The sequence below is a fragment of the Lipophrys pholis genome, assembly GCF_963383615.2.
Source record: "Lipophrys pholis genome assembly, chromosome: 7".
NCBI lineage: Eukaryota > Metazoa > Chordata > Actinopteri > Blenniiformes > Blenniidae > Lipophrys > Lipophrys pholis.
In genome coordinates this window covers 9280342-9568699 of record NC_137638.1, presented here as the reverse complement: position 1 = coordinate 9568699, position 288358 = coordinate 9280342, and the positions used below count along the sequence as shown (strand labels likewise).

At 41.0% G+C, this 288358-nt stretch overlaps 7 protein-coding genes across 15 annotated transcripts; 4 read left to right on the top strand and 3 right to left on the bottom strand.

Annotated features, from left to right (window-relative positions):
• Positions 1-38139: 38139 nt before the first annotated feature.
• suds3 (SDS3 homolog, SIN3A corepressor complex component) lies at positions 38140-46700 on the bottom strand. Of its 4 annotated transcripts, none has more exons than XM_080467414.1 (13): positions 46487-46700; positions 44938-45007; positions 44799-44854; positions 44276-44347; positions 42736-42755; positions 42491-42647; positions 42169-42264; positions 42018-42079; positions 41425-41446; positions 41238-41306; positions 40445-40550; positions 39084-39168; positions 38140-38918 (listed from the first exon to the last, which is right to left on the bottom strand). In XM_080467414.1, the coding sequence occupies exons 1-13, from the start codon at positions 46596-46598 to the stop codon at positions 38820-38822; spliced, it is 1026 nt and encodes a 341-aa protein (XP_080323540.1). In that variant the 5' UTR covers positions 46599-46700; the 3' UTR covers positions 38140-38819. The 4 variants fall into 4 exon arrangements, with proteins under 4 accessions (XP_080323540.1, XP_080323542.1, XP_080323541.1 ...); XM_080467416.1 differs by having other exon boundaries at positions 45791-46514; XM_080467415.1 differs by lacking the exon at positions 41238-41306.
• Positions 46701-55578: 8878 nt separating this feature from the next.
• taok3a (TAO kinase 3a) lies at positions 55579-130836 on the top strand. 4 transcript variants are annotated; one of them, XM_080467062.1, is made up of 22 exons: positions 55921-56017; positions 56083-56133; positions 82191-82302; positions 93462-93695; positions 96484-96555; positions 97565-97666; positions 97792-97837; positions 99413-99509; positions 100569-100682; positions 101398-101489; positions 101634-101727; positions 104474-104555; positions 110249-110416; positions 111650-111847; positions 114118-114243; positions 121326-121562; positions 122425-122553; positions 123734-123937; positions 124352-124591; positions 125091-125303; positions 125741-125923; positions 130101-130836. In XM_080467062.1, exons 4-22 carry the CDS (start codon positions 93564-93566, stop codon positions 130260-130262), a joined length of 2691 nt encoding a protein of 896 aa, XP_080323188.1. In that variant the 5' UTR covers positions 55921-56017; positions 56083-56133; positions 82191-82302; positions 93462-93563; the 3' UTR covers positions 130263-130836. The 4 variants fall into 4 exon arrangements, with proteins under 4 accessions (XP_080323187.1, XP_080323188.1, XP_080323189.1 ...); XM_080467061.1 differs by lacking the exons at positions 55921-56017; positions 56083-56133 and adding an exon at positions 55579-55709; XM_080467063.1 differs by lacking the exon at positions 56083-56133 and having other exon boundaries at positions 56003-56017.
• A 1694-nt stretch (positions 130837-132530) lies between these two features.
• pebp1 (phosphatidylethanolamine binding protein 1) lies at positions 132531-135261 on the bottom strand. Its single transcript, XM_080467065.1, has 4 exons — positions 134728-135261; positions 133717-133826; positions 133512-133612; positions 132531-132887 (listed from the first exon to the last, which is right to left on the bottom strand). Exons 1-4 carry the CDS (start codon positions 134860-134862, stop codon positions 132670-132672), a joined length of 564 nt encoding a protein of 187 aa, XP_080323191.1. The 5' UTR covers positions 134863-135261; the 3' UTR covers positions 132531-132669.
• A 1510-nt stretch (positions 135262-136771) lies between these two features.
• vsig10 (V-set and immunoglobulin domain containing 10) lies at positions 136772-146289 on the top strand. Of its 3 annotated transcripts, XM_080468039.1 has the most exons (9): positions 136800-137147; positions 137236-137508; positions 138198-138506; positions 141546-141800; positions 143772-144056; positions 144258-144374; positions 144501-144513; positions 145737-145876; positions 145963-146289. In XM_080468039.1, exons 1-9 carry the CDS (start codon positions 137096-137098, stop codon positions 146055-146057), a joined length of 1539 nt encoding a protein of 512 aa, XP_080324165.1. In that variant the 5' UTR covers positions 136800-137095; the 3' UTR covers positions 146058-146289. The 3 variants fall into 3 exon arrangements, 2 of the variants coding, with proteins under 2 accessions (XP_080324165.1, XP_080324164.1); XR_013935489.1 differs by lacking the exon at positions 144501-144513 and having other exon boundaries at positions 136772-137147; positions 144258-144391; XM_080468038.1 differs by lacking the exon at positions 144501-144513 and having other exon boundaries at positions 144258-144387.
• A 1767-nt stretch (positions 146290-148056) lies between these two features.
• On the top strand, positions 148057-155682 carry wsb2 (WD repeat and SOCS box containing 2). The gene is made up of 9 exons (XM_080467096.1): positions 148057-148405; positions 148555-148723; positions 149487-149704; positions 149792-149923; positions 151680-151780; positions 153455-153651; positions 153939-154028; positions 154482-154598; positions 154742-155682. The coding sequence occupies exons 1-9, from the start codon at positions 148366-148368 to the stop codon at positions 154953-154955; spliced, it is 1278 nt and encodes a 425-aa protein (XP_080323222.1). The 5' UTR covers positions 148057-148365; the 3' UTR covers positions 154956-155682.
• A 401-nt stretch (positions 155683-156083) lies between these two features.
• rfc5 (replication factor C (activator 1) 5) lies at positions 156084-160314 on the bottom strand. The gene is made up of 11 exons (XM_080467098.1): positions 160153-160314; positions 159353-159417; positions 158989-159125; positions 158831-158910; positions 158662-158735; positions 158184-158343; positions 157964-158045; positions 157539-157668; positions 157349-157426; positions 157152-157206; positions 156084-156572 (listed from the first exon to the last, which is right to left on the bottom strand). The coding sequence occupies exons 1-11, from the start codon at positions 160197-160199 to the stop codon at positions 156473-156475; spliced, it is 1008 nt and encodes a 335-aa protein (XP_080323224.1). The 5' UTR covers positions 160200-160314; the 3' UTR covers positions 156084-156472.
• A 2550-nt stretch (positions 160315-162864) lies between these two features.
• Positions 162865-287454, top strand: ksr2 (kinase suppressor of ras 2; the record flags this gene model as incomplete). Its single annotated transcript, XM_080466532.1, has 20 exons — positions 162865-163038; positions 179893-180033; positions 182378-182528; positions 196991-197492; positions 230652-230824; positions 255011-255080; positions 256842-256925; positions 257237-257322; positions 259724-259744; positions 260020-260129; positions 262770-262938; positions 263806-263847; positions 265930-265999; positions 273447-273495; positions 274619-274980; positions 280776-280872; positions 280964-281097; positions 282388-282522; positions 285576-285705; positions 287297-287454. The coding sequence occupies 20 exons, from the start codon at positions 162865-162867 to the stop codon at positions 287441-287443; spliced, it is 2847 nt and encodes a 948-aa protein (XP_080322658.1). The 3' UTR covers positions 287444-287454.
• Between the last annotated feature and the right edge of the window lie 904 nt (positions 287455-288358).

Genomic DNA, 288358 nt, shown 5'->3' with positions numbered 1-288358 from the left:
GTCAGAGTATAAAAGGAGACTTTTTTTCCCCCCCTCCGTTTCTTAGGGGTGAACTTCGGGGCGAGGGCTCAGTGGGCTCAATCAACATAACCGCCTTCATAAAGGTACCACGGGGTATTTAAACACTGCGGGCTGGGAAATCAACTGCTTAGCTGTATTTAATGGTTTTGTCCTTAAGATATAAATGGGGCAAAAATATGGGAAAAATCTTAAAAGGAAGTATGATTGCTTATGGCTTTCATAAGAACTCACCTTGGGGAAAAAAGACTCAAAGAAAAGAAGTGTTGTGTCTGGTTGCTGTTTGGAGAGAGACTGATAAAAAATAAGGCTTAGCAGTCACTGTAGTTTTTAATGAGCTCTGGGTTTTTTTCTCATGAATCCCTATTAAATGTGCTTCTACTGCTACAAGTCTCAACAAAACACTTCTGAGTGATGGGGAGGAGATCCCGGTAAAACCTGTACATCCATACGTATAAATATATTTCCTGTTCGCATTGAAGTTAAACATATAATCACAGAAAAAAAGGGAGGCGGAACCAGCTTTTCTCCTCTGACAGATTTATTGTTTTGTAACAACAAACAGGCCAATTTTAGACAGCACGACTTTTCTTTTGAGGTAATATTGCCATTTGAATACTGACAGTTTGATTGAGTGCTGAGCCCCTGCGGAACAACTCTTTAATGACAAACACAATGCGAGGAGCATTCCGCGATCAGATCAGAAGATGACAGGATGACTTTAATATACTATGTGATGTACATTTGAATTGCGCTGGAATAAAAAAATAAATAAAATTTCATCTGATGGTGGGAAAAGTTTCATTTTAGTTTTTGTGGTATTTACAGCATTGTTGAAGTTTTAATGTTTTGGATCAATTATTTGATCTTTTTCTTTCATTAAGACATTGTCGGAACTGAATGTCACGTGGGCAGTTGGTTGTCTCTCAACTGGAAGGTTGCAGGTTAATTCTCCCATCTGCTTGTGTAGTAAACTGTCCTTAAGCAAGACACTAAAAAACCCAAACTTCTGCCTTTAATTGTAAATGCGTGAATGGGTGAATGTGACATTGTAAAGCGTTTTGGAGGCTGTTCAAGCAGTTGAAAAGTGCACTAGTGAACTCCCTTCAACATAACATCAACGTTGTCTGACTGTCTGAACTACTGGCTTATATGAGCGAGCCATTAGCCTGACGAATAATACTTCGTGCTTGCAGCATTTCTGCGCACACTCACCATGTAGCCACCTCTACTCTCACCTTCTCAGACTTCTTCTCTCAGGTGTCGTCTTCCATGACTCCGGCACCGCAGGCCTAGTCATGTCTGGTATATCCAACCAAAGCGACATCATTGCTTTGCGACACCTTTTTGTTTTTGCCATAGATGTCCAACATGGACTGCCATACACGCTTTATCTGACATGTTTGACTATGCATGTTGCCCATTCTGAGTCAGATACATACACTTATACATTTGTGGGTCCCGAGGAGAGGTCGCTGCAACCACTGACCTCACCGCCATGATTGCGAACACCCATATGAAACAGTTTCTGCTTTGCTTTTGTCTGCTCTAGTATCACTTGAGTACAGGCAGTAATTTTCACCAAAGATCTGTCTGGTCTTGGAGCATTGATATCTGAGAGCTCCAAAAATTTTGTTTAAACTGCAAAACATTTGGATTCCTCATTTCATCTAATGTCTCCATTCTATGGCCAATGAAATATTGTCACAAACCAGGATGGGACCCAAGAGCAGTGTCCCACACAGGAAATTAGGTTAAAAAAAAAGAAGTATTTATTTAAAGTCTCACAGGAGCAGGTGCGGGAGCCCAGGGGGTGTTACAAGCAGAAGTCAAAAAACATAAAAAAAATTATTTCTTTCAAAAACACGAGGGAAATGCTGAGGAGGCAAGACATCTAGGCCACGTTTACACGTACCTGGGTTTTCACAAAAATGGAAATTTCCCCCTCTACACTTACAACAAAAATCTTCATTGACACCTGGTTCAGAGCTACTATGAGCATGCCAAACCTGTAGGGGGCAGTGTAACGAGAAGCATGAAGTCATGATAGCCAATCAGGGTCCTAGAGAAAAAAAACATGACGTCACGAATTGTGACGTAAATATCCACCTACACCCCTTTAGATGCAACTAGAGACAAAGATCTCCACTGTGGCCAGAGTTTTCAGAAATCATCGTTGTGGTGAGTCGTCGCTGCATTTATGTGTAATGCGTGGCCCAAACACTGAGAAATAGCACTGTATTTTTCAAATATCCGGGTACGTGTGACTGAGGCCCTAGACACATGATACAATGGACATCTGGCATAGATACATGGGGAGAGGGAGTATATATACAATTGGAGTCAACGAGACCCATGTGAGAAGCATCAAGAGTAATTGACACAAGAAGGAGAGATAATTGGAAACGTGAGGTGAGACACGCGTCACAAACTCAGACAGAGATGAGGCCAGAAGACAAGGCCGACTACATGGGGGGTGGCAGGAGGAACAGAGGGAGACCTGGCAAGTATATGGGTTCTATTTCCGTGCACATCATTATGATCTGTTTTACTAACATTTTGCGCAGTCTTTTATCTTTACTGATTTTGGGGTTGTAATAACTGTTATTTCTGAGCAACACAATACACAACACATTACAATCTGTTGATGGGCTAGAACTAGCCAGGAACAAAAATCTGATCCTGCGATGGGCCTGCAGACTCACCAGAACTGTAATGCAGTCTGATGAGTACAGATGGTGATTCTGAATGTAGATCAACAGTGTGGAGCCACAAGCCTTGTGTCAACCATCCATTCTGCTGACAGCAATGATAGTGGTGTAATGGTGTGGAGGATTTCTTTTTTCTTTTTCTTTTTATAACCTATGCTCTTTGGAAATGCAAACGCATGCTTATGTCTTTTTTCTTCCATGTAAAAACAGGGCACGGTCAAACCATGCAGGGGACATAGGAAACCTGCAGTGTTGGTTGTGGTATTCACAATTTACCGATTGTCGCATCGATTTTTCTCATTTAAGTTTTCTTTGGGGGATTTTGTTTTGTGGCTTCCAGTGCTCCTGATGTGTTTTTGTTTCTTCATCTATAATTCTGTGTAATTAGGCTGCTTTCATTTTTCTATTTGTGCCTACTACTTTTGCTTTTTAACATGATAATACTGTTTGATTGCATCTTTCAGTGGCAATTACAGCTCCCCTTCAAAATGTGTTTTTGGTATTTTACGGGTAAACAATTGACATAATATATCAGGGCTTCTCCGTATATAAAACCTCTGGAGAATTAATACGCGTTTCTTCTTTGTCTACAAATCCCATGAAAACACAAAGCACAGTGTTAAACTGTTATTGCTTCAGTATTCATATAAAGTATTTATATAAAGTCACTTAAGGCAGACGTTTTTGCAGTCAAACTGTAAGACCACAATTTATCAATAACTCTTTTCCAGTCATACATTTTTAAGTCAAATCTAAATTAGATTCTGGTTTTGAAAATCTATTAATGGTCAATCACATTGCAGTACCCTGCAGTGTGACCACTCCAAGTGTTTTTTTTGTTGTTGTTTTCTCGGCAAGATGCTCTTGATTACTGATTGTATAAGTGGAACAGCAGGGAGCATCATGGGGAGTAATCAGTAACAGGTTTGGAAAATAAAGAGGTCTGCTTTTATTTATTGCTTCTTGTAATCACGGGTATATTATTATCGCCTGTACTGAAAGTCTGATTATAAAGAATCATAATTGCATGCAAGCAATGTCAGCGTGGTAAAGGTAATTACAATCTAGATAAGTGGAAGTCCAGTCAGTCCATTCAACTCCTTTACCCTACTAAAAGTAAGAAAGAATCAGTTTGAAAAAGTAGTTCGCAAAAGTCAAATTGAACTTTTAACCTTCACATGGTGAGTCTTACTGACACGTTAGCTGTGATTTTAATGTGGATTTCTGAGTGCGGACAGCTTATTTTTGTTTGAGAAACAATGTTTATATCTGATGATAAAACCTTTTTGAAAAAAGCAAGGCACTGAAAGCTTTGACTTTGTGTGGCTCTGCCTTTCATGTGACATTGAAGTCAGCTTCTTTTTCTATTACTCCTCCAACCTTGTTGATGTTGCTTGCCGGCACATGTTGCCGGCACAAAGAATGCCTGTGTTACCAGCATGGTCATGTACCATTTCCCACCCTTGTCACTTTCCCCATCATACTGTGGGTTTGGAATGATGCGCCAAAGACCACAGAGCTTTGTGTTTCAAACGATATTCAAGAGGTCCAGCATATTGTGAGCTCTGGATCATGGGCTTGATAAGATAAAGCTTCTCCTGTTTGAGAACCCCTGAACTCTTCCTCCAGGTTTCTGTTGAGAAGCCAAAGCTTGTGACTTCTTTCATAGATAGACACAGCTTGGTCTTTACATGGCCACTTCAACCACAAATAGGAGCCAGAGGATATGGTGCAGGAAGCCATGTTGGAACCACTATGTCATGAACCTGACAAGTAGTTCAGATTTGTGCACCAGAGATAGCCAAAGTCCAAGCTACTTGATGGCTATGAGGACTAATGTTTTGTCTTAGAGGCCACCACTGAAACATCTTGTGAAGCAAGACAGCAGGCACCTCACTGCATTCAGCCCCACTTGGGTGATTATTGCCACTCGGAGGCAGTTATAGGAAATGCACTAGGGCATCGTGCCTCTATCTCTTGTTCTTGACTCAGACCGATTACTCCAGGTTTCCATCACCATCTCTATTGGGCCATCACCTTTAAAGGTATGTGGTGAAGCCCGACTGGTTGGTCTCAGTAAATTAAAACTTCCATATCAGTATTCAACAAAGCAATCTTGGTTGTAGTTGCATTGAGTGAATCCCCTGCTTTACGTGTTTGATGTGTGGGCTGATTTGCTGATTGCTCCGAGTCTCTTTTCCGAGCATCAAAGTTCAAGAGCTTATGATTGCCTTGTGGCATTTTCCTAACTTTGAGCTGGAGCATTAGATGTTCTAATTTAGTCTCTTGTTAACATAAGCTCCTGGATGTTTAGCCTCAAGAGACACTGCTGTTTTGTTTCTATTTGCTCTGCTTTACCTGTATATGTTTCTGCTGTCTTTCTATTGGTTGTTGCTCTGTTTATATTTGTTCCTTTTAGTGTTGTTTGCCGGCTGTGCCCCGCTTTGTCTCATTTTGCTCTACGCAGCTTTGTATAGCATAGCTCTGCGACACAGCGTTGCCCTGCATGGCTCCAATTTGCATGCCGTTGTTTTGCTTAGTACGACTCCACTGTGTAAGAGTGTGGGTTTATTTGGCTTCATCATTCTCCAACTTCACCAAATCAACCACGAAAACTACAAATATAAATGTAAAAGACATATTACAAAGTTAGGAAAACATGCACTCTAATAAGCAATAATGAACTGGAGTAAAACATACACAAAACAAATACCTCGCAGGCTGCTTAAAAAGAGAATTGTCCTTGGGTCTTCAGATATTACTCAAAAAATGTTACTCTTAATTGCGAGGCGCACATGACAATTTATTTGCATCAGCTGCGCTTCTCATGAGGACCCGGAACCCCATCTATTACTCTCTACTTCAAATAAAAGCATCAATGCGTATACAAGTAATAATAAAAAAACCTTTTCACAATGAAGTCCATCATGAGATTAGACCCTCAAACAAAATGATCAACCTGCATAATAATAGCAGTTAGATATTTATGTTTTCTCATTTGGCAACACTTGGACCGTTTCACAAGTGTGCGTTCCATTAAAGAATTGCCTTTTCCTTGTTATCTTTGACATGCTAATCTAAATTCATAACATAGTGGTCAAAGCAGACGATGCCTGTATTATCTGTGCATCTACATCCCAGTTTAAAAACCACAACAAACATTAATGCAAGCACTGGCAATAATAATGATTTCATTCAGGCACTGAGAATCAAAAAGCATAACACAACATGATGGCTTTTGCATCTAAAGTAAAGACTCTGCTTTACTCTGAGCTGTTGCTGAGTCTCACACTGAAACTTTTCACACACAACCAAAACAAAGAGCCTAACAAATGTTTGCAATATTCATTAAATGGCCGTGGGCGTCCAATAACTGTGAGCTTTCTCATTTTAAAACAGGCATTTATTGCTGCAATTTCAGTCCAAAACCATTGGCTACCTTTATAAAATCCACAGCGCTGACCGTATTGCCACACCTAATGGGGCAGTTACACACTTTGAGTTAACATAGATAATGAACATTTTCCACCCTTTGCTTTCGTGATCCCTGTGGTTTTATGCACCAAAAACTACTTTCATGCTAATCTCTTCAAAAGCTCTCATTTTCTGCTCCAGTCTGATCATGCTCCTCATTTGACATTATGCTGAAACCCATCTATAGATGCTCCCCTCAAAAAATAATTATGAAAAGCTACTTAAAAAAAAAGAGCTTATTGCAGATTTTTTTCTTTTATTCTGAATCAATTCAGAGAGCTGGTTTTATGTTCATTGATTGCTGCCAACTCTGAACCAAACACAAAGTCAGACTGAATAATGACAAGAAACAAAATGAAAATTGCGCCATTAAAAAGGCTATCATGAAAATGCAAATGAAGCAGTAAAAAAACAAAAAATCAAAAACTATTTTTAGCCTGTTGCAGCACTTGGGATCTTGGACAGAAACATTTTGTGCCATAATCCTATCTTTGGAAGTCAATGATAAAACTTTTTATTATGGAGCCATGAAAAGTGATGGCATCAGAGTGTCATAAATTTGCTCAAGCCAAGTATTGGTGCCCAAAACAGAATAAAAGCAAGGTCTGGAACAAAAACTGGGGGGGGGGGGGTTGGCATCATTGATATATATTGATCAGCACTGTAAGCTCACGGCGAAAAAAGGTTGGGGTTCAGATTCCTCTCGGGACACACAAAAAGAAAAAGAATAAAGACTCATCACGCAATTGATGGTAATTGTTTATGGTGTGTTCTGCCACCCTCACCACCTGCTGAAGGTGCTTCCTGTTTTCCAATGTACATCAGAACATAAATATGTCAATAATTGTCCAACTATTGTAAAGGGATTGTAACAACTTACTGAAAATCAATTAACTTGTAAACCCTACACTTGCTGTCTGTGACCTTACACTGAATGAATAGCTGTAAAAAGAAAAACAGATGAATGCTTCTTTCAAAAACATTCCATATCATCGCTACTGTAATATAATGCAATGTATTAGTCGACATAGCCAAGCCTGAAATGAGGAAGACATTTATTGCTCATTGTACCAGTCCTATGTAACCCTGTTGGACAATTCGAGTCTAGAAAATACAAGGACACACTTTTAAAGATAGAAATCCGTGTGTTACATGCACTTTATCAAAAGATTTCCCATCAGTAGTTGTCTAAGTGCACCAAAATAGTCAATAGTGTACCTCATTCGTCATTTGAGGGGAAAAATGTAAAGATTTAATTCCAAAATACAGTTCTGGTGAAGCAGAATAGAGCTTTCTCTGGCAGCAGTATTTTGACATGCCAAGACAGGGCAGGTCGATGGTAATTTTGGGGAGAAAAACATGTGAAAGTCCCCGCAATCAGTCCAGTTTTTCTTTTGAGCGTTGAGCCTAATGTGGGCTATTGTAGTATATTTATTAATGGTGATTTAGTGAACCACCAATTTTAATTTGAACCTTTTATTGAGGGAACATTTGAAGGCGGGAAAAAAAAAAAAAAAAAACAGCACGCTGTGAAAAAATTGTGAGAGCCTCTTTTCCAAGATTAATCAAACTATCTTCAAGGGTATATTCTCTTCTATCTGAGAAAATATTTTGATGGACTTAAATGACGTAGAATGTTCAGAGTTAAATGTCACACGTGGGAGAAAATGGCACCTCAAAAAGAAAGGTGAAGCTCAGAAAGCCCTATCGATCGATTGGTGTGAAAATGTTCTCCACCAGGATCACCAGCAAACCAGGTGTCGCTGAAACAGGAGAAAAAGTCAAATGTCTGCTATACATTGTGCAATAATCAGAATATTTCTGATGTATGTTTCTTTATGAAAAGATCCAGAGGCTTAAAAATATCACAACTAAAGTGACTAAATGGAAAAAAATTGAGATTGAGAAACAAGTCTCCTGTTCCTAATTGCTGGCGATAGCTTTTCACACAAAGTAAGTGGTCTGTTTTGGCTCCAACACCACCGCTCACTCACTTAACCACATTAGAGGTCCATTTACACCTGCTGCTGCGCCTTGTATTCCCCCGGCCTCCACGAGCTACTCTGACGCCACGCAACCATTGGAGGAGGGAAGCGAGCCGGGTGAGCAAAAAGATCCCCCACAAACATTTCACAAACAGTTTCATTTCGGTGTATTTTACGTGCCAGTGTGCTTAATGTTCACTACATCAGAGAGAAAGATAATGCACTTACCACAAGTGCTTGAGTTGCATGAAAGCCACTCTGCACCCTGCTTTAAATACACAACACAGCCGTCTTATTGGCTGCAGCAGACTCTTTTCTGCTCACACATTTACACATTAGAGAATTGGATATTCCGCTGATGGAATATTTTAGTTGATAGTGCTTTTCCTTATGCCTAAATTCAAAACACAAAAATGACCTCTGCAATTGACACACAAGATGAGTCCAACTCTCAAAAGCTTTCTCTCCCAACACTTTGAAAACAATCACTCAAAGCTTTGAAAATCGCTTCTTTTTACAAGGGGAGGAGTGGATTCCTCACTGTCTGTGCTCATGTCAAGTGTCGAGTTACTAATCTTCTTCGCCTGCAGATTGGTCCATTGGCAGAAAGTCCTTACAGCATTGCTCTACACAAAACAGAACATAAAAATATCAAATAAGTAAAAAATTATTTATAAAAGGCTTGACAGTGAGTAAAAATATACACATTGGCTTGATCGTAAAAAAAAATCATTATTTACAAGAGGAATTATAGAGTCTAATTGCCACAGGAATAAAGGATAGAAGAAGAAGAATAAATCTCCTGTGACTCTGTACTGCACTCTGGGGGAATGAGTCTCTTGCTGAAGGAGCTTCAGCTCCTGAGGGGGTGAGAATCAATGTTCAGGATGAACTTCAGTTTGGATCCTCCCCCTCTGAGACCACCTGCACAGAATTAATCTCCACACCCACCATGTCAAGGGCCTTTCTGGTGAGTTTGTTGAGCCTGTTGGTGTCAGCCTGCTGCTCCAGTATGAAACAGCGTAGAGGATGGCGCTCATCACCACAGACTCAGAACAACTTCAGCATAGTGTCGCAGCTCTGGCTGTTCCAGTAAATTGCTGCAGAATTCCTCATCCAGTCCCCTGAGGTGTTGCTGATCACTCTTCCTGACACACGGTCCTGCAGGCTCACATACTGCAGTCTGTCATTCAGGTTGGCAACAATCTAGGACACGAGAGGGGTATCTATCTACCTGCATCAACGTCTCACCTTCTCACCCAGCAGAGTCAGCCTGATGGTGTAGAAGACGTCAAAGAACACGACTCGTACAGTGCTCAACGGTCTGCCCAGATGAGTGTAGAAGCAGTAAGATGATGACGTTCTCTGTCCCGGGTCAGGACCTTCAGGGCTGTCTAAACAAGCCAAAATATCATCTTCTAACATAAAGATTTGTTTGAACTACATAAACACCACTGACCAGTTTACATGTTTTTTCATATACATAAAGACATTTTTATCCTGAGCAATAGTAGTAAAGAATACAACAAACACCTTCTAGGAAAAGTGTTGCAGAACAAGTCCTCCAAAATAGACAAACAACCTTTATCAGTTTGAAAATAATACATGTGTCAAATACATGAAGATGTGAACTGCATCTCTTCGGTTTTCAACTTCACTATTTTCAAGTAATTGACACTTCTACTGAATATTGTTAAATGCGCTTAAAAATAAAAGACTTAATTATGAAAAGTTTGTGCTTCATGCTTTTTCAGTCAGAGTAGTACAAGTGAAATCCTCTCATCTCCAGTGTCCTTTAATCCCTACATGTGTGGTTTTTCTTTTCTGGAATCATTCATTCATTCTGACATTGTGCCACCACACGATCAGAGCGCTACAATACAGAGTTATTTCTAATTGTTGTTGGAGCTTTTTGGTGTTGCCCTTTTGAAGTTACAAGGGGGAAATAAATCAAGTCAATAACAGAAAAAAAAAGGCCTACACCTCCTTTATCTACCATGAGAAAGCAAATCAAAGCATCTGACACTTCAAACACTACTTTTATCACAGACTGATTAAAAGGCATGGCAGGAAATGTGAGTGTGTGCATTTGTCTGCCAGTTTGGATCAAGCCTGCGACTGTAGCAGGGAAGAACGTCAAGATGACGGTCACAATCGAAGGTAAAATAAAGTGTCATTATGTCCGAATGTAACTTCCTGAAGTTAGCAGGCGATGACGCGAAGAGTGAGGAGGGAAAAGAAGAGGCTTATCCCATCTGAATCGTTCCACCTGTTTGAGAGCGACAACCTGAAAACTTAACTTAAGACCAGGCTGCTCAGCAGGTGTAACAGGATTTGTGCTCCGTGGCTTCATCATGTCAGTTTTTTTTAAGAATTTATCAGAAGACAGTTTAAGGTTTCTGCAAGGCCAGCAGTCATTTCATACAGGTGCCAGGTAAAGGCTGCTCTCAGTGGTTGAGAATGCAATGAAAACAACTTTGAGTGCTTTCAGGTTTTTTTTTCCCAAACACACGCTTGGTGTGCACTGATGCAGAGGACAAGGTCTAGAATCATCTTATGTTCTGACAGCCCACTTATGTGGTTTTCCATTTTGGCGGAGGTCCTCATATTAATGCTGATTTCTTCCCAAAAATATCCATATAAAGCCTAGAGTAATCTTACTCAGCAGCAAGAAGGGGGACGTTTCTAAAGAACTGTTGTTTTTAGCATGTGACCGTGAAGTTTTGCCTCATTAATATGAAAACAACAAAAGTGATGAGTCTAATGGTTCTAAATTCTGTAGATTATTAAAAAAAAAAAATGTTATTGGATCTCTAATTATTTGAACAGGAGCTGTGGTGTTTTGCAAAGAAACAAAAGACAAACATGTGGACAAGGAATAGCAGGTCTGTTTTACTGAACGTAAGCATGTCACAATATGGAAAATCCAGGAATTGCAAAAGTCATCAATTAAAATGACATCTCTGAATCAATCAATAACATCAACATCTTTTGAAGTGACAATTTCAATTCAAAAATACAACCAATCCCATTTTTGAACAGTTGTGATAGGAATGAGAGGAAAGAGTGTCAGATTGGTGGCAGACAGCGTTGTTCCTTGTCTTGCATGTGCCTTGCAGATCAGTTATGAAGACTCGGAGCAGAGTGTTGAGGAGGCAGCCCGGGGATTCAGTGCAGTGCCAGCAGTATGTCACAGGATAAATGATGAGCACTGCTGATCCCATTCAGTGATCAGCCACTTCAGGTCAGTGTCAGCCTGCCGCACGAACAAATCAATGATCCTTTCAGACACTCGGCTAAAGTAATGAAGCTTCTCGAGGATTCTTCACTCACTAAATCCAGTCCAAGTTCTCCAATTAAGAAACGGTTCTGTGTCAAATGTCGACAATCAAAAGCAGCAGCTGCAGTTTCAGTGAGCTGTGATTCTGGAAATCGTCGCATTGTGTTGTGGGGTTACCATAACCCAACTTCTTTTTGACAGTTCAAACTAACTTGGAGCCACAAAATAGGACCACAATGGCATTATATGCCAAATTAGAGTATTTTTACAAAGATATTTTCACAGCAATCATTGTCTGTTGAGAAACAATAGCTTTCTGGTATTCTTCCAAAGCTAACTAACATTATGAAACTCCTTTTGTGGGCCAACTCAACAACTTTTCCGTCACCATACGAAGAGTCGAGCCTTGCTGCAGCAGTCCAGAAGACCTTCTCACCCACACTATTAAAGAGGTCCAACAGTTGAAATTGCTTTCACCGATAGAAATAAAGGTTTGGTGGGACATCTCCCACTTACCATTGTTCATTTTTATAACGTCTTTTCTGTGTGTGTGTGTGTGTGTGTGTGTGTGTGTGTGTGTGTGTGTGTGTGTGTGTGTGTGTGTGTGTGTGTGTGTGTGTGTGTGTGTGTGTGTGTGTGTGTGTGTGTGTGTGTGTGTGTGTGTGTGTGTGTGTGTGTGTGTGTGTGTGTGTGTGTGTGTGTGTGTGTGTGTGGGGTTTCATTACAAAACCAAACCAACAGCACCAACTCGTGGCCTGGCATTCTAACTACGTACACCGTTTTCCGCGTTTCTATGTTAACGTTTCACTTGAAACGTGTTTCACTTGTCGTGTGAACGAGGCCTGAATCGTTTTCACTTCCAGAGTCCATCAGTATTATCAACACTATCAATTTTCATCATGGTGAGAAAAATTCCAGGATTTGTGTGGTTGTGTGCAGAGTTGAACTGTGAAGTGGAGGTTTAGGAGCGTGTGAAGACTGGACCGGCTCATTTCCACATCCAGTTGGTCCTACACAGACTCTTCTTTCTCTTTCTTGTTTATCCTTCCAAAGACATCTTGTATACTGTCAGGAACCTGAATTACCACGCTTTTCTTCGGCGTTTACCGTCCCTGTTCACTTATCTTCTCTCTGCTCCTTATGACATCTCTCCTTTCTTCACACGTGCTTCAGTCGGGCTCCTCTCGTACCACATTTCCTCGTGCTGGAAGAATTGTGCAAAAAGTCTAAAGCTTCCATCAATTTACAGCTAATTGATTACTATCATCAGCATTCACACCCAGCATACTAAAAAGGATTTATTCTAAGAATTCTAATCTTGAACACAAAGCTTTCACACCACCAACTGTTCTGATTAAGAGGAAGTTAAATGATTAAAACTACATTCCTATGACAACCAGAAATAGTTGGTAATTGTTTTTAACACAATTAGCTAATCAGTGTCCTCAATAGTATCCAAGCACTACTTCTTCTCTTGTTGGGCAGAAAACAGAGGAGATGTTCAAGTTTGTATCCAACTTATGACAAAGTGGTAATACAAAGCAGCATCATGAAGCAGCTGTATCCGTCTGGCTTCATCAGAAATCTCAACCTACTGAACATGTGTTATGTCCCAGCCTAGGCGCTACTGGAACGCAACATATTTGTCATCCTTCAATGGTCCGAACAGCCACACCAGAACGGTTTCTCAGTGAAAAGTTATAGTTTATTTACAAAGTACTCTAGTGATACAGACAAACAAATCAGGGGTACATGAATAAATCAAATAAGGACTTAGCTTTCTCTGAAAACCCCTTCTTCTCTCAGCGGACAAACTTACCTAACCAACCAAAAGAGTAAATATAAACACAAAGTCTTGCCTCCCTGTGTAACATAAACAAGAGAATAGATTTAACTTAAAGTAACTGCTCACTCCTCAACCAAGTGGACACACTGCTTGCTCTATGCCAGTTGACACACACACTGAAGGATGGCCACACCTATCTGACCCACTCTGCCACTGAAGAGGTCACCCTTCCCTCCTTAAGTGAAGGTGTTCTTGTTAGATTTGGCCAATCAGTCCTAGTTACATAGTCATTGACACATTAAGGAGAAGCACGCAAACGATACAGAAACACGCACACAAATATGGCCTCGGTTATAACAACCGATCTTTGAGAGGTTTTAATTACTTTTGTTTTTATCTTAAAATCTGCAGACTTTGTGCATACCATGAAGAAATATTCTACATCTGGAACATTTAACAGCTAAAGTAGAAAATCAATGTATTGTTAAAAACTGCAGGTTTTCTCCCTCAGGTGGTGAAAAGCAGGATTTATACAGAGGCCACGATGTGTGACCTTTTCTACAAGTATAGGGCTGAAAGACATTTTTACATTTTGTCTTCCAGCATTCATATGGTTTGACGAAGACTTTGACGAAGGCTCTTTAACTGTTTATTGGAAGTTTATCTACTTGAGTATTGTTGAGCTCGTTTGTTATTCTTTTTACATAAATGTCCTTTGTTTAAAACAGGATTATTCAAGATGAATAAATCACCAACAAACTGAAATTTTGTGAAAACATGGCTTTCTGGTGATTTGTGGCTCTTTTAATATTTCTTTGTATGCATGTTATTTTTCTCATGTGGTTGCATTGCATTTTGATGTGGGAAAAGCTTAAGGGGCTTTTGTACCTTGTACAGCAAGCCTGTGCATTTCAATGGCTTCACATTCATTAATCTTATAGTAGCTATTAATTACTTTGCCTCATGTAAGCCATGAATACAGATCATCTGATGGATAACCCAGGAATAAGGATAATAATGATGATGAGTAAATTATGACCAGAAGAGATATATTGAGTTTGCAGCAGGAGGACTGTGTTATTGTTTCCAAATGATATTCAACAGCTTGTAATACAAGCCAGTTCAAAGAGATGAAAAGTTCATCCCTGGAAAAATGTGTTATTGTCAACTTGTGTTTATTACTAAGCCAACTGTTGCCACACTAAGAGCGGGAACATTGTACAATACATCAGTGATGTCACAAGGAGACATACTATCTTCATGTCCTAATGCAAAGCTGTGACAGAACGGGGGGAAAATGTGGATAAGTGAAGAGATAATGTAGAGTCACAAAAGAGAGGAATCTTTTTATCTGGGTGGGGGAAAAAAGACTTGCTGTTGCTATTGATGAGGACTGATTTGCACCTCAAACACATTGCACACGCTTTGGCACAACATCTGGTGCTGTGAAGTTTGATTCTCTGTTCTGTAAAGGAGTTGGAGAAATAGAGGCAGCCCAGCACTTCTGAAAGCAGGGTGACTACTCAAAGCACGAATACATTACGCAGGATACTCCTTAGAGCGAGCCCTTGTCGCTGTCCAAGGTGGAGCAATTACTTTGAGAGCTTCAGCTTGAGAGGGGGCAAACGCTTTCCTCTTCCCCTTTTTGAAATGTGCAGTGCACAGATGTCTTGTTCATAACATGGAAAACCAGACAGGTGCTTTAGTTAACTATATATATACATGCTCAAGATCAACAAGACAAGATTTAAAGATGTGTTTCTCAATAACAACAGTCTTGAAATAATGTTGCATGTAATCTTAAATCTTACATTCTATAAGAAATTTTAACCTGGAAATTTAAAGGCTGCCTGATACTGTAGAGAAAGACAGTGAGCTGACACGACTACAAAGCACTAATCTAACCTGAGATTGTGGAACAATACATGGAAAGTGTGCTGGCAACGCACAAAGTAAAACCTCAATCGTCAAAGGGAAAACATTAGCATGAATTAAACAAATGTTTTTGCTGAATGTGCATCCCAACAAGAAAATCTTTGAATGAGAAATACCTCAGGAAGTCCACAACCTCACCAGCCACTCCCCAAACACAGAAAGACCCACCAAAACCCCCTGAAAGCGTCATAATACCCATAAAAACCAAAAAAATCCATGTTATTTGACAAGAAGACACCCCGAGTACTCACGGCCTGTAGTCAGGGTGAGTCCGTCAGGCTTTGCCGCCGCAAAAATGTTTAAATTTGCCTGTTTGATTGAGGTAGCAAAAACAAGAACAAAGTCAGATCTGGCTCAAACTCAAGATCTCCTGGGAAGTCTTCAGAAGGCCCTCCAAAATGCAGCAGACATCAGGCATGCTAAGCATTGTGAGAATCTGCCAGACACGACAGCTCAGCAGAAGGCACAATGACAATGGCAGGAATGAAGGAGGAGGAGAACAAGATGTTTGCCACGGGGCAGGAGGAAAATGTCTTGTTACTGTTTCTGATTGCAAGGAGAGTGCAGGAAAGAAATGTACATACATGGCAAGACTCAGTATGACCACAGTTTAATGAAGATGAGCATGAGTATCCTTGTTTAATAGATGTGGGAAATGGACGAGGGAAAATTTTTTTATGACTTTAAGATGCTGGACAGTTATTTTGACAAGTCTGTCCATTGGATCACATACATTAGCACACACAGATTGCCAGTCTCTTCTCATGAGATATTTATTTGCTTTTCTTAGCTAATAGAACAATGTGCATGATAGATATAAAATAAGATTATTCACGTCAACCTCATGCACCCATGTTTGAGTATGCTGCAGTGTTTCTAAAAGTGAGGGAATGATGGGCTTCTCACAGTCTCAATCAAAATATAATGTCATTGAACCACTTGGGTTTATTCAAGAGAAAATGGAGACATTTTTATGTTAAAAAGAAATTATCAGTTAAATGCTTGACCATCACTTAATTTTTCTGTTTCTTATGACAGTCGGTTAATAGTTGCTCTCTGTCCCATCATCTCTCTTTCTATCACCTAACCACAATCGGATCAGCGGAGTCTGGCTCTGCAGGTTTATTCTTGTTAGAAACAAGCTTTTCCTTTCCTCCATTGCCTCTGCTTCCCCAAGTGGAATGTTTTTTTTCTGTAAAAGTGCCTTGAGATGACTTTGCTGTTTTGGTCCTATATAAACAAAATAGCACAGAGTTGAATTTCAGCACCACAGCGAAGGACAGCTCCTCAGTCCTGTTCACTGCCTCTCACAGGTCAGGAACAATCAAATATGAGTGTCCATGGATGAATCTCATTAAAATAATTATCAATGTGTATCTAACTCTTTTTTCCTAATTTTATATAATGTTGAATTACCATGCTGATGAAAGTTAATGATCTATAAATGCACAACCTGTTGCTTTGTAGCTAGGGTGAGCTTGTAGAAATACCATTTTCACAATTTTCTTTCTATAATTAAATTGAGGTGTGGAGTTCAGTACACACAAAGTGGGGAGGTCCTTGACATGAAAATGTTACAAACCTATCTAGCGAAAGCACTTCTTGTTTGACTCGTGCTGGAACATGTTGTGATCTGTCTAATATGTACAGTCTGAAATCCTGCAGTGATGGAGCTCATCCACAATTACTGCCACTCTCATTCCCAGTGAGTAATTGATGCATTTGACATCTTAGCAGCAAAATGCAAGATCCTTGGCAGGCCAGTAATTTTTCTTTGCCAGGTAAGGTTGGAGAAATGATCGAGGTTTGTGTTGCCCTCCAAAACTACTTTTCCTGCAAATAGCCCAGCTGAAATATACAACCCTGCAAACTTTCTAGAAGTACCACTGCTTCATGGAGAACTACAGCACTGAGAGTGAGGACGACAAATATAAGAAAAAAAAACCTTTCTGAATTTTTACAAGTACTAAGGGGTTTTGCCATCACAAGAAGACATTATCCAGGAGGAATGTCTATATTAGCCACAGGAGGAGGACAGCATTAATCCCAAGTGCTGTATAACAATATAATTTAAAAGATAAATTGTTGTTTTTTGTTTTCTTGGAGTCAACTTGCCAATAAATTGTCTGGAAGGTTAGGAGTGAATGTGTTAAATTAGCCCATTTAGAATAATACAAAATATAAAATTTGGAAAACCTTGATAAGAAAAGACATAAATACAATAAGAGAAAAACGTGTCCAACAAGTTACAATAGAAGGCAATTCTGCAGCGCACAATCAAGTTTTGCAACTTCAAATAATCAATTAGCACTTGTAGTGACATCCCTTATCAACTCTGCTACATGTGGGATATCTTCAAAAGGTTTTCTTTACTGTATCCTTCTTCATGGCCAATGCTTTCTTAGCGTCAAAGTTTCTGTCGTCAAGTCTATGCTCTTTCTATTCAAGACCTTCCAGAGGTGATGAATGGCAAAAAAAAACAAACACACAAAACACAGACATGAAGTTATAAAATCATGGATTGTGCTCCAGCAAACAAACGAAAACAGAAATCAACAAAACACTAAGCTCGCTGATCCGTCCATTTTAAGGGTAAGTGCTTGGAAAGAAAGCATACTTTATTAATCCCCTTAGAGAAATTAATTCTCTGCATTTACCAATCCCATTCCTAATAACGTCACGGGGTTAAGAAAAGGTGTTCGGTGGCTTCCTAAAGGAGTTAAGGAAAGGTGATAACGTTGTTGTGACAGTCGGACCGCACTTTTACTAGGTGATGTAATAATAATCCGACAGTGGTGAAGGTTAGTGACATCTGCTGTCATGAAAAAAAAAAAATATTGAAATTGGACTACAAAAAGCTAATTTCTAACACTTTCCCCTGTGGCTCTAACCGCTGATATAATCTCAAATATCACAAGGTTTGAATTATTTTCCCCAGTCTTGATGAGCATGCCAAATTTGGTGAGCATTTAAGAATGTTTAATCTCCCTCAGAGGTAATAGCGTTTGCGTGAGGGCCTTTTTTGGGTGAAAATCTTACTTTGAAAGACAAATTTCAGACTTCCTGTTGAATTTGGTTCAGGGATATCGGCACGAGATTTTTAGGCCTTTATGAGACGAACAGTTGAGTTTTGGTTTGATCTCCCTACGACATTCCTACGGGCCCTTTTGGTTGTTTAGTGTTTCTCGGTGGTGCTAGAGAGCACATTTTGGAACTCTTGGGGTTCATTTTTACATTTCCTTAATTTATTTGCCAGTCTTGATGAGCGCGCCAAATTTGATCAACATTTGAGCGTGTTTAGTGGGTAAATTCTGTGCTCAAATCCGCCTCTTCAGTAGAGCAAAAAAAATTAAGAAAAAGAAAAAAACAATAAGAAACATACAAAATACAATAGGGTCCTCGCCTCCTGTCCCTAATTAACCGATCCCCAGCTCTCTATTTTCAGGACTTTAAGAATCTCAGAGCCTGATACCAAAAAACTTCTTCAGAATTCTTGTAATGGTTCACCCTTCAGTGTGTTACTACAGAGACTTGGATACTATTTAGTTCCAGTGTTGTGGCTGATCCTGGTTTATGAGATATAAAGGGAATGGTCACATATCCTGTTCATTACTACATTTAACAGCTCAATAAAAAAAATTTTCCCTGATAAGAAGCATGAGAAAAGATACGGTGATATGTCTTTCCAGAAAATGTCAAGCAGCAGATTTCAAAGATGAGTCTCGGCACTCCCACAGACGAGACAGGCCTAATCTCAACGATCACATAATGTATTCCTGAAGTATTCGTTCCCTCTGGCCTGCATAGTAGGTGGGCTGCAGAGTGCTAATTGTCCTTATAAAACTCAAAAAGTTATTTACTCTAATCATGTAACTCATAATGGCATACATTTACTAGAATTAGCATAAGCAATAAGTGCCACGATTGGGTTGATTGTTATGATTGTATGTTCCATAAAAGGCTGTTTTTTTTAATGTGGGTAGTGGTTGAAGAGGCTTCCAAAGATAATTACAAATTCAGACAATTCAAAAGCATTTTGGTCTGCACCCATCACAAGTAACCCTTCATTGACTTTGGAGTTTACTTAGAATAGATGTTTAAATTTGCATCACAATTATTACCTCACTCACAGACGGGTTGGAAAGACGTCTGTGTGAAATATATATCAGAAAAGGGGCTTGCAGATCATCCATCCATCCATCCATCCATCCATCCATCCATCCATCCAGCCATCCATCCATCCATCCATCCATCCATCCATCCCCAGGTGGAAGGACACCAGAGCAAAGCGAGAACATCAGTCGGCTGGAAACAGCTGCAAGTCAGGGAGTGACTTTTGTCAGCATTCATTTCTCAACTCCTGTTAAAAAAATCATTTGAGGCTAATACTATGAAAAAAGCGATTAAAACACACATTTTTGTAACTGAAAGTATAGCAGGTGTAATCCAGACTCATGAAAAATGATGAAATGTGTGTAAAAAACCATTATAGTAACAACAGTAGCAAACTATACATGAAGATTTATCAATAGAATAAATTATATCATCTACTTTCCATGAGTAGAGTCATGCGGTTTAAAATTCTCCTACACTTTGGCAATCCCTGCTTTATATATACACTAAATACATAAGTTTAAATTACAGGGATTCATTGATACCGCTTATTTCAAAAGCACAAAAATGTTGTAAGATCTGTTCCTTCGGGAATAAAAGCCACCACAATTAGTGAGAAAATCATTGCTTCAGTCTTGGAGCCATAGACTCTGTGGGCCTTGGCAAATGGAACAAAAAAGGGTGCTGACGAAGGATTTTCTTTACACAGATAGGTGAGAAATGTTCCAATAATGCAGCAGCTGTGATTAGCGAGACCTTTGTAGAGTCTCAGTGATGCTATCAGTCCTGCTAAAGCCGAGACAAAGATCCGATATTGTGCTCACATGGGACTTCCTGTGGCGGAAAACACAACAAACACTGCCGGGTTTTATAGGAAAGGAGTCGGTGCCTATATATGTGCTATTGTGCTTATGCATGCATGAAAGTGTACAACAGGGGCTGGGTGTTGGTTGTAAAACTTGTTTATGTATAGAGGAATTGTACCGTGTTGTCCAATAACATGCAACCCTTTGATATTCGGCTTTTATGGCGTCTGACGGCTCCTCACCACGACCTTCTTGGCTTTTTCTTCTCTTGTTTTTACACTCTTTCATTTTTTCAAAGGTGCCAGGAGAATTTTGACCTCTGGTATGTGAAAGCACACAAAGCTTTCAAAGTCTTCTTTAAATTGAGTTTACGCTTGTAGGTGACAAATTGAAAATATCTGTGAATTTGCTGCGATTGCTTCCGTGGAGGTCACACAACGATTGAGCAACATTGGAAACCTTTGAGCGTCTTCTCTGCAGTGGTACAGCCCCAATTAAAAAGATAAGGCACGCTGTTAACGGGTCTAAATAACGGCATGTGTTCTTCATAGCAGGAAAACGTATTCGCTGATGCATCTATTTTAATGTTACTGCCTGTGATGACTTCACAGTTGAACGCGTTAACCTCATTATGAGGCTCAATTTCACCGCCTTGTCCGGAAATTGGCTTCATTCTAGAAATATCTTCACAGGTCACCATTTATTTATTCATCTATTGTCGTATTCATGAAGGTAAAGGTTTCATTTGTTGGTGCCGTAATGGGCTTGATTTGTGTCCTTTCTTCCATTACTGGCGAACTGCTTTTTATCAGGAAGCCGTTCAGCCTTCCAATTAATGTTCTCTATACGTGCCGCTTCTCAGCAGGTCCAGATGATCTGACTCAGAGGTGCAGTGATGGTGCTGCTCAGCATCTCTATAATGATCATACTCCAACATTTCAGGAAGTCCACTTTCTCTAAAGAATATCAAACATTTTCTCTGTTTTTTTAGAGTTATTTCGAGGAGGTGAAGTCAGTGTGTGAGCTAGATTCAAATAAAGTTTTCTGTTCCAACTCCCCACGGCCCTCAAGAGTCATATGCTGCAAGTTCTACACACAGACAAAAGAGATGTGTGCACTTCAACTGATGTTTTTCTTCTTCCATCTGTCCATTGCATTTGATTGAGCATTTAGCCTTCAGTCCAAAACAAAGAACCCCTCTAAATGATCATAATAATCATTTACCAAGAAGGAAAGCGGAGGGTTTCTTTCCCCAGAGAGACAAAGAAGGAAGTTGATCATAACTACGATGTCAATTGCAGGAGGTAGTACAAATGTTGATGTGGAGAAACGGCAGAATCGGAGCCAGCGGTGGTCTATCAGACCTTTCAATGCCTCGAGCGGCTCTTCAGAGAACTTCTGCCATTTGTTACTGGCTTCAGCTCTTAACCCTCTCCCTCCCAGCTACTGCTGCTACTACTCTGTAAAAGAAAATATGGAAGAAGAGTCCATAGGTACAATAGGGTCATCGGGTCATAGTACAAGGCTTCATGCATATCCAGTGCAGAGCATACATGAGCCTAAAAATAGATACAGCATTATCGAAAATATACAGCTGGATCAATGTGTTATCGCCATTCATTACAGCTCCTGAGTGACTTTTATACAGTTGCCATATCATACATCCAAACATCACTGCAAACTAATTTCTCTCACCAACAGAAAAGCTTCCCTTCTTAATTAACAGCTTTTTATTTCTGTCGTTGTTGGTTTGGATGAGAAAGTGTGCGGCCCGTTTTGAAGAAAAGTAGGCCTTGAACCGTTCTTTCCACATAATTAACGACGTTTCATACGTAACCTTTTAGTTCTTCGCTTGAAGAAAGATTTCAAAGCAGGGCCTTTCTTTTTAAAGAGAAAAGGGCATTAGAAGTTTTCAGTGTTGGTGTGACTGCCTTCCTTCGTAGCTTTGATGACTTCTGACGCCGAGAGCGCTCAGTTCAATTGTTTCACCAAATAGTAGCTTGTGTTACTATTGAAAACTGGATCTGGGGGACAGGTTGAAGTGCTGTGTTGGCATACACGCTTTTCCCACAGCCAGGTAGATTAATTACTTAAGAGTTCGTGAGCAGTGTTAAAAATCCACACTTGTGAATTTGAGGCACTAATTTATTCGTATTGGCTTTGTTAGGTTTCTCCTGAGTGCAACCATATCTCATACTGTCTTGGTCATCTGTTTCTGACAGCATGTTGAGCAACTCACTGAGGATTTGACATTTCTTCCATTTAATACTTGCGTCTACAAAACAAAGATATACATTTATTTTAGACGCTATTGAACAGTAAACCATCGTTGAAATAGCTGATTAATGTAACAAGTATACCTTTTAAAAAAGGATATTCTTTTGTTCCATCTGAGATATTTCAGCCACAAAGTGTAACACTGGCCTCATATTTCTCACAGTTTACATATTCATTTTGGCTTTGTTTTATTTTCAATTAAATATGGGGTGTGAATTATTTGCATATCATTAAATTCCAACCACCCTACCTTTACTGGAAGGGAGCGCGTATTTATGCCATAATTGCCGTGGCCACTGAAGGACACGGTCACATTGAAATGTAATAAGCCGCTTGCACAATTGACCTGTGCTCTCCACATGACACAAATACATTCAAGGTGCATCGGACAGACAGCTGTTATACGCACCATTCATTACCGTGAACAGTCACCTTTCGTTCCCTGTAGCAGCCCCAGCAATTATTTAATCCCATAAACAGGTTGTATTGTGGATTGTAACTTTTAAGATTCCCCTCACTCGTATCTCTGTGTTTCTGTGCAGAAGCACAGGAGGCTGGAGCTGAGAAAAGCATCCCTGATATCTCATGCCATAAACACAGGGTAGGTGCTTCAGCTGCATATAAATAGCATCATTTCATGGCAACCGTCATTATGCACCAGCATCATTAAACGTAGACCCAGTCAATCAGACCTCCACAGAGAGCCTCTGGCCAAGGTTTGTAATGCCACAGTGGTTATGTGCTCTCTCCAGTCTGCAGCTGCCTGGGGTCTAGTGCAGGATATGTGTGTCCTTGCAGAGACATTGGAATTTTATACATTTTCAGAAGATGACACTGTGGATTTTCTCCTGCGAATATATAAAAAACAAAAAAACAAGCATCATCACATTCACAGGTTACAGGTCTGTTTTATTAGTGTATAAAATAATCGTGATTGATTACTTGGGAAAGTTCAAGTACAACTGTAAGACACTTTTGATTTGAAACATGGAGATGTTGATCAGTATTTGTTTTCACTAAAGAGGAGGAGAATTGTATGTCGAGTCCTACCGATAGAAAATAAACAAGGAAAAGATTTCATGTGGTTAAATGTGAAATGATAACCTCTTTCAATGTATAATTCGTATTGTTTGCACATCATTTCACTATGTGAGTTTGAAAGTAGTCTGGCTGGAGTTTAGCATATTTTGAAGCTGTGGCTTGTTTCTGAGTGTTTCTGGTGTTGCTAATGGGATAGTGGTTGGCTCAGGTGTTGGTTAGTGGTTCGACCACCAACTTCACTTTCCTTTATGCTGAAGTGTCTTTGGGCAGGACACTGAACTCTAGCATGCTCTCAATAGAGTACATGTAGCAATTAATTTGCCATTAAGAGAATGAGAACTGATCATGCAATAGTGGTGCAGTGGTAATATGTGCTCTAAAGGTGCAGCCCATTTATTATAATGGTTGAGACTACTTCATCTATTCTTGTTGGGAATTGCCAAGTGTGTAGAAAACTACTGGCGCAGGCCTTGATGACCACACTGATAAAAAGGAGGTTGGTCAATAAGTGAAGAAGACTGACCCTGGCAGACCAAGCACATCTGCCCAACCTGAAGCTTGGTTGCGGACACGTATGGAATAAAAAACAAATCTTTCTCATTCCTGATCTGACCTTCAATAGTTTGCAGAAGGATTTCAGACTTAAACAAGGTACAAGTGAATAAATAGATAAATAAAAACTAAATAGGGAATTTATGAGTTCCATAATTGCATTTAGTTTTTTTGGCATTCTTTACATATTACATGCATAAGTCCAACAAACTGCTTGGACTCAAAATATAAGTTGCAGATAGTTCCAGATATTCTCAATTGAATAAAAGGTTTAAGATATTTACAAATTAATTGCTGTACAATTTCTAGAATGACAGTTTACTTTTCATTTGACTTGAGAAACAGGACCTTTTTTTCATTTTCATGTTAATCAACTAAATGCAATATTACAAAATGCAATTAGAGAATATCTTTATTTTTGTTGCTGCAAATGCTTCTGAAGAAGACACAATGATAAACTATGTGCTGAGGTGCCTCCTGGCTTGTCGGGACTTTCTTCCATGTTGGAGCCATTTTTCAAAAGTGACTAAATAACATTTTACGAGATTGCCCAATTTACTTTTCTGCGAATTCATCTTTGCTGTAATGTCTGGATACCGTTCGTCATATTTCTTAGCATTTTAACTACATATCTAATGCAAGTCTTGACTGGCTTTAGTCCAATGCTCCTGTTGGGCGGAACATATCATATAACCAATCAGCAGTATTGGTTTGAAGGGTCAAGCTCTCTCTACAATCACATCGACATAAAACCCAATCTGAAGCTTCATAAACACAGTTATGGCTGAAGGTTTTTTTTTTTTTTACAGCTTTTACAGTCAGCAGTGAACACAATTTCTAGCAAAGACCACTTTCTACCATCATCACGTTTATTTTCTTAGCCGTGGTTCCCTTATAGGCAGTGCTGTGCGAAGCTAATCTCAAACAGAGATCTCAAACTCATTCTCTACTGCAATCTGCAGACAAATCTTACATTAAGCGCTGCGGCTTCATGCGCGTCCACTGCGAGAGATTATGTGATTGCATTTCACTCTCCAATGATTAGGACATTTTCCACTGCCATTACTCAAACCGTGGCAGATGGGAAGTGAAGTCATCAGGATGCGACGCCTGTAACGCTCAAAGCTTTGGTTGATGTATTCCGAGGCAGGATGTTGCTATAATCGGACCTAATGGAAACAGATGTCTTCCACGGGACAAGACATCTCTGGCGCAGCGTGCCGGCTGCCAGGCGCTGAGTCCACCAGAGACATCTTGCTGTTTCTTTTCATCGCCACACTTCCTTTCACATCAGAAACGATCTTTCAGGAGCAGAGTTGTAACAGCCACTCTCGCTAACTGAGGCAAAGTGCAAACAAGAAAGGATCCTCAAACACATCACAGATCCATGCTGCGAGTCTTGTTCCCACTTGTTTCATGTGTCTCTGGTTTGTAAATCATAGAAAGAAGGAAACAAATTGCTTTTCTCGATAGCCCAGAAGTAGCTGCACACAAAATTATCTCTGAAAGGCCACAGGAGAAGCACAACAATTGCAAACACGTGAGCCGCAAATCCACTTAGAGAGAGACAGAGAGTAATATGCGTGTTGACTGAGAAACTACAATTTGTAGTCACTTAATGCTCCGTTCTAATGAAGCTAACCTTTTGGGTGTCCGTTTAGACTACCACGGCGCTTGGAGCCACTGAACACAAGGTGGAACTTTTTGAAAATGCTCCGGCTCCCTCTCGGTGGAAATGCTGGTTTTTTGAAACGCCGCTCTGGGTGATTCTTTTGTTGCAAGATTCAGTTATGAAAGCTCTTTTGAATGATCCACAAAACTATCTAGATTCTAGAAAGTACCAGTTCATGGGACACCTCTCACCTTGCACATCGCTGATGCATAACACTTTGGCCAGGTTTTGGTATTTTCCGAGCCATTTGGAATGGATTAGGCCTCCATCACCCCCATAAGCTTGTGCACAGCAAAGCAAAACTCCCCACTTGGACACTCAACACTCACTTGTCTATCTCATTTAATTCACTGGGTTTTAGTTATGCACCCTTTTTATTTGACTTTTCTATGTCTCTTTTTTTTTGTCTTTTTTTTCATTTGTTTCTCGTTGGATGAATCGCAATAATTCGTCACAATTACATTATTTCTTCATTTTTCACACAAATTGACACCAATGCTGATTTTTACCTCAATGTTTAATCATCTGGCGGACGTGTGGAAATGAATCCAAGGGAACAAAAAGAAAAAAAGAATTTTTAACTGCGACCTACACAAACTAGACACGGGCAAATATGACAGGACATATAATATCATCTTTAGGGAAATGTGTCTCTTTATTAGCCTAAATGTTTGGAAGTAACGCGTCCTTGTTAATTACGCACCGTTTCATGTGCGCATCTCTGAAAAGGCTTTAAAAGTTGCAGTAATGAGCCGGGATGAAGGACTGACAAGTGACCGACAGCAGCCTAATCAAAATGATGGCTTCCTAACTGCCACGAGCCATAAAGAAGGCAGGCACAGCGACATGGAATCCATTATCTCCTCCTCTACACTCCAATTGAGGCATTGGCACACCCTAAGAGCTCTCCTTAATGCCGTGTGAAGACATCTCACAATCAATGGGCTTTAATCACATCCATTTCTCCTTCTTTTTCCCTTCATCGAAGGGCAGAAAGTGTCTTGAGCTCAATCAACACTGCTGACACCAAAAGAGGGGAAGATGCTCTCTCCAGGCCACATTTGGAAAAATGAAGGGTCACAAGTTCATTTTCCTACCATTATCTACGGCGCTCTCATTAGAATAATGCAAGCCGCTATGTGATATCCATACATGCTTGTCCGTTTTTAGTCTTCACTGTGGGATCTTAATCTTTATCTTGAATGTGCACCTTCGTGAGCTTGTTCTTTACGTTTCTCTTGAATTTACCTTGAAAAGTATTTTAGACTATGGAAGGAAACCTGATTACATGGTGAAAGCGCCACACATTAAAGCACTGACCCCGGAATCAAACCTGTGACTTTTCACCATGAAGGTCGGTGAGAGATAAAAACTACATCATAATACAGCCTCCTATTTGACTTAACCCCTTCACTCATACCTTCTTAATTCTGTTTCACTCGCTCATTTTTAACACCTCTTTCAATATACACAACACCATTTGCTTCTAATTTGACACCAGCTTCAGTTTTTTTCCCAGTAGTGACAGGGCTTGAAGCAGATACATACCGAGTAATTATATTGTCATCAAAAGGATGATTTATTTCAGTAATCAGTTTAAAGAGTAAAACTTGCTTACTGTTCATATTCATTACAGTCCGACTGATTCATTGCAAATGTGTATTTCTTTTGGTATTGTTGATTGTAGATGACAACTAATTGAAGGCCCGAACACAGTATCTTGTTCAGAACACATCATGCGTCCCTCTGCTGACCACCCACATAGAGTTGGAGATTCCATTTCCCGGCAGGGCTCAGCACCTGTACCACACTGCCAGAGTTACCAATACCTGGCTGAACATCCATGGTACCCCTGTACTTGATAGGCTCACCTGATCTAACATATAGAGGATATATTGGGTATTATAAAGAAGATGATATGAGTGTCCATTAATAATCTATATGGCAGATGAATTTCACTGTCTGGATCAAATGACGATTTTCTTGAGATATTATTTCTTCCTTGCAATGTGAATATAAATACAGAAAATGACATTAGGTCCTCTTTAAAGTCAAAAAAGAAAAGTCCCTTTTGAAATTTGTACAATGTGTGAGGGGTCTGCTTTACACCCGTTTCTATAGCAAAGAGTGTCGGTCTGTTGAAATGATACCACTTACACCCTGACAGCTACATCAAGAGACACAAAGGGGAAATACACTGAATAGAGTCTCAGGAAAAAAAGAGATTGGGGTTAAAAAAAAAAAAAAAAAAGTCAAAGCCTCAAAAGATATCAGTCATTTCGAAACTGTTGTAGAGCCGAGGCAGCGCTCCATCATGCGATTCATTAAATCGTCCTGTTCAGTTTTAATAAGTGCTCCTCAGTAGCTGGGCTTGTTGTTGATTAGTATTCACTTTTGAATTCAAACTGAAGATGTGTTTGCACCAGTATCCATGACTGCAAGCACTGAACACTTTCAGTAAGATCTGGTTGACGAGCGGCCCACACACCGACGCTTTACGAAACACACAAAAGCCCACCAAAACAATAGATACATATGGATAAAAGAAGCTCCAAACATTATCATGCACGGTACTTTATAAAAATGCTGCAAAGTGACAAAACACACCCAAATGCGGAAAAAAAACTAGAAGTACCACACAATACAATAGAAATGTTTCCAAGTGACACTGTTGCCATGGTGACTGAGAAAATTGGTGAAGTATCCCACTGTGTTGTTGAAAACCGAGCTGAAATTTAGATGTATAAATTCTTCTATTGCTGTGTCTGATGATGTTTTCTTGAGTCACAGCTTTCCTCCTCTAAGTGCTGCAGATGTCGGCGATTGAGTGAAGACATTTTCTTGTGTGTGTGTGTGTGTGTGTGTGTGTGTGTGTGTGTGTGTGTGTGTGTGTGTGTGTGTGTGTGTGTGTGTGTGTGTGTGTGTGTGTGTGTTTTTCTTCAGCTGCGATGCATTAACCTCTTAGGGCTGCCGTATCTGTCACTCCCTCTGGCTCTTCAGCATTTACACCATTAATTTGGTGAGAACAACAACAACAACAGCGCAGAAGCAGCTTCTCAATAAGCGGAGATTTCCGTGCTCCGTGTTGGGGAAAGAAATTCATAACAAGGCGGTGAGGGTTTAGATGTTTTCTGACAGAATTACAGTGTAATTAAAGTAGAACTAAAGACAATAGTGCAGACAGTGCCATTTCAAAAGAGTTCATGTATTGCATAAGTGTTCTCATAATTGAACAATTTTGAAGAAGTAAAGATGTTTTTCTCAAAATTGTAATCATAAAAATTGTAATAATTGCCACCAACAGGTGTAGTGGAAAATGGCTAAACAGTGGAATTATGTGACATGGTTAAAAACAGGCCAGGGAGCTGGAGAGGTCAAAAACCTTGAAAGCTGATACGGTTCCCTTCATTGAAGGTGAGATGTGAAGTTCCACCTCACTGTGGGGCGTCAGGAGGAGTTCCAACAGGCTACAGTAGCATGTTTTTCAGTCTGAATCTGGACTCTAACTCAGGCTTATTGTCTGTGTGCAAATTATTTGTATTGCGTCGATCTCTGTTCACCATTTCCGCTCCACTTTCACTTTTTTGAGAGGTATTGGGGAAAATTGTGATCCAGAACGGTCAATGGTTCGCCACAGCTGCAGGAAGAACAATAAAAAAAGGATTGTTACTGACTCACTGAATCTGTCAGGGAGTGGCTGAGGGTTCCTTGTGTCTTTACTCACCATATCTGCTTTAAAATATAATGTTTTCGAGACATTTCAATTTCTCTCACCAGGGTTTTTTTTTTTGTTCGTTTTTTTTCCTCGAGTCATTTTCTACTACCGAGATCCTGGTTGCTCTAAATGAGAATGTTTTAGATACGTGTTGCTTCTCGGGCTTGTCTCCTCTCCAGTGCTGTCTTTATGAACCTATCCTCAATGTAATATAACAAGATCATGTGCCCATCCACTTTCCTTCTGAAGATTTTCAAACAGTCCCCATAGAAACTTTTTAAGTGTGCACAGTGAAGTTAAAAACAAACAAGAATCATCTGTCATGCCAACTTTTTGTATAATTGCCGCAGAAAGTCTTGATTCATTAATTTACACAGCGAGAGAAAAGTTTAAATTCCAAATGAGCCGACAACAGAGGAAGTACGATATTGAGGACTTCAGTTAAATTGATTTTCATGGACTGGATCTGATACTCCACCGCCACGGTGTTATTTGCAAAAGAAAGAGAAGGAGCGGCTAATAATTAAGTTTTGGGGAGAAAGTGCAAGGGGTTGTGCAGACTTCAAAAAGCAGAAAACAAGGGCACAAAAACATTATATAATGCAGCCATATCAGTGAGACTTGATTCGTTCTCGCCGATCAAAATAGCACAAGGCCACATCTCAGACACGAGGACTGGGTGGCATTCATGGCTGTACAGCAAAGTGTTTGGTGTTTACTGAGCGGTAAGTTCATCTTCTAGAACCCTCGTGCTGAATTACGCTTTAATTCATTTGCTTCAAATTACTAACGTTTAACAAATTATTATCAGAAAGATATAGTGCCATATTGTTTTGTGAAGAATAGGATGAATTAAAACGACCAAATATTATGATAAAACGAATGAAGTAACGACACTGCAAAGCGTCTTTGTGCGTCTCGGGGTCAAAATATTTTGACCTATTCTGAACCTCATGCATCAATACGCTCATATCGACAAAGCTACTGTTAATTTAGAGACAAAAATAACTTCATTATTTACAATACAAACATGAAAGATGCACTCGTATTCCCGTCTGACATCGCTGATGAATAGTCCTGTCTTCATTTTCTTATTCCTCAGTTGCAGCAGTATATTAAATTTAGTCCAAAAAAAAACAAAAAAAGATATATGATGTGAAGGTGGCATCCTCCAGATGCCTGCCTGCCTCCCCACGAGGTAAGACGTGATCTGTCTTTTCAAGGTAAGGACCTCTCTTGAGTCGGCAGAGCGTTTCCCGGAGCCTCGTGAATGCAGAAATTAGATGACAAACTTTTTTCTTTTTTTTTTCTTTTTTTTCTACAGATGCCTGCATGGTCCATCTCTCAATCTAAAAAAGCTCCCTTTATCTCTGAGCTCTTCTGAATAAAATATGCAGAAAGTTGAGACGCCTACAGAGAGGTTGGCCAGGAAGCAAAGGCTCTGACTCCCTTTGGGGATCTCGTGGTGGAGAAGCCGAGATGGTATCAGTAGATACTCTACTCTTATCGATGCAGATCTTCATCTCACATTTTGGACCCGGACAGGAAAGTCAGCGTGAAGGTTGTTGCTTCGAAGTGAGAAGAAGACTTGTCGCTGTGTACTAAGTTGAAATCACTTAGGATGTGATGTCGAGTTGGAATAAAAGATTCAAATACATCATCTGAATTCCGGACTGAGCGGTGTTGACTAATGCATTTACAACAACAGCTTTCACGAGATGGAAATCTCGAGGCGTGCGTCGGCTTCACGCCGACCAAAAAAAAAAAAGCCAAGGTCACCTCAGAAAGCCCAAGACGTGAGCGCACGTCGTCGTCTCAGGTCGCATGTTTCATTCAGAATATCAATTTAAAAAGACGCGGCAGAAAATGCCGCCGCAGCATTGTGGTCCCATTCACACAAACAATACACATTCTCATTGTCCCCATGTCACGCGTTCCAGTCATTAGGCACGTGAATTCTCTGGATGATGCTTCTGAACTCTTTGTTAAATTATTCATGCTCAGATGAAATTGTAACTCGTTGTGCTGTCGGTAATTAAAGCTGACTGGTCGGAAAAGTCGCCGGACCGGAAGCAGGTCTGCTCGCTACTGAACTCGAGGCTTTTCTGGAGCTCAAAGAGCTTTTTATGGCATATGGCTTAGACACCGGAGTACATAGATCACAAAAAATGTCCACGAGGGACTTCTTAAAAGTGATTATAGCCACATGGGCACTTGTGTATTCCTTGTAGCGATAGTTCCACCACCGGTGCCAATGATGGCAGTGGATAGTTCCCTCTGGGGGGGGTTTCACTTTGAAGCAGGCTGCCAATCTTTTGCCTTTCATCATACATATCACCTGCTTTGTCTTAGCTACAGGCCTGTACTGTACTCAGTCCACATCACTATGTACGACATGGTGCCGAAGTCCTGATAGAAGATTAATATATGTTGGTGGGTTTTTAGTGAAGTGGAACTAAAGTTTTGACTCCCTTTTTAAAGAGACGAGTAAAAAGGAACATGTAAAATGGATATTATAGACAACTGAATTGCATTTAAAACATTATATATATATATATAAGTTCTGCAACAATTGGGATAAATCTGATGTTTAATGTTCACCTTGATACTGAATTTATAATAATGCTGCTTCGTACAATTATTACTGTATGTATTGTTATATTGGTGGCCTGAAAGGACATACTACTTATATAGATTGATCTATCGCAGAAAATTATCCACAAAATCTCTGACATTATCCCGATGGAATATCTCACCGACAGGTGCAAATGTGGTATTTAATGTAAAACTCAGAGACTTTATTAAATTCAGTTGTACTTGATTGTAACTGTCTCAAGTCATACATCTGTAGGTTTCTTTTCCATCCGATGGATTTTTATGTAGAATTTGTCTTTATCTTACGTGGAAATTCATGTAGTTTTGTCACTAGTTCATTGCTGCTTTCCACAGTTTTATCAAGATGCACAGAGTTACGCACAAGGACAAAACTAACTATCTGCGCTCGGCTGAATACAAATCTTAATTTCCAAAAAGTTGAGTTTGAGCATGTGGGTGGGGCAAATAACTGTGACCTCCCACAGGCAGCACAAGCTGCAGAAATAATATTAATCAATAATGCTTTTGGAGACAGTGGTGGCAATCTTCATGTTTAAAGTTAACCATGAATGTGAAAATAAACAAACTACTTAAGTAACTTGACATTATGCTCCATCAATAACTCTTGTTCCTGCTAACCATAGAATATGCCACATGCAACATTTTTGACTAAATCACTACGTACCACAAGGGTTGCAAGCAGCCCGATACAGCCACAGTCCATTACAAACTCCAGCAGTCTAAGATTGACCTTGGACTTTTGCCCCGGGGCTTCAGGACGCAGGTGACACTGTTTAATGTGCCAATATTACAGTTTGCAATATGCTGAAGAATGACCCTGCATGTAATCTGTAGAAATGTTACCCAAAGTTCAACCAAAGTTATGAGGACTAGAAGTGTAAGAGCAAAACATTATATTTTTCTATATTGTACTCTTCAGTACAAAACATTGGTTTTGTCAGGAAAGTGCTGTTTCAGCTTTTATAAATGTGTGCATGTGCATACATTACATTCTATTTATTCATTACAAAGCTGTGCGTATACAGTGTTGGCGGGTTAGCGCAAATACATCACATGGAGTAGGGGCGGGAATAAAATAAGATTACATTTCTAGGTTTTCTCTATGCTTTCTTTGCAGCTTCTTTGCATGTTCAAATTAATTCAATCCAATAGAAGTGCCTGTAAATGTGCATGTGTGTTTCCTGTGCTGACCCTTGCTGAAACCCAAAGCCTGGATGAATCAGTGCAGACGATGGATTGGGAGCCTGCATAATGAGTGCTTTCCATATGTCAAACCACTTTATTCATTTCCACATTGTGAGCAGCAGCCCCTTAAGAACGTGATCAGTTCTGCATAGCAGCTCGGTGAGACCATGACGCGTTTTTTTACGACCTATGGTCACATACCAGCAGTGAAATGAAGAGTTTATACAGTAAGTGAATTCCTCTGGCGGTGCGAGGCTGCTGGAGAGCGATAAACTGCAGCGACACACACATGCATGCATATATATATATATATATATATATATATACACACATCAGGCCTGGCAGTGCTGTCAAGGACCAGATATCCTCTCCATAGACCACCGGAGGCAAATCGAAGTCTGCCTGGATCCCACTCGGCTCCCACCAGATAGCGCGGAGCGAGATGCAGGCCCGCGCCCTGTAGCCATGTATCGCAGCGCTGACATGCGGTGGAGCGAATGCTCAAATTAGAGGAGAGAGGATGAAAGAGAGGGAATTCAGTCCTGGGACTGGGGCTGCTGAGAGATTGTGGAGGATTCTTATTTAATTTTTTTTTTCTCACTATTATTGATGCCTTAGGTGACTTTTTTTTTATGCACACAAGCAATAACCAAAGAGTATAACAGTTCCAGTGAGACTTGCCAACAAACTGTGGTCGTGGAAGGATGGAGAGCTTCTCTTTTGTTTCACACACTGGTGAGTGTCAGCAGGTGTTTTATACGCTTTGGTGCAGAGACGGGAGAGGATGGGGAAATGGACTCATCAACAGAGATCTGTCTACATGCTTAAGTGCCCCTGCTTGTTCCCTTGCTTGCTCAGCAATATTGGTTGAGGGCAGAATAAACGGCCACCTGCAGTGAAAGCTTGAGATGGATCCACTCCCACAAAAGCAAGACATGGGTCATTTGAAAGGCACGAGTGTGGACGAGCGAGGTAAGGGGCTGCTGTTCGGTTCAAATTGCAGATTATCAGTAAAACAGACGATCAACACAACATTTAACTGAGAATAATCTCTATGTGGAAGTCAAGTGGTTACAAGAATCAACATCTATTTGAAATGGTAATACAATTAAGCCTCTTGTTTTGAACTGATTTGGAGTTTATATCCTGATTTTATCACTTATGATAATGATAAGTGCACTTTAAACTTAACAAGTTTGTCCAGTGTAAAAGCTCATTTCTCTTTACAAGTGATAGAAAAAAATTGGGAACATAATAATACATATTCTGCATTAGATGATGCTACACAATCCTCACACCAATAATCAATAATAGTAATGGCCAAAATCATTTAAACCCTATATTTATCTAAAAATAACACAAACACCGCAAATAATTGTGCATAGTAACATGTTGCAATGTTTGAAGATTGTATTATACGTATTATCCCATTTTGAATGCGATACCAGCAACACCTGAATAAAGATTTAAACTTTATGTGTCCGCTTCAAAAAAGACCTCTCACTGGATGAGCGCACAACTAATTATGTTTAAAAAAAAGAAAAATCCTCCAGAGCTGCTGAATCTGTTAGGCCCCGTTTACACAACAACAAATACGAGTGTATCCGCAAAACTTTCTTCACTTTTGGGGGGGGTCCGTTTACACGGCACCAGTGTGCGGATGCACTGTATCCGGGAAGTTTTTTATCGCGGCTCCCAACGTGGAAAGATTCTTTCACGGCTGCAAATCTATCTTGCAGAGACGGCCGGAGGCGACTGAGCCTGTTGCTGTGCATGCGCATCTCTCCCCCTCCCTCCTGCTCATCCAGTTGTAAACAAACATGGCGGCCGTGTAGTGGTACGACCCGCGGTCTATATTCTAGTTTTATCGTCCATATCAGTCGTTTAATAGTTGAGACTCAGCCTGATAGCAGCCTATGCGTCATCAGTCAATGTGGATGTCGGGTGCTCTCCCATTTTCTTCACGTCTGCACACACGTCTGTGGAGTTTCATTACAAAATCAAGCAACAGCGCCCTCCTGTGGCCCGGCATACAAACTACACCGTTGTCTCTGTGTCCGCTGCTTCAGCGTAAACGCACTCTTTTTTTTATTTTAACGGATTAGGTGTTGTCATGTGAAACGTTGTCGTGTAAATGGGGCCTTAGAGAAGACGATTCGCTCAAACAAGCCATTCTGCAAATCAGGAATAATGTTTTCCAATATAGATTTGAAATAGTTCTAATGATTTTATAAGTGTTAGCAAATAAAAGCATTGAAAAACTCTGATAATCTGAAGAAAGGTGTGCATCCCTTTAACCAGCACAGCATTGAAGATAAACAATACATCAGAGTTATTCACTGGACTGAGGAACTTTGATAAAAAATCATAGTGTGTGAACACAAATCACTACATCGAACTGAAATATTCTACCATGCAAAGGTGAATCCAGATATGAAAACTGCATTACATGTACAATATATTGAACTAGGAAGAAGATTAAAAGTCAGATTATTAGGTCACATTTGAAGCTCTTTTGGCAGTTCTACATTGGCACAGGTGTTATACGGATATTAGTACAGACAGCATGAGTGATTCGCACATCTGTCAAGTTTTTATTAAAGATCACCAACATATACAGGAGAGAGAAATAAAGCCATAAGTCAGTTTCACATAAACTAACAAAGTCTGCACACACTCGAGCTGTGTGATGTTTGGTTGTTTTGCATTATGAAGAAAAACATCAGCATGGAGACGACAACCTAAGACCCAAACAAACAAGAATAAAAAAAGAGAACTTTTTCTCCTGAGAGGTCTCCGACTTTATGGAGTTGCTTATAAGGAACATGACAGATTTGCGTGTTGCTGTTTGTGACGTCACTACAAAAACAAACAACAGCGCCAACTAGTGGCTTTACATCGTGCTAACTACATTCAGCATTTATGATCTTTTCATGTGAACGGACATTGTTTTCAAAATGTAAACGCAAAACTTTTCTGAAACAAAAACACAAAAACAATGCGTTTTGTCACTTGAAAAGTTGTGTAAACGGACTCTGTGTGCACGGCTTAAATAGGTTTTGACCTGCATGTCTGTGTAGTGGTGAGCACTACAATTTCAATAGTTCAATTTCTGAGGTTGGGACGATTCTGTGAGGAGTTTGCATGTCACACAACTTTTTCATCTTACCCGCAGCGCACGGCCGTACAGTTTTTTGATTGGGTGTATTCTTCCACTAGAAGAGAATCTTTCACATGATTTTGATGGAGCCTTTTTTTTACCAGTGTCGGTTTTACTTGGCATCGGACCAGAAATAAAATCTACTGTATCGTATCAGTACTGTCCATGTGAATGGTTTTGTGGGATTATCGCTCTGTGTTAACCCTGTGATGGACCCTGGCTTCCCGGTGAGCTGGGATCAGCCGCAGCCAACTTAAAGCGGCTAAAGCAGCATAGAAGATCGCCGGATGGATGGATGGGTGGATTTAAAATTTCACCAGTAGATGTGTGGATGTCGCTAATGGGCGCTCTGAAGTTATGTGACTTCAGCCGATGAGAGTCCGTAGGAATATCTAGAGGCTAACAAGCATTGAAAAAAATACAGTTGAAGTGTGTCTGATGAGGCCCCAAAAGGGAGTCTGTGGAGAATTCACAAAAGTTTCTTGGGGGGGGCGGAGTGTCAAGTACAGCAATAGTTTATCGCACCGTCTTTGTGTCTGAGGTCAGATCAACCCCACTGCAAAGCCAGAAAACCCTCCAGGCCCTGTAGGTCTCACCTTCGCTGCCTTATTGCGTGTTATTGTGGCTGAATCCAAAAAAAAAAAGCCCGACCTGCCATGAATAGAGCAGACAGGCATCACATTCACTATCAGCTCATTTCACGCGCTCACCAGAGACCGAGCAATCACACCAGAAGGCTGCTGGACGGCCACCCTTTTCACACCAGCCTGTCGTTTTGTGCAGAGCGGCAAAAACCGCAATTGCCCTCCTTGTCAGTCGGTGTCATTAAGTCAGGCAAAGTGAAGAAAGAAAAGAAAAGAAAAAAAACCCACATGCCATTCGGGTTCAGGTGATAGGACACACAAGAGTGAGGTGGCGGGCCGCGTAGACAGCAAAGAGCTGTGCTGAATGCCAAATAATTCATCTGTTCACAAAGTGGCGGGAATCTGTGTGAGCTGACTGGGTCGGGCTGATGATATGGCAAAACAGGCAAATCGAACGGACGCGAGGAAATGAATCTTCTCTTCTCACATTGGAAATACCAAGTCGTGAGGGTTTTAAGATACACCACAATGCATCATTGGTTGCGCATTATTGTTTGATTATTTGTAAAATGTTTGAAATAAAGAAATAACAAACCGATAGCGCAAGCCTGCATTTGCATGATGAGCAGATTAGAGTTCATGAGTAACTAGAACATCCCAGATGAAACATGTTTTCAGAGTTTTTACCTCATTCATCATTTTATCACTCACTGGTTAACCAAACTGTCCCCACTTCCACAAAAACACTTAACTTTACAAAATTTTTTTTGGTTTGGTTCCTGCATAAATCTCTCAAACGACCAGTCCTGTAAAAAAACAACTCAATCACTCTGAATATAAGAAATGCCACTTTGATTACTTTACAAGTGTTTAACAAATATTTTCAATATATAAACAATTTTGCCAGAATTTGATGCATTGTGATCGTCTGTGAAGCATCCACTGTAACATTTGCTCCAACTGAAAGTCCTTTTACACTGACAATTAAGTCCAAATAAATCCAGAATTTAAAAAAATCTTTAACTGAATTTGTAATTTTGTCACCAAGATCAGCAATTGTACTGTATAAGCTATACACAATCACTTCAGAAACACGTTTCTTTGAAATACCAGCCGTGACGCTCCGGCATCGTAATTTGACACCGAGCATAGCTGTGTTAAGTTGTGGTCACTTGTTACTAGAGGCCTGTGGATGATTTTCATCATGGCGACAATAATGAAGCGTTTCAGGTCGTAAGAAAAGGCAGGGGTCATTTTTATTCACATGGGACACCATACAAATAAGCAGAAGTGAAAGCTCCACATGCAGATACTGTTGAACTGTGGAGAAGATCACTGGACAAAATAGAATTTACACTTCCAAAACACATTTTCCTCAACTAACAAATAAGAAGGCTCATTACACATGTAACAGAAACACTGTAAAAACCATCAGTATAGCAGGGAACCCCCAGTTCTTGACAGTGCAAAAGGCATTTAATAAAAAAAAAAAAATTAAAATAAAATAAAAAAAAAAGTACAATTTCTTGTATAAGGAAAACTTTGAACGGGGAGATGTATACTGCTCAAACTGAAGCTTGTTTTTAAATAATTTTTACAGTGTTTGCTTTGCTGACTGTCCGATGAATCCATATAAAGTAAAGGCTTGAGACAAAAGTCAACACAGGCTGCTAAATAACCGCCAACTGTTTTCCGAGTTTAGCCACATAGTGACAAGTAATGATGGAAAAAAAAAAATGGCGGCAGCAGCACCGTCCCAGGATGTGGGGAAACAAACCGACTCCGGCCACCGAAGCAAAGTGAAGAAAAACCGTGTGTGTCTGAAATGCACCGAAGAACCCGGTCGGATGAATGGATGGATGAACAAACAGATGGGCTTGGCCGAGGAGGAGCGAGGTGACGCCACGTTTCACGCAGCCGACCGTCGACGGATGACGAAGGCACCCCTCTGCAGCTGGCCCAGGTAGATCCTCATCTTCGTACTGTCGCTCGTCTTCCTCACCCAAATCTGCACCACAAAGAGGAGGAATTAAGTCTTTGAGAGGCACAAATTCCACATTTGGCACGTCGTCTCATAATTTAAGCAGCGGGAATGGTATGAAATGAAAATTCTAAAGGTAAATAAATTTGTGAGATTCACATCAGCAAAATATAGAATATCCTGAACCCTCACCTCATTGGTCCCCACGGTGCTGATGACACAGCTAATCTTTGTGTTGTCCTTTGACTCCAGGTATATGGCCTGGCTCTTGTGGTACCTGTCGGCATGAGAACAAACTGCATCAGGGAGGAACTCGTCATATATGATGACAACTCTCGCGCCCTCAGACGAACAAACCGCATTTCTCCTGAGACGGCGCAGAGTAGAGAATTGAACTGAAAAGCCAAAACAAAAAGTTATGTTTGTTTAATGGCTCCGAACCAAACCCAGAGGAAGACATCGACACTCCAAGGTATTTAATCATTCGGGGAGCAGTCAAGAATAATGACGTCTGTCTGCGGCGGCGGTGGTTTCCTGCAGGCTGGAATAAATGAGGCTTTGCTTCAAAAGGAAATGTCTCACTTCTTTCCACCTCCTCATTCTCCTTCAGGAGGGTTTCCAGTGACCTCCTGACATGTCTGCAGACCTCCGCTCTCAAACTGAAAGCCAATCTACATCCCAGCAGCTGCTCTGGCTCTGATGCAGACAGATCCTCCAAGTACGTGTGTTTTTTTTTTTTTTTTTTTTTTTTTTTTTTTTTTAAATGGTGGCTCCAAGCGCCAGCACATATTCAACGCTTCCTGCATAAGAGCTCTTTCTGTAGCCCAGACAAAAATAAAATTTAAAATGAAATTTTAAAAAAAAAAAAAAAACAAAAAAAAAACTGCCATCCAAGTGGTTTTGTATATGTCTGATCAATGGAGCTTCACAGCCGGCAAACAGAACAACGTGGCCATCTAGTGGAGACACAAGCTTGAGTCAGAGACCAACATGATTCATGAACATGAAATCAGCTTTTGCCTCTGAAATAGAGCTGTGATACAGAAGCAGTGTGGATCCAGCGCCACTTACACTGGAATAGATTCAGATTGCTTCAGGATTCAAAAAGGTATTTTAGCAGATTTGGATAAACGTTGCATGAAGTGAGGTTATGAAAATCAAAAAGAGTTTGGAAGGGTTGGATTACCTCCCGTTTCAAATCTTAAGATTTTTATCCGCGTTACTAAAACATTTTGAAATGCTGAACCAGTAAGCACATAAACATGATTCTATATAGTATTAATGTCTTTTATTCCCTTTCCTGTTATGCCCTCTTTATGACGGGGTTTTCCCTCCCTCCCTCTTTAAAAGTTAAATTTTCCTCTTTAAGGTTTGAAAGCCATTGATCATTGATTAATCGCCTCATTTTGATAAACCACGTTTTCTCTCGTTAAGATATTCACTATTCCTCTCATCGTAATTCGCATTTTTATTTTCCCGTGCTAAAAAAAAACAAAACAAAGAAAACAAGTTGCAACAGACCATTTGAAATGACAGAAAAAGAATGTCATTACCATCTTTTGTCGTAGTAAAGTTTGCCCTCCTCGATGCGGGCCTCGTAGCGCTGGGTGGGGCTCTCCAGGGGAGCAGAGGGGATGTGTTCGGGGGTCGACGGGGAAACTACATGGGGAGAAACACACTGAAAAGCTGCAGCACACACAAAACCGGTAAAAAGAAGGTGGAGGGGTAGTGATAAAACTTTGTATTCAGCCGAATGTTTGGGTTTCAAATTCAAATGTACAACTGCAAAGTTAAGAGCTCGGAACTTTCACTGTGTAAGCTGCTTTATTCTATATGTATTCGGGATCTTCATTTGTACAATGTAATGTGCAGAGTATATGTGAGTGCATGTGATGAAAATGTCGATACTTTGGCAGTTACTACTGAAAATAACGACAATCTCAACAATTGTATGATCCTTTATGGTTGCAAAATACAGTGAAATGTCAAAAGAAAATAATCTATGTTGCATTATGCATCTTTTTACAAATCCAATATGACAACATGGCTTTGAGCAACGAGGCAGCATTCTTTCATGCCGATATCTCAGCTCAGGTCTTAAGTGTTGTGTTTTGTCCGATACTCTTAACAACTTTGTTTTTTTTTTTTGTTTGTTTGTTTTTTCAATGTTTCCTTTGACATTTTTACAGTTCGCTTGGCGGTTTGACGCATTAGAACCCCTTGCGAGCGGGTTTTGGCCCGCAAGGGCCTTATGTTTGAAGCCCCTGTTTTAGAGTGTTGTAGGCATGCAGGACCAATAGTTGACAAGCAATGTCCCAACTTCTCTGCTGGCGACGACAGAAGTACCTGAAGTTACAGCCTGCGGCGCAGCTTCAGATTTAGTGTCGAGAGCTGAGAGCAGCATCAATCTTCTCCCTTAACTCAGCCAGAGAGTGAATAAGTGCATTTCCCTAAATGACAAAGCCTTCCCTTTGAACTACAGGACTCAAGTGTTCACATCTAAACGCACTTAAGGAGACGAGTGCTGCCATACCTGGTCGCTTTGGTGACTTCAGCTGTGAAGAGAAGCCGTTACAATGATTAAACACAAAGTGAGACATTCGGCAGAGACTCTTAAGAAGTGATATGAAGACGTATCATCTGGAGCAAGATGACCAATCAATATCTTCCCATTGTTAAAACAATGTTTTAAAAGTGCTAAAGGAGCCCAACAGTTCAGCATTAAGGACATTTGGGTCCATTGATCTATAGAAGCGATCAATAAATGGTCGGATTGTGAATGATTTGGGGAGAATTATTGTCTGTTAGCTGTGAATATGTGTGAAAAATAAAATAAAAACAATCTGTGGAAAGGATTTAACTGAAGAGAAAAATTAGTAGGACTATATACATTTCTGTTCTGGGTTTCAATAGGCTACGAGAGTAATTAGTATATTACTTAATAGAAAAACTAATTACATTTCACTTTAATAAACTTACTTGAAGACATACCTTTTGTTAAATAATTGATGTTAATTCTAATATGTCCTCGTAGTTAAAGACCTCGGTCACAATTTCAGTTTTCATGAATGAAGATTACATGTCTGTCAAAGAGATTATTCTATAAACTAATCCAGAACCACGTACCTTATTCAGTGTTCTCAGATCTTCCATAATCTGGTCGTCTGTTAACAAGTAATTTAACTGGGGTGTGGAGAGTTAAGGAAAACGAGAAATCGATCTTAAGAAAACACCAGTCCTTCCCTTAAAAAAAAAAAAAAAGGAGAATGAAGGATATCTGGTGCAGGTTTCCTCCGTTTGTCTGGGATTGGGACTGGATCGTTGGGGCGTCTCCTCAGCTTCCGCGTCATGATGGGTTTTACCTCCATTGAGTCTGTAAAAATACAGATTAACTTAAAATAATAAAACTTTATAAATTAAGGTGATTACAACAGCTCCACTGCATCTAGAAGTCTGATCAGACATCTTGAAGAGTTGCAGAATACCAAAAGCAGAAAAGGTCCACTTCCACTCTCAGTACTTTTACCCCAATTTCTCCATTCTTTATTTATTTTTTGCTGAGTAAGCCTCTAATTAATATTCCTGTTCGTTTCTCTCACCGCCTGTCAGCTCCATTGTTAGTTTCTCATTCTCGATCATCTTCTTTTTCTCCTCCAGCTCCGCGATCAGGTTTTCCTTCAGTTCAACCTTTTTATCATCAAACTCTTTCACAGCGGCCTTCTTCTCTTTGATGTAGTTCCTCTCTACCTGCTCTGTCTGGAAAAGTCAAGAGAGATTATGCGTTCACATCTCACACGTAGAACGTAACGACCGATTGTACATTAGGGAGATTGAGTGAGCTTACTTCAAGCTGGAGAAAGAGATCTGTGAGGGGGAAGAGAAACAGCATGTGTCATGATAAACAAACTTCGATTCAAATTCTATTACAGTATTCTTGTTCTTTTTTGCCACATTTATATTCAGCTGCCATCGGATTTATAAATGCAACTACTGGGTTCCAGTCGAACTCCCGTCAGTCTATTACGAGGCCATTTTCAAAAAAAGATAAAGTATTCAGCACAAAGAAAAAAGCCTTTTCATCAGCGAAAAGCTGAGTAAATGAAATCCTGGCGCGCTGAAAGAGAAGAAAACAAAGCTGAACATAAACAAGACGAGCGACTGAGTCAACAAAAAGAAAGTTTGAGACGAGATTAAAATGGTGAAAGATGAGGAATTAGGTCTGATTCCTATTTTCGGAAGTGTGACCGAGAGTAATGTGCTCACAGCATGTTTTAACTACCATCTCTGCATGTAAGACATTTTGACCACCCTCCTAAAACTGTGCAGTTTTTGTTCCGATTGGTATTTATCAGGACCTTCATTAACTTCTGCAGCAGTTTGAGCTGCAGGAGCTCGTCTGTTGAATCGGGCCGAAGACTGACCAAGTCATCAAGCGGTCACCATTTTTCACTCAAATCCTCACATTTGTTCATTTTCCTTCTTCGAACACATCAACAATAAAGACAAGATGCTGCTGCTGAATTTCTCCAGCAGCTGACTAGTCGATACAGGCACATGTTACAGCCACTGGGATGGAAGATTTCAGGTCAGCTAATAAAATGAATGTGACCTCGGACAGTGCAAAAAGAGACGTATGAATTTTACGTACTAAGTGTAGCACTGCATCAAGCTCTGAGCACTGTAACACAAAGACAGGGCTCTAATATCAAAGTCCCTCATTTACTGGTCCTGTAAGGTGGCATCTCAAGATAACTTATCGTGCAGTCAAGATGTTCGCTCGTCTAATAGAAACACAGGAGCAGCTTGCATCTTTAGCAATTACAGCTTCCACTTTGGACATAAGCATGAACTGACGGGAACATTTAACGTTCAGACAGCATGACTGGCTATTGAAAATGCCCATAAATCCTGCACCCGCGTTTACAACAGAAATACATAAATGAGCGGATACCAAGTGTTAACACTTGGGAGGTGAGCAAACTATATAGCAGAACTAAAATGCCTCCAAGAGCTTGCACAGATTATTGAATCATTACTGCTTTAAAGGACTTAAAGAATTATTTGCAGATGAAGCACATCCTGTAAGTTACTGTGGCTGGAAACACATGAAGACATCTGATTGTAAGGAATTCCTCCATGCTGAAGATGAATTTTGTTCTAACCTAATGCTCCATATCACAATCAAAACTTTTGTTTATTAACTTCTATTCACATTTTTTTTTTGCATCTCAGCCAGTGCTTTATTTTGCAGCTCAATGTCCAGCCAGTGTTCTCGTTGGGAATCCACAAACAAAACAAAGCAATCCAAATTGAGAAATAATCAACAGTAAATGTGCTTCGATCTTAAAGATGACGCGAGTCCAGTGAGAACGCTGTGTACTCGCCTGCATTTCTGAGTCTCTCTTTGTACTGCTGGTCCAGCTTCTTCATTCTCTTCTGATACTCCTGCAGCGTGCCTGCAAGAGGAAAAAAATAAAAAGATCTTTATGTTGGACGAGAAAGGACTTATCTCTTCAATACAAGCCGTCATCAAAACATATAAACAACTCTACTCATTATGTCTGCATCTTCTTCCACTCTTAACACACAAAAAGGCTAAACTGGACCACCCTGACGCGCCACCTACTTGTGGATTTATATAAACACAATATGCAACACTGCAATTTCCACAACGAACATCAGTCTGGGCAATACTTGTGGGACAGCTGTTCGGACAGCACAGTCAGCAGTTTGTATCTTTAAACAACAAGGCTGCTTAGAATGAGCCGTTCATGGCCGAGGGACATTTGTCATCATCTGATTCTCTCTTTGAAGCCAGGGGTTATCATGTAACTACTACTGTGAATAATTATTTGAATGCACTACATAAGAGGCCTATTTGTCAGGTGATGTGAAATAAAAATCTACCTTCTTGGAGTTGCTGCAGCTGTCTTTTCAGAGAGGCCAGTTTGTCTTGGTACATTCTGCAAAGAAATAAGAGTTTAGATGTGCCGAGACAGCATTTGTAGTTCAAGTTAAAAAAAAAAGAAGAAAAAAATAAACTTACTGCTCTTTGATTTCCACATAGTCATCCTCATCATGCTTGGCAAGATCCGTCTCACTGGCATCCTCAGTGTCTGGAAGAAGGACAGGACAGAGAAACTATTCACAACTATTCCCCGAAAGATGACAGATTGAAATCAGAGTTGAATGCACCGGAGCATGTTGTGCCACGACATGATTACAGGGCCGGTTTGCCATAAAACAACCCCCCTCCTGCGTAGACGTGCGTGGCACCGGTAAGGTAATGGTGAACACCCTGCTCGGGAATGCCCTCCGGTTAGACCGGGACACACCGGGGGGGAAATCCACGTCTGATCCTCGGACTGACATCCGGAAAAGTTCGTCCGACTAGGAAGAATCTAGTACGCAAAAAAAAAAAAAAAAAAAAAAAAAAAAAAATGTCTTTGGGGTGAGTAGACCTAATGTACTAAATGTTGAATGGAGCGACTGTCTCGCCGTGAGTGTCAAAGCTTTTGCCGCATTAATCAGAGCGATGCCGGCTAAACTTGGAGCCGCTGTCAAGCCGGGGACAACTCGAGGCGAAGCAGCTGGGACAATGTGGCCAAACTCCGGGGAATCCAGCCCTGCGAGCACCGGTACGATCCGACTAGACCGACTTTAACTCAAGAAGAAGAAGAAGAAGAAGAAAGAAAAAAAACCGAAACGAACGAAGATCGAGGCCCGTCGGTCGCGTTAAGCTGACACAGCAGCTTTCATTTTCAGTTAGCATTAATGTGCTAGCCGAAGTTAGCCCCGTTTTAAAGAGTCACCCGAGCCTATGTTTGTCCGGGTTCTTCTCGGAGAAGACACGCAAAACCCTAATGTCGTTCGCCTTCGTCGTGAAACCGTGCCCGTACCTTGTAGCGTTGTCATCGCCCGTGTGTCTCCTCGTCTTTCGTCTTTCCCATCCGGTGCGATCCGTCCTGCCTGCACAGTGTGAAGAGGGCAGTGCGGCGGACTGGACACAGCTCGGCTAACGTCACGGAGCGAGGCGGCTAATTAACGCCGCGCAGCACATCGCAGCGAAGCGTTTATAACCGCCGCGAGTGTGCATCATCGGAATACGCTTTACGTTACACGGACGTCACTTTTCGGTGCATTTAATAGCGTAAAGATCGATGTTTATTTGAAGCTCGGGACGCAATTGCGTCACCAATCGAAAGTTTTTATGCAAAATAATAGATTATGTGTGCTATATTTAAGAGCTTGCAGCCCGTATCGAGTTGTAAAAAGTGTTTTTTTCCACTACGCAGCAGAATCGTTTGCACTCTGAAGCGGCTAACGATGTAGCTCGCATGCTAACTCTGTTGTTCCCTAATGTCAGCAGTGACTTAATATTAAACAATAGTTCACCACACAATGGAAGAAAACTGCAAACGGACTACAAAAGCTAACTCAAACCCAAACCGCAAGTGGATTTAAAAACTGCCTTAAAAAAAAAAAAAAAACAACCAACCAAGCAGATTTGTTTGAGTACCGCGCGTTTCCGTTTGTTTTCCAACAAGTAGACGGAGCCCGACGAGCCTTGAGGAGGATCCGCTTTAAAACCTCACCTTCCTCCGAGTCTCTTCCCCTGAAACTCCGGTCGTCGTCCTCGTCCACGCTGTCCAGCTCCTCCTCGTCGTTGTAGTAGTCCACCATGGGAGACAGCAGAGTCGAGGCCATTTGTTCGCTTTTTAAAAAACGTAAACAAACTCAAAATAAACAGCTCGTCTGGACCAGCGCCTACAACTGCCAGGACCCCCGGGCGCCAAGCTGCCTGACAACATGCCTAAATACAATATCCATACTATTAACGAGTGGTGTTGCTGTTACGTGTCTAATGTAATATTTTCAAACTCCTAAAAAAAAAACGTTGAATACTCTATTTCATGTTGCACGGGTTTTAATTTACAACTAAAATTAAAAACAGGCATATTTCTGGATGTCTCTTTTGGCTTCATCAGTGCTGCTAATGTGAGCCAGCTCATCTCTCAATTAAACTTAGATTCAGTCAGACCTCTTACTCAGCCAAGACTCTTTTTAATCACGGATAATATAAATGTGACACCATTTCTAAGAGCTACATAAAGATATATTTATTACTACCATAAATATGTCTAGGAATGATGTTAAAATACAGTGAAACTAATGTTTAAGTTGGCCTGCAGTTCATATTACAGGTGTCATTGTAAATGATACAGATTTTATGCATTCCAAAAAGTGTTCTTTGCTTTTTCACTTTTCGAATTTGTGTCACATTTCCCACATGACTTAATTTGCATATATTCCATTAATCCATCTTCTGTATAGCTTTATCAGTTTCAGGAGCCAATCCCAGATAACTATGTTCAAGGGAAGGATACACCCTGAACAGGTCACCAATCCATCCCAGGGAAAACAGGGAGACAGACAACCACACATTCACACCTTGGGGTAATTTACTCACACACACAGGGAAAACATGCAAAAGCCACACAGAATTTCCCATATGGTATTTGAACCCGGGACCTTCTCGCTGGTTAACCACAGCACCACCGTGCGGCCCCTTACCTATAATCAACTGCTTTCAATGGATTAATAGAAAGATCACCCAGCTGAATTTAATAGGACTAGAAATTGTCTGAAAGCTGACCTTTGAATTTGAATAGCTTTATTGTCATTATAGTCCACATCTAATAAAATTACAAGTGCTGCTCCCTTCGTGTAAAAAAAAGTTGGCAAATTGTACAGGTAAGACAACTTATGAGGTTACACTAATTGTTTCTTCCATTTTCTTTTAACTCAGTAGAAAAAGAGTAGACTTTTTTTTTTAATCACTTAATCCATTTTCTATAATGCTTTATCCAGTTCAAGGTCTTGAAGGCTGGAGGGAACATCCTGCACTCACATCCTGTACAGATCTCCAGTCCATCACAGGAGCCAACAAAGGGACAGACCACATACACTCACATTCACACCAGTGGGAAATTTAAATTGACCAATTCACCTCACCCGCATGCTTATGGGAAGAGAGGACTATGGGAGGACACTCACACATGTCCAGGAAGAACATGCAAATGTAACAAAGTTTATGTGGTATACATTCCACTTGTTATTATTTGGGTTCATGCAATTATTGAATGGCTCTATAGCGCCTCCCTCAGGAGCTCTCAGTATATGCTGCTGCCAAGTGGCCAGCATTGTCAGTTCACCAGAGGCATGCACAAGGTGGCTTGTCGAAAACAGCAGTGTCTAAAACTGTATAATATTATTTGTATTTGTTCATTATGTAATCATGTGTGTATTGTAAACTACCGAAGTGTTGGTTTTTATGTGTTTGATGTGTGTCTCACAAGTTTAAATGTGTATATGTGTTTAACACACCACGTGAGCTCGCCAGTTAACCTCCGGTAAATAATGTGTATTTCTGTTATAGTGTGCTGTGTGTAGATGCCCATAGCGAGCCGTAAACCTGACCAGCAAATGTTTATTTCATACCCAGGGTAATAAACGGCGACACAAAGCCTGTTCCAGCCTCCCGTCGCCATTCAACAAAATACACAACGCAGAGTCGAGGAGGTTGTTTGGGCCAGCCAGCCACCGGCAGTGAAGTGTTGTTGAGCATGGTTACACAAACTTCACCCGGAAATTCTTTCTCGCTATGAGGCAAAACGCTTGACACTACATGTGGCCCGGTGCCATTTCATGCAACTCAAAAGAAACCAAACACACCCAATGAATATAATCACTGAGGCTATATGTCAGTGTTATATTATACCCTCAGAAATTTCTTTCACAATAGAAATCAGTCAGACAGGAAATAAAGACAAACCATGCTATTATAATTATTCACATTTAAGTTATGCTTAAAATGAAGGCTATGATTGGATCAAAAACTGCTCAATAGTGAAACATAAACACAGTCGATGCATTATTGCTAAATGAAATAAATATTACAATATTTCAAATGTATCCACACTCAAACAGTTTTACCCATAGGTAATGCCTCTATAAAGATAAGCTAATTTGCCTCAAGATACTTGGGACCAGTTTATTAAAGTCAGTCGTCGCTATAATTCTTCTGGATCCTACAGCTATGTGGGACTGGTTTGAAGCCACTCCTGGTTTAGATACTCGAGCACGTCCATAATGTTTGATGTGTTGTCCATGTCTGCAGAAAATGTCACAGGATGCAATGCAAATGACAAAAAGGTCAGAAAAGACTTGAGATGTCTTTGGCATCAGAATCTGTTTCGTTATAGTGAAAGAAAGAAAAACTAGACATTGGATATAAAGCTGGAGATTAATGTTAGTATTCAATAAAAGTCAGAAGCATGTCATGGCTTTTTGTCTCTGCTTGAAACAACAATTGAAAAATAAACGATTAAGGGGGATGTGATGCATGGATATTTGTGTAATTACAACACATTTATTCTGAAAATAAAAATAAGATCTAAATAAAAGTGTGATCATTAATTGTGATAGATGCTTAGCTTCTATTATCCATCTGTTCTGGAACAGTGGTAGATTTCCTCTCATTGATCCTGAACCAACATTAGAAACAGTCTCCTCATCAATTAAGATGCAGGGTTGTGGAGGAACGCAGAGACAATAATAATGTCACATATCAGATTATTTCAAGTCTTCTAGGTGGTTTGTTGAAGCAGGGAGCGATTGTTGAGCCTGAGATTTCCCGGAAAGAAACATTAAAACTAGGGATGCACCGATACCAGTATCGGCTATCGGTTTGATACCAGGCATGAGTACTCATACTCATAAAACTGCCACCGATACCACGACACCCGATACTGCTTTATGGCAACGCGCAGGGCTACCGTAGTTGAGACGGACACACGGCATTGTGGTGTGTTGTTTTATTCACGGACTGAGTATTTCAGACGCACAGTTGCCAACTTGGCAACTTTCTCGCTAAATCTGTCGACTTTTCAGGTCCTGTTGGCGACTTTTTTTGTGAAAAGCGACTGGCAACAAATCTAGCGACTTTTTCTGGTGTTATTGCCGACTTTCTAGTGTGTTTGGCGACTCTGACGTGAAAGCACGGATCAGTCACTGTCGTCAACGAGCAGCAGGTCCTGCTGTGAGCCCCTCCTCCATCCCGAAGCATTGACAGGCCTGCGATCAGTCTGACAGTACCTCCCTCCCTCCTGCAGCAGTCCCAGCTGCAGTCAGACGAGAGGAGACCCTCACCACACTGTGAAGGAACTGCGCAAGGCCGCCGCTGCTTTTCTGAGCGGCAAGTAAATATAAATGTTTTTTTTCAATCACACTAAAACAGAGCCGATAAATCACTGCATTTGACTGGCAGTCTCAGTCACTTAATCACCTTGCCAGAGTGTGTGCCTCTCTGTGACATAAGCCAGTTAATCATGTCTCAGTCAAAACTGTACTCTCAGAAATACAGAAAGGAGTGGGAATCAAACACAGGATGGTTCAAGCCGTTTATTGGAGACGATACACGGGCATTCTGCCTTTATTGTAAGGCTCATTTCTGCGCCAAACCTTCAGATATAAAAACAAAACAAAAAAACACATGACAACTCAGAAACATACCCAAAATGCAAAGCCTTATAATGGTTCCACCCAAAGCAAGCTGCCATTCTTCAATTAAAAAAAAAAAAAAAAAAAAAACTGACTCTGGTGCAATAGTGGCTTCAGCCTGTTTTGCAGCTATTGCTGAACACTGCTCCATGCTGGCATGTGATCACATTGGCGAAGCATGTAAAGCTGCGTTCTCAGACTCCACTGCTGCCACTCACTTCAAAATGCACAGGACAAAGTGTCCTGAAATGATTAATGGTGTTCTCGCACCGTACCTTCTAAGGAAGTTGGTTGCAGATGTGGGTAGCCAGAGATTCAGCCTCCTCCTGTTTCTAAATACCTGGGGGTTGTGATAAGGTATTTTAGCAACACCAAACACACAATCGTCTCAAGATTTCTGGGGCTTGTTGAGTTGGACAGAGGAGATGCCAGGTCTTTCGCCCGTGCTGTTGTGGCTTTTTTGGACAAGTGCAGTCTTAAAAAAGAGCAACTCCTGGGGATAGGGACTGACAATGCCGCGGCATCACCAGTATCTTCACTCATATTGAGGGATGTTTTTTTTAAGTTATTCTTCAAGACTACTTTAAATATTTAACAATAAGCATTTTGAGGTCTGATGTTCATGGTGTAAATAATATGGATGTAAACATGTCAAACCCATTAATCTTTAGAGTTGGTGTCGTCTTCGACAAACAGTCATTTTATGTTGAATTTTCCAAATTGGCAATAATCCATTTGTGGGACAAAAACACACAGATGCAGTGTCTTTCTGCATCAAATAGTCAGCATTCCTCTTTCGTCTCTGCAACATGGAGACTTTAAACTGGTCTTTTGTTGTAATCACATTAGTTTAGTGCTTCTTTTTTTAACCATTGACGTTGGATTTTTAAATTGTTCAAACATTGTTAGACATGATTTACATGTTTCACTTCAGAAATCAGTTGGTCCAAAGCTGTGTGTTTAAAACGTTTAGTGTCCCTATACTGGGGATATCCCAAACAGATCGGTAGATATCGGATCGGGGCGATATTGGTGATTTGTGAATGATCGGAATCGGCAAATCCAGCCGATCACCCCGCCGATCTATTAAAAAAAAAAAAAAAAAAAAAAAAGAAGAAGAAAAGATTCACGTCAGCTACTGTAAAGCGAGCCCCGTTTGCGACCTGCCGGAAACTGACGTTAGTAGCATAAAGCCATTAGTGGATAAAATGTCAGCAGTCTGGAGGTATTTAAAGGTTGACAACGAAACTAGTGCGGCGGAGTACACTCAGAGGCCGTCCACACCAGGAAACCGGTTAACCTAAACAAGCTGTTTTTGGCCTGTCATCCACATGAGGCGGTGTTTTAGGAGCCCGAAGACGGTTTTTTTTTAACACAGGTCCCAGAGAGGGTAAATTCCCAAACCTCTGCAAAGACGATCATCCGTGGAAAAAAAAAGATGACGCAATCGCCCCCCTCTTTCCCCCCACCGCGGTCCGCAACGTCACCTACTAACCACAACAATCACGGACTACAAGCTCCGGTCGAGCTGCAGAAGCTGGACGCAGGCGGAGCGGGGCCACAGACCTATAACACTAGAGGTATAAATAGTGGGTTATGTGTTTATGCAGGAGTCTACTTCTAAATTTCTATGTGATCTGTCTTCTTCTGCGTTTTTGTTGTGTTTGGTGAGTCACAGCGCCCCTAAAAGGCGTGGCATGTGTACTACTTGCCCTGAAGCCTCGTGTTGAGCCGAGTTCATAGTGAGGTGTGGACGGAAGGTTTTTGGGGGGAAGGCCAGGGAGAAAAAAGATCGTATTCTGAGTTTTTGAGAGAACAATGTTCAGACTACTTTTGTCAATCAGGTTTTACCATTTTGAAGTGGAATTAAGTGTTTATAATTCACATTGAAATGTAAATGTTTTGTGACAATTCAGGTCAAACCTCTCACACTGCTTTACCGTAAGTTAAACTGAAATTGAATACACAAAGAAGTTACATTGGAGCCTAAGTGCAATTATGTTTAAGATTTATTTATTATTTTTTTTTTTTTATAGTTTATATGTTAGTCAAACTGATTCACTGGGTTTCATTTAAAAAAATGTTGATTTGCCACAAAATCCAGGTGAAGTTGTTTAAGTTAACATAAATAAGAGATACAAGACTGCAGAGTGTAATTGTGTTTTTGTTGTTATGACTGAATGAAGTTTAAATAAGTTCTTAAGTCATTCTGAGAAGAATTTTGATTCAATAAGTGAGTTTTACAATAATTTCTAGCTAAACAAAGCTTTGGCCAATAGTGCTTTTAGCTTCAGACATCTTAGTTGCTCCAAAAATAGACTATTGAGTATCTTTGCAATAGCAATGTAAGTATCGGATCGGGAAAGTATCGGTATCTGCCGATACTCAATTCTAAAAAAATCGGATTGGTATCGGGGGCCAAAAAGTGTGATTGGGACATCCCTCGTTCCGATTGACCCTTTCTATGATCTCATGGTGAATGTACTATAGATCTAAACACCACGAGAACTCAGTCTCTGACTTGCGTTTTTAAAACGTCGATAAATCTGGGTGCGTTTCCTTGCGCTACCGGACGCGTAATTAAACTACCCACATCTACAATATTTCTACGAAATATGCCCCAGCTTCCCCAAACTGAGGGTTTGAAATCTTCGAAATCAAACTCTTTACAAGCAATTATCAAAACTCACAGGAACACATATTCAACCACCATGAGAACACAAAGCAGGGGTGTGTTTTTAACAACAACTTGCTTGGATAAGGCTCCCATGCATTAACTAACAACGAACAAAACTACTCCAGTACTTTGACTATACAAACCTGTACAAACTGCCATGTGGTTACAAAAATAACTTCTATAAAATTCAATATTAATTTAGCTTAGGAGAAAGATGAACTTTCCACAACAGGTCAGAAAAGGTTTTCAGCTTACCAGTTGTGGTGGGCCCAAAGCATGCTGGTTTTCTCTTCCACCTCCATTGTTCCAACAGCCAGCTAACATCCCATTCGAGGTGGGGTCTGTTTGGCGTGGCTGTACCGGCCGTACTGTTTTCGCTTTTTATCTTTCCCTCTGGGTCTCGTCTGGGTTTGTGCTGTCTTTCTTAGCCCGGTGTCGGTAGTGGTTCGACGGCCCTGTACAGGGTTAGGCCATTGCCCCACCTGTTTGTTTCGTTTGGCCCGGGCAGTCACGCCCCTCTTTCAGTTAAATTTTTCCCTGTTCCCTGCTTTTTTGTCTTTTCGTTGGACAGGTGGACGAGGCTCTCGTAAAAAAGAAAGCAAAGAAAATAAACTAAATGTTTAAAAACTCATGCCCTTGTCTCCCGTGTCCAAAAATGTGTTTCCTCCTTCTGTGGAGTCGTAACAGAGGTCACCAAGTGTTAAGTTTTATTTTTTCTATTTAACTTCTCTAGATTCTGCATGTTCCTAAACTGTGGCTGGCTCAAGAACAACAGACCTGAGAGAGTTAAGAATTAACAGAATTATTTATTAAACAAAGAAATTCTCACCACATGGTCAGCTGCACAGGTCACGGCCTTGCTTCCCCCCCAGCTTAAGGATGGGAAAGAAAGAGAAATTCTTCCCAAACATTGACTTTTGAATCAGAGAGGCGGTTCTCCTTCCGTCTCTGTGAACCTCCTCCTGTGACCACTTCCTGTTTTACTCTCTCCGCCAATCACAATGGACTCTGTTCTTGTGGCGGGCTCAAGTTTGCAGTCGCTTCCTTGTTTACACATCAACAGGCTGTTGTCTGAGTATCAGTGAAACTAACATGGTACAAAATGGAGGGAAAAAGACATGGTCGAATGCAAAGCTTTTGTCTCTGTAACAGTGAAGCTAAAATGGCAAAGAATTTAAGTTGAAATAATCTGACAGTATTAATTATTTTGTATAAGAGGGGATTGGTGATAGTTAAATAGATAAAATAGTAATTAGGGACATGACTAGAGTTAAAAGTCTCTCTCTCTATATATATATACTTGAGTAACATTTGACAATAGAACATTTGATAATAGGGGTAAATTAATTAAAAATGTGGTCATCTCAGGGAGAATCAAATAACTTTAAAGCTAAAAAGTAAAAAATGGGATGATTTAGGTATTGGTAATTGGTGAAAATGTGTTGGACTGTCTAATGATCTGAGATGTTTAAGATGGACCAGGACGGATGTTGAAGACGCCACCGACCAACATCAACTGAAGTACAACGGCTCAGGAGGAAATGTTTTAGGACTTTGCTGTGGATCCTGAAGTGAAAGACCAATGACTCTCAGCAAGATCTTTGTGAAGCTCTGGAAGAAGGCAAACGTGACGTCCTCAAGCCTCTAGTGAACAGCGCCCCCTAGGATTTATAGCATGCATTTGATAATAAAGATTGATGTATTTGATTAAAATTGCTATAAGCTGTTGTTTCATAAGCCAGCCACAGTTTTAGGAACATGCAGAATCTAGAGAAGTTAGATGGAAAAGTAATCTAACAATGCACCGCCAGTATTTAACCACACTCAAATGCATTAATACACAATCACACTGTTCATGTTTACATTACATTGACTGACGCTGAACTCTCACTATAGTGAGTATACATATGTAATAACTACTTGTAGCAGAATTTGAAGTAGAATCCAATGAAACGTGCATGTTGTTCGGTGGTGACATAAATGCTTAATGAGTTCCGCAGTGAGCCAGCAGGTGGCAGCATTGTACTGCGCATACATGACGGAGACGGTTTGGTTCGCTGTCATTGAAGTTGCAACAGAATCGGGATGACTCAGTGTCCATGCATCTTTAATGATTTGCAAAGGAAACAGGATTGTGGGCTGTTCACTTTTAAGCTTCATTTTTTTGTAAATCAACGCCGCACCGCCGACACTGACATTAAACCATCTTTGCGCTCGGAATCGGAGTAAATGCGCGAAGAATAGGACAAGCTGCAAAAACAGTTCTGTGAATTTGTGTAGCTTCAAGGCAAAGTGTGTGAAGGCAAACGGAGATAAGTTTGGTTTCCGGCGGGCTGTCAGAGCCGGTGTACGGAGGAGGAGGAGGAGGAGGAGGAGGAGGAGGCGGGGGGGGGGGGGGGGGGGGGGGGGGGGGGGGGGGGGGGGGGGGGGGGGGGGGGGGCTGAGCCACCCGCTGCGCCGTCATTCAGGAAGTCTCGACCCGCTGACAGCACTTCCACAAGTCGCTCGGAGAGCCCCGGAGTCGGATTAAATACTCCAGAAGTGCGTGTTCTGCTCTGCGGGGACCACTTCGAGTCCAGGTGAGGGTCTGCTTTTCTCTGTTACTGCCCCCCTCCCCCCCCCTCTGCTTCTTCTCTCTCTTTACCGTCGCCACCTCCATAACTGTTAAGACGGCGTTGCGCGCCCCGGCCGAGCCGACACTTCCTCCCGGGCGCGCGGCTCGGAGCTGCTGCCGCTCCTTCCCATTCAGCAGCGGACAAAGTGCAGGGGCAGAGGAGAGGACTTAACTGCCCCTGAAGTTGCCCTCCTCCTCCTCTTCCTCCTCCTCCTCCTCCTCCTCCACCGCCTGGCTCGGACACCGCTCGGCTCTCTTGTTTTTTGATCGGTGGTGAGTAAACGGAGGAGCGGCGTCGGTTTGTAAGTGCGTAGCTGAGCCCCTTTTATATTTTGAAGAAGTGGCCAGGAAACCAGCTTTGGTTCCTTCCTCAGAAGGGGGGGAGGGAGGTGAGTACGCAGATGAAGCCGCTGACAGGTTGTAGTAAAATTTGTGCTTATGTTTATTTTTTTTTAATTTCTTGCTTATTTTCATCCGAAAAAGACGTCAATGTCGCTGGGTGCTGCGTAAACTTGTGTTATCTGAGCAATCGCACGCGCAGCGGCGGCTGTCAGCGAGTGTGTCACATCCGTAGAGGACCGTGGTACCTTCCATTGCGTCTGACATTGTTGTGAGTGAGATTTTTACTATCAACGCGCAGCCACAACACAATGGCTCTGGCTTGGACACGCACTTACGCATGAGGCCCCCCCCCCCCCCCCCCCCCGACACACACACACACAAAACGCGTTCATTTACTACGTCTGTTCTTCTCCACCAGCAGCTTTTCTAGTATTGGTTTGCACTATTTTACTCGCGTTCATTCAGTGGAAATGAAAACGACAGCACGTCATTGATTTATTCTACTTATTTGCATTTTGTTTGCTTGAATTGCCTGGTACGCGCATGCAAAATGACGACGATCGGTTGGAAATAAACGAAAGTGGATGTAGGGTAAAGCGTGACGCGCTCGAAATGGCAGATGTAGATATGCAGCTGAGCGCTAAAACCCGAGCTGACCCAACATGATGTCATCTGATTCTGAGGTGTGTAGAGCGCATGAGTAAGAAGCAGCAGACCCGTGCCATCGCTGCAAAAAAACTGTGCCAGTCCTGAAGATGTATTTGTAAGACGCGTGCGATCTCGCACAATTCCACCCCGTATTGGGACACGTGCACCTGCAGAATCTGATTGAGATGCAAGGGGAAAAAAAACAAAACAAAGCATGCAGTGTAGATAACAACACCACATTATCTCACAGGATAATTTGTTCATTTGCAAGAAATGCCAACATGATCACAACGGGAGAGAACTGACCATCTCTGTCTCCAAGGTGTTACCTCTCCCAGTAATAGTTGCATTGCTCTACTTGGGTTTCATTCAAAGGTCACAGTGCCACTATTGTGCAAGTCCTCTCCCATATCTAGTGGGCTCCTCAGCCACCTTTTGACCATACAACCAAGAGACAGAAATGAAAGCGTCACACTTCCTCATCGCTGATGGTATCCAGGGCACATCTCTGTTTATGGTTTTGCTTTGATTGTGTCATTTTTCTTGTAAACTTTCCGCTTCATTCAGGCGTCTGATCCGACACAAAACAGATGTTTGGAGCCTTTCACTGAGGGCTGACACTGAACAGGTCCTCGCCGTGGTGAGCCACACGTGACGAGGTGAAAAGCTTTTATTGTGTGAACGTTGTGACACTTGCAAGGGCAAAAGGGGGCCAGCAAACAGCATCAGCAGACTGATGCTCTGCTTCTATTTGGTCTATGTTGAGCACTGGGTGAGACGGGTCTATATGTAACTTGACAACTCGCTTCCTCTTCTAGACAGTCAGAGGCGGTCATAGGCGTACTGCCAAGAGTCATGACTTTTTATAGAGCCGCGTGAGAGATTATTGAGACGTTAGTCAGGGGTCTTCTCATTAATTTGCACAAATCCCTCTGTGTGTGTGTGTGTGTGTGTGTGTGTGTGTGTGTGTGTGTGTGTGTGTGTGTGTGTGTGTGTGTGTGTGTGTGTGTGTGTGTGTGTGTGTGTGTGTGTGTGTGTGTGTGTGTGTGTGTGTGTGTGTGTGTGTGTGTGTGTGTGTGTGTGTGTGTGTGTGTGTGTGTGTGTGTGTGTGTGTGTGTGTGGTGGGGGCGTGACATCAGCTGCGCTTGACAATTGGCTGATGTCGCTGTCAGAGACTAGATTGGGGTGGGGGTGGTGTGTGAGCCAGACCTTACACAGAGGCCATCCATTTTCACATGGGGCGGTATACGTTTGGTTACAAATGGGGCAGATTTTCTTTGAGGGTGGGAGCCAGCTTGGCACAACTGGTAACATCAAAACTTTTCATAACTAGCACTTGACAAGAGGATGTTAGCATTTTTTGCCCCGCAAACTAAATGGGACCTTTCCGGAGAACATTTGACTCTATAGCGTATGAATCAGTATTGTAGATTTTATTTATTTTTTCCTTTTCTAAGTTTGTTAATGTTCATGTGTTGCTAAGTACAAGTGTCAGGATGTATCTTGATGGTATATAACCACTGTTAGACAACAGGATTAGAGTATCTCCAAAAGCTTGCTGCTGGTATGTAATAAATGAGATTTTACGTTTTCATAAATGCAATATAAACTACAGTTTTGGTAATATCGCAAAGTAGCGCCATCTTAACAAAGGTCACACAGGTTTCTGCCCTCCGCCCTCGACCCACTGAAAAATGCAGAGGATTAGATCAACCCTCTGCGTCATCCACCAGGCCCTACGCTACTGCTAACGTGACCCCAGTCTGCTCCTGGGCCACGTTGACACCTGTTAACCACTGACTGGTGACATTTTATCACAACAGTCAAGCAACAAATCCACCATTTCAAAACTGCATATTTCATTTAGTCTTATTGACAAAAATGACTCTGCCGTCACGCAGGGAAGAAATACACCAGTTTGAGCAGTCATGTTAAAAGAGGCAAAACTTTGAGCAATATAGCAGACAAAAAAATGTGTCAAAGAAGTCAAGCGGGCATGATGGTCAGGGCTGACAATGTTACTGCTTGAACAATGTGTTGTCACACTGTCAGGTGACGGCAGCCAGCATAAAAACCTTCACTCAGTTGTTTTAGGCAAAGGGGGGGTGCTGGGCCGTATATAACAGGCCTTATATCACATCATCGCACCAAACTCGGCATTTACACTATGGAAATTTATAAGAAAAAGGACAATGTGTGTGTATGTATGTATATATATATATATATATATATATATACACACCTATCGTACATTTGGGATTCAATACTTGAGTTTACCGACTTGTTGTCACTTATGTTAAATCTTATATTGGGGTGCGCTCCACTGCTCCATTGCCAATTTTTGCAGTTTGTCTTGTCTTTGTTGTAACTGAGTGACGAACAGGGTCCTTGGTAGATAAGTGCTTATCTACAGTCTGCACATGTGGCGTTTCGAGGACCTCGGTAAACTGTAGCTTAAGACAATAACAAAATCCGGACGGCTGCATAGACTCTCAAAACCTTTCCTCACACATATTTCGACTTAGAAAGTGACTGATGAATCAACAAAGAGCGTCTCATATTTAAAGCTACATGATCGCAAGTAAGACATTTAATACGCTGCGGAGTGTTTGAGAAAGTCGCGTCTCAGGCCTCATTTACTCGATAAGGTTTCAAGTGAAATTGCATCAGTTTTGTATCTCCGTTTCAGAAAAGTTTGGCATGTACACTGCAACATTTTAAAAATGATGTCTGTTACCATGGAAACGGCAGAAATGCTTATAAACTATGTAGTTAGCGTGTAGGGCCATGAGTTGGAGTTGTTTGTTTTTGTAATGAAAACTGCACACACATGCTTGCACTCTATAAACATTAACAATGACAAGGATGCGAACATTTGTATGGACAAACGACTAAGTTTTATTGTTATTACAGGTGACTCTCAACTATAAAATGACCAAGTCCCAGGAGACTACAGACTGGGAGTCATGACACTCTGGACAAAAACATTGTTATAGTCCATCTACTCGTGCGTGTGCAGAAGACGTATTTACTACGGCTGTGGTGCACATGTGTCGTAGCAGCGTTTCACAAAATTTGCCTTTTATTCAGTTTATATAGAGACGGAGTCAGAGTTTTCAAAAAGTTTCATCTTGGAAGACGAACACTAAAGACGCATTAAAAGTTTTGCGTTTTCACTTGAAAATGCTTTTTCTCTAAAGGGTTGACTCTTGTCTTTTCACGTTGTTTTTTTTATGCATCTAGGGCAACCTGTTGAAGTAAAAACCCTCCTTCCACTTTCCTGCAGTGGAAGGGTGACTTGTGAAAAATATATGAGAGAATTGTCAGTTTAGTCAGTGCGCCAGCAGTTTGGTGGTTTATGCTACAGTAGCAGAGCGCATCAATATTAAAGCACCCCTGTCAGGCTTAATGTTCTGCAGTGATCTGGTTTAGCATGTCTAATATAGGAATGCTGTCTCAGATGACAAGGAGAATTACCCGCCACCCCCCCTCCTCCCCTCACTCCCTCTCCAACTCTCCCATACTAGCGGATGTGTTCATGCGTATTGCTTTTAATGATGATTTCAAAAGACAGCAAAACTCTGCACTGCTGCTAGATCTTGGGTTTGTGAAGCCGGCAAGAAGTAGTACAAGTAAAGATATTTGGGAACAGGACTCATCTACAGTAGCAGCAGCGCTGTACTTAACTAACCAGCTATGAGAGCCACATACTCACTGCACATGTTCACAGTGGGGACATCAATAAGTATATCTTCTAGTGGACTTGCATACAGTCATTGTTATTGTTTCACTGAAGGCACATACAGTGCAGCATTGTCTTGTGACACTGTAAGTGCCCACTGAGTTATTCATTCTTTCTATTTCATTAAATCTTTGTGCAATTGTTAAAACTTTTCAAGGTAAAGGATGTTCTTTTTGTAACTTGTTAAAAGGTGTATGGAAATGTTATTATTGTTATTGTTATTATTATTATTGTTATTATTATTATGCTTAAAATGTCCCTATTGCAAAAGTGTTTATATGCAAAAGTTGAAAAAAAAAAAGTTGTGATGCACATATTGAAATCACTTCACCAAAATTTACAATAAACAAAATCTCAAAAGTATCAGCATTTATTATACGGAGGTTATTTTTTTAAAATGTATTTATTTTAAAATGATCTAATCTATTGCATAGCATCATGTTAAAAACATATGTAGATTTGTTTTATATTGACCATTCTTCTATTTAACTTCATTGTATTTTTGACAAAAATGTCTTTCAGGATTGAATTGTTGATTTTTATTATTCTTCATTGAATGAGTAAATGCAGAGATACATTAAGCCTCCTCACCTGCGGCCCCAAGTTCTTTAGTTTTTAAACTCTTACTGACTGTTAATACATCTTTACATTTGTTCAAACTTCAAATTAACGAGAAATACAGAGTTCCCTTTTGACGCTTACGGCTACGGAGCAAAGAAAGTTGAGGAACTTAAGTGGTTGGTTGTTGCAGCTGAGACTCGTGAGATGTGTCGTCTGCTAGCGCATCATCTGTGGCACTTTGATGTAGAAATGTTTCCAGACCAAAACAGAGCAAATTATATCTCAGCTCTGCAGCCTTCTGCTTGTTATCCGTGACTTAAAACAAACCTATGTTACATACAAAGTACTCATGTGGTTTTAATGATGATTACAATTTCAAACATATCATTAACATTAGGAAATCTGTCAACGTTAACTTCTAAAAAATTCTATTCATTGTCACAAATACCCAAGTGGCAATCTCCTAGTCGGAAGCTCTTTCAGCTGGACTTTCTTCCGGCTCTGGTCCGAAAACAGTATCGCTGACCAGATTAGGAGTCACAGGGAGGAATCTGGATTGGATCTAGCAGTGGTCCAGCAGCTGGTGCAGACCTGAGTCACGGCCTCAGCCCACTGAAAGCCGTCTCACAGGGAAAGAAAGTCATGGCCCAACAGATGTCTCACCAGCAAATGCCTCCCCGGTGAGTGTGCCACCTCTGCCATTCGCTCGCCACCTTGCTTTGATAAGAACTTCAGATCTGTGCTGAACTGCTCATTGTAGTTGTCATCGTGGAGATTCTTTGTGCATTCAAAGGGATTTATTGCCGCATTTTCCATGATGGCTTGTCGGGAGGCCTCCATTCACCTTGTGATTCAGCCTCTCCACCATAATGTCATCTGGTTTGACTCGTTTATTGCAGGCGATAGCATTTATGTATTATACCCTAACGCAGAACAGATTGGCTGATAACTACGTCACTCTTTTCTTGTGCATTACATTGCTTGTTGTTTTTCTCAAATATACTCCAGCCCGTGTCATAAGAGAGGCATTTTGGCAAGTCGGCCTCAGTGGGAGTGGGGAGGTTAGCGCGAGTGACTTGATTATAGCCCTTTATGAGAAGCGCGCCTCCAATCCTCTGGCGAGGTTGCAGCTGTGACCATGAGTCGGCCCCTCCACCCACCCTCTTTTCAACCCCCATTACGTCTGGCTACATCTGTCTCAGGCTCTCCTGTGAAATCGGCGAGCCTCGAGCTGCTCTTCCATGACTAGGCCAAGTGGAAGTGCCGGGGAATTATGAGCAGCCATCACCATCACCCAAAGAGACACCACCACTGCTGATGGCTGACTCGTCTTATCTCTGCCCACCACCACCACCCCTCTTGGGTCGGGGGCTTAATTTAGCTTGGCAGAACAAGAGGAAAAGACTCAGACTGGGGTATTTTTAGAACTCCATGGTTCACTGTAATAAGGGCCTTAAAAAAAAAAAAAAAGTCGAAAGTGTCGTGACATAGATTTGCAGTTCGCATGCGTTCTGCTGACTTCCCCCTACGTGCAGGCGGCTGGGAAAACTCCGGTATGCAGTGCTAGCGGAGCAGAGTGGGGTATGTCGGCGAGGCTTAGGGATGCATGAATGTGATGGACACGTTTGCTGATGTGAGTGGGGGTGAAGTAATACACTGCACCATGCCGGGCTATTTTGGGAGCTTCCCATTGCCTGCCCAAAGCGCTTTTGTGTCTCGTACCTCTACATCATCGTTTTTACTCAGCACCTTTTCAGACATGTCCCGACTTGTCTTTCATTTTCTTTTTCAAGTGTCATCACGGAGCGCGTTCTGTTGATGTGGTGGTTTGAGCTCTTTCACTTCAGCAAAATCACGGGGCCACTGTTGAAAGCGGTGCAATTTCTCCTGATGTGCTTTAATTGAGCAGCATTACCAAATGACGCTGTGCCTGGCTGCATCACGCCGAACCTTTCTGGCCCCACTGCCTCTGAACTTGACGCAAATGCTTGATAACTCCTCATCTGTTGGGCTTGCAGCATGTGTGCCAAAAAAAACCCAAACACCACCCCCTACCCAGTCCCAGGAGAATCTAGGCCTCTGCCCAAGCTCTGTGCAGCCCTAATGCTGCGACTGGACAGCCTCCATTGGGTCAAGTGGAGATTTACTTCTGTTGAATGTGGGCGAGATTGGCTCGCGTTCTCGCCTGCCAGCAGTGAAGCAGGATAAATGGGACATTCAGTTTTTGGTTTTTTAGTTAACTCTGAATATCGGCTGGCTGAGCTTTTCCCTTTTGGAATGGGAATCCCCAACTAATCACTTAAAATGTATTTCAACATCAGCTCGACAGAATTGTGTCGGTTATTTCTGGTGAGCATGGATGGAAACCATCACTGATTTGATGGTTTATCAAACAATACTACCATTTCGAATTTCTAAGTGAATTAATGCAAAATTTAGAACGCTTTTCAGGATTATACGGAGTGAGCAAAAGAGTTGCTCATGTAGCCATGATCAATGGTATATGCTATTATCCCTTCTTTTTTGTTAACCCCATCAGACTGGATATGAGCTGTGTGTCATATCACGAAGTAACATAAGAGTCTGTCATGAGGAAAAATAATGTAATGCAAGTCTAAGTGAGTGCTTCTGCCACCCTTTTCTTGCTTAATAGTCCATACTGGGGACGCCTGTGCATGCCTGTGTGAACCCAGAGAGCCTCAGGTCAAACTGAACAATTGTCCAATTAGAGTGCGACTCGGCATTAACTCTGCCAGCCAGCACCCAGCCACTTCCCTCGCTCCGGCTTGTCTCCTCTCTCCACCGCACGCGCAGCTCTCATCATACACAAACACAAATAAACCAGATGTGAATCACTGTGAAGCCATAGGGCAGGGTACTTGCCGGGACGATATTGTCCCGGAGGACTAATGAGGAAGTAGTTAAATGATCAGGCAGCGAGAGTATCAAAGACACCGATGTCTGCGTGCAACCTTCCTGGGCTTTCCCAAGCAGTGGCCTGCCTCACTCATGTCCGGCTATTGTTTCTCGCTGTGAGGAGAATATTCCATGGGGAAGCATAATAAAAAAAATTCTTCAAGTTCAAAGTGGAACAGAGGGAATCAGGCAATTATTACTACCGCTTTGGTTTTTAAATTGTTTATTCCAGTTGTAGTCGGTGTAATACACAGGCTATTTATGCAAATAATACACGGGCAAGATTTTAGATAGTTGATTCTGTTCTTGAAAAGAAAAATGAAAGGCTTTAACTGTAATAGACCTAATATAACAAGACTGTGCTTCTCAATTGACCACAGGTAGAGATGCACCTAGACGCTTCAAGAGCTTTTGTCAATCCGTTTCTTCTTCCTTCTTAAACATTAATACACATCCTCTCTTTCACTAGGATTTATTCGGCTGTGCGTTATAAATAAACTGTTCCCATTACTCATTTATGACCTATCCTTTATTTGTTCCCTGACAAATACTTGCAATATAAAAGTTTACCTGATAAATTATTGATCAAAGGACTTTCTGTTGAGTGCAGGGGTCATGTTGTCCATTCCACGTGCACTGGTGATATCAGGCTGCACATATAAGGGAAGGATGTAGCGTTCAGGAACATTCCTTTGAAGGATGGAGAGGCTTTCCAGTCCCGAAGAGAGGTTTACAAGAGGGCTGCACGAGTTAATAGATCCCACCAGGAATGGCAAGCATGCACCAACGGAGGTGGTTCAAGATGAAGGGATCACAGTAGAATTTAAAAAGAAAGAGGGTGGACTGTTTTGAAAGAAAAGCTTTTATGATTTTCTGTCATGTTCTACAACTTTCCATAATAAATGTAGCCAATTTGCCAAATATAAAATTCGACGAGATAAAAAGCCAATAAGATAACGATTCCTTGTCGAACGCTATAACCAAATGATGATCAGAAGGTTTAGTGCCTCCACTACAAGTGAAAAATAAGAAAATGGTCCTGGGACTTGTCATGGCAATCCAATGTGTTGCTGTGTTTCTGCCGTTTTGGTGTGTAAATGGAAAAAATGCAAAACGTTGCAGTGTAAATTTCAAATCGTTTATGGAACGAAAACAGACAATCGATGTGGGCCTGTGTTTCCTTCCACTCTGTAAAGGTCCATTGACCGTATTAATGAATGGACCCCAGCTTAAAACACAGGTTTGTCCGAGGAGAGGCTCATCTACCCACACTTGGAAAAGCGCTGAGATATGTCATTTGGCATGTTTTTTTGTTGTTGTCTTTTTTAAATTCTGTCATATTTCCATGAATTTCTTTTACATTTTAACTATAGATTTGACGAAACAAATGATTTAAGGACTGTATATCTGACTGTCAGAGGCTTTAACCTGCAAAAACACCAAGTAGTTAATAGAACAATCGATTGCCGATGACGATTTGAATTTGTTATTGACCACTGCACGTCTCAGTTAACACACGTTAGCTCAGGTCATTCATCCAGTGTCATGGGGAAACCTTTCTTTGCTCTCGTCCACTCTGTCCCAGTCGTCGTGCTTCCCGTGGTTAGGACTGATTTTACTGACTAATTTCACAATCGTTTAACAAAGCTCATCAATACTCAAGTGAGCGGGGTTTTAAAGACCCGATGCTTTACAGCCGGCATATTGATTTTCTTTTTATGGAAAGGGCGATCTACAACTGTATTGCACGCACACACGCTGTATTGCACGCACATACTCACACCCAGCCAATCCAATAACGGCAATAATAAAAAAAAAGACGGAATTTTGTGATTTGGATTAAATCTCATAACAAAAATATTTGTGATACCTTTAAGCTATTTGTTCGGATAAAATCAGTTCTCTGCAGCGCAGATATTAATTATTTTTATTAAACACCTCATCTCGTGTGCGTGTGCGTGTGCGTGTGCATGAGAGGCCTGGATGAATCTGTGCAGATCTAAAAGAGGAAGGGGGTGGCCGAGTTCTGAGCCCGAATTAATTCCCAAACTAATTGCGGGCAGACTTTACTGGGGATAAAAGCTGAAATCCTAAAGCTTTAAAACCCATGGGCCCCCCTCCCACTCGTTGTAAACCCCAGCGATGATGTACATAATTTATACCGTCAGTGTATATTTTAAAAAGAAGAAGAGGCAAACGAAGAGGCAAAACACAAGGGGAATGACTCAGTGGCCTAGATGCACGTTTCCTTTTTTGGGGTTTCCTCTGCTTAATTTCCTCCCCCTGTCTTTCTTTTTCATTTTTTTCCCCCTCATTTAAAGGAAGACGGTGCTTTGAGGTTCGAGGTTAACATGCTGAGACCGATTCATGACACGTTGAATCTTTCGCTGGCAGTGTTTGTTTCTGTCTTGACTGAACACCATCAGCTCCTGTACCGCTGATGAAATGAAAGCGACTGTGGCGCCATGTCATGCCAGTGAGTTTGTGGCTTCTCTCTTGCTCTCACAATTTTTTTTACTTTATGGTCACCTTCTTCAGAAACCGTGTCATCCGCTAGTGGTTGCAGGACATTTTTATTCAGGTTATCATGAGGCTGACAGCTCTGGGAGTCCAAGCCATAAATGTATAACTGTGAATCACAGAAAACCGCCATCGCCTCACCAGATCACCCACTCACTCACCTTCCATCCCACCAGGGTTCGGCGAGCGACTGTTCATGACATCACTGGGTTGTTGGGTTTTTTTTTTTTTCCTTCAAGAGATTTAGAGAGGACGTCTCACAGGCTATGTCTTAAAGCCTTCACACACTGGAGGCGGATTTTCTCTTCCTCGTTTCCACAAGTCAACCGCATTCTCATGTCTGCCTGCTTTCCACAAACCGTGTGAACAACGTGCAGCAAAATCACAAGAATATGGCCAAAGAGTCCCACTCCAAATTAATTCCACTATCAGTCGAGTGTGGAGTAACAGCAGCAGGCGAAGACCTGTTGATGGCCGGTTTGATCAAATGGTATACTGCTCTCTATCATGGTGGTTATGTTTTGGCAGTTGCTGTGAATTTTTGTAATTTTTCATCACAAACAAAGACATTTGAATTCGATTTTTATTTTTTTTTTGTGACGGTCATATGAAGCAGCAGAGTGAAAGGAGTACACTGACATTGAGTGTGAAGTACTGAGCAAACAAGGGTTTGCACCTGATAAACTCAAATTCATTAGAGAAAGAAAGAATGTCAGATTTCTTTTCTGACACAGGTCTGACCAGAACTATCGCCTGAACCCAACTGTGGTTTTTATCGTTCCTGAAATAACTCAGCCAAGGTAGGTGGGATAATAGAAAATGCCCAATTTGTCATTAGTTTTTTGTGAAAGATTCCGTGAGTCGGACTGGAAACTCTTTACAATCGAAGCAGTAAACAAGAAAGGCAGGTTCTGATACACAGTATTGGCCCACATTCTTCATACATTTTGCCTTCTTAGAATAATCCTAAAAATATGTATGACTTTCAAGAGAGTATTTTGAAAACGATTAGGTGATCCATTACAAACCATACATGTTTATACTTTGAGTAGACTTTTCTTTCGTAACCTTTTAAAAATGTAATGTACCCAGCATTACTGCTTCATTTGCCAGTGATCGGTGGGATTATCACCGCTGGATGTTGACTCAGTAGTTTTTTTTATGGGAATGCGCTGAAGAAAATGTATTTTGGGAAGCTGTTCAGTCAGTTGGGAGATTTAAAGTAGGCTCATGGTCATTGCTTTGGTTTTGTCCAGAGAGTCGTTGGTATTTCTCTGAATTCAGCAAATTTTGGTTGGCAGATTAGGAGAGGAAGCCTTTTGAAAACTATAATACTTCCTCTGGGAGGGAATCCGCGTGTCCGTTCACAGTCTTACGCCAGACCATAAGACGCTACAGAAGCATGATTCTCTCATTGGATCAAGGAAAGGTGGACGCAGACGAGACCAGCAGTTGCAGGACTCTGCGGTTCACGGAGCAGCAGTCGCTCCCGGCGAACGGCAGCTCAGCCTGTCTGTTAAATTTCAGTCTCATTAATATTTCATTATGAATAAAACTCAGCAAGTAGCGTCTGCGTGTCCTACTCACTGTGATAATGTCTGTCTCTTGCACTGCGTCGACGATGGAGCATGCAATGGGCTCTCTATTAATCTTTCTGCTGCTCTTGATTGGAAAATCCTGTTGGGCTTTAGAGTAGCACTTCACTCTGTTCTCAGCCCTACACACACACACACACACACACACACACACACACACACACACACACACACACACACACACACACACACACACTTTGGGCTGAAACTAGATCAGCTGGTGTGTACTTTCACAAGTTGAAGTGCCTTTGTGTGTGTGTGTGTTGGTGCACACCGCTGATTAAATGACTGTAGCCCTTCATGTAATCATCACATTCCGCGTGCGTGTGGCAGTGCTCATGTAGATGCACCAAACCTACATGTATTTGCACATCTTGGCTCATACATTCCAAATCTCATGCATTTTGCACGGCCTTTTGGGAGAGCAGAATAGGGCAGCAGCGGCAGGATGACTCACAAGCCGGTGGAGGCTTTTGACCACTGGCACTTGTTACCGGGGTGTCAGGAACCGGCCCGACGGCTTGTCATGTGGCCTTGATGTCAAACAGCTTGCGACTGATCACTGTCATTGCCATTCTGTCATGTATGTATGCTGCCGAATACGTGTTTGCAGTCACACAAAACCGAGGTCTCCAGTACATGCGTGGACACACGCCTGAGCATGCTCATATGGGTTCCTTCCTTTATTTGTTTTTCTTTGTGATTCCACAGCATCTGTGGGTTTAAATTTTTTACAGGTGCAATGAAAATCAATACCGCTGGGAATTGATGGTGTTATAAACATGCCCCGGATTATTGTCTTGTCGATGTGACCCATCTAGTGCTTTGAGTCCCAGGTGAGGCTAGGTTTGATGTGACCAATGGGAATTACACAGATTGGTGAAAACGCCAGCAGTTTTAGCACCAGACACAGCTTGGTGTGTCACCCAGAGTTGTTAATCTGGCACACGACACCTTGACCAGCAAAGTACTGCCAATTTATTTAAATGTTATTACCTTGTTTGACTTACTTCTTGACTGACCACCTTCCTTTTGCAAACTAGCCGGGGGAAACTAGAATGCCTGGAAAAGGTGGAACTTTTTTAAACATTCCGACTCCGTTTCCTTGGAAACGCTGGAATATGTTACTTTTTCTGAAACGCTGGAATTGCGCATGTGCGCCACGGCTGTAATAAATAGTTCTTCACATTCACAGGTAGATGGACAATAACAACAATGGCAGCCTTCAGAGTGGAACTTGGTGGTTTTATAGTTGAGTCACTTGGAATAGCAATTCAACTTGGTCCTCTGTCCTTACAAATGTCTGTGTACACGCTGTGGGTAATAGCAAGGCATTGTTCTCTGTGCGCATTTGTGGTTTCCTTACAAAAACAAACAGCACCTACTAGTGGCCTGGCATGCTAACTACATCATTTTAAAATTTTCTGTAACGAAAAGGCAAAATTATTATTATTATTATTATTATTATTGTGTGGTTTTGGTTTCTTTTCCCCCCACAGCCTGAAAACATGCATTTGAGGTTGATAAGTAACTTTCAATTGATTTTCAAAAAGCAGTAGCCGTAATCTCACTACAACGTCATTGTAACTTGTATCATCGTTGTACCTTGAACTGAAAATAGTAAATATTTTTGATTGATTCCATTTTTTGATAAACAATTATTCTTTTATATATGGTTCACAGACTACCATAGTACAATAAATTGTTGGGCTTGTCAGGTATTTTAGTGAACGTAACAGTGCCTACTCAAAATCCTTGTAAACACCTCTTTGTTTACAATGATCCTCCTCAGATTGTACTCCAGCTGAGAAAATAATTAGCTCCGTTCATGTGACTGTGCTATTTTCTGATTGTGCCGTAATAGCGTAAGCATGCACGAGCAGGGGTTAATGTCCCAGCGGGACACAACTGTGGAAGTTGAATAATTATGTGTTGTTTTATTTTTAGATTGTGTTTGTTTTTGCTTTTCTCTATAGTCCAAACAGTGCCTAAACTTGAAATGTTTCATCTACTTTGTAAATGCTTCAAAAAGAATCAGGGACATGCTTAGATGCATGGAATTTGGGAAATTGTGTGTGTGTGTGTGTGTGTGTGTGTGTGTGTGTGTGTGTATTACTGCTGGTTAACCCTTTGACCGACTGGCCTCCAGTCACCCGACCCTGTCATTATCCCCCAGCTGAGCAGACCACAGCAGTGAGGTGCAGCCCAACGCTTCAGTTTTAGCATCAATCCTGTTCATTTGATATATATATATTTTAAATAGGAACAAGGCAGCGTCGTATAAAGTCTGTTTGACTCATCGGCTGGACTTTAGATATTTTCAGCCATTTGGCATAAAATTGTCCTTTTTTTTCCCCTTTATGTTTTTGTGATGTTTTGTTTTAATGATCCAAACAAACCAAAATTCACACACGCTCTCGAGCAAAAGATTGTCCTAGAAACTCTGTCTTGATTGTACACTCTGTGCCTTTGTACCTTTCACATACTGTACAGACTCTTTCTGACACACAGCCAGAAGGCAAGCTGATGTGGGATGGCTCCTGTCCAAGTTAAAAAGAGAAGATCTAGGTTAGTGGGAGCCCTGGGGTGAGCAAGTGTTGTTTTAAATTTGTATTTAAAAAATGTTAATCATCAAATCAAATTCACCTGAGGATAGTGACGGAGGCCCTGCTTGCAGAGACTGTTTCTGTGAATTGGTTCAGATTAATTAGATGGAGGTTTTTTTTGGACGTAATTTGCATGTGCATGTTGGTGTTTGTTGGGTGAGTCAGCTTAGAGGAGGTGACGCTGGTGGAGTCATGCTTTTAAAATAATAAGCAGGGCAGTGGTGGGCCTACAAGGGTTTAAAACAAATAAATGAATAGTTTCACCATAATGAATTGCCTGGGAGAAACGGGATTTTCGTAAACATGAAACTCCCACATTTAGACATATCACACCGCAGGCATGTCACAGAACCGTCATGATGCCTTCAGTGGTGAAGACATGAACACATTGTCTCCTCAAAGCAAGAATACCCCGTTTTGAGTCCAGCCTCAGGGGTCTTTCTCTGGAGTTTGCATGTTCCTACTTCCTGTGCATCTAAAAACATCCGTATAAACATTAGCTCTGTTCCAGAGGTCCGGCAAATTTATTGATTACTTAACAGAGAGATAATTTATCTGCATCTAATATCTGGTGCATGTAGCTATATACTGTATGTTAAAATACCAATCATTTTTAGTATTGGACGAGTGGATGGTATCTCCCTCCGCTGAATACATCCCTTCTTCTAAATTATTTTTACTTCATTCATAGTGTATGAAGATAATTTACTAGTAAATCAGGCAAGAGAAAAAAAAACCATCAAATAAGTTAACTACATCAACCGATTAACTCTAAACTCTATTAGGCACCTTTTTGCTTCATGTTAAATTGGTAATTGGTAATTGGACTTAATGCTGGACTTTCCATTACATTCATTTTAAAATCAGTTTTTTAAAAAACGCGTTAACTTATTCCTCTTTTATTTTGATTTCTTATCAATATTAGGAAAACTCAGGAAAGGCCATACTCTAAATAACAAGAGAATAGAAAATCCATGAGTGCTGGCATGCCCCAACCCTAGTTGTTTTACTGTAGGTTGGGCATTCATGCTGTCACTCAAGGTCTAGCAGACAGACTCATTTTAAACAATATTCATAGTGAGAGAGCCTCTGACGGGGTCTCCATGATTATTTAGGCACGTACAAACTGTGATACTCACAGCTGAAGTTGCCAACCCCTCGTCTTAAACAAGTGGCAAAAATCTCTCAAAAGCTACTGATAATAGCGGAGCACTTTCAAATTATTCTCTTCTATTTACAGTATATTGTCCTGTTCAAGGACACTGACTTGTTGAGAAGAGCAGCCAAACTGTCAACCTGTTGTGCTGTCAGAGCTGAAGCAGATCAAGACCATTAACAACACAATGGCTGGTCAGTGACGATCACCGTTGGGTTAGGGTCAGCCCCCCCCCCCTCACTTCAAAAGCAGAAAAGCATCTGATTGTCATGTTTGATCAAAGTGCCGCTTCCAGAGCGAAACCTGCTCTCCTCCTACTCTCCGCTCCTGTGTGTGTGTGTGTGTGTGTGTGTGTGTGTGTGTGTGTGTGTGTGTGTGTGTGTGTGTGTGTGTGTGTGTGTGTGTGTGTGTGTGTGTGTGTGTGTGTGTGTGTGTGTGTGTGTGTGTGTGTGTGTGTGTGTGTGTGTGTGTGTGTGTGTGTGTGTGTGTGTGTGTGTGTGTGTGTGTGTGTGTGTGTGTGTGTGTGTGTGTGCGCGCGCAACCTGCCGATCCTTATAACACTCCTCTGTTACTAGAGCTACCTACAAATTACGGCCCTTCTCTTCATCCCATACTTACTCTGATGTGCAAAATTGTCTGCGAGGGACTGTTGAATAATGTAACGGAGTATGGTGACACTGAATGAAACTCTCCGCGTGTCTCATTCAAGTGTCTGCACACGCGCGAGCGTGTATGTATTTATAGGGGGAAGAGGTTTGGCAAGGAAAGTTCTGATTGATTTAGTGGGTGTGTGAGAAAGTCTGTGAGTTTGCAAAGAGGAGAGACATTAGACCACACAAACTATTGACCGGGTTAGGTTATGTTGGGGAAAAAAAAAAAGCTCAGCTAAAAAGGCACGAGCACCGATGGCTGCCAGAGAGGATGAATGGCTTTAATAGAGAAAACTCCGGGCTTCACTCCAGAGACACACACACACACACACACACACACACACACACACACACACACACACACACACACACACACACACACACACACACACACACACACACACACACACACACACACACACACACACACACACACACACACACAGCACTTTGGATTCATGGGATTTCTCTGAAAAGCTTTCACACTGTGTGTGTGTGTGTGTGTTTCTTTTATTACCCTTTTCAGACAAGTACAGATGTACCCTATACAGAGAGCACAGTACTAATGCTTCACCTGATGACTCTTTCAGATAGCGCACAGGTTCTCCATATAGATGAAGGAATCACACTCTTGACTCTATATATGGGGAGGTGTAGGCTGCTGGGAAATTAGTTTTACAAGCCCCCAAGTCGAGAGAGAGTGAGAGGACTTTTGTAGCGTCTCGGATGGAAAATATTCCGAGGCACCCGAAAATAACCACAGAATCTATTCCAGCGGTCATAGATCGCTTATCTGCTATGAACTTTCAGGTCTGGGAATGAACTTTCTCAAAGCCATCCATGTACGCATTCGGACTTATGCTAGATTATCTAGTAGCTTTTGATTTGGCTGGAATCATCTCTTTGTGTTTTCTCACCATCGGTGATCCTCAGGGCACTGACATGGGCAGATGTAGCCTTTCCAACACAAACAATCCTCTTTCAATCAAAAGACTTTCTGTTTTCATCCAAACAACGTTATTGTGTCCTAATACGCACCAAGCAACTACGCACTGGACAGTCATTTATTGCAGCAACGTCCAATAATGACTGTTTCCACGAGCTAACATCAGTCCAGCTCAGTTTTCTTATATAGTGCTTAAAGAGGAGAGAGACTGGTGTCAAATTACAGGCATGTGACACTTTGTTTGAAATGCCTTTTTTTGGACTACTGAGGGACTTAATGATAGGCCAGTTAAGTTCTAGAATCCATATGTTTTATCTATTCTGTTACTTTTTGTCTACATATTAGAAATATACTGTGAGAAGTTAATTAGAGGGAATGGAAAAGCTTTTAAAGGAAATACAGACCCTCTTTTTTAGGAACTACTGACTTTTTCTGAAATCAAAAGTTATTTAGAAAGAAAGCTTTCTTTTACACAGAAAGTTATCATGTCAAAGCTTGTTGGCTGTAGTGTTGTTGGCTTTTGTCGAAGAGACGTTAAAAATGCTGCAGACACTTTCCTTTATATGCCAAAATATCACAATAAAGGCAAATACGAGCAGGCCCACCCACTCTCCTGCCTTCCTGCTATCTCTGGCGCCTCCCCAAGGGGATCCAGCACCCCGGATTGGGACAATTGGTGTATGGGACAAAAAAGATTTGGGAAGTAAAGGTTACAGTTATTGTGAAACTAAGCAAAATGTCTCGATATGAAATGCAAGAGTAATTCCTACCATGTAAATATTTAAGTATTGAAAATACTTAGGGTATTCCTCTGAAGCATGCACATGTGTTTTTCCTGTGTGGGTGGTGAATGAATAAAATAACTATTGTGACGTCAAAGCTCCATATAGGACGATTGCCGTAGTCCACCATATTTCATAATGGAGGGGGATTATCTTTCCTCCACAGCCCCTGGCTACTCCCGGACACCTTCCAAAGGCCCGAGGCTAACTGAATATTGCATAGCTGCCACTTTGCACACTGATCCTATATAGGGACACATGTGCATGGGGTGGGTGGGGGTGGCGGAGTGAAAATCTTTCCCACGTGTGGAGGCCTTCATGTGTCACGGTTGTCCTTGTGCTGTTCTCACTGTATAACACCCAGTAAGGCCGTCTCGCTGCGAGTGGATTTTCCACATCAATATGGAGATTAAGATTGATATTGACCTAAAGCTCCGGGGCAAGAAATGGAGCTCCTGCCTTTCGTCACAAGTGGGGTGCTGTAGAGAGCTAATCTACTTTAATTGACGTGTGGGGAGGGTTGTTGCATCTCACACACACACACACACACACACACGCACACGCACACACTTTTTTCCCCCCATCCTATTGCATATAACTGCAAAAAAGTACATATAATATCTTTGTATTTGTTGCTCATCAGTTCTTTTAATTCCAAGTTGACGGCTAATCTCAACGATGGGTATGTAGAGGTGAGAGAAAAGCACTTGAAGATAAACTACAGATGAGGCACTAGCCTCGGGCTTTAGGTCGGCGGATAGTCCACTTATTTGTCTTGCATTTGTCCTTCAGTCCGCCAATGCCCACATTTATGTTGGCATTAGCTTTAAAACTAATCTGGCGGAGTTACAGTGGTGGTAGCTGATGGTGTGAGTGTGTTTGTATGCATGCATGTCTCAGAAGTGTCACTAAGCTCTTGAGATGAGAGCCGCCCCGAAGTCTCCAAATCCCGCTTTACAGCGCGGAGTATGCATGTGTGTATGTGGGTATTCTTTCACTCTGTGAAAAAAAAATGAGTCACAGCTATAAAAATCCACACACCATGCCGCCCTGGCAGCATAATCAGAACATTATGTTTAGTTTCTTTCTATCTCACTGGATTAGTTTATTTTCATCCGGGGGGAGCATTTTGTGTGTGTGTGTGTGTTGTAGAAATCGCCGCATATGTTTGTTGCTTCGGCTTTATTTAAAGCAGTTTCAGTCACTCCGGGATGCGTCTTTGAAACACACTTACCTCCAAGCATGAATCATCAAAAGGTCACCTCACTCTGCATCAGCCACGAAAGGAATCATGGAAAGTTAACTGAGGGAGAGTTGTGTTTTGGTATCAATTAAATAAAAAGTACAGACATTTGACTAGCTGTCTTCACAATGCTTGTTGACACTTGATCTTACGCCATGGAAAGCCTGTGTTTTTCTGATATGAATAATGTCACAACTGTATGACGACGCATTTGTTGTGGGATGAGCAGCAGACCGGAGTATGTTGATTGTGCCCATAAGAAACTTATAGCTGCATAAGCTATTGACTGATTTTTTTTGTGTGTGTTTTATAGCAAATTTGTCTCATTTCCTTAACATTCCCTCCTAAATCTTGCAGTCCAATAAGCCTCTGAAGACTTGACTTTGTGGGTTAATGGGTGACACGAGAATGCTTGAACCGAAGAAAGGTTGTACTTGGCCAAAGCTCACATTTGATACCAAATATCGTGTCCAGCTTGATGAATTGTTTGGCTAATCCTTCCGAAAGCTGTTCTGTTGGATCGTTTTGCTCAAGAATTGGAGTACTCAACGGGTCTCTCCAAACCGGTTGACTCGGCCAAATCGTGCCTCGGAAGCTGACGGCTTATGACTCAGAATCGATGATTCACATCACGGTGTGTCACACAACAGAAGAAGAATGAGGTGGATTTGGGTTCCTTGGTTGTTAAACAACACAATTGAATTTCTTTAGAAAGCCTGTTGTCCGGTGTTTCAGGTAAGACGGGATGTGCAGCTTGTCTCTTTAAGAAAATTTCACTTTAAACCTGCTTCTAAATGACAGAACAGCAGTTATTTATATTTTGACAATCTAAAAATGAAACAAACTATTGAGGGCTTAAGATAATCAAGAGTTATTATAGGACTATACTCCGACAGACCAACTGGTGGTCCATAGACAACATGCGGCCCCCGTCCCCAAACCATGAAACGGGTGTCAATTAACATGACTCTAATGCCAATTTACACAACATTTCAAGTGGTAGCGGATCATTTTTGTGTTTTCGTTTCAGAAAACTTTCACGTTTACACGGCAACACTTAAAAACAATGATTGTTTACATGGAAACGGCAGAAACAAGGAAAACGATGTAGTTAACATGCCAGGCCACTAATGAGTGCAGAGGAAAACACACGATAAACTTTAACAATGGTGAGGACATTCTATTCCGGGTGACTCTCAACTCTAAATCTACCAAATCCCAGGAGAATATGGACTGGGAGTCCTGACACTCCGGAGGCCGCCATTGTCATTGTCCATCTACTCATACCTGTGCAGAAGAACTGTTTACTGTGTCTGTGGGCCGCATGGGCAGTAGCAGCATTTCAGAAAAGAAAAAAATGTACACCGAGTCGTAGCATTTAGAAACATCAGTGTTTCCCTCATTTACATGGAGCATTTGGAAAAAGTTCCATCTTGTAAGCGGTTTTCAAAAAGTTGCATTTTCAGTGACTCCGCACACTGTTGTCAGTCAAACGGACACCCAAAACGCCACGGTCTTCTGTTTTCACGTGAAAATATTGTCATGTAAATGGGGCCTAAATGACTATACTAATGAATTCATTCTGAGGAAGGAAATAACAAACATATTCATGTTGATCAAAGTTAGAGGCCGAACATGAGTCGTTTTATTAATTTGACTCTCATAATTGTCAAATTAGGCCATTTAAGGATCTGCTACAGTGACCACCGTTGCAGATTCCTGCTCCATATGTGCAATTTAAGTGAAACAGAAAAATGATTTAGGATGTTCAGACAAACAACAGATGCACACTCATCATGAGTTTTAAGACTAGCGCTGTATATTTTTCTCCTGCCGGTTGCTCCTAAATGTCAAGCAGGGTGGACTGAGGGAGGGGGAGGGAGAGGAGGAGGAGGAGGAGGAGCGCAGCAACAACTTTCCCAGAGGCTCATGCAAGCGTCAGTTTGTGTTATAAATCATTCAGGGACACTCAGAAGGGGCACAATACATTTTTATCCCTCCTCTGTCATCCCTCCATTCTCTCTCCCTGTTTTATTATTGAATGCGGGTTCCTCTGAGCAGCCAAATTGCTGTTCGCCACCATCAAATGCGAATGGAGAAGGAGGAGTTTAGTTAACAGATACGAAAAGAGAGAAGGGTGGTTAAAAAATTTCACACTGTGATTCGGTGTCTCAAAATAAAAGGTCACACGGACATTCTTGTTCTGTACTTAAAGATTGTTTCATCACTTACGGACAATAGTTGGATGCTCTTGAAAATGGCGACGTGTATCGTTCAGGGCCGTGTTGTGTCCATCGGTGGTGCGCTGGATGCTGTACCACCTGCTTGTCGGAAGGAAACGCAGAGCAGTAGCTGACAGCGCTCTGCTGTCAGAACAACTCTCTCAGATTTGATGTGCCTATTGTGGATACACGGTGTGTGTGTGTGTGTGTGTGCATGTGCGTCACCCAAAAAATTGCGTGCTTGCGTTTGCTCGTGGGTCTGCGTGCAAAGGCTTGCTTGTGAAAATACAGCATGTGCTTTGTCCTTGAACTGATCCATTCTAAAGGGGAAGTATTCTGCTGTAATTAAAAGGAACTTTCCCTTGACAAATTGCTGTGATGCTGCTTTCAGGGTCCGTTTGGATCGTTTTCATCTTAAACGTGAACAAAGAGGTTTACAAAATGACTCAACGAGACCAGGTTTCACAACTCACACTCACACTAAATGTTACTTACAAAGAACATACCTTAAATCCACTTGTTCGTGAAAAGAAATTATGAAATGACAGTATTAGCAGACTGCCATTAAGCACCACTATGTTATAAACTGTACATAATGTTTCAAATGTGTGAATTAGGGCTTGGACTTTAATGCGTTTTTTGATTGAGTTCACGAAATAAATAAGAAAATAGTCAAATTAACCATTTAATTATGCTTTACTTTTCCACTCAAACACAGGATGTTTCTCAGTGCACCTGAGAAAGTTCATTTCCGTCCCAGCCTACAGATCATTCAGTAGATTGTCTGTAATGTTGAAGGTTTTTCGTTTCCTGTTATTGAATGAAATAGATGGCAAAATGTTGTTTAAATTGTTTGTGCTTGACCAAAACATTGATTTGGAGAAAGGGCTAGAGAGCGGGCCTAGACAGAGTGTTTGAGGGAGCTGGAGTGTGGAGTGTGGAGCGAGGTAGCGAGAGTTAGAGAACCTGCTGGAAGTTGGCGACTTGGCAGAGTTATTCTTTTACTTTGAAGTGGCAATGTGCCAGGAAATGCCTTGTAATCTTGTAACCCTTTTTTTGCGCACACTCTGATGGATGCCATAACGATAATGCACCACAAGAATCAGATCGGTTCATTTACACGACAAAGGAGCTCGGAGTGACTGAAAGTGCAACGTTTCCATAACGCTCCGGCTCTGTGTAAATGGGGGGGGAGGCAACTTTTAGAAAATGCTGCTCCTGTGCATGTGCACCACGGCTGTCGTAAATAGTTCTTCTACACTAACTGCATAACATTAGCAGGCTCCTGCATATAAAGCGTGAAACAGATGAGTGTGTTGTTTGGTTCGGTGGACGTAAAGTTTCACTGAAGTTCATAAGGCTCCTTAATCATTTTTCTTTGTTTTTAATAAAGGCACCTGTAGAGCTGCAGAGCTGCTGTCTCTCGGCACTGCAGTCAGTGTCAGCTCTTACATTTGGCATTTCCTCAACCTTTTGTCCAAACCGTAACCATTCCATTAAACTCCTGTCAACTAGACTTCAATGGAGTCAATCATCTTGACCTAGTGAATGAAATCAACATTGGCCTGTATTCAGTATAGTTTATCTTTAGATATGTCTGCATGTTTGTTTATCTCTACGCTTCCCAAATCTTCCTTCAGGTGACTGACTCGACAAGTTCAGCTGAATCAATCAGTCATCAAACAGAAGCACACAGTGCTGAGAGCTCAGCCAATGTAATACAGCACTGTGCACATCATCAGGACATCCAAATTAACAGAGACAGTAGTACCACAAATACAGATTTTGAGTTATTTGCTCAACACGAGTCAAAACACTGAGCATGGGTTTATGTTCTTTAAAGTTGCTCAGCTTCAACATTTGATGTGTTGTTGTTGTACGAGTCTCACATATACGGGTTGACTAGTTTGCACATGGTGGCATTCTGTTATCATTTTTACACAATTTGTATTTCCGCTCGGTTTCTTTTCTGTGCTATTTATGTTGTTGTCTTTTCGAAAGTCGGTGAAATGAGGTATTACTGCTGTGGATCCTGGATTTACTGAGAGGATGATAAATTGCAATCATTAAAGAGATTTTCATTGGTTGTAGACTCACACAACCATCTGCTATGGTAAAACAACAACAAAAACCTGAAAGTTTCCCCTCTGTTTGCTCTGGGTGAGCATCACCTTCCTTCTTGTTCTTTCTTGTTTTATGGGCAAAGCAACGGCCCTTTGTTCTGTGAGGAACGTGATATAATTGTTTTTGTTTTTTTAATGCAGCCAGATGCCTGTGGAGGACTGTAAAGTCTTATATTTGATAATATCACCGTAAAAAGGAATGGAAAATGTCTATTTGTTTTGAGGTTTTTTGCATTTTTTGCATTTAGGTATTTGCAGAATTTGTAATCGGTTGCAGTCTGCATCAGATCATCATTGGTGTCAAAGAAAAAAAATAATATACCCATGAGAAACAGTCATAAGAAACTACTGCTGTCACCTTCAGGTTGTATCCTCCTCCAACAAGAGAAGCTCCTGCTGACATAACCGTCATGTCAATAACACACTGTCATACAATGTATTACATACATGTATTGTGAGACAGAATGTTCTGATTTGAGCAAAACATAATGCTTCCTCTTTGACATTATTGCACCTGACAAATAAAAATAGACAAATGTGTGTAATTGTACCATAGCCTCTGAATACTTGAGTTATGAAGTCTTGTTTTTATGAGGTCACAGTGACCAGGAGCCCAGTCCAATCAGCCCGTCCTTGGGAGAACATCAACATTCGGGCTACGTTGAAAATATTTCCCTCCAACGTGTTCTTCAGTTATTAGCTTTGTTAAGAACGCAGCTAATGGGAAGTCAGAGTGACTTCATCTTCATATGAGTGGAGTACTCAAATCTCACCGGTTTATTTTTGTCTGAAAAGAAATGCATTTAAAGAAAAAACTTGTCTTGGTTGAGAAGTCACTATCCACTGGTGGAACAGATTATTGATGGGAAATTTGCAATCACAGTGTGTTGCAGTAATAATTTGAAAGTTTGATCCATCTGTTATGTAGATGTTCAAACACAAGACAGGACATAATTGGGAATGTGTTTTAGTATTACAGGAGGACGTCTGCCAGGCAACTTAAACCCCAACATGATTTAGGGAATTGCTTTCAACTAAGTTATGAACTGTTTTGATGCTTTACAAATAATGTTTAAGGGTCTTTACACATTGTCTGCATTTGTATCTTAATTTCAGTGGAAGACATTTTGAACCCTTCTGGCACCTCAGATGTGGCGCTGGTACACACCAAACAAGCAGACTGAGTGCAAATAGAAAGCAGGTCTAGATGTTTGCAAATATAGTATGAAAAGCTCGTTGCTGTTATTTAGACATAAAGTGAAAACGCATCATTTTTGCATTTTTGTTTCATAAAAATGTCCCGTTTCCATTTTGAAAATGATTTCTAGTCACACAGAGATGGGAGTAATGCTGAAAACAATGTTTGTTTATGTAATGAAAACCACACAAACATACCAGAGAACAATACACGATAAACGATACCAGTATCTGGTATTGGGCCAGATACTGCTCAGAGTACTCGTACTCGTACTCGGACTGCAGACTGTAAACTATGATCTGCCAAAATATCAAGAGAAAGAGAAGGAGAGTTCCTACAACACAAACAACTTCAGCAGTGAGATTTGGAGCAGCAGATTCATCCTGATGTCGCTCATTAGTTTAACTGGTCAGTGGATCCCGGACGACTTTACGCCGAACCATGCTACATGCTAAAGCCTTTCAGGGCTCACACTCCAGCGATGATACGTGCTACACATGAATAAAGTCGGACTGAAACACTCAGTACGCTCAGTCCCTCAGTCTACAGTACGCACAGAGCGATGCTTGGCGTTTATCTACTGTGGACTGTAAGGCTGTTGGAGGTGCTCGTAGCTTCAACGCAGAGGCTGCGCGTAGGTGGTTTGTGGTGACGCATAGCCTTGGCACAGCGTTTGCGTATAGAGAATGAATTAGACCTTATGGCATTTGATAAGTTCTCGTATCGGTAGTCAGCATCGGCAAGTAAGCTAAAGGTCAGTACTCGTACTGGGTTTTGTTGCAGACACTGCATCTCTACAGCTGTTCAGCATGTGTTTTGTTGACATTATTCTAACCCGTTTAAAATGTCAATGTGCACATAAAGGAAGCTGCAGCACAAATATGAGAACTATCTATGGGAAGAAGTACCTCACCTACGTTGTTTTAAAGCATAAGCTCTTGTATGATGGAGAGGAACTTCTCCTTCCTTATAATCATAATGTTATGACTTCAACTTGTAAAGGAAAAGGACTGTAAAACGTGAGATCACGGTGGCATGTCGTCATCCTGGTCAGCTCACTTTCTGGTGAGAATCGACATGGTTACCAACTTTTGGGGGGGGGGGGGGGGGAGAAATTACTTTATTACTATTATAGAGCGCTTACATTCAGGGGGAGCAGTAACGGGGTGTGTCTGACCAACTTCTTCTCACCTTAGGTACGACATCCAGCCATGACGACCCCCGGCAAAAAGACCTTCCTGGACCTACACTGAGGAGAGAGGAGGCACAGAGACGAGTCTGACATCAACCTTCACACATTTCATACAGGTAGGTTACACTCACTCCAAACCCTCTTCACGTCACCAATTCGACTGGTTGTATTTTTCCCTCGGCACGTCTTTTAACAGTGAAGGCATGCATGCATGTGTCGGTGTTCAGCTGCGTTTGTGTGGAGTTCTCCATCATGATACAGCTGAACTGACAGACGAGGCATCATCCAACTGTAAAGTGGGTCTTGTTCGCCTCTTACTGAAAGCTTGCTGCCCTCTTGGCTCTCTGATGTACAGAACAGCAAACCAACCCTCTGTCACACTGAATTACAGTGAATCTGGACGGAGGCAAAGTCTCCCTGGCAGATACTAAGGCGTCCGCGTGTTGTCTTACAAATTACGAAAAAAAAAAAAAAAAAGTCACATCATTATTGCTGCCCTGTAAATAAAACAAAAAAACAAAAAAGGCGGTACTAAACCCTCTGGTATTTAATTTTGGTTTCTCTAGAGTGCCCGTTATTTCTTAAGTGTATATACATTATACATTTCATTTTTCATTAAAAAAAATAAACTTGGCTTGCCTTACCTCGGCATCTCAGAGCTTGAATTGATTCACAAACACCTGAGGGTTGTTTGTGGTTTGGCAATAATGTAAATTCTGTCAACATGTCATCTTCTCTGAAGGAGCCAACAGCAATAATCGGATCCACTGGAAAGTTGTGCGTGCGTGTACATTCTATGCTATAGGCAAAACTTGCTGTTGAGTCACTCCCTGATTTGGAGAAAACTGGCAGCGGCAGGGAGGAACAATTTGGGTTACAGAGACACTCTTCAACCAAATAGACCATTGTTGAGGTGAAATGCCAGAACGTTTTGACACCTGACGACTCCTGAACTCGAGGGCAGAAGGCCTGTGAGGTTCAGACTGTCCACAGTGCTCCAGTTCAACAGTCGAATCGATAGAAACCTCATTTTGTTACATGACAGAAGCAAGAAGTGACAGACGTCGGCAGAACTATTAGCGATTAAATCAATGCTGTACACTTGAAGACATTTCAAATTAACTTGGAAATGTTATGAGATTTGATTGATTGGTTGGTTGATTGATCGGTCGAGCTCTCGCATCTAATGACACTTTGCCTTGTTTCAGCCGGAGCAGGACGATTATTTCTGAAACTCCAGCGACATTTCTTTTGAGGGGAAGGTGGTTATAGAACAACACACAAGAATAACCTTTACATGACACCTGTGCTCGGAGCCGTTGAAAAGGCAACTTTCTATAAAGACTCTGCGGAGATGTGAGAAAACACCACTTTTCCTGAATCGCTGCAACTGTGCATGCAGCCGCAGTAAAGAGTTCATCTGCACATCAGTGAGTACATGGACAGTAACAACAATGTCAGTCTCCGGAGTGGCGTGCCTCCCAGTGGATATTCTCCTGGGATTTGGTAGTTTTATAGTTGAGAGTCACCTGGAAAAACTATCTAACTTCGTCTTCTGTCCATAAGAATCCCTGTGTACTCACCATTGTTAATGTTTATTGCCTATTATTCCTCTAACACTCACCCCTGGGTTCTCTGTTTCATTTAGTGAATACAGAATAAGGTGAAATCCCTTACCCTTAAAGCTAACAACACTTTCAGCCTTGTCAGACCCCCCCCCCCCACACACACACAAAAAAAAAGAAAAAAGAAAACCTCCTGTGTACTGTGTGACCTAATTCTGCAGGAGGAAGCAGAAAAGTTTAATATTATAGGATTATCAGTAACTGATAGCTGCTGCAGCTGTCGGAGCGGCAGCAGGGAAGCTCCCTTTATCTTACTCGGCCATCAGAGAGTAAAGTGTGTGACAGTGCAACAGGGTGGCCGTTCCTTTGGTTATGTGACTTTTAGAAAGTCGGTCACATTGTGGCACGCACTCTGCGCTCAACTGTATATCTCTAGAAAAGTCGGGAAAACTTAAATGATCTTTTAGCTCTTGATATTTACTCTGTTTTATTTAGGGAACAGAGTACTTAGTAACATTTTATTTCTAAGTCCAGCTTGGGGGGGGGGGCAGCTTAAATAATAAAATAACATTTTCCTCTTTTTATGTGTTTATGTGACTTTTTATGTGTTTACCCTTTCTTCAATTATAATGAATATTTGGTAATTTTCCAGAACTGATCCTGCCGGGATCTTACTTTCCTTTTAAGAATATACCACTGTAACGCTGAGCTGATGAAGGATAGACGTATATCATATCTGTTACTGTAAGGAAGTGTGTCTTCTTATATCCTTGTGAATATGAAAAAAAAAAAAAAAATCAAAGAGGACATGCCTGTAAGCACTTCGGGTGCATCAGTTCACTGCCTATGAATGAATTTCAATAGTTTCCCAAGTGCAGTGTAAAAACCTGACTTTTTAATTTAAGCTGTTGTGTTATTGAGGTTGTGTTGGTGCGTGCGTGCTGTCATATCTGAACGCTCGCCACAAATGGCTGTGTGTATCAACTCAAAGCTTTTCACCGGAATAAATGCTGCTCTTAAGATCCCCATTGACAAGAAACAAGCCTATCTCATTTGGTCGCCTTTAAATCTGCTCATCATCATCATCATCATCATCATCATCACCATCCTACTACCCAGCTCTCAAATAGGCTTCTATAATATTCATTCACTAACAAGGATGACCCATTTAATGGCATGCAGGAGGGGCACGCTCACACGCATGCACATGTCACACATACGGTACATGCCTGCAGAGCCTCTCTGGGGACCCTGCTGCACTCTGCTGAGATGAGAGTTTCTGCCTGCTCATTTTATTGCATTTTTTTTTTTTTTAAATATGAGACCAGATTACTGAAGAGCACTGATTATCATTTTTACACAAGTGTGCAATCCAAGGCTTTCTTCCTCACTCACTCATACATACGTACGTACACACACACACACACACACACACACACACACACACACACACACACACACACACACACACACACACACACACACACACACCTCCAAAGCTTTAAGCCTGCTCCGCACAATGTTATGACAGAAGTGGTAGGGAACTGGATTATTATGTAATTTGTAATTCTTTTTTCTTCCACGCACGTAGGTACGCACGCGCGCGCACACACAATGTCTAAACGCACAATTTAGTGGATTTACTACATTTTTTGCAGTTTGTGATTAGAGCTGCTGATTTGAATCCCAGTAAGAATTCCCACAGTCTAATTCCCTTTCCTGTCTAAAGCTGGCGGGCCAGGCTGTAATCTGTTAAACCTTGGTGGCTGCACACACACACACACACACACACACACACACACATATACACACACAATCACTATTATATGGACATATGGACACTTGCATGCTCTTACTGACGTATCAGTGTGAAGATGTTGCTGGTGCACGCCGCTTACTTGTATGTATTTGAAGGCACATATGCTACCGTTTGTATTAAATATGGACACACACTAATGCATAGCCTCAGCAGCTACATTTCGCATGCACCCTCATAAGAGTTGAGATACGGCGCACATAAAGCCCCGGAGACTGAACGTGGAATGGAAGATAAGGAAATTATGTTTTCCTCCTTGTCAAAGCTTTTTCTCGTGAAGTGATGATTGATACAAGCAAAAGGAAGCTACAAAGAGGATTAAAAGCGTCCTGTCACACAGAACTGAGCGAGTTAAGAGACAAAACTGAAGTCATTCATGTAAGATCAAATCGGAGGGAGGACGAGATGCATCCACTTTGAATTTCTACTCGGAAAACACTTTTTTTTTTCCACAAATTGACTTCTATCAAACTCAACATGACACATCTGAAGAGAGGCATATTTTTTCGTAAATTTTTAGGATGGAAATAAAAGACTTCAATAGGTTAGCAGAACATTAGATGGTGTATATTTGCCTAAGTTTGTTTGCATGATCTGCTGGTTCACTCGGCTCCTTTAGCCATCATATATTTGTTGAAATGTTAAAGCCAATGCTAACTCAATACTAAGTCTTTCCTCTGAATGAATTGCACTTAATACATTTGGTTTTGCTGGCTAAGGCATCCCCCAGACCCCTAGAATTGTTCTCACGGCTTTAAAGCCAAATTCACATCAAAATATTTCTCCTGTCGTGATAAATGTGAGGATTTATCAGTGGTCTGCAACCTGTGGCTCTTCAGCTGCTCCCTGAACCTTTCAGAATATGTAACGTAAATAGATATTGTAATTATTTTTTAAATCTTAATTGCATTCCACATTGATTTTCAAAAGTAGTCTAATCTCCAGGCTGAAAATGGTTAAATAAGGTAAAACTGCTTAAAGAGCCAGTATAGGTGTAATTTCTTTAAAAAAAATTGTACGGGGAAAATTGGCAAAATAAATGATCAAAATTACTCGCTCAACTTTTGTTTTGGGAAAAAGACAAAGGAAAAATAGAGAAAAAAAATAAATGAAAAAGTAAAACAAAGAAAAAAGAAAACGAGGAAAGGAAAAAAAAATTGGGAAAGGAAAAAGGGAGAAAAGTAAAATAAAAGGGGAATGAAGAAAGGAAAAGGGTGATAAGAAAGAAAAGGAAAGGCAAATAGGTAGAAAAAAGGAGGAAACGGCTCGAACCATTGGGAAACACAGTTATAAACAGTTAAAATGCTAAAGATGCTAAAATAGCCACGATGCATAAATTGCTAAAGCAGGAAAATCTAAATGTGTAATAAAATACATCTATATTGTACCTGTGATGCGTCATGAATGAAACTTTAGTTTTCAAGCATTTTTTTTTTCAATGTTCTTTTCTTCAGATAATTTTAATGTTTTGCAGCTTCAAACTATTTTTATTTGGTGGAAAATGGAAAAAGCTATTTTTTTGGTCGTAAAGGTTGCAGACCCCTGGCATATGAGTTAACATAGCATAGTATGCTATGATTTATATATTAGTCAACTGTGTATTTTAACGGCCCAGAATAGGATATTCAAAAACTGTAGTTATGCAGGTAAAATGAGAAAGATTAACTTTGTGTAAAAAAAAAACAAACTAAAAAACAAACTTGAGTGAACAAGGTTTGATATTTCTGTTTTTGTTCAGTCAAAAAAAAAATCAAAATTTGATTTTATAGCCATTATAACTATGTTTCCATTTAGTAGACTGTTGAAGACAATCGACCAACATATAGAAAATTATAAATCAAGCTGTAACTGGTTAAGACCTGATAATAAGATGTCTTCTATAAATCCATCTTCAATAGCAGCATCTTTGAGTCCTTTTCAGCTCGGTGGATCCGATCCTTTACCAACATGTTGGCACATCAATTAGTCATAGCGCCATCAACAGGGAGCCTGAGGACGCGGGGAGGTCCGCTGTTTGTTTGTGATTTTCTGCTTGTGTGTTTCCTGTGCAGGCATGTTGAACTTTACCCCACATTCAACCTGCATATGCCCACACGTGTACAAATAAAGCACTTTAGTGCTTACTGTACCCCGCGGATGTTTTTCCTCATAAAATGCTCAAATGAAAGGAGGGATCAGTGTCATTCTGCATTTCTAACAAGAATTTAAATCGGGGGGTGGAATGAGTTCAAAATGGGTATGAGTTCTCACAAAATATTGTCAATCAGCTAAAAAATATGTAGGTAAAAATTAGTTGGTACATAATTATTCCTTCTTCTCAGGTCGGAATTGAGAGGCATCTTTAGCTGTAATCATACATTTGAATATGGATAAAGAGACTCAACTTGGCATCTTTTCTGTTGCTTTTGCCGCTTGCTTTTAGTTCATGGTCTTTATACAGGTCTTTAATTTTTAATTTAATTTTTTACATTTATTTCTTTTATTACCTTCACCAGCCTTTCAAGGCTTGAAACTAAAAGGCGACTCGACTGTATGCTGCTGCCAACATAGAGGTTCGAATCAATAGTATGTATTACATCCATAATGTAAGTGTTGGGGGGAAAAAAGCTTTTTTTTTTCTTCTAATTATTATAAATTTGTTCCAGACATGTCAAAAGGCATTAATACAAAATCCAAAAGGAAAAAAAAAATTATAATATACTAGTTTTAATCTATCTATCCATTTATCCATGTATCCATCCATCTCGTATATACACACCTGTATATACATGCATGCACATACACACATAGATACATAAATATACACATACACACGCGCGCACACACACACACACACACACACACACACACACACACACACACACACACACACACACACACACACACACATACACATACGCTGTTAACTCAACTGTTTCTATTTCTCTAAACTACTGTTTACAGGATGTGGATGGTTCAGCTCTGCGTGTGTTCATAAAAGTTAAGGCCAGATTAACAAACTGTGTAATCCCTTCAACACATCATTTTATTTATTTATTTTTATCATGTACAGTTTGTTGTATGGAGCAAATCCTTTAGTAGCATTACCCACCCCCACACACAAACACAATTTTGCTCTTAAACAGTCGCGTGAGCTCGTGGGGAAGCGTGCGACTCCAGCTCATCGACCCGACTGGCCACCTGCATGTGTACACTGGCGTTCAGTGGTGTGTGGCAGACCACATGTACTAAAGAATTCACACACAGCAAGCATTTAATCTGTCTAAGCCATTTGCCTAATCAGCTCTTTCGGAACAATACCATCCATAGATACACACACACACACACACACACTGAGCTAAACCGTCCATGCTGAGCTTTGCCGGACGAGTAACAGCTTTACCGAGCCCCCTGTGTTACAACCTGTTGACGCCACGTTGCATCACTTCACACATCTTAAGAGAGGAAAGGAAGAAGACGAGGAGGAGGAAGAGTGGAAAAGAGCGTGTGAGGGAGGTGTGCCGTCTCCAGAGCGATCACATGACTTAACTCTGTGTTCATTTGCTCCATCTTTTTTAATCTCGTCTTCTACTCGTCCCACCAACTCTCTCCATCAGAGCTGCTTGGAGCCGCTTCCAAAGCTCCCTCACTGGGGGTGAAGCTCGCTCGCCCTCAGCAGGTTCATGTTTCGCCGTCTGGGTGTCGAGCCCTCCTCTCTCGCTCAGTTTTAGTTTTTCTTCCCATTACTTTGTGAGCTTTTTCTTCTGATTCACTCCCATCTGATATTCTGCAAATGAAAGCAGGCGCGGTGATGCCGTGTGTTTGCGTGCTGCGGGTGTGTTTTCCACGAACGGATTCAAACAGCAGCTGTCTGGAGAGCTCGAGTGGGGTAGATGAGAAGGAAGACAGAGCTGATGCAACCAGAAGACACACACACACACACACACACACACACACACACACACACACACACACACACACACACACACACACACACACACACACACACACACACACACACACACACACACACACAGGTCAGCAGCCAGACAACCACAGATGCACTCTGAATAACATCCAGGTCAGAAGCTCGCTCACACACAGGACACACACATACAAATAAAGCAATAAAACGTTTCCTTGTGTTAGTTTTCATCTTTTCTAGGCAGTTTTGATTCATCAATAGTAGTTTTGACTGTTTTCTGTGCATTGTAAACAAGCCAGAGATCTAGAGGTCCACGGGCATGTAAAGCGGGGATTCTCAAAGTGTGAGGATAAATCAGGATGATATGCTTTTATAGACGAGGAACTTAAAGAGTCTATATTGAGACAGAGAATGAATTTAGGTGTTGTATCATAATCAAATTTTGTCATTTTTGAACTGCCAGCTGTTGGAAACACTCTAATAGGCAACTTGGAATAGAAAAACCAATCATGGTGTTATTTTCTTAAAAAATCTGCAGGTTCTTCATTTGCCTCTTACTGGTGCTGGTGAGCTACTGCCCAAGATGTGTAAGATATCTGCTGAACCTGCCTATTATTCAGATGAATTGGTCGTCATCATCAAGCTCTAATGAAGATTAGATTGATTTCAGATCATTTTTCATTCTCGAACGTAAATACAAACTTAAAACCAAAGAAGCAATGCCACTTCATGTTAAACTAGCATTAAAGACTATATTGCTCATATAGTCCAGTATTGTCATTTTGCGACTTGTGCATATAGTCCCTCTCCTTCACTTTTTTTTTTCCATTTCTTCTTGGAGTCTGAGTATGTGTGTTACCTTTGTCATAAAGAAGATCTCTCCCATGACATTTAGCCACTGGTCTTTTGTTGGTGATTTCTCTCCTAACCCCCCCCCAAAAATCTCCAAACAACAATTATTTTCCCAGATATTTGTCATTATGGTGGATAATTCCTTTGGGGATTTTACACATAGGACCAAATACTTCTTGAGGAGTACTGTACTGTACTTCACAATACTTTCCCCAAAAACTGTTGCTTTCTGATGTTTTAAAAAAAATTTAAATTGATCCATACGGAAATCTCCATAGGTTTACCAGTATATTTATTGAACGTGTAATTTCTGGCTTTTAATTTTTGAAATGATAAAGAAGGAAACCAGATTCTTTCAGGAGAATAATTAATTTTAGATTTCAGTATATTTAAATCACGAGTTGGAGCAGGGGCACAGCTTGGATGTATGCATCTTGTTTTTGATACCGTTTGGATTCTCAACACTCAACCTTCGTCTTCAAATTAAAAAAAAAAAAAAAGTATATCAAGTATTTGCAATATATTTTACATCTGTGAAATTCTCACCAACAAACATCCCATCATTTCCTCCGGAATGCGTCACGCCATTATCACAGGCATTAGAAACTTACCTCGAGGTTTCATGCCTCTCAGAAAAGCCGTTACAACTACCAGATGCCTCAAGGCAGTAAGCTGGTAAGCCTGCATATGTGATCTTTCTCATTATATAAGCTGGTAAACTGACACTGGGTCTGTTGTTGAAGTGGGAACCTGTGGTGGTTTCCAAGTATGTTCCGGAGCATTCTTTTAGAGAAATCAAAGCTAAATGCCATGAAATTGATTTTAGTCCGGCTCCAGCACAGTTAATGATTATATAGGAGCAGCAGTGGTAGCGGGCAAGGTTTTTTTTTTTTTTTTATCTGCATAGGGTTAACCAAAGTGGCATGTGTCTTTTTGTGGCCACTACTCTCACTCGAAAAGTCCTGTGGTGGAAATAGAAGCCCTGATCATCCAGTGATAACAGAACCACCATATTGGTTGCGGCATGTGTATTACATGTGTATACTTCATTTACAGTCAATGACATTGATAGTTACGATGCTTCTTACAAATTTGGATTAAAATTGCATTATATTTATTAATTTGTTGAAAGCTCACGTCAAAGAGAAATGTTCAAAGGACTGATTTCATTTTCAGCTGTACAGAAGGGTTGTTTCACATTTGGAGAGTTTGGAAACCAAAAGCTGCTTCGCTGTATTTGGTTTTAATCCAGAAAGTACAAATGAACCTGTTTTAGACTTTAGAGGCACCGGAATTATTATTTTTTATTTAGTCTATTTATGTTTTCTCATTTGTTTCTTTATTTAAAATTTTTTCCTGTTCTTTTGTTCCCTGGAATTATTTATATAACGTGTGTTTTAGAGGCGACTCACAGGCCAGTTGCATAGTAAGTGGGGATGACCAGTAGAAATAACTCAAGTTAATAAACGTTTAAAGGATTTAACATAAAGAATGAACCTCTGAAACCCGCTCAGCCATCTTCTTGAAACTCAATGAAAGTTTACCAGCCTCTTCTCCTGGGTTTTGCCTCCAGTTCCTGGTACAGCTCCTGGTCACATTTCATTGAATTGGCCTCCTCCATGCGCTCTTCCAGAGGCTCTATGAGCTCCAACATGATGACGCGTTTCGAAGCCTTGAATGTAACACTCTAAGACCAGCTGGAGCAGCGTTGTTGCAGTATGATGTGGACACTCCAGCCACTTTCCCATAACAACCCAATCAGAAGCTGTATGGAGGAGCCCTGCTGTTTTCTGCCCAAACTTCCTCTACAGATATTTTCCGAAACTTATCAGTTTACTCCATAAAGTTGTGTACAAAGACTTCTATATGTGGTTCATTGTATAGTGAGGAATATAGCATCGTGTCACGCTTGTGACGGAAATGTGAATCAAAATAATTTAACTGTTGAAGTGGTTCCCACACTGCTCCTAAAGTGATGTCATCAAAAACGTTAAAGTTGCCGCCTCTCTGCATCCGGTGCCATTGGACTTTGTCTTTAAAACGGATATTTTTGGAGTGGGTGTGATTGCTTACATCCCTTTGGGATCTGGGGGATTAGGATGATGATGATGATGATGATGCTTAGTGTCTTGGCCTGGGTGCATGTGTGTCTTGCTGCCTCTGCTTGTATGTCAGCTTCCCTCTGTGTGGGGCCAGCCTTTGGAGCCGGATTTGCTTGCTGCATCTGGCTGATGTGCACAGAGATCTTGTGGTAGACAAAGAGAGAGAGACTGGAATGGTGTGTGTGTGTGTGTGTGTGTGTGTGTGTGTGTGTGTGTGTGTGTGTGTGTGTGTGTGTGTGTGTGTGTGTGTGTGTGTGTGTGTGTGTGTGTGTGTGTGTGTGTGTGTGTGTGTGTGTGTGTGTGTGTGTGTGTGTGTGTGTGTGTGTGTGTGTGTGTGTGTGTGTGTGTGTGTGTGTGTGTGTGTGTGTGTGTGTGTGTGTGTGTGTGTGTGTGTGTGTGTGTGTGTGTGTGTGTGTGTGTGTGTGTGTGTGTGTGTGTGTGTGTGTGTGTGTGTGTGTGTGTGTGTGTGCGCAGTGAAGCTAACTAGAGCAGGGTGTCCGGGATTCGTACACGCTTGACGGCTTGGCTGCAGCCTTGTGATACAAAACATTCACCATGACTGTGTGTGTGCAACTGCATGCATGTGTTGAACTGATGCATCCATGACTCAACTTCAGCTGTCAAGCGTGTGTGTGTGTGATAGTGGGCACACGCACGTTAAGTGTGACTGTGACTTGACAAGCAGCAGGACTAGACAGCTAGTCATCATATGAGTGTCTTTTTATTTTGGTCTTTTCGCCTATCAGCTGTCAATGAGAGGCACCAGCGCACAATAAAACACACTCAGTGATGTGCAGAAGTAGCCGCACACTGAAGAAGGTTATCTCTGTAAAGAATGTGAGAAGGTAATGACTTTATATGAGACTGTGAAGTAACATGATTTCAAACAGCGTGTGAAAATTGCCCCAGGTTTCAGTAATCATAAGTGGAGTGTGTCTTAGTGTAATTTAATGCTGAAGCACGCATGCATAGACCCAAACGTCAAAATGATAAATATCTGATTATTATCTTCTCATCTGTTGTCTTGCCTCTCCAGGTCTAGCTGGCCAATGCCGGGCCCATCGTGGACCACAGGTGGTGGCAGCAGTAGTGTCTACGTGAGTGCGGTCTCCGAAGCCTAGCCCATGTCCAGCCAATAATGCCGTCGTCCACACGGAAAGGAGTGCCGAAGGACCCTGAGCTGGCCGACCTCTTCTTCAAAGATGACCCGGAGGATGTCTTCTGTGACCTGCACGAGATCGGACATGGCAGCTTTGGGGCCGTCTATTTTGTGAGTGCTAGTTCATGCTCCTTTGTCTTTTTATTTCGAAAGGATTTTCAAAAATGTCCTTTCTCAAGTGTCAGTGTCAGAGATTTTGCGTCCCCTATGGATGTCAGATGTTCAGATGGGGTACAGCAAAGCATTCATTTTAAAAACTCCCGCTGGCCAGAGATTCACAAGAGTTACAAGTCTTGATAATTTAAAAACTACCGATATAAGTATTGATATTGTATTGATATCAATGAGAGCTGTAGTGTATATTTGTACTGACAAACCTTAATGACACCACTAATCACTAATTAGGATGTGGTAGTAGTCAAATGAATGGTCTGTTCACAGAGTTCCATTCTTCAGAAATCGAGGCAGCTCAAGTTGCTGCTGGATCAGTAAGGGAGTGTCTCTAATATTTTTTATCCTCATACCACATGTTGATGCAGCTTGAATTGATTCACTGCTTACTATACATATTTCTTTTATTGATTCAGTGATTCGTACATGCTGTAAATGAAGCCCGCTACATGATGGCTCTTTGAATGCAATTACGTGGAGACAGATTCCCCCTCAGCATTTTCTCAGTGGCTTTTCTTTATTAATCTCATCATCGCTAATTACTCATCAAGCCTTTGATACCAAAGCTGCGTGGAGGGGGGGTGGGGAGGTTGGGGTAAAAGCATGCTGCATCTCTTCAGTCCTCTTTGTATTGCTTCAGCTCTCCTCTTCTCCCCACTGCTCCAGATGCAGGACTGGGGGCTAGAAGCCTCCTATGTTCAGCTCCTAAGACAGCTGTTCTCTTGATATAGGAAAAACGGAAAGCTGTCAATAGAGGGGCAGGGTTTTCTTTGCTGTCAGGGCTTTACGATCGCCTTCTATCCCATGTCATTTACAGACACACACACACACACACACACACACACACACACACACACACACACACACACACACACACACACACACACACACACACACACACACACACACACACACACACTAGCAGCCCCGGTGCCTGTGTCCGTCTGGCGGACGGGCTCCACTGTGTTTCTAAATCCTGCCCTGATGCCAGTGCCGTGCTCACTGACACACTTCTGCTGTCTGCAAGCACAGCTGGTACACACTGCGAGGGCAGTTTCACTAAATGGAGTTCAGACCTTATTTGCAGACAGATATACATTTTACGGGCCCTCGTTTCACTCATCTGCTCACAAAAACACGATGCATATCTGTATACAGCAAATTATACATGAAGAAATCTCATGAGTGTTGTACATTTTACAAGTGTTTGAGTTATATTAAGTTTTTATCAGTATAATTATTCTTGGTGTCTTTTTATCCCTGCAACACCCAACATATTAGAGTAACTTCCCCCAAAAGGAAGGGGCAGCCTGGATTTGGCCACTGAGATGAAAAAAACCCAAGAACTGCTAAAACCCACTCTACCGCTCCTCATCTCTGCAATGGGTACATGAGTATTCATTGAAATCGCAGCTTCCCTCACTTTGAATTTAGCAGCTGGACTGTCAAGAGGACTTAAAGTTTTGTAAGAAACTAAAAGACTCTTGGACCTTCCTCCCATTTGTAATGAGCCTTATGGCTGACATGGAAAACACGCTGTAGGACCAAAGAAATCTGTCGAAATGCGAGAAGCGTGTGCATTGTTTTGGCTCAGTTTTCCAGAGATAAAAATGCCTGCAATCTTAACACAGGTACAGCTTAGATACATGCTGGAAGGTGGGGTAGTACAGCAGCTACCAGTGTAACTACATGCATATGACTGAATATAAATGCAAATAGATTCATGCAACTACATATGTGCATTACTGGTTATGCATGTAAGGACTGTGGGGAACTCCATTATAGAGGAAAGCTATGGGGAAATCCCCTGCTGAGAATGCAGTCTCATCACCAAAGGCTTTTCATGCATCCATATAATACGTTGAATGAATTAGACGATGGTAATTAGTGATACAACCCCTCCTCTCCATTTTCAGTAACGACAATTAGCCTGAGTGTATTTCAATACATTATTATTGCATGATAGTGTTTTCCCCTCCTCTTTATAGGCATCTAACCACAGAGAGAATGACTATTATGCAAAAAATAAAATATCGACAGGCAATCGTGAGGATGAAATTAATCTGAACTAAAAAGTGAAATGGGAATACGCGGTTGCCTGCTGTTGCTGTAATTCCATTTGAATCCCAACATGAAAATTCCCATTCATTTGTAAGTGGGATGAGGCCGAGATAAGAGCTTAGGCTGAGCTGCAGTGTAGCTTTCCTCCGGGCCAAAAGCCTGCAGGGTTAACACCACCAGGTTTACCACGACCATGTGGATGTAGACGGACAAGTCTCATTTTAGCCACGGATAAGCCGAGCAGCACCTCCAAGTGCAGGTGGCCCCTCACTTATATTGAGTGCTGCCATCAGGTGGACATTTGTTTGGATCTATGAGGGAATCGGTTAAAAGCTGCATCACTTTGTACGTGCAGATTGATTCTTCACATATATTTGGTTGACATGGGAACTCATTTTAACCAATGTAGAAATCACTGGCGTCAAAACTGTTTTCACACATGTACACTCTATTCGCAACGCTGTGTAAAATGGCAAAATGCAAATGACATACTTATTGCAGTGCACTCTTACTTCACAGTGAGGATATACTATACTTAAATTCTGTGCGATTCTGTTTGCAGATTTTTCCTGTGCTTTCGCAGTGTGAATGTGTCTCGTTTGTCCTAAAAAACCACATTGATGTTCTACGATGTTTCAACTCCAATCTCTTCTGATTTGTGTTTCAGGCACGTAACTCCTACTCCAACGAGGTGGTGGCCATCAAAAAGATGTCCTATAATGGCAAGCAGACTACCGAAGTAAGGAAGACAAACACACACGTGTAGCAGCACATAGCCATAACATATGCCATGTGAACATGCCAGTAATAGTTTGTGTCTTTGACCCATATCTCCGAAGAAAAAAACCTCAGGGTCGACCTGTGTATTCAACTCAGTCCACAGTCAGATAACACTTTATTTCCCAAACATCTCTTTCTGAGAGTCGCAGCTGAAACTGCAAATATGCTGTTGCATCTTTCTCCCTGCAAAGCCTGATGCAAGCTTGTGAATTTGGGAGACGTCTCATGTGGCTGTTGGTTACTCTGAGGGGAGAAAAATAACGTGTAAAGTGATGAAAACTCATTGGCAGAGCTTGGTTTATCGTTGGAAAATAGTTAGGAACTTTCAGAGAGAGTGTGCGTGTGTGTGTGTCAAGGCTCTTGCATGACATTGTCAGACTGCAGCCTTCAGTTTGTTTATTATTTATGTTGGTGCAGCCCTGAAAGAAAAAAAATCTGTCCTGTGTCGTCAGGATACAAGATCAGGAGATGCAGAAAAAGTATAATACTGATGAGAGTTGCTGTTGAAAATGACTTGTTAGTGATATGATGTGTCAAATTAAGTCTTATTTACCTGCATGAACTATTTATACGTGTAGTATGCCTCTTGTATGCAGAGTGAGATTTGTGCATGCCCACAAGGACCTGTAAATGTTTCCCTCGCCTCACACAGACCTCAGTTCTATTGGGTAACTTTGGGTTGCTGTGAGTGTTTGCCCTTGATCGAGACTGACAGGCTCACACTGGGTTTTCCTGTGCAGCTTACTCGCTCTGCAGTCATGCTCAGTGATTTCAAACATAGCGTTAGGAGAGGTAAAACCACTTGTAAAACTCCAGACATTTACAGGTCCTAAGGTATGTAAGCGAGCATAAATTTCAATAGGAATATGAATTGATCCCCACATTCAAAAGTGTTTATTACATACGTCAGATATTGTGTTTGCGCCTGTCGTGTGTAACCAGCTACGGGTCTGGATTTGTTTTTTCAGAAGTGGCAGGACATCATTAAGGAAGTCAAGTTTTTGGGACAACTGCGACACCCAAACACGATCGAGTACAAAGGCTGCTACTTAAAAGACAACACTGCCTGGGTGAGTGGATCCTCCCTCATCTTCTTTCATTTGTCAGAGAATATTGTTTTCTAACTTTCTCTTTTAGTAGCAGCACTAGTTCGTCATTAAGATTTTGTTCACTTATGACTTATTTTCTTTTTCAGCTGGTGATGGAGTACTGCTTGGGCTCTGCATCAGATTTACTCGAGGGTATGTATGTTCATCCGTGTTTATTTTCTCCATTTTCAAGGTTTGCTTGCCAGTTAAAATAATTCCATGCTGTACTGGCCCTTCACTCGAACATTTTATTCAGTCTCCTAAACAGGCTGTTTCAGTGTCTCTTTAAAGCCCCACCTTCAGATCGACTCTGTGGATCGACAGCAATATGTGCTCGTAGTGTAAAACCAGCTCGAAAGTCATGTTGGCTTTTTGGGGTCCTGTAATTACAAATAACAGCAGACATCATAGTTAAATATACATTTTGTTCCTCCACATCCAGCTGTTAGTCAAAGTGCTGAGCAAGAAAACCTAATGGATATCCGGTCCAAAATATGAGAATATTTTTGGGGAAAATCGAAGAAATTCGAGGATAACCTGGGGTTAGGGTTATACTGACGATAGAGAGGCCCTCTATAATGACATGGTCTTGACATTCTGCCATGATGGGAATTTATTTATTTAGTTAGTTAGTTAGTTAGTTAGTTAGTTAGTTCATTTTGTTTTGATGGCTTATTACAACTAATCTTGAAAGAAAAAGTTTTGGCTTAGTTATTGCACATAAATTAAGGTTTTATTTTTATTTTCCAAATTTCCAGTATAGAATCTGTGATCTTTTGGCACAATATTATTTCATTTTGCCAGCTTAATGGTTTGTCTTCAACTTGATCAATAACAACTCAATAAAGTGCAGTTCCAATAGTTTGTGTCTGAATAGAAGTGGACAGACCTCTATCGTGTCTTCTGTTCATCTTATAGTATTTAAGAGACTATTTAAGGTAGACTTTCATTTAGATAGTGTTGAACAGATGTCCAGGTAGGAATTGAAAATGATTTATTTTGGTTCAAATGGAGTAACGTTTTGTGTTCAACGCAGTCAGGCCACTACATGCATGTTTCTCTTTATGTTCTCCAGTTGTTTCATTGACGATAGGCAGTTGGAATTTTTAGCAGCTGACTGAGCATTATTTCAGATGATCGCATGACCTTCATGAAAATTTGACGACTACACACGAGGAACTGCCCACATTTATCGTTTAAATACCCCAAACCTCGTGTTTCCACGATAGTTCCTGTGGTAGTTTTTGTTTGTACAGGCGTGCTGTATTTTGAGACTCTGTTTTTACATTGGGGTCCATGGAACACAAAAAAAGCACTAGTTTGACTCACTAATAAATGTTTATTATATTTCAATCTGATTATTCCATTTTGAACAACTGCAAACATGGGAAACACAGTCAGAAATCCTTTTCGTATTAGTATTCTCTCCTGAACAATTCATTCTTCTAACCATTCCTGACCTAAATCTAATGTGTTATTTTAGTGCCACCAGTACACAAACATGGTGTTTTGGGCCTTTATTCATGTACCTTTCGCCACGACACGTCGTCTCAATATGGCTGCACCAGGAGAAGAAGTTTACTATCGCTTCATTGAGCAGATTAGTGCAAAGTTTTCATTACAAAAGCTGTCAGGTCCTCGGTCCTCCATGTCAGTGATTCATACAGAATGACAGTTGTCAAGTGACCATATCTATTTTAATAATTTTTATCTTTTCATCCCCTGCAGTTCACAAGAAACCACTCCAAGAGGTGGAAATTGCTGCCATTACCCATGGTGCCTTGTTAGGACTGGCTTACTTACATTCCCATAATATGATTCACAGGTGAGTACCGGTACTGTAAAGATTCCATGATAAGATTACTGGAGACGCTTAGGTTCTTCCTTGTTACGTGTTTAAGTTAAGTTGTAAAACCTTGGACCCTATTTTAATGACTGAAAACGCCTGTTCTGAAGCTCTTGGCTCCACTTTACTCGGGCGTGTCCTAGCCTTCGTTAGTTGTTTTAACAGCAGATACTCTGAGCTCAAAGTACGGAACATTGTTCAAAACCCTTTCAATCCATCTCTCTTTTTCTTTTTTCCTTTTTACCTTGTTCTGTTTTGCAGCTAGAGCAAACAATATTGTCGATTGAGAGCCTTTCAGTGTCAGAACAGGTTTTGCACTTCCAACAAAAAAACGTTGTGGAACCAAACAAACCTGAGCAGTACGTTTTAGACATAAGCATAAACTGATTATCTAACAAAACAAATACAAAAATAAGTAAAAGAACGACATGAATAATATTGACATTTGAAGAACAAATCAAATCATCTCTCGTTTCGTTTACAATATCAATTAGGTAACTTTGCTACATTGACCTAGTTATGGATATATATAGATCCTGTTTGATCCGGCAGATATTTATTTCTCTTTATAGTACAATAACCATCATGTTGTATGTCATTTTCCACCGCATCGCAATATTAAGGCACCACAATTGTGTGGGTGGCTCTAAGGTCTGGAACTAGTAAATATGTTTGCACTGTGCTCGGCTCCTCTTGGACCATCATGCCATCTTTTATGACAGAGAGGTGTGAGTGATACTGTGCTGTTATCACAGATTTGCATAGGTCTTAAAATAAGATTAGATGAAATAAAATGAGCATAAACTCACATGACCGGCGTTCAGCTGGTCAAAATGTGTCTGATTGAGACTCAATGATGTCCTATTTGCCTATTCACCTATTCAATAACATATCCAATGATATATATATATATATATATATATATATATATATATATATATATATATATATATATATATATATATATATAGTTGTGCATAATGTGTAACAGATGTCTGTAAAGAGTTTTTTATTCATATGCTCTGTCTCCAATTCCAGAGATGTGAAAGCTGGTAACATCCTGCTGACTGAACTCGGTCAAGTCAAACTGGCCGACTTTGGCTCTGCCTCCATTGCCTCACCTGCCAACTCTTTTGTGGGGACACCTTACTGGTCGGTATACACAAGACGACACACAACCGTAGGGAAATATACACGCCTTTTCAAATAATCGATGTGATGTTATCAGAGAATGAACCTGCAGAGAAACCAAAATGCACTTTACAGCCGGCTATGGTCCAGTTAAATCTGTTTGATAAGAATAATGTTTTAGTTGATACTCCTAAAAAAAAACTTTCCTGGGTAAAGTTCATTTTGAGTGTGCCACATGACGGTGATGTATGTAATCAAGAAATCTTAAGAACTCGTAACTTCATTTCGAGTATTAGCTTTCAAGCCACTGCCTCTTCTCAAGCAATGACGGCGAATGTCTTAAACTCTGAACGACAAACTGATAGCGCTTGATGAGTTCTCTTTGTTCCATATTCATGGTGTCTGAAGGATTTTGCCTCGAAGCAGTCGGACTATTACTGATTGAAGCCGCTGGGTAGTCTTCCGCCATCCTTCACAAAGAAATCGACAATATTCACTCTTGGCAACATTGCCGGTGACTGAAATCATCACGTAACGAGCGAAACTTGCAGTCACTCACACAAAATACATATCACATTCATAGAAACACGAGAATATATTCCAAATAATCTGAGCTGCTATCACAAGCACACTGGAGTCTTTAAATGCTCTGAGAAGCTTAGCAGATTATAACATTTCAATGGGTTTTATTTCCCACATGCCTAATAATGTCTGAACTGTATGTGTGCGTCCTCAGGATGGCCCCAGAAGTGATCCTCGCCATGGACGAGGGTCAGTACGAGGGGAAAGTGGACATCTGGTCTCTGGGGATCACCTGTATTGAACTCGGTGAGGGCAGACCTTCCCCCGCTGGCCAAACGCTTGTATAGATACACAAAATCGCAAATACAGCCACCTTATGCTAATTTAAAGTGGAAAAGCTTTTGAAAATGATTATTAATTTGTCATCTTCCTCTCTTTTTCTTCTTTTAGCCGAGCGTAAACCACCCTTGTTTAACATGAATGCCATGAGTGCCTTATATCACATAGCCCAGAACGACTCTCCCACACTGCAGTCCAACGAGTGGTGAGTGCAAGACCCCAGTTTTATTCCCTATTTGGTTTGATTCACATCGTCTAATTGATTTGTAGGTACATCAGTCGGGATAAAGCCAGTGTAGCCCCTCATACAATACCTCCAGTCAACTGTGTGTAGTGAAATCCAATCCGGTGTGGACTCAGCCAGCGAAAGACATCCCGGTGTTAATCTGCTTGACCTGTGATCCCTGCGACAGGCCTTGTGCAAGGTCACATTTTAAGTCTCTTACGTAATCACATGGCAAATTTCTACCCTTCTAACATGGCAGCACCAATGTGGAACAACTCACACCTTTTCTGCTGAGGTGTCAGGGCCTCTTTAGATAAATACATATCAACATCAAGACAAAGCACGGCGTGTTTATTCTAATAATATCACATATAAAAAAAACAAAAAAACACCCATTTTGTAACGGCCATAATGATAGTGCTACGTTCCTCCATACGCAGATGAGGTGTTCTAAATGTAAGTGCAGAGAAAACAGCATTTATTATTTGTTAATTTAAGAAGCTTTCAAGCTGCGTAGCTCATGACTGTGAGGATAATAAATTCTCCAGAGACTGTTCTTCCACACATCAAAAAAAAAACGAGGCATCATAATTCAGGTCTGTAAGACTTTAACAGCTTTTTCACATCTTTTTATAACAGCATCCTGTCCCACTCTTTCAGGAGAAAAGGAACTCGTACTTTGTGTGAAAATGCAGTTGACTCTGGGAGTAATGCACAAAAATATTAAAATAGCTGTACTGTCTTTTACAGGTGATGGGAAAAAAAGGTTTAGACTTTTTATGATTGAAGAAAAAAAGACTGACATAATAATTAACTTTTCACAGATATACATGTAAATGTATTCTTTGTTTCCTCTATGCATTATCTAGCAGCTATTTCTATATTTGTTGAATTTATCAAAAAGTTATGAGCAAAATAAAGTTCACTTTGCCAAGTCTTAGTCAGTTTCTTCTATCAGCCAATATTCATATTTGATGAATGGGGGTGGGGGGGAATTCAGATTTATTTTCTGTAACGCTTCGATGTATTGGGTTACTACCAGCTCTACCGTAAAACATCAGGAGATGCTTCTCATGTAAACGGGACCTAAAACACACTAAACCCCCACGTAAAACACTCCCGTGTGCACAACATGTCACTCATGGTGTTATTCTAACTTGATCACCCACAAAATGCACGCAAACTGGAAGTGCAATCTATTTGAGCGTGCGAATGTAGTAGCATGCTTTCTGTAGGATGTTCGTTGTTATGTCCGTCTATTGCGATTGGGAATTTTGCTTGAAACTGCTTGTTCTCATGAAGTGTTATACATAAATCAAGTTGAAAACATTTTCAAACCAAAAATGCCAAAAGATTATATACAATGTGGAACTGTAGCGAGCTTACAGATATTTCAGTGTGTCTCTTTTACTTCAGCGTGTGAGGCCGCATCCTCATGGCGGAAACTCATCAAATATTAACTTTACGTTTAATGTTCTCCCAGCAATTTACCTTTACGTACCACTGCCATGCAATTGCTGCTGCGGTATGAAAGCGACGAACGTGACATTGTGGGCATGCAGCCTCATGCAGAATTTAATCCATTAAGCTCCGTTGCAAGGATCTGTTTCTGCAGCTCAGATTTATTGTGTGCTTATTTAAAGCACATATAGCATAGTTCTGACATTAAAGTATTTAAAGGATTCTTTCTGTTGAAAGAATAAACTTGAGAAGTTTTGATTCAAATTGTGGGACTATTGAGTACTGATCCAGAAGTAAAAATTCTGTTAATATTTGTCTTTTTTAATTCTATTTCTTGTACTGTGGATAGACGACATGCTAAAGTGATTTCTTACACCACTTTGTGATTTAAAGTCGTATTACTGTACCAGACGTAAAGCGCCAAATGATAATTTCCTTAACGTCAATAGATATCCTTCAAGCCACAGTTTAAAGACGTTTGTGAGACGATGTCATTACCGTGGTTTTCTCGAATTTCCTGAATCATTTCAGCCGATTTGTGAGCACTTCAAATTATTGAAGCACACACGGGGTCTCTTGCTGTAAAATTTGTTCTTGTGTTGAGGTGAGCGATTGTGTGGGACAGCACAGTGTTGTGGTATTTTTGGAGGAGCTCCAGCTGCCCGAGGCGTTTGCAACAGCCCGCCAGATGAGACGAGTACAGACGTCGGCTCGGTAGTTCAGCTCACAGACACAAGGCCGCAGCGCGTACACAAGCTGGTAGAGCGTACAAGTGCACTCGAGGACCCGAGGAGAGAGGAGGAGGAGGAGGAGGAGGAGGTGGTAGAGAGGCTCATGTGAAGGTTTGAGGTAGATCAGTGCTGTTGCACTTAGTGACCCCACATTAACCCTGAATGTGTGTGTTCACTTCATTAAAATGCTCCAGCTAATAGCATCCCGGGCTACTTTAACGTAACAACCCGAGCACGTGGCGCTCGAGTTATCACAAGTGTATTTTTAGATCAGAGTTCCACAGCTCCAGTGGCCCATTTTCTTATTGCTCCACATATTTACATAATCCATTTATGGTTCATATTTGGGCCGCAACTAAGAGGTCACACAGGATTGTTCTGGGTCAAGTCACTGAAAACTCATTGCATGTTAAACATTAATTCAGTTAAGTGCAGTCAGTGTGGCTGAAGGATCTTTATATGGGCAGTGCCACTTCCACCATTAAAAGTCAGTCCACACCTTGTTTGACTGAGAAGATGTTGTCTTTTCTCAGGTCTGACCCCTTCCGGAGCTTTGTTGACTACTGCCTACTGAAAATTCCTCAGGACAGACCCTCATCGGGGGAGCTGCTACGAGTGAGTGGGTTTCCTCTGTAATCTTCCTCGCTGTGACCTCACATCCGGGCTCAGTCAGTCCCTGAGCCACGAGGATGAGTCACTCCCACCCACCCACTGCTCCCCAACACGCAAGCATACACACAGTGTCGTCTTCAAGCGCGGGAATCAAGCGCCCCGCTGAGAATTGCTTATTCTCCCTCTGCTTCTTTTCTTCATTGGAGCGCCGTCTCCTGTGCCGTGCCGTCGCCTTTCGGCACTCCACAGAGCTCGTGTGTGTGCTCGCTTTCGATCTTGATAACAATCCTCCTGATGTAGGTTTTATAGTGCAACTTATTTCCATTTGATATGCCAGTTTATGTTTACGTTACTTTTCTTAACTGGACTCATTCCAGAGCTCCAACAAAATGTCTGTGAAAGGGGAACATCGGCCCTAGAGCCCGTTCTATCAAAAAAAAAAAAAACCTGTGTTCACTCATCAACTGTGATTATGTCCAAAATCCATTGTATTATTATACAGCTATAGTTAAATATCAATAATTATTTCCAAGGTTATGAAAGGTCAAGTCAAGGAAAGAATACTGCCAACGTGTCTAATGGGCAAATTGAACCAATCGTCCGTCCGTCTTCTATCCTGCTTTATTAGTTAATTAATTAGTTAATGGGGATAACTGGGAAAGGTCACAAAAAATACCTTGGGAATTCCACACACACACACACTCACACACACACACACACTGACCATAGGATGCCAGGTCATCCATGAAATGTAAACCCCCTCCCAGCCCGGACTCAGACCCAGAACTCCACCATGAAGCAAGCGAGCTGCCCACTACACCAACGTGCGGCCTCGCGGTGAACCCACATGGTGTTAATCCATACGTGTCCATTGAGTTTCCCTGTAATTGAGGACTTGATCTTTTTGTTTGTGTGACCAACAGGTAATCCTATTGACCCCCTAAGAGTTTTATGTTCTTGGTGGTCACGCTCGGCAGCGCTGGCGCTGGGGCTAGAGTTTTCACACCTGCCACTCTCCAGGGTGAGAGGGAAGGTGTGAGGTCAGGCGGGGGTTAAAGAAGGAGCACTGTACCATCATCTGGACGGGACGGAGCTTTTTTGACGGCTTTTGACTAGAATTCACTCTTCCCAACACCCCTGACCTAAATCCTAGCTTAAAAAAACATTTAAGAGGGTTAAGTACCAAACAGATCTGTGTCGAAGGGCCTGTTTCACAGTAACTATGTAGTGGGCAGATGGGGGTGGGGGTGTTGCTTTATGATTAATACCCCACTTTCTCCACTAAGACACACACATACACAAATTCACTCCTCCTTTGAATGCACACACAGAGACACACAGCCCTCCAAGCTCTTTAAAGGGAAAACCAGGTCACTAATCTGTGAGCCGCGAGCGATCAGTGTGCAGGCTTCAGGTTAAATGCACTATCTGCCAGTGTTCCTCATTCACAGCCATATTAGTGATATGAATAATAAAGTAATAACCGCTCAGTGACCCCCCTCCCCTAAGTATTCATTGTTTAAGGCTCATGAACAGATAAAAGTATCTGTGGTTTGTTTGGATTTGGCGCCATATTTTAATCCGATGAATTAGCAAGCTAATTACGTGACAAGAGGATGTATTCAATCACACCTTTGTCTTACCATCCTCTCAAAACGGAAGTGTGATTAGAATCCCCACAGTAGAAACTGATTGATTAGTAAATCTCTTGTTTTAGAACGTGAAGTCAGTTAATGTTCTACAATAAGGGATTATATGACCGCAGTGATTCATTTAGTAATCTTAGGTCCATTTTCTACTGGGATTAAAATGATCATATCTAACCATGCTGCAAATTTAATAACTCTCCCACAGCTGACTTTTAGCTTACAGGTACAATATATTTTATTTTAGTTTCTTCTAAATTTAAGTCGAACAAAGTCATGCCTTCATCTGAAAGGCAATTTTATGCGCTGCTTTTATAATTAAGAAAATCACCTACTTGTCCGGTTCGCCCCAGTCTGTTTAGTCTGCAGGAGAAGCTTCTAACAGAAGCTGGAGTCGTCACTCAAAGGGTCCGTTCAGACCTGGTGTTAACATGCGTTTTGGGTGATCCGGTCACAAGTGGCGAGTCCTAAAGATGAGTGTGAACAGGCACCAAAGTGCTTTCACTCAAACCACTTCCTTGGGTGGGGATTGACACATCTGACCACATCGGCTTTGTAGTGTGAACAGTATGCGTTGTGAATGTGCTCCGGGATGGTGGTGTTGCAGGACAATGCGTCAGACGAAAAGCCGTCTGTTCAAGAGCACTCTAAATTAGTTTGGTGTAGTTTACGGTTTTACTTCTAGAATGTCAAATTTTCTTTCTTCTCTTAAATACAGTACAAACTGATAATCTGCGGGTTCGTTTTGAGTTTAAATAATGTGCTACACTGTACTAGTTCAGGAGTGCTACGTTTTGCTTGGTCTGAAGTGAAATTAAGTTTCCACGTGTCTAGGAATACCATAACAGCAGACTTCTTTTTTTTTTCTTCTAAACAACAAAATAGCAGATTTTCTACTTTGTCATTTCGATCAGACCTGGGAAACTGCACAATCAAGGGATGTGTGTGTGTGTGTGTGTGTGTGTGTGTGTGTGTGTGTGTGTGTGTGTGTGTGTGTGTGTGTGTGTGTGTGTGTGTGTGTGTGTGTGTGTGTGTGTGTGTGTGTGTGTGTGTGTGTGTGTGTGTGTGTGTGTGTGTGTGTGTGTGTGTGTGTGTGTGTGTGTGTGTGTGTGTGTGTGTGTGTGTGTGTGTGTGTGTGTGTGTGTGTGTGTGTGTGTGTGTGTGTGTGTGTGTGTGTGTGTGTGTGTCCATCGATTGGCTTGACTGGAATGAGAGATTTGCACGGGGTCAACGGACTTTTTTAGAGGCAATATGGCAGGTATTAAGGAGAAAAAAGGTTTGGGGAAAAACTGCTTTAAAGGTCCCATATTATACAGATTTTCAACAATTCCACATTTGTGTCAGAGATCCAACAACATTGTATTCAATCTATATTTCCCCAAAAACAGCCTTGGTCCTGAATTTTTGCCGGTCTAAAAGTCCCTCTCGTGACCTCCACTGAGAACAGGCTGTTTCTGTAATGAGCTGTGTCTGTCCTGCTCCCATGTTAATTTGGGGCCTTTAACATGCCAAGTAGCTCATTTCAGCAACCTGTTGGTAATCACCAATTTTAAGGTGCATAAAACCTTCAAAAATCCTGATTTGGGAAGTAACTGTCCATTTGTTGAGGATGAATATATGAAAATCTAAAAACTTGCGTGTCTTGCTCAAGGACACTCTGACAGAGAGAGATGGTGGATTGAACTACCAGCTTCTGGATCGCAGGACAACCTGCTTCACCAGCTGAGCCACAAACGCTGTCACTTTTTCCTCAACGCTAACCTTATAATGAGAACAAATCCTGGATATAATTTCCTCGCCGGTCCGTGGGACGAGGGCGGCTACACATTCTGGTGTGGATCTGTCAGAAAACGGGACAAATCACTCTCGTCTCTATTTTCAGAGTGTGATGTCACTCCCCTGTGTCCTCACTAACCCATTACACCAGCATCTGTCACATGGAAAGGAAGGTGTGTAGAGTGAGAGAAAAAGAGGGAGCAAGCTAAAAATAGAACAAAAAAAAATCTTCTTTAATGAAACGCCCTCTAAATACATAAATATGTGCATGTCTATTTAAGTCCAGTACCCGTGGGTTGCATACATTTCAGCCATTTAACCACTCAATATTTTATGAATGAGTGTGACTAAGAGGAGGTGCGAATGTGTGTGTGGTGTAGTGGGTGGAAGTGCTGTGAATTCAGTTGTTTTGCGGCTTGTGCTCATTTCTTAATGCCGGTACAGTAACGTGCCGCAAAATATTCACAGATCAAAAATAACTATTAACACACGTTCACCCCCCCCCCCCCCCCCCCCCCCACTTCACTATTCTCTACCCACCTTCTTTGACCTGCTGCTTATGTAATGCATAATAGATAATTACATGTAAGCATAATGCTCTAAACTCCGCTAAATTATGCTTACATTAGATCGAAGAGCCACAACTCTTCATGTACAGGATGGTGGGTTTGAGTAAATGAGCCTCGCGGATTAGTTAAGTGACAGAAAGTGTTTTGTCATCATGTATTCATGAAGTGTAAAGTTAAGAAACTGGGCCTCCACTGATGCTGTTCCTGACTTATTAGGCATTTATGTTGATGTTTCCTTTTCCATTCAATTCTATGTTCATTGGCCTTCAGATTAAAAAACAAACAAACAAAGAAAAACATCAATCAGCAATCAACATCAAGCTCTGTATGTTTATGTCTCTTCCTGTGATTTAATTACAGTTGTCATTAACTTAGAGGCGTGACACCATTCCTAAAATGGAAAGGATTAGGAGCATTTATGAAAATTAATTATTGGGACAGCCTCAGATCCCATGTGATGAGTTTGAGATGAACAGTGCCGGGACAAACCGGGCCTGCTGAGTGACCCACAGGCGCCCTCTAGTGACAAACATGGTGTAAGTGCTCAGGTTAAGACAAGAGAAACTGGAAAGATGATTGAACAGGCCACCTCAAGGCTTTAAACGTCTTTGACTTTTAGTAAAGGTGAAATGGACTGAAATCATAACATCAAGAGTACAGGCTTGTTACGACTGTGATACATGTTTCAAAAAAAGTTGGGACACCTCTTTATTATATCATCTATTATTTCTCCCACATAACTGACAACAGGTGGGATGACAAGTAACCAAGTAGCTGTACTTTATTACTCTAACTGTGTAGAGATTTCAGGTATCTGTATTTTGTTTATTTTTCGGTTGACCCATCACCTTTACTCCCTACATTCTTCAAATTGGCTCTTTACAGTGAAAAAGTTCAAAGTACTGGCAGTAACGTGCTGAAGCTGCACAAGATAATGAATTCTAATAGAGATCAGGTAATGGTTAAAACCCAAGATATTCATCCGTAACAAAAGTTTAGAATGGAAATGATAGTTTGTGTTTTTTTTTCTTTTTTTCTAAAAAATATTTTGGTTTCTGACTCAAAACTATGTTATGTCAAGTTACATCATCATCTTGTCATTGATGGTGATGACACAGAGGAAAGTTGGTTTACTTATTGAAATAGTTTTTACCCAAGTGTTTGTACTCATTTAAATCAGTTTTTATTGACTCAAATTCATTTCCCGTAGTTTTTTCTTGTTTTAAAAAGAAAAAATCCATCTGACCTCTATACTGCTCATATCACTAGTCCATCTCAGGGCAAATACAGAGTGAGAGAGATATATTTACACACACTCATATTCACACCTATGGGCATTTTTAGATTCACCAATCAGCATCAAACTTACAGTATATCCACTGAAGCATGAGGAAACCCATCCACACAGACCATGAACAGGCGAACTCCACACAGAAAGATACCCAAGCCCAGAATCAAACTGGGGGTGTTCGGGTTGTGAGGCGAGAGTGCGAACCACTGTACATAAATACTTCTTTCCGCAATTAGTTTTGTGGTAAATGCGTTAATGTCACCAATGTTGATGTTTAGCTGAAGTTTAAAAGGATAAATCAAAGATGGAACCGTGACAGATTTGATTAGATAAAATTTTAGGGTCAGTTACGTCTTGTTTCTTTCCAAAACGGCCTCTGATTAACTCACTGTCTGACTCTTTGTCCCTTCCCAGCATGATTTTGTGCGTCGGGAACGCTCGCCGCGTATCCTCATCGACCTCATCCAGAGGACCAAGGATGCGGTGCGTGAGCTGGATAATCTGCAGTACCGCAAGATGAAGAAGATCCTTTACCAGGAGAAACACAACGGGCCCATGGGGGAGAGCCAGGAGGAGGAAGAGGTGAGAGGACGAGGGGGAAAGGTGAAAGGTATTATGAATGTCCCAACTGTGGCAAACGTTGTACAGGGTTCGTAAGTATAGTGTAAGAAGGAACAAGAATAACAAGCATTTAAAAATACTAAACCAGTGGAATCCTATTTAATTTTTAACTTTTGCCTGAGAAATACCACTTCCAACTGAATGAAATAAAGATCATGACTAAATCCTTTACAGGTAGAGTCAGCAGTTGAAGTTAATAAGAATAATTCCTGGAGCAGTGTTCATATCACAAAAATATTGTCTTGACAAGTCAAGTCCAAACATCCACATGAAACGGCTCATTTCTCCCCCGGTGATTAAATTACACATGAGCTAGATTATTATTATTATTATTAATATTTCTCTGTAATACAATTCCAGTGTGTCAATTGTTTACTTACAGACCTTTTACTCGTGGACATATTTTAAAAAATAGTAAATGTCACAATCAAAATGTGAGATGTATCTAATCGGGTTGCTGTCTTTTCCCAATCAAGTAAATATTCTATCCTATTGTTAGATCTTTTCAATATAATTCCAGTCATCAGTTGTCTTTGCAGTTCCAGCCTAAAACAACACTCAAATATCAAACTTTTTTACAAAGTCACTTTCTACTGTAGTTTGAATAATGACAAAAAAAAGTAGCGTATGAGTGCTCACAGGAGTCGACAGCAGTCTTCCTCCTGCTGCCACAGTAGCCTGACACCAAGATGGAGTGTCCGTTAGCTGACCTGGCCTAAAGTAATGTAAAGAGGCGTAGACAGCCCGCAACCACAGCAGTGTCACCCTACACCACGTGACGCAATCCCCAGCAGCCAGTCGGCCGACCACCCTGCAACGAGACACTACCTAGGGCTTCACTGAGATAACCGGCTGCACCAGGCCCTCGCCTCCATGTGTCAGAGGGGAGGATTTATTTAAAAGTACAGGCCTGCCGCATGGAGCTCTGTGACGCTTCATTCATTTATAAATCATATGAACACACACTTCAAATGTGATAACTTATCAGTCTGAACATCAACAGAAGCAAATTCATCCATTGTGTATACACACTTCATCTAGTGCACAGGTGCCAAACATAAGACCCAGAAGGTTTCTTTAAACCAAAGAAAAACTCTAAAGTTCAAATGTGAAGGTTATTTAGGCTCTGTTCTACCAGTCCTAATCATACAAACGTACATATTGAGTAACTTGCTCGTGTGCTCGTCTTTGCAGGACAGCGAAGCGGCCAGCTGTAAGATGAACAGCCTGGGCAGCAACCACTCCATCCCCAGCACCTCTGTGAGCACAGGGAGCCAGAGCAGCAGTGTGAACAGCATGCAGGAGGTGCTGGATGACACCTGCTCTGACATGACCATGATGCACCCGCAGGACTACAGCAGCACATTGGACTCCTCCCCGCACACCAAAAAGGTAAAGATCAAGGGATGGCGTTCAAGGACAGAAAGACAGATCAATAGTCATGTTCTGATGGACCAGAGTAGGAAGCGGTGTGTGCAGTTGGTGAAGATCCTCAAAAATAATTCATCCTCCGAGGACAGAAGAAGCACTTCTTTGGTCTGCACCAGTTGTCAAGAATCATTCCAGATCGGAAAAAGTAGGACACTGAAACAAAACATTCTAATTTTAACTCTTAATAACAATCAACACATATTAAAGGCATGATATCATAATGTGATTCTGATCTGATGATAGAAAAGCTGGTGCAGAGGTAATAAAAGTTACGTAATCGTGAAAAACAAGCACCTGGTGGAACATCTGATAGATAATCAAGTTAACTGACAACAGCTCTGTGGCATGATTAGGGTTGAAAAGAGCATCTCAGACAAGCTGAAGCCTTCAGCAGAAGTAAAGATGAGGGAGAGTTTATCACTCTGGGAAAGACTGCGCAAATACATAATGAAAGAAGTCCACTAAGAAACAAATAATTTGTTGACCAGGAACAAAAGTGACAACTAGTAGAGGTGATTTTAAAAGACAGGACTATATTAAAATAAGAAATGTATATCCGAAGGAGCCTTTCTGACAGTTTAGGCTTTTACATGCAAAAGAGAAAAGTGATAAACAACATCAACACAGTTTTATTTTATTATTTTATTTGGGATCAAGGTGTTTCTGAAACACACTATGCTGCTTATAATCGTGTCTGCATGGTAAAATGATTCACGTGCTATCCTACCTGCAGCCAGCCTCGTGCCATTGTTCCAAGTTTTGGGGAAGAAATTAACCTCATGACAAGTTATTGTGAAGTAGAATTTACTCTTTTACTTCTATTCTCTCATCACTGAAAGGATTTAGGATGTGAAAAATCGAACATTAACACAAATGTTGAAGACATTAGGTGCAGAAGCTGTCAGTCATTTCATATTTTCTGATAATTCTACTGCAATTCATTCAAAATGCATCCCAATGAGGTGATCCAGCAGGACTCTCACGGTAGTAAAAACAGTGCACCTCACTGACGAAAGGGAAACAAGGCTCCGCGCAAACATCCTTCAGTTCCTCTCATGCTTTTGATGCCGAATCCCCTCCCCCCCCCCCTCTGAAACCATGGAAACCATCCACACAGTCCTCACTGTTTGCAGTTTGCTTCAAGTTCATCGCCGACACCGTTCACACTTGGAGAACAAAAGGCTGTGTACACATGTCAACAAGCAGCGCGCACATGCAGAACCCACAGGTCAACACGTTGCCTGACGAGCTCGACCGACGTCTCCCGCCACTCAGAAAACGTGCGATGAGCGGGCTGCCACCCCTCTGTCATCCTCGTTCTTCATCGGCTCTTTTGTCTTTTCGACAGCACATGAATCCAGTTGTCACTTTCACCAACCGACGAGCCGGCGTCTTGTTTCAATTGCGACGGCTCAACGGGGAACAATTGACTGTGACACATATTGTTTTTCTGATGCCGATGAAGTTCACTCCTCACACACACATGAATCAGCCCGCCGGTCCCTGACGCTCCCGAACACATTCAGACAGTTTTCACTGTGGCTCCGGGACGGGCTCCGGGACGGGCTCCGGGACGGGCTCCGGGACGGGCTCCGGGACGGGCTCCGGGACGGGCTCCGGGACGGGCTCCGGGACGGGCGTGGCGACTGGCGACTTTACAGTTGACACAGTTTCAGCAAATTCTTTTGATCTCTTGATGTTTAGAAGTTGAACAGTTGAATTGGAGAGTTTTACTATTCTAAAAGTCACTGGATACATGCGACAAAACCTTAACGCAGAGGAAGTTTGAGAATTGACAAAACAGAAAGCTTTACATCTTTTTTCTTATATTAGCAGATGCCATTTAGTGTCTTTGCTGTTTTTATCGGTACTGAAAATCCAGTTTTTAACCAACTACTTTATGTGATCTGCTGGTGAGGTAGCTGTAATCACTCTGCAGAAGAGAGAAATATTAATAAAAGGCAAAAGAGGCCACGTTTAGACCATCTCCTCCAGAAAATTAACACTAATTGACGTCAAACACGTCTTTGGACAGCAAAAGTAAACTGAAGTACCAAAAAAAAAACCACGAGAAGTTTGTGGAACAAAGCCGAAATCCAGCAGGGTATCTTCTCACTCTGAGGCAGGAGTGCTAACCTCCACAGCACCGTGCAGCCCTTGTTCTATTCTCCTGAGTGAATAAGAAAGAAAAAGAGTTATTTATCAGTTTCTCCTCTCTGTGTGTCACTCAGGACCATCAATACAACTGGGACGACGGGATCCACAGGGACCTCCGACCGGCCTCCTCGGACAAGAGCAGCCAGGCCCACAACTACAAAAACCAAGGCCGCTTTGCCACAATAAAGTCCGCCTCACTGGTAAGCGTGAACCGGGAATATTTCCCCGTTGGGATCATAAAAGTTTTCCTTAGAATAAATAAATCGTCAGAGGCCACTCGATTGCCGGAGCCAGAGTCTCTGTGGGAGAGTGTTGTGTTGTGAAGGCGCAGAGGGGGCATGTCTTTTGTTCCTCTCCGCTGAAACCTGCCTGTGAATGTGGCGGCTGAGCGGCTCGGGCTGAAGAAACGTGGAGCTTCACTCAGATCTCGTCTCCACCTTATTTGCTCTTCGTTCAGTTGTTTTCCTTTGTTCGATTATCTACCTCTTTCAGGATGCGCGTCTGTGATCTACACTTAAGGCCCACTCTCTGCCACAGACGTCTCCCATGCTGTCCCCCTTTTATTCACCTTATTTCTTTTGTCTTGTGCTCTGTTTCACCGCTCCCCTCCCTCCTTTATTTCCTCCTCTCCTGCGTTTGGTAATACATCATTCTTAGATCTGTCTCAGTGTACTGAGTTGAAGGGGGTGTAATGCTCTCTCTTTTTTTCCTTCCCTTCGTTCTGTGTGTGTGTGCGTGCGCGCGTGCGTACGTATGCGTCTCACTCAATGTCTCTCCCTCCCTGTCTGTTGTCATGGAAACCGGCTCTAGTAACTAGAAAGTAGCTTTGGTTCTGAGTGTGTGCATGTGGTTAAGTGTGTGCGTGCTTACCCCGCCGGTGACCCAGCGGTTGAATTGTGTCAGGTCTTAAACCGAGACGTCGGAGCACCCGATCGGCGAGGATGTGCGCGCGTGCTTATGTAAGCGAGCGTACGTCCTCACGCTGTCCTTGACCAGAACATGAACCGCCGGTAGTCCAGGATTGTGTGTGCGTCTTTTCGTTGTCAATGCTGTGCTTCGTTTGCATTCACACCCCTGTTGGCGGTTTCATATTTTCTTGTTTACACATATTTTTGTTGTCGTATCGATCTGACGCTTGTAGCGTCTTGTGACTTTCCTGTGACACAAATGATGTACGGTCGTGTGTGAACCCAGGTGGAAGCATCATATTTCCATTTTGCAGAGATTTGATAAAAGAAAAAGAACCTGACGTGAACTCATCTGCCAAAAAGACTCTAAATCGACCAAAACTTAAGAGTAAAACCATGAAATTTCACTGAAGTTCAGTGTGAAGGTCCCATGTAACCTTTCTGTAATCGGCAGTTTTGAACACAGAAGGTTTTCTTTTCTTCCCATTTAATTATTGTAGAAGCCTAAAAAAGGTATGACAAATATTTGTTATCTCTCCATGTAAATTCAATCCAATGCTCTTGGTTCTAAGTCGGGGATGTTAAACATAAGGCCTGTGGGCCAAAACGAGGCCGCAAGAGGCTCCACCCCAGCCGGCTGGTCCTTTGACATCACTTAGATCACGGGTGTCAAACACATTTTAGTTCAAACAGTAAGTTTCAAAATACTATTGGATTACAAACAGAAGATGAACCTCAACATTCAAACTTATGCTCTTGATTTTATTCTTGGATATTTTTTCGCTGCAGAAACCCGAACTAAGTGTTACACTGGAGTATTTTAAAGGGTTAGGTAGCATTGTTTTTTCTAAGCCGCTTAAGGTTCTGTCGGATAGCCTGTTATTCCACTGAGTAAGCAAATGTTTTACAAAACAATGTCACAAATAGTAAATGTCTAACCTAATTTTAATGCTGACGGTGGAAATTTAGGAAAAATAACTAGTTGAAGACATAAATACTGAGCAGTTAAAAGGTACAGTATTTACGCTCTGTGTGTGTCCCTATTCTTTATCTTAATATCTAAATTTTGATATCCTCTACTTTCTGAAAGTAAGGAAGTGCAGTTTATTTTTGACTCGCAAAATGTTTTGTCACGAGTCAGCGCTTACAGGAAACACAAAATCAACAATTCACAGTAGATGAAAATAGCACGAATCAAGCGAAAAGAAGAAACGCTTCCATGGTTAATAAGCCGTGCAATAAGCGGCTGGTGTGTGGATCAACACATCCCAATCCAGAGTTCATAGTTCTTTCAGGAAAAAAAAGGTTATCTTCAGGGTATGGGTGGATAATCTAACCAAAGTGGAGGAGTTCAGTTGTATAGAGGTGTTATTCAGGAGTAATTGCAGATTGCGAGATTGGCAGCAGTAATAATGTCTGGACATGGGAGCTAAGCCAAGACGCAAAGCTCCTTGCTCACTGATCGGTTCACATTCCTACTTTTCCGGAGGGTTAGGACCTTTGGTTATTAAGAAAGGCCTAATGGCCTAATTAGATGTACACAATACACATCCAACTGAGATGGCCGATCACTCTCAGAAAGATTGTTTAGTTCTCTCAAGGTTTAAGGTCCTGAAGTTGTGATTGGTGTTGTTTAAATCTTAGCAATATCTCGGTTTAGACAATCCATTCATCCTATGTAACCTTCTGCGGGTTATGTTGGCTAACACTAAGTACATCTAAGTCGTAAATCTTTACTGCTTTCTGATATTTTTTTCCCACAGTGAAAACCAGTGTAGAGATCTTTCTTAAGAATCCATGTCCAGTCATAGGCAACCATAGGATTTCTAAAGGAGGCCTTACAGAGCTCCTAGATAGAACAACACAATCAGCTGGTAGTAAACACAAACCCAGAGCCTCAATGTCAGAGGTTTCGATATATTAGGCTCCACTTGTTATTATCTAAATATGTTCAAATCATTTGCTTCTTATCTGGAACCTCTCAATAAAATTTGACGGCCTTTAAAGCGTCACAGAAGTGGGAGTGTACTCATTGTTTTATGCTCAGGGATTCAGTTTCATTCGAGAAGCTCGTCAAGAGATTATAAGATAACATTTGATTTATCCCATGTGAGGAAATTCAGATATCAGCAGTTCCAGCAGTGATACACTCATAAGAATTTATGATGAAAACACACATTAATACTTACAACATACATAAATAAACACTGGAAAGATGAATGATGAAGAGGGAGAACAGGAAGGGAGAGAGTACTGTACCCTGAGGAGTTCCTGAACTGCACTCCATCACCTCAATAGTCCATGAGGTCCAGCCAGCTGACACTCATTTGGGGGCATAGAGAAGATCCAAAAGGCCAACTGACCTGTTTCATTAATGTTGAAATGACTGAGTAGGAAATAAAAGGTTTTATTATCTGCTCATTGTTAGTCTTTGTGAAAAGATGCTAATGACTTCTTAATTTTCTACTGTTGGTCTCGGTCTTAGGTTGGACATGTCTCCTTAGTTACATTGCTCTTCAACATCTGGTTTTTCAGTTCACTTAGTAAGCTATTCAACAGAATCTTGCGCAGCTTGAGGGTGTAAAACAATATCAGAACTGTCCTTTATCATATAATGCTACGTGAATTTCGGTTTTTGTAACAGTGAAGTTGTACAGAAATATCCTGAAAATGAAATTGAGGACATAATAAGTCTCGTCCTGCACTTGTACGATAATAACTGGTGGCAATTTTACACAGCGATGGACAGTTGGAGGGGTACATGGAAAGGCCATGAGATTATAGGAGGCAGGAAATCTTTAACGGTGTCATATTAAGACTGAAAATGCATATAACCTCAATTTACTGAGAATGCAATTGCTCAATGTCACAAGAGCCATTGTGCACTCCTGTAAATTTGCCTTTGTTGTTTTGATTCCTTATTCGTTGTTTTTTCTTTTCTCTGATTTTTTTTTTTTTATTTCTTTATTTTTTCCAGAACAATTCTGGTGTGTTATTTATCAATTTTAAAGTGAAGCACTCCTTGTTAATGGAGTTTGGAAAAGAGGCAACATTGTGTGTGCGCCTGCGTGCGTGCGTGCGTGCATGCGTGTGTGTGCTCGTGCGCGTGTCCTGCCCGCCGGCACTGAAACGGATGACATCATCCTTCTCTGCCGTCCTCAGATCGGCCTCGGCTCGCTGAGGCTGGAATCAGCAGGTAGACAAAGGGAGGAGAGAGGGAGAGGAGAACAGGGGGTCCAGATGGTGAGGGGTGGGGGGGGTGACAGATCGCATGGAGAAGAAAGAGGATGGAGAAGGAGAACAGCAAAAAGTGAGGGAACGCTAACGAGAAGGGGTGACAAAGAAAGGAAAAAGAGGAGGTAAAAAAACGCACTGCTTGTAATTGGTCGCGTAAACATTCTAGATCCTGAGTGACGATTCGATGATGGTGACGGAGAAGGGGAGTAAGAAAAAGACATGGTTTAGGACAAAGATGACAGATATCGTGGTGATAAGAAGGACAGACAGAGACAAGGACAGATAAACAAACACAATGGAGACAAAAGAGCAGCGCTTATCAAAACCCAGACCGACAAAGAAGGACGAAGCCCGTCTTGGCTTACAGTCTGATCTGAAGGACAAGATGAGCCACAGAAGAGGTAAAACTGAAGAGATGGGACAGATGAAAGAAGCTGCATGCCGGAAAAAAAAGAAAAAAAAAGATTGCAGAGTGTGGAAATATCCCAGGAAAAAGGATGCGGAAGGAAGGGAAGCTGGGAAAGTAGTCAGTGCGAGGAAGACCAGGGGTTATTGTAGGTCATACAAAGTCACAGATTAAAGCCTGAGAAGGGAAATGAGAGACGAGATAAAATGCTTCTCTTCTTCTGCTGCTCCAGTCGCCTCCTGCTACTGGTTACAGGCTGCAGCTTGACAGCCGGTGAGCCAGCGGCAGATTACAGTCAAATGCATCAGAACGTGCCTCGTCCCCAATCAGCTTTTCCTGCAGACATTTTAAGCACATAACTCACCGCAGATACGCTTTACTGCGATACTCTCCATCCAGCAGTCCCACAGCCGAACACAAATAAGACTTTAGTCTGAAGTTGAATGCCAGAGGCGGCACGTAAACTCACTGCACTGATTCTGTGTTTGTGGCCCGGAGAGAAACATGGGAGCGAAGAGGCTCCTGCACACGAGCATCAACAGGAAAACGGGACACTAAACAAAGATCTGCAGAGGCCTTTTTACCTCCCACTTCCAGTCTGATGACTTCACCATATGTTACTATACATCTGCAGCGACTTTCTAAATACAGCTGTGGCTTCCCCTACAACCCCAATCCCCCCCACCACCAAAAAAAAGTCGGGACATTGTGTAAACAATATTCAAACCTTTTCTTCCACTAATCGTAATGCAGCATATCAAACCCTGAAATGTAGAAATCTTATCAAAGTTGTAACTTTTGAACTGTGCAAAGTTTTTCGGCCTTTCTGGGGAAAAATGCTTGTATTAAATCACAGATTACCATTAAAAATACATTTGATTGGCTCTCGATTGACAAGACAGCAGAGGACAATAACTCAAATCATTCAGCCAATGTCATGAGGAACTGTAAAAAAGAATTAATAATCCTGGAAGTGAAGTAGTGGTGAAAGAATTAGAGCCAGCCTTCACCAATAGTAGATCTGTACTTAGTTTCGAGGAAACTTCTAATGGAATTGTCTCCAAGTAAGAATTTTCTTTTTTTTTTTAATCTACTAAGCATTGTCTTGAGCAGCTAAAATTTAACTGTTATGCTTCTATTTTTGAAGGTCCCATTGAGGGACCTAAACCTTTTACATAGTATTGTTAATTCAGAAGGTCAGGACAAGGGGACGCTCACAGAACTTGATACGAAATGAAGAAACCAACACTTGTAGATCGAGAAGTTAGAATAATTTAGTTCAATATAGTGCTTGTCTTGGTTGATTAGAGGTGGTTTTCATTTGATCTCACTAAAACATTCAGCCTTATCCTGCACGCTCCTTCACCATGAATATGATCTCCTTTCCAGTCCCAGAGCCTTGTGTGAAAGAGGCCGTCACATGACGTGACTTGGCCCTTTGTAGCAGTGTGCCGGGTGGCAGTGAGGCGAGTGACTAGGATTGGGAGGCTCTATTACAGTAGGGGTATTGATTCAGGGCAGATTAAGAAGAAGGGGGAGCTCAGCCTCCCACCCTCGATTTCCCCATAGCCCCCACCACCACCCACTCACTCACCCACCTCGCCTTTCCCTCTGGACGCTTCTGTTTTACTTTTTTTTTTCTTCTTCTTCTTTAAATTTAACTCTCTCCCAGTCACCCTCCATCTGCTGTTTCTGCACCCTTATCACCCTCCCTCCCCTAATCTCTCGGCCCGCTCCTCTCGGACCCCCCCCCCCCCCCCGTCCAACTTCTCTCACTCTTACTAAATGAGGTATTCATGTGACCCACCTGCTGTCCGCCGCTTAGCGTTAGCCCCACTAAAGAGCCGCTCTGTGCTCTTGTTGGCCCGAGGAGTCGGCCTGCCTCATTCACAGTTCACACGTCTGCCGCCTCGGCTGCTGCGTGCCCAGGGCGCGAACCAAGGAGGAGGGAGGTGGTCGGGTTCAACGTCCAGAAAGGGGGAGGGGGGGGTGGGGAGACTGGGGGTGTATCTGGGTGGCATCGGAGCTCAGACCGCGTTCTGTCGGGCATAGGATGCTCCACAAGGTTCCTGGATGCTGGTGCTCTTGGCTAAAGTCGCCATCATGTTTGGCCTGAGGAGTTCAGGTGGAAGCTACGAGAAGATGCGGAGCGAGTACTACCTAGACGTGGAGAACCCTTTCTGCCCTCAGGTGTGTCAGGTTGAGGTTCATGTTTTTTGTTTGTTTGTTTTTAAAAAAAAGATTGTGACGTTGAGAAATGTCTTCAAGCATGCTATGTGAGTTTGTTTATTTCACATGAAATATTTTCTGTCGCAGCTGTTTATTGTTGTTCATGTGACTTTTTTTTTGCTCAAACACATTTGAGGTCTTTTTTCGGTGGCTTCTATGAGGTGCCTGTGTGTGTGTGTGTGTGTGTGTGTGCGATGGGCCGATGAAAGAGCTTTTGTGTGGCTCCCTTCGTGGATTTCACAACATTTTTTCCAGTGTCTTTGTTTCCCATCCATCGCTCTTTATTTTAGGACTGTTTTATTGCATTTGTTGAACTGTAATATTTAGCAAACCCAATCAATTTTGATATAAGTCCTCAGTTAAGATTACCTGTTGAGTTTTATTATGGGTGCACATGATGCTTTCATACGGGTTCTTCTGCCGTTTACTTTTTTTTTGTTGTTGTTGTTGTTGTTTAATCAAATCAAGGCCTCTCCATAACTTTTCCCCCCTTTCTCCACAGGTGACCAAACAAATCCACGAGCATGAGCAGGAAAGCGAGCTGCGGGAGCAGATGTCGGGGTACAAGCGCATGCGGCGGCAGCACCAGAAGCAGCTGATTGCCTTGGAGAACAAGCTGAAGGCCGAAATGGACGAGCACCGGCTCAAGCTGCAGAAGGAGGTGGAGACGCAGGCGAACAACGCCTACATCGACCTGGAGAAGCTGGCCAAACGCCACGCCGTGCAAACTGAGAAAGAGGTGGGACTTTGTGTTGGAGGGGGGTCGGGGGGGTTACAGAACGTGAGTGGAGGCATAATGCTGCGACTCCTCAGGTTTTTTGTTTTTCCGCAGATGATCACGCAGGAGTTGAATTTACAATGAGGAGGTTTTTCTTTGAGAAAACTACATTGCCATATTTGTAGCTTCTGTTTTAAAGCTTGTAAAATTTAAACCCTGTTTAAAAAATATATATATCATCAACCTTCTACCTCAGTCTTACATTTCAGCGATGAGGGAAGTTTTGTTAGCCCTCTACACGCTGCCGCCGTCCATTGATACGATGAAACGCACGAGCGAGAAGTGGGTCACCGAATGTCACGCTCTGAAAAACAAGCCGCATATCTCTGTGATGAGCGGTTTGTACAGACGAGCATGTGCAACTCCTCAGACACATAAACACACATCATCTCTCACACACACACACACACACACACACACTCTCTTCTGAAGGTAAACCAGCAGGTTACTTGGTATTTTATTAGATTATGACTCAATCGCCCAGGCTCTTGTCAGAAAATAGGTTGACTTAGTATTTCTGGGATTCTTCTGCAAGATCTTCCACTCGTCGTTACTGAACATCACATCATGTTGTTATTCACTTTTTAAAATTATTTTATTTTTTTTAACCAAAACCACTTTACAGTTACACAAATGTAAGAAAGAATTTCAGGAGGGGTCAGAAAATATTCAATATTCTACGATAAAATTGACCAAACAGGTGGAATACAAGTCACTGAATGACGGTGTTTGTTCACACGAGACCGAGCGTGCGCCTGATGACCGCCTGGACGCTAATCTTCAGACCCCTCGCCTCTCTCTTCTCTCCTCGTGTGTCCTGCAGATGAAGACGGCCCTGACAGATGAGAAGAAGTTCCAGCAGCAGATTGTGGCCCAGCAAAAGAAGGAGCTCACGACTTTTCTGGATAATCAAAAGAAGCAGTATAAACTCTGCAAAGAGAAGATTAAGGAGGTGCGCCGCGTTTTAATTGTTCTCCTCCTCACTCCCCTTTTATTACGCCTCTCTCGTGTGTGACACGCAGCCTCGTGTGCTGTTTACCGTTGAATCAGACTCTCCCACACACCACCGTGCACATTCAGAAGCTCCAAAGTAACTTGTGTTGAGTCACTCTCAGCCTACTTACTATGTACTTACACATGTATACACACACACACACATGATCATTGGGGGCGAGCCATAAATCCATATTCGCTGTGGAGCATTTGTGTGCCTCCACAACCTTGAAACCAGAGTTCAGAGAGTCCCCCTGTGGCTCAGGAGTGTGATACGCTGTGTTTTCAGTTACAAGACGAGTGACCAAAAATTAGGTCAGCGCAGTAAAAAGAAAGCATCGCTGGCTGGGCGAGATATTTCCCACCAACTGAGGGCCTCGAATGGAATTAGACACCACAGAGAGCAGGAATCAGGCTCATGTGTTAAGTGCATTAACGCCAGTCGTAGATTACTTTAAAGCCCATAAAAGAGGAGGAGTACTCATACTGAGACGCGTTTGGACTCTTTCCAGTTCCAGTACTCCTCTGGCTGTGCTTGTTGTTTGTAGTTCCAAATGAAAGGTCGGCGAGAGTTTGTTTTTTGTGCTTCCTCCTCCTGAAAACACTGGGAATGTGAAGTCATTCGAAGGATGATTCTCCTTCATATTCCAAACATGTAATTGGGAAATTGTTAGCTTTGCGTTAGCTGGAGTCTCATTACAGTTTGCCAGTGAGCAAACTGAGTCTTCAAAGTGTTCCCAGTTTCCTTCATGTGCACGTCAAATTAATCCCATTTCTTTTTGATTGTGAGGGGGTAAAGCACCAACAGCTAACCTGCTTCCTGTTTGAGTGATCAAATTCTGTTCAAGAATTTCTTTTATATAGTTACTGATTCATATTGGTATATATTATGAAAACTAATAAAGCATGTTAGCTTATGTTAATATGCCCTCTGATGTTCCAAGCATATTAAAAAAAGACCATTCCCCTAGCGGTTTGTAGATTTGCACATAAATGCATCTGAATTTCATTTTAAATGTTCTCGGATATCTTGAACTCATCGGTTCTTTAACTCACTGCCCAAAGGAATCGAGCTTTGTAGTTCTCCTTCATTTGCTGGTAATATAACTAAAATTGATTAATAACTGGTTTCCTTTCAGGAGATGAACGAAGACCACAGCACCCCCAAGAAGGAGAAGCAGGAGCGCCTTTCCAAGCACAAGGAGAACATGCAGCACTCCCAGGCCGAGGAGGAGGCCCACCTCCTGGCCCAGCAGCGAGTTTTCTATGACCGCAACTGCCGCGCCTTCAAGCGCAAAACCATGATTAAGAGACACGATGTGGAGCAGGAACAGATTCGAGAGGTGCGTGATTGGACAAAGATTAAAGTTGCATTGGATCCTTCAGTGAAGTGACAAACCTGGCATGTCCAGTTTCTGTGGTGAGAGACCCAACGTGATGTTTTCTCAGACAACAGCAGTGTGTTCCCAACAATTATCCCCATTGTTGTTTAGAGCCGAGGTGTTTTGTTGTAAACTAAGGAGATTTTTACAGAGTAAAGCAATCCAACAATGTTGTAATCTGAAAAGCCGTTAGGAAGGCTTAGAAAGCCCTGAAGCTTTTTGTGGGAAAATAAAAAACAAAACAAATACAGAAACACACAAAGATGCAAAGTGCAATGTTTTTGTTAAATTGTTGTAAGTTGTTGATAGCGATCGATGCTTTAGGCATGAAAAAAAGAATCCCTAAAACCAATTCATAGAACCTCCACCGTATAGGAGCTGAACAAGAAGAAGACCCAGAAGGAGATGGAGCACGCCATGCTGATCCGCCACGACGAGTCCACGCAGGAGCTGGAGCAGCGGCAGCTGAAGACCCTGCAGAAGCTGCGCATGGACCTGATCCGCCTGCAGCACCAAACAGAGCTGGAGAACCAGATCGAGTACAACAACAGACGGGAGCGCGAGCTCCACCGCAAGCACGTGCTGGAGCTCCGGCAGCAGCCCAAGAACCTTAAAGTGAGTGGACGCGGATGCAGGGAAGCTTTTGGTAGTCAGGAAGTGTGTCGTCGTGCTTAAAATGAACCATGGGTTTAGTTCCGGAGGTTGGTTGGGGTTTTTTTTTTTTTGTTGTTTTTTCAATTATTATATGAGCTTTCATTTGTCTTTGAAAAGACAACAGAGATCCACCTGGAAGATGGCGCAAGCAATGAGCAACATCTCTTTGGTTTCCAGTACTTTGGATAACATAGTGATGCAACATGAATGTAATGAAGTAATTTGGGAAATCGAGAGAGAGCATACAACACATGTCATCTCTGAATTTTTGTTTCCTCCTCAAGGTAATAAATCTTTGTAACGTGGCTTTTAGCTTGTGGCATTATGGGGCCTTTCACCTTTAGCAGTAGGAAACTCTCACAGTTGTAAGATACAGATTGGAGTGACCTGGTTAGAAAGGTGCTCTTTAACCGCCTCCGTCCCCCGCTAACCCTCGCCGTTTCCCTGTCCCGTGCTCCAGGCGTTGGAGCTGCAGATCAAGAAGCAGTTCCAGGACACATGTAAGGTGCAGACCAAACAGTACAAGGCCCTGCGCCACCACCAGATGGAAGTTACGCCTAAGGCCGAGCACAAGACGGTGCTCAAGGCCCTGAAGGATGAGCAGACGCGCAAGTTGGCCATCCTGGCTGAGCAGTATGAGCAGAGCATCAACGAAATGATGGCCTCACAGGCGGTGAGTGGAGAAACCTCAGACACTTTTTAATTGTCTGAAAATGAATTATTTATAGGGTTAAGAGAAGTAGGGCAAAAAAATCTTACTTTTTGAATCTTTGTTTTCTTTCTCCCCGGTCCTTATGCTTCCACTGTTCATCTGGTCTTTGTCCCGTTCCCTTCTCCTCCTCCCTAACCCGCCTTTCCACATCGTGTCCATCCCTGTTGCCCTTCTGTTTCCTCCCATCGCTCCGTCACTGCCTCCCCTCTATCTTTCTGTATTCCCTCCTTCTCCTCCCCCTCTCTCTGCTGTGCTTCTTGTCCATGTCCACTCTCTCCACCCCTCACGTCCACGCCTTCCCACCCTCCTGAACATCTTCGTCTCTTTGTGCCGCCGCCGCCCTCACCCTCCCCTCCCACCCTCCCATCCTCGTTGCGGTCCACGGTCGGCCATGTCAGCTGCGTCTGGACGAGGCCCAGGAAGCTGAGTGCCAGGCCCTGAGGCAGCAGCTGCAGCAGGAGATGGAGCTGCTCAATGCCTACCAGAGCAAGATCAAGATGCAGACCGAGGCGCAGCACGAGCGCGAGCAGCAGAAGCTGGAGCAGAAGGTGTCGCTGCGCCGGGCTCACCTGGAACAAAAGGTACAGTGAAGGCAAAATCTTTTTCACGATTTCAAAGAGCTTTACATTTGTTTTCACTGGTCGGTCAGCCTGGCAAACAGAATTTCTCAAAGCACAAAATGCAATTTTGAATGATTGGAATCATCAAAATTTCCCAAAAATGTTTAACGGAATGTGAATAAACAACAGTTTAGGGCTATCTCGGAGATGCTGGTGTATTGTCTTACAGAGAATTGACTCTAAACTCCTGCACGTTTACTCTTGTAATACCACTTTGTACCACAAGATGGTGAATTTTGTTATTTACAAAGTAAAGCTACTCTACAATGAGGCACAACCACTACTCACCATAAGGAGGATGCAAATTCTAGATCTTACAAATTGTAAGGTTCATCTTTAAATTTCTATGTTTTGGTGTAACTCAAAATCTAATAGACTACTGTCAGTCACCATCACCACTCAAAGCACAAAAGTGGCTTTACTTAAGTCTTACGTTCAATATAAGCAATGGAAAAGTAGTCTCTTATTATGACTCTTGATCATCGCCTTTGAAGAAGAGTCATCAGGAATAAAAACATGTCATCTGGTCATAGACTTTAAACACTTACTGATGAACAATTTGTCCATTTGCAGTATTTATACAGTGTCAAACACGGTAGGGCTTCTCGTGCAGACATTATGGTACGACGATACAAAACCTGACCAAATCAAAGTAGAGTCAAAGTTACAACCTATAAGGCAACAGGAGGAGACTCCAGGTCTCTCCCTGTTGCAAGACCAAAATCTGTTCTGACTCCGAAGGCTCTCAATCACATCATATTGTTGGCCCAAGCTGCCGAACAGGACAAGGGCGGAAAGAAAAAAAAAAAAAAAAAAAAAAGTTACAACCTATAGCTGTATATAAAGAATCAAGAAAATCTACAAAAATTCTATAAAACAACCATGTAAGTAATGAGTGGATGAAGATGGATAACACAATGAAAGCAAAGGGGAGACCGAAACATTGAGAAAAGAAGAAGTGATTTAAAACAACACATCTTTGACTTTCTGCCTCCTCAGAAGGTCTTCAAAAGTAGAGAAAATATGATGATATCTTGGCTCAATCTCGGCTTTGCAGTGAGCAGATCCAGCTGGAGGATCTGAGATCATTAGTGTTTTGGCAGTTTGCTGTTGTTATGTTATTTCTCAAGTGCGTGTGTGCTACATTATGATCTTTTGCCGTTCTTTCTATTTTCTCGTCAGAGGACTGACTAGACAATAGAGCTGTTGATTTTCTTGCATTGTGGTATAAAAGTGGCAATAGTGTTTCGGATGGTTGTCGTCACCCTGATGGTCAGTCTTTCTCTACAATGACTTTGTCGCTCTTACCCTGGTTCCCCAGAACGTTAGTGTTTTATTTTCCTTTTTTGTTAGACTGCAGACAGATTATACTCTGGATTAACTTCCCGACTCCATCTTGTGAAACTAACTGGTATTACCACACTGTAATATTTCGGTAATACAGTTTTGGTTTATTAGATGGTCGTAGCTGGTGAAGGGTCCTGTCTGTCAGTTCATCTCTTTGCTGATAATTTGTCTTGAGTTTCTATTTAATAGTGTTTGTACGCGCCACTGTTTCGATCGGACTCTACAGCATCTTGTGCTGCCGATATCGAATACATTCCCGATACTCGTGCAAATGCTCCAAAGGAAATCCACCCAATGAATGAAGCTGGACTTCAACGTCTCAGCCAAGCAGCTGATGAGCTGAGCCACTTAGGAGAAACAATATCAGCTGTGGGGAGCATTATTATGATAAACAGTGAAAAAAGTTACGTTGACTGTTAATTATGCATGTATTAGCATTATAGAGATGAACAACAATGACCGTTCAATAAGAGAAAATGTCTCTTATGTTATGATATCGATATTTGAGTGAAAACATAGTATGACTGCATCCAAGCAGTTAGTTTCAAATTCTGCCTATAAACTTACATTATTACACGAAGACATTTTAAAATTGATGGTTGGTGATTAGAAATCAACAAGTTTAGTCGCCTAATATTTGATATTTGGGTCTTTTACAATTATTGATTGTTGCACCATGCATCCATCTCCTGTGTGTGTGTGTGTGTGTGTGTGTGTGTGTGTGTGTGTGTGTGTGTGTGTGTGTGTGTGTGTGTGTGTGTGTGTGTGTGTGTGTGTGTGTGTGTGTGTGTGTGTGTGTGTGTGTGTGTGTGTGTGTGTGTGTGTGTGTGTGTGTGTGTGTGTGTGTGTGTGTGTGTGTGTGTGTGTGTGTGTGTGTGTGTGTGTGTGTGTGTGTGTGTGTGTGTGTGTGTGTGTGTGTGTGTGTGGCTGCAGCCGATGACGACACAGGAAAACAAACACTTTACATTCACACCTTCGAAAGCTTGTCTTTGGACTGAGGGATGACGATCACAAACCCCACGTCGTGAGAACATGCAAACTCCACACAGAAATGCACACAAGCCCAGACTATATACATCGTTGAGCTGATGATCTCAGCTTGTTTCACAATGTTTTTGTCCTCTTTCCACATCACAGCAAATCTTCTATTTCACAATTTCTCTTGTGGGTTCTTTGTCTGAGTTGGCCGTGTTTGGAAGTCACTCCTTAATGAAGACACCAGGTCATCTTTAATGCGAGTGTTGAGGCGGCGTGCCATATGTACCACGGACATGTCATGTGAGGAGACCGGCCGAGCGCGCGTCCTCCCAGAGGCAGACGTCACCGTCACAGTCTAGTAAGCAGCACTCCGACAACAAAGAGAGAGAGAGACCTCTGAGATGCTGCTCAGATCCAGTTCTGCGGTCCGGTGCAGCCTCGGCGCCGGCTGCAGACATCTGTTGCCCTCTCCTGGCGGCGAGCCGCGTCTGCACGCTGCCTCCGAGATGATGTCATGCTTTTCAGAGGCACTATTGTCCTCGGGTTCGGTTCACGGTCAGAGTGGAGGTTTCCGTGCATGCTCAGTCGCGGCTCAGATTGCCGTATTGCACCACACCAGGCTTTTTATGTGCACCTGTGGATGTGAACGTGTGTGACGTCTGCCTCTCTGATAACCTACAGTCACCTGAAAGTGACTTGAGGTGGATACAGATGTGTGGAGGATGGATGGAGCGGATCGCGGTGAAATGTTGGATCAAAAGACAAAGAGCAACAAAAAATATAAGATGAGATGGAAACGATCAAGCTGCCAAATAATGAAATACTCACTGCCTCAACATAGAAACAGTCCCCTGAGTCAATCCAACACGTAGCTTATATACACTTTTGTGTTAACTTTCTGTTATTGACTTAAAATGGATTCATTTGTAGTGTGCCTGAAGTTAAAACAGTCCAATTGAACCCTCATCAATAGATAAAATAATCCATATATTCATTCAATTTACGCAAGTTCTTTATCAAAGTCTTTAATAATACAATGTTCACGTCTTCCTTATAGGAAAAGCACAGCTACAAGTGTTTTTAAGTGATCAGACTGAGATAAATCTGATCCAAGAAATCATCTTGTTGCTTTAAATGTACTTTATGTAGCGTGTCATGTACCAATCAGGACTTCCTATATGGATAAAGATACAGAAGTACTGCAACATTTTCAATAGCTTCAAAATAGTACAGTTAGTTTGCCTGAGATGAAACCTTGCAAGTAACTATTACTCAAAAATGTTTTCATTTTGGTGTGGTGTGACGACAAAGTTCCAGTCAGATTTTGTTGATTTCGTCTCTGGATTTTTTGGTTTGGAAGTTGCTGCAGCCGCCAGTCTGTCCTCAGGTCAGGTCACTGAGTGTCAGTAGGTTGAGATCAGTAGCTATAATGAGCTTTAACCACTGATTTATTTTAGTTTTTACCGGCGGAGCTCTTCTTAAACTGTGAACAGACTGCATGAAAGAGTTGTTCACTACCGGAGTTCAATTCATTCATAAAAGGTGGAAAAAAGGACAAAATAGAGTGTAAAAATAATCTTTATTTCATATTAATACTAATTTTTAACACTCAATGTAATGTAAATGTAATGAGGGCAAATTCGAAGTATATAGGCGTGACCACCACCACCCCACCTGAAAAGGTAATCTGCTCGCCGCACCACCCTGTGGTACAAAGTGGTATTCCACGTCCAACGTACTTCAACACCGTGCTAAGTTGTTTTGAGGTTATTCAAAGTGCTTTGAGCATATTGTTTTTCTTCATTCTTCTTAGATTGAAGAGGAGCTGGTTTCCCTTCAGAAGGAGCGGACCGACCGGATCAAACACCTGCTGGAGCGTCAGGAGCGGGAGACCGACAGCTTCGACATGGAGAGCATGCGTCTGGGCTTCGGGAACCTGGGTACCCTGGACTTTCCCAAGGACGACTACAGATGAGAGGCCGCCATCCGAGACGCCGCCGTTCTCTCGTGGTCCTTTTCTCTCACCCCTCCTCTTTGACCTGACCTGAGCCGACAGGGCAGATTTTTCACTGCTGCTGACAGCCTCACCTAAACACACTCTACACACACACACACACACACACACACACACACACACACACACACACACACACACACACACACACACACACACACACATGTCCCAGCTCTAGATCCAGCTGGGTGCGTTTCCAGGGCCGGGTCAGATGGGGGCGGGGGGGGGGACACAGCAGGTGGGTCGGAGTCCCTGAAGAAAAAAATAAATAAATAAATAAGAAAAAGACAAAAACAAACTTCCTCCCTTCTCTTGCCTCTCGTGGTGTCACAAAAAAAAAAAAAATGCTGGATAACAGTAGTTGTCATGTTTTATTTGTACGAATAATGATAACATAGTCAGTGTTTCTCGTTTCTTGTGCAATGACGACACTTTGGTGTGACTACGAGTGGAAGGCGAGAGGGACGCAGGGAGGGCAACTAAAAACAAAACAAACAAAAAAAAAAAAAAACCCCAGGGCAGTTCTTTACGATCATGCATTCCCGGTGCCGATCCCTTCCTGTTCTTCTCTACTCTCGAACGACGCCAATAGATAAATAAAATTTTAAAATCTAATCGATAAACCAATTCCTCCCGCAGCCGCTCGTCCCGCCTGTTGCTGCTGCTTCCTCGGTATTTATTCATCAGGAACATTTTCAGGACGAATTTGAATCGGAGCAGAGTCTCGCCATGTACATACCGTCTCTACGATTAAATGTGATTCCTGGATCATGGGCGGGTGTGGATGAATCGTGGTACTCACCCTGTGTAACGTACTGATCTCTGCAACTGGCAGCCAATGTGAAAAATAATCGACATGTGAACTCCCAGCTAGCACAAAAGGGCTTCATGGGGAGGGTCTTGTACTTTGTGTATAGAAGGATTTATGGAGAGCTTTTACTTATTTTCGTATTGTATTTTAACTGTCACTCAAATCTGAAGAGAAATTTTTAAATGCGCTTTTTTTTTTTTTTTTCTTCTTCCCTCTTCCATCTTGTATTAGAGGTGCGGCCATCTATCACTGGGATTTTCATATAATTTTTCTTTTTTTTCCCCTTCTCCTTTTGCTTTTCTGATGAACCAGAACAGTATGATGCTCTATTATTGCATGCACTTTAATTTTTTTTTTTTTTTCCAGGTTAAAAGAAAGCATGAATCTGTCAGAGCTTTTAATTATATTTGTAAATAAAGTGCTCATCACACAAACTCTCATTGTCGTGTTTACTTCATACAACAGAGGGAAGAATAATCCAGAGAACTGAGTTTTAAATATTATACTTGGATAGAAATGGTACAATCAGAGCCACACTTTTTTGTCTCTTGGCAATAAAATACAATTTAAAAGTACAATTTCTGCTTGGTAAAATACTCAAGAGAATCCTGATCACCTTTTACACGTTTTCTATCTGATGTTATTTGACTCTGTGCAACACGCAGTCCGACCTTGTGCATCAGGTTAAAATCTTTTATTTAAGCATAAAAGTTTTTCCATGAACATATCGATTATTGCTGTCCAACGGCCAAAAGAAAGGCGTTTGTGATATGAGAAATGTAAAGCAGCACTATCATCCATCTTTAAAGTTGTGAGTAAATTAGTCATGGTCCAGGATCTTATAACAGCCAATGACGTAACGCCATTTCAAATGTATTAACTTGCCAATAATGTGGTAAGACATCAGAGTCATCAAGAGTTTCCCAAAGAAAAAAGATGGTCATTTGCTTGATAAAGCATGAAAAGAAATTCGCATAAATGATAACTATTATGAATACTGTGAACGCTGCTGTAGTTTGAGCTCAGATCAGTAAACTTTGAGTAAATGTATTCAATCTCCTAAATGTGTACCATTGTGATACAACAGTCTTACACTAAATGTGTTCACACTGTTTTGAGACATAATCCACACTAAAAGCAGGATGAGTGATTTCATACACAGGTCACTACAGCTCTGATGGACTCTTTAAAAAAAAAAATATATAGAAGTGAAGATGATCATTCCTGGCGCCTGCCACCCGCCTCCTTCCATCCGTCCTCCAAATGAGTTGTTAAATATAACTCGGCTCTTCTAATCATTTAAACATTAATGGGAGAGTCATCTAATTATTTCTGACATGAACATTCATCTAATATCTCAACAGGTATTCGGTGAGCTTGTTCAGGAGGACGCAGGAATGACTTTTATAACAAACACAGAAAGGGGCAAAACCAGTTTATTGCAGATTGAATTGAATTTCTGCCAGAGCAGAAAACAAGAACCTTTTAATGGCACATTAAAAAAAAAAAAGACAACTTGGTGGATGATTTAGGATTGAGTCTTTCCATGTTTCTGTTTTATTTTCCCGCCAGCTGCTCGTACAGTTTGGGCACGTAGTCGTCCCACTCGGCCTGGTAGCAGCTCCCTGCCACCGGGGCCTCCAGGCCGTACTTCTGCCTGAAGCTCTGGATCTTGAACTTGCCGCGGTTGTCTCCGGAGCGGTTTGTGAGGACGGGCTCCGAGCAGGAGAGGCTGCCCGGCTGCTCGTACACCAGCCACACATACCTGTGGAGACCTGGGGAGGACAGTGAGGATGGTAAATACTGCACTGCACCACAGGAGGAACACACACACACCCTGTAACCAACAGCTGCAGAAAACAAATTTCTATATTACATAATCCCAGAAATTGGAAATTCAGAAATTCTGGATTAAGAAAAACATTTTAAATTGGTAGAATTTACTTCATTTTAAACACGTAACATTTTGCAAGTTACCAACTGATGCTGGGTCATTCAATCTCGTAATACCACTTTCTACCAGCAGGTGGTGGCAGTGCTCATGTTCAAATCAATATTTTCATGACAATCTCTGGACCCGTTTTTGACCCACGGGCCTTATGTTTGACTCCCCTGATCTACAATGTAATCAAAAAAGTCCTGGGAGCTACAGAATATTTCCAGATCATCGCAAAAATATTGTATTTATCGGTTCAGTTAAAAAAAAAAGTAAATACCAAAAATGTCAGATATAAAATATTGCTTTATTTGAGAAGTCGGATTTTGGATTTTCTTGATCCAAGCGAAGACTGACAGTCGGGGTCTCCAGCCCTCTGCTGTTGCTTCAGTTGTTGGTTTGAATGTCACACAAACACCATCTCCAAACAAAGTGTGAGTATTTTGCCTGGTTTCATTCTTACCGGTTCCTTTGGGTGGACCAGAGCCCACGTAGTCCGACATGACGGTGCCAGACGACACGTCGTTCCCCTTCATGTTGACCACCAGGAAGTGGTGCCACTCCCTTCAGGGAGGAGCAAACACAAGTCTGATCATCACAGCTCGAGTTGACTTTCATTTCAAAGTACTAAATGTTTTAAAGTAGTGCTCTGGTCCGTCAGATCCCACCTGAATTTTGGTTCTTTCCTGCTGGGGGCGTCGGGGTCGGTCAGGGCCAGAGTGTACAGCTTCCCAGAGTCACAGCCGTCCCACTCGATGCAGGTGGGACGATTCTGCACCTGCAATTGAATGTCACACAGATTCAAAGGTTAAAAATATTACACACCAAACACAGGGGGGAAAGCTGTGAGTTACTAAGACTTACATTACTGCAGATATGTTGTATTTTGAGTGTGTTCATTTTTTTTTCTTATATGTAATTTAACTCAGTACAGTTCTAACCTAATGTCAAAACATGTACACAAAAATCACAGTGATATTTAAACCTTACCTACATTTACAGCCAGTTAAGTTTCTTTTTCAAAAAGTTATTGATCTTCAAAGTAGAGATTTAAATGAGTACTTTAAGTATTTTGAACAACAGGTTTGAATCTTTAGTTACATCTAATTAAGATGTTATGAGAAGAAATATTAGGGTGTGATCATTAAATACAAAATGCGTTCAATTCCACAAAGTAAGAAAAACCAAAGTTGCACATTATCGATGCTTCGGTTGATTTACTGTATTTTTTGCACCATGTTTTTCTTGATTTTTTTTTTAAATGAGAGTGTTAAGTATATTTAAATAAAAGGTTAAGTAATAATTTCCATAAGCATACCTGTCATGAAAACGTGCGTATGTTTTGTAAAGCAAATATATGTAGAAATCGATGTAAAGGGATTAAATTAAGTGATTCATTCCTATGAATGGCCTGATGCTCGGGTCCTCCTGCAGTCCCAGCAGGCACCGGGAGGAGGCGCCGTTTCTCCGCTGCAAGAGCTGCACAACACGCTGTAGGAGTTATATAACAGAATTCATTGTGTGCAAGCAGTTGCACTAATAAAGACGCGAATCAAGTCTGAATGAACTTCTAAATAAAGTTGCACAAATCGGCGCTTTCGACACAAAAGTGTAGAATGAAGCTACATCCACGCGGGAGGCAGCGCCGCTAACTTAGCTTGGTTAGCCGTGTCACCGACCTGGGTGGGAGTGAGCACTTTGCCGAGCTCGTCGATCTCCAGGGATCCGTACTTGACCGTCAGAGGCTGGGCTGGCTTCTCCTCCACCTCCTGCAGGGCCAGAGGGCCGCTCCACTGGCTCAGATCCGCGGGCATCTTCACTGTTTACAGGCGGACTGTGTGTCGCTGCAGCTGACCGAGGAGAAGAGCCTTCTGGAGGTGCTGCGTTCAATGATACCCCGGAAATATTAAAACTCTTAAATGGAGCGGACTCGGCGGAGCGCCTCAATCAATCTGTCCTTATTTCTATTATTAGAAAGCAAAAGTAAGCCAAAGTGCTCTGCAGGTGATCAACGAAGACGAGAAGAGGATAAAAGCATACAGGCTTGCAAATGCATGAAATCACTTATAAGAAGCAACAACATAAAACATGGAAATTAAACAGTTGAATAGAAAACCAATGGTTTGTAAAAGCGACGTAATGTATTTTCTCTATTTGGGTGGGCGGGGTGAAATAAAAATATGTGAGAGATCAAGATTTGATAAAAATTGTACGTTCACCCCACTCATACATAGTAGTAATACATTAGATGTATCGTTTTTTATTATTATCACTATGACGTCAGGAAAACTCCAACATAATCTACAAGCATCTATCGTGTGTGTTTTGCCTCGAGAGTGGATGTTTGTTTTTCCCACCCCTCGAGCAACACGTGGAGGGCACACAAATAGCACCAGGTGACCGACAGGGGGCACTCGCCGCCCTCCAGCTCACATGCCCTACTAACACACTTTCTCTTCTCACTCGTTACATTTTTAGACTACAGCACAAGACGTTAATGTCCATGATCCCAAAAAACTTCATGGATAAAACTGTTAGTCAAAGGGAAATCAAATTCTTACAAAAACATCATAAAAACAATTTAAGACTACAGGTGCAAATATCCATCCATCCATCCATTCATTATGTTTTTTTCAGGTAACTTTAATAAATAATTTTACAAATACCATTGACTAATATGCTGTTTCTCTACAGAATTATCTAAATGTTTTGATGGAAATGGTCTAAACCAGTGGTTCTCAAGTTTTCACAGTGTGTATCGCTTGAGAAAATATAAAATTCTCCAAGTACAAAGTCTCAAATGTAATATATTTTAGAATAAAATTTCAGAAAAATATATATGGATTCATGGCTTGCCCCCACATATGCAATAGAGGGATACACAGTTTGACAATAACGGGTCTAAACAAATTAAAACTTACTCAAATGCATCATTTATGTGGTGAGTTTGCATGTTCTCCCTGTGTGTGCAGGTGGGGTTCCTCCAGGTACTACGGTTTCTTCCCACATCCAGAAAAAGATGCATCGTGGGTCCTTGAGCAAGTCCCTCGGCCCCCACCAGCTCCCCCGGAGCACCATTCTGTGGCTTCCCACCAAGGAGTCAGTTCTGTAAAAAGATTTCCCCCAAGCTGGATTAATAAAGTATGAAGAAAAAAATCTTCTTCATACTATTGGTTTAATTAAATAGTTATATCTATTCAAGCTTAAGAAAAGTTAAGTTATTGCTTTCAGCTAGACGGTCCAATCCAGTCCAATGACCTTTCATAGTGAAGAAATTACAAAGAAAGGAGGGATCAATGGAGAAAAATGCAACTTCACAGTTTAGAAGCTGGATGTACAGTTACAATTAATTTCACGTACCCCAAGTTTATCTCTTGATGTCCCCCAATTAACATTTCCTCTGGTCCGTTCAATTCTAGGCCTTGAGGACCAGTATCCTGCACATTTTAGTTCTTTCCCAGCTTTGGCACACCTCAATCTGATCTGGATGTTATCATCAAGCTTGAAAAAAAAACAAGTGAGCAGCCCCATATTGCATTCAGGTGTGTTGCAACCAGGAGGAACCTAAAACATGCAGGACACCGGCCCTTGAGGCCCGGAATTGATGACCCCAAAGTATCTTGTGAAATCAGAGAGCCACCTTTCATTTGTACCACGTGGTTTCAGGCGCTGTCTCCTTGCCTCGTGTGGTCCGACCTGTCTGACAGGCGAAAACAATGTGTTACTGTGCCTTTAAACAGGTGAGCAGGGTGTGGCGTCAAGGTTTCCGGATGAGTGTGACCCGGTAAACAAAACGCGTCCGTCCAACGTGCTGCAGAGCCGCGCGGGACTCCCACCATGTGAGGGGCCCCGCTGAGTTCCGCTGACCCCCGGAGCCGCTCTTTACTGTGGGGCCTATTGGGTTTTTAATTTTTTGTGAGTGTTATGTGCGGACCGGTGCCCGTGTCCGTGCGTGCCTCTCACAGGTGAACTAGTCCGACAGGTTTTTTTTTTTGGTTTTTTTTCTTCTTCGTGTTTATTTCTCAGGGGCCATGTAGGAGAGTTATCATGAATATTGCAGTATTTATAACGCTTCTGCAGCTGTGTTTATCCGCCACACGTGAGTTCATTGCACTTTTTTTTTTTTGTTTTAATGGCGGACGGATATAACAGGTGAGTTTCAATGCTTTCTCTCCTCCCTCCCCCAGTTTCGGGTGAAGCCTCCACCGAAACAATCCTGACGGCCTCACCGGGAGACATCGCCCTGCTTCCGTGTTACACCGCCGGTAAGGTAACACCGTCCTCTACGACGTGGAGCAAGAATGGAGGTGAGGTGGTCCCGGGGCAGCGGCTGTCTGTGCTACATGACGGAAGCCTGAACATCCGCGGGGTGCAGCCCGGGGATGAGGGGTCCTACCTGTGCAGCTCCACGCTGCCGGACAACAGCAGCTTCCAGGCGTCGGTGCTGCTGCAGGTCACCCGTAAGTTCATCCAGGAGAGTCTGGCTCTTCTACAAAACACACACCTGGAACGATGAGAGCGGATTTACATGACATCTGAAATAGGACATTACACCGTGGCCACGAATTAGTGTTTAGTGGTGTCAAATTAGTGATTCGTCAAAATAGGTTATGAAGAACTACTAAGACACGAATTAAAACTTTGTGGCCTGAAATTAATATTTCACGTGTTGAAATGTATTTGTGATGGTGGGGTTGTTTTTTTATTTGATCTTTTTGTCAAATTCCAAATATAGATATGTGCTCACATTGTACCAGTGATATAATGATTGTCAATTAAATAGTAATATTGGCTGTTATAAATGTAATAAAGCCAATAACATGATAACCCCCCCCCCCAAAAAAAAAAAAAAAAAAAAATATATATATATATATATATATATATATATATATATATATGCTGGTGAGGCATACTTCAATTGCAGTTGCCAGTTTTTCAGATTTTATTATTATTATTATTATTATTCAGTTATTGGCTTTATCATATTTATAATGGCCAAAATCAACATAGTATTGACTGTTATTACAGGGTGTGGCCTATTGAGATGTACATAATTGATTTTAGACTGTAAAGACTGCTAACACATTTCTGTTTGTGACATGTGGACTTGAATGCACGATTTTAGTCATGACAGTGTTGTATTGTTCAGGTGGCCCTGATAATGTGTCCGTATCCATCGGCGGCTCGGTCACTCTGCTGTCCAATGGGACGCTCCTCACTTCCCGGGGTTCCACCGTGTCCTTTAACTGCTCCGCCTCGTCCTACCCGTCCCAGGAGCTCACCCTGGCCTTCAGCGGAGCTTCGTCCAGCAATGACTCGCTGGTGACCGCCTCCGGAGCCTCGCTGGCCTTCAGGATAGAAAACATCCAACCCGGCCATCAAGGAGTGTACAGCTGCCGGGCCCACAACAACGTCTCTCATCAGAGAGTCACTGACAGCAAGCAGCTGCTGGTCTACTGTAAGTACCATGAGCACAGTCAAAGCTTTTCCAGGTCATGTTTAGTGAGCTGCAGGTTTGACTGTATAGCACCTGGCCCACAGTAGCAAACACTACAGTTTCTCTGGGGTTACACAAAGAATACTGTGAGGTTTATTTATTTATTGCAGGAAATGACAAAAAATGGCTGTAAAAAAAAAAAAATAATAATTCATGGAATGGACTCATGTAATCAAATTCTTATAATGATCATTATAACATCACTTGTATGGAGATTTCTGTTGCTCAATGAGACTAACAGGTCATTCTGCGGAGTAATGATGTTCGAAATGATGCAGCATGGGCGATGGCTTTTTAAACTGTTTCTGTACAAGTGTTGTGATAAAATAAATCACTTAAGTTTATTCATTATTATGATTGTAAGATGTACAATCCCTAATTTCAGTGATAGCACTCTGCTAAAAATAGAAATTGCCAAGGGTTGTGGGATTTATAATTCATTCATTCAGTTACACGCAGATGTTTATATTCATGCACATGAGTTTATTAATTTATTCACACAGATTTCTTAGTGCATGCATTTATTCATTCCACTCACTCCACTCACCCTCTCAGATTCACATATTGATTTACGCACACAGATTTACTATTTCACCCACGCGCTCACTCATTCACTCACTCACAGATCCGTTCATTAGTTCAGAAACAAATATACAGTAGATCTAACGGTGCACCATTTAATTATTTAAATATTTTTGCAGACATTCAGCATAAACATTTTACAGATCATTTCATTAAGATGAGTAAATCTCATGAACTGAGCCACACATACAATCTTCCTCATCTGTTTTAATGTCACCTGATAAAAAAATATGCACAGTCAATGTGTTAAGTCCTTGAAACACCACAGCATGTTTACGTGTTTTGAGATCAAATGTTGGTGTATTTAGAAAGTTAAACAGTGATTTGATATCGTGATATTTAGAGGGACAAACTTCTGTTTTGCTGGTCGAGCTTTACATAATGCACACAAGACAACAGTGTTGCTCTTATATCAAAAGTGGAAGCATTATATTATCAGTGTCCATAGTTCATGATCGTGGGCGTACCTTACTCTCTGTTTGAAGGTCACTGTTTGAATCATCTTTACCAGTCAAAACAAAGAAAACAGACGGAGAACAAAAAAAAAGGAAGAGAACTTGACTAATCAGAAACCGTGGTTTATGAAAACTATGGACCTTTATTATTTTTTCTATTGGAGACAATCTAATGCTGAACATAACCGAGTAAAAATAGCTCAAACCTCCATGTAATTCTAGTTTTTCATGTGACCTCCTCACTTCAAAGAAGAAATGAGAAGAAGGAGATATCACACTGTGCAGGAGGACAGGTGGCTGGAGAGGCGGAGTGACGCGGTGTCAGTTTCCGGGGTGTTAGAATTCCCACCAAGAAGACGATCTTTGTAAAGAGTCCTGAGCAGAAACACTCACGCTGAAAACAAGTGCCAGTATCATTCACGCTGATTTCAGCCATAACCTACTTTTCATTAAAGAATATCCTGCTAAGATAAAAACTCCTTGAATCAAAATCCAACCTCTGAGTTTTAATAGTGAGACGCCATCATTTAAGCTGCATTCAATTCAAACTGTGTATTGATGTAAGATCTATTTGAAGAGGCTGGTGGAACCTCCGTTACACAATTTGGTGGTATAAGGCAAGTGACTGTTATCACATGACAGCAGACCGACTATCCAAACACAAAGAAACTGGTGAAAATAACTTTCTCTTCATGATCAGGAGTTTGTCGGTTGTTGTCATGATAACCGGAACATGAACAGACTTCCTGATGTCTCCATACACTCGGATTTAGTTTGTTTTTTACTAACTTCCCACAGTGTGAAAGCAAATTTGATGAAGGTTTGGCTTGTCAATGCATTGCAGACTTTAGGGTTAACACACACACACACACACACACACACACACACACACACACACACACACACACACACACACACACACACACACACACACACAGTTATATTTGGAATCGTTATATCCTTTACAGCGAGTCCTGATTCTATCTCCTTCTGTGTGGAGTTTGAGGTGCTCCTTGTGTATGTATTGAGTTTCCACCAGTCCAAAGGCATTTGACATTAATTGGTAGCATTGCAATTGCTTATGGTTGTGAATGTGTGTGGTTGTCTGTCTTTCTGTGATAATACTGTAGAGGATGTATTATATCGTCACGCAGAGTCAGTTGGGGAAAGGCTTCAGTCAGTGGTGATCTTAAGTTGGATAAAAAAGGTATAAGGTCCATGGAAAAGGTAGATGAGATGAACAGTTGAATGAAGGCACATTAACTGAAGTGTATGCTATATCATCATTGAAAAACAAAATAATCTATAATATTATATCAATTTTCACTCTTGAGACAAAAACAAACATTGACTTTGGATCAGTTTCTTTGTGTTATAAGAAACTTGGCTTAATTCTCTTTACAACAAACACATGGTTCAATGTGAGAAATATAACATGCTTTATGTCATGTATTACACCATGATGACAAGAACCCCCCCTCTAAAAAAATCACGTCAAAGTCAAAATAACATGCAGGAAAATGCCCCAATTCTTGAAAACTGTATCTGCGAAAACGGTCAACACTTATCTGCTTCCTGCCATTGTGTGAAAGCGAAGCCAAAATATTCCAGGAACTAGTGTTTTGTTTAGTTACAGTCATGTGCAGCCAGATCCTGTGCTGTGGCTTGTTGACCGTGGAGAATCCGCCTCGAGTTCTTGACTTTTCAACTCAGCTGACTTTTCATACAGTTTTCATCTATTCAAACTAATTAAAGCTGAACTGATCAGAAAAGACAGCACAATGAATCAGACCTTAAGGGGGCGGGTCCTTCACACTTTCTCCGGTTGAATCCGAAAACATTGGACAACTGGGAAGCGCTATTATCCAGCTTCTGACTAGCACTTATATGATTACAAGTCATATTATACATTAGTTTCCTGTAGTTTTGTTGTGTTCCTGACTTTTGTTTTTGTCTCAACTAGATGTGCCGGACCGACACCCTGAGTGCATGTGGATGCCTGCACGGGACCTCTCGCATGTCCAGTTCAGCTGCACCTGGTTCGGAGCGTATCCGCCCCCGAAGCTCCGCTGGGGGGAGAAAGACGACTTCCAGGTGACGGACAGCCTGACGGTGACGCGGAACCGATCCACGCTGTCCGAAGGGCAGACGGTGAAGTGCACGGCCCAGCACCAGCTGCTCAGCCCGGGGGCAGAGAAGTCATGCACTTTCACCTTAAGTAAGCACGTTGCAACTAGATGAGCCTCGTAACCATCCTGAGATCTGCAGCCTCTGAATCTTTCATGGACTTTCCACTTCGGAGGCCCCTGAGCCTCTCCGAGACTTGTCATCGTAACACTTGTTGACAGTGTGTGTGTCCTCGGACTCAGTTTTCATAGTACAGACGTCACTGGTTCAATTCTTGATAAAGCCTGGCAACCGCTGGCAGATAGACACAATGAGTAAGCAAAGACTTTTAATCAAATGAATAATATCTAATAGCTTCAAAAGCATTATTAGTTCATGACAAAGTTATTCATTCAATCTAGCGAACTATCATAAAGCTTTGGCTGTCAATTGGTAGATCAGATTTATTGGACTAGACCACCTCCAAGATTCCGTCTAAGAAATTCTAAAAGTGACATATTTAGGTTTTTCAGATCTAATTTTCACAACATCTTAACAGGCAAAGCCTGAGCCCCCCCACTATGATCTCTGCTGCCCCCCCTTCAGGGTTCCCAGACCTCAGGCTTGGACCCATTGGGATAGACAGCAATACTTGGCAGCATTGGCATGCTATTTATGAAACATTCATCGTCAGTGGGAGCGATGTGAGAAAATATGTTGGGAGGATTAAGAGAACATGGCGAGTGATGCAGTTTCTTCTGTCATCGACTCTTGACGGCTTCTTCCTGTCGCAATGTAAATTATCTGCAATGTCTTATCTCTGAAGAATGTTGTCTGAGTACATCTTTCATGGGAAAGTGGCTTAAATGTTTTAACGCACATGTTCTGTGAGAACAAGATGGTTTCTGACGGTTCATAACTACTGTGGTTTTCTTTGGGTTTGAAAGATCCTTGAACGCGAACAGCCCTCGGTGACACAGTGCAGGACATGTGGACTGTTACTGAGTCACTTCGCAGTGTAAAGGTTATCTCCGTACAGAGGCCTTCCTCAAACTATGAGGTGGCGCAAGACGGCGCAAAAATATATGAGTTCCTGTTATTTTAGGAGACATTTTTTTAGGCTGACAAAATCTCCAACACGAGGCGTGTCCAGCAGCTCTGGCATTCAACACAACCTAAAGGTCCAGTTTGTCAGACTGGGGGAAATTTTACTCAAGAAACAGATCCTCTTTTATTTTTTTTAATGTATAATTTTTTTAGTTAATTTGAACCGTTTTCATATCTACATAAGGAGCTGCTTCTTTTCAATGGAGCCTGCACCATTATGTTTCTTTTGCCTGGGAAGAACTATGTAGTCATTGACCCACGAGCAAGCAATTCATATTTTATTTGTTCTTTTAAGGTATTAAACATGTAACTGATTTCATCATTTGACCACCACAGTTTTTAATCTGAGTATGCAACACTTGAATACTACATATGTGATGAGATAAGCCCTCTTTAGGAAATGTGCTGGTTGACCATGCTAAGTATGGTCAAGCCGATTGGAGATCTGATCTGCGATGGTCAGTGAAGACGGGTCACGTTGCACAGAGGAGATTGTGATAGGCAGGAAGTTTCCACATAAGAGACGGGTCCTATTTCACTTCATTATTAAATATTGGAGCAGTTGCACGTTGGATCAAAGTCACACCCCTGATTTACACCTCCTTCCCCCAGTTTGATATATGGTTTCAGTCAACTTTGCATTAAACCTACAAATAAATCTGGTTTCAACCTGCATAAAACCACATAATCCTAGTTTCTCTGTTTTCAACAATCCGCTTTAGATAAACAAGGTTTGACATCGTGGATTTGATAACCAGGCTTCTTGTTTTTTAACCTCATTGGCATCTTTTTCACTGCTTTTCCAAAATCCCACACCATGTTTTCACACTATAATCAGCTGTGATTGTAACTGTCAGTCTGTGAAGGGAACTCGGGCTGTTTTGGACCCTCAATGGAAAGCTTCATCACATTATGAGCTTGTTGGATCGCATGTTTTCAAAAAGTGTGAACAATTCAGTGTCCGCTTCGTTTCCAGAGCCTCCGTACCCTGAAGGTGAACCTCTGGCCGCAGCTCTGGAGGACACCAGCGTCACTCTAACCTGCAGCGAGAAAACGTCCCTACCCCCCGCCAACACCACGTGGAGGAGGGGGCTTCAGCAGGACAGCATCATCCCCGGGAACAAGTACGTCGTGTCGGAGGACGGACCCGAACTCAAGCTGACCATCCTCAACATCAGCAAGGATGACGAAGGCATCTATTTCTGCCGCAGCGAGAACCCGTTGGCCGTGGCAGAGCTGGAGGTCTACCTCACCGTGAGGAGTGAGTTCCGCTGTCGCATTTTTCGAAAAGGTTCAGGGAGAAGCTTTCGCCAGATAACCCCAAAGTATCTCACAAAACACAAATGGAAAGAAAGGACCAGTCGCCACACGTTCGCACTCCATCACTGGAATGCTGATAAACCTGCTGCTCCACCCTTTCCTCTTCTTCCTAACGCTGTCCTGTTATCTCTCGTGCTCTCAGAGGCTGCGTCTGCGTACTCGGGCGCCATCATCGGCGTCTTTATAGCCGCGCTCATTGTGGGATCGACTGCAGTCATAGCTAAGACGCTGTACTCCAGCCGGCACCGAATCTGCCTCGGTAACTACTTCATGTTTGTAACACAAGCACAGGATTGATTATTTAAGCTCTTTGAATTATATATGTAAAAGTCAGTAAAAGCTGACATGTTGTTTTTTGTTTTTTTTCCCCCCTTTTTTTTCCCAGGAGGTGGCTTTGGGTGAGTGTCACAGTTAGTTATCTCATACTGTCCAACTTTTTTATTTAAATGAGTGAATACATATAACTTATATTACAAACAGGAGATTGCTGCAGTTTGAGCAACCCTTAAAAGTATTGTGGGGTATTTTTTTTTAATTCAATAATGTTTAGTTTGGGGTTTTTTTCTGCTGTCATTAGCAGAATACAGGTAAAGCTGAGGCTCTCATGAGCGAGTTGACTCGACCAAGCAGAAACAAGTACATTAAGTAACGTTTTGGTCCTTTTTAATGTTTTGAGTAGATGCCAGACAGCTTTATTGGGGCTGTAGCAGCAGGAAATAACTGGGGACATGTTCCCAGCATGATAGTTTCCTTTTGCTCTTTTTGTTAGATTAGAGTCACAATAGATGATACGTTTCAATGCACTGTACATGTCAACATTTCCAATCAGGTGGAGTCTTACTGCACCGTAGGGTGTTGACAGTGGATCGTACATCATATGTGGTGGAAGTCAGAAGCACAAAACAACAAGAATCTAGAAACAAGGATCAACAAACTATTCTGCTACTGAAATGTTGTTACAAAAATCAAGATAGGATAAACAAATGCTGGTAAAAATGTATTCAAAGAGGAGAAATCATATTTTTTTAGAAGTATAATGCACAAACACATCAGCATCACTTAAGTGTTTCTAGATCACAAGTCATATTGCGATCACAATACTTGACTACTGTTCAGCTAACATTGTGTAGCATTTTTTATTTATTTTTTTAAATCACCAAAAATCTCCAGATTTTCTGCCATACTCCAGATTAGGAAGGCTAAATTAAACTAACAAGGAGGATTTGACAAATTTCTCAAAGGCATAACCCACAAATGCTGCTCCGCTGCTCATCCCACAAATGCGTGTTACAAACGTGGCTCCATTTCAAAAGGAATTTGGATTTTAGCGACGACAAAAATCTAATCTACCAAACGCAGATTTCCTGACCCTTTGTATGTAGATAAAATTTACAAGACTAGACGGACTGGTGAGCCGGCCTGCTTTAGTACCGACAGCACAACAAACTGTTATCACCTATTTATTACCTGATTTCTACCCGTTTAAGCTTTTGAAGAGTTGTAAGTCAAAAGGATTGTGCTTTAGTGTAAAGAGGCCTCGGCTTGTTACCGTCCAACAGCCCGACTTGACCTGTTTTGTGCACTCTCTACAATGTTCGAATCGTTCTCCCGTTCATCGTAGGCAAGTGGATGACGGAGGCGACGTGCTGAGTCTGGTGGACTCGGACGACGAGCAGATCTTTCAAGACACCGTTCCCCAACTGCCCCCGTTAGCCAACGGGAACCACACAACACTCGTCCAGATACACCGGATACCATCAAGTAGGACCCTGCCGAGGCCGTCCGCAACAGTATTTATGGTGTGAAGATGTCTGGGATAACATGAACCCTGTTGCTTCGTTATCCAGGTGACCAGGAGGATGCAGAAACGGCCGCCGCGAGCCCACAGCAGCAGGAAGATACTGTACAGACACAAGAACCAGACGAGCTTGTAACATTTTAGGTTTTGGGAATTATTCTTATTATTATTATTTTTTTTGTATTATTGTTTGATTCAAAGTAAATACAATTAACTCCCAGAGAGAATGTGAAAGAAATGGTGACATGTTAAAAAAAATAAAAATAAAAAATCTTAATTTGTTATTTTTTAACAAAGTTTTGAACTTTTGTACTTATTTCTATGATTTACTTGTACAGTTTTGAATGTGTGATTTGTGCAGTAAATGTGTTTCATGAAACAAAACAAATCATTGTGGCCTGTCATTGCCTGTTCATTAATTACCTCATAGTTCTTTGTCTTGTTCATGCTGAACATGCTGTATATATTGACTCACTGTGTGGAATGCAAATCTGTGCTGAAACCAGTGGAAAGAATGTGGAGGAGTTGGTTCAATGTTCACCTGCGATCAAGTTTCGTGTGAAACGTGTGACAATTGTAATGACTTAAATCCATTACGAGTTAGGTCACATGTCGGACACGGTGAGAGGAAATTAAGCAAATAAAGGCTGGAGCCGCTCGGCAAACCATCTTTTAGATTAGAATCATATTTATAATAAAAGGTATTTTTATGCAACATTTCCTCAATCCTCACTTCAGATGGAACAAGAGATATGACTACAAAAAGTGTTTATACACTTAGATTGGAATCTAGATTTAATTACCAACTAAAATGCCATTGAAAAAGTCTATTAAATTTAAAAAAGGTACTTATTTGAGACCTTTAATCAGAAACAAAACTCAACCTTCAGAATATTTACCCTTCATTCAAACACACAGTTTCAGTTCTGCTTGTAGATTGTAGTGAGCAAATCAGTTGATATTGAAGTGTTTTGACCGCCTCATTAAAATGAAAGATGATTATCATATCTGATTTACTACATACTTAACAAAGCTGAAGATGTTGCTCTTTCCCTTATTCAAGGATTCGTTGAATATCTTGTAACTGTTTTTGTTATAACAGGAGAATCTCAATAGGTGGGAATCACTTTCAGTGTTGATAGGCAGCATATCAGCAGAAGGACTCTTCACAGTTTTATCTCTCCACCTCACAGCTGCTTCAAGTGTTAATGACACCAACTGACATGACATGGCAGTTTTTTTGTCTAGAAATGCACAAATAATATTCACAGTATTTTCAGACTTATTCTCTGTATCAAGCACCAGCACTCTACACAAAAGATAAAAATAATGGTGGCTACTTTTACTCTTAAACTCAGACAGACTGAAAAAGAAAAGTCCTGACTCAAATGAAAATTACTGTTATTATTGACTTTATTACATTGAAAATGGTCCCATTGTTCGTGTTATTGGCCATTATTACATTACGGTTGGTTCAAGCACCGTTATCTCACAAAAGTATTGTCTCACAGTGGGGAAAAAATAGTTTAGTATACTTATTTACTGAACTTAGATTTTTAAATTTAGAAAAGAATTATTCATGACATTCAGACAAAAACTATTGGAAAGAAGCTTGTAGAATTAGAAAAAAAAACAACAACAACTAAAAAAACTTAAGTCAATGGCTGTCAAGGCTAAAAGTGCTATTTTTTCTTGTGGCTCTTTGGGAAAATTAGTTGCCCAACTTCTGCATGTTTTACTGTGAGGTGAAAAGTCTTGGTAAGCAACATTTTCTGCATGACAGTACATTGCAATTGCAGACTCTTCCAGTTCTGCATTAAACATGCTGGTAGGCCTGCACTGATTATTTTTGTTGACTGCTGCCATTTTTTTTTATCATGGAAACATGCTGGTTGCTATGGGAACGCCAAGCTCCACGATATAAATGTGGGCCTGGTAAGCAGCTGCTAATTTGCATTAAAGGAGACGACACTCTTACACACGATTTAACAATTTTAATGTTTTGGTGTTTTAGTCCAGAAAATGTCGAGGACACTGAGAAAAGGGAGAATAATATGTCAACTTGAATCATGAAACGCAGCTGACAGCGGAGTTGCTGTCAACATGTATTGGAACGTGCTTGTTGGGGGCGTGGCTAAGCCTTACGTAATGCGAGAAAAACGTGAGGACGTTGAGCAACGCTGCGTTCAATGGTCCAAAGTGAGTCAGAAGACTGGAAGCCAGCCGGTGGTAAGAAGCGGAGCATTTGGCATCCGTCAACCGGGGGAGGAGCAGCCCTTCCGCGGACGGGAAACAAGCACAACACTCGGTATCCGAGCGACGTCCTGTCAACCGGAGAGGAGCAGCCCTCCGCGGACACCCCGCGCCCCATCCTTCCTCAACTCGGATGACCGCCGCCGAGCACAAGCCCACCGAGTCGGTCATCGAGCGGAGAATGTGAAGACGGGAAACGATGTGCTCCACGGAAAACAACGCGGAGCTACAGCCAAAGTGTGAGTGGCGTAGTTCTGGGTGTTGTTCCGCCGTGGGAAACCCGGTGTGTGGAGATAGTCCTCCGGAGGGCTCGACCCGAACCGCGTCGCTGATTTCATGTCGTCTCCCCCATCCTCCTCTTCCTCCTCCTCATCTTCCTCCACTCCAGCGTCCGACTCGGCTCTGCTTCTGGAGCTGAAGACCAGGCGTCCTCCGTCCCTGGTGGACCGGGCGGGATGCGAGACCTGGAGTGTGGACTTCTCCCCGGACGGAGCGTGGTTCGCCTGGTCGATGGGACACGGGATCGTGTGGGTGGTCGCCTGGCCTCTCGACTCCGAGTAGGTTCACTTCACCTGCGTGGATTAAATGCACACATGGGGCGTTCAGGGGAGCCTCGTACACAACAATCCTGTAATCCTGTAATCCTCCTGGGTTAAATTTACACACACCAGGATTGTCAAAGATGTACAAATATATATGTTAATACATAATATATGTAAAAAAATAATACATGTTAGTGAAATTTACAGAAACAATGACTTACATTGCCTCACTCTATACTCAAAAATGCTTAATATAGCATATTTATATCAGCGTAACTGATGTATACAATATAATGTGAAGATACTTTCAAGTAAAGACTGAAATCCAAAAGTTCTCGCGGCTAGAAAGAAAGATTAGGTTTGTTCTCTCTTTTTTTTTCCCATGGATCCAACCACACGTGCAGTGTCGGTGTGGTTTTTTTTTTTTTTGGTGTGTCAGAGGTGATTCATCTCATTAGTAATAAACAGTAGGATGGAAAAGTTTCCTAATTTTTTTATTTAATAATTTTTGAATGTAATGAATGATGCACATTCAGTGCTGAGGAATTGTGTGTGGAGCTCAAGGAGTGTTGTGTTCTAAAGAGTGTGGTTTTGTGAAGCTGTCATTGGAAGAAGTATAAAAAGACTAAATCAAGTGCTAAACTAATTCAAACATTTCCAGCTGTGTCACTGGCTAGAAGAGCTGTATTTGTAGTTTTCCAGTAACTCTTGAATGCAGCTTCACACCGCCTACGTCCAGGATTTCTGTGTTCATCTGCACACTCTCTCTCGAACACAGAGACAACCAGAACGGAGACATCGACCGAGGGGACAAGAGCTTCAGTTGTGGTCACCCGGTGTGGGGGCTCGCCTTTGGACCCAGACCTCCGAAATCCGCTGCGGTGGCGAAGGCGGCAGCGGCACATCCAGCTAAAGCATCATCCAGAGGGCGCAGCATCCTTCTCCTGGCCACCGGCCTGGAGAACGGAGTGATCAAAGTGTGGAACGTGTTGACAGGTGAGGCTCTTGTCCCTCATGAGAACTCTCCATGTGTAGATGAAGAGCCTGATTTTTTTTTAAACAGCTTTTTATGTCCCTGATCAGGTGATCCTATTTTGGATCTGCACGGCCATGAAGGCGTGGTGAGAGACCTCGTGTTCCCCCAGAACGGGACACTCACGCTCATATCATCCTCTCGTGATAAGACTTTGAGGATTTGGGACCTTGCTCATAAAGGTACGCACAGTTTTAAAGTCTGAACTAATCAGTAGCCTTAACGTCATCATGAGTGGCGTTCACAAACACTCATCACCGATGTGACTTCAGCGTGTTCCTTGGACAAACACACTGCAGATCATGCCGATTCATCAGCAAGCCAGCTGTTTACATTCAGGGTCAACTCCACTCACAGCTTGATTTGGATTCTGTAGTGAGATTTCGTAACGTTTCTCAAAGAGTCGTATTACCCGCTACTGATTTACACATCAAGTGCGCATGTTTCGGGGGTACTCGTGTTCAGTGGCTGGTTTGCACAATTGCGGTCTTGTTAATGCGGCCGGCTGAAGTGTGGAAAGTCAGAGTGTCCTTGAATGCAGCTGGAGACCATTGGTTGCTGACAGCAATATATCACTTAACAACTCTCAAGGGCTTGTAAACAGATTTTCACACAGGGCTGGTATTGAATGGGCCCAGCGTCTGCTTCCAGTGGCTTCATCACATCACCCGCACGCACAAAGGAACAGTTCCAAACCACCACGGAGGTGATGCACGCTCTCCCATAGAGAGAAGTAATTATGAGGGTTTGTTTATTGATGTTTCCAATAAGGAAAATCACACTTTATTTCAACTCTCTTCCACTCAGCAATGCTTCTGCAATGCCGGAGATTTTGGTAAATTAGAGTTTGTTCACTTGAAGGGTTGCATCTTACAGACAAGAAACTTATATTAGATATCTGCAATATTATAGTGAGATACACACTATTAAATCCATATTTGGTGCATTTAATCATTAAATCTAGCTCTTTGCTTTTTCAGAAGTCTGTTTTTCTTTAGTTAGCGCAGTCATACATGGATGATATGTATCTAAATAATAATAACCGTCATTCCCAGAAGTTTGATAAATAAGAATTTCAAAGATTTTATGTTGATTTTTGTGCACTCGTTGAGTGTTTTCATTCAAATTTCTGCAGAAATGTAATTTTGGCAAATATTGTGGCACATTTAAGATTAACTTAAGCACATTCAACTGGGCAGAATGAACCATGCTTACTTATATGACTAATAGTTGAGTATTTTTATAGATTACAACCCGCTTTAAAGCCCCTGGAGCTCAAGAAGTTGATGGTTTTGACCTTTTTTTTTTTTTTTTTTAAATATGAAGGGAATGCAGGATGATCTAACATTTTCCACATGATCTCCATATTTGGAACAATAATTGTGTCAGTGTTATGTCCAGTGCTGGTTCTGGGGCGGTGCTGCTCCACATTCCTTATCAGACTTCTCACTTGAATCGAGGAGACATCCACAGCTGCGTCTCTATTTGTGGTGGTCTAGTCTGGTTTGTTTTGTGTCGACACGACAATGGATTAAAAAATTGATTTATACTAAGCGACAGGACTTAAAATGGCAGTGCTGTGTGCTTGTTGTTGTGATTTTTTCTTTTTTACCATCAGAGAACTTGGAGCTTCTAAAACGTTTAAAGGAATTCTAACATCAACAATTGATCCGTTAGACAGGCAGGGCCACTCTGAGCCAGTTTGATCCTCCAGGACACCTTCTGTGGGGTTCTCCAGACACCTGAACGCAGCACGGAGCGGTTGGAGTTTGGACGCGGGCCCAGGGCTGCCCTTCATGGTTCAGAGAGTGGCGGTCAAAATTCCTCAACTGCAGCACACTAACAGCGACACTGAAAGTCTGAAAAAAAACCCTGCTGAGCCGCAAAGCTAGAGGACACTGGTTTACATCTGTACGTGTGTGTGTGTGTGTGTTTCAGGGAAGAAGGTGCATGTGCTCAATGGTCACAAAGACTGGATCAGCTCCTGCAGCGTGTCATCTGACTGCAGTATGATCGCGTCCGTGGGCAGATTCGACAGAGTGAGTTTCATTACTGCAGAGGTTGTGTTGCATAAAAAGCCATGCTTGACGTTGTTCATATAATCTGTGCGCTAGATGTTTTTTTTCTTTCTGCATACTTATGTATAAAACCTTCCCTGAAGAGTCCAAGAAGTCAAATTCCTTGCATTTTTCTGTTCTCGTTAGTTTTAGTTCTCGATCGGACTGGGAAACGAGCAGTTTGTGCGCCACATGCAGCCTCCGTCCACATTTAGTCTGACCCATTAGCCACTTAAGAAAATTATCAGTTTGACAGGTAATGGAAGGAAGCCAGATATAAATTCTGATTCCCCTTTTACTGTATGACTGGTTTAAAGTTCAGGTAAATTTTTTTTTAATGTGTGTAGGTTTGAGATGTTGGCTGAAAATGTTTATTTATATCAATAGCCAAACTTTCACTTATTCTTGAGGTCGACACACTTGCCCTTTGTCCGTGTAGATGAAATGTTTGTGGTCCTCACGATGATGCCAGTTGCCCGTTCCATGCCATTGATTATTTAAACTGACAAAACTTGGCACAGTCTGTCCAACTACAGCATTAAATCCCTCTGCTGTACAAAGTTGATCTGAGTTGAAGGTTGCTGAATGCTGAAAGCTGAAACCGATTCCCCCTTGAACTGTGTTCTTCTTACTGTGACGCAACGGTGCTCACCATTACACCTCCATGCTTCCCTTCTACTTTCAGTCACTAATTTTACACTGACAACAAAATCCCTCTGTCCTCATTCCCTCACTTTTTTATTTTTTTTAATGTTTACAGAGATATTAAATGTGTTGAATACAAAATAGCTCCATCCTATATGGCTGTGCATTAACTTCAATCTTGTGTTTTAGCGAGAAAATCACAAGATGATGAATTTACAAAGCATAGAAAATAAGCACGCATGTCATTTGAAAAAAATATTTACCCTGCAAGTGATACTGGGGTGGTGCCGATATTTTCCATACATGCATTTTTACATATTATCCATCTTGGGGCGATGGTGCATCGATCTCAGCTGAACAGTCCGTCAAAGGACAAACGCAGAGGGACACACACTCTGCCTTCACACCTCAGGGCAATTTCAATTCAATAATTAACTTCAATCATGTTTTGGAAACCAGAGGAACGAGAAAGTCCTGCACACACAGGGCAAAGGTGCAGCCATGTGACCCGCTGACTTATCTTCTTGCGGGTGTCACTTTCCAAAGGGCCGACAATGTGTTTTCTTAACGTGGTGGCATAAATGCTGATAGATTCTTAAATTAAGGACATGTGTCTTCCACTTGGAATTTAATGGTTAATAACAGATAATTATATCCTCTACAAAAGTGGTTTCTAAACTTTTTTTTTCCTTGAAGGTTCTGGACCTGGTGTCTGATGTGTGATTGTCCAAACATTACAGTGAAACCAAACACTTGCAGAAACACCCTTTATTGTCAACATATAAAAGCAGGTTTCTTCAGCACTGAAGCGCTTTCTCTAAATTTGAGATGAAGAAAGCATGAAAACATCAAGTTGTGCAAGCAGACTTTTAAGATCATAATCTCTCCATTAATGATTAGTTGCATGCCTCAGGTTGTCCTGCTGACCCTGAGCCACATTATTGCTGTAATCACACTCGAGTTTCTGTGGGAAGACTCTTCAACCTTGCGCCATGCTTCTCCTGTTATCAGATGGTGTGTCTGTGGAGCCTGCGGTCGTACACCTTCATCAGGAACCTGACGGGAGGCACCCATAAGACCCTGTACCTCCTGTCCTCCTGTGATTTCTCCCCCGACGGGGCCGTGCTCGCCACGGCCGCCTTCAGCGGATCCAGCTGGTGGATCGACCTGTGGGACCCGTACACGGCGGAGAGGCTGGCCACTCTTGTGTAAGCTCACACTCTCAGTCTCAGACTTGTCTGTCATGTCACACTGAAACACTCAAGGTGAGGGGATACGTTTACAAAGCTTCAAACTTGGATTCACGTTGTTGCTACCTTCAGGGAGTGAGGTGAGGATGTTATGATGATGTGAACCATAAACAGGCCACACTGTTACAATCTTTGTTGACATCTGACACGGAGGCTGAAACTATGTGCCGGTGCCGTGTTTCCCATGTGAACTCTGTTTGTATGAAGCACAAACCTTCATTATCCCTGCTTCCTTTTGTCCGCAGTGACTACTTTGAAGATTACGGTCAGAACCAAATATCAGCAATACAGTTTTCTCCCAACGGCTTGAACCTGACCATCGTGACTGATGACAGGTGGGTGGTCAAGTTTTTTCTGAATATCCAGAACACCAGGAGAGGCCACGCTCCTGCTCCAGCTCCCTTTACATGGAAACAAACATCCCCTCCTGCTTTGTTTAAACTCATTTTATTGTCTGTTGAGGTTTAAAATAACATTTACTTAAGTATTATTGATAGGCTACTTCATGTAGCTACTTTAGGAGTTGGCAGTTGTTCAGACACAGAGTGTAATCTGACACTGCAGGATCAGATGAACCACTGCAACATGCCCAACATCAACCAGAAAAGAATGACCAGGTGTTGTGTCATATCCTTTTGTTTTTTAGATTTTACTTGTAATGCCTAAAAGACAATTTCCATCTTAATTTTTATGTCTATTTTTTTCTTATCAATAAATGTATTTTTTTCAACATGCAACATTTCCCTCACTCGGGCCTAATTTCATGAATGGTTGCGTGTTGTTTGCAGAGCGCTGAGAATCTGGGAACCAGGAAAGCGAGGCATGGTGATGCAGACCAAGAAGGACCGAGACTCCAATGGACTGTGCTGCAACTACCATCCACAAGGGGGCGTTGTTGCCACAGGGTAAAGACTTAATTGATTCATTCAATAGAGCGCTACTGCTTGGAGATTCAGAAGATGTTTCGTAACGTTTACTGATTTTACCGAACTGTTTAAAATGTATTCTGGAGGTAGAGTTGTTTCTCACCTCCATTTTGTCCTGGCAGCACACGAGACGGCCACGTGAGGTTCTGGAAGGCGCCCCGAACGGTGCCCAGCCTGTGCCACCTGTGCCGCTCCATCCTGCGACACTCGGTCTCCACCCACCAGGTCGAGGCTCTGCCCCTCCCCAAGAGGATCCTGGAGTACCTGACCTACAGAAACATCCCAGAACGCCTCAGGACCTGCTGCTCCTCCGACGAAGAGGAGTGGGAAGGTTAAACAGGATTGTCCCCCCCCCAAAAAAAAAAACAAACAACCAGATCAAACCACTGACATCTGCTGAGTGATTGTTAAACACTTATCAGCCCCAAACTTCAAACCTCTGAGTGGTGAAGTTAGTAATTGTGGGAAAGATTGAGGGTGCTGGCAATCACTTTGAGATGTACCTCCTGTCTAAACATTCTTGTAAAACCTCTTCCAGTTCTCAGTCCGATTGCATTTATGTGTGTTGGAAAAACAAATCTAATCCACAGAGGCACTAAAAGGAAAAAAAAAACTTGAGCGAACCCCGAATACTGACACATTTTTAATATTTGCGGGGCTTTTGTTTGCATTTGCACGACTAGGGGAAACTTCCAGAGTAGTCTGGAGGGAGATTCAACCACTGCGGCATCCCTTATGCCGGAACCACAACGGAGAACCACAAGTGGAGTACCTTTATAGTTGCTTGCAGATTTAGAAACTAAAAAGCTCACCGCTTCGGTTTAAGTGAGATTTCATACGTGGACGTCGGTTGCGCTCCGTTCATGTGTTCGACCAATCACTGTGTCCTGTGTTTGTCCATGTGGAGAAAAGGGAAAGAGCGGAGCCAGGAGAGGCGATACGTCCGTGAGACAAGAGGGTGTTGGGAGGAAAAAGGTATGAAGGTTTTGATACTGGTCGTGTGGAATTCATGGCAATTTGTGACCTTTTGCAAAAAAAAAAAAAGAAATGCAAAATGATGTGCTTGTATAAGGGAATACGTTTCAAAAATCCCTCCCGATGCAGACGTGAGCCGCAGATCTTTATTTCAGCTGCAAAACGGACCGTTTTAATGTTGTGGCTGAATCAGAAACTCATATCAATGCCTTTACTGCTTTCTTACCGACGTGCTCACAGAAGTGCGACTCTTGATGTAATCTACTTTAGATGCAACATTCCTTCCCTGAGGATTTCATTTATTGCACTATTGCTGTAGTACGATGCATTAACTTAATGTTAACACAACTATCTGACTTGAATATCACTATTTTATATTAATTTATTGTGTAAATATCAGACACGTATGTATTTTTAATTCCTGTGTTTATCGTCCTAAAACTGCACATGCACTACCTACTGTGTCTATAATAGAAGGTAACAGAAACTGAACTTGTAATGGAAAGTTTTATTAAACAGATTTAAACAATACAAATGTGTACAAATGGTTCTGATTATCCAAATTTCTATTTTTGGAGGTCCATACTTTGACTGGGGGTCTTTTCTATGCTGGCCTTCCACATCTTAGTGTGCGGGTGACTCAAATAGCTGTCAGCGTTTGTTCTTGATGTGCTGCACTCTACGTGCAGAGTGGTGGGCAGTCAGGCAGTGGGCTTCTGTTTTCTGGTGAATTTAGTTACGAACCCGTATTCTGCAGGAGTGCTGGATTTCACTCAAATATGCAGCTCTTCATGGCATCATCTCGTACACAAAGAGGTGAATCACAGCATCAGTCTCTGAAATGATTCCTAGTGTTGGCCTCGCAGGAAAAAAGTGTCTTAAGAAGCGTCGCTGACCACGATGTCTCTCACTGCCTGGAAAGCAGCAACCATGGAGCTCAGCTGGATCTTCTCGCTGGTTCCTGAAGCCAGGCGGTGTCTGAGAACACGAAATATTACAAGTCGTTTATTTAACAAGACGTGTGAATAGTTATAGCAAAGATCTGCAGCCTTTACAACCTAAACAGCCATTTTTTACCAAATAAATGAATTTATGTTAAGCTATATTTCACAAGACTGTAGTGTGTTGCATTTATGAAATGTATAACTAACAATTAATTCTGGTTTGAGCCATTTGGACCTTCTCAGTTTCCCCAGTTTGGATTTGAGTTAGGATGATTTTGATATTGCATGCAGTTGTTTTTACTTGCAGCTAAAGTTATTTTATGGAACTTAAACTAATTTTCATTATTAGAATCACAATAAATGTTGCTATAAAATTGAAATAATTAATCTACTTTTTTTTTTTTATTCCCCCACCAAGATTTTGTATTTAAATTAAAGAGAAGGGGCCACATACTAAAAACAAACAGCCCTAAAGTGACTCGCTACACCACCGTGTGGTGCAAACCGGTATTTACCACACTGGACTGCAGGTGAGTCGAGGATTAGCTCGACATAAGATTCATCATTTTTTCTCTTTGTGTTTAAAGTCATTTTTAAAAAAGAAATGTCTTACTCAACATCAGCCAGCTTGATGAGGAGACTGATCCGGACAGCAGGAGGGAAATCCACTGGAGGAGACGGAAAAAAAACAGTCACTGCATCAGTTTGCAAGCAAAAAAAAAAAATCCCACACCTGAGGTGTTTCGAGCAACATCAGACAGGTTTTTATAATACACTGCAAAGACTTTAAACACCGTATTTGCTCCTCACCTCTGTGCACGAGGAGGTGGATCTCAGTGAGGATGTCATGCAGAGCCAAACCTTTCAACGTCTTCAGCTGGAGGATTTCTGCCACAAACACGTTCAGGAACACAAACTGAGCTGCTGGTCGAGTTCAGCACGATCAAATCGATCCGCAGGTGTGTGGATGCTCAGGGCAGCAACGCGAGGCGAAGGATACGTTTATACGCTGTGGTGAAGTCTTTGTTGAGGCACCAGTCCAGGATGTTGGCGATGTCCGAGCGCAGCGGGTGACCCGTGCACGTGTACACCGTGTCCTCCGTCACCTTCCCGTACGCCATGCTGGTGCTCTGAAATCACACGATAAGTACTTCAGTGAAGTAAAACTTGAGGTGAAGATCACATTCCTTTATAATGTTTTCGAACTAAACCAACATAAAACTGTGTGTTTGCTAAGCTCATTGCTTTCACCTGAATAAAGCAGCCTTAATTAGACAGCTGATTGGAAATAGAATCACTCCTAACTCGCAATGCAGAACAGCAACAAAAATAACTTCTCTATCTGTGTGTCTACTTTTTGTGTTCAACTATTGTCTTCGAGGTAAACACTTTCTCATCTTATTGTTTCATGACACAGATCTGTACCTGCAGTATGTTGATCGATCGTCTCATATCACCCGAAGATAAGGTCACGATGGCCTTCATTCCGTCTGATGCCACGTCAATACTGCCACAGGGAAACATTTTCTTTCAAGTAACAGTCGGGCATCGATATATTGATTTGAAACTGTTGCAAAACTAAATCTCAAACGAGATAAAAAAAAAAAATTATTGTTTGGGTGGGGTGGGGGACTTTTTTGGCCACCTCTCCTGCTGGATGACGTGCTCCAGCCGGGGGATCATCTGGTCCGGGGACAGCGGGCCGAAGCGGAACCTGGTGCAGCGGGACTGCAGGGCCGGGATGATCTTGGACAGGTAGTTACAGATGAGACAGAAACGAGTGTTTTCTGTGAACTTCTCAATCACTGCGATGGAAATGTGGACACAAGTGGAATAGAATGAGAGAGAAATCATGTGCGAGACAAACACAGTCCAACAAACTGTAGACATTCTCAAGTACAAATACTGCACACAGAGGAGTGACATGTAAACTCCACAATTGGCCATAAATGCAGCAGATCCTCCAAATTCTTCACTTTACCTCAATATTTTCTGTTTCCCTTTTTTTAAAAGAACCTTAAGGTTTACATGCAGGCTGTGATTTCCCAGCAGCCAAACTGTCTGGCTGCTCAGTGAGCCGTGTGGCTCACAGTGGGTGACACCCGCACGAACAGATGGCTCACCTCGCCGCAGTGCATTCTGGGCATCCTGGGTCATGGCATCAGCCTCGTCCAGTATCACCAACTTGAAGCCCTTCCTGGAGGACACATTAATACACACAAGTGTGTAAGTCCCTGTGATGTTATCCGCAGCATTAACAACGATCACGATGTGACGGGCGTACGCTCGTACTTGAAGATGGTCCTGGTGCTGGCGAAACTCAGGATGGGACCTCGTACCACATCGATACCTCGGTCGTCGGACGCATTCAACTACAAAAGAGAATTAGATCAATTCACTAATTCCAACACCTTGAAATCCCAAATAGCCCAAAGACTCTTCCTGTGTACCTCCAACACCATGGAGTTGAACTCTTTCTCCTTGTACAGCTGTCTGGCACAGGCCAGGATGGTGGAGGTTTTCCCTGTTCCCGGGGGGCCGTAGAACAGCAGATGGGGGAGTTTGTCCTCACTGATGAACTTTTGGACTGAAGAGAGGAGCAACAGGAAATGTCAGCAAAGGGATTTTTAACAGAATAGAGACAATAAGATTTTACTGTGCTTTCTCAAAAAATTTACAAATAAATATACATGATTCAATTAAGTGGCTTCAATGTTTATGTAATAATGTACTCTTTTAGTTTCCATTTATGTAATGTGTCGTAGCTGAACCGTGAGAATAATTTTGTACATTTATGACAGTTTGCATACTTACTGGTGGTCAGGATATCTTTATGGGAGATCAGATCATCAAGCGACTGCGGTCTGTACTTTTCAACCCTAAAATACAAAGAAAAAAGTAAAATAAATGACGAATACAAGCAGTTTCTATCTACATGCTATGTGCGTGAGAGGTTAGAGCAGGGGTGGGCATTCCTGGTCCTCGAGGGCCACAGTCCTGCATGTTTTCCATGTTTCCCTGCTCAAACACACCTGAGTTGTCACGATGAGGCTCTGCACAAAGCTTGATAACGAGCCATTTATTGCTTTCAGCTGTCTTGATGGGAGGACACATAGACACCGTGTCGGACTGCGGCCCTTGAGGACCAAGAATGCTCACCCCTGGGTTAGAGCATCACTGGTGGACACTACGAAGCTCATTGGTAATTTATCATTTCTAATCATATTTCAAGTAAGTCAGAGAATATTTACAGAGACACATATGCAAGGTTAAACACTTTGATTGTTAAACTTAACGTGTCACTTCGGCTTCATTACATCGACAATAACTATCACACTGTCAATGTTATAGACGTGTTACAGATGTTTGATGCAGCTTTTCCTACGAGCACAATAGCACCACGATGATAACTTATAGACTTCCCAGATGCCGATCTAGAGACGGGTCACTCTAATCAAATCAAATATTTAGAGTTAAATGGAATATGGAGCATGAATCGTAAACTGTCAGACAGACGACACGAGACTCCAAATATGTTAGCTTGACTCGATGGTCGATGTTAGCCGGCTGACGATAACTCTTAATCCGAGCTAAAATAACGACTTTCAGCTCACCAGGGGAGGTTTCTGCTCTGCAGCTGCGCTTTACTTGTAGACGCCATGAGTCCTAGTTAAACGTGTGTTTAGTCAGAGTTGAATACTTGAAGAGATGAAGTTCTTCCTTCTTCTGTTGATGGCTGTTTGCCGCGCTCGATGACCAAACGTGCGTCTGACGTCAGCGCGTACAACCAATGGGATGTGTTTATCAGCTTCGATGGGCGGGATCAAGATGACGCTTCCCACTATGAAACATATAGCACAGGTTTACAAAAAAAGAAAGATCTAATTTTAAACCTTAAAAACGAAATTACAAGTACATGCATGCATCTATATTTCCTCATTTCCTCCATTGCATGTAGGAAACAATAGAGAATGAACATGGTGAAGAATACAATTTCAGAAAATTAATTTCAGAAAAAGTGCTGTTATTTGTGTCATTCGTGTCCTCTTATACGTACTTTATTCAGATTTCTTATATTTAACAGGTACAGGTACTCAGTGTGCATTGCAAAGTACCATTCACAATGCACTGTTTTGTCTTTGAATTCCTTAGATTACCATTATACATGCAACAACTTCACAAAAAAAAAAAATAAAAAAAAAAAAATTCAGCGATTTCACACTCATTCATAGTTTTGGCAGTTTGTTTGTTGCAGGATGTTCAGCAATTGTTTGTCCACTCAAAGTATAATTTAATGATGATATTACAAGCCTGTGTAGCGTATGCTTACTAACTTCATCCGTCAATTTGCTATACCGCTGTGTCCCACTCAGGGTCATGGGTGGGCTGGAGATAATCCCAGCAAATGATGAGGGAATCTAGAATGCACCTTGGAAACACCACCACCAAACAGAGAGACAGACAACCACTAGCAGTTTTTGTTTTTGTCGTTCTTATTGAGAGATCAGACTGACATGTTTACATGAAAAGTGAATGAAAAGGTCAGATATACATACAGTACATCCCAAAAGGCTTTGCACTGGGATGTTGACAGCTCATGATCCCACATCTTGCTTCACACTGAAGCCTACCACGATTGAAAAGGAATCATTATTGTTCAAAGTCTGAGCCGGAAAAAAACAATGCTGTTCATGTGTGGTGACTTTAGTTCCATTAAATAGACAGTTTAGGGTATTTTGATAAAACCTAATTTTCTTAGTCAGAAGTTATTCTGATAATTACCATTGATATTAATGACTGAGGATGCACTGTGGCACATTTGTTAGTGCTCCGGCCTCACAGTGAGAGCGTCATGGGTTTGATTACTGACCAGGCCTTTCTGTGTGGAATTTACATGTTCTCTCTCTCTCTCTCTCTCTCTCTCTCTGTGGGTTTCCTCTTGGTACTCTGATTTCCTTGCACAGTTAAAAGACGTGAAGATATTGGTGATATGTGTGAGTGTGTATGGTTGTCTGTGCCTGTGTGTTTGCCCTGTGATGGACAGGCACCTGTCTGGAGTGTGTCCTCCCCTTGCCCACAGCTTGCTGGGATTGACTTCCAGCGCCAGCATGATATACGTATGTAGAAGATTAATTCATTATTAAATTATCTTTTTCTTTTATTAATCCAATAAGACCTGGAAAGAGAGCTGATATTCTGTTGATGTGTTTTCTTTACAGAGGATGCATTCTTTCTATCATTCTATTCCAGACATTTTAAAATTATGTTTGTACTGTTGAATGTCAGATTATTTCAGGCACAATTAAGCATGTTGCGCAAATTCTGAGAAGTCTATATGAATTTGTGCCTTTGGTTACAGTTATCAAACAAAATTTCTTATAAAACTATTCATGCCAACTTTGAGTGTATCTTGAGGCCAGATGAAGAGTTTTATTGGAGATTAAAACATGCTCACCCTAATCTCACTTTAACCTGACCTATTGCAGGTGCAACGTATGTTAGAGTCCAGTGTGAGTGTGTGAACCTGAACCGTGATGATCCTTTTTGGTGGAAAGGTAAAAATAAGTCGCCCCCCCCCCCCCCTCCCAACTACCCCCAGGCCTGGAGATTGAAGCAGTGGCGCTGTAATCTCGCGAGAGCGGCCCCTCTCGGCGGTGCTGCGCGCTGCGCTGCTGTTGCTGTGGGTTTGATTGACAGGAAACATGTCGGTGTGGTGGGAACAAACCGGGATGCAGCTGCTGCCAAGGGAGACAGGGAGTATCTGCATCCGATCCACACATCAGCACCTTTAAACAGAGGGGGGGGGGGGGGGACAAAACAAAAAACACCCCACCACCAGCACCAGGCTTTCCCCCCGATCCGTCTGTTTAGGATGCGCTGAACAGCTTCTCTCTATCTTTTTCTGTTTTTTTTTTTTTCCTTTTTTCTTTCTCTCTTTCCTCCATCTGAAGCGAAGAGGTGTGGGGAAGGGAGGGGGGTGGGGGGGCAACCCAATGGATGCTGAGGCAAACCTGCTCGGTGTGTTGACATCGTGCTTGAATTAGCCTGCAGGAAAGCACCTGGATGAACCAGCAGGAACCAGGAGGACTGTTGTTGCAATGGAGTCGTCTCTGTCGCGGCTCGGAGCGCGTCTCTAAACCTCCGACTCCTCCGTTTCATGGCGCTGTGCGGGTCGCTCCGCTCCGCGGGCTTCTCCACGTTTCTTTTCTGAGTCAATATTAACATTTTTTTTTTCTTCTTCTTCTCTATTTTACCTTTTTTTTTTTTTTTTTTTTTTTTTTTTTAAGTGCAAAAGGGAAAAAATAACGTCCACTGCTCGCAAAACTATGAACGAGGAGATGACCAAAAGCGAGGAGCAGCATCTTAGTTTGCAGAAAGCCTTGCAGCAGTGCGAGTTGGTGCAAAATATGATAGACATAAGCATTTCTAGTTTGGAGGGTTTACGGACCAAATGTGCCACATCCAACGACTTGACACAAAAAGAGATCCGCACGCTGGAGGTAAGCAGGACGCACATCTCCCATCTAACGCTGCTGTTTATTTCTAGGCCACCGTGCAGATTCTTTCTTTCTTTTTCTTTTTTTTTATTGTTAATTTTAATTGCCCCGGTGTTAAACATACATTTTGCAGCCGTCATGACATGATTGAAACGTTGCAAAAAACAAACAAAAAAAAAAATGTTGGTGTCGGTGTGGTTTTTTGTGCAGTGCAATAAATCAGAGAGGCCACGGGGCTGCAGTGGGGCTGCTGGAGACTTGCGCATTCTGCAGGTGGCGGGGAGAGAAAGGTGGCTCTTCTTTCTCGCATCAGGATAATATCTGAGGCAGCCGAGGCCTATAGGCAGCCCCGTGTTTACAATCCATTACCGATGTGCCACAGCCTGCGCATCTGCTCCGGCAGCGCAGAATCCCGGGCCCCGGCGTTACGCAAGGCGCGCGCAGATTACTGAGATTGCTCCAAAATATCGTTATCCGTTAATTGGCCCGTAGGGTGTTCCCGCAAATTGCGTTACATAAGAGCTATGTTGTGTGCGGGTGTGTGTGTTTTGAGATGTCACACTGTCCACTTTGAGCTCACATAAAACTAGTCGTAAAAAAAAAGAAGGAAAAACATGCCTGCTCCTCTTCCTCCTCCTCTCTTCAACCAGTGACAAGCTGTTGTAGGACATAAAAATGCCATAAAGTGAGATAAGGTCACTGAAAACTCACCATTCGAGCCCGGCAGACTCGGCACAGCGTTGAGGGCCTGCAAGACTCTTATGATGATGTCTCAGGAGATTCAAACAAATACCATTAACCGCGATAAGGTCCCTATAAACTCACCAGTGAGTATCTCTCTCTGTATGTGTGTGTACCATCAACACACTAGTCAATATAATTGAGATCTGACTTGAAAATACCATAAACTGAGTGCTCAGTCTGAAACTGCTAAAAAGTCTCAAACATGTTGTGTATTTATGATAAAAGGGCAGAAATTTAATCTAAGAGGGATGAGAAGTACAATAAACGCCTAATATTTGCAGCGATGTGCAGATTAGTGTGAGCAAACCCCCCCCAAAAAACTCATGCTCTGTAAGTGTTTAATGCTCTATCGATGAGAAGTTTATTTTCTGCTACTCTCGCCTCACAGTGCAAAGGTCGTGGGTTTGAGTCTGGGTTGAGCCTGGACGTGTGTGTGTTTCTCCTACGTACTTCCAGTATACTTCAAAAGTCCAAAAACATGCATGCAACCTTAATTGATGTGGATAAGTTCCCCTGAGGTGTGAATATCAGTTTGTGTTTGTCGTCCTGTATTGGACCGGGGGACATGTTGGTCAAAGCATCAGTATTGATCCATTCTCTCTGGAGCTGATCACAGCTGACTCCTGGACAGGTTGTCACACATAGCACACGGTCATCACAGGTAAATTAGAGACATGTCTTTGGTCAAACTGGAATCCCTGGAGACAACCCATGCAGTCACAGACACAGACACAAAGTGTGGATGTTCTCAGTAGAATACGACTGTGCAAACCACGACACCACCGTACGAAAACACATCAAGCATCTTAACTCTGTTTTCAATCAAAGGAAGGCATGACTGAAATAGGACAAAAAAAAAAAAAAATCACTTTCTTCGTTCACTTTCTAAAACCAGTCTTTCTTTGTAGCTAAAATTGGAAACGTCTTTGTCAGGTTAAAAACTGTCCCAGTTTACAAAGATTTTTACGATTTACTAATCAGTCAAACCTCACGTTCATCAACTGGAGGCGTGTTGATGATAGAGTTGCGTCTTTATGACTAAATAGAGTTGTAGTAATCTACACATGGAGGCAGCACATTAGAAGCTGTTTTTAGCTGGGTTACTATAGAGTCACAGTGATGCTCTATTTTTATTGTCTAAATGAGGAAGCTGGCTTTTCATGATACTTCTGTAATGAACAAATATATTGTTAAGATTCTTGCATATAAAATAACCTATCGTTGATGAAACTTATACAATGAGTCTTATTCTTGAGTCAGACTGTTTACAGTTGTTCTCCATCTTTAACACTTTTGCGGCGCAAAATACATTTTCTAAAAGTGAAAACCTAATTTTGGCTTGACACAGTATTTATTTATGAAAGGTACAATATATTTACGTGCTTGGCTACCAGTGTGTTAGTTGGTTTCGCCGCCGCACATCTCTAAAATTCAGTACTCTTAAAACTTTAAGTATCATTTTTGATAGTTAATAGATTGAATAGTTTGGGCAAGACAAGCAAACACAACAGCGTTTCATAAACTTCACACATGAGTTTGAACGATCTAAAACGCAAATCTTAATACACATTTGATGCCGTTGAATGAAATATGAAAATCTATGGGCTTTCATGAACCACACATTTTACTAAAGCATTAAACCAAAAAAGATAAGTCAACTTGGGGATTAATGAGCTAACAATGCTAAGTGCTAACAAGCGTTTAGGATTTTATCTTTATCTGCCATTAAGTAATATCTCTCAGAATTCCTAACCACTCGATGTGGGAGAGCTTTTTCTTGTTGATAATTTCACAAGACAGCAGGGCCGTACCGTAAAAACATCCCTGATTCAGTTCCAGGCTTGAAAGTCATTCTTTGTGGAGTTTGCATGGTCTCCCTGTGTGCTGGTTTTCTCTTGGTCGTCTCCTCCCACAATCTAAAAACAAGGGATTGAGATTAATAAGTAACTTGGGATTGATTATAGGTGTAAAACTGCTTGGCTCTGTGTGTGCCGTATGATATACTGGATTGTACAGGTAAAGTGGATGGATGGACGTACAAAACTGACCACAAGCAGGAAGAACCCTGTGGAGAACGTGAATACACAATGTGAGAAGCCGTGTCACCTCACAAAAATCCTGATTCGGTTATCATGGCTTGTATTCTGTCAAACAACCCTGACATGACCTGACCTGACCTGACCTGAAGCAGAACTGATGAATTACAATGCCTTCATTGCAAGCAGGTACACAAGCAAAAAGGTTAGATGATTCAAAAGAATGCTGAAAGTTATGTCATGTAATTTCCTTTTAAAATACATATTGATATTGAAAAAAAAACATTTTCAACTTTCCTATTTAGGAAATGGTCATCAGTGTATTGTGCACACTGCAGACCCACAAAAATGCTAATGCAGTGGAAAATGTCATTCTGCATGTATTCAACTTCATAATATCTTACATTTACTACACATCAGCTAATCAAGCCTTTTTGTTTTATTCTTTATAATTCTAGGTGAGAAGTCATGAAAATCAAGAAGTAGTTATTAGAAATAGTAGAGTAGATCATAAGAGCAGATTTATTTCACTAAAAGCGCTAATTTTGTGAGATGCACCTACATGTATACAAACAAGCCGGTTCGAATAGAAACTACAGGATTTGTAAGACATTTTAGAAGTTTTCATAGTCTGTCTTTATTTTTGAGTCTCATGAACTTAAAAAGTTGGACAAAGACGAAGCTGACAAAGGAATCTGAAATTTATTTCAATTTTAAACAAATTTTTCCTTTAGTACTTTTAACACAATATTTTAAGTTGCACTACTTTCTTGTTTCCCATACAAAAATGAATTGTTTTGATATCTTAAGATTATTTTTCTTCTAAAACTTGTTCAATCATCTTCATTTTGAGGCATCCAGCTCAATTTTTCAAATAGTCGAACACAGTTGGTAGAGCACAATTGGACTGTGGCTTTATGAACACCGACCACTTTAGTTTGGAATGAATGACTATATAAACCTTACATACTTTCACTGAATAAAGTTTTCTCTTCATATTTACTAAAATAGTCTTGCTCACTTATTCTCTAACTACCTGTTTTTATCATTATAAGAATCACTTTACACTGAGCACACTTTATTGTTTAACTCTTTATTGTTTAGAGTTAAACAATACACAACAAGTCACATTTCGTCCCTCCTTGAACCATGTTTCATCACTATGGACATTCAGATTGTCTCATACCAGCTGCGGTTAAACAAAGACAACCAATTTATTTTTTTCTATCCTGTCACAACTGGCAGGGTTTGGCACGTGCACTTCTCGTCACCATGACTCCCAGACAGTTTTTGATGGCTTGTAAATTCAATAATTATGCAAAAATTAAGCTTTGTGTCTATACACTAGTCATCACAGCTTCGCCCAGGGCTTCTGCAGTATGATGTTAAATCTCTGAAAAGATCTGCATGGCATGGGCAGAAGCAACACTTTCAAAAAAGTTGCCTATCCTTCCGTCTCCACAGAGATGAAGTTGCGCTGTTGACGTGTCAATGGACACCCAAAACGCTTTCCGTTTTCACTTGGAAAACCTAAATCTGATGTGGCGTTTCTGCCATTTTCTGGAATTCATATCAAACTGATTTTCCAGAAATGTAGTTGATGAGAGGTTTGCTGCCATTGTTCTTTGATAACAGTTGTGTTATTGGATGTCGATGTTTTAGTTGTGTCCTACGTCCATTACTCCAAGTTTCATTTTATCCTTTTGTGTCTAAGCAGCGAACAATTGCTCATGTTGATTTAGATTTGAAGCGCACATCTTGAATCTTTAAAGGGTAGTGCCAGCCATTGGAGCACATTCAGTACAAACAAGATGATGGGAAACTTTAATTTGTCAGAAAGTTTGTATCAAATCTCTTCATACTCTAAATCCTTGAAGCAAATCTAAGCTGTCAATGGTTGACAACCTTTGTTTTAGAGCAACCTCAGGATGTTTTGCTTTGCTTTAATGCTTTAATGAGTTGGCTGTAGCTCAGGTAGTGGAGCGGCTTGCCCACCAATCCCAATATGAGTGGTTCAATCTCTCACCCTGCTGGTCCATTTGTCAAAGTTCCCTTAAGCAAGGCACTGAACCAAAATGATCCCAATGGTGTGTGAGCACAATGCATGATAGTCGCCCTCATGAGTGTGTGAGCGCATAAATAAGACTGTGAAATATGCTTAGAAATTGCGTCGATAATTAGCAATATAAATGGAATCAGTTTATTTGTCCAGTCTGTAGCACTTTTTATGAGGAAGTTTTATGGTTTGAAGAACAACAAAACTATGCAAACTGCTTTGTTTTAGCTCAGTTATTTGCAGTGCTTTGATATGACCAGTGTGTGTAAGTGACTACACTGACTAGGAGAAAAACCAACATGAATTCAGGCCAGAGTGCTGTATTTTGGTAGCTATGCACTGTTGTGGGCTGTGATTGTACCGTTGTTAAATTTAGAAGACAAGTCCCTCGTAAAAACAGATTTTAGCGCTATCCAGGAACATGTACAGACCTCGGCAAACACTTTTGGGCCAAGATGAATCCATTTATCCTTCTTATTTGTCATTTCTATTATTCAAAAAGCATGAAACAGTACTCATAGAAAGAAACTGCTAAATAAAATGATAAACATAAAAACAAAGGTAATCATTCTTTGTTTTTACTCCTGTGAACTCACTTTGTCTGATTTGTGTATGTCAAACTGTCCTTTCCATCGCTTCTGTAACAAATTAGGGGTTTTCATGAAGACTACATTGATGTTAGACAAACTAATCCTTAGTGACCAATGTTTGCTGAATGTGGTGTGAACCTTCTGCCATCCACCCGTCTTTAATACCGCCGGAGCCGGTCGTCGATAATTATAGGTGAAAGCAGGTCACACCTTCAGCAGTCCATCACAGGGCAAACAGAGACAGACAACCACACGCACTCACAGTTACGCCTATGATTCGCGAGTTAACCTCACATGCATGTTTTTGGACTGTGGGAGAAAACCCACACACAAGAAGAACATGCAGACACTCCACATAGTAAGGCCTTCTTTTCAAATCCACAGCATGCTGACACTGTGAGGCGAGAGGGCGAACCACTGCACCATCATACAGCCGGCAACACAGTTAAAACAACTGATTGCTTTAAAAGATTTAACTTGAACTTAAAAAGGTTTCAGTGGCTATATATTTCAAATTACAACCACGATACACTCTTGTTGCAATTACATTGTAATTACAATGTAATAAGCACAGAGAACAATACACCATAAACATTACCAAGTGTACACAGGCATTCGTATGACGAAGTTGGACTGCTATTACAGTTGACGCTGAACTATAAAACTACCACGTCCTGGGAGAATATGGGCAGGTAGTCCACTGGTATTGATCATCTCACACGTATAGAATAACTATTAGCCACAGCTGTGGTGGGCATGCAAAATAGCCGCGTTTCAGAAAAAGTTCAGTTTTTGCTCTATGCACACGGAAAGAGAGACAGAGTTGGAGTGTTTTCAGAAAGTTGCGCTTTCCTTTGTTTCCACAGAGTCAGAACATTATCGAAAAGTTCCACCTTGGGAGCCATTTTCAAAAAGTTGTGTTTTCAGTGTCTCCGAGAATCGTTGTGTAAATAGACACCCAAAGTTTTCACTTCCCAACCTTGTCATGGGGCTTGACATAATTTTAGGTTCTTCTGCTATCACGTAGCTGTACTATTTATTACTCACATAGACTTTGAAAATAGTGAAATACACAGTATATTATACTCAAATAGTGGCGCCTCTTCTCCAGTTGGTTTTGCCTCTTTCCATGGCCCAAAGATGAGCTGACCTGTCCAGGGTCTACCATGCTAGATTGCGAGGGACAGGTCCCGCTGTGATTTGTGAATGAACCACAGAGTGAAGGAGGATGTCTTCACCAGCATTACTTCAGGAAGTCAGACATCGAACAAGATTTGCTCCTAAGATCAAATACATGTGCATGTGATCTCTAACCCATACCGCTTTATCAATCTCATTCCTTTTTGCATTTCTTTGGAATCAGTGTTGAGAAGCTTTTTCGACCACATCCACCTCATTATGAACCTAAAACACAGACTGTGCCTCAGCCACAATCTGTTAGCAGTGTTGAGCGTTGAACATGTTTTATCTTTGTTAAGAATAGAAGCAGCCTATACGACTACCTGGATGAAGCGTCAGACTGGTTTCCATTATTGTGATTAAACATTGTTGGTGGTATCCCTGGGATACACAGGAATGGTCAGTGCACGTAATGAACAACCTTTTTTGGGAGTTTTTTTTTATAGAGCCATGTGATAGCGTGTCATGTGATCCGATTATGTATTTGGTACACTAGACATGAATGCAGGTCAAAAGAAGTGTGCTTCATTCATATTCAAATATATGAGATGAGCCAAGCATTTACGGCTCTGCTCTGTGGTGTTTGCTATAAGCAGTGGTGTAGCAAATACAATTTTCTACTTTAAGAGTGGAAATGTGGCGTGTTCTATTGAGATGATAAACGGCGATGAAGAACAGTTGAATCGCCATAGTTTACAATAATAAAATGTTTGTCCTTGATGCAAACTAGGTCATATGAGATGAGAGTTGTCTGGTCATATCTAAAGGCACAAGTATTTATACTCTCTACAAATAGCCTCACTCAAAGAGTACGTGAAAGGCTGAATGACCTGTTGACAAAGCACTGGACGTCTGTCTGAGGGACTTGTTTGCTAATAAACACTAAGAAAAATAGTGCATTACCATTATCCCCAATCAGGAGGACATTTATGTCCAATATTGAGTTTATTTCGCTTGGTGGTTGGTTTCCAGTGACACCTATACATATGCCTCTTTAGCTTTAACGCTCCGTTTCAGAGAATGCAACATTATGACTTGACTCTTCACAGAGAGTCGGATCTTTCGCCTTTCAAGTGGCTCCTCAGATGTTTTTGTCACTAAAATGAATGTATTTCCAAAAGTAATGTAATAATAATTATGGAAACTAGAATACATACAGAATGTTATGTGGCTTAATACACCCAACATGGAGCAGACTGACGAGCCTCTGCGTCTGCTACATTATAAAAACTACAAATTGCAAAGTGCACGAACAAACATTCGATTGAAGTTTTTAAATGTTCTGGCCCACGAACCGCATGTTTGACCTGTGTGTTCTAGGCTGCAAACCCACCGCTGCCCCTCCTGCTTATGTGTACACACAGACGTTGCACATTGTGTAGTGGACCGTTTAACCAAGTTGCTCAGATCGTTGACTTGACGAGTCGGCTTAAAGAGCCGTTACGGACACACCACTACTTTGTTGAACCAACAGAGTAGGAGGCCGTGGCTCAGTTGGTAGAGAGGGTTGTCTTTCAGTCACACGGTTGCAGATCCTTCATCCCCCCGTGTCTAAGTGTCCTTGAGCAAGATTGTGAACCCCAAATTGCTCTCAATGGATGGATTGAGCGCCTTGCATGGCAGCGGTCTCCATTGATGTTTGGGTGAATGTGACTGGATAAACAGTAAAATTCTTTGGGGACTGTTGAATCAGTAGAAAAGTGCTATATAAGTGAAATCCATTGGCCATTTCAACAACAGTTCGCATATTTGACATTATGGTCACAAGAATAGATTTAGACAGTAAATATACCTGATCAAGCTGAATAAAACATTGTAATTGAACTTGACTATGTGTATTTACTTGTGTTCACATTCTCCCCCCCCCCCCCCCCCCCCCCCCCCGTCTTCAAAGGGGACAGAAGTTGTCTTGTTAGCAAACATGCTATTATCACTCTTTTCCATTTAGAGTCGTGTTTCTGTCCATGCTGCATTTTTGAATCCAATATTGATGCTAATTTTAGCGTAGTTCTTTGCTTCCAGCAACACCTGAGGGAAATATCAGGCTCATAATCTCTAGCTGTCTATTGAACCATGTAAATTAAACATAATAACAAATTCAGGAGTTTTGTTGTGACGATTACAAGCATAACCGTGTCTGTTATGTTCTGAAGTGGTCACTCTTTGATTGGGTCCAGACAACTAAAACAAATCGATTCTATTTAAAAACAAAATATTGTGGCTTTAAAACATCTATTTGTGTTCGAAAATTGTTTAGATTGAATTTTGTCTCCTTATCAGAGTCAAAATCCAGTTTCAGCTTAGTGTAATCCACCCATATTAGATTTCACACTTTCTTCAGCGGTTACAGTACCGAAGTTGCTTCTTACTTGCTTCAACTTACCTATTTCTACATTTCTTTGGTTAACCAAAGGTCAGATTGTCTTTTTTTCTTCTAAAGCTTGCTGTGGCCAATGCTGTAATGCTGTAAGAGTGGCGAGGGAGGTAACCTAATAATTAAGGTTGTGTTAAAACAATAAACAGCCTCTCAGTATGAAACCCTGTAAAGCTGAGCTCTAGAAGTAATAAACAAACCCTTTTCCCTTCATCACAGTTTGTGTCATTTGTTACTTTGTACTTATACACCCCTTCATCCTTCTTGTTCGCATGTGTCGCATGAAGTCAGAAAAAACAGTTAACAACAAAGTGTCACAAGGTTTTGGCAAAGTGTTGATAAATGGAGCAGATAAGTTGCATTAAAATAGGTTTAGGGTACCGGTACATTTGTTATGATCTTTGTAAGTCTGTTGCTTTGATTATTTTTAAATATTACGCAAACTATTATTCTGACTTTATGTTGGACCGTTTTATTCTGGGTATGCTGAAAAATAGAAATTTGGTTGAATATTTTTGATTTATGGAAATCTTTAAAAAAAAAAATGCAATGCTTTTATGATACATTATTTCAGATTGAAAGAGGGTAATTTTTAAAAAAAAATTCTTTAATATCTGTACTTTTTTATTCACAATTTCAGTGAATCTATTATTTTCTTACGCTGATTGACATAAGTCTCTTCACATAAAAACTGTCGTGTTTGTATGGTCTCACTTTAACCGTGAATAAAGAAAACGCTGTTCACTCAGCACTGCCCCCTGTGGTGCGGCAGATGGCCTTAACTCTGCTTTTTCATTGCTGATGGTTGTCAAAACCAGACGAACCAAAAGACACGACGAGCTCAGCATAGAGTCCGTGTGGAACCGCACGATGTTGAAAGAGCCACACTTTGGAGCTGCCTCACTTCACCTCTACTTGTTTTCGGTCAATGTCATTTTCTTACCTGCACCCGTTTTTTTCTCTACATTTTTAGTATTTTACAGCTAAGAGGTATACATTTGAGCATTTCCCAGATGAGGAGTTGTAGAGAGGTTTAACGCATAGGTTGTACCCTTTTCTGCTTGAAGACCATTCATTCTGCTTGTGAATGAGCTTGTCTCATAGTTCAGGACATTTAGGATATACGATGAAAGTCCAGGACATTTAGCCTAATCGGATACAGCTGTTGAGAAAGTGACAGTCTGCTGCAGATTCATTAAGTGTTCTGGTTTATCGGGATTAACAGATAACCCTAGTCAAGAGGTCAGTTTAGCTTGTGTCTGAAAAACGTTTCACACGTTAGAGTCATCAAGTTTAGGAGGCTGCCTTAATTAATACGGAGCAAAAATGCGGGTTAAGTTGTGATGTTCGGAATTTGGTTGATGTCGGGGATGGCGACTTTGTACGGAACAAGAATGAGGAATAGGGTTGCGCTGTATAGATGTATGGCTGAAGAGCTCTAACTGCACTAATTAGTCCTGTTTGATTGATTGAAGCACACAATTGTCAAAAATAAGAAACAAGGAAAGTAACTCTCTCTCTCATTCAGGACATAGTGTCCCTGTTTCTCGTTTTAAAAAGTAAATGGACCTTTTTGGTTCTGTAAACAAGGGCAGTTCCTAATGTCATGCCCTAAATGGATGAGAATCTCCACAAGCATATCGCCGCTCAGTTTGAGTTCAAACCACTTTAACGACTACAAAACCGAGGAAGCCTCTTTGATGTGAAGTGAAAACGCTTCAAAACCTTAAGCGAATCCAGTTTCCTTTTTAGAATAGAATTAGAATCCTCAAGGAATTGTCCCGTGTTTAACAGGAGTATTGGTTCATATTTGATGCCATCTACTATGAGCTTTTGTTGAAGAATGTATTGTCTATTTGAAACAAGCTTTTAGTCTCCGTGAAAGGCTTTCCACAAGATTTTGGAGACATTCTGTGGGAATGTTTGCCCATTTGTTCCGTAGAACATTTATGAGGTAAGGCACTGATGTTTGATGAGAAAACTTTGCTTATAATTTCTATTCCAGTGTCAAGATCTTCAACACAAAAAGAAACATCATGTTGAAACAGAAGAAGACATTCCCCAAACGAGTGCCACAAAGTTGGAAGTAGAACATTGTCCAAGATATCTTGGACCTGCTAAGTGATGAAGCTACATGAGCTTCACCTTACCTACCTTGATCAGGTCTAAAATCGTTCTCCCAAACTTTGTTTAAAGGAAGATGTTCTTTAAATTTGAGGCCCTTGACATGTGTTAAGCGTTTCTCAAAACCAGACCAAAAGCCCATTCTTACCTTTTCTCAACACTAATCTCAGCCGAGGCCTCGTTGAGCTCACAGTTTAAGACACCGCGTGTATTTCTTGCTTGATAACACTGAAAAGTTTCAACTTGCTTCTTTGGAAATACTTTCACTTTTAGCAGAAGCGTTGTTCTTGTCTTAACAGTCTGTGCAGGGATGGAGACAGAAGGTGACGATAATAAAGTGTTAAAACCCGGGATCACTTTCAGCTTGCTATTGTTAGCCTGCTAGCCCGAGCAGCTTATGCTTGTGCACCTGCAGTTCAGTATGTCCATGTGGGCTTTTTAGCTTTCTTTGCCAAATCTGCTCAGACTGTTTGTTTTTAATGGTTATACCACTTATTTGTTCTAATGAGTTTTAAAGCATTAAGTTCACAATTTGCATGTGGCCACTGGTCACCTTGGTCTTAACCAGCGAGGCATCGTGAATGTTCAACTTGTCAAAACCAGTTCATGTCAGCGATTGAAACCTGTGTTTCCCTTCTCGTTCGATATTGGTGGTCAATAGAGTTACATGTGTTGTTTCTTAGTAGGCTGTTATCGACCACAGAGCAACAAACAGGCAGACAGACTTCTTGATCTTGCCAACATTAAACGTTTTTTGTGCAATTAGTTTTCGACACGCAAACAACTTGGTCAAAATTAAATTAAATTCAATCCAATTCAATTAAATTTTATTTATATAGTGACAAATACAGCACAGTAATTTCAGGGTACTTTTACAGAGAACTCCCCAAGAATTTCATATCAGCAAGTATAAGCAATGATGGAAAGTAAAAACTCTCTTTTAACCAGAATCAGAGGTGGCGGCTTTCTGCTGTTCTGGTTGGCGTGATGGGCGAGAAGGAGAAAAAAAAGAATCGGCCGGACAGAGCAACGAGGAAAAGTACATAAATCCACTTGCTGTAGGTGTGACGGGGACAGGGGGCTCAGACCACACACTTCAATTTCTAATGTCAAAGGTCCTGCAGGAAAGTAGAGAGAGAGGAGAGAGAGAAAGAGAAAGAGAGCATAGACGACAGGAGAGAGACAAATGTTATTGACATGCAATAGTGAAATATTTAGTGTAACAAAGGAGAGAAGCCCCGTGTAGGTTGTCCAGCAGGCTTAACCTATGGTAGCTTGATCCAGGATGACCTGAACAAGCCCTCACTGTAAGCTTTATTAAATAGAAAAGTTTTAAGCCTAACGTTAAAAGTACATAGTCTTTCAGCCTCCATAACTGAAACTGGGAGCTGGTTCCACGTGAGAGGAGCCTGATAGCTGACAGCCTCCCTCTCTACTTACTAAATGTATGAAAATGTGTTTACTATTGGTGGCACTTGAACAGGAGTATTTTTAAGTGAATATCTAAACCTTATACCAGTCCTGCTCCATTATGTGTACTTTCATATTCTTTGTACTTCATCCTCTGTCCCCAAACAGTGTTTATATCATAATTAGTGCATCTATTTTCCTTCAGACTCCAATAGGTGCATTCAGGCCCACCACATCATGTCTATTTATTAAGAAAAAACTTTGACACCAGCCATGTGATATGTGCAAATAACATTTGAATTTTAATGATTAGAAATCAAATTTTTGCCAGATCAATTCAAAACTGTTTACATATACTATGTACTGTGGCACCATTGCTGCATCTGAAAGTTACCCTTAATTTTTGTTTTTAGTAGCGATACAAATGTTTTCTTCAGTTTTTTTTTTCGTCTCTCCTTTTTTTCTGACACCTCAGTTTCACATTTCCATTTCGTCAAGCTCTCGGAGAATCCATGATCATCATAGATGGGTTTTTAGTTTTATTTTTTGCATTTTAGTGACCATCGCCAGCCCTCCCTGAAGGTGAATGGTCACACTATCGTTGCTTACTCTGGACCAGTGATACAAATGTGATTAAAAGTCTGAGCTGTTAATCTATTTATGTCAGGCAGATATCTGTATGTCATTAACCCGTGCACAGAGAAAATGAGTAGAATATTCTTAGTAGATCCAGCCTGAGTCTCAGCAGCGTTACATGCTGTAAGACGTCCACACACTCAGCCGGGGTGAATGCGTGCTTCTCTGTAGGTGTGGACTGAGCAGTCGCCTTATCCGGCAGAGTGTTAGCAGCCGTGGGCAGCCGCTGCTGTAGGGTTTTTCTGCATTCAGAGGTGACTTGCCGGTCCCTCCTCCACTGGTTTCTACTTTGGTATGCACTGATGTAGGCCAGCACTGTCTAATTTCTCGCAGTCATTTTGTAGGTGTACACTTGGAATCAGGCCATCCACATGCATCATCCTGAAGTCTTTCAGCATCACGTCACTCAATGTGGACCTCATTTTACCATCGTTTCCAATCAGACCAATCGTTTCAGCTCAAAACTGCTTAGTAACAGAGATACTTACTATAAATGTGTTGGCTGCAGAGATGTGAGACTCGAGTACAGACAGAACAAAGTGTTAGTTAATTTAGTGTGTATGTTAGGCTTATTTTCTTCACATTTCCTTCAAGTACACTACTCACTATAGTAAATGATCAGAGAAAGACCATGCACACCAGTGATAGATAATTGAGTTTGAGTGAGTTTCAGTTTTACTGATTAAGAAGTTTGATTGGTTCTTTGTGGAGCTTGCATATTCTCCCTTTGCTGCTGCATTTTTTTTATTTTTTTAAATATTCCAACTTCGGAAGTCCAAAGACACACTGCAAGTTTATTGATAGTGCACCATTCAGACACAGGGCAATTCACAGTGCTTTACAAGGGATGAACAGAAATACATAAAAAAAAAAACAATTAAAAAAATTCACATAAAAATTAGATTACATAAATCCTTTATTAAAATAAAGGAAATAAAACAAGTAGAATATATTGCTTGATGAAAGGCCTTATCCAATATTAATGTATTAAGTCCTGATTTAAAATAAGTGAGTATGTGAGCAGTTCTCAGGTGGATGTTTCATATTCTACGGGTAAATCTGAGATCTATTGAAGCCAGAGACCTTTCAAAACTTTGTTGACAAGAAATGGGATTTTGAAGTGGATCCTTTGACACACAGGCAGCCAGTGCAAAGATTGAAGCTCCACCCTCTTTGTGTCGGTGAGGACTCTGGATGAGCTGCAGCTGTCTAACAGATTGTTTTGTTTACTGAGATCTGTAAACACACCGTTACCATAATCCAGCCTGCTGAAAATAAATGCATGAACAAGTTTCCCTGAATCTTGTTCGGTGAAAAATGTGAAAAGCTGGTGTTATTATTGTCTTAATGTAAGTGATAGTGACATGTTCAGGATATATCCTGCTATCTGCTTAAATGAATCAGTGTGACATGGGTGGCATAGATGGTATTACTCAGGAAAAGTGGAAATCTGCTGTCCTGTCTTTGTAATATTGACGTGAGTCTCTATTTAAGCACAATAGTTCCTACCTCAGACAGTTTATAGTGTTTGCACAGGGTTTGAGGCTTTTTTTGTTTTTTAAAGTCGGTGAAACGAGCGGAGGAGAGGAGAGAATATCAGAGAGCAGATGTATGGCTGCAGATTGATTGTCGTACTAAGGGTGAAGAAAATAAAACTAGTAAACTAGAAAACTAATTTCTCAATATACTCTATAGACATGTGTACCTACATGGTGGGCTGTGGCTGAGGTGGACCACTACAAGTGGGGATATTGTGCGATATAAGTGAAATTCATTTACAATTCTCAACAGTATTCCCATATCTCACAACTGATTCAGACATCAATGTATTACATTGCTGTTTAAAACATGTTGAGGTATATATTTTGTGAAATCGTCTGCAATCACGTGTTCAACAACTAAGTCTTCACAGGAATCCTGGTTTAACTGGTGGAACAGAAGGTTATTTTCTCATTGTACTTACTATAACTTTTCCAAGTCAGTTTTTCTAAATAAAGACAAGTTCAAGCGAGAGATAATTAGGTCATAATCGACAGCTCCGGTCTAAAAATAAATTGAAAAAGTGCTTGGTTGGAAAAAATAAAACCCCACACCATGCACTTTTGGACTGATGCAACAAGGGTTTGTTATATATTTAAGTGCATGCATTTGTCACAAATCACATTGTTTCTTGCAATACTAAACACTGTTACTGCATGTTCACTTGATATAATGCAGCCCTGATCCTAATAAACCATGATCTCTGATTTGACAGTGTTAGTGTCACATGTGAATGTGGGTGAATAGGCATGTGTGACGTGTTAAAATAAGAAAAAGCTCACGACAAGTATTATTGACTAAAAGGTCACATACGTATTTTATTAATCTTATCTCAGTGTTGAAAGTTTTACTGAAGATATATTTTTGTTTTATAACCATGCATAAAAAATGTATTTGCATGTGTAATCGCTGCAAGCTTTATTGACCCTCTCTTTTGCCGTACACAAGTATACAAGATTATGGAATACATTTATTTTACCCCCAGAGGTGCACTTTAGTCTGTATTATGTGGTGAGCCAGTTCAGGTGATCAGGATTATTACACAGATGTAGAAATGTGTCTACATTAAAGATCTTTTCTAGAGTTTAACATGTTCTTCTGACCATTATATGAACGAGCCAAATATATTTTTGAGTTCCAGCTACATGTGACCAAATGTTTTATGCCTTTGAAGATGTAAATATTGTTATAAAAATCCACTGTGATCCGTAAGTTGTAAAGCACACGGTGAACTGAGGCATAATATTGTCATCTGTTGTATACGGATAGTTAATTAAATGTGAACTTAATAATATATAACTGCTTTGTTGCACTAAAACAAAAACAGAGATTTAGAGTTCTAGTTATTTGAAATGCTGTTATTTACTCAACCCACTTAAGATGAAATTGTGCTGTATGTGGCCCCTCGTGATGAATGAGTTTTGAGACCCCTGCTCTGGATTCACACTTGTCAAAGCAAAGCATGATAATAGTTTACAATCTAGAGCAGACCTGACAAATTCTAGGGTGAGTCTGAGTTTGTCTTCCAGTGTTTGGATTCATTGAAAAGTGGTCTGTGGGAACTGCAGGAAAATAAAGTTGTGAATCACTGAGTTCAACTTTTTCACTTTTCCAGAGCAGATGGATCACAGTTTCTGCACATATGTGAGGCTTTTCTAAACTGTTAAGTCAGTACGTTTATTGTTTGGTTTGGTTTTAACTGTTGTCCTCAAGCTAGACAACGTCACCGCAATAAAATACAGATTTGTCATTTGGTACATTGTAGTGAAACACTCTACAGGGTCCTCTGCTCAGGTTTCATGATGACAATGGTGCATCCAGCTTAAAATAGTTGTGTGTTGCTTGTCTGTAGCCTCTGTGGTTAATTTGTCAACATATCAAAACTATTCTGAAAGGTTATGATTCATGATGACTTGCAGTTAACTGTGATCGTAACATTAATAGATATAAGACTTTAGGGAGGGATGTGTACAATTTTTATATGTTTATCTGTTTCTGACCACTGAAAATGACATCTGGTTATAGTAAAAAGCTGACAGTGTCAGAAAGCCTGACACAACCAGCCACTCCCTGCAGTCAGGTGTGTTAAAAACCACGCAGTGACTCGAGTGAGCCTTCCTCTTCTCTGGGCAGGTTTTTCCTCACTGTTGGCCTCTTTGTCTTTCTCAGGGGAAGTTGGTGAAGTACTTCAGCCGCCAGCTGTCCTGTAAGTGCAAAGTGGCCTTAGAGGAGCGCAGTGCCGAGCTGGAGGACTTCCCTCGCCTCGGACATTGGTTCCGCATCGTCAACTTGAGGAAAGAGGTCACACAGGTAAGGATCATTGCCATGCTGTAACTTAAAGAATTAATAGCATTGAGATAAAAAGGTAGAAATAAAATATGGCATTATGTGTAAAGGAATAGCAATAAATGACAACATGTGACTAAAAATAATATTAGATGGAAGTTTAAATAGCTGAGGAAAAGTAAAACATTTTATAATACTTGGTTAATACTGTTAAACGCAGTTCATTTCAGGAAAGAAAGTACAATAGAATCTGACAATTGTTTTCATTTTTTGTATTTTCTGCATTCCCACTCCACCCCAATTATCAATGTACACTTAAATATCATGTGCCTAGTGCCATGAATGTACAACATATAGACGAGTAAGGTGAACAAGTAACTAATTAAAGAAACACATAAAACAGGAAAAGAAAGAATGATGGGGGGGTGGTAGTAATATAAGCTCAGGGTTTTGACCAGTTCTGTAGTTTACTGTGACTGTATCACCGTCAGTGATTTAAAGAAGGATCGAGGGCTGTACTATTACATCATGTACAACATAAATGATACCAAATTTAATGATTTTTGATGTGGATTTAAAATGTTCTCGGGTTGTTGTCAGTTGCTTGTTCGGTGTTGTCATTTATTGCTCAGGTACAGAAAATCCATAATTCAACCCACATTTACAACTTGAAGTGAAGCAAACTGTGTGTGATGTGGCACTGCTCTGCTTTACTTCATTTAAAATACATTCAATTGATGTTGATGTGACACTTGTGTTTTTGTTTCAGTACATTTTGTGCCGTTCCTATTCACTTTGCAGAGCCACAATATTAAAATTGAATCGAAGTAAAACTAATAAGTATTGTCACAAATTACGAATATAGACCAGATGCATCTCCAAATAGTTTTTCTATGTTTTAATTCAAACAGTGAAACTTCCATACAATTCTGATCTAATAAACATAAACAAAGACTTCAATTCTGTTTTGTTACGTATATTTCTGTTCAGCCACGGTTATCCAAATATTAGCATATGCTTTAAATTCATTAATATATATGTTATGAGTGTAACATAATTGGCAAAACAATGAAATATTATATGTAGTTAATATAATAATATAAGATACTCCCGAACACATACAAACAAACTAGCTTGAAAAGACACGAATTGCGAGTGAAGTACACAGTGTGGACTGTCTTGATTTTGATGATTTTTTTTAAAATCAAAAATCTAAAACCAGTAAAGCTGATGAAATAATCTGAACCTGATTTTTTTTTAACTCGAACCAACAAGTTTCAAAAGTCCTTTATTAATCCCTGGGGCAAATTCTTTAAACTATTCTTTCTTTTTATAAGTTTCTCTTTAGTCATGTCAGCAAGACATCTCAGGTAAATCACACCCAACTAGTTCAATTTGAATTCAATTCAACTTTATTTATATTGCACCACATACAATACAGTCACTTCTAGGTGCTTTTAACGGAGAGAAACCCAAGAAATCTGTGTTGATATCTTGAGCCGCATACCATGAAAACAATACTTTCCAACTAAAGTATTGCTGTAACAAGTAGTAAAATTGTACTCCTATCCTGTCACTTCTGACAGAATTGTGGTTTCCTTAAAATATTCACAACTCCTAGACTGTTTTTAGTCGCGAGAAAATTCAAAAAGGACAAACTTCACCCTGAACAGGTCGCCAGTCCATCACAGAGCAAACGCAGACCAACAGCCACACAAACATTTACACGGAGGGGCAGTTCAGGGTCACCAATTAACCTCACATGCATGTTTTTGAACTGTTGGAGGAAACACACACACACACACACACACACACACACACACACACACACACACACACACACGCACAGGCACACACACTCGCATGCACGACTTCATCATGGAAACCAGTGGTACAAAGAAACAGCTCGTTCTCCATTTCAAAAAGTCAAACATATCAATCAATCAATCAATCAATCAATCATTTATTTATAAAGCCCTTTACAACATTCAAGGTGACCATAATGCTTTCCAGTAAAATCAGACAGTAAAATGAGAAAGGAAGGAATTGAAGGAAATCAAGAGTAAAAACATACACCATATCAACAATAGTGTAAAATCAAATTGAATCAGATCAAACCAAAAGTAATAAACTAAAATAAAATGTCACCATATTACTGACTATTAAAAGCCAGTACGAATAAGTAGGTTTTTATCCTGGATTTAAAGAGTCCAGAGTCGGTAATGCTGCGTAAGCCGGGTGGCAGTTTGTTCCAGGGTCTGGGGCCAGCGACTGAGAATACCTGTTGACTTGGTGTTGCAAACATAGCAACGCGAAGCACAGAGCCGGTTTGATTGGAGGCCGCGGTGTTTGCTGTGTGTGTCCCCAGGAGATGAGCCCCGGTGAGGTGACCCTGGAGGGCCTGCTGGAGATGAGCGAGGAGCAGGTGTGTGAGCTGCTGCAGAAGTTCGGCGCCAACGAAGAGGAGTGCGCCCGACTCAACGCCTCCCTCTCCTGCCTCAGAAAGGCCCACCAGCTCGGTGAGGGTCCGCCCGAATCGCTCCAACATGAGCTCACACACAAAACACACTCGTCCATCCAAAAGTGTTCTTGAGTAAAAATAACCCCCACATAAACAGAGGGCCTTATTTCATCCACGACTGTCCACCTCACAAAATAAGTGTGTGATTCCCTCTTCTGCCTGACTGTAAGTGGCGGGTACTTTAAAAACATTTGTGTTTACAGATTTACATGTAATCCCCCGAGATCCAAGATATTTGGGACTTTATTATAAATGAGAATACTGCAGTGTAACTTCCTCTTTAAACATATGCTTGTTGTGAGAATTGTGCAGCATTTGAAGTTACAAACTGTGAACAGGTCTGAAACATGAATGGATGAAAAATGGCATCTGAGAAAGGCTGAGAGAGGAGTAGTTTAATGGTGAACGACTGCAACGATTGAAGATATATTATTTTCAGCATGAAACTGCACCGACCTGGAGGATTTAATCAGTGTGTCAATCAAGTATTGATCGAATAGGTGAGTTACAGTCATTTCAAACAGGAACTGAACAGAAAAATAACAAAACCACCCACAAACATTGTGAGAAAGCATAAATATCTGTTCTATTAATTTAGATGTAAAGAAACTGTATTTCCGAATACACCATGTAGTTAACATGTGTCTATTTACATCTCATTTTGGTATAAGTACATGTTCAAAGTGAGAAATCAAAATAACTCATCTCCTATTTGAGAATTAGCAGGTTCTTTTTACATTTACATTTCTCTTTTTGCTAAAGAACGATGTCACAGATTCCAAAGATGTGTTCAAGGGAAAAGACTGAACACTAAAGGATATTAGAACCGTACGTGATCCTGCGGTGAAAATCACTGCATGGGCTGTCCACTGTATGTAAACACAGTCCATCGCTGCAACCACAAAGCTCAAGCTGAAAATAGCAAAAAGCTGAAAAAAACACAACTTTTTTATGAAATCACTTTAAGTCTTTCTTTCTGAAACAAAACAAACCATGACTTTAAATGTGTGCAAGTTTCGTCTTTCGAAGTCAAAGATCCTGACATCAGTTTCCAGAACGTTCTAGTGACATTAGCCTCAATTAGCTTTCACAATGGAGAGGGTCAATTAATAGAGAGGGTCAAAATACAACTTTCTTCAAGCAAAACATTTGGTATACTGTTTAAATTGCCCACTTGTTCAGGTTGTTTTTGAAACCGCTGTCTTATCGGCATCTTGGTCTGCCAAATCTGTGAGGCGGATGGATTAACTCGGCAAAGGAGAAGTGCTCGCAAACACAGATTTAAACAAATTTGTGAACAATATTTGAGAGAAATAAGCCTTTTGTGTACATAGAAAAAGCCTCAGACCTTTCACTGCTGCTCATGAAAAATGGAAGCAAAAACAATAGTTTTGTGTTTCCATTATTTTTCCGTGTATAAAATAGTACCAAGCTTACTTATTATATACTTAATATTCAAATTAAGTATATAAGTAATACATCTATAACTAATGTAAGCTTCCGCTACTGTATGTAGTACATGCTGTTTGAGAACCACTGTACGCAAACATAGCATGAAAATATACAACACAGGATCAATTAGAAATTCTAGTTCAGATGGAAATTTGTGATTTGAGCATGTAACCTAACATTTTAGCTTTTACTTTTTACCACTATAAATGCTCTGGGCGTACCTTCAAACATCTCAACTGCGTTAGATAAAAAAGAAACTTTCAATCACTGTTATCAGACAAAGCAAGGAAAGAACAAGAACTTGGCTGATGCAGAGAAGGAACGATCACATAAAAACAATGTAAGACACTTCTTTTTAGGAGATGCATTTATCTTGAGCAGATTTGAGGAGTCACAATTTTCCATGTGACCCAAAATCCTCCGTTGGTTGTCATGCCATCAGTGCGTTTCTGTTGTTCCCTGATTGGCCACCAGGTGGCACAATCAGACCGCTGTTAGACTTCGGAGCTTCAGGACTGTAAGTTGCAATAAGGCATGTAAACCAGAAGGGGGCAGTAGAGCCTCGCTGTTGATTGGGGACAGTGGGTTTAGTAACAACCTTTTGTAAACCTTTATGACAGCATATCTATACCCCCCCCCCACCCCCCCCCCACACACACACACACACGACAGAACGCACTCGTCCTTTCAGTCTCCACTGAATCATTAAGCAAATTAACTTGACGGGTAGCATTTCTTCATTGTGCCCTCGACAAAACTGTACTTTATTAAAGCAGTATTTTATTTCAAGGAGCTTTGACTTAGCTGTCAACTTGTAGACGGACCGTTCACTCCTTTTTATTCCTGCACTGCCTTAACGTCGGGCGTTTTGTGGGGTCCGTTGGTACTCAGCTGTCCTCTCTAGATATTCCTTCTCTCTGATGGCCCCTGTGCTCGCTCTGTATTTCACTCTGGAGCTACTCACTTTCATTTCTTTGTCTTGTCACTTCAATAGAGTTTGGGGGCAGGCTTCTGGGTATTTCAGCCTGGTGTTGCCTCAGTCCAGCTGGGACCAGGGGCGTCAGACATCGCTCTTAACCACTCTCCCCCTTTCTCCATCACTGTCTAGAAGCTCATCCATAGACATGATTCCAGTCACGACTTTGGATGTGTTACTTCAGTTTATATGGACCATGTGCATTACTTATACGACAGAGTCGTAATAGACTGAAAATGTCAAGAAACACAGCAAAGGCAAGGTGTGGGGGAACAATAGCCCAACCTATGTAGATGTGGGAGAATGCATATTTTCCCTGGAGGTATTTCTGCCGCATTTTCACAGGTAAACAATGTCCCACAGTTTTGACTGTGCAAAGTTCACCACATTCATTGTGGGACACAATGTTCCACAGGTAGTTCAGGACCGGCGCAGGCGGCATCATTTAAAAAAAAGTCCAGCATCTGGTTACCTAGCAGCAGTCTTTCCCATGAAAAAGACTCTTTTTAAAAAAAACATCAAACTGTGCAGTACAGTAGGACCAAGTGAGGCAAAATACATTTCTGAATTTAGTGGTTTAACTATAGAATGTTCTGATGGTGAGTTATAGTCATTAAATGAGTGTTTGTTTTTTAATCATGATCTGTGTTGGCTCATTACAACATTTAGATGGTCGCAGCTTTCTTTCAACAGTAGTTCAGGGGATTTGTCCAGCTGGAAGCGTCTTTCACAAACTCCCATCTCCTTAAATTCTTATTACTGTTTGAAATAGAGAAACACTTTGCAATGAGACTTCTCTTCCTTTCTTATGCCCCTCAGCGAGTTTACATCTCTCGTTTCAGACATAAATTGACTGACCGCCCCCACGAAATTTATATAAATTGCGTTACTGAAATCTTAATTAATTTTGTGTCGGTGGTCAGTCCCTGCAGCAGTATGGTTCTCCTTTGGGGGTGTCGAAAAAGCTTCAGGCTCCGTTTCCATTAATCAGTGTTTTATTGCGTAGGGAGTGACTCACTACACCATCTTGTGGTGAAAAGTGATATGACCAATAGAGGCTAGTTGTCAGTTGTCCACCATAGAAATAATCTGTTTTAACAACTGATAGGACACACTGTATCGTTAACATCTTGAGTTTTATTTTAAGGCAGCCCACTGTAAAAAAATATGTATTGACATTGGAAAAACGTGATTTTACTAACAAAAGCATCAGCTGTGCGTGTGTGTTCACCCATGTGCTGTTCTCCACAGTCGAGGCTCCACTCCAGTGCGCCTCTCCCCGGAGGGAGCTGTCTTTTACCTGCAGCGACCTTAAAGTGTTGAACGGTGCGTGACAGGTTCGGACTCCTGGTGACCGACGTGCTCTGGTGTCGGTCTGGCGGCCCGGGAGCTCCCTGCTGATTGAGTAGTGCCTGTCTCTTTCTGATCTGCTGGTTGGAGTCTCGCCGTCGTGTTTTAAAAGTGGTTAACACACCAACACAGGTCACATGCCTGACCGGATTTTTCTTTTATTCAGAAGCAGATTGAAATTGAATAATTTGCCTGAACTTTCTTGTTGGAAGCACTTCCCAGACTGACTGTTAACCTCAATTGTGGAAAATATAGTCCAAAATACAAATAAAAGGTGAATGCGACGACAAGCAAATCATAAAAAACCCATACAAAACAAAACATCATACAATTTCAACACATCTAATGATAAAAAAATGACCAATTTTGGCCTCATGTTTAATTTGATTCCAACATCACATTTGGTTAAAACAATTATAAGACGGTAAAGACACCACCGCAGCTTTGTGTTTAATTTGTTTCACTCAGCATCTCTCCTTCACTGGACTCGGTGTTGGACGTTTTGCTCCGACTGACGCTTGCAGTTGGGATGAAAGTTGACCGTGACGGCGTTGTCAGGTGTCACGTCAACCTGAGAAGAGGTTAAGAAGGGAGTCGTGATCCCACCTCTCAGCATTCAAAGCAAAACTCTCTAAAAAATGTTTTATTACGAAGTCGTCCTTTTTTTCTTTTTCTGGACCCTGCTTCTTTTTATCTGCAGCTTCATCCCCCCCCCCTCCCACCCGCCAACACTTCTCTCTCGTGGCTCTCAAACTGGCCACACAGAGCCACTAATGGGATCTCCAACCGGGGGCTCACTCGCTGGAGACAAGACCACACAGAGCAGTGAGAGGCACTTTCAGCCGAGAGACAATCCTTCTTCCTATTTCCGAAGAGTGCAAGGGAAATGTATTGCAGCTTCAGAATATTGTCACATTTGCACATCTAATGTGTCTGTGCGAATGTTGAAACGCTTCTATCTTTTGCAAGAGCGAAAGACGTGCAAATGTTTGGAAGGGTTAAACCTCCACATGAGAGCATTTTAGCACTTTTAACACCGCCAGGCAACAAGCGGAGGACGCTCTTACATCTTGGGCCTCTTTGGAAAGACTTCTATATTTCTCTTGATAATCTGGAGGTTGTTACGAAAGTACACATATATAATCGAGCGCCATGAAAGCAGAGAGCAGGATTTAGAGATTAATGCACATGTTTTGCCCCCCCCCCCCCACAAAGAAAAATATGTTGCTCCAGTTTATGAGTCATCAGGAATTATGCTGAAATTGGCAGACGTGGACAATCCATAGTCTTTACAGTCTTGGCAGTTTGTGTATCACATATTCGGAGCAACGGAGAGGCATAATAAGTGAATCTATGTGGCTCTGTGAGGTAATGGTGGAGGAAGGAAACTAATGCAAGTTAATAGAATTTTTCACTACAGGCTCTTGGGATTACGGTCCACGAGTTCCAGTGAGGATGAGTCATACAATTCGGAGGCAGCCGGTCGGTCCTTTGTGCCGCAATATACACACATTACCCCCCCACCCGACATACACACACACACACACGAGCATGTCCACATACGCTTATACAAGTATTATCACAAGGAAAAATTCTCAAATGTATAAAAGAGTTGATCTTTAGTCTGCCACCCTTTCCCTCTGCATTCTCTTTAACAGTTGTACCTGTGCTCGGTACGGAGACAGGTTTACATGCCTATAGACCCCCAATTGGCTTCAAATGCCGTCAGCAAAGAAAAAAAAGAATAAGCACAGGAGAGGGAGGCAGAAAATATCTCAGAAAAAAGGGGATCGAAAGGAAGATGTGAAATGAGGGAATAACACGAGAGGGAATTAGGGCGAAAAATAGGCGGTGACAACGGGAGGCGGACAAGAAACTTCTTCACGTCGAGAGGAAAAAAAAGCCAGCGCAACACGGGGAAGGAAAAAGACCAGAAGAAGCATTGACCGAACCCCCCCCCCCGGCTCCCGTCTTCCTGCGCACTCCAGGGTGGTCCTTATTGGCCGGTAACTAATTAGCGGAGTCAAACTTTGAGTCCTACTGATTACACTCCCCTCAACTCAAAAGAGTGGTGATTAAAAAAGGGGGCACTGTATCTATTGAACACAGCCATTGCCCTTTTCACCAGATCCTGTTTACAGTGGCAGCGAGATAGGCCAGCCACTGTCCTGCTGGCATTTCACTGCCATTTCGCCTAAAGAAGCATCACATCCCCGGGTAATTAGTGCAATTATGAGGCTCTTATCTGCTTTTCTCAAAGCCTCTCCATGTGTTAGGATTGTCCCATTAATGGTGCGCTATTTGTATTGGCCGCTGCAGGCGGGGAGCCGTCGCGAAGCCTTCAGGTACCTTGTGAGGGGCGATGTCGGGTTTCTCAGGTTAGACGGTAGGGTGGAAGGCTGGTGACGATGATGATGTGGCTTCAAAGTTAGATTGAAAACAGGCAGCATTTTCTGATAAAACAAGACAATCTGAAGGCGTTTGTCAAACCAAGTGTTTGACCTTTTGGGAAATATATTTATTCACTTTATTCCTACAGATGAGAACGTTGGCAATATGCACTCTTCTCAATGGTAAAGGCTCCAAAATGCATGTTTTCATGACTTGTCTTTGCAAAGTGCACAATTTGTTGCTTAAAAGCACCTGTTGATATATTCCAGTCACATTAGATGTGATGGTAAGAGCTGCAAAGTTGATTAAAACATCTAAATTGAATTAATTATTTTGTTCATAAATATCAAATACTAGTTCAACTTCTGTGATTCCAGTGGCTCAAATAAGTGTGACAAGACTGGATCAGCTGAGATGAGATGACCAGGTTGTTTATTACATTCATGCAGCAAAAAATTGTTATTTAATATAATATCACCAATTTCTTTGCATTGTTTTTGAAGGCTATTAAACCCAATTCTTCAAAGGTCTGGTCTCCAGTCCTGTTTTTCCTTGGAAGCCCCCCAATTGCCTTCATAATAAAGCTGCAGACTCCCTCTCCACTCTCACCAATGTATAAAAGCAGGTCTTTCAAAATACTCTACATTTTCAAAAGTGTCATTTTAAGCTTTCCTTTGATGTACAAATCAGATATTTGAAACTCAACCAATCAGTTGAGTAGTTAAGTGTAGCGTTTCAGGCATCATTTCTGAATCATGATTGTAGTACATGAATTTCTTCAGAGAAGAGAAGCAAGCAGCTGAAACAACACCCCACAAAAATCTTTTATCTACCTAAATAAGTTCGTTCTATTTAACAACTTAAAAATGTCAGCTGCATGCTGACATTTACTAGTAGTAGTAAATAACTCATACTAGTTATATACTCCGATGTAGTCTTGTTTTCCCACAACCACACTTTGTCGACATGAAAAACAATTTTCCATTGCCGAATTTAGAAGTTGCTTGTCTACTTTTGCATCATTGGTTAGTCTAAGTTTATGTGACACCAAATTCATCCAATAATAATAATAATATAATATTAATGATTGTAAAAAGCCACTCATATAAAGCTTTTTACTTATATATACACGTCCACCAAGCATAAAGCAACGTTTGGTTTCATTACAAAAACGAACAACAGCACCCACTAGAGGCCCAATGTGCTCACTACATCATCTTCAACATTTCTGCCATTTCCTTCAGAAACTTTTTTGAAAGGAAAATGCAAAATCCTGAAACATCGTGATGTTTGTCAGAGATTAAATACTTTCTTCAGCACTAAGAGAAACCATAATATATGTTCATTTGTTAGTTTTCAAAGTCCAGCTTTCACCACATACCACATCTACACCAACTGTTTTTCTCCTGCAAAATAAAAGACGTTTTTTCTTGTTTGCATTGAAGGCTAATTAGCGGAGAACTACATTGAAAATGTCCAGACCATTATGCATGTGTGCGTCTTTGCTGGTGAATGGGATATTGATTGCTGCAACACGGCTCCGATGATCATTTGCGCAGTTAAAAATTAAAATGTATTTCCATCATTACATATGTTTTTTTTTTGTTTGTTTTTTTTAATGAGGCTTAATGCATTTGAAAGAAAGTGAGTAAAAAAAAAATGCAGAACGCTAATGTGATGTAGGAATGCTTCCACTAAAAGTGACTGAGGATAATCAAGCTTTGATATCAGCAGGCTGCGACTGTGCTATAGTGCATGTTGTGACCCCAGAGGATAGGATAAATTAGAAAAGTCGACGTATATTTTGTTTTCATATCAAAAGCAACTTTTGTAATGGACTTTTTTTTTCTTAAACAAGCACTAGGCACACAAATTAATTCAATTCACAAGTCTCAAAGGGGTTTGTGCTCAGTCCGCATTCGTCATCTCATTTCTCGTGGAACAGTTTTTGGTTTGCCTCGGGCTTTTGTTTAGGTGATCTAATGTGAAACAAGAAATTCATAAAGTCAAGTCCTGTTACTATTTTGCTGAAGCAGTTGCTAAGATACTGGCGCACTTCATGAATCGACTCATTACTTGAAGCAACAGCTTAGCGAGTGCGATCCAAGTTCATTACTTCTTCTGTGAAGAAATTTCACTCAGGTTTCAGCTTGACAGGCACTGTCAAAAGTATTTGAAAGTGATGCATGGGTGTAATTATCAAAGGGAAGCTCAAAGTTTAAATCGAAGGTGATTGGCTGGCTTTTCTGAAAAACTACCACTTTACTTTTTTTTTGAATGAATGAATGAATGTCTCAAACATGCTCTGCATGTTCAACTTTCAATTCAGTTTCATTTGTAAAGCAGCAATTATAGCATAATCATCTATCAGCACTTTACATGTGAAAAAAACCATTTAACAACAGCAAGCATAGGTGATAATGGAGAGGAAAAACACCCTTCTCAGAGGAGGAATGTCCAGAGGTTCAGAGGGTTCGGGAATTGTAAGAGAGAAAAGGACAGAGAACAACAAAAATGACTCCCTGTAGACTGATGGAGGTAGGAACAGATCACAAACCTGTAGCTTCACAGCCAAACATCCCTGTAGGAAGCACAGACAGACGACACGCTACAGGAGAGAAACATGACGTTAATATCATGCAGTGGTAACATATTAATCTATGGAGAGTGAAAGAAGGAGAAAAGCTTTGAAAGATGGCGGCTGTACTCTGCGATATCTGCAGCCTCAGACAGAAGGCGAGCGGTTGGCTGATATCATAGTCGTCCGACCGCCATCAGTAAGTCTGTAATTAACCCACCTCACCACACAGCAGAGCAACCACCTAAAGCAACTCACTAACCAATCAAAACAAGAAAAAGTGAAACAAGAAAGAAAAAGTTTGTTGAGTCCTGAGAAAAGGACAACTGTGTGGAGATTCGCTTACATAATGTATCACCCAGCTCCTCGGATGATTGTGAAATTGTGACTATGCAACATTGTCATTGTCCCCCCGAATTGATGCATGACGCAGCCAGTATCGTCATTCAATTCAATTCAATTCATTTGTATAGCGCCTGATACAAGACAGTCATTTCAAAGCAGTGTTACAAAGAAAAACCCAACAATTCCACATGAGCAAGCGTAAGCGTCAGTGGAATGGAAAAACTCCCTTTTGACAGGAAGAAACCTTTACTGAACCAGACTCAGAGGTGGTGGCTTTCTGTTGTTACAGTTGGGGTTAGAGGAAGAAAGAGAAGGGGAGAAGAAAGATAGGACAGACAGACATAAGCACACGTGAAGCTCAACATCGCAGTGAAACATGTTGTCAAACCCCAGTTCATAAGAAATCCATGTCACACAGTGTGGTAAGTAATGGATTGATTAGACTGATCGAATCATACAGTCTGCACAAGTCTCACAGCTGCTCAAACTTATAGCAGATTAACTGGTAAAGTGCTCCGTGTTGACTTGAGCTAATTGGAAAGTTTAAGTCAGGGAGAATGATATCTCGGAGCTCTGCCTCCTATTCTGCTTTTGGAAAGCCCAGTAGCTCCAATCAACCAGAGAACAAAGTGCTCTGCAAGGGAAAATGATGACATCATCTCTTTAGGTTCTGATTGAGCCTGGTTGTTAAGAGATTTAAACGTTCAGAGCAAAAGTTTAAAATCTGTTCTGGCTTTTACAGGAAGGCAATGAAGAGAAATGGTTCGGGTGTTTCACGCCTTTTGACCTGCCTGAAAGCAATCAGTGTTCTGTTGCCTCCCAGCTGTTCCATCAGCCTCAGTGGTGTGACCCCTCAACTGGCTGTTCATTAATGTCCATAATGGGTCCAGCTCAACTTTTCAGAGTGGCCTGTCGTGGTTTTGATTTCTGATAATAAAGGAGGTCTCGTTGAGACCCCCCCCCCCATCTTTTTTTGCATTGGTGGACAAGCACTCTCGTCGGCCCACTCATCTTTTTTGCATCTCGATGCCGATCTGAGGGGTTTCGTCGGGGTGAGGTGTGGGTTCAGACACAAGTACATGAGTGTGGCTGTCAGCCATTCACACTGAGGGCCACGGCAACAGCGGCAGCTCGACTCAAGAGATCCAGACTAATTTGCATAGGTGTGAAATACAGCTGTCAACAGGGGGTATATTGAGATGGGGTTCTGTGAAGGTACATATGGATTCTAAAAACAACAGACAATAATAAGCAGTTATTGCAGGTGATCTGCCTGCAGTTCTTCAGGCTCCTCTGTTTGTCATTTTGTTTTTTCTTACACAGAAACATATTCTGAGCAGGGAGATACGTGACCATGTGGCATGCTGAGCTGAAAAACGACAGGTTGTCATGACAACCAGCACAACACTCGCTGCACTGATTGGAATCGACATCCAGAAAGTAGAAAATTATTACTGACTGCATTGTTTGATTGTGATGCATTGATTTATTCAGTCATGCACAGATGTAAGTAAATCCTCCACGAGTTGTTGGCATTTCTAACAAATTAATACTGGATCATTTGATTCTTTCTGACACTATAGCTATTGTTAAAGATGATGTTTTAAAATCCTCAAGACACATAAGTGAGTGATAGTTATTTTAACTTCTTTTCATTTACCCGACTTTCCCTCTTCTGCAACGTGTGATTGAAGTTATACAGTATTGTGACGCAATCCATCCATTCATATTATCATCTATACATCCATTTTACCCACTTTTTCTGGTCAAAACACATTCAGGCCCTGTTTACACGACAACGGTGCTCGGAGCCACTGAAAACACAACTCTTTTGAAAAAACGGCTCCCTAGGTGGAACGTTCCAAAAATGCTCCAATTCATCTACATGTAAATGAGGGAAAACTCAACTTTTTTGAAACACAGCTACTGCACATGCACGCCACAGCTGCCGTAACGAGTTCCTCTGCACATTTAGATGGACAATAACAACAATGGCGGCCTCCAGAGTGTCATGACTCCCCGTCTATATTCTCCTGGGACTTGGTAGTATTAAAGTTGAGAGTAACAAGGAATAATAATCCAACTTCGTCATATGTCCATAAGAATGTCCGAGTACTTGCCATTGTTAATGCTTATAGCGTATTGTTGTCTGTGCACGTGTGTGTGTGACTTTATGGCAAATACAACCAACAGCGCCCAAAATGTTGCTGTGTAAACGCAAAACCTTTCTGGGAAAAAAATGCAAAAACAAGGCTTTTTCACTCCACACGTTGTCGTGTAAACAGGGCCTCACTTCTACAACAAGTTAAGAGATAACAATCAACTCAACTAGCATGTGTTTGGATTATGGAACGGTTTGAGTGACCTTTGAGTCTGGATATCACCACTGGATATTTCAGTGCTGACCTACTGGAGAGCTTGACCTTGCATCTTTTTCTTCCAGCTGGTTTCTGCAGCACATGCTGGTTTCAGTTTTATTCGGACAGGAGGTCAATGTGATCGTTGGCAATTTCCCCAAATAATTCAGGTCAACTTTGGTTTTTCAAGTACAGTGTAGCAAATTTAGAGGTGGTTGTTACATACTGGTCCACTATTCCTCCCAAATTTTCACAGGTACAGTTTTAGCATCACACTTTTTATTGGTATGTGGTAATACTGTATTATTATTCAACAGATAACCATATGATGATCAGTAATCACTGACATTTTAAATTCTGTGTCATCTGAAAAGAAAGGTTAATGAGAAAAAATATTATATTCTGATATACGCATACTTTATACTTTCTCTAAATCATCTGGGTGGTTGATCACACAATTATTAGTTCTTTATTACAGATTTACACATGTTTTGAGCTCATGTCTTCTCCATATTACAAGATCTTCCACTATTGCCCACGAATGGCTTGGCGTAAAAGCTGATATGAAACATTTGCCATGGTGCTAAAAACTCAAAGACATCTTAAAAATCCTGGCAAATTTTGTTCCTAAAACGTCTGCTTCATAGTGATACCAGAAACCTTCCTTATATGGCACCTTAATACTAAACTTGAGATTTTATTAAGCCTTCAGTTCCTCTTCGGTTCTCATTTTCATGTGCTTTAATTGCCTGGCACTGTGGCCAGGATACAATAACCAGGGATTATCCCATGTGACATACTGCAACTGTTTGAGAGGATCCTTGGAGTTTAGGATTAAACTTTATATTCCTAAATACGCATTTTAGTCCGTTGAACTTGGCTCAGGAGTTGATCAAACAGTTTGTGGTGATTTTTATATAAATCTATTTTATCTATAACATCACAATGTTGGAGTTTCATCTACGTTGTGTCATGTTTAAAAGATGGAAGAGAAGAAGAAGGAAAGGCTTGACTACTAAATCTATAAGCTATGAACATGAGGTTTGGACAATCATAGAATCCTTTATATGCTTTAGCGAAACAAGTAAATGAGGCTCATGTTATCATTAAAAGCCAGCTCAGAGCTTTTGAATTAGAGGACAAAATAAGATAAATTACATAAGTGTTGTTGTTTTATTGGAGACTCCTGAAAAGGAGCTCCACTTGATGAAAAGAACTCCAATTGACTGCAGCAATTACTTCTGGAGCCTATGCTTGAGCCGTAGCTTTATAATGCACCAAGGCCTCCAAAAGTTTCCCCACTTAATAAAAAACAAGAAAAAGCAACAGCCCAATAAAGAAGCAGTCATTGACATTTTGCGAGCTGCAAACCTTTTCTATTAAAAAAGTATATGTTTTTGTTTTGTTTCAGAAGCATGACCTGTGGGTAATAAATAAAAACCTGTAATCTCACCCACTGAGACAACTTAAAATATTTAGAATAATAACAAAATGGGAGTCTTGAAAACCCCCATTTATCGTATTCCTCATATAGCTCATCTTTCCCTGTGGCCCCTTCTTCAAAACATTACAAAATAGGAAAAAAAGCTGCTGACTTTCCCTCCCCCTTCTCTTTCCCTTTAAGTTTTTGCAATTCAGCCGGGACACTTTACGGCACATATTTCTCCTGGTTCATTTGATGTTGCTTGTGTTGATTGTGTGTTTGAAGTTTGTGTTTTTGATGCTCATAGTTCCTTGGAGACAAGTCACAGGGAGGAGAGATAATGACATACACAAAAAAGGAAGAAAAAAACCCCACATTGCATTAACGCCAGTCAGTTGAAGTTTTTTGAAAGACTGTGAGGTCAGTTTTACACAGACGAAGTTGAGCATGAGAAGCAGCATCTGCATTTTGATTGTGTCCACGATCAGTTCTACAAATATTATGTTTTGTTTCTCCTCAAAAGCCTTTAAGCTATGCATAACAGCCCATGGAAAGACAAGCAGAACATTGTAGACCATTTCAGCTGTTTCTCTTCCATCAATAAACACATTGGTTTTTCTTTTTTTTTGTTTCTCTCTGAAGAACAACTTGAGGAGGATAAATTGCACAGTAACGGAGGTAAAGTATTGTCATCTGAGCTCAAAAACACTCATTTTGGCTGCTCACATTCAAGCTTTTTTTCCTCTTCTTTTTTTTTTTAACCTTCTTTGTTCTTTCTTTGTCATTCGACTGAAAGTTTAGCTTCAGCAAAAGTATCTGTATTATGACTCATGCAGCTCTGCCCTCTTCTGTTTTCATTTTTCTCTCATTGCTCTCGTTCCAATCGCTGATGCTTAATCTGCTCCACATCAGCATATTCGAACGCCGCTGCACTACTAATATGTTCACATCAGATAACCGCAAAGTAAATTCTTCATTACGCAAATTGAGCACATTAGCTTGTTGTAAATGTGTGCCTGCTGCCAAGATAACGGCTACTGTCGCAATCAAGAGATGGTGCTAATAGATGTTTTAGTATTAAATGCACGACGTGAACCAATTTGGTTTGACTTGATACGTTGTATTACGCACGCATGTTTCCCAAAATTATTTATATATACCCGCTAGGGTTGAATATCCATTTATTCTATTGAATATGTAGTTTAATGCTAGTGGGGGGTGTTTTTGGTCATGGACGCAGTTTGAAGTCTAAAATGTTTCAATAAAAAAAGCACCTACATAGAGAAACCTCACATTTAACCTTTTTTTTGGGGTGGGGAGGGGCGGGGATTACAGTTTGCTTTTAAAAGGCATAATTCACCAGTACAAAGCAGCTCCAGTAAAAATAATGAGGTCTGTCGAGTAACAGTTGCTGTTAAGTTGATCAAAGGTCATTTTCTAACAGCTATCGCTCCATAGCCTGACGTAGAGGTTCAGATCAAAACATTGACAGCATTAATTAAACCTTCATGCATGGCTTTATAGTTTGTATGAAATCTGAAAGCGTTAATTGTGTCACAACCCGGTGATTTTTTTTATCTTTCAACAGGGAGCCAGGCGAAACAGGACTGGTCCATCCAGTGGCCCACCTCTGAATCCGGCAAGGAAAACACTCCGGTGTGCCAGCCAGAGGTCAGTCAGTGGATTCGGTTCCAGCTCTCTCAAAGCCCCAAAGTTCAGTCCAAGTATAACCAGCACATGTGCCACAGCCCCCAAGCTCTGCCCCCCCCTTTGTATGCCGATCGGCTGACGGTGGACAGCCCTGGCACAGGCCTCTTCCCTCCTCTGGAATTCGGTCATCGATCACTGCCCCCGTCACCCCGTCAGAGGCATTTTGGCCACACCCCTCCTCGGACTCCCTTGGTGGTCAACACCATGACCCCGCCCGGCACGCCTCCCATGCGGCGAAGGAACAAAGTAAAGGCCCCGGGAACGCCTCCTCCGCCAAGCCGCAAGCTCATCCACCTGCTGCCGGGCTTCACCGCGCTGCACCGCAGTAAATCCCACGAATTCCAGCTGGGGAACCGCTTGGAGGACACACAGACACCAAAGTAAGAAACTCCCTCCTCTGGAATTTTTGACCAGTGCCACCAAACTCATAAAACCCATGAGGCACACAAGTGAAATTACTGTAGTTTAAGTACTACATCATTACCAATCAAAAAACTTTGTCTGAATTGTGTTTAAAACCACCTTGAGTTTGGTTGGTTGGATTTTGGCACCACTTTGGTGTAACTGTTGTCACTCTGCCTGCATGAGTTTTCTGAGTACAATGCAGTGGCTAGTCCAGGGTATATGCCCTCTTCCAACCGCGCCATGCGACACTCAGCAGTATCTAAAAGCCAGATTGCATTTTATTTTCCCTAGGATGATGAAGCCTCCATTAACTGATTTGATTGGTTCATGTCTACGTTTACCATGCAGCATGAGGGCTGACAAACCAGTCAGAGGCCAAGTAGTACGGGTCATAAGGAGGCAAATATTGCTAACCGATCAATTGTACTGAAATTATGTGACAACGGGTAGAAGAAGAAGAAGAAGAGCAAATATTATGCATGAATACAGAGTTGAGTTTCTTCTCCAGGGACCAATACACCACTGGTGCTATTGATACTTCCAAGAATGAAATGGCGTGATGGATTGTGGGCAATTCTGGCTTAACAATTAATCAGAGTGAGTGCATATGTGAATGAATGTGTTACCAGTTGCTGAAGAGATGAATCGCTGAATGGCATAAGAAGAGACATCAATGTCAAACATCTGCTAGAGGAATATAACATGGAGGCAGAAATACATACTATTTACACAACTTATTAACTTTACAGACTTCAATCACAGTTCCTTGCGCCGTAGCTTTTCACGGAATCTGAATGAGATACAGAACATAGAGCAAAAAACTTCATTTACAATCTGTAGTTTCATCAAACTGAAATAAAAGTAATAACCATACAAAAAATCTAAATGAAACATTAAAGGCAGGTGATTACAGTAGATATTGCCTGTATGAGTGGTGACTTTTTCCCCATAATCTTTCATCAGAAATTTAATTGTACTCATAGCGTAGACTTTTTTTTAATCCTGTCTTTCTGCTCTGTCGTGGTGGAAGGCTACAGATACAGTCAGACTGTTTTGCACAGTTTTACTAAGATCTTTTAAGTTTCAGACAGACGATACCTAATAAGTAGGTTCACTGAGTTCAGGTCCAGAACCGATCTGCTCAAGATCCCCAAATGCAATCCCATCTGACCCAAGTACCTTTCAAAAGGAAGTTTGTGACCGTCTTTCTTTATACCAGTTCCATTCAAACAAGAATTTTCACCAGACCCCAATCAGATTAATTCCCTAGGAGGACATCATGGCCCATAAAGAGCTAACAGCCTGTCGGTTGAGATAAGGGTTCTTCTGGCTTAGTTCCTGACCAGCCATCTCTGCGTCTGGTGCTATGCTGATCAGATTTGGCCATAAACAGGGTCCACTATCGCAAGGTAATCAGGAACCAGAGTCTGCCTCAGGAGAGCTGCTGTCATTTTGATAATCCCATTACATGACCGTGCCCTATCACTGCTACACTTAGTAAGTTAATATTTGGGAGTTGCCTTTTGCTTTTTACAACGGCCATCTGGGTTGTATTTGGTGTGTGTCTGCTACAACACGTTTATGTCGGTGGGTGCGCACTCCCGTGTATCCGCTCAGTGACGAGTGGATCATAGCAGGAGTGAAAAGGCTCAAACGCCATTAGAGAATTGATTACCGGTCCCTGAGCGCTGATAGACTGCAGGCTCTGAGTTGAGCCGCTCTAATCAATGACCTGTGTGTGCCTGGAAATGTCGCAACTCATTGAGGCAGGGCAGATCCGCTGGCTTCTCTGATAGCCAAGCACCTCTCGTAATACATCATAATTGGTTGGAGGACGATGCTGGCAAGCATCCGGCTGGTTGTTCCCTTCTGGCATGAAGCCCTTGTTCTTGTTTGTTTTGTATAAGGGAATTGGCTTCAATGCAAGGTTTGCCTTTGCTATTATCTGACCCAACGATAAATATCTGCCAGCAAGTTCTGTATTTCTTGAGCCTTCCAGGTGTGTACCTCAATGGCTGAGGGTAAAGAAATGGTCAGCAAATATTTCATATGAGCTGACAACTCCGAAATCAAATTTAATTCCCAAATAGCTGCTTTACACACATACCATGATCCTTCCATATAAGGCACCCTATTACTAAACTTGAGATTTTAATAAGCCCACAGTTCCCCTTAGGTTCTCATTTTCTTGTGCTTAATTGCCTGGCACTGTGGCCAGGACACAATAACCAAGGATTACCCTCTGACCCCAAGAGACATCTCTCTCCCTTTATCCTAATGAGATATGGCCTAATATCTCATTATCACTGCATAACACTGCACCAAGACTGTGTAGGTGAATGTGCAAGACTGCACAGCGAACATTGTTGGAGGAGAAGTCGAGCATGTCCGTTGCCTTGCGGATAGGTCGCATTTCAATTTGTGAGAATGGAATAATTGGTCCTGGCCATACTTTGCCATGGAAATTTTCAAGTATGATCATTACCCTAGAAAAATACATTAAAAAAAATGCAGTCAAAACGATGCATTGAAAACATTGTGATTTAGGTACAGTATATAGTGTGTTTCAGTGTTCACATCACCCAAAGAAACTAGTGCTCAATATACAAACAGTGTTACCTGAGAGCAGCAGATATGTTATAAAAATCAACAATACTTAAATCGGGTGACTGTGTCTCGGTTGTTAGAGTGGGTTGTCTTCCAACCCAAAGGTCGATGGTTTGACCCCCTTCTCACCCCATCCCTGTGTTGAAGTGTACTTGAGTGAGACACTGAACCCCAAGTTGCGTCCAATGGAGGTCAAGCACCTTTCATGGCAGCAGCACACAACTCACACACGAGTGCTACGTGAAGTCCATTCACCATTACAATTTGAATTCTTGAATCTTGAAATGCATGGTTTAACATGATACAATTCACAAGGTATCGTCGTGCTGTGGGACTGCTTTGCTGCCTCTGGTACTCCGTGAAGAAGTTGTCGAACTCGTAGGCCACGCCCCCTCGAAGTAGGCACACATCTGTGAAGCAGCGTTTTAACTTTTCAACGGTACAGCTTATTTCTCAGGTAACTGTACTATTTGAAGAAATAACAAAAGTTTTATTCTTATTTTTTCATTAAATAAAATAGATTTTAGGCTCATGAGAATGTCCGTTTAAATTTGAGTGGCCATTCTGATGCATCAACAGTGTTCATTTTAGGGCTTTTCAATGTAAGCTGCACAAGGTGCCTTTCAGAAGTTGATGCGTCTATAACCAACGTCTGAAAATTGTTTCTTGTTGCCTTTTCCCGATTGCTAAACTCAGCAAATCCTGTGGCCTGCCCGCATGGACCCTCATCTTCTGCTTTATGGCTCTGTGCTTCTTGGTTTAATGTGTTTGCCTGTGTGATAATGTGTTTTCCTTTCAGCTCGCTGTGAACCACAGGATGGTTTCCATCCCCCCATAGAAATAATGAGCAAATTGCCGCCTTACAAACGTGCTCAGTATTATCTATGAAGCCAAGAGAAGTCTCACTCTGAGATGAAACCGCTGCCAATTCTGCCAGCCGTAATGCATAAGTGAGGCAAACTTTTCACCTGTGTAGGGAAATTGGAGTCTTCCTCCTCGCCACCTGTCAAGTAAAAGTCCAAATATATTCAGATGTGGATAAGAACTGATTTGGTCCTCTGACTCTCAATGAAGATTCTTCACTTTCTTCACTTTCAACTTCTTTTCACTGGGTAGTTTGAGCTGTCTATTTTGAGCGGCAAAGCAGAAAGCTTTACAGACACACAATCACATCACATGGAGGCACTTGGTTGAAGTGATTAGATACAAACATAGATTGGAACATTACACAAAAGATTAAAGGAGGAGGAATTAAATCCCACCTCGTCTCCAGATTTCCAGTTACTTGTTGCACAGATGATGTTCAGGTCAGAAAGATGAGTCACTCTCATGAACAAAACAACGTGCTGTGTTGTTGAATTTGGTTGCATCTGTTGTTTTAAGCCTGCAGTTGTGTAGGAGCGAGTGGCACCTTGCAGGGAGGCTGCAGATCACAACCAACCTTCACCTCTAAAACATCTATGATGGCTGTGGAGAAATACTGACGACTGTGTTTATTTGGACTACTGCCACATACCGTATGCTGATAGCTAACCTAATAAATACACAATGTTTTTAGTTACGGGTAATCATGAACAAATGAAGTCTAACAGACACTTCTTACCAGTTGGGAGCAGTGACTCATAAATTAATTGTTTCCCATCTGTCCATAAAACTCCACGTTTCATTATGGGATACGTTCGGGACTGCTCTGATGCATGTAGGGTGTTTTTTGCTGAATCATTTTATTGGTGAACTGCCAACTTTGCACTTGTTTGTGAACTGTATTTTTCATACTGCATTGAGCCAGTGAATGAGTGACGAACATTACTGGATAAATAATTATTCTATGAAGATCAGTCAAATGTGCTTACCAAATCAGAAAACAGGCCTGTTGGCACTTGATGTGTATGTGTTTATATTTTAGAATGATTCACTGCCATTCAGTGGAAAGTATAATCATTTAGCTGTTGCCTCTTCCAGTATCAAGCGTCAACATACGAGTCTTTTATTTCAAGAGAAGCCATGATGTGTTTGAATTAAATATCTACTTTTTGATAACACCATGAAACACTTAATTTACTTTGAGAGCGTCAGTTTTCCTTTAAGAGTCCTTAATGGAAAGTTAATATTTTCCTATTACTTCCACGCGGCTGTGCTTCAATTCATTTGATAAAATTACTTGTCAGGTTTGGAGCAGATCTTCAGAGATAGTGAGCACATTCGTCATTAGATAGATGTGATGTAAAAATAGATCTTCTGGCATGACTTTAACAAGTAGCATAATCTTGCCAATTAGTAGCAAGTGAAGTCATTTGCAAGTTGACACGGTGTCCTTTCTTTTAGCTTGAAAGCCCTTAAAGTAGTTTTACATCCTTTTTCTTTTCTTTTTTCTTAATCCACCGTGTATTCATCTCAGCATGATGCAGCCATGGGGGGCTTCATATCTGTATTTTCACAAACTTTTCCAGTTACCTAAAAATGTTCTTTGTCCACAGATATGTGCACATTGTTAAAAGACAAAGTAGACACGAGTTATAATTTAAAATAACTATTTACTAGTTTCAAAGAAGTAACCTGTAAATTGTAATCAAGTAATTTCCACCTCGCCAACCTGGCTCTGGATGCACAGAATGGGAAGTTGGAACAAAAATATCAAACGATATAAATTATATGTGCTCAGTGTCAACACACATCTTTAGCAACTCATTTTCCAGGTATGGATCGGCCACATCGAGGGTTAAAGAGCGCCGCCACTGTCTCAACGCAGAGACGGGGTATTGGTGTTTGTTTTGTTGTGACGCCTAAAGCGTCTCTGAGTGACACCGGGAAAAAGTCATCATATCGCGCTCACCTGATGTGGCATCCATAATTGATCACATCCAGAATAAAATGTATTTTAAAACCCACACAGAACAGAAAGTGCTGCTTGTGTGACATTTCCATGTGCCTCGCCCTGCTCTGTCAGACAAAGACAGCCGCACCCGTTTGATATGTTTGATACCTTTCGCTCATTTCTGTGTTTCACGTCATGTTGGTAGGCTGAGGACTCCAGAATGGCTCCATCCTTCCCCTTTTGGTTTATTAATTTGACTTTGAAATGTGAGAGCCGCCTGCTTCTGCAGTCAATCAATTCCTACCCACCCCTTTGAGCACCTCTAAACATAGACACACACACACACACACACACACACACACACACACACACACACACACACACACACACACACACACACACACACACACACACACACACACACACACACACACACACACACACACACACACAATCAGTGAATCAATCAAACCAACAGTGCCCCCTCTTTCAAACACACAAGAGATTTGCTAATCATTGTTTAATGGCTCTTTCAAGGATTATTCTGTTGTCACTGCAGCTCTGAGAACTACTGATTCCCTCTCCCCAGGCCTCCAAAATAATCCGACTGAAACACAGTAATGACATCATGATTAAATACAATTAAAATGAAATATTTGTGAAAAGTCTCATGCTCGAGGAAACAATGACAAGGGAAAGAGGTAAAAACAGGAAACTATTTTCTTGCAGTGGCACGACAGACTTGGGGATGAAAAGTGACTGTTACTCTTTGCATGTTGGTAGTTCATCAGATGATTGCTTCTTCTTGTTGTGAAATCTGTTTCATTCAGGAACAATTTCACCCAAAATTTCATCCACATTACCGGAGCACAAGCAGTTAAAATATCAGAGTTGAAATTATTGCACCTTAATGGTGACTGACTAAGTCCAACCTCTAAAAATTAGACCCCGTTTACATGACACTTTCATGCGAACACCCAAAACTTCTGTTTCGTTTTGGGTGTCAGTTAACGCAACAACGATGCCCACTGCAAACACAACTTTTTGAAAACGACTCCCAAGGTGGAACTTTTCAAAAATGCAGACTGCGTAAACGGTAGAAATGCAACTCTTCTGAAACTAATGTAATTCGCATGCACACCACAATCGTAGTAAACAGTTCTTCTGAACAATTGCGGGTTGATGGACAATAACGACAATGGCAGCCTCAAGAGTGTCTTGACTCTCTAGTTGAGAGCCACCTGGAATAGCAATCCAACTTTGTCATCTCTGCATACCAATGTATGTCTGTATTCTCATCATTGTTAATATTGATACCATAACAACACCATCCACAACATCCCAACATCAAAATTACATTGATTTTAGCGTTACTACTGTTTCCATGTAAACAAGACATTCTTCTGACACCAGAACAAAATCACGATGCATTTTCACTTCACCGGGTCTTCGTTCAGTCAGACTGATATTTGCAAGATATCCTAATTAGGAGAGACAAATAGAAGTAATGCTTAAGTTCAACGGCAAAGGTGAAATTAAAATATTTTATGAAATTTCACGAGAATTATTGGCTTTTAGTATCTGTATCACGAGGCAGTTGCCCCTGGCCTGGAACTTGTTGAGAGGTTTGAAGAATGCAGGAAAGTCTTATTAAACAGTTCTGGAAAGCATGGAGGAGATTCTGTCAGTGGCAGCTTCCTAGAAAATCCCCTCCGACATGCCCAGGTCACCTCAAATCGAGTACATTTCACAGCGGCGGAGTGCGAGCGATGAATATTTCTTCAAGTCATACGATGACTGTTCAAAGTGTAGCATCCATACTCTTAAAACACAAGTGTGCTGTATACCCGGCACCACTTAGACTTTAATTTCAGGTACAAGTGCAGCAGTAATTCTATCTTGCTTATGCACACTTCCTATCTCTCTGCTCACTTTATATTTCAGCACCTCTACCCCCCCCCCCCCCCCCACCCCCCGTGCCCTTTTCAAACCGGAGAGGCTCTGTAAGCTGGAGTGTCAATTAATGGACCTCGTTGTGTATGTTAATGAATAGTAACATGCGTGTGTGGAAAAGGCCAAGTGAGTTTTCAGTCTGTCACAGTCCCACTCGGCATGTCACACCAAGATCCTTCTGGAAAGTGGGAGTGTTTGTTTTTCCACCGCCTCCTGTCTGGTCCCATCCCCCGCCAGTAGAAATGGTAATATCATAAAGTTAATGCCACCTTATGAGACTTTCACAGCTTTTTTTTTTTTTGAATGTTAAGCACTTTCTTATTGAATTGGATGTTTGCTAATAAATCACATGGCGCCGAGGGTTTACATGATTCACCCTCTGCCCCTCTCAGGGTAATTCTACCATGCAACACTCAAGGGAAGAAAATTTGCATCCCTTCCATGACTAATTTAGCTGTTTGCTTTCACTGTGCTGGTGTACACATCGTATATTTCTCTCCCCCTTTCCCATCCCCTTATTCATTCTCTGTTTCCTCTGCTTTCTCTCCTCACCCCTCTCATTATTCATCCTTCTGAGAACCTGTCAATGTGTTATTCCACAGTCATCCGTAACATCTACCGATTTAGTCACAAAATGTTATTTTTTTTTCTTCATTCCCCTGTTCGATTTGGATTTTCTCCACATTGCAAAGGAAATCGTAAAACATTTACCGTGAGGAGCAAACGTTGAACACCACCAACGTAAAGATTCGCAGCGTGCAAGTTGTGCGGCACCTAATGTACATATGAGGCACTCAGGTTCCACCCCGCCAAAGCCAAAACATCTCAACCACCTCTGTTTACTTCCAGTTCATCCAACCAGCCATCATTCTTAGCACAATCTAAACGTCTCTTCATCGTCCTCCAATCATTGTTTCTGACCAGGCACACCCCAAAGATTAGTGATGAGGTGAGCTGGGATCCAAGGCCCCATTTACACGATAACGTTTCGTTTTAGAGAAGATTCGCATTTACACAGCAACGCTTTCAATATGACGTACGTTTACAGGGAAACACTGAATATGATGTCGTTAGCATGCCAGGCCACGAGTTGATGCCGTTGGTTGTTTTTGTAATAAAATATCATCCTGCAATTTAGAAACACCATTGTTTTGCATATAAATACAAAATTATTCACCAATAAAAGCTTAGATAAACCAGAGAAAATGAGGTGGATGTTTTGTAAAGTAAATTGCAGAGAACTGTAATACATACAAGCATGAGTTAAAATCTCAAAATTATTAAAAGAAAGAAATGGTTTAACAAAGTCCTCCATTGTGGGTCTCCACCAGTGATTGAGTGCTCCCGGGATTGGAGCTCTCAGACCGAAACCGATCAACAGATAATTCCTCTACTACTCACAAGTTAGTCAGCTCAGAAGTCTTTTTGAAATCTTGTTTTCTCTTGTCTCTTGACCGCCTTGTTCTGCTCTCACACCCCCCCCTTCTCACTCATTACATTTAAAAGAATAGATACTGGTTTGCCGCTTCAAACAATTATTCACAAAAGAGAAAATGGTGCAAACAACAAGAAGAATACATTTTAGAGAAAACTCAAGATCTCTGAAAATCAAGACAAAATGAAACTGATGAGAACTCTATGTAGATAGAAACTTAGGAAAAGAAGAACTATTGAGGGGTCAGCCAGTGTGAACAGGTGGGTTTTTCAGACGTGATCTGAAGCAAGGCAGACAAGTTAACGTCTGGATGTCCCGTGGGAGTGTTTCCCAGAGTCCAGGAGCGGAGCAGTTTACAGATCTCATGGACAGATGGGCAGATGGAGTGGAGAAGTGAGAATACAGGAGGGAGCGTGTGTTCCAAGGAGGTCAGTCATGTATGAAGGAGCTAAATTATGGCTGGCTTTAAAAAAGTAAGCAGACGGATTTTAAAGTCACAGTGGCAGCAGGGAGCCGTTACTCAGATGGTGGGAGATGCGGTTGTGAAGGTGGCATGTAGGCAATTCTGTGTCGGGTTGAGCACATAATGTTATCACAGACTTCATCTGAGAGCGATTCTGCTGCTTCTGCATCAAACACTGCTCTGAACTCAATGCACATGTACATAAAAGCGTGCGTCGGTGCAATATCATTCACTCGATCGATTTCCTTTCTAAATTATCTGGCCCTTCACTGGAGTACCTCCTGTGACTAACAGTTCAAAAAAACTCTTCATCTTGTTTTGTCCACTATTTTGATCCTTTGGAGGACACTCAAATATCAAAGTGCTGATATGTTTAGTCTTTGATTCGGTCCAGCCATATTCAATTTACAAATATCTTTTTTCTTATTCCTGACTATTTTTTCTCTCTTTCTCGTGGTTGCATTATGTACTAAATTTGCTACATGCTCATATTCATTATCAGCATTCAACATTTTTCTTATCATGACAACCTGGATTGAAGTCATATGAAAATCCACATTTACATTACAATCTATGGGAGTGAAAGCACATAGTTCTTCTTTAAATGTCAGATAACCTAAATGACACGTGTTGCGTGTCATTTGTAGTTCTTTCAAAATTTTGATATCTTTCCATAAAGGTTCGCACACTTCATGAAGACTTTAATCTCAGTCATTACTAATGTATGGCCTTTTATTGCTTAGAGTTCCGAGAGTGGGGGGGGCTGTATTTTTAATATAGCAAATCTAAATTGTTAGCTTTTAATTTTGCATGAGAGCATCCACTCCACTTACTGTTCAACGCCACCTAATGCAATCATTATAATTTAATATAGCCAAGAGTGATTTCATATTTAAAGTCGTGATAGCACATGGTCACCTTCGTTGTGTTCACACATCGAGTTTTGTTTGTTCTCGTCCAACAATGTTGAATAGGTTTTTTTTTTTTTCCCTCCACTCGACTGCTGCTGAAAGGAGGAGTTGTGTTTTCAGGTTATTTATATGTTCTGACTCAACTCGTCTTGGTAAAACAATATCTCAAAATTAATGGATTCAGTTGTGGTGACCAAAGATCAAGGTCATATGTATGGATTGGAAAGACATTTCACTGTATTTTGCAATAGAAGAGACATTCAAATTGGCTTTATGTTAATACTGTTGTAATATTCAGTAGTAATTGTTTGATTTTGTGAAAATGTCTACATTTTCACAATAAAGAAAATCTTTCAACTTTAAATTTAAAGGTTATTAAAGCACTTGTGGTGTTAAAGTTTCGACCCACTCAAGATGAACCTGGGCTGTATGTGGCCACTAAATGTGCTTGACAACCCTGGTTTACACATTTCAATTCTTATTTACTGTATTGCTAGTCTTCACCAGATTTGTATGAACAAATATGAATGTGAACTGCAGCTTTGCTGGATTATGAAGCCATAAATGGTGAGGCAGTAATTTTATTTTATTTCATTTCATTTCATTTCATTTCATTTCATTTCATTTCATTTCATTTCATTTTATTTTATTTTATTTTATTTTATTTTATTTTATTTTATTTTATTTTATTTTATTTACTAACCCATCAACACACTTTATAAGCTACAGGGACTGGACAGAAGATATTATTGTTATATGTTGGAATTCACAGGGTAAAAAAACACAACTCTTAGACATTTTTAATTTGAAATATCCAGTCACTATTCATATCTAGTCTGCAATTCTCGTAATTGTTACACTTTTGCTTTTACACTGAAGATTATTTCATAATTTCCTCTATTGAACTGACCAGAAATTCAGTCCTGAAAATGTGTTTCCCTGAAAAAAACAAAAACAACCTTGTCACATTTTTCTTTTATCATGACTTATAAGAAGAAACAGGTGCTGGGAATTTGAATCCCCTGACCTCCAGACCCCGGGAGCTCAGAAGAAAAGGCCTCCATCACACTCTGAAAACCACTAAACTACACAATACCTTTAATCGCCTTCAAAAGTGAGACGATAAATAGCTTCTTCAATGGAAGCAAGAAACGGGAAACAAGAAATTAAATCGTCTAAGCGTGGCGCTTCACAAGTTTTGTGTGGGTTATTTGTGACTGAACATATATCACCTATAACTAATTAATAACTAATTATACTTTATTACTCCTCTTGTGTGAAAGGTCATGCTCAGTGACAGTAGTGACCTGTTTGCTGGTGGACCTTCCGATATCAAGTCCTCTTCTCTCGCCTCAAGGCCACCACTGCTCACACTGCTAAACATTGTCTCAAGATTAAAATAAATGAAGAAATGATTTAGATAAATTTGAATCAAACAAAGAAATAATTGAATTGCCCTTGCCCTGTTTGACAATGTAAGTAAACTGAAGCCATTCTAAACCTCTGACAGTCATTAATATTCATGTTTTTCTGGAAAGGTGAAAGAAATAACCGTTAAACGTTTTTTTTCTTTACTGCTAAATTGATTCACTCTGAATCGTAAAGCTGTTGTAATCTCAACCAGACCCAATGCCATTTTGTGGTTTTTCATTTTTCCAGTGCAGCTTTATAACCGGCTAGCTGTGCAACCTGGTTGACATTTCCATTCTCGATCCTCGCCAGCTGAGCTGCAGCCTCTCCAGCTGGCTAAAAATGCTGTCAGTGGGAGCACAACGTCGGAGCGGGCTGGGCGAGCTGGAGATGGTTCACGGGACTGGAACCGGGCTAATCTGGAGGCATAGATTGAACCTGCTTCTATAGTTACCTGCAGTTCAATACACCCTGTTGCCTGATTTAAAATGAGGATTACACCACTGACTGGAACTATGCTTGAGCTGTCCAATATGGGATTAGAGACCCACTCAGACGCAGGTGGCGGGCGAGACCGTGGTGGAATAACCTGGTACATCGACTGGTTGCTTGTAACACCTGAGAATTTCGACAACTTAAAAAGTTAGGGTGTTGTGTAATAAACATATGAAGACTTCTGTGAAACAATTTATTTGGTTTTTATGTCTGCATTTAATACAAGGCAGAATGCAGGCGATATCATTTGTGGTGGATTGTTGAATAGCAATTTGTTAACAGTGGGTCAGATGATGGATAAACATGGACATGACTGCAGTTCTCTAAAAGACTGGTATATTCAGGGATAAGCTTTCACAGCTTTATTTGAGAAGAAATGAGGTTTTATCACTTGTGGTTTATGATTTTATTAAAACATTCTGGGAAAAAAAATGTTTTAAATGATTGTGTTCGTAGGCAGCACAGCATAAAACACATATTTCTGTAGTACAAATCACTCCATGACCGCAGGAACATTTCTGTGGCTGCACAAACAAATAGGAGTTTACACTCAACCGTATGGAGAAAAACTAGATTTTAACCAGATTAAACTCTTCTAAGTGCAGCCGAGATGTAAAGGAAGTCGGTTGGATCAAACCATTTTAGGAAACTGTGAATTGTGGCTGCTGTGCCTCCCAGGTGTGGGAGGTAAGAGAAACCATCCTCCTTGTTTTCATTGCATAGTTCAAAAGCAGACATCCACCATGCTGCGGCTTCCTTCATGAACTGATCTATAAGCTGGAGGCATGTTTACTGCCTTTCGCCGTGAAAAAAAAAGAAAAAAAGAAGTCTCCTGAGTGTTCTCTGAAAATTAAGCCAGCGTAGAAATCAATGCAGACGATCCACTGAGATACCAGGAACACACACATCGTCACATTAGTCTGGCGACCTCTGACCCCTGTGGGAATATCGATCCCACATGTTGCAGTGGTCGGACATTGAATCTGTAGTTAAGTGTACTTTACAAAGCCCTACTTGTCAGAACAGTGAAATAATTGTGTGTGTGTGTGTGTGTGTGTGTGTGTGTGTGTGTGTGTGTGTGTGTGTGTGTGTGTGTGTGTGTGTGTGTGTGTGTGTGTGTGTGTGTGTGTGTGTGTGTGTGTGTGTGTGTGTGTGTGTGTGTGTGTGTGTGTGTGTGTGTGTGTGTTTGAGTGTGAGTGTGAGGAATGCAGCGGAAGCCCACAAAAAAGCTCATCCATGTTAATCAGGTCTTTGGCCTCTTGGCCATTAATGATAATTCAGATGGGAGGCGATGTCAACACCGGGCCCCGAACAGCCAGACGCTGTCACCCCTCCTCTCCATTCAGCCATCTACTGGTCGTAATGAGTGCTCGTCCCGGCCTCCCCCCAGGCGGCTCAGAAATTGGAGTCATGATTATGAATTTATATGAGTGTTTAGAAGCAGAGGTTAGCCCAAATGCCTCTGTTGTTGTCTGAGAATGGATTTATTAGGCCGATGGTTTTTCTATGGCGATTTGTGAACAAGTGGGAGGTTGTTGCGGTGAATAACAAGATTCAAGTGGTTGATCAGAAGTTATCCTCAAAAGTTGTCTAATTTGTACCCGAGAAGGAGGAAGAGAGAGAGAAAAAAAGAGATAAGAATCTTGGAGAAAGTTGCACACTAAAAAAAAAAAAGAGAGAAAGATTTATGGCATTTAAACTGCGCTTAAGGCAGTTTAGTTAATTTTGTGGAAATCTTGTTTTGCTTTTGATTTAATTCTGTGAAGTTTCCTGACAAGATCATTAAAGTTTCATTTCAATCTGTCTTGTGGGACAATCAAAGTGGCGAATTTGTGGCGTGGAACTGATGTCCTGCATCAGTCTGAGGGAGACCACACAAACTAGTACAGGTCGAACTGACAGCTGCTGTCTGATTTAATAAACAGTGGAGTGTGACTGTTTTATGGCCCAACAACCATAAAGGGAGTTATTGCCTCCATTTATCATTCTGGCCATCAAGTGCAGGCTTTCATCTCGATGTTTTGTTCTGCTGTTAAAATCCAGACAGATATTATCTGCTCCAGGTCCCATATTCACCCCCCCCTCCCCATTTTTTTCTTTTAAGTCTCCCTGTCGTTTACCGATTCGAAACTACCACTTAACCCGCACAGCTGTGGGCCAGATAGCTGCTCTCGCATCCTGCGCTGCTGCTTCAATACTCAGATTAGAGTGTGCAAGGTTTTAGCGATGGTTCCATTTTGACGCAATTGAGGGAATAAATTTGGATTCAACTGGATGCAGGGAGAAAGTACACATACACATAAACACACAAACACACAAACAATGGAGTGTGTGTGTGCGTGTCGCAGATGAGAAAAGCCTTGAACATCAAGCTTGAAAAGCAAAAGCTCTATAGTCTTTTTTGTTTTCAGAAGAATAAATTGTCCTACATTAAAATCAAAGTTCTTGTTTTTAAAGTACAATCAGCTCAGATTGCTACTGTACTGCTGAATAAGAAGTTAGAGAGAGGTTTGTAAATATCGTGAGTGATAAGAACTATCCCAAACTCTGCAGTACTAATAGAAAAGGGAAGTACATTACAGCAGTAAAATGGTACTGAGCTTTAAAGCGAAAAGTAGTTACAGAAATTAAACTCTGAAGTGCCATAAAAAGATAATGTCTTTTTTTTTTTTTTTTTTTTTAAATGTAGTATTCAATCTTGGAAAAAACATGCTTTTCATATTCAGAGCCAGAATCTGAATTATTTCATTATTATCATACTTTAAGAAACAATCAGAAAACTTTTAATAGGTCTGCTTGGCAGTGCAAAAGAAAAAAAGTGTGTGTGTTTTTTTATTTATTTGTTGGTGTTTGAAACAGTCTGTACGTCTTTCTGGAGGACAGAAATGACGTCCACGGTGGGTGGGGTCCGTCAAAATACAACTGGCCTTCTTGTGTAGCTGCTTAAATGTCTGAGGTCCAGGTTACTTGACAACAATCTGCTGGAAAATCACTTCTTTTGGGCCTTTTTGTTTCAAAAAAGTAAGGCATTGCAATGGCAGCTCTTCGATAAGTATTGCACAATGTCCCCCAAATGTACAATTATCACGAGATCAGTAAGTTAGATGTTAATGTCTGAGATCACAACTTCTGCGGAAAAAAAAAAGGAACAAATAAAAAAACACAGCCCAGTAACAACTGGTGTAAACAAGGGGTAAAGAGAAAGAGCACTGTTGTTTGGAAAAAACTAATTTCAAAGCATAAAGGCGTTAACATCATCCGCGTAATTGTATGAATTGAATATGTATTTTACAGCTGTCCTTCTTTTTCATCATTTCGTCATTGCTGGATATCAGTCCTCCCTCTGCTGACATGACTTCGACGTATCTGAAGTGGAGCAGAGGAAGGGGGCAAATTGCATGTCCCTGTGTTGTTTTCTGGAAAACTAGATGAAAACCTGGCAGAAAAGACGACTGGAGGCCTGGCGTGTCTGACATAAGTACAAGATGTGCTGGCCACAAACCACAGAGAAGACGCTTCCTAAACACACAAGGGGAAGAGGAGTTAACAAGGCACAGGTGGAATTAATTTAGGAAGGTGGCGTTGAAGCCAAATCGTAGGAGTTTAATTTGAGTGAGGAGTCGAGTCACCTGCAATGAGTAGAGAAACAAACATATAACTAACAGGAAAATAGCAGAGAAAACACATTTAAATTGTATCCTAACTAAGTTCCGGTGACTGTTGAATACCACTATCATTTTTGAAAAATTTCACACAATGTCGCAACTTCTCTGGAATTGTGGTTGTGTGTGTTTTTAAATTTACTTCTTGAGACGATCTGTTTGGATTATTTCACTCACCCCGGTGTTTAGCGCCTTTCAAGTAAATGGCTGACTTGCCGAATGCTAATGTACAGCGTTGCAGAACAGTCGATTGACCAAATCTACATTTTGAGCATTTCAGTGTATTTGCATTCTGAAATTGCCTTTTTCCGGTGAGACACTCAGAAATCCCCGTGGGATTCAAATTGTGTAGGCACCCATACATAAGGACTTGAAAGGAAACGATGGGGGAGGGGGGGGGAATTGACGAAATATTCATGCTGGATTAATACTAGTGAAATCTCTTTCACTTGATAGGACAAAAACTTGTTTTTGCAGAAGTTTTGGGGGCCTTACTCCAAAATTTGAATATTGCTCATTTTTCCTTCACTGACTCTGTGTGCCTGCACTTGGGCTAGTATTAGATGGACTAGAAGACTGGTGCTGGCTCCTTTTTGCATAATTTTAAATGTAGCATTAATTCATGATTTGCTAAATCACATCTAGGCAGTGTCGGAACTTTTTTGTTATTTTTTCCCCCAAAAAACAACTCGAATACATGAATCTCCAAAGACATTATGTTTGTCACAACCAATAAAAGTGATTTGAGCAGAAGTTTGAAACCTACAGTACACAAACTTCAAAATTTAAAACCACCACTGTGCGTGAACACTACATGTAGTAGCTCAGGGGCGGGCAAACGAATCCTCCCAAAGGGCCACATGAAAAATTAGTACTACTAAGCTAAGTGGCTCCAAAGTTCTCGATTTCTTTCCCTCGCTTCAATTAGACAGAAACTCTTCAAATATTTGAACAAAGCAACACATCTAGTGAAACGCACTTCCACAAACCTACATGAACTTCTTTTCCGGGACAGCTTCAGGCTGCGCTGTTGCTAAACTACAAAAAGCCACTAACAAAAAAAATAAACAAACTAATTAGCAGTTGCTTTTGTGATTCAACTGCACAACATAACACACAGGACAGTTCACACGTGTGGTGGCAAATGGAGAGGGAGACATGCCAACAGCATCAAATTGTGATTACTTTGGGAAGTGTGTGTGGGGGGGGGGGGGGGGCAGCAACAAAGGATGTTGGAACACCTGTTAGGATTTTGAAGCTTCAGGAAATTAATCATTCTTTATTTCTATTCATGCCAAAATTTAGCTGCAAATGAGATGCACTTAGAGAGAATTTTAGTGCACAAAAGAGACAGGAACTGTTTTTTAATCCGCCCCATTAGAGGAAAAAGCAACATTCAGAAGTTGGATGGTGAGTGTATTTCATCACTGATCAGAACAATTCTGGGCTTTTGGAGAATTTCGGCGCTGTAGAATAGCTAATCACCCTTTTGTTGTTAGAAGCATTATTAATTTTTTAATACATTTTTTTTTTTTTGTTTAGTTTAGTTTAGTTTTGTTATGTTTTTTTAAACAACAAATTATTCTCAGGTGCTGGACATGCCTGGTGTCCGCTGATGCAAACCAAGAAAAAGCTGCTAAACTGAAGAAGTTTAAGAGTAATTATGACTGCATTGTTTTTAATCACTTCACAGACCCGAAGACGAAATACCAGGTAGAAAATATGCTCCACAAAAAACAGTCACTGACGTCGTGAAATCACAACTCTAATGCTGTCTGAACTATATTTATCTGAACGGAACAAACAAACAAACAACAAAAACCCAACACAAATTCAGTGCCGCAATTCATGACAACCACTCTGTCAACTCTACCTGTTCTTTTTATACCTGGATGTGGTTGAGTGGCATCATACAGTGTAGTATCATATGCATTACAATAGGCGTATTGCATGTTGCATTAAGATAAGTGGCTGAATGCATTTGGTCGCTCAGAAATAATGTGCAGAGAGGGTTTTAGGGAAAATGATCTCAGACATTTTATCCAGAGGAAAGTGCACATATATAATATATAAGATTCCACTTTATTGTCCTCTCGAATAACTTTGTGTCAGAAGCAAGCTCTGTTTTGCATACTACTGTTATGCAAAATATCCAAAAAAGATCTAATACAGTAATATGGTACAAAATGCAGAAAACACAAGCGTTTAATACATTTTTATTTTAGTTACTATAGTTGTAGCATTGAGACACAAAAGAGCAAATCTTAAAAAAAAAAAAAAAGCCATATAATAAACCAACCAACAGCCAAACGTCTGACAATAGCAAGGCAACCAAACCGCTCCATTCTGCTCAGACTTGCAAAACCACCTCATACCACAAGGTGGTGTAGTGAGCCACTGTACAATCATAATTTGTCACCAGGCAAACAAGGAAATCAGAACACATGGGTAGAAAAAGCCTTATGTATGAAAGCCTTGCCCCATGTCTGTTATTTGCCTAAATAATTCAAGAAGTCAGGAACAGTTGATAATGTCTAAATGAACCTGAAAGACTCTTGGCAAACGCCGGAGAAGACTCATCTTTCATCGCATAGGGATAATTTAATGATTATTCAGTCACTGTTTCCTCCAGGAAGTGGCTCGTCAATGAAGTTTTGATGAGTAACTAGATTAGTTTAGTTTAGATTAGATTAGTAACTAGATTAATTGACTTTTTTTTTTCTTGCAGGTAAAAAAATTCATCATATCCATTATTTTTTAGCTAAACTTATTTATCTGCTTTGTAGACATATCACAAGATGCCTTGAAGTCAAGTTATTTATATCCCACAGGGTTTTATAGTCTGTTGAGCTTACAGTCCTCCAGAGAAAAAGGTCTGTACTAATACTAAGAAATAAGTGACAGAGTCAAGACAATCTAAATTGCAGAACTTTTGCCTAATACTTTGAATTTTGCAGCTCAAAAACTACATTGACATAATTTCTCATCGTATCTTCAATTGGACAGTAGATTACAAAGTTTTGGTCATGGCTGCATATATGTGCTTTGTTCAAAAAACACACTGACAATAAGAAAAAGACACAGAGCCTCCTCTGTGTCTCTTAAGTGGGATGGTGAATGCATGACCTGCCTTACTCTGACGCTTATTACCTTACCTCAACGTTCTTATCCTAACCCTGACGGCCCATCGCATCATCACATTTGCTTTCTTCGCTTTTCTGCTTCCCGTAGAGCTTGCCTCTCGGTTGTTGTCAAAACTGTGTATAGTTTCACCAATTGTACCTTTTTCCATGTGGTTGAGACTCTCCCAAAGCACACCAATGACTGTTTTACACGATTTACGTTCCTCATATATGAGAGAGCACAAAATCTAATAAGTGTTCATAGTTGTTCCTTTGTTGCAGTTCTGCTCTAGAGGAACAGAAATCTCTTGTGTTGTTGGATTGCATGTTTTGTTCAACCAAATAATGTATTTTCCACATATAAATAATAGTACAGTAAGACTTGTCCCAGATTTAACCCATTCCAAATGAGTATTGGGCAGAAATTGTGCAGCTACCCCAGAATTATTCAGGGGCCCTAAAGGATCCATTGTAATGGAAGTTATGAAGGGACTGGGGCCCAGCGATTGCCTTTCACTTTCTCCATCTGTTGCTGCTTTAAGCAGAGTGTTTTATCCGAACTGGAGCAACACGCATGCAATTTTTCCATTCAAGCCATTTTGAGCTTGAAGTTGTTTATTTGACTTAAATGTATAATTCTATTGGCATTTTTGTTGGTACATTTTAAATCAAAATTGTATCTTGTATCTGAGTGGAACAATACTCTGCACATGCGATGAACAGCAAAGAAAACTCACTCAAAACCCCTTCAAAATACATGATAGACATCGACGCTAGTGCTGAAACTGCTCTCCTGTTCCTTTAAAACACTGTACGAATGACATGAGGGTAGCAGGGCTAAATGTCCATTGAGGGGGAGTGTGAAATATTACGCTACTGAGGATGTAATGGCCTTGTCATTGAACAGGTGGGGGAAGACATATCATTTTTGAAGCTCTAGAGGTGACTTGTGTGAGTTTGGGCCAGTTTTTTACAGAAGATCATGCAGTCAAACCAGGATGAACAGTACAGATAAATAGGTTGAAAGATGCTCTGGACAAGCATACAAAAATGCAGCTCGTCTGGACAAATGGTTATTATGGCGCAGGCAGAGCTGTTGCCGAACGGTCCAAATGGGTTGGAAATAATGTTCAAGCTCATGCTACAAGCACACTAGTTAAACTTTATTTGAGGGAGAAGCATCTTGCTGTTGTTTCGGTGGTGCACAGGCAGGTAACTATTCCTGCCGAATGCAAACATGAGCTGTGACAGCATTAGCATAGCGTTCTTCAGGCCTCCACGTGACAGCCTCATGGAAATGAAGCTATTTTGACCGGCCCGACTGTGCTCTGTCAACTTGCACCAACACACCTCGCTGAGACGCTCCTGAAAAGACAAGGTGTCACAGTCCGCCTCCCTGTCAGCTCATCACTCCTCTCCCCGGTCCCAAGCCAGTGATCTCCCTTCTCATCTGGTCATCGGCTCCCCCACCCCCTCTTTTCTGTCCTTCACACGGGCGCAGCTCTGACTTACTACAGCTTGTTTTCTCTGCCTCTTCTTCGCCTTGGGTGTCACGCTGTCTCTTTCTGCTTCATGTTAATTTCTCAGTCCTCACCGCACACATGTGCACGATTTTAAGTTCCCACTGTGAGCAGCGTGCCTCTCCGTGGCCTCTGACAGCGCTCTGACACCCAGCCATATCCCGATAGGAGAGGCTGACATGTAAAGAGGACATAGCAAGAGGGTGAAGGAGGGAAAGCGTCATCTACCAATCTCTACGAGAGGTGATGAGCACGCGTTATCAAGATGACACATGAATGACAACCAGGATGAAATCTGTGGGCATGCAGACATACCGAGGCCCAGTGGCGTGAACAAGCGCACAGTTGTGTTCACAGTGGTCGCACAATGATGTCTCAAGGTGGTTCGAATAGCAGCCCAGTGATTGTTTACGCATGAGCTGTGTGTAGGTCTTTTGTCTGATGTGTTGGATACTTTATTATATCTAGTTGGAGGGACGTCAAGCTCATTTCAGTCCAGGGGGCCACATACAGTCGGATTTCATTTTTTTTCGAGTGTGCCGGACCAGGAAGGTGGCAGTTTTGTAACATTCAACATGCTTCACCCTGCTGCAGCCAAACTAATGCTTCTTTGTGAGTTTTCACCGCTGCATCAGCAAGGCATTCTCTCAGGCCTCAGTGATGTGTTGTGTCTGCCACACAGCAATTCTTTTTTACTCATATGTAAATGCACTTTGAAGGTGAGGCTTCATCGATCAAATACATGGGTTTTATGTCAGTAATTTGTTCAAAAACATGTGTTTCACAATAAATGCTGAGTCTAAAATTAGCAATATTTGTTGAAGTTGAATAAACCAGCATGGAAGATGGAGGGATATAGCGCTAAATGTATTTATAACATTTGAAAGTAACCAAATAAACCAACACAACACGAGGAAGCAATAATCATAGCATCTTCTTAAATATCAGTGTGTTATGTTGAAGGTATATTGACAAGTTAAGCAACTTGCCAATAAACATTAACTTTTTTTTTTTATCATTTTCATTTGTTGTAATTGATTGCATCATGATACATGTATTAAAAAATAGTTTTAAGTTTGAAGATATGTTTACAATTCATGTGAAAGATCCTCCTTCCAGTTTCCCCTCGAATGGCACTCTGACAATAACTCATGAATAACTTTTGTATTTGAGCGCTACAATCTTGGCAAATAAAAGTTTCACAGTTAGGAAAACATTTCTAAACTGACAAATTGTGAATGTGTGTGTAGTTGAACCTATTGTGAAATAACTTGAAGTCCTTTAAAGTTGAAATTGGCTTCAGATCCCTGCCTGGAGAAGTTTTCCTGCTCGCCTTTATTCCACTCAGGTTTGACGTGGCAGACTTCTGAAGTGAAGACAACCTGCCCTGGATGGAACTGCTCAAAGGGCGCACAGTAATTGTCTGTTGTAATCATTATTCCAGCCGCCTTTATTTCATTTTCCCCCAACTTTATTAAAGCGCCAAGGAGCAGTGGCTGCTGGAAATATTATTCCACAGGTCCATTTGCATAAAAAGCAAGTGGGTGCTTTTTCTCAACCTGTGGGTCTCAGGTATATATTTCTGGTGTAAGAAGTGCGAGTATGCTGGTGAAATTCTCCTCATAATTCACTCTTCTGGATGGGCACAAGTCTTAATTAAATTGCACTCAGATGAGTTTTCAGTATCACAGCATTATTGTTGAGATATGTCATTTGGATGAAGTGTGCTCCACCAGCTTATTAGTTATAAAACGTGCAATATTTATGACTTTGCCTCTTTAAAAATTCTCTTCATATCAGTGAATGCATAGGAAACGTGTCACAAGAACGATCACAGCTCTCCTCATCTCCCCTCGTTCCTTGATCACATGAAGTTTTCATTTGAAGGTCTTTGCAAGTGTGGGGAAAAGTGGATGGAGTGGGTGGACAGATGCATAATGCAAAATGCAAATGTTATGTCTCAAAGATGTATATCATCGAGGAAATGTAAAATTATTCTTGGAAATACCCTTGATGGGTCAACACGTTAAAAAAGTTTGGTCGCAAGAACATTGACACGCTGGTGTCGACAGAACTGGTTAGATCGGCTCTATGTATCTTTTTATTAACAATACACTTCAAAAAGCAAGATTGTCTCTACCGATTGTGAAATGGTGCTGGCACTGTATGCATAACAGCCACTCACGCTCGTAAACACCACACCGATTTGCCTTAAAGGGGTCATATTATGCAAAATTCCCTTTCTAAACTTTTTCCAACTGTAAAATGCGTCCCCATACCTCGGAATGACGCCCCAGCATTGATGAAAGGGACATTGGTCTGTCACCGCTTCTTTCAATTTTAAAAAAGAGTATGCTCCAAGGAGCGAATCAGAAATCAAACTCTATACAGTGTCATCGGGGGTTTAGCCAATCCCAATCAAAGTAGGCCCTCCCTTTGACCCTCCCACAATTAGGCTGCTCTGATCTGGCACATGGCACCAAGAGAGGAAGTGCTTCCTCCTCTTCTGAGGATGGGCATGTGTGGGCGGAGCCCGTCCAGCTCACATAGACACAGCAGATTCTGAATGCAGCTCATATGATCCAATATTCAAATAGATAAAAATCAAGGAAAAGCTGGATTTGGGTCAAGAAACTTTGAATGCAACGTTTTTGGACCAACGAGTACCATGTGAAATTATTGAAAAGCTGTATAATATGACCTCTTTAAAGGCATGTTTTCTGGGTTTCTTATGAAAACTTGCAAAGAAAACCCCGTACATGTACACACATGTAGAACATGTACTTCACACATAGGGGCCGAGCACAGACTCGCTTTCTCAGTATGATACAAGAGTACAAACCACTACACCACATTGACATATTCTGCTCTCTGGACGTTTCACATTGAAGTAAAAAGGCCTCATGTGTTGAATGTGTTGAAAAGAGACCAAATCTGAATCCATACTTTCGCTCTTTGCTATTGGTTTTCTTGAAGTTAAATTGTTTTTGCATGGCAGTTCATCAGACAATTTCTAATTAAAGTATGTGACATGACATGATTGACACTCCGTCAGTTATACTGATTGGCTTTACCTAACTTTCCCAGTAAGAAAAGTGGCCCCTGTATTGATTGCAAGTCTGTAACAAGTATCACTCGTGCTATTAGCGTCTAGTAATTACCAGAACAAAGCCAAACAGTAATTTTCTATCTGGCTCGGCACTTACTGATCAGTTCATGACTTCAAGAACTCCATATTTAAAAAGTTTTCATCAATTTCAAGCTAAAACTGGTTGCTGATTTCCCTTCATGTCCTCAGAGGTGATGCTAAAGTTCAGATTTAATCTTTCAAGGATAATCAACAAGAAAAAGTATCACCTATAATATTAATCTGTCTTAAATTGCCAATGAGACGAGCGAAAGGTTGTGCTTTCTCACCCTTCAAAATGGATGCAGTTGAACTTCAACGATCTCACAGATAACCGACATTTTAACAGGATGTCTTCGGGAAGGAAGAAAATGAATAGGAAATCAGCAAATCAGTAGATGATAAACAGGACACAATGGGTAATTACAGAATTACAATATGACAAATGCAATTGCCTGAATGACACAGTGGAAAATGAAAGAAACAACTTTCTTGTTTACTTGATAAAAATCGGAGGAAATAAGAAATTTTTAATTTTTTTTTAAACTTTACCTGAAACGTGACACAAGCACGCCGTGATTTCCGTCTGCGAGTGATGTGTACAACTGGACACTAGATCAAAGGACAGCTCAACTATACACATTCGCTGATTTCACTTGACAAGTCACCCACCTCCCTCCTCGCCTGTCTCTCTTGTAAGTCTCCCAAGTTTCCCTTTTCTTGAACTTTTCATATGCTGAGTAGAAAAAAGTTGTCTGAATAGATGCTTTAACAACTGCACAGTGTAAAGTCCCCCCTCTTCCTGCCCGCTGTCACTGGCAGCCGTTTTCAAAATCGAAATTGGGAATCCTCTCCTCTCTACATTTAGTTTTTCCTCGCTGAACATCTACAAATCATTCGTAGGGTATAAAGACACGCATGCGGGGAGATGAATGGTCTAATTTAGATTGAAATTGCATAAAGTGGCCTAATCGGAATAGCTGACAAAAGCTCTATGACGGAGAAGTGATAACCTGCAGGCGGCTTCCTTAGTGCAGGAGACGGTAGTGAAGTGTACAGGTCTAATTGCATGACTGAATGTTTGGTGCGAAGACTTGGCATGGGAGAGAAAAATTCCTGAGGGATTGAACACTTAATGAATGTTACTTTACAGGAAACGTCACAGCTTCTAGTGTATTGCTTTTAAAAGTCACTCTTTTTTTTATTTTTATTGATGTTTCCTCTCTTTTTAACCAGTCTCAACCAGTTCTGTTCATAACTTCAATGTTCTCTCCTCGGCAGAGTTATTTTTTAGTGCTGGAATTTGTCCACTGTTTCTGCCCTTTTTTTTTTTCCTGTTACAGTATTTGTTTTCTGTCTTTCTGCTTTGCTTTTCATGCGTCTCTTTGAATTGTCCTTCACTGTCTCGTTTCTGCAATGGATGTGTCTGTGTCGGCTCTCAGACATCCCCAAACAGATTTGATGAATCCAGTGTTATTGCAATATTTGAGACCTCATTGGAGGCGGCCATCACTTGTGATTTTGGACCACAAGAGATTTGATATTCTTTGAAAACAGTACCTTTGATTCATTTAGTACTTGGAGTTTGTGTTCCAATAATGGCAACATTATATATTGCACAAATTTGACCTTTGGATGGTAGATTTGATCAACGTTGTCTGTGCTGGATGGACAAACAGATAAAGAAACAAGTCCACCTATGAACATATTTGAACACCTGTATTATTATTACAGAATAGAAATACGCCTTTATTTGTTTTGATTTTTTGGCGTAATAATAGTAAAACATTTTGTAAGACAACTTCAACTTTCAGGACCTGGCAGTTCATCATTAATGTGTTATAATGGAACCAAGAAGCTAAGTTGTTGTGGAATAATGAATTTCAAGTTAGATCTTTTTAAGTCTTTTTACATGCTTTTTAACAACAAATTCAGTGTTTGAATGCAAGTGATTAGTAAAAACAGAAGTTTATTTATATGTCTTCGTCAATAGGGGCTGTTTTGTGTAGAGTTTAGTGCATTAATCATGGTGGGAGCCTCAAAAATAACATCTTTATACCAAAGAGCCAAATTGTAAAGGATGATTTAACAATGTATGTAGCTACTAATTTACCATAAAGAACCAATTCATTTGCTGTAAATTTTAATTATTGAATCAAAATGCTTTGATAATTGCCACATTAAGGCACAGTGTTACAATATTTAATAATAATTGCAATTAATATTGCATATAATAAAAGGTTGAATAGCCTATTTGGTTGCATCTTGTTTGTTTTTCAGTGTCCTAAATGTGTCTTAAAAAACAACACATTCCCGGAGTGAACCTACTTTTGTCCTCACATCCTGTGAATGTAATGTTGTTTTATCACCTTCGAGTGAAGCTTATTTCTCTGTTAACGTCCACATCGGAGGAAAAATTGTGTTTGTCTTAGAGGTTAACTTTCATGTTACAAGTTCAGCTATAGCCCTGTTGGATTGGGAATTTAAAAACATGTTGATGAGAGGAGTTTCGTTTTTACATCCTGTCAGGAGAATTTCCTAGTGAAATACCACAGGGAGACAGGAAACCGACTGAGAGGGATTTGAAAAAGTTTAAGCCAATTTTATTCTTCAATTATCTTTCATTATTCTTGCAAGAAGAGACAATGTCACAGTACAGCCTTTGCATGATAGTCAGACAGCGCCTTCTTAAAGGCTGAATTGTTTTCAATCTGCATTGAAGGTCACCAAAAGTAGCACGGAGCTTCCAAGAGTGCTGACACAGGTCATCCTTGAACACAGACTGCAAATTACACGTCATTATTTCTGAGACAAAACAAGATTTCCCGATCACGTCCCGTCTTATAAAAGTGAACATGTAACATTTTAACCGTTGTGAAATTACAGTATGTGGTCTGTACTATACAGATGTTTCTTGGGAAAACAGGGCCAAATGTCTTCTCAGGAGAGATGCAGGAGTGAAAATTCCACTATTCTTCCTAAGACATTACAGACAGACATGAAAAACATATTGATGCAATATATAGAGTATATACATAGTTCATTACTAAGACAGTTCCATAAATCAGCGTCCAAATTATAAAGAAAAAATTACCCATTTCCCTACATACATAGTTATAACTCGACTGCCTATACATCTTATGGAACTGTTGATGGCTCATTTACTTCATTTATGTTTAATGATGCTAGAAACATTTAAACAGTTAAAAAAAACATTTCACAGTATTTTACATTCGGTTTTGACTGATCACTGGTAACCAGATATTTGCATAGTAATGACCTCCGCTACAGACTGTGCACACCTAAGCTTAGTGAAACTTCACAAAAACAGTCCGTAACTGCTCAAAACCCAAAGACATTCTCATCTCTGAAGCAGAATTGAAAGTATGAATCCTTTCCTTTTCATTTAGCAGGTCGCCATTGTAAATAGGAATTTCCTCTCATATACTTACCAAGTCGAATAATGGTCAGTTGTACACGTTGCTGTGATGTAGATGACGTAGCCAATATGTGCTGTTGAGATGACAAGCAACACGGAACATTGAGTCCTAAGGAAAAGACCAGATAGTTGCAACAGCATATGTACAATTCCAGCTGAAGGGACTTTAGGTCATCTTCCTTTTATTACCTGGCTGGAAATACTCGAAAAGTGAAGCTTTGCATGTGGGTTGTGAATTAAGGAGTAATGAAGTGTTCATTATCAAGTGAAGCTGTTGTCTCCAGTGAAGTACTTCTCTGTTACTAATCCACTAAACTCCTGTTCACTCCATTAGAAATGCCTCTGAAAGCCCGGCAGCAGAATGAAAGACGTCCCTCTGTAACCTACATTAACAATAACCAGGAACAACTTTTTCTCCAACTGACTGATTTAACCTCAGCTGAACTTAATGAGTGAATTGTGCAGACAGTCCAGCTAATGTGTCAACGCAACTCTGCAGCTATGTGCACATTACATTACAGATCTACCTGAGGGTGGACTAGTTACAAGAGGATTATATTTTTTAAGTTATCATTCTTTTTTTTTTAATCCAAGCATTTTCATGTACATAGATCATTCTGTCGTCTCAGGAAAAGTATTGTCAGTCTTGATGATAATCCTAATAGATACTAATCCTTCTACCATTTACTTGTGATGATTTATTTTCTGATGCTGCCTGTGAGCTCTTTATCAGGTACCTGTCTTTTCTTTATATATTCCCTCCTGTAGCTCATTTTCCCACCTATCTCTTTTGTATAAAGTTGAAGAGACCAGGTATAGTTCAGCTTTTATTCTTCCAGTTTTTCTTCTTGTAACCATTACTAAAGGTATCAGTCCTTTTATTTAATTCACCTGGGAAGCTCGGCCCTAATTCTTTGTTAAAATAGTCTCTTGAAATAAAATTCTCTGTGGCCTATTTCATATTAACTCCTTAATTGAGAAAACAAACTTTTGATTCCCCCATTTTCCATCACTGTATCTATTCAAGTTAAGGCCTCTCTTTGTCCATTGTTTGAATTTTTGGTTTAAAGTCATTGACTTGAAACTTAAAGATTTTTATCTCATTTTCTAATATGCATTTCGTTACTATGTTGAACCAGATATCCAAGGTGAATTTGTTGATTGAATCGAATCTTCCTTCTTTTTCTTTGAACATATTTGTATTAGTAATCATACTATTTACCGCCACCTCCTTCCCTATTATAATTTGCAGCATAATGCTATTCCCCAAGCTTTGGCAGTGCCAAGCCTTTGCCATCTTGAGGTATTTGAAGTGTTGTATATTTCATTCCTTGTTTATTTCCATTGCAAATAAATCTTAAGATTTTCTTGCACTTGTGCTATTAACAGTTTTAGTATTACTGCCATAAGCTACTACTAAAATAGTTGATGAGAAGGCGAAACCTGTGAATGAATTTGAGTTGTGCTTCAAGACTTAGATTTATGACACACACACACACACACACACACACACACACACACACACACACACACACACACACACACACACACACACACACACACACACACACACACACACTTCCACTCCTCACGAAAGGTGCTTCTGAAGTTGCTTGTTCTCTATCATCATTTGCTCAAACTTTGGAGGTCATGTTCCTCTTTTGTTGTCGCCTCTTTGTTAATTCATGTTCCTGCTTCACGTTGCTGTCTAGATAGAGCTGCTCAGGCTGGTTTAATCCAAAAACAGTTGGAAAATATTTGGATCAGTGTGATAACTGCAAATAATATATGTAGCACAACAAGGATATTGTATGTTATCCCCCTACCCCCTACCCCCTCCTCCCTCCTCCCTCAACCTTTTTCTCTCTTTTCTCTTCTCTCTCTCTTTGAGCGTTCGCCCCCGGTCGTGTACGGCAGCCATGCCATCTTCTGACGGAGAAGGCAACAGGAGGAGACTCCAGGTCTCTCCCTGTTGCAAGACCAAAATCTGTTCTGACTCCGAAGGCTCTCAATCACATCATATTGTTGGCCCAAGCTGCCGAACAGGACAAGGGAAGAAAAAAAAAAAAAAAAAAAAAAAAAAAAAAGATTTATGACATTTGCACACCTAAGAATGGGAACGTGCAAAAAAGCAGGAGAAATAATAACCAAATGTTCAAATCTGTTAAGGAGCAAATAAGCACGAGAATGATCCTACAAGTTAGAAAAGGGATTTTTCCTTTTTTCTTAAAATAAATGAGTGTCTTTGCGTCACGATTAATTGGCCCTCCTAAATGTGTGATCCACTTTAAAAAAAAAAAAAAAAAAAGCTAAAAGACGAGCAAAGTAGGAGAAGAGGAAATGGGCGAATGAACTTTCTGATAAGATCTATCTGACTGAAAGTTTTCATTTATAATTTAGTGAGAGGTAATTAACGATGTGTGGATTATTTTTCTAATGGAGGACAAAGGAGGGCACACTTTTATTTCCAATTATCCCCACAAAGTCACCTCCTGCTGTCCTGCGCTGCAGTGATAAAATAAGTTACAGTGAGTTTAGGATCCTGCAGGAGTGACAGTTTTTCTAATGATCTGAGTCATTAGACAGCTAACTTGCCTTAGAAAAAAAAAAAAAAAAGGGCAAACAATAAAAATGACCCTGGTCTGGAAAACCTCACGATAAAGTATTTTCCCCAATAGTGTCCGGCGACTCCCCTTCAGCTTCATGGTAGTTACAATCTTAACTAGGAGCTAATTGATAACAAACATGAGACATTTTGAGAGAAAGATTGATTTCTGAATGGCTCATTGATAAATTTAAAAAGCCCCATCTCCTCCTGAATGCAGGAAACTGTTTCCTATGTGTGACCTCAGAGCAGTTCTCCATGTTAGCTCAGTTAATTTTGCTGATCTATGTATCTACTGATCTATATCATTGTTTTGTTGCCCCTCTCTCAATTCTAAAGTTCAAAATTAGTTTTCATGCAATTGTAAAAAGCCTTAGTTTCAACATCTGAAAAACTTTGATGATTGCAAATCATTGCATTGTGTTTTTTTATTCTTTTTTCTCACATTTCGTCAATGTGATTGATTATGATTGTGATTGATTGATTCTCAGAATTCCATCCTGTAGATCCTATAGTTGGCGGGTCCAGTTCAAAGGTATCGCACTATCACCTGCTCTGGGCTCCTATGGGCAAGCGCTCACTGAAAAACACACATTAAATCAGAGCCAGCGGTATATGACAAACTGACAAAGACAAATTGCACCACAGGCTTAATTATCTAAAAGTGACTTTGAAAATGACAGGCCTTTTAAAAATGTGAACTAGTCGACAATCAGAAGGCAGTGATTATAGGAAATTACTGGTGACTTGAGCGTCGACATAAAATGCTGCATTAAAAAAGATGTTTTCTGGGGTTGATTTATGAGCAGGAGTGTGTCCGCGGACAGCTTTTCAGTGTTGTGTGTGATCCCAAGCCCTCTCAGCTCTGTCCACAGAGCCATGTCATCGTGTGTTGATCCCCTCACTCCTGTCACACAGTAAACCTCCATCGCTCCAGCGGGTTTGATACCCCTCGGCTGCGAGCTTTAAAATGTGTTGAAACCAATAATGTTTCCCAGAATGAATGACTTCCAAGTTAAAAAAAAAAAAAAAAACCCGGCTGAGTCACTTTTTAAAGTTTTACTTGACGTTCTGTTGAACGCTCATCGGGGAGTTCCCTCACACCTGGAACTGATTTACACTCTGAGCAAAAAACAGGTGCACACCGAGGTAATACTTGAGTACAATTTCATGAAAGGCCTTGAGAAGAATTGTTGTAAAATATCATGAGTCAGGCAAATAATTTAAAACAATGTTCACCATAATTTGAAATGATTGACTTTACTGTGAAGAAAAGTCTCTTCAAGTGTTGAAAGTAACTTTTAACTGTTAGTGTTAACTTAGATTTCTATTCTGTAACCAGAACCAGAACTTCCAGACTGTGTTATTCAAGATCCGACCAGGAAGCAGAGAATTACATCTTTATGTTCATGTACTAGTCATTACAGTAGAATCCGGTACGTCTGCAGCATCAAGTACAATTCCAGACAAAAATTAAGTTATTTTGGAAAACATTGAAACGTTTGATATGTAATAATAACAATACAATTTGAGGTAAATACAAACACTGAGGTGATGTCAATGTCTTTAAGCTTTGAGAGTTGTTTTTCACAAATAACAGTGCTCCTTCTCTTGCCCCTAATTTACATCAGCTTTAACTCGGCCCTGCTTTTGTTTTTCATTTATTTTTCAACACTCCATGACGTCAGCCGCTCACATCCACCCAGCGTGTGGCTCCATTGATTGGTCGGATATGTTGACATGCAGAGCACGAGCGCATATGGGGTAGAAACATGATTTATTGCTGTTGAGTAATTATTGTGATATATTTGCAAGTAGTGCATCATTTTCACCACAAAACACAGTGCTATTTCTTCATTTGATAACTATGCGTGCAGATTAGCTTGACGTCCTGTTTCACTGACTTCTTTTGTGGCAGAAATTACATTCACAGCATACAGCACTGACACTCGTGGCCAGAAGGGAAACAACTTACTTTTCTTTGATTAGGTTTTTTTTCTCACTTTTTTTTTTGTTTTCTTCATCACAGTGACAATTTCTTAGTTTTTTTTCTTCCAGTCCCTCATGGATTTCTCAAACTCTCTCTCCCTCTTTTCTCATTTTCTTCTTCGTATTTTGTTATTTATACCTTATAAATGCCAAGTAATGGTCCCAGATAGTATAAACTAAGATACTTTTATGTTTAAGTGGCTACTTAATATAAGTCTCATGACCTTGTGGTCTTATAGTCTTTAACATATTCAATGGTATTTCCCTGTATTCTCTCCTCCATTTGTCCCGGTTATATAGTACATTTGTGTTGCCAGGTCTCCATGGAGTTTCAGTAATAATACAAAAGCAAATGTGTATTGACAGGAAATGTACTCAACAGTACATTTACACAATGGCTTTTTAATGCTACTTCAATAATGTAATAACCAACCAACTAATGAGATTATTGGCAAAATGTTATTACCTGGAATATTGTATTACACCATTGACAAGTTGAGACATTACTGACTTAATTAAAAGTTAAAAAAAAAGGACAAAATTATGACTTTATTATCAGGTATTATATTATCTACTATTAATGCGTTACTGGTTGCTAAACAGCACAAGTTGAATTTACGAGTAAACAACAATTTGAAAGCAGATTTCAGTAGTTTAGTGTGTGTTTCTTGTCTCTCTTGTCCTTTTGTGTTGTGTGCCTCTCTCAACCTATCTGTGGTTTGTTGTTTGTTCTGGCGTTCTGCCAGCAGCTTTGTAGCCAATTCATGAACATGACACTCGGTCTCGCACACAGTATCATAATCACTTAATCCCATAGATGTCTGATGCCTACTTAGTGAGGCTGAGGGTGCTGGAACACCTATGGTTTGTTTTTGTTTTTTTCTCCCCTCGCTTGCGCAGATAATGTGTTGTAAAGCGTGTCGAGATTTGGAGGATAACCTTCTTGGACTTGAGCCCTGTCAAATTGAAGATATATAAATAAAAGTGCCAGTGATCATGAGATCATTACAGGAGCCTCTAATCGGTCCGGGCTGTTGAGAGCTGTCACTTCTCCGATCTGTTTTCCTTGAGGCACTATTATCGCCTTTTCTCTCCTTGCCTTGTCCTCCAGATTGAATCGCGTGGCCCTCCAGGAGCTGGTGTGAACTTGTTGCATTCAGCGGTGGAGCACGCAGCGTGTGTAGGTGGAGAGAATAATGATAATAATAATCCCAGTTTCTGGCAGGAGCGGGTCGGCTTCTCCGTATACGGCAGTCGCATAATTTACTTGACACATAACATGTCTTGCAGGTGAATTACATTATATGTCCATGTGGACCCACTCTGTGTGGAGAAATAGGTGATCTCTCCTGTCTGATTGTCACTGAACCCTTTGTGCCTCCCTCGGATTGAAAGAAAAGCGTGTTCACCTGAATGCTGAACAGCTTTTTGATATGATTTCAATATTGTATGATCTTATCATCACCTGCTTTACCTACAGTTTGAAGGCAGGCTTTATAAAATCAGCTGTTTTATGGTGTTGATTCATCTGTTTTCACTGAGCCCTTGATGCCATTGTTTTCCTTTTCTTCTTCCCCTAAGAGCCAAGAAGAAGACCAAGCCCTTGAACCTTAAGATCCACAGCAGTGTGGGCAGCTGTGAGAATCTGCCCACGCAGCGCTCGCCCCTCCACACCGAGCGATCCCTGCGATCTTTCTTCTTCCCCTCCTTCATCCCCTCCACGCCTCCCGTCCATGCCGAAACACCCTCTGCAAGTGAGTGCACCATGTTTTTTTGGGTTTTTTTTACGCAATGTGATTTCATTTTTTAATTCCTAAAAAACAAGCAAACAAAAAAAACTACTTTTTTTGTTTTGTTCACGGGAAGTGTTTGGTTTCTGGGATTTGGCTCTCAGCTGGGTCAAAGTGCTTTTCGGTTACTGCATTTGGGTCAAGGGATTATCTTGAAAATATGCCTTTATTATTCATTTCGTAGTAAAACAGTCAGACACTTTCAGCTTTGGCAACTTTATGTTGTAGTCGGCCTTGATATCCACACAATCCTCTTATTGCTCCAATTGTTCTTACTTAAAATAACAGCTCCGTAGAGCGCAACCGACACAAGAATCAGGCGGCGCCATAATGACCGGAGGTGGTGTGTTGCTGCACATCAGTGGCCTTATTGGCCGATACATTATGGCCTTGCTGCGGAAGCCATTAGACAGAGGAGGAGATGGGGGGGGGGGAAATGCAGGGAAACAGAGAGTAATGGTCGTCTTGTCAATGAGGCGAGTGATGAACGGCCGCTCCTCGGTGTTGGGAATATGTGCGAGGCCTCGGCTGACCAATATGTGGGGCACAACCGTGCATATTTGTTAGTGGAGGCATGACATGGAATAATTTCACATTATATGCATGAGGGGACACGGGGAAATAAGGTGGAGTTGCATGAAGGGGGACAAATGTTGAAGTGTCACGAGTAATGTGTGTGAAGTTACTGATAGATGGATGGATGGATGGATAGATAGATGACCTGCAGTGTTGGGAAATGTTGCTGCATAAACCTTAACTTCATGTCTCATAGAGTTGGTTTTTTTTCTATGTAATTCATAATCCTTTGACTGCTGCTAACACTGTTTTACCAGAGTGACAGTAAAGAATTCTATGTAAGAGCAGTCGAATTTGGATAAAAGAGTAAAGGATTTTCAAATATGTTTTACAGAATGTAAGGACACGTGTGCTGTTTATTCTTTCTCAATGGATAAACCCATCCGTGTATCATATGGTATGATATGGCTGGCAGAAAGCCACACATTTTTAATTTTATTTCAGTCTGAGATTGTACTCTTTCAGACATCTAAAACAAATGTGATACCTTAGGTTTTCAATGCCCTCCCCGCTCCATACAAACAGAGCTGCTGTCATGACAGTGGCTGTCATTGAGACTGAAAGGTGTCTCGCTACATTTAACTTGACATGTTGATGAGAAGTGGCGTATCACCTGCTTTTGTCTTCCACTAAAGTCGCTCCTTTGGCTGTTGTCTGACATTTCTAGTAATGAAAAGCCATGAAGTGGCTTTTAAAACTTCACAGCTCATGCAAAATGTCTCCCCTCTGAGGAAAATGATTCGCTAGTTGTCTTTGTGGCAGGAAAACACTTTTTGCGCAGTGAAAAACGTTCAGGCAAACTGTAGTTTCACCTTGAAGAGAATTGTGTTGATGGTGAGTCAGACTGAATGCTTGCCTATTTCAGCTTTTTTCCTTTTTCTTATTCCCATCCTATTCTCATTCCCAACCACTGAGCAAAGCTCACTGCGCTGCTATGGGGTGATGTCTTTGGATGATGACAATACAATGTTATACTGAAAAACTAAAGTGTAAGAAAATAAGAAATCTTACTTGTGTGCTCACACACGAGCACAAGTCAACAGACTTCATCAGACCCTGAATCTGCCATTGACAGATCTAAAAATAGGTATGCTTAGCATGAAGTCAAAGTGTGTGCAGCATGAGTGTGACTTTAGAGTAAATCGCCCATGTTTCACTCTTGAATCGTGGGAGGTGAAAGTTCTGCTTTACTTAGATTTCAAAGATCTTGAGCGTGGGGGCTCCGGCTCCAATCCCGATTGCAGTGACTCGCGGCCAAATAGATGTGATCAATAAATGTGTTGTGTTCAGTCTGCTAGGGAAGTGGCTGTTATCACTTTGCAGGAAAGAGACAGTTTTATCCCTTCACATCCGTGATAAAAATCCCTAAATGAGGCAACCACAGAACAGAAGTGAGGTACTATAGCCATTCAATCCAGCCACCCTGGGGTGTCGTTGAAAGATATAAAGATGTAAGGCTATAAACAGAATCTCTGCACCATTAATACCTCAAAATCACCTACAATATACACATCTCAGGGAATTCTACCTACCTTGATTCTATACTCCTAACATACCTGCTCACACAGTTAATATCACATCTTGCACATATTTAACATAAAATGGACAACAATAAATCAGAATGAAACAGTGAAACTATAATTTCATCTTGCAATTTGAAGCCTGAAAATCAAAAAGGCACTCTTAGAATATTAGAATATTCAATTAGAAGGGAGGTTTTTGTAGTTAGTAATTATTCATTATAAGGTCACTATTTTAATTTAACTGTTTCATTGTAACATTTTCTTTTTTTACTATATCTGTACTTATGTTCTTTTTGTTGGTGTTTTGGTAAAACTCATTTCAAAAACAAGTTATTAGTCCTTAGTTATTTAGAATTTTATGGTTTTTACTGTTGCTAATTGATTAGTTTTGTTAAATTTTTCTTAGTTTTATTATTAGGTTCTTTTGCATAGAGAAAAACATTTCCAACACAGTTTGACTAAACCGACTCTTTGTTCCTTAGAAAGCATGGATTAACAGTTTGTCTCAGAAAAATCTAACAGTATTTTATTAGCTGTGATGTTTTGTTGTTATCTGTAACCACTGATCACAAATATCATAATTAAAATAACATAAAAAAAAGATACTTAGAACTTTTGAGTGCATTTATTGAGTTTGAAAGCAAAACTTTCAAATGACATTACAACTTTTAGAGGTGCTCCTGTATTTTCATTTGCATACAATAGCATATTTATATTATAAAAGCTAAGATGATCATGGTATGATAACTGACCTTTTTATTTAGTTTTAGTACAATGTCTGTTGTCCCTAAAGTTTGTCTTTGTGTTTTCACCCAGTATAGAATATTGTAACTCTGTCACTTAGGAGGCTAAATCAATGTGTTTCATTTCTCAATGGGATGTTTCTGATAATACTAGTAATAATTATTAGTAAATGATAAAAGTAAACTTGTTATTTACACTTATTAAAGATAAACTCATGTGTTTATTAAACAATAGAAAGTCTATGAATCTTTGTAAGTGATAAATGAAATATAAATATCTCCCTCAGTCCTGCAGTCGTTGACAATGAACTGTCTCTCCTGTGTCCGCCTGCGTGTGTTGTTGTGGGAGTACAATCAGAGCTGCACCGTCCAAGTGAACAGCCTGTGCTCCGGGCTATAGCACACATACACTTCTTATGTAGCTCAAGAGTTTTTAGGAGTTGGAGGAAGTATACGTTACCTTTTATTTTTTTTTTACCCTGCTGTACCAGAAAGAATTATTAGACGCGGTGGGGATCGCAGCTTGGTTTAGAAGCCCGTCTGTGTATCCACACTCCAAAATAAGCCTGCGCGCCGTGGACAGCTCAGGAGGGCGAAGGAGTAGTACAGCCCGCGGGCTTTTAGGGAGGAGTAGCCGGGCATACTCGCTCCGAAATATCACCTGTGACTCTTCACTTTAATGTGAGCGGCCTGCTTCAGGCGTGCTGTGCACTTTGCCCGAGTACACGGTAGATGGCTGGAAAGACTTTTCGTTCCCTGCGGTTGCTTGCAGGGAATGCCGAGGGTGATGTGCAAGCTGTGTCTGTTTGCAAAAGGTTGCAATGGAATTTTTGTAGATTAGTGGATTCAGAAATTAATCTGTTGGTGTCTGAGTGTGGTTTAAATCCGAAACAATGAGACCCCAGAAGCATTTGTAAGGAGTATCTAGCTACGTCGTTATTGCATTAATTGAACAGTCTGCACAGTTTTACAATATTTGTGACTTATTTCAAGGCTGAACTACAAGTCTGGCTGTTTGCGTGTACTGTGTATTGAGCCCCAGATACTGTCCTTTGAATCTCAAGAAATCCAAGATGGTGAACCTGTTGGCTAGAGGGATTAGATTAGTATTTACTTTTGTCTTCTTTGGATATTTCACTGTATTTTGCACCAGAAGGCATCATTACATTACATACAAAATACGTTTTATGTTGAGATTGTAGTCGCTTTGGTTGTAGTTGTTTGTTTTTGCCAAAATATAAACATTTTCATCACGTATATTCTGCACCACAACAAAGTAAAAGTTTAAATTTAAAGGCTATTATGGCACTATTGTGCCGGTCCGGCTCACTCAAGATGAAATTAGGCTGAATGTGGCCCCCGAAGTTAAATGTATTTGACAACCTCATACTAAACCTTTGATTTCAGTCTCTCCAACAGGTTTTCTAAATATATTACATGGGTTTGTGGCTCAATATTATTTGTGAATTGTTAATTATTTATTGATTTTAGAAAAATACCCTAGATTACCATGATGTTAGTAACCATTTAATTTGTGGAAAAACACAAAACAAATGTGTAAAATGCAGCATTACACTTCAGACATTGTGTTCATTCGCAAGAAATCAAGAAAGAAAGCTATAAAATGTGTTTCCAGTTCCTCTGGGTTTTTTTATTTTAGGATTAGCGTCCCTTCTTTGTCTTTGTGTTTGCGAATGCCTGTGCGCGCATGTGGGAACAAACGTGTGTGTTCAGTGTGTGTGTGTGTGTGTGTGTGTGTGTGTGTTCGTGGTCGGTCAGCCGAGCTAAACATCCGTCTGCAGTCTATGTTTGGGTTTTATGGTTTCGGTGCCATCTCATACGTCAGGGGGCCCCGCAGCCATTCTCACTCATCCCTCAAGCCTTCTCAATCGAAACACGCGGAGGATGCGCAAGACCGACCGAGGTGACCAAGACCAAGCGCTGTCTGCTCGGGATGAGTCAGCGCACAAGTCGAAGCTGAGACGTCAGCGAGAGTTTGTTTGGTTTTTCCCACCTAGACATATTGTCTGTGAAGGTCTGCTTATGGTATGACGGATTACAAAAGTAATTCAGATGCCGGCGTTATATGTTTGCTTCATTTAGAGCATTGCTGGTTTCCTGCTAAAAGATGCATAGTATATCTAATTCTTCTTTTTTCTTTTTTAATAAATCCATAGTGCGAGTTAGTGGGTTGTGTACAACATTTCAATCAGCACAACAACTGCTTATAAAGCACACTGAAAGGATTTATTGATCAGTTGTAGAACTACGTTAATTAGAACCTGAAAACCATGATGAAAAATTTGCACTATTGTCAAACTAATTCGAATGAAGCACTCAGTGAATCTTCAATCATGATGGCCCACACAGGTGAGTTTATTGATTGTGGTTGATTGGATGCCTACTGTGAACCTTATATATGCTCCTCTGTGACCTCATCCACAACCCATTGTGTGATTGAAAAACTTCAAGCTTTACATTCAGTCCTTGTCTCAACTGACATAGTTGGCTTTTCAGGAACAGTTAGGACACATGTACATGTATGTGCACATATATCAGATTTGTTTTGGATATACTGTACATGTATGGACCATGAATATCTTAACTGCTAATCCGTTGTATTATGGTTTGATATTGTAGTTTCAGTCTTGTCTGTTATTGTACAGAAAATACTTTTAACTGTGACTTTTAACAAAGACAATCAAATCCAAAATCATTGGAGCAGCCTGCATCAAAAAAATATGCGTCTTGGAGAATTTCTCTCTTGGACTAAATCAGACGTTTTGGTCAGTGGAAACAAATTGCCATTTTAGACCATGAAGTATTGAGTATTTCAAAAGCTTTCTTAGCATGCATAACTTTTACTCAGGGAGCTGTATTGATCTTAACACTATGACACTCCACTGTCAACCCCAAATCTATTTGATAATTCAGGGAGTGATACCTGTTTGACTCAGCTTTCCTTTTCCATGGTAAAGTTATATTTCCTAAGTTGTGATTGATGCAAATTGTTCCAAAGAATTGATGATTCAATGGGGTGAAAACAAACTTAGGGCACAGTCATGGTCATAGGAAGTCATGCTTCTTGTCCTCTTTGTAAAACAGATGGAAAAAGACTTCAGTCGTATTTTGTCCCTTTTTTTTTCTTTCATATTTGGCATTTCTTTTTGGAACAAACACGTCTCCCATTCTCTACCGGTGATTTCCAGGTCTGTAATGCATAATAATCTTGACCCTCCAGGAGCCCAGGGCTTTGTAATATTATAGTCAGTGACAAAAGAAGTTCTGACACATTGTCCCTGGATGTGAGATGGTGTCAGACTTTTAAGTTTTCTGGTGTTCGGGCAGCCTCAGCTAATCACGCTCACACCTGTGCTCCTCCTGCTATTCGAGGTGCCAAAATGTCTCCTGTGATAAAGGCTCTGTAACCCCCTATTAGGCTTGTCTGAGATAAATTAGCTCACCATGAAGGTAGACAAGTTTAGGCAGGAGCAGAGGGGAAGAAATCAAGTTTGCCAGTGTGCTGCGGCTCACGGAAACACTCACATCTTGTTAGGTCTGTTTTAGATTTAAAACGATGTTATCAGACCCATTCATCAGGTTCTACACCGTCACAAACTTTTTTAATTATGTGACTGGACCTCGTTAAATGCTTTGCAGCCACTCTTGGGAGTAACCTTTGTTTTACACCAATTATTATGTTTGATCAAATCTGGGAATCGGCTCAGCTGACAGGTTTCTTTCAAGCTTCAACTAATGAAAACAAAACTAATTGAAAACACTACAGCAAATTGTCATGAGGGGATGATTACAGACTTAGCTTCTGTGCAAGTGAAAGAAATATGATGACGTCTCTTAATCTTTTATATTTATTTTGTCAAAGTTAGGGTTGCAGGAAGCTGGAGCCTATTCCAGCTCGCACTGAGTGATAGGGTACAATTTAGTCTCTGTTCAGACGACAACGCTTCAGGTGAAAATTTTATCATTTTTGCGTTTTCTTTTCAAAAGTTAGCATGCTCGCCACGAGTTGTTGGTTGTTTTTGTAATGAAATGACACACACACACACACACACACACACACACACACACACACACACACACACACACACACACACACACACACACACACACACACACACACACACACACACACACACGCAGAGAACAATACACTATAAACACTATAACAATGACGAGTACACAGACATTTGTATGGACAGACGACAAAACTGGATTGCGGTTACTCTCAAATATAAAACTACCAAGTAAGTAAGTAAATAAGTAAGTAAATAAGGAGAGCATGGATTTGGAGGCCGCCGTTGTTGTTATCGTCCATCTACTTGAGCATATGCAGAAGAACTATTTACTATGGCTGTGATGTGCATGCGCAGTGGCAGCGCATCAGAAAAGTCGCATTTTCAGTCCGTCAAATCAGAGACAGAAACTGATCTAAAAGTTGTGTTTTTCTCCATTTCCACAGTTTTTTTTAAATGTTCCACCTTGGCAGCCATTTTCAAAAAGTTGCATTTTCAATTGCTCCGAGCACCGCTGTCGTGCAAACGGATACTCAAAATGCAACTAAAACTTTGTTTTCACTTGAAAACAAAGTGTCAATGGGGCCTGCGTTTACTACATACTTTTTACTTTTTTAGTTTCATTACTAACACTTTTATTTTATGCCCCTAAGATGTTTCACAGCGAGTGCTGCGATCATAGATTCTATTCAATATGACCTCACCTCCTGTAAACCTCAATGCACATCACTGCCACGGACGGATTGGCTTTCCATCAAAGGGCTAACACGCAAAGACACACACCAATATGCACTTTTTTTGTCCACCATTTGCCAATATGCTCACAAATATGACTTTTTGAAGGGATTTTTGTAAATTATAATTATTGAAAATCAGAATTCGGACTGGTTTATATTGTTTAATGCACAGTTGACATTTAAAAAAAATATATATAATAGGACAACACAAGACAGTGAAGGTAAAGGTCTTAAAAAGACATTTCTCCTTTGTTCAACAATTTAAAAATCTAAATATTGTAATTTTAGACAATACCACACTACTTTTGTGATTTGTCACATGCAATATATGATCAACAAGAAGGATGAAATCAGCCTTTTAGACATCATAAACCTGAACATTATTATTTATTTTTCAAACTGAAAGTAAAAGTACTTACTTTCTCCAGGCATGATGATGTAGAAGCATCGTCTGAGCCTATTGACTGTCAGATTCCCAATATGCCCTGAGGCTGTGAAGCTTTTAGAAGAGCAATTGCACTGTCAAAAGCTGCTGCTTCTTTGATCTGAAACAGCAGGGTGTTTGTAGTAAGTCGGGCAAACCAATAATCTAATCAGTACATTGGTCATCAGTCCTCGGCAGTGGGTCCTCTGCCCTTTGGTGTGACTGCCAGGAGCGCCCCAGGCACCGCCAGCTTCACAGCCACGATAAAGACTGGGGCAATTATTATGCTCAAATGTTTGATATGTTCACCTGAAGGTGTATGAAACTAAATGAACAAAATGAAATATAACTAGGGGGATTTATTAAGTATGATTACAGATAGTAGGTAGTTGACATATTTTTCATGCTTTCGTCTTTATTACCTTTTTATCTAACTTGGCTTGTTTGGACCTGGAGATGATCCAAGTTGACAATAGACAGGACTAACAGCAGTAATACAGACAGACAGATAAGCACTTGCACTCAAGCACATAAGAAGATCATGTTATTCCTCTGATCAGCCTCTGATCTGGGAAGGAACAAAGACATAGAGTCTTTTGATTTATGTGACTGATCTGTATAAAAATATATATATACACAAACAATAGTCATTAGAGCATTTACATGGATGTATTTGAGATAATGCTGTGATTTCACTGCTGTTTTAGAAAGTCATTGCAGTTTTTCTCAGCCAATGTTTTTTTTTCTTCTGTTACCTTCGTGGGCCACTTGAATCATAAAAAAAATTCAATGTTCTTTGTTTTCGCTGTTGCTCCAGGTGTTAGGACGACTCATTGTTTGTCCGATGTGGAAAAAGTAGAGTGTTCGCAGAGGGACAGAGAGCAGCTCGAGCTGTTCACCTCCAGCACCTCAGGCTGTTTGAGCTCAGGCAGTTGGAGAGTAAAGATGCCCCAGCATGTGGTGGTGCATTGTGTCCACTTCAATATCTGGTTCCAGTCTTGGCATCTAACCAACACACACTCCTGCAGAAAAAGTGGAGCATGTGTGCCTTTGTCCGTGTGTGTTTATGTGAGGGAGAGAGAAAGAGAGAGAGAGCGAGAGAGATAGTGAGCAAGGGAAGGGAGAGTGTGGGAGTCTGAGTGTATGTGCTTGTGGATATAAATGGCTTAAATGTTCTTCATGCGCTTTGTGCACAACTCGCTCTCTTTATTTCTACATGTGTTCCAGTGACGTCACCCACTCGCTCTAACCTTGCATAGATGCTTGGCAGTTGCGTCACAGATCTCCTAGCAACCAAATGTGGTCCCACAATGGAGGTCCCTTTGAGATTTGGAAAATAGATATTGGCTTTAAGTTAGTAACTAAATTTAATACAGTGTGAGGATAAATAGAATAAGTGCTTTTGGCATCAGTTCAGCTTGTCATTAGAGACGACTTGCAGTTTCATGCAAATCGTTGGTATTCAACGATCGTTTCATTGATGTGAGGAGATGTTGAAATAGACTCGTGCTTGGAGAGAATATTCAGCCTTTTTATATTTGTGTCTTACAGGGAGATTAGGAAAATAAAATTTCTATTTGACTTCTGTTAACCTGCTACATAGCGGCATAGTGGTGCCTCCTTTGTCTCCATTAGTTTATCCCAGTGGTCCACCTTGTTCACACGATCCAAAGATGTACTTATCAGGTTAATTGATGACTGTGAATTGGTCATTGTAATGTTTTGGTGTGAGACGCTGTTGTTTGCTGTGTTAGCCATATGAGAGACTGGGAACCCGCCCAGGGTGTGTCCTGCCAATCAAACAAAGTTGATTCAGATTAGACTCCAGCTCTCCTGGACCCTAAGGTGGACATGGTAGTCCTGCATAGTCTGAACATGTCTCTTCCTTACCAGTAAAGTTTGGCTTGTTATCAAGCTTTCTGCTGAGCTTCATGAGGACACATTATGGCCCTCCAGGACTGTGATGACTTCCCGCAGCTCATTAAGCGTTGTTTACACACAACTAAACCCCTATTAAATCAACAGTACAACTAATAAAACTCACTCACAGGACACGCAAAGAGCCTTAGGCTGAGGTGGGACACTCTGTGCCATAAACCAAATACTCAACCAAGCAAATCATGAGCAAAAGCCAAGGATGATACCGCTGAGGGAAAGGCCCTAAATATCAGGAATAAAGTTTTCAGTAAGAGAGAAGAAATGCACAAGTCTCTTTGGGACTATATTCAATCGACAGATGACTTAAAGGTGTTGAGGAATGCAGTGCATCCGTTTGTTTAAATTTCACCAAATGATTCCCAGAAAGAAGAAGGTCCAGCCTTACTGCCATTGGTTTTCAGTGGAAATACCGTCATGCCGTGGAGCTGATTTGTAGCCTCTGGGAGGGGTCTCATCAAATGCAACAAGGAAGAGATAAAACCAAAAGTTTATCAAGACATTTTAGTGGGGAAATGTGCTAGTCAGAGTCAGAGAACTGGGTCTGTGAGCAGCAGAAACTGATGGTTGGAAAAGAAACGTTGGACCTAAAGATGACAAAAAGAACTAAAATCAACACCACAGAAATAAACTCCTAGAAAATAAAATTTCTCGAGAGCTGCACAAAAATGTTTGTTTGTTTTTGTCAAAAGTTCTGCAATTCAGTGTTAGTGAAGGAGTACCGGATGTACCCTCGCTATCGCACTGTATTTACACGGAAAAGTTCCTGGTCCTAACGCTGTAATCTGGATTAAGTATAGAAAATGGATTGATAGAAGAATGAAGAAAACCAGTGGTCATGTTCAGGATATAGGATACAGTCCTGGTTAGGTCTCACACATCAGAGCCAGAAGATCGTTGGAGGATTTCAGCGCAGAGTTTGCACTTTCACTTTGTGCGTGAGGCTTTTCTCTGGGCTCCTCTTCTCATTGTCCAAACTATGTGTATTTAAAGTTGATTGGTGACTCTAAATTGCTTGTTGATCTGAATGAGAGTGTGTGGTTGTCCATCTCTCTGTGTTTGCCGTGTTATAGACTGGTGACCTGTCCAGGGTGCACACAGCCTTTGTCCACTCTCATGTCGGATCGGTTTGCGTGTTGGACAAAGCAGTTTAGAAAATGAATGTTGTTGTTACTCATCATCATTTTGGAATCCTCATCTGGAAGGCGAAATCACAAAAAAAAATTGTCTAATTGCTTTTATTACTGATGTAATTCTAGAAGAAATACAATTCAAGTATTGCAATAGTTCAAACGACAGTATTTCCTACCATACTGCTAATGAAAGACTACAGGAGATTTTACTTCATTTGAAAACTTCTCTATAATTTGTACTATTTGTATTGAGGGATGTATCTTTATTGAAGAAGTTGACCTGGATAGTGCAACCCTGCACAAAATGATTTAGTTTATTACCTTCTCCTGCTGTGTCAGACAATCACTAAAAGCAAACCAGATTTGCAAGTGGGACTTCATTTACTCTGCTGCGGATTTCTTCCATCAAGCTCTAACTCTGGCTAATGAAACCCTGCAGACAAGGTCATAAATAAAAGTCAATTAGGCTCGTACTTCTCAGAAGTTACTGTGTTAGTTCTTGGGAAAGTAGGGCAGGTTATTGTAGTGTCACAAGTGTCACGGAGTCAGAGGGGTGTTTGAAGACCGCTGCTGCTCCATCCACTTTGCCCGGCCGTCTGTGAGTGAGAGGTCCCAGTGAACCCCGTGACGGCTCAGCTAATCAAGATAAACTGGTTTAATAGCCAGTCAGCCCACAGGGTGGTGCCACAAAGCAATGCATTTTGATACATTTCAACAAGCCACTTGAAGCTTTGTTCATGCTAGGGAGCACAACTTCTATTAGGTAAGGCCCCTTCTTGTTAACAGTGAAATCTTTAGCAATTTTTGGTGTGTTTTATATGAGCCACGGGAGCTTGTGAAAGAATAAGAGCTCTGTTCTGTATTCATTTTATTCGGGTTTTTTTACTGGAAAGCTGGATTTTAGTTTCAGATGTGTCACAGACCTTGTGGGATAATGTATATTTTGTAAAGATTGGAAAAAGAAAACTGAAGTAGAACTCTTTTGTTAATACTCTCCCAAATCCTTTCACAGAACAACCGAGCCTAGAGCATGGAGGTGGCACCATCATGCTGAAATACTGCTTTACTGTCAGTGGTACAAAAGGTATTGAAGGTATTGAACCAGTGATGAAATATTAAGATTACTAAGATAATTTAGAGAGAAACCTTGACATGAATACCGTTTGGATAGTTTTCTATTTACAATTGAATACAACGTTCATCCAACTTAAACGGACAAAAATGGCATTTAAATAATGCTTTCGTCCAGGAGAGTTTACACCCCGGTGTTCTATTGCATTCCTACTGTACCATTCAATGGTAATCCAAATATAGCTTTGTCGAGTCACTCTTTGAGCTGGTTTTCCATTGTTTTCTGTGTTGTAATTGCATATTTCCAAGAAGAAGAAAGAAAGCTCAAAGGTCATTGCATGCTATTTCGTACTGATTCACATGTTTTAAGGGATTTTTTTTTTCAAGGCTACAGCAAGATTTGAAAAAAAAAATTGAAATACTTGAAAAGCAATAATGAAATGCAGCGGTGATTCCTATCGTTAAGTTGCTCGAGTTTGATTAGGAAATCTAATAAACAAACAACGGGCTCACAGTAAGGCATTGCATAGAATGTAATGCATAATGCAGATTTGAAAATGACCCAGGCTCCTACATTTGTAAGTTGGTGAGAGCGTGTCTATCCAGCAATATTTTAGCAAATCAAAATTTGCAGAGGGGCTCTGCAGCATTTCTTTGCAACGTGTGGGAGTGATTAAAAAGTAAATGAGTAAGATCGAGTCGACGCACCAATAAAACACTTTCCTGTCCTTCATCAATGTTCTCTTATAAGCTACGACCCTCTCTGTGTTTGCTCTCACAGAGTGCCTGCGTCACCTGTGTGCCCTCTGTACCTTTGTGTTAGTTGTAATACCGCAACTCGCTCAGTCCGTCGGTCAGTCTGATCTCCTGCATGCTCCGAGCCATCTGAGTCCCCCAACTGAGGAAGTGTCTTCTGAGCCATAAGGCCTCCAGGCATCATCTGTTCCCCCATCCCTCCTCCCTCTGTCTCACTGGCACACTTAAACTGCCAGTCTTAAAACACTCCTGCTATCTGGAAGTCTGCACGCAAAATACTTGTTTCATCTGTGTTAATTGCTATTTTCCCATTACTGTGATTGCTAATTATCAAGTTTACCACTTGGACTTTGTGTACATTTGCAAATGTGTGTGTGTGTGTGTGTGTGTGTTCTTGTTTGTCAAAGATAACAGCACGATATTATGCACACACACACACAAAAAAAGGCTGATCGGCGTGTAGCTGTTGCCATAGTAACTGTGCAACCTGGTTTTGTCTCTTGTTCATCAGAAGTGTTTTATTCCCCCCCTCACATAAAAACAACAACAACAACAACAACAACAACAACAAAATCCTTCTTTATTTCTACCCGCCTCTTGGCTCGTTTCTTTCTGCCACTCTTAACAAATACTTGTTCAGCTGAGTACTTTCCCCTTGTGGACAGGCTCATTAAAAGGCACGGAGGAGAGGCGGCATGGATTCTGTTGTGCAACACCCTATAACATATCGCTCACATAACGCAGGCGTACGATAATGCAGCACATTGTGCAGCGGACGCCCACGCAATTTTACAGTCCTGTTGACTTTTTCTGCTGCACTTGCACGGTCCACTGTACGCACGCTGTCACGTCACACTCCGATCCTGTTTACCAGGCTTCAGTTCCTCACTAAAACACGCTTTCCACAGTCCTATATTCTGCTGCCTTTGTTTAGCACTCCAGTGTGAAGCGATTGATTACCTCTTGATTATGCCGTGCCTGTTATGTTGATTGCGTTCAAACATTTGATTTGAAGCTTTTTATCCAAACTGCTACGCTCTGCCCATTGAGCTGTGCGACCTTGATGATTCTGATAATGATGAGAGTAGGTGTGGGGTAAAATGACTTGGTGATAGTGTAATGTCTCTAATCTGTGTGTGAGGTTATATATTTAGTGTCTGTCTTGTGTTTTGTAATTGACACATGCCTCACTCTATTCTCTTTTACCTGGGGTGAAAAGAAGGAGAAAAAAAACCCTCCTTGGGAATAGCAGTGTTTAGCGCTCAGTCACTTCTGAAAGGCATCTCAGTTTAACGTCAGATAAACTATATTTGGCTTTGAATAGAATGCTACACTCAAGTAGTCTCTTCATCTCTACACACATGTATATAAACACCTCCCTTTAACCCACAGACACGTAGAAACATGAATCCTTTTATGTTTGAGTAGAATCCCATTTCTCTTCTTGATGCACACAAAATTACACATACACACTTTCAACGACATGAACTCATATGTGTCATGTGATGGGCTGAGGGGGTGGAGGAGGAGGAGGAGGAGGAGAAGGAGGGGAGGATGGAGCTTAATTAGGCTGAGGCCAATCAGGAAAGATGGAGGAGGACACTGTTGTCTGGCGCCTTGGGGTTTGTCAGCTCCTGCAGGCTCATCTGTCACACACACACGCGCACGCACGCACGCACACACACATGCACGCACGCACGCACGCACGCACGCACACGCACGCACGCACGCACGCACAAACACACACACACACACACAAATCACAATAGAGTGTGTGTTGTTTTCACTTAATGTATTTTTAATCTTATTGCTGTCTTTGGTTCAAATGTCTATCTGAGCATGCAGATAAATCTTTACCCATGGCGACGATGCTTTTCACGTCTTTGCACTAATTTTGTCTTTACTTTTTGAAAGAAACACTAAAATCATTTGGGAACCTCAGTCTGGGTCAACTGGTCCAAAATAATTGAGATTTTGACTGGTCACACAGAGGTTGAAAAAAACTAAATCTGCATCATCTAACAGATTGTTTTCTATCTGTGCTCATATCTTTTCTTCTTGAGGTTCATTAGTAGTTTTCTTGCAATGAATTGATGGATCACTGTTGCCAGCCGCACTACAATATCAATTAGAAAAAACGTACATTCATTAACCTATAAAAAAAATTATCTTTCGTCTGTCTGATTTTTTTAAACGATCGTGTGTGTGTGTGTGTGTGTGTGTGTGTGTGTGTGTGTGTGTGTGTGTGTGTGTGTGTGTTACGAGCTTAATAGCTCTTCTGCTACCTCTCACTCTTACTCCACCTCTCATTCTCAACCTCTCTCTTCCTCTTTCTCTCTCTGCAACGATTTAAAATAAAAGAAAGATGCTCACCTATGGTCTTTTTACAGTGCTTACTTTCTGATTGAAGTGGTAACAATTATCCATTGAGGTGTTTGGCCAGGTTTAACATATTTTTGCCAATTAGTTCATGTAATGTCATTTTAAATGTTAATGTTTTCAAATGGCAAACATGTGACTTTACGTCAGGTTGTTGTGTCTTATGCAGAGAACCGTGTTCAGTGCATTTAAAAAGTGCCATTTTTAATTGCAAAATGCGTGTAAATCAGAACATTTTTCTTATAGTTTTAGAGACCTGAGAAGAGTTTTTCCCCTTGGTGTGTCATTTTAGATAATTGTGCTTTGCATGTCATTTTAGTGTGTTAACAATTTGGAAAAAACAACTGTAAGTACTCATACCCCTTGAACTTTTTGTCACAAATGTAACTGCATGTTATTGGGATTTTATGTGATAGACCAACACAATGTCTGATTGGGTGGAGAGCATCTGTGAACAGCAATTTTCAGGTCATGCCTGAGATTTTCAATTGGATGAAGTTTTGGACTTTGATTTGTCCATTCTGACACGCAAATACTATTTGATCTAATTATTCCATTGTAGCCCTGGCTGTATGTTTATGCTTGTTGTCCTGCTGCAAGGGGAACCTCTGCCCCCATCCCAAGTCACTCCACCCACTTTCCATGAACTCTGACCGTCCTCCCTGTCGCTCCTGAAGGAAAGCATCCCCACAGCATGATGCTGCCACCACCATACTTCACAGTCATGATTGGCTTTGTTTTAATTATGGCTTTCTTGTTGGCACTCTTCCATAAATGCCCAATTTGTGGAAAGCACGAATGAAAGTTTTCCTGTGGACGGATCAATGCTCTCCTCGCCCGGCCTGTCAGTTTCAGTTTATGTGGATGGTCATGTCTTAGTCAGTTTGCAGGTGTGCCATACTCTCTCCATTTTTGCATGATGGATTGCACGGTGCTCCGTGTGATGTTCAAGGCTTGACATATTTATTCTATAACTGAACCCTGCTCCACAACTTTCTCCCTGACTTGTCTGGTGTGTTTCTTGGTCTTCATGATGCAGTTTGTTCACTGAACAGCTGGATGTATGCATGTGGACTCTATTTACTAAGCAGGTGACTTCTGAAGACACTGGGTTGCATTGGAATATATTTCGGGTATCAAAGTATGAATACTTTGCATGAAAACACCTCTCAGTTTTTTTTCATTTGTAAAAGAGAATGAAAGCTGTATCATTTTACTTACATTTCACAATTATGCAGCACATTGTGTTGGTCTATCATGTAAAATCCCAATAAAATACATTTACATTTGTGGCTGTAATCTGACAAAATGGGGTAAAGTTCAAGGGGTTTGAATACTTTTGCAAGCCACTGTAGGTACATTCTGGTTGTTTTTTCATTTTATCGGCATCATAAATGGGAGTTATTGTTATGAAAACTGCACATACTAAATCCTGTCAGTGGCGACTGAATGAGAAGAGAAAGGGTTAATTGGTGACTCTAAATTTCCTGTAGGCATGAGTGTGGGTGTGTGCTTGTGTGTCTCTTTGTGTTAGCCCCTTACCTGTCCTGGATGTACTACACCCGATCTTTTCCTGATCATTAGCTTGGAGAGACCATAACTTGGGTGAAGTGTGTCTTGAAAATTCCATATCGCAAACATTTACACTCAGAGATATCTTTGTTTTAATGAGATTTATGTATTAAGGTACACAGTTGTAATCCTTAAAATGTCAGCCCTGGTTGAATTTGGCAACATGTACTGTTTACTGTTGAATACCATAGCTAACACTCAGCAGCAATAGAGGATCCACTGATGGACCTTTTAGGCAAACTAACTGCTTTTTTGGAACAAAGTTGGATGATACTAATTGCAGCCGCATGCTGATTTGATGCTGTGTGCACCGCTGTGGTTTGCACACTGCTGTGGGGTTCAGTGAAGCTGGTTGCCCAGTCGAGGAGCTGAAGGTGTGCTGCGTGCCACCTGCAGCTTTGCAAATGACATCAAAGTGAAGCTCTGTAGGACTGTTTTGGATTTTTTGCCGTTGGACTGCTTTTAATCCCAGGCAGCAACATTATGGGGTCCTCTCTGCATTAGACGCAGCTCGGAACACATCGAGGCCGATATCATGAGAAATGAGCTCACTGGACTGCACGCGTGCACTGTTTTCTGTGAATATCTTATGCTTGAGTGACCAATCAGAATCCATTAAACCACATTCGCATCGCAGATTAAATACAGTGCACATCATCCGAAATGCACAGTGATTTGATAAAACTCTTCAGAATTAAAAAAAAAAAAGAAGGAAGGCATGTTTTAGTCGGCCATTCGTCAAAGTCGTTTTCGTTCACTGACTCGGTTCACGTGGACTGAAGCGGGGAGATCGTCGTAAACTGCAAGACCGAGATCGACATCGCGCGCACAGAGGAAGAGGGGGGAGGTGCATGACAAACTACTCAGACCACCCCGCTGACAAGTTCAATCATCTACCAGTCGCCAAGCAGGCCGACGAGAAGCAGATGATGTCAGTTCCTCTTTATATTGAGTTATCAGGTTGATTGAGTGTAATTGAGCTCTCCATCGGAGTGCGGGCAGAAGACGCCGAGCCTCTGGAGGGGCAGGAGGAGGAGGGGAGAGGGGGAGGGGGAGGAAGGGCGTTTTCAGGAACTAGGAAATGCTATCTGGCACCAGGGCCATAACATTAGCACTGCCAGCAGCTGGTGATTAGTTGAATCATTATTAATTAAACCGACTGAGTTTTTATGAGAAACTTAAATCCTACAGATTTTTCATTTTTATTTGCTTGCAAGTCATTTTCATTCTCGACTGTTTAACGACGGACACATAAAATGAGTTCAAGAGATGAAATGTACATAAGACAACCTTGTAGCTGTGTTCTTAGATGTTGTTCCAACATAAAAACACATTTTTATTTAACTGATTTTTAATTTAGGGACAAACCACAATGCGTGGTTATTTCAAATATAGTATATAGTATAGGTATAGGTAGTTTCAAATATATTCAGTGCTGTAATATAAGGAGAATCTAAGCCTGCAATAGTTTTAGTGAGTAGGTGGTGTTTCATGGGTTCAAACAGTCCTCTAGTTGGTATTTCCAAGTATTTCTAATAACTGTTTTGAAAGGGTTTTATACTGCCAATGTTTTGAAGATTTTGTAAGTTGGTGAGAGTCGGTATGTCCACCAGAGTTTGGCTTCCAAGGAAAAAAGATTGGCAACCACACAACGATGTTAAGCCTCTTTCCTACATAGAGTTCCTATAAATGATTTAAGGCTTGTTAAGAAAATTCTTTGTACTAATTTTGGTGACATTTGTTCCTTTGCCCAAGATCCTGTTCTCATGTTGTTTATCTGTCCAGTCCTTCAGATCGTTCTACTCTCATTAATACAAAATCTCTAGAGAACCTTGACAAACCTTCTTCAAATATCCCAAAATGTGTTGGTTTCACCAAAAACAAAGGGGCTGAAAATCTGCTTGTCTTGCAATTTTTTGGTACTGCAATTTTTCAGGATAATAGTGGCGATTTAGCTGTTATGCATCAGTCAAACTCAAGAATAATGTGATAATGTCTGATAGGTGTCAGGCCAAGTTCACTTAAAGCTTCCTTTGCCTGATTTTAAACATGAACACTCAAACCTGCCGTAGCCTTGACTTTTGACACAATGAAAATGTACAAACGCCTCATTCTTGTGTTAACACGCCTCAAAACAGTCTCCACCAAATACCTTTTATTACATTTGCCACCGGAAAGTCTGGAACGTCTCTTAAATGTCAACAGGAACTTTATTAGTCAGAAGTAAACAGCAGCTCAGTCGATATCTCAGTTTACGACTTTGGTTTATTCAGGAATTCATGACTTTTCTAAATACCATAATTATTAGTATATGGAATAAATCAATGTTAATGTTAACATTGAATGAAATTTGTCGAAGTGCATTTTAATTACTGCCTGGCTTCTAGAGCAGTTACATACATAAACACAAAGACAATGATGTAAAGATGCTCTACCTGGTTTTGAATTGAAAGCAGAATCAAACTGTCAGGGTTGTTTCTGAGCCACCTGCCTGAATTGTTTGCATGTTTAGCTGCAGATATCTCCAAATGATAGGAGCACTTTTATGCTATTCCTGCTCCATTGTGAGGAACTCTGGCTTAGAAAGATTTCCACCACAAAAACATTTCGCTTGGTCCATTAGCGCTCGTACTGACTGAGCAACCTGATGCATTTAGGCGCCAGCTCTCAATACCAGGTGAGAATGGCAGCCTACACAGCATCGCCTGTGAAGGCGGCTGGATGAGGTGAGTGTGCATTGAGATGATAGCGTGCTCTAATGATGTGCTGGCTGCCAGTAATTCAATAACAAAAGGCCAATGCAGGAAAATGCCGACAAAGTTGCAGGTCATAATGAAAAGTGCATCACGCAAGATCATTTTTTAGCATTTCATTTCAATTACGTCAGCACCCAAACCGATTAGGGGTTGGTTTGGTTCATATTCTGTTACAGTTTCACATAAAATGTACAATGAATTGCCATCATTTCTCCAACTAGTATCAACCAGTGCCATTTTGAAGCCCTTAGAATTAAATTTCCCCTCTTAAATGTATTGTATACCTCACCACTGTCTAAATTTCAGCTTCAGTTCATCGATAAAATGGGTGTGTGTTGATTAAACTTAGTCTGGGCCTCGCATGCTGTTTATGCCCCTTTCTAGCATTTGTTGTGTCACAACCATCTCTATCTTATGCTAAAATGGATGCGGTGCTGCTTCTTTGAGCATTCTGTATCCCAAACAACATTACTCAACATTGAGCACCTGGACTATAGATTGTGGAAAGAAACTGATTTACATGCAGTTTTGGGTCTGTTACACTTCATCTATGGGTGGCCAAGACACACCAAGAGAACCATCATTGACATGTCTTAAGCAACTATGACAAACTCTTTACAGAATTTCATGATTTAGTCCAATGTATTTACAGTTGTAACTCTCCCCACAACAACACAGACGCAGATTGGTTCGCTGAAACGGGGGCTTATTGCTCAGCGCCCTCTTTCTTCCTTGAACTGTTATAACAAAGTTCAGAAATGTACATGATGTACCCACGTAAACAGAACATTACCAGATGGCAATCTGCGACTAGAAATATACATAAAACCCACTAAAACAAGATACCTCATTGATTACTTGTTGTAGATTGAAGTTAAGTCCATTTAGTCCATGATGATCTCTGTAGCAACATTAATTTTAATTTACATGAAAATTTCAAACTGCTCTCTTACTGTCAATGAATGAATGAATGAACTTAGTGGTGTGTGTCTCTGGCAATGAAATCACACTTGCAAGATATACAAGTTCACATTCTTTCGATCATACATATTTAATACATTTACTTTCCAGCAGGTATATCAAGTTTCATGTCTTACTCTTAAATCATTAAATTGATTCTTAAAATTCAACATTCTGAACATGTAGATATGTATTACCTATTCCTTCTGAGATCAATAATGTATTTCTATTCTATTCTATTCTATTCTATTCTATTCTATTCTATTCTATTCTATTCTTCGGCAGCAGCACATACAATAGTGTTGAAAGTGAAACAAATACAAATAAAGTCAATGAACAAACAAAAAACCAATGTCCCAAGACAATACATAAAGTACCATACAACTTCTAATGCAGGAGTTATAGGAGAGATTTGCACCCCCTAATGTTTCACACCTCAGGATTGTCCAATATAGAGTGCTGGTAAAGCTTGTACACCCATTGCTGACCATTGCTGACACCAACTTGCATACAAAAATGAAGAACAAATGCATACAGTATTTCACCCACAAAATTCAAAAAGGGAAAAAAAGTATATATATATATATATATATATATATATATAGGCTGCACTTGACTATAAGCCGCAGGTGTCCAAGTTGTAACAAGGCAGGAGTTTCACTGCGGGAATACGGGGATTGCTCATATTTTCTGCAAATCTGTCTCTCATAATGCTGGAAATTCCTGCACACGGCGCTGTGTGTGTGTGCATGTCGTCCGCCTGCTGCAGAGAAGTCCGCAGAGAGAGAGAGAGACAGAGAGACAGAGAGCGAGAAGGAGAGAGAGAGAGAGAGCAATACACAACTACCAAGGGTTTTATCTCTATTGATAAAGTATTTTATCAGTTATTTGCTGATTGTGATTCTGATAAGGAAGATTTCTCAGCCACGGAGTCCAGCAGGGCGGCTTTACATGATGCACCTGAACGCATCACTCATGGCTGCCAGCTGCTGGAGTTCCGGAACTGTGAAAGCAGCACAAGACGAGGTCACGAAGAGCAGAAATATCACTTTTAGGGTAAGTTTTGGAGAAGCAGAGGTGCTCAAAATTAGTGCTGCTCAAAACAGCATGTATCTACATGCAGAAGTAGAAGCTGGCGCCATGAAGCCAGTTAACCCTGTAAAAATTCATAAATAAGCTGCAGGGTTCAAAGTGTGTGAAAAAGGTAGTGGCTTATAGTCCAGAAATTACGGTAAATATGATTAGCAATCATAACAGGGTGGCTTGAGTCAGTCCAGGCTCACAATCAAAGAGGTCATGAGCAGAAAATACAGAGAAACTTAGAGGAAGTTATTCACCATCTTAATGTTTCTGGCCTTTATCTCACTTTCGCTGTTGCAGCTGATACAAAGTTCTGACACTCCAGCAGCTGATTGTAAGGATTTCTCATACATATATTTTAGGGGAATCGGAGGCAGCTGAGGACTCATTTGGGCTCCTGGCTTCCTTTCAGCTTTCTCCACAAGCCATCACAAGCTTGCTGCTTATGAGTTCTAAAATTAGAAGTCAACATCGGGGTTGCCAGAAGACGCCTGCCTTCACCCATAAATAGGGTCTGCGATTTCTGCAATGGTTACCTCAGTCATCTGTTTTATCATGGTGTAAGATGACGTCAAATCCCCAACCTTGAGGAACACGAACTGTCCTTTGATCGAACTCCTTTCCATTTGATCCAGTTACTGACCTCGCCGTCTGTAGTTCTTGGAGTAGTCAAAGCAGCCACATCCTGCAAATTCCCCAAAGCAAGAGTCCATGAGGAAAGGAGCAAAGTCACGTTTATCATTTATCTGCAAAAACTACAATTTAGGAAGTGGTGGTTAAAAGAGTTTTTTTCTTAAATCATTTTATATCTTTTGTACAACATCGTTGGCGAGTAGAAACAATACTTTTACTTCTCCATTTTTAAAAAAAAAAGAAACCCAGATTTGATCTGCACTATTCAGCAAACACACAAAAAAATAGGAGGTAGTTTTCATTTCTAAAGGAAGGTGGGTTTCAAGTAAACAACTCAATCAATAAATGTGCTATATTGAAACCAAAAAGTGGAGGGAATCATTATCACACAAAGTCTTCTCGAGGAAGTCAACTGTGTAATAAGTGAGTCATTTTCTGAGGACCTTTATGCAGAATTATTCATTGGTGTTTTGTTACTTCCAAGCTGGAAACTGAAGGCTGGGCTGGACTTTATGTTTAAAGGTGTGCAAAAGTTTGTGCGTGTGAGGGGATGATGGAAAATAGGAATTATGAAGACGGAAAGCTTAATGTCTCATGAATGGATGTGCATTCGAGGTGCTGAATGAGGTATATCCAGGCATTGGGTGGTTTGATTAGAGAAACTGAACTGTTGAATGAATCACAATGGCGGCTGAATCTGCTTTTATATCTTGTGTGTGTTTTTCTTCAAAGGAAGTGAAAGTGATGTACCCAGACCACTTGTGACAATTATTTTGAAGGTGGATGTCCTCTGAAAGAGAAAGCCTCACTTGGCTGAACTAAAGTACCACAAGAAAACAAAATCCAGAGTCATTGACAATCATTCATGACGTTTCTGATCATGACAGTCAATAAAAAAGCTGTTACAACTAATAAAAGAACAGATTAAAAGAGAGACAAGACTCTGAAACACACAAAAAAATAGACTGAAATGAAACAAACCCTGCACAGTTGAACTGGCGCACAGATGCTGTTACCCAGTGAGGATAACGATGGAGTAACGTCTTATCAATGTTGCTCCAGTCGGTCTTGTGAAACATGATGGGTAAGTGTACAATTCCGAAGTGTCCAGCAGTCCGCTTTTCCTCGGGATTGAGTTAACACAAAGGTCAAAGTCTTCCTTTTTTATTGTTAGGTTGAACTGATCTTACATGGTCCTTAGTACATCGATCTGACTATCAGTCTCTCACCTACAGCTGCTTATCAAATTGTCTGATTAACATTTGTTTTGGTGTACCTGTCTCTCTTGAGCGATCGTTTGATTTCACGTAGTTGTTTTGTTATTTAAGCGTTTTTCACCTTGTCTGATGGATTTGCATTAAAAAATTTGGATTTGCCTTCCCTTGGGGTGTATTATTTTTTTTCATTTGAATGTATTATAAGTGTAGTATAGATCAAACTATAAGTGTAATAGTTACAAAAGTGACAAACTAGATGGAAAAAATCAACAGATGAATTTTTAATGTGATTTTATTTCCATAATTATGTATGAGTGGTGCTATATAAATGAACTTGTCATTATAGAGGAAGTTAATATCTCTATATTCTGTAATTAGGACAACATCTCATTGACAGCGCTGGACTGACAGTGAGTCAGCTGAACAGCTGATTAAGTCTGGTGCTAAAATGTCAGTTTGTTGCTACAGGAATCAGCCCATTCCCTTAAATGCCATACATGCTGAGCGAATGCTTTAATGCAGGACGTTTAGTCGATTCTCAAAGACATCCTGTCAGCGTTTCAATCGAACCAAAAATGAAGATATCACAGCCTGACCTCTCTCGTCTCCCTTCTTCCTCAGACACTCTCTCAGTGCCTCGCTGGTCCCCACAGATTCCCCGAAGAGATCTGGGAAACTCAATAAAACACAGGTAGGACTGAAGAGAAGTATGTGTGTGTGTGTGTGTGTGTGTGTGTGTGTGTGTGTGTGTGTGTGTGTGTGTGTGTGTGTGTGTGTGTGTGTGTGTGTGTGTGTGTGTGTGTGTGTGTGTGTGTGTGTGTGTGTGTGTGTGTGTGTGTGTGTGTGTGTGTGTGTGTGTGTGTGTGTGTAAAAAGCCAGTCCAATTAAAAAAAAGGACCTCTTGCGTAACTCATCTCAGCTCTTTTCCTCCCAGTCATCTGTCTCTTGTTCGCTCACCCTACTTGACTTCGAATACTAGTGATCTGAAAAGTCAAACAATACCGTATAAGTGACGCGAACTCAGTAACCTCCAGAACGTGGGTGTAGTGATTGTTGAAAGTCAGCAAGGTGGAGGGAAAAGCTCTAAGCCTCCTCACACTAATGTAATTTATATCACTGTAGCTTGGTTTTAAGAAAGATTAAACTTTATTCTCCCCACTCACCGGAAAGGTGTTTTATTATCCAGCTTTTCAACACTTTCACATGGGTCTCATTGGTCCTAAAACATTGTATGCAATGTGTATTGCCTTAAATCCAGTTATACCTTGATTTTCCTCCATTTGAATATTGGATCATATGAGCGGCATTCAGAATCTGCTGTGTCTGTGTGAGCTGGACTGGCTCCGCCCACACATGCCTATCTTGGGAAGAGGAGGACGTACTTCCTCTCGTGGTGCTACGTGCCAGAGCAGAGCTGCCTAATTGTGGGAGGGTCAAAGGGAGGGCCTACCTTTATTGGGATTGGCTAAACCCAGGATGACTCTATATATGGTTTGATTTCTGAGTCGCTCGTTGGAGCATGCACTTTTTAAAAATTTAAACAAGACAGACTTTCTTATTCTTATACATATTATTGAAAAACCATTAGAAGTTTTATGTGACCCCTTTAATGCCAGCCTGCATATTTCAAACATGTGCCCCTCGATGGCATTTTTGGCCCGTGAATATAAATGTGTTTTTGAAGCTGGCGCACAATGTAACTCCCTTTGTTTTTTGGCAGAATTCGACCTTAATGTCACATGATCGCTCATAATTGAAAGTCCACCTCAGAAATCTGTGAAGTAGAGTTGTTTGAAGTGAGCTGTGCCTGCGAGTTGACGCAAAGGAGGAACCTAATAGAAAGATTTGGATTCTGTCAAACTACATTAGTCACCTGCCATTAGCCACACAGCCGCGCTGCTGGCACTCAGGCACGGCTTCAATAAACACAACCGTATGTGCGCGAACCTGCTCAGCGAGTTGTTATACTGCTGAGTGTCTTTTGGATTTGTTTGTTTGAGAAATGACCGAGTTTGACTCCCCAAGAGCGGCGCGAGCCTCGACGCTCCCGTCGTTCTTACACTTGATTGTTGTATTGACGAAAACTCCCGTGACCTCGCCGCCCGTACCACCGAGCGACTCCGTGAGACGGACCGGGGTTCGCTGAGAAATGAAAACAAAATGAGCCCCAAATTAAATCAGCAGGTGAGGCGGGTTAGGAAGGCATACACGTTTGGAGAAGTCGCTTCTTAAAAGGCAGCTCTTATCCTCGCAGAAAAGTGAGGCGGAGAGTGGCGTGTCTTTGGCGAAAGCCATCTGTAAGAAAGAACTATTAAAGGCAAAAAGGGCAGAACCTGTGTTCTCCTCATGGTAAGCTGCAGCTCCTGCATGTCATGAATTTGCAACAAGATGAAAGTGATGTCCTATTTTGGGGGGTTGAAAAAAAAAAAAACCCCACTGTCTTCTTTTACAGGTTTTCCACTAAATATTGGATGTCCCAGACATGCATAGTATGTGGAAAGGGAATGTTGTTTGGACTGAAATGTAAAAACTGCAAGTAAGTGTGGTTCTCAATCTTTCATTACTGTTATAGTAGTTTTTCATATGTGATTCACATTTTTAATCTTTCATTATTGTGATATTCTTATTGTCTTGTGTATATTTCTTCATCTTTTTTTGGATTATTTAACCATTATGACACTAAATTCCACCTCTTTGTGTTTTGATCCCACTTGAATAAATAATCATTTGTGCCCCCTGCCTGTTTTCCTACTCATTAACGCTGCCACTTTGCATAGGTTACATTTCCATGTTAATACACAAGCAGCAGCAATGCAAGCCATTAATAGAGTGTCTGTATGCTTTCAGGCTGAAGTGCCACAACAAATGCACCAAAGAAGCCCCACCTTGCCATTTACTGATCATACAGCGAGGCGGACGAGAATCCTTCAAAGGTAATTTTGTTCGTTTCCCATCTGGTCAGCTGCGCGGACATTTTCATCAGCATTCGCCCCGATGTGTCTTAGAAAGAATTTCTACTGAAATCCAGGCCATCTTGTCTCTTTTCATGAGGAATTAGTTGAAAATTCGATCACTTTTCACCTTTTGGGGGGAGTAAAATAAATGGTGCGAAATAAGTGGTGTCATGGTTCATAGTTCCTCTTTGTAGATCTTCCCTCATGTTAGGCCAGGTGTGATATTTTCAAAGTTTATAAGTCCTTAAATTCTGAGTCGCAGTTTAAAAAAAAATTTATAAAAAATACGTGTGTCGCTGTGGGATTATGGCAGATGATAGTGCCACTCATGAATGTGAAGAAACCTGATCAATATGCTGAAGTTACCCAGAGAATTGGCTAGATAATGTGAAGAATGGATTGTGAATCATGTCACTTATTCTTCCCTTTTGACTGTACTTGGTGGTTTCCCACTAAAAATCAGTGTACCGAATTGAAGCGCTCGCAAAGTTCACCGTTTACCATCCAGCCGCTCGACTTCTTCCTCATTTCTGCGACGCCGTAAAGGCGACTCATACTGTAAAAGCCTCGGGATTAAGTGGACATTTTTCATGACAGTTGGAACATTTTCAGCGTGCATGGGTGCCCCTTTATCCTAGTTTGCGTCTCCTCGGGCGCTCCTAATTGTGCTAATGTGTGTCTTTCCCTCGACTCCATATGCAACCATGTCGTGTCTAAAATCTGCATACTGTTCTGTCTGAATGCACCTTGATATGTATTAAGTGTGTTGTGGCGTTGAGCGAAAGTGGTTCGCTAACGGAAGACATGTCCTGCCAATCAAAGAGGAACATGGCTTGATTCTGTTATTGCAGTGCGAGTTTGTATTTCAGCGGCTTTAGCCAAAAAAAAAGAGGCAAATTCATACTGGGAATGGGATCTGGAGTCTTTTGATTTGAGTTTAATTGCCAGTAAATATAAAAAAAAAATTTAATAAAATTCAACAGTGAAATTAAAAATATGTGATATGCAATTATTAAAGCTGAGAGGCACTTCAAACTGGAATAAGTTATCTAAAAGCTATTTCAAAAGGATTGTCTATGAGTAAGCGCTGACGTTAAAATAGATCAGTGTTTTTATCAGTCAGATTATAACAAGTGTCTGAAACTAGCTATAACTCTATTTCCCAATAATCTAGTGATTTCAAGATAGAAATGAAATACCCAGATGAGATGAGGCCGCAGCATATTCACCACCATGTTCCTTCAGCTCTATTTCTGACAAGAACATGTTTGAGTTGAAGAAGTTGGTTGCTGCGCTATTGTGAGCGAAATATTTTCCCATTTTGGATTGATAGAGTGTTAAATTTCCTCAAAAGTTTTGTGCTTCCATTGTCCTATTTTGTTTTCTCTCTCGAATGTGACTGGCAGGACAGTTCCGCCTTACGAAGGCCACATGTTATTGTTTTGCAGTTTATTCATGGCGTTGTTGTGAGGAAATGACTCGGCTCTACATCAGGGGTGTCAGACATATTTTAGTTCAGAGGCCACATGCAGCCCAATTTCAGCTTGAGTATAAATAATACAATAATGTCAAAACAACATTTAAATTTAAACTTTGAAGTTTTTCTTTGTTGTGGCACAGAGACTTTATGTTAAAAAGGTTCATATTTTTTTAAGAAATACCCCAAAACCTTATTACAATCTCAACATGAAATAAATGTTTATGAAACTTTCTGGTGCGAAATACAGTGAAATGTCCAAACAGCTTCTCCTATAGCTGTTGCATTATGCATGTCCTTACAAACTCACCCTGACAGCATGGTTTTGAGGCTAATTATTATTATTAGTAGTAGTAGTAATAGTTTATTCAGTCAGCCAAATACATGATTCAACAAAACAGAAAAAGAAAATCTGGGATTTCTGAGAAATCTGTAGAATTTGCTTTGTGGTTTGGCAAGTCTTGGCCCACGGGCTCTATGTCTGACACTCCTGATCGATATAGTTTGAGCGAAGCATGTCACCACAAAACCTGTGAAAGATTTCAGTGTTATACCTTTTTCAGTTGAAGGTAGGGATTCAGGTGCATGTGTAATGTTTCTTTTTAGTTGTATTTGTTTTATACAACGTCCCACTTTTCCCCTCTTAGAATGTGGTTGTATTGTTGAATTGAAGAGTGCTTAGGGTTTTCGAAGAGGCAGTCCTTTTTCCCTCGTCGCCCATCGGCTCATTTTAAGCACATAGAAGGTTATCTGCTCATTAATTAAGCCACTTCGGTTTGACAAATGTGATTTTGTCACACACTGTTTATACTGACACAGACAGTGCTGAAAAAAGCCATTATCTGCCATGAGAAATAAGATTCTTTTGTGTCCCCCCCCCCCCTTTATTTCCCTCCAAATAAGATCACCAAGGAACGACTCAAGGTAAAGTGCACTAATTACACTTCTCTTAGTCTGCTTCAGTAAGAGAAATGACAGTTTCTTAATGACATGCTGCAGTTCACTTAAGGAAACTTTTAAGTGTCTTGGTGTGATGATGAATCGGAGGTGCTTTAGAAAGGGCAGTTTGTTCATTTTTCAGATTTGAAAATAGACTCTAATAAAGAGCTTGCTAAAGTATTTCTAAAGCTACAAGCTTTTGTTAACTTTTGGCCTCTCGCGTTGCTTCATTTTTTTTCCTTTCTGCTTTATTTCTGTAGTAGCTCGTCTGGTACGGACTGAATCAGTGCCATGTGACATCAACAACCCGCTCAGGTACACAGACCTGCACATCAGTCAGACGCTGCCCAAAACCAACAAGATCAACAAGGTACGTACGCATGCACGCTCACACACGCACGCACACACACACACACACACACACACACACACACACACACACACACACACACACACACACACACACACACACACACACACACACACAATCTGCACATTAACCCAGCCTACATGTCGCGCGTTCCTTCATTTTTGGGAGCCGGTTATGAGTCATGGCATGTGTTCCCGGGGGATCAGGGAACCGTACGAAAATATCTTCCCCGCGTATTGCTGTTTACACAGATGGATTTGTTTTCATACATTGAATAGTCTGCAGCCAGCACATCCAACAGCTTCTGCTCAGATCCAGGAGGAGAAAAAGTTCGTTACAGGATTGCAGTGGTGGTAACGCTATGAAAGAGATCTTGTGGAACAAATGGGGTGTGTTAAGGAAGACTGATCAGGTGTGCATGTACACAGCGTTTGTGTCTGTAACAGTTCTGTAAGGAAAATCGCATCATCTGAAACAACCAGGTAAAATAAATCATTCAGACATTTGTAGGCCTGGTGTAGGCATATGCAGTTTGAATTTTTAAGAAATAAGTGAACTTGTTGGATAGGTTGTTTAAATATTGTGAGTTTGGATTCAGTTTAGTTTGATGTTATGAATTCAAAGACTTGTGGATTGATTTTGGGCAATGAGCACAATAAGAACATTCTTAAATATCTTACCCATCAGTGACAATATCTCCCATTCTATTTCAGGCTTGGGGCAGTCTATTTCATTTTTCTCCCTATGTACTGTTTTGTGTGGGTCTTTGGCTTCTTTCCACTGTCAAGACACAAAACGTGTTTCATGTATTTTTAGGGTAGTTTTCATAATCAGACCATTCACTCTGTCTAATTTTACCTAGTGTACCTTTTTAGACACGTCTCTTCATCTGATTCAAACACTATTATACTGTCCAAAGAACCAAAGTACTTAATCTTCCATTAATGATCAGTAAGGTCAGGGCTGCGGCCCTCCATGATCTGAGTTTGAAACCAATGCTTTAGAGGGTAATCAAAATATTTTAGCTTAGCTTTTTTGGGGCTCATCTCCTTAGCAGGTATTTGGTTTAAGAAAAGATGTGTACCACCTTGTGGTGCAAATTGGTATTGCAAGATGGGCTAGACTCTGATTAGCTTGCCGATACATATGTCTTTTATGTGTTTGAGGAGTATCCGGGGGGAAAAAACCCAAATGCACCCACTGGGAGAACTCCAAACAAGAAGTCCTCCAACAACGGAATTGAAACTCTAAAACTCTGACATTCTGGCATCGATGCATGAAAGTTACACCTTAAACATGCATGATCGTATACTGGTTCTCTTTCTACCTCATAGCGAGAAAATCCCCAGTTCAAATCCAGACCCGGCGGCCTTTCTGTAGTCACATTGTCCACATCCTGAAGGTCGCCACACAACCCTAATTCATCACTGTAACTTAGCAGAAATATTTCAGAATTTATTTTTGTTGGTCATGACTCCAAACAGCAAAGCATAACATAGGTTCTTGTGTTTTTTATCTTATTTGCATATAATTGGTATGTTTGGTAGGTGGAACGTATTGAGCAACATCTTAAAATTGATTTCTTACTTTTCAGACACTCATTGATTTCACTTCATTCCTGTAAGAAACTTAATGAAGGGAAATAATCCATCATAATGAAAAGTGTCCTGTCTTTACTTTTTGCCCTTTATGCTGTTATTGCTTCGCGCTTTGAAATGGCTCCCCAGTGGTTCGCTTGAGGATGTTTTGGCATGTGAGATTTAAGAAGTGGCTGCTTGACCAGAACAAATGTTATTCCTCTGTCGTATATTCATTAGGCTTTCTGTATTGGATTAAATTCTCAGACTGTTTAATTAATAAATCACTTTTTAGCAAAGTCAGAAAGATTCAAAGATTATTTTTGAGTTACGACGAGAAGAAACGTTGTACACAATCAGACTTAGCTTGATTGGACTGCATTGTGACATTATTCAATGTTGCTATTATTTGAATTGAAATTGGATGGAGCCCTTTTCATGTGAATCAGAAATGAGTTCAGTGAGCTATGTAGTTATAAAATTGGTCCAAAATGTGAGGAGAAGGAGTGATGAGTGCACTGGAACTGGAACTTTTTGTGCGGCCCAGAAACAAGCTTACTTATTCAAAGCAAGAAGAACGCTGCTTCACTAAGGTTGGCCGGGTTGAAGTGAAGAGGCTTCATTGAGAGTACACAAGTAAATTTCCTGATTAGTTTTTTACATCATTGTTGGATCATCGTCGAACGGAGGAATACATGTCCCAGCTGTTTCGAGAAAGTTCCGTGTTTGCAAGCCTGCGCAATGAAAGAACAACTTCCCCGAAGAAGTAAAGTTTACTTGCATAGCTCATTGTGATGGATTGCCTCTGTCGGAGAAGTTTTATGTCTCTGCATGTTGATTTTCATATTCTACCAAAATTAATGAAAACCGAGTTCCGCCCTGAAGGTGGAAATCAATCTCAGAAACTTTACGTCAGATCCAGAAAGAGGCCAACAATAAAACAGAGTGGAAGCATTTGGCGATTAGCGGACTATAAATGTTGCGTGTGAATCACCAGGATTGAAGTAAAGCGTCTGTTGACTTTTCTTGGTTTTTCTTGGTTTGTTTTTTTTTGTTTTTCCAGGATCACATTCCGGTCCCTTACCAACCGGATTCCAGCAGCAACCCCTCATCCACCACTTCTTCCACCCCGTCCTCCCCCGCCCCCCCTTTGCCCAGCAGTGCCACGCCCCCTTCACCACTACACCCCTCTCCACAGTCGGCACGGCAACAGAAACAGTTCAACCTGACAGGTACGGGGGAGGTTTATTAGAATTCAAACCAGTTTAAGTCAGTTAAAGACCATTATTAATTCCTGTTGCAGTCATGTTTGTTAAGTGTTCAAAACATCAAATTAAAATGCTGATTATTTTTTTTCCTCCCTTCGAGTGCATACACCAAAAGTAACAGTAAGCATGGAATTGACAACAAAATGTGCATATCAGCTAATAATAGTATACATATTGCTTCCAAAGACTCTTCGAAGATGAGAGCTGTAGGCCCAAACTTTATTTTTCTATAAAGTGAACTAAAGCAAGAAAAATACAATAGTAATTCTAAGCCGGTTTCTGTTTAAAGGCAAATGGGAGTTTGAATGAGAAGCAGTGCTAATCGGGCTGGTTGTACAAAACAACAGTAGTTCTTTAATCTGAATACTCATTTCTGCATGTGATGATGATAATTAGAACAACACGTACACATTTTGCAATAGTATAGCTTCTTCTAATTATTTTTAATTGTGGTAACATCCATATTTGGTGTTCTACCTAAAAGCTTGTAGCGAGAGAGACCCAAGTACATTTTTCTAATCAGAAACATGGTTGAAAATGTTGCCACGATAAAGTAGCACATTGTTTTTTTCCAGCTCCAAAAAATTCTATTTATGTAGTTTTAGCAATACAGTATTTACAAAAAATGCAAACATGTTTGTGATTTTGAGTGGGAATTAATGTAATACACTAATTTAGTGATACAAGTGTACAATCCTTCAAGGGGAATTTCACCATTTAGTAACAGGTGAAGAAGCTGTGAAGAAATACTGTGTTTCATAATCTGTGTACTTTGGCAAGTTCTCACAACTTCAGCTCAAACTCCAGCTCTTGTTCCATTTCTTTCCGCAGCCTCCAGTTATTTCAAATACAAACAACAGTTCATCTTCCCCGGTAAGTTGCTTCTAATTGATCATTTTTCCTACCAATAATGCACTGCGACCAGGTGAGAACAATCAAGGAGGACGCCTTTTGATGTCCACTGTGATTTCCATCACCTCACCTTGGCCTCTTTTACAACTCTCGGCCCCTCCGCCCACTCATGCTCGTCTCATTTCAGCTTCCTAATGATTTCTCCATGCTGCGTCTCTGTGCTTTTGTCCACAGCAGCACCACGCAGTCTTTGCTCATTTGGCAGGTTATTACAGACGAGAAAACCTGGAGTGGTGTGAGGAGGAGATTGAAGAGGGGAGGGAAGTGAGATCTGGGGGAGACACTTTATTCGTTCATTTATTTATTTATTTATTTGCGGACGTTTGAATATAGCGCACAGCAGCAGGCTCTGATTATTGAAGTCACATACTGTTGCGTGTTGCTAGCTAAATTACAGCTGCTGCCTTCATGAGCTGCATAACAACATGGACAACCCCAAACACTTACTGTTAGTCCCCGTCAATCCAACAGCATTACGCTGTTGCTGGAACTAATGCCACAGTCATGTCATATTGAATTTACTGCTGGCTCGAATTTAGAAAAGCAAAGAAAACAACAATGGACATTAACATAAAGCCTCTTAGGGGCAATTACCCTGTAATTTCAAATGTATTTATTTGTATTTACAGAGGTGTCAATTATGACGTTTTATGAGCGTGTCCCGGCAAAGCTTCAGTGAAAGATAGGGATGCCCAGTAAAAATTGTCACACGGATCACAAGCACAGATCCACTGGGCTTGGATTCACTCTGAACACTGAACATTTTCGAGTCCTGGCTTGTAGACGCTTGTTTGACGTACTCCATTAAAACGTTCACCAGGCCAAAAAACCAAAACCAGGCCCGCCTTGCTGCCAGGTGACGGCGCCAGGCTTCTAAATGCACCATTCCACACGGGGGAATTTATTTTTATTTTTTTTAATGGTGACTCGCACATTGTGTCACAAATCGTCAGTACACGCCAACACAAGCTGCAAGCGTGACTGCAAATCCTCTGATGTCTTTCAGAGGTAGATACAACCCAGCCGCTGACCCCACTCTTAACTTACATGTTGGAGATTAGTGGCTGCAAAGAAAAGCTGGGAGAATTCTTTCTCATTCTCCTCCAAAGTGAAAAGCTGTGTGCGCGTGTGTTTGTATGTGTGTTCGTGTTAACATGAGCTGCAACAACTGTTTTTTGGGGTATTTTCCCTCCATGAACTCTTGTCAGTCTGCAGAAGTCCACTGCAGTTAAGGTTTGCAGGACAATAATATTGTTGATGACTTTCTGGTCATCTGACTGCACGCCACAGGCTCCTGTATCACATTGCTGTCAAGTGGCCTGCCATGATGGTGTCAGCAACATGTGCACTGGAACCCAACCATGTGGAAAAATGAGATGTTTGACAATGAATCCAAATTGTGCACATGGCACTTGGGTCTGTGGGTCGAAGTCTGTCTGAATGCTGCAACTGTTTTGGTTGAGACTTTACAATGGTCTTGAGTCACATCTAAGGTATGACATTATTGAAGGTAATCTCAATGTACAGAGACACTGAGATGAAGATTGTGACAAATGTTAAAGAACTGATGCCATCCCACAGCAGAATGTGACCAGGCTGGTGACTGCCTTGAAAACGAGATGCCGTGGTGGAGAGGCTGTGGATTTTGCATATGGTTCTTTCACAATCTTCTGAGGTTAATCTTTCTTTTAGATGAATAAATCATTGGATTGCCAATATGTCCTGTTTCTTTAGACTTCAGTGATCAAATCCACCAAACAACACTAGACAAGAGTCACAAGCAAAGAAAATCTGTTGATGAAGAAGATCTGGAAGATACTAAGCTTTTCTTTCTTTCGTTTCTTGCAAATGTTTAAAATGAAGAAAAAAAGAAGCCATCTTTTTAATGTTCTGCGTTTTATTTCCAAGAGGTATGGTTTCAACCAGATAAAATGTTCCAACCGCAAATATCTTTACTGTTGTGTATAGTTTAGATAATACTCTATATACTATATACTGAACTCAGTTTGGGCTTTAATATGTTTGTGAATCTGTTTTCTCCAGATGTTGCTCCAGAGACTCCTCCTAGCAGAGCACCGCAGGTCATTCTGCACCCTGTCCTTTCTGAACCAGGGTGAGTACAAACTAACACACAAGTAAACCTAAACGACATCAGAAAGTCCTGCTGTCTGCCGATCTCCGTACGTCTCTCTCTGTCTCCCATCCACAAAACTTCTTAATTTCTCCACATCCTTCTTTCTCTTCCTTTCTTCGACCGCTGGTCAGAGGCCAAGTCAGACTCACTGGAGCGCGGATATTTGGGTGGCAATTTCAATGCAAGGGCCGACATGATGATTACTCAGAGACTAATGTTAGCATGGCCTTTAGTTCACGCTACACTTGGGATGCCAAGTGGATTTCCAATGGCTCTTTGAGGAAGTCAGTGGTCATGGGGATGCAACCGGAAGACAGAGATTAGTGAGAGGATGCCTTTTGACCCAGATGTTTATTAGATTAGATCCACAATCTATCACAAGAAATAGGGCCAGAAAATCCCCAACTACATCTGCATGGTCAGTGGTGATTGAATTCAAGTCAAGCCTACAATCAATAGAATGTAACGCTACAAGTTTGACTTTTAAAATACCAACGTGACCGCAAACACAGAGGAGGGCAAATAGTATGACTCTTCAGGTGGAGGTGTGGGGCACAGAGCTGCACTAAATGAGGTTTTAAAAGTAAGTCGCATTTGATGTCTTCATGCCACGTTCCTGTAGCAGCTGCTGGCTTTGAGATAAAAAATGAAAGCCATGTGTGGAAATAATAGGAATCAGTAGATAATATAGTGCTACAAATGACATGCGTCTGTCACAGTGGGCTCCATAGGCGTTTGAATAGAGCTGGATTGTTGGGGCTTTAGTGCTACATTCATTACCATAGTTATTATAAGGGGACACAATAGAATATTTTCTCTATCTTGAGACCACAGTCACCCACTAAATACTGGAAACCTTTGCTGCCAATTTTGCTCAATTTGCAACAAATGCATGTTGTTTTTTTTGTTTTTGTTTAACAGGGAATGATCAGGCCGAGACGAGCTAAGTACTGGTCTCTGTGAATGCGCTGAGCTTAATTGTGATGATTGTGGATGGTTTGCAGCTGTGTAGGCAGCTGATCAAAAGGGAAGGGAAACTCAGAGATGACAAGGTGGTCAGCTTTGTTGAAATATAGTTGGACCCTGTAATGACTAGTTATATAAGTACACTCAAAAGAGATATTCGGATATTAATGCACATGATAGAATTCTGAAGGTTCCTTTAATGATCTGAGTTTGACATGGTCAAATGGTAAATTCATCCGTATTTTGTACCAGCGTTATTTAAGACCCTGTTTACGCGTCAAAGTTTGAAGTGAAAACTGAGAACTTTTGTTGCGGTTGAGGTGGCTGTTTACACGACAGTAGTGCTCAGATCCAATGAAAATGCAGCTATTTGAAAGTGGCTCCCAAAGTGGAACTTCTTGAAAACGCTCCACAATGCAACTACTCTGAAATGCTACTACTGCGCTATTGCACCATGGCTGCAGTAAGTAGTTCAGTAGATCAATAGTAGATGGACAATAACAACAACGGCAGCCTCCAAAGTGTCATGACTCCCAGTCCATATTTTCTTGGGACTTGGTAGTCGAGAGTCACTGGAATAGCAATCCAACTTGATCGTCTGTCCATATGATTGTTCGTGCCATTGTTAATTATTGCTCTCTGCACATGTATGTGTGGTTTCATTACAAAGACAACCAACAGCACCCACTGGTGGCCCTATATGAAAACGACATAGTTTTCAAAATGTTGCTGTGTAAATGCCATTTTTTTCTGAAACAAAAACGATGCCTTTTCACTTGAAACATTGTGCATACATTGTCTAAGTTAGAGTTGTAGGAGGCTGGAGTGCACACACGATGAAGCAAGTTAACCAAGCATGTACTTACACTGTGGGAGAAAGATGCAGTAATATGGAGAAAACACATCCAGACCCTACACTCGACACTCTGACCCAGAATCGATCCAGGATCTTCTCGATGTGAGGTGAAGGGATAATTGCGACAACAACATGTGGGAGTTATTAAGGCCATACACCTCCGACAGTTTGTCACTGCTGCTCCCTATCCCGAAGACCATGCTAATGATCTGAAAAGCTTTTTAAAATGTCAGAGGAAAGGCTGTGGATTCCTTTGGGTCTGAAAAGCTGGATTAGAAAAATCAAAAATTCTTTTGTCTTTAACAACTCCTGCTCTGTCCTCACCTGACTACCTGTGTTTTCAAAGATACAAAGAGCCCGACAACTTCATCACAGCATTTCAACATTGTGTTCACTATCATAAAAAAGTACTCGTTCACCTCTAAAAGTTATTCACATAAAATACAGTAAATAAACAACAATGTGGAACTACACTGTGCAGTTAGCTAATTAACAATAACACAAAGTATGTTCACAGTGCTTTGCTTATCGTAAAGATTTTTCTGGTTCCCCCTGGTCTGGGAGAAACTCAGGGTCGCACCTGTGGTGCTGCAGGAATTGTGTGATGTCTGGATTTCTTCGCTTTTCACATTGACACCATGTGGATTAAGAGAGAAAGAACATAGCTGGATGGATTTGAGACAGGAAAGATTTGTGAAACCTCTTTCTTCTGAATGTCTTACAGGGGTCCTCAGATCTCGGCATAGTGTCACGACACATTTGAGTGGTGAAGAGAAAAGCAGGGCATAAATGTCAAAAGTTTAAAAAGAGCCATGATGCTTCTGTCACTCCCTACTCGGGTTCATTCCCAGCTTACAATGAAACTCTGATTGAAATGTAGGGTTTCCAAGTAGTGATACATCTCAACTTTACCAAGTCTTTTGTTTCTTGCAGTTTCTGACGGCTCCTACTTCTTCTCCTGATTTATTTTAAAGGAGGGGAAAAAAAATCTTTTGGGTGCACTTACTTTAGTCTCTTTTTGTTGTTTCGATTTCCGAGCCTCTCTAAAATATAAAAGACCCAATCTATAAACTGATATGATGTCAATCCAAGGCTTGCATGAAAGGGGCTGGTTTTGTAAGGCAGCTCATTAGACTTTATCAGAAAAGAGTCTTACAGTCAGTTCTTTATATACTTTGAATAAATTGACAAAGAATAGGGAACATCAGCAGGGTTTTTTTTTGGTGGTTTTTACTACTAGATACAGAGATTCATTGTATTGATTTTGTTGTGCACCATGGAGAGAGGGTTATTATGAGGGGAAAAAAAAAAGATTTCTGTGGCTCAGCTGCTAGAGAGGGTCATCCACCAGTCCAAAGGTTGGTGGTTCAATCCCTCACCTGGCTTTCTTTCTGTGTCAAAATGCAAGAAACTGAACTTCTGACCATGATGGATCAACATACATGTCAGCATTGCTTTGTGACTGTGAGTGAATGAGTGACGGTAAAGTGTAATAACCATTCATGAATAAGACAGAATATATCTAGGAAGTGTCTTCTACAGTAACAGTATTCTTATAGAGCAACATATTTGTTTATCTTGCCATCATTTATTTATTTGTAATTTACCTACATTTAGTCTTCATTCTTCAACTGAATATTGGAAATCAGGAAAAGTCCTACAAGTGGATAAACCAAACTAATTTTAAATGTTCATGTCCTTATATAAATTAATTATTTCTCCATAATGTCACAGTGCTGTTCTCGGCCTTTTTACTATGTGAATATATTTTCTTGCGGGGAAAAAAAGCCCATATTCCTCTGATTTAATTAATGCTATTGTCTCTTCTTAACCCCATCTTATTATACTCCTGCTGTGGCACCAGGTAGATTTTTCTGGTCTTAATGGCCTCATCCCAGGGTTAATGAGGGCCTGTTTCAGCCCCCGACACCCTGCAGGATTCCCTCATTAGAGCTGAGATTGAACCGCTGGTAGGGGCTCTTGGCGCCACAGGAAGGGTTTTTTTTATACGCTGAATCAACTGTGGTCTTTGCTCAGAGTCCAGGGTTGCTTTACGAACCGGTGTTAATATACCACGGGAAGGTTGTGAGAGGTCACACACTGATGTTGCACAGCCAGTTATGTGGACGGAGGGTGGACGGGTTGAACAGGGTAAAGGGGTTCATTTATGTTGTGTCGCTGGCACCTGGCGCGTAGGTGACAATGTGCATGTTGGGGTCAGAAATTAATAGGAGCTCAGGGTGCAGAAGCTCCTAAGAGTTCCTAAAAATGACTGTGAAATTAAAAATGAGGGCCAGAAAATGTGAGTGGTAATTAAAAGAAGTGACCTGGTTGGACCTGGTGGTTGGACCACCTGTGAGCCATCACAGGTGATTTCTTCCAGTAGATTCTGGACACAAAGTAGTCTCAATAAAGAAATGGAACGCCTAAAAAAAAAAAAAAAAGAATACTAAACCAGCCAATCACTGAATAGAAAAATGAGACTGAAGAGTGAAGTTGCTAAATGTAACAACCATGGTCATTTCTGATGATTACAGTAAAACATACTATTAAAACTAACTAGTGATTTTGAAATGAGCTCATCATATAGTCATTGAAATGGCCTCAATGAAAGACCTCATGTATATAAAATAAAGGAGCATGCATTGACAAGCTATTGCTTCTACAGTGTTTTGGTAAAAGCAGACTAAAAAGGTTACATGTTCACAAAATATCAATATAGAGCCATGGTAAATGAGATCTTATATAGATAGAGCTGTGGACCTGTGTGCAAACACATTGTGATGAAGTAGAAAGAGAACCGACTTTAACAGAAGTGATGGTATTCACATAGACAATTCATACACCGAAATAAATTTGTTGTTGTGATGGAAATTCAGACCTAACCGATAAGTGTATATGATTCTGAGGAATTTATTGGCAGAAATGGAAATATAATGGATGACGTGTGAGCGGGTTGTTATTAAGCTCCTGCCGAGTTTGATAATGACCCATTAATTTTGTGCCTTCATATCAGTCGCAAACATCTAAATATAGGTTGTCCCAGTTAACCGCAGGTGTGGCTTTTACCACTCGTTGCATCATTCAACAATGCGAGAATATTTACATGTTGCTCAGGTTGAAAACCGTTGAATAGAATACACTCAATGATGGCCTATATGTTAGGAAAATCAGCTTGGAACTGGAAGTTTGCTTGTTCAAATCCCATTGCAGGTCCTTGAACATGGGATTTAACTCCTGACTGCTTACGTTGCCTCACTTAAAGACCAACTAGGAAACAAATTTGTGGTCATGACTTGAGACTATGTTCTCAGGTATTATGGACCGTTACTTGTTTAGCCATGAGGTTAATTTCGGAGAACAGATCAGAGTTTGGAGAGCACAGCCAAATGTGCAGCCTTGGACAACACTGTGGTGACCTTAGTTTGAAAGCTTGTAACAAAGCCAAAGGCAATGTATGATAATGGTGGTGGAGAACACAAGGTGGATGTCGCAGGTTTATGAAAGGATTTGAAGCAAGCACAAATATTATAAATGGAGACAAAATTATGGATGTGGATTTGGCAATTGTGGAGCCTAGTATATATGTAAAGATGAGGTTTTCCCACCTGAAGAGAGCCTGACAAGTATTGCACCATTTGACATGGTGAACTGACGGAATGATAGAGTTTAATATGTTTTTGGTGTCATTCCTTCAGAGTTCAGAGCGTCTCATGTTCCCGTTGGGAGTGGAAGAATAATAATGACGTTTCAGGTCCTGTGGGGATTAAAGAGTGGGAACTGCCCATTCTCAACAATCTTGGCATCCACCTCCACCACATTCTGAGACACTGGGACTGGTGGGAGGACCTTTGAAATAGTGCCTGAACCGTTTTAGGAAGGGTTGGTCAGCGATGAGTGAAAGAGATTGTCGTCTACAATTCTCACTGTGGTCGACAATGCTGAGAAAACTCAGAGCTGTTCAAGAGTAGATTATGGATTCTCTCTGACACAACAACATTTTCAAGAGAAAATGGAAAACTTTTGTTGCATTTTGGGTGTGCTTTTACATGACAACGGTGCCGGGAGCCACTGCAAATGCAACTTTTTGAAAACGCTCTGTCGCCGTTGAGACGGGGTAAACGCAGCTTTCCTGATACACTGATACTGCACATGTGCACCCCAGCTTTAGTAAATGGTTATTTTGCACATACATGAGTAGATGGACTATACCAACAATTGTGGCCTCCGTAGTGGCATGACTCCCAGTCCACATTATCCAGGGACTTGGTAGTTTTATAGTTGAGAATCACACAGAATAGCAATCAAACTTCGTCTATCCATATGATTGTCCATGTACTCGCCATTGTTGATGTTTGTAGCATGTTGTTCTCTGCATGCATGTGTGCGCGGATTCATTACACACACAAAAAAACCCCAAAAAACCAGCTCCCACTAGTGGCCCAACTTTGAAAACTACATCGTTTTCAGTGGGAGCATCGTTTCCAAAACAATGCTGTGTAAACTGAAACTTTGTGGCGTCAACAGGTCAGCGACTCCTCATCCCTTTCTCAAATATGAGCCCGAGGAACCAGATTGACTTGCTATGAAATGGAAGCGACTAAGCTAAGCATTCCAAATGCTCTGTCCTGCCATAATATGTAAGACGAGTTTGGCAAAGTTCATAACTCAGAGGGGATTATTTAGCTGTAGACTGTTGAAAACAAGAAGTTGGGCACTGGCTTTTTCCTTTGCTGCTCCTGTAGGCAATTACCCAATTTAATGGCCAGAGAAATGAGTGATTCCACATCCTTTGTGTTGTCTCCGGTAGCCAGGTCATCCTTTATCTCATTTGACTCCATTTCAAAACCATGTAATGACTTGCCGTTCCACCCTTAATCTGCTGCTATGGCTTTAATTTCACTGGAATTTTTGGCCACACTCGAAGCACCGTGATCTGGCCGGCTAACCATTTCGGGCCTTTTGTTTTCTGGACTGTAGTAAAAAAGATACAAATTTGATCCTATCTGAGAAATGATGCTCTCTTAGAAGAAAGAAGATCGGTTCTTGCAAAAGAGATGAGGTTAGAGGTTATGGTGCTGCCTCTAAGTACTCCAGCTCTTAAAAAAAAAATCTGAAGGGTGATTTGTGGCTATTGAATCCAAATTTTATCTCAGTGCAAGAAGTAATAATCATATGTGCCTTTTTTTTTTTTTTTTTTAAAGCAAATGTGACAAACATTGTGTGGGAAAAAATGAGAATGAAATAAAACAGTGTGGTACAAGAATCATACCTGCATATACGAAACAAGTCTGTTGAATAAGACCCTGATTTTGGGACATGGGTTGGTGTCTCAAAGCTTTACAATCTGTACTGTAGAGTTGGTAGAATCTTTCTAAACACCTCAGATGATTGCATTTCTAATTATATTGTCATTGTGCAACAGTCAAGGTTGTAGCGTTTTCGGTATACAACCGATTCAAGCTTAGTACAACACGCAATTCGAGCAACAAAAACCTTAAAGCTATATAACAACAATGGATTCAGTTATGTGGAAAGGAGCTTTCTTTTTGTTTTGAGTTCTTACTGCTTGGATTAAGCTCCCTATCTCTTCTTTGTTTTTAGGAACGAGGGCAACCCTTTACTTCAAATCGAAGTGGAACCGACATCCGACGTGAGTCCTTCTTTGGATTCTTTCTCACATTTTTGAAAAACTTCTTTTCCATCTCCACATATTTGCCAGTGACGTCAGAGTGAAATGACTTATGAATGAAGACAAAACACAGCCCCCACCCTCACTTGCCCCAGCCGTTTGTGTTGTTCGCTCATTTAGCAAAAATGTGTTTCCGCTTGCTGTGGAGCCTCAAGGTAAGTTATGTGTCAACGGAAACAAGAAGGAAAACACACATCTTCCCTTCCCGTCATTACTGTTTCTGTAAGTGTGATATATTTTGAGAAATTGTGTTGCAGATTGCCTTGAATGATATTTCAGCAGGCGTGTCTGAATAGGTCATTTTCACTCCTGCGATACATTATATTTTAAATCAAATCAGAATAAATCAGCCAGTTTTCACCCTCTGGTTGTTTTCCCTTTCCATATCTCTATTTCATATTGGATGCAGCCTAAACAGCAGCGTGTGTTTCAATGGCTCACTGCCCACTGACAAATGACATATTTTATGTGACTTAACATATTCATATACATATAATTTCTGATCAGAATACCAAGTACAGATACACTGGTGATCTTGAAGAGTTAGTTCGAATGCACTTTACCAGGAGTGTCCACATTTTTTTTCACTGAGGTGCACAGAAATATTCCAAAGGCATCAGTTGAGGAAAATCTTCTGCACTCGCTTTGCTACTTTGAATTTCTTTGCTTTTGTCATTTTTGGTTACCGGTCACATTATTTTTTTCTAGTTAGCCTTGTTGCAAAGCTACCTTGTTCAAAAGGGTGTCGAATCTCAAAAGTACAACGGTCGAGTGCAAGTTCATGTCTGAGTCAAATTTCACAATTTACTGCAAGCCAGTTCAGTATGAACCAAAAGCCAAAATACATGAAGGTTTTTTTAATTTATTATTTTATTGTCATTGCTCCTTCTCCCAGTAAAAATGAATCATCCATCTGCTGAATGGCATTTGTCGAAATATATGCATTCACATCTTGCTATAATATTTTAACACCACCTCTTTGTTGTGTATAAGAGAATTTTATTCATCATACTTGCAAATCTGTAAATATGTGAAACACAGGCTTACAGCCAAGAAAAGTAAGATTGCATTTGCTCTTTCACAGAATGAGGACGGCAATGACGAGGATTCTGGCGATGAGTTTGAGGAGATGAACCTGTCACTCCTGTCAGCTCGCAACTTCCCGCGCAAGGCCAGCCAGACCAGCATCTTCCTGCAGGAGTGGGACATCCCGTTCGAGCAGCTGGAGATCGGGGAGATGATCGGCAAGGGCCGCTTTGGCAAGGTGTTCCACGGGCGGTGGCACGGGGAGGTCGCCATCCGCCTCATCGACATCGAGCGTGACAACGAAGACCAGCTGAAGGCCTTCAAACGCGAGGTGATGGCCTACCGCAACACCCGCCACGAGAATGTGGTGCTGTTCATGGGGGCCTGCATGAGCCCGCCACATCTGGCCATTATCACCAGGTAAGTTGAGAGATAAAAAAAACAGGCTGGTATGTTTTCATCACAACCTTTTCAAGTAAAAATAGAAAACCCTTTTCTTGTTGTATGTCCTTCCTCTCGGTCAGATAATCCAACAGTTCAGTGACGTGTCCTACCACCTATTTGGTCGCCAGACTTTTGACCAGCACCAACAGGAGGAACTATATTTCCCCTGTGTTAAGATCTCTTCACTGGCTCCCTGTTGAGTCTCGTGTTCAATATAAAATCTTTGCGCTAACCTTTCGAGCCCTATATGGTCAAGCTCCTCCTTACATTGCTGACCTCATAAAGCCCTAGACCTCGACTCGGAGCTTGAGATCGTCTGGGCAGAACCTGTTAAAGGTTCCACGTACCTGTTTTAAAACTCGGGGAGACCGATCATTCAAAGCTGCCGCGCCCCGACTTTGGAATGAACTCCTACTTGACCTGCGCTCCATGGGCTCAGGAGACATCTACAAAAAGTGCCTAAAAACACATTTGTTTGCCAAAGCATTCTAGTCCAATCGACCCACGCTGCCACTGACTCTCGGCATTTGTTGTGTTTTTAAGATGTTTTTTTTCTCTTATCTGTTTTTACGGTGAAGCACTTTGTGACTCTATGTCTGTGAAAAGCGCTATACAAATAAAATTTACTTACTTACTTACTTACTTTTTTTGGTGCTCAGAGTCCGTTAAAATGAAAAATATTCTAAAACAAAACTGCAGAAGTGTGTCCTGTAGATGGGGTCTTAGAGCGGCTTGTATCTTAAAGTTAACCACAAAACTTAATCCTTTCACAAGTCAAATTTTTCTCAGACAAATTCCTTGAGCCAACATCAGCAAATGGTTTATTATTCTGGGCAGAATGAAAGAATGAAAGAATGCTGGTGTCAAATTACAAGCAGATAATGCTCCTTTGGTTCTGTTCCAAGAAACTGGCCAGTCAAACAAAAGTTACCTTTGAGTGAGCAGACCAGATCAAGAAGATTAAAACGGATAAAACCTGATTACATATTTTTATTATAAAACCACAACATGTCCATGTTTATTTGGTTTATACAGTCTGAAACCTGAAAGCACAGTTAAATTGAGGATGTTCCGCTATTAACCCATTTCTAAGGAAGAGGTTAAAGGCTTAATCTGCAACCAAGTTGGTTTAACTTCAGGAGATAGATGGGTAAAGAAAGGGCTATAAAATGCTTTGTGTTGAATTGTAGTGCAATCGAAACAAATTGAAATGATAAATTAAGCTTTAGTAAAAGACCTCATGCATCCAAGTAGCATGAGAAAGGTTTGGCTTTCAGATCCCAACCGCTGTTAACAAGGATATCTTACAATGGGAACAATGGTGGGCAAACACTACTTGATGGTCCTTGGGAGGCCCAGTGTGGCTCAAATAAGAGAAGGCCCTATTCTCCCTATAGGTGGACCTCACATTCTTAGTCAAAACGTGCATGTGTTTTTAAACATCTCTGTGTGTCTTGGTAATTGCACCGGCGATGCAGCACACTCAGACATGAAGCATGTGTTAGTATGCATGCCGAGTATGGTTCTCCAAGTTTCAAGTGCAAACACGCCACAAAAATAATTAAAAAGAGGCAATCCAATCACATTTTTTGCAAAGAACAAGAACAGGTCCGTCGTAATTAAAAAAACAACAACACTATATTGTATTTTAATTATAAATAGTGCACACTGATTAAAAATGTTGAAACTAGTATGTTAAATAAACTCTGTTGGTTCACAAACACTTTCAATGTTAAAATAATGAGGAAAAAGGTAAAAATTTTAAAAAATCACAGTAAACTGGTATTTTTCATTGATAATCTCTTTGTTGCTGACCACCAAGCCTTTTTTTTAATTTTTTTTTTTAATTCCACTTTGTGTGTGAACTCTGCAGCCTGAGCTTTTTGCCCAGGCAGCTGGTGTGACATCTACAGTCAGAAACTAGCACTCATTTCCGATCAGCCACGCATCTGCCCCCACTACAGGACACGGGGGAGGGGGTCAGAGCGGCTGACAGCAAAGCCTCCGGAGGTTACGATCTGACCGTGCTGCTGTCGCTGAACGGCCGAACCACCCACTCCTCGCAGCGACCGTGCCGCTGTCTTGACCAGCGTCTGACAGCGGATAACGGGAGCGTGCACAGTGGGAGTCTTAAGACGTGTCACATGCAGAGAACACCTTTAATTACTTCAGGCTTTCGTGGTCACATATGTGCAGTATTCCTCTCTGTTCTAACAAAGAGGCGGGAGCTGTCTTTTCAGGCAGGAACATCACAAGGAATAGTTTCAGTTAGTTAATTAGCAGAACTAATACGGTTCTAAAGGAAATTGTTTGGATATTTGCCCCATTTTTCCACTGTTATCTACACAGGCTGTCAACACAAAAGAATTATATTTCTTCCTTCTTTCTGTTTTCACAAGAAAGGAGAGGTTTTGAGTTTCAAAATCCTTTAAATCAGTGGTTTCCTACATGTTTTTGCTTGAAGGCCCAGAGATTGCTTCGAAGCAAAGGCTGTAGACCCCCTCCACCTTCTCTTGGCAACACACTGGTGGACACACACAAATTTTCATAAATATGCAAAAAAAAAAAAAACCTTCAAAAGAAAGCAATAGTTTCACATTTGCTTGAAATCATAAGAAGTGTGTCAATATATATTTTATATATATTTACAAAACTGATGTTGATAACTTCATAGCAGATGCAACCCCCCTACCGCTTTCAACAAAGTTCCACATGTAAATAATGAAAGTAAAGAAACTCTGATCTCCGTCCCTGTGTTTTGCGTGCAGATTTAATAACCCGATTGTGTGATTTTTTTTTTTGGAGAGAGATAGAGATCCGTGATTGCAGTTGTGAAATTGCTGTGAGTGCAGGGGTGCTGACAGATGAGCTGGCTGCTTCTCAGAAAAATCCTCGCTGCTGATTGCTGAAAATAATAGCAAATGTCAGTACAACAGGTGGCTTTGTTATCCTCCAGCGCTCAGCCTCGTCTATGATCAAGCAGATGAAACAAAGGTAACTAAGAAAAGTCGGTCTTTATCATCGTCTTGCAGCTTGACACGTCAGGGAAGTGAAACCGAAACACGGGATGCTGGAATATTACCGGCATTGTAAATGTTGATTGCTGCTTTTTTTTTGTTGTTTTCGTTTGACTGTTTTTGCTGAACATACAGAACAAAAGGTCACCTGTAATCTTAGCGCTGTATTTTTTCCCCCCTATGTAAATGGCTTAATGACTTCATTTTGAAGCACAGAGGTGACATTCATCATGTTGAGATGGCCTCATTAGCGTTTCATCTTCGTGACTTTTATGAAATATGGCCTCGTTCTCCTTAGCATAGATTATTTGCATCCAGTTTGTCAAAAGACATATTGCAATGGAGGCTGCATTTCTGTGTTGATAAAAAGTCCAGCAGAAAAAGGGAGGCTATAAATATGGCTACTGTCGGGTTGTTGTGAGGAATGAATATGCATTACCCGTTCGCTTCGGGTCCTTTGTTGGTCACCTGCGTGGCACAGCCGGGGTCGAAGGCTTTAAGTGTGAGGCAGGGGGTGGTTGTGCAGCTGTCTATTAAAAGGTACTGGCGATGGCACCCCTCCAGAGATATGATACTGGCTGGCTGTTACACAGTGTGTAACCGTGTGTAACCGTGTGTAACCGTGTGTAACAGTTTTACACTACTGTCACTTCAGGACCGCATCAGTATGTTGTCTTACTCAGATGCCTCAGATGTCTTTAACTCCCTGACGAGACTTTAGGCTGATTGTGTGTTCTGGATGAAAGTGCACACACTAAATGTTTATTGGTTCGGCAGAAAGCAAAGGTGCTACGATTAAGAAATGTTTTTGTTTTGTTTTGTTTTCATTCAAATTTGTACAATTTGCTGGGTGTTTTAGCCGGATTGGAGCCTCTTGTGGGCCAATTTTTGCCCACGGTCCTTATGTTTGACACCCTGGAGGTTAAAAAAGCGGACTTGGGCTCTCAGGATCGAAAGTTCAAATAACACTGCTTGGTCCCTGAGCAAGGCTTTGACCCACCAGCTCTCCAGGCACCCAACGGTGCCAGCCCAATGCTCTTAGAAATAGAATGGGTTAAATGCAGACAAATAATTTCCTGAAGAGGGATAGATTGATAAATAGAGTATATGGATTGACTCAATTCCCAGATTGCATTGAGTTACTCCGCAATCATCGTTCAGCCGAGGGATCGATTAATTAGGTTAAGTGAGAGGATGGTTAATATACAGGCATTGCGTGTAAGCTTTCAACTTTCAACATTCATTATACTCAATTTTACTTATAAAAATTACTTTCTTTTTAAATCAAATTATGAACAAAATTGTTTCTCACCAACTATCAGTCACACATCTTAGCCTCCCGGTAAAAGTCTGTACATTGGGGATAGGAAAGCAGACTCTGACCAAACCTCAGATAAAGAAGGAACGGTGTTGATTCTGTCTTGGCTGTGAACAAAAGGAATCATTTTTCACTCTCTCACACATTTTTGCGGTTGCATAGAAGTCTGACAATCCAGTCCAAATGTGTTTTGTAGATTTGGAGAAGGCTTAAGACTGAGCCGGCCAAAACGTCTTGTGGAGGTCTTTCAGGCGTACGGGGTACCGGTACTGCGGCTGCAGGATATCTGTAGAGTTCTCGTGTTTGACCAGTGTCTCAATACCCGGGTTGTGCGATGACCCCCTTTTCGTTTGTGTTTTTCCTGGGTGGGGAGGCGAGGCCAGCAGGGCATCATGTGGGGGGCCGAAGGGGGGCATCTTTGCTTTTTGCAGATGATGTCCCCTTGACACAAACGTGTGAGGTTTCCAGGTTTCACTGGACCAACATGCCACCAGTTTCCAATGCAGATCACCATGTTCAAGTCTGAGTCCATAATTGTCTCACGGAAATCTATGACATGATCTCTCCAGCTGGGAGGGGGCACCTTCCCCAGGTCGAGGAGTCTAATTTATTCTTATTCAGTAATGAGAAGTGGGATCTGACAGGTGTCACAGATTCAGACAAGTGAAACAATCTTTTTCACTCCTATTCAGTTTGACCAACATAAATTAAAATAACCGTTATCTCATACAAAAACAAAACAAAGCCCAAAATAATCAAAAGCAGCCATGATGTCAATTCAAAAGGATCTTTGTACTGTGCTGCAGGTACATTATATCACGTATTGTCAACACTGCCAATATTGCAATTGCTCTATTTACTGCAATATGTTGTATTGACCATCAGGTCTGTCCTCAGTCCAACAAGACAGATCCAGGAAGTGCCAAGACGAGTAAATTTAACAGTAAACACAACAAGCTTTTGGTAATTAATAACCAGGATGAAAATCTGCATGAAGGCCTGAGGCACAAACACGCAAAAGTGCAATATTTAAATTGTGCCTTTTATCTGAACTATATTTAGACACCTTTATCGCACTGTTGTCAGATGTGGTCGCATGTAAAGCATCACCTTTGCACAAAAAAATAAAATATAAACAAACCGGCAACTGATCTAGCACATTGGTGTTAAAAATAAAACATTTACACAATTCTTTTTGTTCTAAAAATGATTAAAAACTGCAAATATCCTCCATTTTCAGTTGTCTGGACCACAATAAAAAATTAGATGGCTTGATTCCTAATTAATCGTGCCTTTAGTCGTGCCTTTAACCTCCTGTCTGTCAATGTTCTGCATTGACTGCCCTCAAAAGGATCTTTACATGATGCACATCCACTCAATTTACTGTTATTTCCTTTGTGTCATCCAGCGGCTGAACTCTTCTTTCTCTCTTTCAGCTTGTGTAAAGGCAGGACGCTTTATTCCGTGGTGCGGGATGCCAAGGTGGTCCTGGACGTTAACAAGACCCGACAGATCGCACAAGAGATGGTCAAGGTAAAACAACTTAACGCTGATTCCCCAGAGCACTCCGGCGGTGCACATGGCATTACGGGACCGTCAACTCTCTCACTCTCGCTGTCCTCAGGGGATGGGCTACCTCCACGCCAAGGGGATCTTACACAAAGACATGAAGTCCAAAAATGTGTTTTATGACAACGGTAAAGTCGTCATCACCGACTTTGGACTCTTCACCATATCTGGGGTTCTGCAGGCTGGCAGGTAATTATGTTCAATACACATCACATACAGACCAGCCTTTTTTCAGTGAGCAGGAACAAAACTCTAATGTGTCTGTTGTGTACAGTATATGTTTGCAATGTGACACTGTGACAGGTTTAATTGTTTGTTGCTTAATTAACACAAAGACATTTTGATTCAAATGAATCAACAACGGAATAAGATAAATCATGTTTGTTCAGCTTTTTCTTCTCGGACACACTCATGTGAATGGCTAGTAATTTCGTCACAGCTCTTCTTGTGCTATAAATGTAACTTGCATTACCGTGATTTAAGTTAACCTGGAAGATACCAATAGGAACTTTTCTTATGACCCATGTTTTGTGGATAGAACACAAGCATTGCTAAAGTCAAGGATGAAAAGACAAATTCAGTTGTGAGATGCAAAAAACAATGGACACAACTAAAACGTTGAATCCCAGGTTTGTGATGTCAGTACTGAGCACACCAGCAATCACATTCCCATAGCTTTTTCAACAAATTATTCGTAATAATATGTATAAGTTATAAGCAGTTTCTATACACAGGTGACAATGGTAGAAAACTTCTCAAATAACACTTAACAAAACAGCAAGTACGTAATTTATTTATAATCTATCGATGCATCAATTTCACTTCACTCATGCCTATGAAGACTGACATCTGAGACACATTTGAGTTGTGTCGCAGATCACCCATCCATTCGAAAAGCAGATGTGACGACAGCGAGCGTCACTTTTGCCGCAGCTCCATCCATCACGGCTTCAAAAACACTAGTAGTATTAAACACACGAATGCATCTAATCACATCTTGAGATGCGGCGATATTAACATCACAAGAGCTGACCGAAGAGAGTTGGCAACAACCATAGCATCCCAGAATGTAATTGGTCATTAGTTTCACATCAACAAGCAAACAAGCATGAGCTCATGATGAATTGTGGTTCCCGTGTAGGCCTTTGTTACATTTTGGAAACATGACAGCGACGCAGATGGAGTGAGGTGACGTCTCTGCTCGTCTCTTCTTAACATTGTTACGATTCAGTGAGCTTTCATTGTACAATCTGTTGCGGTATGTTTCGCAAAAAAAACTTGTGAAGTTGTCATCACGCTCAGAATAATAATAAAATGATGTTGCTGAAAGTGGTTGGAGATTCCCAGAACCTGCCTAACCTGACACTTTAGATGAAGTTAAAGGTAAAGTGAGAAGCACCTCTGACTGAGGTCACTCTGAGTATCCACAAAAAGTGATCCAGCAGGTCAACACGTCTCCACATTTTCCCCCGCTCGCAGCCGGAGAGAAGACAAACTGAGGATCCCCAACGGCTGGCTCTGTCACCTGGCCCCGGAGATCATCCAGCAGCTCTCTCCGGACACCGAGGAGGACAAGCTTCCGTTCTCCAAACAGTCAGATGTCTTTGCTTTCGGGTGAGTGTCCTCTCACCAGATGCCCCGCTTGTTTATTTGCCCAGACGGTATGCGAGCGGGGCTGATTATAGCACCGTGTTGACAAAAGAGGGGCTTTTGCAGATTCGAAAATATGTGAGTGGATTCAACAAATTGTTGGTTTTCACAGAGCGGCTTCCTCCGGCTCTCATTAGCAGGTCCTCAGATCTCATTATAGATACACGACGTCACTGCACAGACGTACACAATGCAACAATCTGATAGTTTAAATGACAGTTTTGTGTCCGCCATTATTAGAATTTGGACGTAAAAACTCGTAACCATTTATTGAGAGCAGGATTAACATGAAAGCTTAATTACCTTTGAAAATTTGGATTTTGACGTAGAGATCCACTTGGTCTCATTTGCCTGATTTAGAAACAGCGAAGCCCTCATGACTTGGCTCATTTTGCTTTATGAATGGACCCTTGGAAGGGATGACGATAAGATGAAGAGGATATGATGCTCAAATAAGCAACAGCAGCTGGCAGACAGCAGGAGACTGGAGAAGTCGGGCGGAGTAGATAAAGTACAGTGATTGGTTTCCCCATGCGGGTGCGACAGAAGGTTTGCACACGCTTAGTCGAACGAATGATGCAAACCAAGATCGAGTTATGTTCTTGAATTTTAAACTGATTGAATTATTAATTGCAGGAAGAGGTTGAGATGTATGAATGAGGAGGGGGGGGGGGGGGGGGGGGGGAGCCAAAGGAGTTAACTACGTGATGATGCAGGAGGACTGAATGAAAGAGTAGAAAGGAAAGATTTACAAATGAAACCGGTTCTCTGATTAAATAATAAATAAAAAAATGTAATAAAACGTGCTTGCAAGGTTTATTTTTGGGTTTCTGTGTGTCTATGTCTGGTAGTGTTTACCAGCCAAAGGCCCCGGCTAAATGGTTATTGATTACATGTTCAGGAGCTTGTGTACAGCTCCCAATTTCAGAAAAGTTGGGACATTGTGTGAAATGCAAAAAGAAACAGAATGTTGTGTGCATGACAACATATCAAATGTTGAAAGTGAGATATTTTTTGCCGTATTTGAAGAACGTGCCCATTTTGAATCTGATACCGGCAACAAGTCAATAACAAGATTTGGTACAAAAAGAGTCTTTTAGAGGTGAGGAGCCAAAAACTGCAGGCAGATGGAAAAATGAATGTAGGAAGGATATGTTTGATTAAAATTGTTAAAAAAAAAAAATTTAAAATAACAACAACCAGAAAAGCTTGGAAAATGTATTACATCAAATGGTCTTTAAAAGATTTAGAGAATTCAAACAGATCTGTGTACAGCCAAAATGATTGGACAGCCGGAGGTCTTTGGTTTTTCAGGCATCACTGCATTGGCTCCATCTTCAGAAAACACTGTTCACCGCTTTATAATTAATTCAATCGAAAACAAACCTGCTAAACCAAAGGATGCAGAGTAGATACAGTACATGTTATCTACTTTCTGTTGGCCAAAGAAAGGGACCTTCCAGAATGCTGTCCAGTCTGTTTGTAGTTTAAACTTCAGCATTCCGATGATGTGGAGGTTCCATTCGTTCACATGGTATTGGTAGTGCTGCACCATATAACCAAAATTGATTGGTTTTGCGAAATCAACAAAATTGTGTGTTCATTCATTAAAATGTTTAATCAATTCCAGCCTAATTAGTTCATGGTGAATTTTTGTGGCCACGGGGTGCAAAAATGAAGAAAACTGACCAAGTCGACCAGCTGATCCACAAAGACTGTAGCACAAAGATGTTAATATCTCTTAAAGTGTTTATTAATCATGAAATCATACACTTTTCACAATACTTATTGTATTTACTTATCGCAGTTTTAGGATTTTTGACTGCTTCTCCACTGGCGATATTCAAGTTTTAATCGCTCTCTACAGCATTCCCGTGCCTCTGTAGCGAGGCACCTCCCTGCTCCAGTCGACATTCGATATCAGGAAGATGAAGCCATCCTCCCGCCTTGTTAAAAACTGCCATCATCAGACCACTTGTGAAAAACCCCACCCTGGATCCGAAAGTCCCATCAAACTACAGACCCATCTCCAATCTCCCATTCCTGTCCAACGTTCTGGAAAGAACTGTTGCAGCACAACTTCAGGATCACCTCAAACACAACAACCTGTTTGAGAAATTCTAGTCTGGCTTCCGCCCTGGCCACTGCACAGCCTTGGTCAGGGTTACCAATGACCTCCTGATAACTGCAGTTATCACAATGACGTACTTTGTGCAGAATGGACTGAACATATTAACATACTGTTTTTTTGCGTGTATTCATCTATTTATTGGTCATCATATGCTTAAACAGGTAATTAGGAAAAAGTAGCAAAGCCCATTTAATGAAAAAAGAGTTTTTTTTGACATTTGTGACCCCAGCTCATCTCTGGTTTTCATACTTTATTGCATTGTCTGCTTTCTGAGAGCTCTCGCTTTTCTCTATTTGTCCAATCTGAAGCCAAATTTCCTAAGCTGATTACAAATCCCGGTGGCTCCTGTCCTTCCTCCGCTACCATTACGGCATCGTTTGTGGGGGTGGCTCCTGCTCTGTTGACTCCTAACACAATTGCATTTTCAGATGGTACACCCCCCCCCATATGGAGCTTTTTGTCACCGTATTATTCTAAAGGGAAGACGAGTGCAGCTCTGAAGAACAATGTCCAGCTGCTCTGTGAGGCCTTGTGCTACCCAGAGGTGACCCCCACGGCTGTTTTGCATATTCATCAACAATCAGCCGTCAGTTTTTTCCCTTACTCCGGGCAAAAAGCTATTTTTACTCTGCTCAAAGTTGACATGCAGGAGCACGATGCAATCTACTAACTCGCACAAACATTCTGAATGCTAATGTTTCTCGAACAAACTTGGCAATGGGAAGGAAATTCATCATCAATATGCAAGTTTTGAACTGAGACGGGAATTATAGGGCCGTTACATGTGTGTTTCCTCGGGATGTCACGTGTGTTTTGAAGACTGTGGTACCATTGTCTCAATAACCGGTCCAAATGACTAACCTGCTCTCCTCCTCTGTCTTCACAGCACCATCTGGTATGAGTTACACGCACGCGAGTGGCCTTACAAGAGTCAGCCAGCTGAGGTGATCATTTGGCAGATTGGCAGCGGCATAAAGCCCAACCTCGCCCAAACTGGCATGGGGAAGGAGATTTCAGTAAGGGATTCAGTTCTTTTCTTTTTCTTTTGTCACACTTTGTTGCATGCTGAATTGCTGCAGAGTTTCCGTGTTGTGGCACTCACCCAGTCCCAGACTCACCGTGTTGACAACAGCTCCATGCACACCGAAGAAAGATGATAAGCAGCAGAAGTGTTTCTGAAGTCGATGTTTAAGAAGCGATGACGGGGACTAAAGAGGTTTTTAGTGTGCAAAAACTTTCTCAAGGAGGCAGTTATTGACTTGGTATCCACTTTTATTCAGACTGTCTTGCAATAAATGAGCATAGATGGGGTTTTTTTCTTTCTTAAAGGCGCATTATGTGGTAGCCAGTCACTGTCGAGTCTTCTGGTTTCAGCTTATAGCTATAAAGAGCTTCTGTCATTTTACCTGAGAAAAGACAAACGCAAAGACTGTAACACTTAATTGAGATAAATGTTACCATCAATACGAGACTTACATTGTCTGAAACAGATGAATGAACCCATTGAGTCATGATTTTCAATTAAGGACAGTAAAGTGTAGCAGATGCAGTTTATGACTATACACATGAGATGGTACACGTGAGAGCGCCAGCACAGAGCTGGATTAACTGGGTCGACTTGATAACTTCAGAATATATACACTTATATCGCCTTAAAAAAAAAGATGAGGATAGAATCAGAATGAAACCTTGGCAAAATTGAAATGTCAAGAAAAACGTTGTAGCTTCCGAAATAAACTCAGTGTGAATACATCATTCTCAAAGCAGTGTTTTACCAAAAACCTATCTTGTCCTAACCTTTTCATTAATGTGTTTCAGTCAGTGGTGTAAAACTGGGGAAACGACTAAATGTGAACTCAAAAATGTCCAAACTTTAAACGGACGAGACATTTTTATTGTACAACTTCATGATTATTATAGGATATGAATAAATAGAAAAATAAATAAATACATTTGTGTGTATAATATATGATATTCACCTAAATATGGACCAAATAAGTATATTTATGAAAAAGAATTGGTCAATGTGTGTTTTGATATTATTTTTACAGTATATTGATAGGCATTATAATCATTTTTCAGTCTAATATGTATATTTTGAAGCGAGAACTGGTGGAAAGGCAAATGCTTTGTCTTTTTTTATTCTAGCCTCTTTGCATGTTCAGAAAAGTTCAATTCAGCTGTTGTACTGGAGTTTTAGACTGGCGAAGCATTTACACTCAGATGGTTCATCTCATTCCGTGTGTTTGGGGTTTATTTCTCATTGTGTTATTTTGGAAGCTGCTGCTGTGTCTCGTTCATCGATTATTTTTCTTTGATGCACTATGGTCTACAGTAGTGGTGTCAAACATATGGCCCGTGGGCTAAAACGGGCCTGCAAGAGGCTCCAATCCGACCCAAACAGAACACCAAGCAAATTGAGATTTTTTTCTTTTTTACAGGCTGATTGGTTAGTAGTCATTGATTAAACAGGAAAATGTCCTTTTAAAGTTCACTATCCATTGAAAACTGAGTGATTTTCTTAAGTCACGTCAATCTTTGATGGAATGGTGAAATGATGACTTAAATAAAAGTGAACCTAATAGTTTGTATTTCTGTCTTTTCCAGGACATTCTGCTCCTCTGCTGGGCGTACAAGCAGGAAGAGCGGCCAAGCTTCTCCAAGCTGGTAGATTTACTGGAAAAGTTGCCAAAAAGGAATCGCCGCCTTTCCCACCCAGGCCACTTCTGGAAGTCAGCTGAGTATGTCAAATGAGTTAGCGACGTAAAAAAAAAAAACAACCAAAAAAAAAAGAAACAGCAACCAATCAGCAACTATTAAGGAAAAAAAATATATATATAAAAAAAAGCAGCCGCCATAACTCCACATAAATAACCCACCTCCTTAAAGAATGCACTGAATCCAAAAGCCAGCCCAGTGATGAAAACTGCCCGTGCTTTGTGTATTTTCGTGGAATGTTGGCATGTGTGTGTACGGATAAGTCAACACAGTCGGGACTCATATCTTCACTTTGGTTTGATTTAAACCATACCGGATCTCTTTTTCTTTTGTCTTTTATTTCTTCTTCTCTTGACTTGTTCCCGTCATTAGATTTGATTTCTTAGATGTGCGTATCTTGCTTGTAATTCTGAACCGAACTCAATCCTCCTGGACTTTGAAAGACTTCAGTGTTTGAGAACAAATATAGTTTTTCTGTTTGTTTGTTTGTTTTTTTAGAATGAATGTAACTGTTGTACATCACATATTGTATATTTTCCATGACTCTGTCTTTGCCATTCTTTATGTCTGTCAGCCGTGTAAATCATTGTGTCAGTGTTACCTCATGATCTGTCATGCGTGAATGTCCGGACGAGGTGTTTGCTGGGTGGAAAGCCTTGTTTTGTTGATGGAAAAAAAAGGAGAAAGAAATGTCCTCTTATTTTCACTGTACCATTTGAATGTGATGAAGCCGGCGTCTCTGTGTGTGCGGGGAAGTGTGGGCCCGGTTCTGGGATGGGCAGACTGTTCTCTGATTCTGAACATGAATGCCTGTGAACATAAGCTAGATTATTGAACAACATGGGGGGGGGATGATCAGGCCAGGACCCCCCCGACCCCCCCTCCCACTCTCACCTGGTTCTGTGAAATCGCTGACACTTGAAATGTATCCCGTCAACTGTTGCAGAACTC

Excerpts from the sequence above, each read along its gene's own strand:
- suds3 (XM_080467414.1), bottom strand. The coding sequence starts at position 46,598 with ATGGCCTCGACTCTGCTGTCTCCCATGGTGGACTACTACAACGACGAG. Across the intron at positions 40,551-41,237 it reads GCCGCAGGCTGTAACTTCAG|TTTCCCCGTCGACCCCCGAA; the intron begins GTACTTCTGTCG and ends CTCCCCATGTAG. Across the intron at positions 38,919-39,083 it reads GCACCGTGGGGACCAATGAG|ATTTGGGTGAGGAAGACGAG; the intron begins GTGAGGGTTCAG and ends TTTGTGGTGCAG.
- taok3a (XM_080467061.1), top strand. The coding sequence starts at position 93,564 with ATGCCGTCGTCCACACGGAAAGGAGTGCCGAAGGACCCTGAGCTGGCC. Across the intron at positions 104,556-110,248 it reads CATCGGGGGAGCTGCTACGA|CATGATTTTGTGCGTCGGGA; the intron begins GTGAGTGGGTTT and ends GTCCCTTCCCAG. Across the intron at positions 110,417-111,649 it reads AGAGCCAGGAGGAGGAAGAG|GACAGCGAAGCGGCCAGCTG; the intron begins GTGAGAGGACGA and ends TCGTCTTTGCAG.
- pebp1 (XM_080467065.1), bottom strand. The coding sequence starts at position 134,862 with ATGCCCGCGGATCTGAGCCAGTGGAGCGGCCCTCTGGCCCTGCAGGAG. Across the intron at positions 133,827-134,727 it reads AAGTGCTCACTCCCACCCAG|GTGCAGAATCGTCCCACCTG; the intron begins GTCGGTGACACG and ends ATTCAATTGCAG. Across the intron at positions 132,888-133,511 it reads TGGTCCACCCAAAGGAACCG|GTCTCCACAGGTATGTGTGG; the intron begins GTAAGAATGAAA and ends TGTCCTCCCCAG.
- vsig10 (XM_080468039.1), top strand. The coding sequence starts at position 137,096 with ATGAATATTGCAGTATTTATAACGCTTCTGCAGCTGTGTTTATCCGCC. Across the intron at positions 137,148-137,235 it reads GCTGTGTTTATCCGCCACAC|TTTCGGGTGAAGCCTCCACC; the intron begins GTGAGTTCATTG and ends TCCCTCCCCCAG. Across the intron at positions 141,801-143,771 it reads GTCATGCACTTTCACCTTAA|AGCCTCCGTACCCTGAAGGT; the intron begins GTAAGCACGTTG and ends CTTCGTTTCCAG.
- wsb2 (XM_080467096.1), top strand. The coding sequence starts at position 148,366 with ATGTGCTCCACGGAAAACAACGCGGAGCTACAGCCAAAGT. Across the intron at positions 148,406-148,554 it reads CGCGGAGCTACAGCCAAAGT|CGTCCGACTCGGCTCTGCTT; the intron begins GTGAGTGGCGTA and ends CCTCCACTCCAG. Across the intron at positions 153,652-153,938 it reads GAGAGGCTGGCCACTCTTGT|TGACTACTTTGAAGATTACG; the intron begins GTAAGCTCACAC and ends TTTTGTCCGCAG.
- rfc5 (XM_080467098.1), bottom strand. The coding sequence starts at position 160,199 with ATGGCGTCTACAAGTAAAGCGCAGCTGCAGAGCAGAAACCTCCCCTG. Across the intron at positions 158,736-158,830 it reads AGCACCAGGACCATCTTCAA|GAAGGGCTTCAAGTTGGTGA; the intron begins GTACGAGCGTAC and ends TGTGTCCTCCAG. Across the intron at positions 157,669-157,963 it reads GATCGATCAACATACTGCAG|AGCACCAGCATGGCGTACGG; the intron begins GTACAGATCTGT and ends GTGTGATTTCAG.